The following is a 288,358-nucleotide window of genomic DNA, read 5'->3' as shown; positions in this document are numbered from 1 at the left end:
TGGACCCCTATATAGATATTGATATAGACATACATTATTCATATTTTAATGCTGGACCATAGCAGAAGAAAAAAGCCCTAAAGAGTTTACAGAGTCTTATAAATAGCTAAGCTCCCATCTTGTAGACTAGAGTATCTGATGAAAGGCTCAGAAGCAGCAGTCCTATTGCAATGTGCTGTGTAGCTGAGCCACGCTGCACGCTCCCTGGGGGATTTGGAATTTCTAATGTTACATAAATAAAATAAGAATTCTAGTTCCACTTGACAGACCTACCTGTCTCTGGAAGTCCCATTAAGGAAACAGCAGAGCAGTGCCGTGCTTATCAGCAAGTTTAAAGACGCTGTTTATTACAGAGCTGTATCATGGTATTTGGTATGCATCCTGTATTAGGCTGTCAATTGTAATGTAAGGTTTTAATAAGATATTAAATGATATTTCCTTCTCTATTAGAAGCCCTATCAGCTAATGTTTTGACCCCTGCCACCAGAACAAAGCTACTCAACCAGGGTGACAAACCTGTGCTGGGTTTAGATTGCGTTCTCATTTAAAAGCAAGCCTGTACACAATTATTCACAGCTGATATTACAGTGCGACAGTGGCAGGCAGTCTGAAATGTGGGCAGCAGTGCACACTGTCCTCTAGAAGACTATTAACTAGGTTTCTGCACCCATTTAAGTCTGTGCCAGTTTGAAAAACCGCTGACAATTTACTCAACAAAGTGCCTCTGCCCTCAATGCTAAACACTTCTATTTTGCATAGCATTTATTTTGCCCAATAATTGCAGCCGTTTTTATGTTTTATGTTTGAAGAACATGTTCAATACATTGTATTTTACTTTCAGAATATACTTTAAGTAAGCAACGTACTGTGTACTGTACTCTGTATCCCACAAAGTACATACATCCCAATTTTAATGTAAGAACTTGCTCTATTCATTTCTGTTCAGTGGAATTGAACCTCTTCTGGAAGTTGCTGTATTCATGAATTAACAGAGTCTAATCCAGTCTGAAAAAGAGAAGGCGTGTTTTCAACTCCTTTTTGATCACAGGCCCCTCTCATTGTTCTCGGCGGAACATGGACACTCATACATGGTAATTTAGTGAACCTGCAGCTGATTTACTGACTGGTTGAGAGAGGAATTAAGCCTCTCTTCTCTGCGCTGGCTCCCATGTTGAGCGGGGGCCGCTAATTGGGATGAATTAGAGCTGAATTCAGGAGGCTTGTGCTGGCCACTCAGGTACAAACTTGAAGAGGGACACTCCAGTTCATTTTGCATGAGATCCATGATGGTCTGTCACACTTGTCACACCATTTGGATACATTAATGTTCTTTTTTTATTTTTCAAAGAGCATTCAGAATGCTGCTCATTTTAGAACCATATTAAAAGATCTATTTTTACACACAACAGGGCTAATTAAAGTGGAGAAAAAGAGGCCGAGAGAATAAGCGTGAGATGGAGAGGGCGGAGGGGAGGTAAATTCATCAGTCAGGCCTTGCAAGCTTGTCTTACTATCTTTTGAACGGTAAACAGCTAATCATGTTGTTCAGTAATTTCCTGATGTTTTTGACTATGCTATGAAAGAAAGTCTAGACAATATTTTTAAGTCACCTCAGGCCTGTCTGCCGAGCTTCCTCACTGTCCGCACACACACACACACACACACACACACACGCACGCATGCACGCACGCACGCACACACACACACACACACACATGCGCACTCACACACACACACGCACGCACGCGCACACACACACACACACATATATATATCACCCCCCAGGCAATCAACACAATAAAACAATCAAATCATGTATTGGATATGCAGGACCAGCATGGCACTGACAATCTGTCCTTGAGGCCAGAGAATGGAGAAAGCCTATAGCTACAGTGTGCATAATGCTGCCACATTGAACCCTGCAAACATCTGTTTAGTTTTTGCTAATATGATCTACTTATCCACATTGCTAGACACAATAATAAATGCCGAAGAACGAGGTCCTGTGAAAATCAATACAATAGTTAAGTTAAGTTAAGTGCACCTTTCATTGAGAATAAGAATGTATATTGACTGGAGAGCTGACCCCTCCAATGTCCTGCATTGTATGGCATTCGGATTGTGATCAATTTAAAAGGTTGTTTCAAAATACTGCTTATCGCAGGTACGGTTATATAGCAGATAAACAAAACCCTACGATTTCCGGTGACAAAGACGATGTACTGTAGACACCATCTAAATGATTTACATAGTGATGATGTCATTTGGTTAAATGCATCCACTCACTCCCTGGTTTCCAAGGCGACTAGGTGCACTGAGGAGCAGTGATGATGTCATCACCAGGTTCTGAAGCCCGCGGGCCTGCAGGCAGCTTGGTGGTAGCTGTCTCAAACCTGTTTAATAAATGGAGAGAGCTGGTGTGCAGTGATACATGATCTGATCCTGATACAGCATCTTCCACAGGTCATGTTTACAGGGGTTACTTTGCTTGTAAATCGAGTGATGCTACGGCAACAAATGACCTTTCCTTTCATTTTTTTGTTATTTCTAAAAGGCACTTATCTAGACAAATTGCCTGCGTCCTGCCTGGACTAATCCCTGCATCACTGAGCCTGAAGCTGCTGGTTTTGATGTCTGATCTGTTGTAATCCATCGACTGCAGATACGGAATCCTCCCCCCAATGACTGCCCCCGTTTGGTCACGCTAGCAGAACATTCCTGCCCTGTGGCACGACAGCCTTAACAAGTAGCAAGCATTTAGCAGGCGTGAAATGGAGGAAAAGCTTGTAATTTGTTCATGCATCTTCTCTTCAAACACAACTCCGGGATACCTAAACACAACTCCGGGATACCCAACCACCACAGAGGAACGTGAATGGGAAGGGAGTTACTGAAGGGACCCCATCCCTGACCCAGCACAGAGAGCTGCAGGACCCACCTTGTAGAGCCCCTGGTCACAGCCACAGTAGGTGCTCTCCATGGTGTAGCTCCTCACCACCCCCATCTCTCTCCACACCACCACCCGTGCCGTCGACGCCCGAGACTTCTCCACCAGGAAACTGCAACTCTGGAAGGCAAATGCTGGCGCTATCTTGTCCAGGATTTTGGGAAGAGTCTGCAACAACAAACATTCTCCCTCAGTCCTAATGGAAACTCCACCCCCATTACACCACAAGGAACTGCAGCCTTGCTTAGGGAAGGCAAACAAATAAACTCAGATAAACCACAGAACAGCCACAGTCCTCTATCTGTGACTGGTCCCAGCATGCACACAGATCAGGCATTTTATTGAGATACCTACTAATACAGCATCTCTCTGTCCAGATCGGTGCATTGGAAGAGCCCCTGTGCACCACACGGATCAGGCATTTTATTGAGATACCTACTAATAGAGCATCTCTCTGTCCAGATAGGTGCATTGGAAGGGCCCCTGTGCACCACACAGATCAGGCATTTTATTGAGATACCTACTAATAGAGCATCTTTCTGTCCAGATTGGTGCATTGGAAGGGCCCCTGTGCACCACACAGATCAGGACAGGTAAACTAAACATGAGGAGGATCGTACCCGGTATCCAGGGTCCTCCTTCAGTGCCACAGTGTTGACAGTGGAGCCGGACTGCCAGAATGTCTCCTTGATGCTGCAGCCGTACAAGAACACATTCTTCTTCCGCGAGTGTCCGTGATAGTCACAGAATACCTGGAGGGGTTAGAATGGGGTGAGAGCTCGCAGGAATCTCCCATTCTGCATTCAGAATGAGCCCTTTTTATATCATCTCTAAGAAGTTGTTCAAGGCCTCCAATATGAGATTGAGGCAAGATTGTGCTGAGCCTTGTACAGAACATACAAAAATATGAATACATTTTTCATAGCTCATTTTATGTGTTTAGCTTTTCACTGCTCTTGCCATTCATATTCTGTGAATACAGCTGATTTGGAGGTGCAGTGCTGCAGTCCACAGCCATGTCAAATGTCAAAAGGAATAAAAATAATGTATTTTCATTTGAAAGTAAGTAATCTACAGTATAAGAGAGTTCAACTTTAAATTTGAAAACACAATTGAGCTTCATTGTTCAAGCGAGTACATTGAACAAAGTTTTACTGTCTCAGTCTGGGCAAGGGCAATAGCCTCAGCACTAATAACCTTTGGCGCGCTATCAGAGCTATGGAGGAAAGGCCAGCTACAGCTATCTGTGCCTGCTGGGATTGCCACAGATATATGAAAAAAAAGATGTGCAGGGCCAAATGTCAATTGCACATCTGCCTTTCATAGCATATGAATAGTTATGCTGATTATACATTCTTTTCTTGTTACACTGCAGATTTTATACAGGCAGGTTTGGGAATAGGGAGGGGGGTCACTGATACATTTCTCTGTAGCTCAAGGAAGTGAAACTGAGAGATGCTATTGAGTGTAAGAGCCTCTCTCTGACACGCCTGCGCAAACCCTTCATACTCACACGTTACTGCTTTGACAAGCATGAAATACAGCACATGAAATATAGCATGTGAAATATAGAATGTGAAATACATCACATTAAATATAGCATGTGAAATACAGCACATGAAATATAGCATGTGAAATATAGCATGTGAAATACATCACATTAAATATAGCATGTGAAATACAGCACATGAAATACAGCACGTGAAATACAGCACATGAAATGTGCACAGATCAGTGAAGTTGGTACTGAAGGGCTCTGAAATGCCACACTCACCAGCGGAGTCCTTCCGATACTGTTGAGGTAGTAGAGAAAGCCCTTGGTGTGGTAGATTGTGGGACTCAGCTTCAGGTCTGGCTTCATCCACTGTCTGTTCAGGTCCTCTCCACTCAGAGAGCAGCGGTGCCTGAAATCAAACAGGAGAGCTCATTTAGCATACAGCAGGGAGCCATGCCAACGCTGATCAATGCACATCCACGGCCCATTAGCTCACCTAAATCACCTTGAGATGCCTGCTGTGAAGGGAATTCATTTACCATTGAACTGTATTGGCTTTGAAAGGGTTAAACACTTCGGGTATACAAGGAATCAAGCTGCTGTTCAAACGGTTTCTTCTTAAAATACATTTGAGAGTGAGTCAAGTTTCCTGAGGAGGAAACTGACCATGTGGATGACCAGATCCCGCCTCTCAGTACATTTTAAACGCTGTTTCGTGCTCCACCTCGTTGCAAAGATGTTATTTGTGGGACACATATGTCCCTTCTAGGTTAGAGGTTCAAGCCTCAATGATTTTGTTTCCCTTGCGTGTGTTGGGGGCTTGGTGGCTCTCTCTGGCACTAGTTTCATGTATTATCTCAGATGAGATTCAAACACTGGGTCTTCTGGCTGCACCAGCGTTTGCTTTATGTATTATTCTTGTTCTGCAGTGCTTTTAACACCAGGCTTGAATTGTAATCCTGTTTTAAATAGAGGTTGTATACATCGTGTATCAACTGTAAAATAAAAAAGGGCTGTGAGTTTTATACTACTTCCATGCTGAATGTATGTCGTATCAACTAAAATACGCACGTGCGCAAATTATATTAAGGACACCTGCTACAAGAAGAACAGATAAAAATGACATCTTGCTTCAATGGCAGTGGAAATTTCATCATGTATATCTCCTTGTTTTCCTGCTGAATTGGTTGATTTCAGTTTCTTGCATCCTTTCCTCTGAATTTTCAATTGAAGAGATTGCATCTCGTATTAGATGCAGATTTGAGGAAAAGAGCAAAAAAAATATATACAAACCTAACATTAGATTTCCAAAAATCCAATTTTCTTTAAAAGACCAAACAAAGTAATTGAGTTTCCCTTTGATAGGTGAGGACTAATGGGATAGATAGCGCATACTTTCTATTTACAGTGTTAGGTAGGGCGCTACACACTTTACTTGAACAAATGTGTTTTATTATTCTTTTAATGACATGGCAGCTAAGGTAGAACACTACAGAAACGTGAGTCTCAAGCACCATCGTGTCTGTCTCAGAACAGCACACACTGACTGGCAGTCCCGTAAAACTGTGGGAACAGAACGTAAAGCAGGTGCAACTAGCTAAAGCCAGACCATACAAACACATCATACTGGTTAATAGGTCTTGCAACATAGGAAACCAACACTGCAGCCACAGTATAAACCGTGCAGGTGAGGTATACAGTGGCTGAAAAGTACCATGATGTAACACTTTGTGAACAAAAAAGTGGTCATGGAGCCTTGTCCAAGGGACAAACAAAACCCAACAGCTTCACATATTCTCATATTGCATAATCAATAACCCTGCATATCAAAGTATTCTCTGAAGCATTGTGCAGATGATCTGATTAGTATTACAGTATCATCTTGCCTGTCCTGGCAAGGAAACACAGTCACAGGCTGGTAGTGCCGGTCACATGGAGCCAGTGACATCATGACACCTGTGATTGCAACTGGATGTGGTTACAACTGAACCATGAATTACACAAACACAATGCATACCGGTAGCATGGATTACACTGTAGCTGTGCAGACACAAGTAAAATCTCAGTAAATACAAGATGCAATCAAAGGAAATTAAATATGATAGGTTACTGTATTCACTAAAGCTAAACAAAATTGGGGGCTGGCTTGTTTTCGTCACGTTGTTTGTAAATGTATTTCTAGCATATTTCATGCAAAGTGTACCGAGTTATCCATGTTTGAACAGCCCCATGTTTTATTGATTGCATTGTGTTGTGTAAGCGCAGCATTACAGAAACACTGTCATGACATTTTAAAGCATTTCATGTAGCAGTATTTAATATAGAATGTTTGGCACTCTGCATATGGCTCCCTGGTCAATCATCTGGCATGGTGCCAGGTACTGATACTTAATGAGAGATTTGGCACAGAACAAGATGAGATTGAAGTGAACACAGAGATGTGCAATTAAAGTCAGCTTGCATTCTGTTTTCAGTATTGTGATGCAGTGATTTTGTAGTTTTCTTGATGAATCACCAAGGCCTCGTCTTCTGTTTATTGCATTTTGTGTACCTGAGAGCTCCTTTCTGTCTTAATTTAGAATAATTTATAACAAACAAATATGTCAAGTGCCACTCTTAGGAACGCTATTTATGCCTACACAATCTACAGTACCAGCGCAACACGCCCCCGTCATCTACAAGTCCTAGCTTTGTTGTTGATTTGTTTTTCATGGCCAGATTCACAATTTAAGCAAATCTTTGTGAATATATACAAACACACATACACACAATGCAGGGTAAATAACAGCAAGGTATTTACAGCAAGGAATCTTGAAAGCAAATAAGCCCACACATGTATTTTCTTGTGTAAATGGCCAGAAGGAGAGTATTGAGCTCATGGGAATTAGCTCTAGACAGATCAGAGTATTTTTTTGGCCTGAAGTCAATATTATGTCTTTAGAAATTATATAAAAAAAAAATGTCATCTTTCACGGTTGACTGCAGGAATATAAAGAATAATAAAGAATAAAAAAAAACAAGAATGTTTTCCACTGCAGATCTGCATGAAAAGGCTGTTAAATTGTTACTTTGTTTTTAATAGTACTCCAAACCTACCTGGGACCTGCCAGAACAGCACTAGCACTGCTCTCCAGGCGTGTCCAAGCCATTGTTTTTAATAGGACTCCAAACCTACCTGGGACCTGCCAGAACAGCACTAGCACTGCTCTCCAGACGTGTCCAAGCCTTTGTTTTTGTTTTTTATGGCTTGGTCTATGGATTACTGCCAGCAACATTAATATGTCTCTCCTCATGCCCAATTTAAACTCTATGAGGTTAATGCACTTGTGACACTAAACAACGCATCAGGGCTGAAAGAGATGCTTGGTTACTCTGAACAGAAGTAAGATGTCAGGCCTGAGTGGTTTCAAATCATAAACTGAAGCAATAAAGCACGAAGCGCAAGCAATAGAGGTATAGAACTGTGCAGTGACGGGCAGAACAGTGTTGTGTGAACAGTGTGTAATGCATGTCATAATGGAGTGTGCCAAGCTAAAGCAATGCACCACTGTGCACCGTACCACTCCTTCCTTGCAGTTGGCCACTTGCAGAGTCCTTTCTGCCCCCTAATCTACAGCTTTGAGGTCTTGAGGAGTTCTCTTTATCAAGACAATGCAGTCTCATGTCTCAACAGGCCTCTACAAGAAGGCACGAATCAAAGGTCCTTCACTAGTCAAACTATACTGATCTTTGATTATTTATTTGAAGGAGTTGTAATTCCAGCCATCAGGGAGGTACAGCATGACTCTTCGTTCCCCAAGCATTTGGAATAAGGGAACCCCAGTTGCTGCTCGAGAATATGAGATAAAAGATCCTGCAATCTATCTAATTGGTTTAATTGGAGATCACAAAACCGAGGGCTTCATATCATGTATCAGTTAGTTATGTTACATGCATTTGATCCGTTCTGTGTTTTTCAAACAAGGCAAATGTTTGAGCAGAATGCATCACTTCGCTTATTTTTTTTTATTTTTATTTTTTAAAACCTTCTGTTGTTGATTCGAAAGCTTTTCAGCTGGTCTCCCCAGCGGAGATTAAAAAAAAAACAATTACATTCTATTAATAATTCAAAAGCCCACATATGATTTTTAGTATCATGCTGTTCAAATATGAGACTTAAGTTGTGAAACTTTCCCTCAGCAATTATTTTAAATGCCTCTTTGTTGACTGTTAAAAGACCCAACACTAGAAGCAGCTGGAGGTCAACCCATTACTAAGCCCTCAAGCTTGTCTACACAGCAGTGATGATGGTCCCAATCCTTTGTTGCTTCGGTGTCAAAATCAGAAGACAAATGAACCCAGGCTCGAGTAATGAAGTGCGTTAAGGAGAATTATATTTTACTCTTGTAGCAATTTGATTTGAGAACCTGTTAATAACACTTGTTATGGATATAAAGGTTTATTTACTGCAGCTATTTGTATTGATCTCAAAAAGGCATTCAATACGATCAAACTTAAAATAATGAAATCCGAGTTACTGAAGCTGAGCTTTGATTACACTGCAGTAAACTGCTTTTCAAATCACCTTCTTGATAGAACACAGAGGGGGTAATTGAAGTAAAACAAACCTGACTGGGCTGGTATGAAAAGTCAGTTCCACAAAGCTTTATTCTCTTTCCTGCATTACTCTGAATGACTCTGATGCAGTGTTGCAATGCAATATCCCTTTCATCATCTTGCATGATATTGTATTCATATATTAGTGGATCCTGTATGACTGGAGTCCAGTCCAGTCAGTTTCAATCAGACTGCAATCACATGAACAGTGAATTACAGGAGCAGACCAGAACGCTTTGTTATCTGGTTATTCTGCTGAACTCTGTAAGCTCAATAGCAACCACCTGTAATCCTTGTCAGGGTTGAGTTTACAGTGTCTGGAGTGCAGCACGAAGCCCTATTGGCTGGGAAGGCTATCGCCTTGGAGACCAGGGTTCAGACCCTGATCAGTGATTAGATGGACGCCCCTAGCAGTACAAGTCCATCGTAACTCAGCTGTCTGCTTGGAGTTCTGCACAGACCACATGCCATTGAGGTCAAATAAACCTTTCTTTTCCAGTTGCTGAAGCGCTCTTTTGTTTCCTTTTTTCAAACATGGTTGCCAGGGTAATGAGAAGATCCCAGGGGGAACAGGCAGGTCACAAACAGCAGCCCAATCAACCACTCACACATTCCAGCTCATTGTCTCATGTTAACTGCAGCTTATTAAGCCTGGTAACGATTGTCTAGCTGAAGACAGAGCCCTGTCCTCTTCATCCAGGCAGATACACATCTGAAAACAGACATGCAGAACAATATGCCTGAAGTGATGATGATGGTGATGATAATAATTCATAACGGAAACATCCACAAGTAATTGTATGAAACATTTATGAATCAATGGATGCACAATGCTGCCAAAATATTCCCAGCGTTGAAGCCCTCGGAGAATGATTAAATAATGAATGCCAGCAGACAGGGCCGATAGCGTGACAGCCAGCCTCCCAGTATGAGACCACCTGGAAGAGGGGAACGGTGGGACCACCTACCCCAAAACAAATGAGTGACTATAGGAGATCAAACAAATTGATTTCCCCTCTCTCGTTAATTTCTGGTTAGCTAGTTAGAGCTGCATCTTACTGAACTGTTCATAGTTCAAGTTTGTGTTTGTGACTCTTATACTTTGAGAGAGAGAGAGAGAGAGGAGTACTGTGTGTGGGGCCAGCCAGTTACACACATCAGGAGTTCAGAGCTAGCCCTGAACAAGGCATCATGTTGAATAGGGATTCCTCTACTTTTCCAGCTGGTTGAGCTCCTGCTGCCTATTCCTCATATCTTTCACCTCTCTCTGATAGGGAGTGACATGGGAAGCTGGGTTAGGGACACGGCATGTCAAACAGCATGTCCTGATAGCTTCTCACGGGCTGCGCTCCCATCTACACATGATGTTTCTCAACAGCAAATCACAGAAGCGCAGACAGCAGGGGCGGGTCCTCGTCTTGTCAGCTGACACGTGTCAAAAGGTTTTTTCTTAGCACCGAGACCTGTGATACATGACTGGTGCTTTGATCATTCACTCCTCTGCCTCCAATATATATATATCTCTTCCTATACCAGCTGTTATCTCTGGTGTGGGCTTGTCTCCATGGGGGAAGGGCTCCCCACTGTATCTGAGGAATTACCCTGTACAGGGCTGTCTGTTAACAGTGTTCTAATAGCCACATTTTATTTTGTTACGTTGGGAAGCTGGAGATGTGATATGCAGAGATCTATACTGGATCACTATCTCTATGATGGGGCTTCAATCAACCAAGTTAAAAACTATAAATCAAGGGTTCAATCCGTACGTGTGATAGAGGGCTGGAAGGAATTACCTGCCTGCTCTCTCACGCCTGACCTGGCCCTCTGAAGTGCCTCATTATTATGCCTTCAGGTTATGTTCAATGACACTGTGCTCCTGCAATTTTAAATGTGACTTTTATATAGTGAATTATTTTATTACTAATATGATTTTGAGAAGGGCAACAAGTGGTCCATGAAAGAAAGAAAGAAAGAAAGAAAGAACACGTGCATCGCCTTGCTAGTGAACAGGATATATATATATATATTTTTGCCACACTACAGCACGAGGAACGACCATTACAGACCCCCACTGGACAGAGAACTTCATTGCTTAGTAGACTATGCATGTGATTCCTCATTCCCTTTCATCCCTCGGATCCCTCTTGCAGTTAATACCTTGTTCAAAATAGCCACTTTCAATACCTTCCAGGCCCAGAACTCTAGCCAGACTCTCAGAACACACAGCCGCATAATGAGCTGCACATCTCCGTCCCTGTCTGTGGAGGAATCGGAATACATTTCCATGTTTGACCGATCTCAGTCAGGATTCTTAGAGCTGCACTGACCTCACTTGTATAATTGGCCTGTTTGCTGTCTGTAAAAGGCCTTGGTTGATTTAAATGGTTCTTTTTTCCACTGGCTCGGAGTCTTTCAAGTTGAAAGCAAGGCAAGGTGTTGCAGTAGTCATGGCTGTCTGACATAACTATTGCAACAGTATTTCAATGTTATTCATGTGCAGTTTCTCATGGTCTGAGGTTGGATGCACTTTACAGCAAATCTGCTGTTATGGTTCCCCACAACTCTGAGGTTAGCTGCTTGTTTCCATAGAAACATCGACAGACCCAGCAGTATATAGTGGTGCTAACAAGTTATTCATAATGACCATTTGTATTCGATGTAAATGTAACTCAAGCAGTTCTCTTGTTTTCTCTGGGCACTCCTAGCTTCTACTGCACAGACCCTGTCTTTTACTTAGTTTATAAGAGAATTCATTCTCGTTTTCTCCAGTTTGAATTTGAAATATTAACAGACAAGAAAATGCATTTGCCGTTAGAATGAAAGGTTACCAATAACACCTTCTAGGGGAGAACACCGTTCCGCGTTAAGGCCAGTCATGCACTACATATTTAAAGCTGTGTTCAGGAGATACAGTAAACAAACACTCTGGGACCCTCTGAGGATATTAACTGATTCAGGCTCAGAAGTGAATCCCAGTGGGTTAAACTGTAATGAAAGCTAAAGCTGCAATGCCTGTGTTTCCTGTTAACTGCCAAAGGTGAAGGTCAATAGATTAATAATAAAGAAGCCAGAGGCTCAGTAACAATTAGACTCCTTACATTTTCAGGGCAAACTGCTTCCCAGTTTATTTACTGAGGATACAGAGAGTCAAAGTGTTACCGTTCAGGGTCATCTGGAGTTGGCATCACCCTGCTGTCCCCTCGATTGTGACATCACAGCTGTGGAGCGCTGACTGACAGCAAGCAGTCTTCACTGCATGGGTCTGCCCCACCCCCATTCACTAGCATCTATCAATCCTGGGCCCTATTGGATTGTGACATCACGGCTGTGGAGCTCTGACTGACAGAAAGCAGGCTTCACTGCCCTTAAACTCAGTGACTTCAATCAGCCTGTCAGAGTGCATGATGGGTTTCTCAAGGAGACATGAGTTTCTATCGAATGAGATTTCTCACCTATTGTCACTGGTATTCGATCAAGTCCAAAGAATCTCTGTCGTACAGGTAAGCAGTAAAACAATGAAGGAAGCTATAAAAGAAAGTGTCTATTCCACACCATGGAAACAGGGTAATGAGTTAACTGAAGCTCGGCACCACAATGCTTTCTTAATACTGTTTTTAAAAACAAACCTGGTGCTGGCACAATCAAACCTCATCTCCTAATCCTCTCAACAGAAATCCACTGCAAAGACTTAGAGCTGCACCAGAACTACTAGAAAGAGATTCTGTGTTTATTTATTCATCACCTGGCTGTGTTTGACTCGTGTCCTTTAAAGGAGCTCTCTCCTGTGGTCCTGTGGTCCTGTGCTCTGTCTCTGTCTCTGTCTCTGTCTCTGTCTTTCTCTCTGTCTCTCTCTCACTCTCTCTCTCTCTCTCTCTCAGCGAGATGATGAATAACACATTTTCTTTGACAGACCGCGCCATTCATCACGCGCTTCTCAATCCCGCTAACAGAGGCCTCACAATACGTCAATGTCGTATCCCGGACCGCCCCAATGAATCAATTTTTTTTTAATACAGTTTAGCCTGTGTTTCTGTCTTTCTTTTTTCTTTCTTTATACAGTAATAAATAAAAGAACACAGAATAAAAGTTTACAATTGCAGGAGCAGAGTCTATTATGAATAATTTTATATCAGCACAATAGTGGAACTGGTCCAGTGACAAAAAAATCAATCAGACTTTAGAAGAGTCATGTGATCTTCGAGCTGTGTGATACACAAAACAAACAGCAGCTGGCAGGTAAAGCATTTAATTTATACTGTAAGGGTGGCAGGCTAGAGATTCAAATACATTTCTTTTGACAGACCCTCACCCCCATGTATGATATGCATAGCGAATCATCCATGAGAAGGTTACTATAACACAGAGGGCAAGCGTGCATTTTTCTCAGAGTGGATCATTGATCCAGATGAGGAGTCATTGGTGCACATTCTCCCCCCTTTCACCTCATCTCATTTCATCATCTCACTGACAGGGGACAGAGTCCAGAACGACAGTGTATCACACAGCACTGCCCGTTACATTCTCCACCCCTTTCATCTCATTGATCGGAAGTTTTAGGATGAGCTTCATATATACATAAAAACACATCTTCTGAAATTGCTCAGGAACAATTTTATAGGTAAGCATACAGTTTTGTGAAGATAAAAAAGTAATGAATAACTGCAGCAAAACAATGAGCTTCTTCAGACAGAAACAAATTATTTCTACTGACTGCTATGCCAGGGGTCACTTTGGCAGCTTCCAATTGAGGGTGCAAATCATAGATGGGAAGTGGGCAACAGATACACCGAGAGGCAACGTTCCTTCCAACTCAACAATGAAAACGCAGGATTCTAAATTCCGTTTGTATTTGCTGAGATTTAGGGTTATTGTTTTCAGATTCCAAATACATTCAAATAACCTTTACATGTCAGTCAATACTGATGTACTTTACTGATTCATTTCCCTGCAGCCTTGAGTAAATGGCTTTCCAGAAATCACAGGTGTTGCATAATCAACCAGTTGTTCATCAGAGACAAGTGAAAGCCCAGAAAATCCATTTAAATCAGTGTGGATCCAGCGTATCAATGAAGAATTGCATGCCTCCTTTAACGTGCAGTACTGGGGAGTCTGAAGGGTCTTCTGCTGTTTCAACACTCTCTCTCTGTGACGGGTCTATTGAGCACACTGCCTGCAGAGCACTGAGCTGATAAAGGGGCAGCTGAAGGATCCCTGTCAATAGAGCCGGAACTGATAAGGAGCTTAGAGTGAAAAAAACCAGGGTTCAGTAACCAGGCCCTGCAGTGACCAGCCTTTACTGACAAGCCAATGCGCTTCCAATCCAAGCAGACTGCTTGATACAATAAGGGACTGGGATCAATGTAATCCCTATGGGTATAGACAGCTCAGTACAGCCAAGTGCTATTGCAATGTGCAGCGCTGGAAGAAGGGAACTACCTCTCTGTGGCAGACAGTCCCCTGCAGGTTATTCACTGACTGCCAAACCCTTCAAGTCGTACTGTGTGTCTGCTCCAAATTCCTCCCGGTACCTCTACAGTTAAATCTCACTTGAGATTGCCCTGCATACAGTACTAGACACAAGTCTTGATTCTTTAGATCCTAAAGGCATTCCTACTTTGATTTTTGTATTCCAGCCAGATTCCATATCTATGCCAACAGGATTTAAATTTGGTATTTGGAGAGATAGACTTGCCAAGCTGTTCTAAATATATATATATATATATATATATATATATATATATATATATATATATATATATATATATATATATATATATATATATGATATATATATATATAAAATAAGGGATAGTTAAAGTAGAGTTTCCTGCTGTATGAGAGGCTTTTGTATGCAAATGACAAATATTGTCAGTGCTGTGAATGATATGAGCCGATTTTCCACACACCTGGAAAAGTGAATCACTTGTATTGTTTCCCTCACAGACACTTGCTGATGACAGCCTGGAAGCTACAATGTTGGGTTTTAGACAGACAGGTTGACATACAGATACAGTGGATAGAATGACTCCATAGGTGTTTAAAAGTACTCCTGGCAGAATTCAGTTCTCATCATTAAAAATATGACTGATGATCCTTGATGAGAAATGAGGTGTATCCTGGTGTGGAAGATAGATCAGGAATCGGGCAGTAACTTGTCAGACTCTGCAGATTTAATCCTAGAAAACATGCAATCAAGACAACGCAGAAGACAAGTGATTACAAGAGGTGTCCTCCCTCCCGCTGGCTCCCCAGCACGCAGCCCCAGTGCACTTGTGTGTGACAGCATTGAAATGTTATGATGGGCTGTCAAAAGCCATTAAGTAAGTGTGTGAAAGCACGCTGCTGTATAAACAATTGCAGGGGTAACCTTGTGCTAAAGGGACTCACATGCCATTGATGACCCCGTCAGGGTTGAGCATGGGGATGATCTTGAAGATGTATGCGTCTCGCAGACTCTCCGCCACAGGGTGACTGCTGCAGAGGAACTCCAGAGTACCCTTCATCACCCAGCTGGCATTGCTCTCCCCGGGGTGAACACGGGCCGTCAGCAGCACGCAGGGACGGTTACCTGGGGAGACAGGGGGGAGGGGGGGGGGGTATACCAGACAGCTAGAAATACAGCTAGAAATACTGCTGTACAACTATACAGCTAGAAATACTGGTTAACTACAACTACTGTAGAACTATAACTATACATATACTGTAACTACTGCAGAACTACAACTATACATAGACTGTAACTACTGCAGAACTATAACCATACATATAATGTAACTACTGCAGAACTATAACCATACATATACTGTAACTACTGTATAAAATCTTGCAATGATGGAGTGGGGAAATGTTCTGATTTGATCACAATATTAATGACAAGTCCATTCCAATTTAATATTGATCTGTGGCAGCTCTGAGTTTTGAGTTCCGAAGAGTTTACTCATGAGGAAATTGAATTAAATAATGCAATAAAAAAACAGATACTGACTAACAGGGCACTTATTGTAAACCTTACTGAAAAGGTGAACACAGTGATTTTGAAAGCCCTGTCTCAATACCGAAAAGTCCTAAAGGTTTATGATGCTATATATTGAGAGAGCAGTTTGAGGAGCAGACTAGTGGCATAGAGTTACACTGTGATGCCAGAAGACAGAGTGGTTATGTTCTTAAACAATGCATTGAATCAAAATGTTAATAAAACTTAACAATCTTGCACACTCCATCCATGTATGACAGCTTTCCCATTTTTAGACACAGCTCCTCTCAAGTCACATGGTTGACTGTGAGTCTTGTGCTCTCCTGTAATGAGACACAGCCCATCTCAAGTCAAATGGTTGACTGTGAGTCTTGTGCTCTCCTGTAATGAGACACAGCCCATCTCAAGTCAAATGGTTGACTGTGAGTCTTGTGCTCTCCTGTAATGAGACACAGTCCTTCTCTAAGTCACATGGTTGACTATGAGTCCTTTGCTCTCCTGTAATGAGACACAGCCCATCTCAAGTCAAATGGTTGACTGTGAGTCTTGTGCTACCCATGTCCAGAGCCGAACTTGCACGTTGTTCTTCCTCTTGTTTTTCATGCACAGTAGCAACACTGAAGCAGAGTTTACAGCAGCCACTTTAATTCCGCATGCGATTCACATCCAAAACAGAAAAGCATTAACCAGAAACTTGAGCACCGAAGTGTTCATCAGTGCAGTCAAGCTGTCTGTAACAATTTTTCAAGAGCTGTGCTCAATGATCAGAGATAAGATTAACTCTTGATAAGGAAGCTGAGACTCAGTCCACTAGGGCACTCCTATACAGATCTTGATGAAACACCACACAGTTGATGCTGCCCTGACTGAGATGCATCACAAAGAACAATGGCAGGGGGCAGCTTTAGGAACCTGTTTGGCACGGCAGGTTGTTTTACCCCTGGATGTGCAGCGTGCACATAATATTCACCCAAATGTATTGAACACTGCAGCTGTAAATGCTAAGAAGGTTCTGATTTGAAAAGTGTGCTGAAACAGAAACAGAAAGGTCAAGCAGACAAATTTGTCGACTAGTGTCTTCATCGGTTTCTTATTCACTGCCAATAAAACAATGGCGAGAACAAGCCAACAACATGACATCCAATCAATCTCTTCAGCTTCCTCATACTGTGTGTGACGATACAATGAATTCAATCTGTCCTCACTTGATACAAACATGGCTACAGATTGAAACAGGCTATTGAAAGCTCAATTTAACATGGAATATATAAGAGCATGGAGATATAAAGGACATCTCTTATCCTGGATTAGAATAGAAATGATCAATTTCTCAGGATAAAGCAGATCTCTTTGAAGGAAAATTAAATTGTGCCTCCCTCACTGATTTGATATTTATCGCTTTCCATTTTAACTACAAAACACTTCCCCTGGAGATGCTTGATGTTTATTCTTTTCTTTTTTTCTTTTTCAGAAGTAAGGGGCTTTTTAACCATCACAAGATGGTCCAGCCAGTCCGTCAGTGTCTTCTGCATCATTGTGAATTTCAGTGGCAGGAATGATGAAAACCCTGTTATTATATATTTGCTTCTGTTCTACCGTTTTGAAAAAAGAGAATAATGAACGCTGAAGTTTAAAAAGGAAGCCGCTTCAAATGTCATTAGAGTTGTTTATCTTTCTCTATATTGCTGTGTTCTGAGGGGCTCTGGGTTTTGTTGCTAAAAGACTGAATTGTAAAATTTTTTCTCTAAATTCGTTTGAAATAAAAAAATTAAAAGGCGGACATCGGTACGAGCAAAATGAGTACAGAGGGATCGATGGCTTTAAGGACAGCTGGGTCAGCAAACTGGAAACCCAACAAGCTCTGCTTCTGATAAAGTAGAGTGCATAGCAGGTTCAACTAATTATGGAAGAATGCTGCTCACACACCCCATGCATTGTACTGAACATGCGGCTCACACACCCCATGCATTGTACTGAACATGCGGCTCACACACCCCATGCATTGTACTGAACATGCGGCTCACACACCCCATGCATTGTATTGAACAAGCTGCTCACACACCCCATGCATTGTATTGAACATGCTGCTCACACACCCCATGCATTGTATTGAACATGCGGCTCACACACCCCATGCATTGTATTGAACATGCGGCTCACACACCCCATGTATTGTATTGAACAGGACTGTGGGACACAGCATCACATAGCTCCTGTTAAAATAGACCGGTCTGTAAAAATGCCCAGAGCTCAACCTGTAACTCAAATTTCAATATCTGTCTTCTTAAAGCTTTGCCTCTTTCCTGCCACTCGCTTTTCTCCATCACAGCCAGCATGGCACTAGATATATCAGCTAAAGAAAGAAAAGACTCTTAAACGAGAGAGACAGTAGAAACTTGTTCTTCGAGGATCAATGCAGCAGTCAGGGAATTCTTTTGATTTGTTTATTAACCAGACTGAAGGCCTGCAGTGCCCACTATAGCCAGATTCAATGAAATTCCAAATGTGCTGCTGATATGAAACCATCTCTCTTGCTTTCTTTTACTCCATTTACTAAACATCAGCATTCCAAAGGAAGGCTCAAATATCCCTGAGAGCAGTCTGGGGTTTTGTAAGGACAACTAGGGCCTCTGTGTGTGTGTATTCATCAATATATAGATCTAGAGTCACACTTTCTGTAGCCAATGCAAGTAGAAAGCTGGGCTGCCTCCTGCAACTGGAACAGCTTGGGCACACGCCTCCAGTCGAGGCACAACATCTTGGACGCTCTTCTGAGGTATGAGGATCATTCATCTTCCAGGGTGTCAAGCAGAACGTGCCACTTGTGTGTGTGTTTCAGATCCTATGGTACAGTTCACTACATATTTAGAAATCCATATTTGACTTTGTATTTAGTATCCTGGCCAGAAAAACATTCAGCCACTGGCTTATGTGCTCAGCAAAAATCATATTAGCAGTAGAGGTAGTGGTAAAATACAAGTTTGCATATTGTGCGTGCGGTCTCTCTAATCCAAACCACCCATTTTTTAATTAGACGTTTAGAATGAATCAACATCATCCCCAGTCTGCCAGAACCCCATGTTTGTTTGCCTGTTAAATGGGTAACGCTCTATCCTTTAATAGGCTCCTTTACTTCAGCCTGCAAAATGGTTCACAGGGCTTTTCAACTGTAAGAATCCGGGCTCTTTTTAAAACCGGATTGCTTCAGCATGCCCTGGGTAAGTCAGAAGACTCGTACCTTCCATTATTACATACCCTTAAACTGTATACACTGACAGCACAGAAGCCATTAGTTCCACCTGTACCGCAGGCTTATTAGAGCGGCTGGGCTGGATGGCAGCAGCAACACATCTTGTGAGTGTGGCGTGAGACAAGGCGGTCGCAGGTAATGAGTACACACTATATTATCAGCATTCTCCAGGGGTCTCCACCAGACATATTCATATTCTCTTGAGGAATTTCTAACGACCCGCTCAAATACAACTCGGCTGTGCGTGTGCGTGTGCGTGTGCGTGTGCGTGTGCGTGTGCGTTCCTTGGGTTTTATTGGTCTGTTGTGTCTGCTGGCTGCTCTCTCCCCTCTAACTTCTCCACAAGGAGATCCCTAGCTTCTTGTTCAATTCCCTTTGGCAATCCGACTAACTTGCTAACTGACCTCTCGACTGGCAGCGAGCGAGTGCAAAGGGGGGCTGAGTCTGTCAGTAATAGAAATGAGCCTTTGTTCTTAATGAAACTTTTCAACTCTTTTATTCTGAATAATATCAACGGCAACAACAGCAAGTGTTCATGTAAGCCTGCTGGAAATTCTAGCAGCAGCTGATTTTATGTTCATCAACAACATAATGACCTAGAATAGGTTTAGAGCAGCTGCAATGACCAGCTGTCCTTGCTGCTTTGAGAGCTGGGTATACTGAGTCCCATGTTTCAGCCCTAGACTCCAGGCAGGAAGCCTTTAACCTGGAGACATACATCAACATACAGCAGGACCAGGATATTGCTACCTCATATATATACACATATATAATACTATAAACCAAACTGCGCTGATTTCCTAAACAAAATATTTCCTAATATCAAAATGCCTTCATCCTTTGCTACAATCATAGATGAACAAAATGGGTTACAGGTAATCATTTTGAAATGGTTTTATAAATAATACCATCTTTACTGGACTATATAAGATGCTGAGCTGAGCTGCTTTGAGTTCCACCCTGTGTATAACTCACACCACGTGTGTATACCTTTCTTACAGGTAATCATTTTGAAAACCTTTCTTACAGGTAATCATTTTGAAATGGTTTTATAAATAATACCATCTTTACTGGACTATATAAGATGCTGATCTGAGCTGCTTTGAGTTCCACCCTGTGTATAACTCACACCATGTGTGTATACCTTTCTTTTACTACTCCATACTACATCATATAGAATAGTATTACTGGAGTAAGCCACAACCCATGTGCAACCTGCATAGAACCTGCATGAGATGCTTCTAAAATATGCAATAGGGTGTGCAATATATTCAGAAGATTACTGTATATAATTGCTACATTTTGAGACCCCGGAGACAGAAGTCTGCAAAGCTTTACAGAGCTTGTTGCAGATCGTTTCTGTTCTGTGCCGTGTTGATTTTAAACTGTTACATTTGCAGGTTGCTTGTGTTGTCTTCATTGAAGTTTCGTATGGTTTTTGCTTCTGCTGCTTCTTGCTACTCCTCAGGGGTCAACTTTGCAATAGATAGGTTTCAGCTCCATGGTACTTTCTAGGGAAATATCTTAATACATATAAAATTACAATTGAAACCTCTCGCAATGTGATCTGAGTGGCGCTCAAAAATGCAGTGTGAAACTACTGTGAAAGTCTGCTCTCTGGATGCCATTGCATAACAAAACCAGAACTGCCAAGTTCATTTGAACAGTGTCATCACAGGGCTACATCGCTGAGCTATAATCAGAAACCTGAATTGCTTTCCATTAGCAGCTCTGAGTGGATAAACCCTGTGTAGCTTCACACTCAGGGTCAGGGATAATGAGAGTGCAGACTTTAGGTACCTGAGTCACAACTTCCAAAGCAGGCAATACTGCCCACTGCCACACCCACGGCGTGTAAGCTACAGGAACCCACAGCAGCAGCTGGTTATCTGACAATCTTTTGGTAAACTTGAAAAGTCTTGGTGTGCCGCACTGGATGTGCTGTTTTTAGTATTTTAATATTTATCTTTACTGCAGGGATATCTGAGACAGTGGCAATACCCCACACGAATGCACCAAGGCCAGGGAGCACTCCAATGAAAGAGGGTGGGGTTTGAAGGCAGTCCAATGAAAGAGGGTGGGGTTTGAAGGCAGTCCAATGAAAGAGGGTGGGGTTTGAAGGCAGTCCAATGAAAGAGGGTGGGGTTTGAAGGCAGTCCAATGAAAGAGGGTGGGGTTTGAAGGCAGTCCAATGAAAGAGGGTGGGGTTTGAAGGCAGTCCAATGAAAGAGGGTGGGGTTTGAAGGCAGTCCAATGAAAGAGGGTGGGGTTTGAAGGCAGTCCAATGAAAGAGGGTGGGATTTGAAGGCAGTCCAATGAAAGAGGATGGGGTTTGAATGCAGTCCAATGAAAGAGGGTGGGGTTTGAAGGCAGTCCAATGAAAGAGGGTGGGGTTTGAAGGCAGTCCAATGAAAGAGGGTGGGGTTTGAAGGCAGTCCAATGAAAGAGGGTGGGGTTTGAAGGCAGTCCAATGAAAGAGGGTGGGGTTTGAAGGCAGTCCAATGAAAGAGGATGGGGTTTGAATGCAGTCCAATGAAAGAGGGTGGGGTTTGAAGGCAGTCCAATGAAAGAGGGTGGGGTTTGAAGGCAGTCCAATGAAAGAGGATGGGGTTCTGAGGTCAACGTTACTGGGTTATTTCTGCACAGGTTTTATTGGAGATTTCTGAACTAGCGCATCAACAAGACCTCAATGATTGCTTTGTAATTTGTTAACATGTCAGAAGCCATTGGAAGCGTCAATGATCTGCCAGTAATTAAAGGCACGGGAACAAAAGCCAGCCGTCTTTGATTGGAAAAAGTACAAATCTAGCCTGAAGCAACAAAAAGCAATCTCTTCTTCTCACATAGACCACACTTGCATATGCAAATGGAACCTAATTAGTACAAATCAGAGATGTCCATTTCTAATTATAAGATGAATTTACCCTCTAAAGCTTGCAAAAAGAAGATTTGAATTTCCAATTTATTAATTAAAAACGTTCCAGTGCAATTAACTGGAGCTCATTTCAGTGTATGGTAATTGCTGACATAATCCTATTTAGTATGACAATTTGACTAATAGGATCCCTTTCAAACAGTGCAATGTTCCTTCTCCGGATTCAGGAAAGAAGGAGTGTTGATCCAGTTCCATTTTTAACCTTGTCAATCTCACAGGCCATTTTAAAAACCTGTACAAAAAAAGAACCAGAAATAGGATATTTAACTTTCACAAACAGCCTAATGTACATCGGAAAAACTAACTTTCTGTTCATTTCTAGTTTTATAAAAGAGTAGAGTCTGTGGCTTTGAATTAATAGTTTGATTTTCCTTTCACAAAAAAAATGGAAATAGTTTTTCGATGTAAACACCTTAATAAATCTGCCCCAATGAATGTGAAAGAAGTGAAGTCTGAATGTGAATCTCCTGCAGTCCTCCCTCACCACACGCCTAGTTACACCTTGCACCTCCACACACAGCTTCCTGTCTATCAGACCCTGCACTCTGGAGACCCTGCTGAACAGATGGTATTGTACCACAAGACACAGGGTCAGCTTTGCATAGCAACATCGCATATATCTTCATAAATTAAACGAAAGAGCGTGACACACATATTTGATTGCAAATCTCCATTTTTATTTAATATGAATTTACTGTCATTTTTTTTTTAGATAATAGCGTTGTGGCAAAATAAATAGGACTTCTAGAAAAAATTAATAATAATAATTTAAAGTGAGAGCAATACTAACAACTGTTTTTTATATGTTTGAAAATCGATCTCAGCCCATTTTCTGTAACTGAATTCGATATGTGCTCAAATCATTCTGAAGATGCTTAGCACTCTGTGCTACAGCTTGGGGTAATAAAGTTCCTAAAGACCCTGCCTGCTCTGCTCGACACAAGCTTGCTATTGTTATCGTGTGCCTCACCCACCACTCCTAGTCCTCTCGTAGAGCCATCAGCAGTCCCTTTACTTCGGGGACGGTCACCATGCTTTACAGACACTGGAAGTGACACAGCTGTCCTCGGTTTCCATGCTGCACTTCTAAACTGGGATGCAGAATCCACGACTTGTCAGACTCCCTCTCACAACCCTTTAAAACTCCAATACATCTCTGCTTCTCTAACTGAGCCAGGGTGTTTCAGGTGATTCACTAAGTGGTTCAGCTCTGATGCACAGCATTGCCTCGTCTCCCAGGGCTCCTATTTGTATACAGTGGGGCAGTGACTGAGAAAGCTGTGCTGTCGAATTCCTTCACTGTATTGAAGAACTGTTCAATCAGTGGTTTTGGGAAGAGAAGGAGTGGTAGCAGTGATTTTCAGCACAGTGGTCCCAGGTATCTAATCGCAGTGATGCCAGACAAAGTTTCATTTAAATAGCATGGAGCCCTACTGAGTGTGCAGCTGTGTAAAGCTGGCATGCATTGCTCAGTGGGAGAAGTGAGCAGGTATTCTGGTAAAGGTTGCAGTGGAAAACAGTTTAGTCACAGAATAATATAAATATTATCATGGCTGGTGTAGATTCCGTGCCCAGACCTGAATGTGTGCAGCATCGCCAGGGACAACGAGGAGAAACAACAGCTGCCTTGCAAGTACTGCGCACTTCTGACATGTCAGCCCTAACATGCTGTTCATTTTTAACACAATGGGTTCAAATCTCAAAGTCATGCCAGCCTGCTGACCGTCCTTCTTATTGGGAATCACGGCACTGAATATGGCAGCAGTTGTCAGTTGTGGTTTAAGCAGAAACTACCATCTAGAGTCTGGAAGATCTTGTATAACAGGATACTGAAGTAGATGTAAACATTTGAAAATGCATCTCCCCAAAGCTATCGAAAGGTACAACATGCTTTTTTAAATGACAGCACATATTTGAAGCACTTCATTAAAAGCTGGTTACTGTACATTAAACACATTTGAAAGACTGCCTGTGTACACGTTGAAGCAGTAGTATAGGTTCAGCCCTTCTGTGCCAGTTAGTACAAACCGTATCAAACTTGCTGCAAAATCCAACAGGACTCTTCCACCAACTTCAGAAAATAAAATAAAAGAACAAATGTTCCATATCTAAAGTGAATGAGCTTTACATTGAGCTGACCTTACTGTAATGTAAAGCTACAGTGCTAGAATCAGTTTAACAAATAAAGAGCAATCTAATGAAACTCAGCAGCCTTTGTTCCCATGCCCTTTTGCTATGACTACAGTTGTTTTTTTAGTATGCTTCTCTCCAGTACAAGATTAGTTCATTGGAACAGTTAATCTGCAAGCCTGTTACCAGATTAGAAATTTGAGAAAGCCAACCCTCAGATCCTCACATCACTTCACTGAAAACAGACGCTTCAGTTATTACATTCTGCAGCCAATTATTCATGACCTGAACTGCATTATTAATCAATTATCGGCTACAGAATTACGTTGACTGCGTTTAAGATGATTTGAGCGTCAGACAGCTGAAAAACATTGATTTCATTAGTGCACTTAATTAAACTGGCTCACAAAACTCTGAGAGATTATCTGACAGGTTAGAGTGTGGAGGGGGAGCTAAGACTGGGGCAAAACAGGGTCTGGTGGCTCCTGGGTTGCTGTTAGACTCTCTGGAATTATACTGCAATAAAGATGAAGTATATTTACACACTGAAAAACAATATATAGTCTTTTAAATAGTTACAATGTATCAGGTATGGCCATCGAGTTCGGGGTGAATGAACTGATTAACAAACCTTCCCAAAGTCCTGGGGATCAGCAGTACCCCACAGTGCTCACGTCACTCCCTGAGCCTTCCCAAAGTCCTGGGGCTCAGCAGTACCCCACAGTGCTCACGTCACTCCCTGAACCTTCCCAAAGTCCTGGGGATCAGCAGTACCCCACAGTGCTCACGTCACTCCCTGAACCTTCCCAAAGTCCTGGGGCTCAGCAGTACCCCACAGTGCTCACGTCACTCCCTGAACCTTCCCAAAGTTCTGGAGCTCAGCAGTAACCCACAATGCTCACGTCACTCCCTGAGCCCCTTAACCAATGCCCAGTGGTAGTTTCTTATTAGTCCTAATAGCCAGAAGAGCACTTGATCATCCACAACCAGAACAGTCTGTAAAAATAGCTCCAGCAGTTTGATATGATAATAAATTCCTGTAGTCTGCTGTACACCGTATGCTTAGCCTCTCTGGGAGGGCAGTACGCATCTGGCTCCCCTTAACAGTAATCAGTGTGCGGAGCGAGGCCGCAGTGACGGGTCCCTGGTGTGGAGCTCCTGCAGACAGACAGGCTGCACTCCTGACAGGAACAGGGGGTCAGCATGTCCCTCCCTCCCCACCCGGCACAAGGACATCCATCACACAGGACAGCAAGGGAAACCACATCCTACTCAAATTCCCATTAATATTAGTATTAGGGTTATTATTACAACCCAAACAACTACTACTAATACTGTACACAAGTCCCTGAGCAGACACATTATATCTACTACTACTATGGCAGGGACATTGCTATCTATCTATTATCACCTACCCCAGAAACTACATCGATACACAGCAGGTTGTGTAGATAAATTACATCGATACACAGCAGGTTGTGTAGAGAAACTACATCAGTACACAGCAGGTTGTGTAGAGAAACTACATCAATACACAGCAGGTTGTGTGCTGGTGGTGTGCAGCAGACGTCTCAGAGTCCACTGGGCTGGGTGTGTGGCCTGTCCCGTGTCTCTGTACTCACGGAACTGGTGCAGGTGGTTCCAGCTGCGTGACGGGGGCTGGGCGGTGATGGTGATAATGGGGCAGGGGTTCCCTGCCAGCGTCTCGCACAGGGTCTGCTGCTGGAAGAACACCTTCAGGGGGTCCAGCGTGCGCTGCAAGCACTGCAGCTGCATCTTAAACAGGGGAAGCAATGGTGCAATGGGTTTGTGTTTGTCAGGGGAACGGCCTGGCAAAGGGAAGCAGCAAGGTGCTTCAGAGGGTCACTACCTGCAGAGCACTGTAGGTGTAGGGATAGTGGTAGGCCAGGTAGCAGACGTCCTCGCTGTGCTGGAAGGTCACACTGAAGGTCAGAGTGTAGTAAGTGCGACCTTTCTGTCCCCTGCCTGGCAGCGAGCTCTGAGAAAAGTGATTCCTGAAAAAGAGAATAAATAATGGGCTCATTTCAGCTCTGCCGCAAGGAAGCATCCCAAACCAGCTTCTCCACAGTGAGCACAGTAAGACTACTGTAGGTTAAACCTGGACCAGGAAAACATGGGGACTCAACTGTGTTTCATTACTATGTCACAGTATTTTAGCCTGCCTGTATTTAGCCCCCTCGTTATAATTAAACTGTTTCTTGTAGCCTTGGACTTTATAGTGTTGCTCTTGCCTACAGAGTTCAGCAACCAGGGGATAGTGGAACCCGTGGATACTCCCTTCCCTCTCTCTTTCAAAACATTGGGGTTTTTTTGGCAGTGTTTTTCTTCTGGCTGCAGAAAGAGACTTATTGTTTATTTGATTTAACTTTGTGTTTCCTTTTTTTGTGTTTTTTGTCCCTCTTGTGGGTATATTTGTCTGTTTCCTTAGTTATTACTTTATTTTAAATAAAGTGGAATAAAACAAAAGCCTTTCAAATCTTTCGTTTTTGTGCTGTCCCTTCCTGGTTGTGTGGGTGGTGGATGAGTGTCAACTCTCCTTTCAGAATCCTATACGGACTCGCGTGGCGATAGTTATCAACCAGGCCGATAGCTTGCTGTGAGTGTCCCACAACAACTACACGGCATACTCTGAAGACATTTATAAAAGCTTAAAAACCTCATAGCTGTGGTTTAAAAAAAAGAATGGAATATTATATGCAGCATTACTGAATGGCCTCAAATTGGTATATGTTAAAGTATATGGTAAAATACAGACAGACAGGCAGGCAGACAGACAGGCAGACAGAGGAGGACTCACTTGTAGTAACAGATGTCGCTGCCCGCTCTGACCCAGTGAGGGTTGCCCTCCAGAGCTTCTCGTACTGAGTACAGGACTGGCTGCATCCCTGCCACGGGTAAAGAGATGAGTGAGCGCCTGGGAGCAGAGAGCCTCCCAGCTGCCTCCCTGAGAACAGGGACTCTCTCCAGAGGGTACAGCCTGCAAGCATGGCTCTGTTCACAGGCATGGGCCTACATGCTGGGAAATTGTGTTCATTCATTTATTTAACATGGAGGCTCTGCACTGAACCAGTAAATTAATTACAGCAAAACGGACACACTTGCCATTCTACAAACCCGCCCTATTGTATTCATTCATTTATTTAACATGGAGGCTCTGCACTGAACCAGTAAATTAATTACAGCAAAATGGACACACTTGCCATTCTACAAACCCGCCCTGTCTGCTCATTCACTTAATAGTCCTGGTTTATACCGCATGACTAATCTATAACAGTTACACCGCATGACTAATCTATAATCGCGCCTGCGTGTCTTCGAAGTAGCAGTATTACCGCACAGTCTCTCACCGTAGTTGAACTGGGTATTGGCTTTCTCACAATTGATGATGTTGAAGCGATAGGGAACCCCAGCCTTCATCCCACTGACCTCGAAATAAAACCAATGGTGGTAGTGGGAGCAGTTGACATCTGAGTTCAGAATCACATCGTACTCATAGCTGTGAAGGGAACAGAATATAGAAAAGACTGCGTTTCAGAAAACAACAGCGCTTTCACGCTCCTAATGTATTATCTTAATAGAAATGGCTTAATATCCAATATAAGCTACTTTACCTTCCCAGAGCTGCCAGTGCCAAAACTATACATGCATATTAACCCCTGCCAGTGATCATGGGAGTTATGATACTCTCTCTCTCTCTCTGCACTAACCCCTGCCAGTGATCATGGGAGTCATGATACTCTCTCTCTCTCTGCACTAACCCCTGCCAGTGATCATGGGAGTCATGGTGCTCTCTCTGCACTAACCCCTGCCAGTGATCATGCGAGTTATGATACTCTCTCTCTCTCTGCACTAACCCCTGCCAGTGATCATGCGAGTTATGATACTCTCTCTCTCTCTGCACTAACCCCTGCCAGTGATCATGGGAGTCATGATACTCTCTCTCTCTCTCTGCACGAACCCCTTCCAGTGATCATGGAAGTCATGGTGCTCTCTCTGCACTAACCCCTTCCAGTGATCATGCGAGTTATGATACTCTCTCTCTCTCTGCACTAACCCCTTCCAGTGATCATGGGAGTTATGATACTCTCTCTCTCTCTGCACTAACCCCTTCCAGTGATCATGGGAGTCATGGTGCTCTCTCTCTCTCTCTGCACTAACCCCTTCCAGTGATCATGGGAGTTATGATACTCTCTCTCTCTCTCTGCACTAACCCCTTCCGGTGATCATGGGAGTCATGATACTCTCTCTCTCTCTCTGCACTAACCCCTTCCAGTGATCATGGGAGTTATGATACTCTCTCTCTCTCTCTCTGCACTAACCCCTTCCAGTGATCATGGGAGTCATGATACTCTCTCTCTCTCTCTGCACTAACCCCTGCCAGTGATCATGGGAGTCATGATACTCTCTCTCTCTCTCTCTGCACGAACCCCTTCCAGTGATCATGGAAGTCATGGTGCTCTCTCTGCACTAACCCCTTCCAGTGATCATGCGAGTTATGATACTCTCTCTCTCTCTGCACTAACCCCTTCCAGTGATCATGGGAGTTATGATACTCTCTCTCTCTCTGCACTAACCCCTTCCAGTGATCATGGGAGTCATGGTGCTCTCTCTCTCTCTCTGCACTAACCCCTTCCAGTGATCATGGGAGTTATGATACTCTCTCTCTCTCTCTGCACTAACCCCTTCCGGTGATCATGGGAGTCATGATACTCTCTCTCTCTCTCTGCACTAACCCCTTCCAGTGATCATGGGAGTTATGATACTCTCTCTCTCTCTCTCTGCACTAACCCCTGCCAGTGATCATGGGAGTTATGATACTCTCTCTCTCTCTCTGCACTAACCTCTGCCAGTGATCATGGGAGTTATGATGCTGATAGTACTGGCTTCAGCCAGGAGGAATTTCGGTTCTTTCTTGTTTTTAGGATATCCAAGTATAATTTCTAGTACCAGCATTACAATCTGTGGGGTGTCCAGGGTGATCACCATCACTGATTCACATCCTGCCCGGCAAATGGGAAAAAACCCAAGGAGTCTTCAAACATACCTGCGGACTTGAATGGCTTTCCGGAGATTTCCTGACTCAAATTTGGAGTAGAAGCGCAGAGAGTCTGAATCTTCAACAGTGTCCTGAGAGCTAAGGGTGAAAGATAAGGGAGGGAGAGGGGAGGAAACAGTACATGTCCCCTTGAGTTTGAGTTTAATATTTTGTTTCATACTGCATGGTTCAATATGTGATAATAACTTATAGTACACACATGAGAATGGTTTCACCATGGCAGGGTGGATGGGATGGAGTAAGCCCATCTGCAGTATGTTAAATGGTGGGGTTAGAAATCAGGGTTACAGGGGGGGAGAGTGTCACGGAGAAGGGGCTGTATCAGTGTGATCACCCCCCAGGCTCGTACTTATCAAGAAGCTCTTACTCACAAGCAGGCTGTGCTGAAGCTGCGGCGGTGAAAATTGAGTACTGCTCTTTGCTTGTTGCTTGTTAATCTTTAATGGTTTGTTTAGAGCTGCACTCTGCTGCTTGTTAATCTTTAATGGTTTGTTTAGAGCTGCACTCTGCTGCTTGTTAATCTTTAATGGTTTGTTTAGAGCTGCACTCTGTTGCTTGTTAATCTTTAATGGTTTGTTTAGAGCTGCACTCTGCTGCTTGTTAATCTTTAATGGTTTGTTTAGAGCTGCACTATGTTGCTTGTTAATCTTTAATGGTTTGTTTAGAGCTGCACTCTGTTGCTTGGGAGTTTAAAATTCAGACTCTCTCTTTTAGGTGCACAGAGTGTTTGTGTATTTTTTTTTTGTACTTTGCCTAGAACACTATCACGCTGGAGGTCAAACAGGGTTCCTTTGCGAGCATTTGGGTTGGCTGTGCACTGCAATGTGAAAGCATGAGCAAGAACAAGGTGCACAGCAGTAGTGCTAGTGGTTAAGGGTCCTTTATTGTCAGGGAGTGGAGGGGGCATGTGTTCAGATGGAGGCTTTGTGTTCCTCGATGTGTTAATACATTCTCTACATTGAGAGAATACATTCACACAGTGCAATTTGCAAAGAGGTGAAAAGTGCATCTGCTCAGATGTACAGCAGTAAGATTTCCTTTAGCCTAGACATCATGCTGAGTGCAAATGTTTTGGATTATTCTGTTATTAATATGTAAATACACATTTTGCCTAAACTGATCCTAGATCATCTCAGGTAAGCTCTGACACAGAATCCTTGTTTACCAAAGTTCAGAATGGAATAGCTTGTAGCTGCTTAGGCAGAAAAATACAAAGAGCCTGCTTCTGTGTGGCAGCATAACCTTATGAAACTTCGCTGATGCATTATTAATGATTGCAGGGCTCTGGCTTGGGGAGTGGAGCATTGGGGGTAATAGGGTACAGGGCAATGGATTGTATACCAGTCTTAACTACTTCCAAATATTTGTGATTAAAAATGACCAACAGATTTAATATTGCACATCAGACACATCATTGATTGCAAGTTGATGACACACCAGCGTTGGCGTACTCCTACATTCAGCACAGAGATGTTACTATTGCATGAAGGTCAGATGTCTCCCTACGGCAAATATCATGTCTGTCATTTTTAATGCAGATAACAACATAGTGAATCGTCTAAAGTCACTGACATGGGATGGGAAGTCCAGCCCACAAGACAGATTGAATTAACCTGTGTCAATATCTATATAGCCAATGCACTAAATTAATTTATTTAAGGTAGATAAGATGTTGCTGAAAACTAAACTAGAACTAGCACTCTTTCTCCCTCCCTCTAGCCTGGTTAAATGAGCCTTCAAAATAGTTTTCACAAGCTTCCACAGTCACAGCTGTGATTCCTTATTTATAAGCCCTTTACCTGGGAGCTTCCAAATCAAACACGACTTTGTCAACAACATCTGCAGGACTGAGTAACCTCTGGATATCTTCAAACACTTTGCTTCTGGAAATGAAAAGACAAAATCTGTTAGATTGAATAAATTAATGCTGCCTTTAGATTTTTTTCTCTGTGCTGCAGCAAAAAAGCATTTGCAGGCCAATAAAGCTTCTCCCACACAGGGATTCATCACTTCACTTGCTTTTTACAAGACAGGATTGCACAGATTTCTGCTGCATCACTGTCGCTCAGCAACCTGCTCACAAGTCCACAGTGCTGTTTTTTTTTGCATGTGAAGATTAGCATCTATTAAACTGGGACACAGTCCTCAGAGGCAATGCCACTATACCTTCCCTGAGCTTTCAGAAAGTAAAGTAGACAAGGCAGTGGGTGGAGGTCCAGTTAAAATGCACCCGCTCATTCATGGCCCACAGTATGCTGATAAAAGCACTTGGTTGTGATAGAGGTGAGAGGTGTGTCGAGGGGTATTCTCGAGCACTCAGCCACCTGTTCTGTATTAGAAAATGATTAGACATCCTTAGCATGCATGCCTGTTCCAGCTCAACAGCACACCAGTTATTTCCCCACTCGCTCACTGAGACATGCTGATTGGCTCCCAGCTGTCCCAGTCTTTCCACAGATCAGATGGAAGCTACAAGGAGCACACAATCAAAGCCAGTTAAGAAGCTCTATAGCGCCCCTCTCCTCTTGAACAGTGCATTATTATGCGTCGATTATTTCACAGCCAGCTGTTAGAATCCATTGCTGTGTAACAAGCTCCACTCTGAGATGTGGAAAGAAAGAAAAGCACAGAAAACAGCACATTCAAAGAACATGTGCTGGACTCCTTTGCTCCTTTCAATTGTTTAATCAAAATTTACCCAAGGGAGACAGACTGGGGTCAGAGGTGGAGAACAGAATTTATTCTGGCAGGTTTTCAAAATCCCCGGAAAAGTATCCAAGGATTTTTAAACCATATTAATAATTACAAGAATACCGTGAACACAACTGGAAACATCACACAATACAAAAAAGGCACCCCCTTATTCAATACTCTACAAAGACAGACTGCAGTTCAGCAGAGCACCCCCTTATTCAGTACTCCACAAACAAACAGACAGACTGCAGTTCAGCAGAGCTCCCCCTTATTCAGTACTCTACAAAGACAGACTGCAGTTCAGCAGAGCACCCCCTTATTCAATACTCTACAAACAAACAGACAAGACTGCAGTTCAGCAGGTTGGTTATTAAAGCATGAACAGGACACGTGAGACATGTCTGTCCAACAAGCTCAGTGCTGGTGTCAGAGTCAATACAGCCACAGGAACTACAAACAAAATGAATCAGTCCTGGAGGGCTGGTAAAAAGAATTCACTGAAAAATGAAATGTCTTGCCAGTGCTAATGATAGAGTGCGGATAGTGAGACTCACCAGTGCTAATGATAGAGTGCAGATAGTGAGACTCACCAGTGCTAATGATAGAGTGCGGATAGTGAGACTCACCAGTGCTAATGATAGAGTGCAGATAGTGAGACTCACCAGTGCTAATGATAGAGTGCAGATAGTGAGACTCACCAGTGCTAATGATAGAGTGCAGATAGTGAGACTCAACAGTGCTAATGATAGAGTGCGGATAGTGAGACTCTGTGTGCTAATGACAGAGTGCAGATAGTGAGACTCACCAGTGCTAATGATAGAGTGCAGATAGTGAGACTCACCAGTGCTAATGATAGAGTGCAGATAGTGAGACTCACCAGTGCTAATGATAGAGTGCAGATAGTGAGACTCACCAGTGCTAATGATAGAGTGCAGATAGTGAGACTCGCCAGTGCTAATGATAGAGTGCAGATAGTGAGACTCGCCAGTGCTAATGATAGAGTGCAGATAGTGAGACTCGCCAGTGCTAATGATAGAGTGCAGATAGTGAGACTCACCAGTGCTAATGATAGAGTGCAGATAGTGAGACTCACCAGTGCTAATGATAGAGTGCAGATAGTTAGACTCGCCAGTGCTAATGATAGAGTGCAGATAGTGAGACTCACCAGTGCTAATGATAGAGTGCAGATAGTGAGACTCACCAGTGCTAATGATAGAGTGCAGATAGTGAGACTCTGTGTGCTAATGACAGAGTGCAGATAGTGAGACTCACCAGTGCTAATGATAGAGTGCAGATAGTGAGACTCACCAGTGCTAATGATAGAGTGCAGATAGTGAGACTCACCAGTGCTAATGATAGAGTGCAGACAGTGAGACTCACCAGTGCTAATGATAGAGTGCAGATAGTGAGACTCACCAGTGCTAATGATAGAGTGCAGATAGTGAGACTCACCAGTGCTAATGATGTCAACTGCAAGTATATACAGTCACTGAGAACTCCCTCTATGATAAGAGATTCCAGCACACTATCTAATAGTACAGAAATTGCATTTCATTTATTTATGTAAAAACCCAACTGTATAAATGGGTAATTGTATGTAAAAATAATGTGATATCTTGTAACAATTGTAAGTCGCCCTGGATAAGGGCTCAGCTAAGAAATAAATAATAATAATAATAATTTATCTTCAAAAAAGATGTATTTCTATCCACTTCTTAATGAATGCCAAATGAAGACAGTAGCAAAGTTGCTGTTGACTATCATACAGGGGTGTGCACGAAGCAGAAAGCTGAACCACAAAAATAGCTATCTTCTATATAGTTTGTGTATCTCTGCTTTGTGGACATTTTACAGAATTTGATCAATTTGAAGGATGCTGATTTGAGATGCATATTATAGGGGGCTAAAGTAAAAAGACTCAATAGAGACGTCTCCATGCCATCGATGTACTGGACTGTGTTGTTTGCTCTTGCAGGTTTTCCTCAGTACTGGACTGTGTTGTTTGCTCTTGCAGGTTTGCCTCTGTACTGGACTGTGTTGTTTGCTCTTGCAGGTTTGCCTCTGTACTGGACTGTGTTGTTTGCTCTTGCAGGTTTGCCTCTGTACTGGACTGTGTTGTTTGCTCTTGCAGGTTTGCCTCAGTACTGGACTGTGTTGTTTGCTCTTGCAGGTTTGCCTCTGTACTGGACAGTGTTGTTTGCTCTTGCAGGTTTGCCTCTGTACTGGACTGTGTTGTTTGCTCTTGCAGGTTTACTTTTACCATTCTTCAGCCCTGACAGGGAATCAGGTTTTCAGTCCACAGATCCAAAGACAGCTCTCTGCAAGTCACTGTATCATTCAGTTTACAACACAAAGCACATCTAAACCAGGCGTAAGCATGGTGTAAAGAGCCTTGACTCTGCACACAACACAATCGAATGGAGCAGCGATGACTAGAAGAATGGCACACTCCAGTGTCTTTCCGCTATTCAGGGGTGTTAATGTAGTTTATCCATCTGCAGTCCACTCTCCCCTCTCCTGTAATATCATCCAATTTAATAAAGCACCCTTTCAGGACTTGGCTCCCACCTGCAGTCTGAGAGAAGGCTGTGAGGACTCTGTCCTGTTTATAGGTGATATCCTGTTGCTGACAGACCAACACACATAACTAGTTTCCAGTGAATTGCCCCATGGTCGAGGCAAACACTCATCAATGCTCCATAATGAAATGATAAGTATCTGCTAAGTGATTCTGATCTAAGATCAGCTGTCCAAGATGCCAAAAAGAGGGAACAAATTAATCAACTGGTGAAGGAAAGGAAATGAAAATGTCTTGGGTTGCTTTTTCCTCTGTCACGCAGTTTCATTGTCACACGCCCTGCCGCAGTACGGTTCTTTATGAATAATGACGGCACCACAATATGCTGACACGTCCTGCTAAAGACTAGCTGTGCTCAGCCCTGGGCAGAGACAAACACTCAACACTGTGCTGGCCAAGAGCGAGACAGCTCTGAACGTATTGTAGTGCACAGTATCTGCAGGTGTAATATACAAATATAGCTCTTGCCTAGAATTTGCATTCACTCAAATTGCACGTCAATCATAATACCAATAAATGGCATGAATAAAGCAGCCCTTACCTCTGCACTCCCTGTCTGCGCTGTGCCATTGGTTGCCGGTAGGGTGGCGGGAGGTGCCCCCAGAAGTCCGGGAAGGCGAGGACGGAGTACCCGGCGATGGATTTGGTGTTGGCGGCTGTGCTGGTGTAGACCCGGGGGTCGTGGCCGGGGATACAGCCCCGGTGCTTCTCCAGCAGACACTTAATCATACTGGAGACCTCATGTCCGGCTGTCCCGCTGCTCAGGTACTGGCTGTGGAAGTCTCTGGGGTTGAGCTGGGGTTCTGGACCCCCGCTGCTGCCTGCCTGACGAGGGCCGCTCCCCTCCCCTTCTGGGTCTCCCTGGTTCTCAGACACAGGCTTGGACCTAGGGGACCGCTGGTCCTCTCGTCTACCCCCAGAGAAGAATCTTGGGCCAGGACCAGCGTCGCCATACAGGAAGCCATCCCCATCGGAGCTCTCCTCTCCGTCTGGGTCTGAATCCAGATCCTGATGGTTAGAAATGGGAATTCACTGCAGCACAGACCACCTGCCACTCAGCCATTCATCCTTCACTCTCTGTTTAGAAGGAGACTCGGTGTAAATAACTATTAGTGTAGACACTGCTCTAGTCTCACCTGTGGAAATGACACTGCTGTAGTCTCACCTGTGGAAATGACACTACTTTAGCCTCACCTGTGGTAATGACACTGCTCTAGTCTCACCTGTGGAAATGACACTGCTTTAGCCTCACCTGTGGAAATGACACTGCTCTAGTCTCACCTGTGGAAATGACACTGCTCTAGCCTCACCTGTGGAAATGACACTGCTCTAGTCTCACCTGTGGAAATGACACTGTTCTAGTCTCACCTGTGGAAATGACACTGCTTTAGCCTCACCTGTGGAAATGACACTGTTCTAGTCTCACCTGTGGAAATGACACTGCTTTAGCCTCACCTGTGGAAATGACACTGCTCTAGTCTCACCTGTGGAAATGACACTGCTCTAGTCTCACCTGTGGAAATGACACTGCTCTAGTCTCACCTGTGGAAATGACACTGTTCTAGTCTCACCTGTGGAAATGACACTGCTCTAGTCTCCCCTGTGGAAATGACAATGCTCTAGTCTCACCTGTGGAAATGACACTGCTCTAGTCTCACCTGTGGAAATGACACTGCTGTAGTCTCACCTGTGGAAATGACACTACTTTAGCCTCACCTGTGGTAATGACACTGCTCTAGTCTCACCTGTGGAAATGACACTACTTTAGCCTCACCTGTGGAAATGACACTGCTCTAGCCTCACCTGTGGAAATGACACTGCTCTAGCCTCACCTGTGGAAATGACACTGCTGTAGTCTCACCTGTGGAAATGACACTACTTTAGCCTCACCTGTGGAAATGACACTGCTGTAGTCTCACCTGTGGAAATGACACTGCTCTAGTCTCACCTGTGGAAATGACACTGCTCTAGCCTCACCTGTGGAAATGACATATTCACACTTCAGTGCTCTACCTTGCTAGCCTGTGCTTTGTATTTTCAATGGGTTTTTACAAACACTTGCTGTGCTTTTATAAACGGGCATGCCTTGCTTAATGTATCTTTTTGCTCACCATGCTAATACTTTTCTGTATATGAGGAGCTGAATTCAGCATCACTATTAGCATTCACCATTGCGGCTCCATTGCAGGGTGCCACTATTCGACAGTGTTTGTTGATGGAGAAGAGGGTAGAGGGCTTACAGCACAATTAAATGAGACAATCTTGAATAATAACAAGCCATCTGAGCGGCATTGTTTAAGAAGGGGGTGGAAGCTCTAACTCAAGGGAAGGATGCTGACACACAGCAGATGGTGCTTGTCTTTTCAGTGAGACAGTGAGTCTGTGCTCAGGGTTGCTGGGATTACCAATGCCATTCCCAGGGTACCCTGGGACTCGCTTCATCTCGGTGCTTTTTCTTCTCTTGTCACCTATTCTTAGCTCAGATATCTGTCTAAATCAGGGCTTCTCCTATTCACACAGCTGGGTTTTCACAGAAGAAATTAGCCTTCTGGTTTCCAATCCTGCACACTTATATCAAGGATGAGTAGCGTCAATCAATGTCACAAATGATCTTCCGTTTGGCAGGAATGCAGGAGATGAGGCATCACTATGTGCTGGAAATTATTAGTCTTCTCTCGAGGGGCCTGCATGTATTAAGAAGAGAGACTGGCAGGCCAGGCAATGGAACCAGTGGAGAGATAATTGCTTAGATTAGTCACATAGAAGTATAGGGTCACAATGTTATAGAAAATCAGATCATATCAGATCAATGGACATGGGGATAGACATTAAAGAAGATGGTCCCCCAGAGGATCACATTATTATTATTATTATTATTATTATTATTATTATTATTATTATTATTATCATCATCAGTAATAATGTCTTCTCTACAGTAGTTTTTGCTGCAAACACACAAGCTTTCTCCCTGTCAAGCCTTGACTTTATCAGACTAACACGCACTCTCCTGCTGCTACATACAGCAGTAGGAGGTTATGAATGGAGTCTGCAGAATGTGTTTTACAGTAACACTAATCTAACGAAATACGTAAAGATTTGACATTTTCAATCACAAACCTATGAAATGCGTACAGTTCTTTTTACAATATCAGCCACTAACACTACGGAGCTTAACTCTTTCATCTGCAGAGCCAGGAGTCCGACCCAATACAAGACCCCAGTGACATGGTGTCAGAGGCAGCATACATGTGAGAATAAATTAGATCTTTTTATTATTCTGAGCTGCTAAAATCCTGGCCCAGCCTTATTTCATTTAGCCGCTGTCTCACGCCCCTTTGAATTATTACAGAGGGGAAGACGGCAGTAAATTAATTGGAGAAGTAACATTTTTCAATGCCAGCTGTTAATCTAATAAGTGATACTATTTCAATTAAAACAGTGGTGCCGGGTGCAGTGAGACACAGTGTGGAGAGATTCACTTGCAGCACAGTGACATTTCTATTCATTTCTACTCGTGGCAAGACCAAAGTGTATCATTGCAAGTTCAGCTTGAGCGGTTTGGATGACGAGGGTGTCGCTACACCAAGAAAGAGGTCTGGTTTCTGAGTAATGAATATTTACTGTGTTTGAGAAAGAGGTGCTCTACCAACAAATTATCAAAAGAGAAGCATTTTACTGTCTGTTATAACTGTTCAATAACAATACACAGTGCTTAGGAATACTGAATAAAAATAACAATGAAACATAAATCAAAAAGCGAGTTTTAGTGTTCTGATTCAGGGATCCCCCTGAATCAGAGGGCACAGTTCTGTAACAATGCTGAAGAGAATAGCCCCCGATCCCCCTCAGTCAGAGGACACAGTTCTGTAACAATGATCCCCCTCAATCAGAGGGCACAGTTCTGTAACAATGCTGAAAAGATTACCTGGAAGTCGTAGTGAAGCTCAGGGCAGAGCCTGGCATACTGGCCCAGCTCCTCTAGGGGGCGGTCAGGCTCCGGTCGCGTGCGAAGCTTCGTCAAGTCAGTCTCTAGATCATCGTCCTGCAGGTACACAGGTTACACAGCACGAGGAACAATGAGTTCAGCCGTTCCGCCCTACTTCTACAGTTCATGGTCCAGCACGATTCCTAGAGGACTGATGTACTGGATACCAGCAGCCCAACTCTAATGTTGTTTGTTTCTGTATTTTGTTTCCCTCAGTTTTCTTTCAGACAAACAGATATGCTTCCAGGTGTTTTCAATCTATTTCTACAGGTTTAACCAACAGCACTTCATAATATTGCAGTATTGCTAGTGTGCCGCTGGTTTAGAGATTGCTAGGAGAGGGGGCTTGATTCACGGACACAGCGAGCCAGTGTGCCGCTGGTTTAGAGATTTCTGAGAGAGGGGGCTTGATTCATGGACACAGCGAGCCAGTGTGCCGCTGGTTTAGAGATTTCTGAGAGAGGGGGCTTGATTCACGGACACAGCGAGCCAGTGTGCCGCTGGTTTAGAGATTTCTGAGAGAGGGGGCTTGATTCATGGACACAGCGAGCCAGTGTGCCGCTGGTTTAGAGATTTCTGAGAGAGGGGGCTTGATTCATGGACACAGCGAGTCAGTGTGCCGCTGGTTTAGAGATTGCTGGGAGAGGGGGCTTGATTCATGGACACAGCGAGTCAGTGTGCCACTGGTTTAGAGATTTCTGAGAGAGGGGGCTTGATTCATGGACACAGCGAGTCAGTGTGCCGCTGGTTTAGAGATTTCTGAGAGAGGGGGCTTGATTCATGGACACAGCGAGCCAGTGTGCCGCTGGTTTAGAGATTTCTGAGAGAGGGGGCTTGATTCATGGACACAGCGAGCCAGTGTGCCTCTGGTTTAGAGATTGCTAGGAGAGGGGGCTTGATTCATGGACACAGTGAGTCAGTGTGCCGCTGGTTTAGAGATTTCTGAGAGAGGGGGCTTGATTCATGGACACAGCGAGCCAGTGTGCCGCTGGTTTAGAGATTGCTAGGAGAGGGGGCTTGATTCATGGACACAGCGAGCCAGTGTGCCGCTGGTTTAGAGATTGCTAGGAGAGGGGGCTTGATTCATGGACACAGCGAGCCAGTGTGCCGCTGGTTTAGAGATTGCTAGGAGAGGGGGCTTGATTCATGGACACAGCGAGCCAGTGTGCCGCTGGTTTAGAGATTGCTAGGAGAGGGGGCTTGATTCATGGACACAGCGAGCCAGTGTGCCGCTGGTTTAGAGATTTCTGAGAGAGGGGGCTTGATTCACGGACACAGCGAGCCAGTGTGCCACTGGTTTGTGTCACGCTCACAGCTCTTTTATTTTGAAAGTAAAAGTTAAGTCTGGAAAAGAGATGGATGTGGAAGGCCCTGCACCAGCATGTCAGAATGTCAGCACTCTGCACAGGAGGGGCATTACCATGACTGTGTGCAGAGGGTGGAAATGCAATACAGATTCCTATATATTCTTTTCATTTCTTTTGCTATTTCATTTTTCGTTTTGCTGTTTGTTTAGCCAGTATGGTCTCAGTAAAGCATTGAAACTGCCTTAATGACTGTGCAGCCATCAGAACAGCAGGATTTCAAACTTGGATTTGTTCCCATGCTGCAGAAGTCAGGCAGCAGTTTTACAGAACTCCTATTTGGAGAGATCAGTATTAAAGATTGACTAGAAATATATATCTTTTGCCATTTCCATCAAGAAACCAGAATGATTTTTGGCATGGTACAAATCAACCCTCTGCTCCCAGAGCAGTAATTATTATAAATCAGAGAGTGCCTCTCAGCTAATCAAAAGTCTTCATTGATGTCTGCCAGAACTGTCTTCTTTAACACAGAACAGAAATGTATTGACATAAAAGCCTCAAAGTTATCACGTAACATTTTTCACAGAAGGGGACATACATTTAGAAAATAGCATGTGTGTGTGGGTGTGGGTGTGTGTGGATGATGTAGTCCTTCACATTAAAGATGATTCATATAAATTATTATGCTCTCTCCTCTTTGTGAATCAAGCATGCACAATTCCCTGTATAATCTTCAAAATGAACAGACTTACTTCTTCTCTGTCCAAATCATCAATTTCTGCGTCTTCTTCATCACTTTCTTCTTCCAAATTATCAGCTGAAAATAAGGAGGCTGTCAAATAGCTTCATATGGCATTCTAGCAGAATTCTAATGACCTATAACATTCTAATAGCTGTTACTCAGATATTGAGATGTATTCATTTTTATGAGTACATAGCCTGCTTGTAAGTGCCTTTCTCATTCATTGCCACGTCACAGAGTCACCGTTAATGTTTCTCGAGATATTCCATCTATAGCTGGCAATGCACAGCAGCCTTGCACCTTATGGCTCAACCTCTAATGGCTTCAGAGAACAGTGTTCTGGACGAGATGTGCCGGAGCACCAGATGGAAAATCCGGCCAGCAAAATGATGCTTGATATTTTATGACTGGATTCAGCATGCTGCCTGCAAACATATGGAGTGAAAGTGCAGGCATGGGAAGCTCCCTGGAAGGGCAAAGCGAAGGTTAAGTCAAACATTTACAAACAAAAATGCAAATCCCTTCAGCAAGGAGCGAGGCAGAGAGCCAGACAAAATGATCACGACGTGCCAAACTTCAATCAGCCTCTTGGCACTTCAGACACGGAGAGAGATTTCAATCTGAAGGGTGATTATTGCACTAGTCCTGGAGTTGGTGGGGCTGTTAGCAGCACGGATGTTAAAACCCCATTGTCCTCTAACTATACAACAGAAATGCAGTACATGTAAGCTGCGTCTTGTTCCTGTCAGATTGCAGGCTGTAACACACAGCTCTCAAGCACCGCCATTAACCAGCCTTCTTAGGGTCGGACAAAGCGTGTCATGTTAGAATAGTGAAGAGCACAGAGAGGCAAGAAAAATCAACGTTTGTCCAAAACAAAACTTTTTACACTCCAATATGTTCTGCTGTCGGAGGGTCAGTCTTCAAGCTGATCCTTTAGAACCATCTTCAAGGTGGACTTGCTAGACTTTTAAACCATGCCTTTGTCTTCCTTTCATTAGTTTTTGTATAATGTGTCTTCCTTTCTCAGGTGAGCTCATCATTTAACGCTTGCGAAGGTCTCTTATTCAGGTCACACCTGTTCCACCCCTTTTCCCCTGGCTAGAGGAAGTGTGCAACTGTAATATGTTAGTATAAGTGTGGAACAGTCTCCCTTTACTACCCTAACACTCAATATTTAACATAAGAGAATGTTTCTGTGCTGGTTGACACCTATGAAAATCTCAAAATGTTTTTTTTTTCCCCAGTTCTACATCTTTTTACTGGAAATGTGAACACTCAAGCTATTAAAGCCCCCGATGGATTGTAAAATGTCACTCTGCTTTTAAAACTCCTTCGCTCTGGAACAGAATACCTGCTTTTATAAAAGAGGCATCTCCTCTCCCAAGTGAAATCAGATGTGTCTAAAACTGCTTTGTAACTGATGGCTCTGTCGTTGCTCCTGTGTTATGTGACCTCTGATTTGTATATTTAATGAAGGGTGTTTTTTCCTCTGTGATCCTGCTGGACAGGATGAATCAGCCCAATGAGTTGTTTCCTGGAGGGTTTCCTTTAATAAATATTCAGAAGCACATGTGAATACTGAATAAGGATGAGCTGAACTTGTCACAAGAGAATAAAGGATAGAAGGTTGATCACAAAGAATATTCAGCGAGAGACTGGAGACATGACCCCTGCGGACCACCGGGTCCTGCCTGTGTGAAGACTGATGCAGTTCAGTATTCTTTGTATTTAACAGAGCCTCACCTTGAATCTAATTAAGCTCCACTTTTAAAAGAAAGTTGCACTCTTAATAAGACCCAACTAAGTGTTGAACAACTTTAGGGGGCCTCTTATGCCAATTGGTCGGTAATTTCCAAGAAGCAAGATGTTATTTGTCATACAGGTGGACAGATCATGCAGTTTAAGGATTATAGAGCACTTTCATCCATTGTATACGTACTGTATAGTATATCAAAATCACAGCATGTTGTTTAGAAGATTTCCATTGCACTGACATGTTTCTTCAGCCCCCAAGGAGCAGAGATGGATCTCAAGGCCCCTTTTGTATTTCCTCTTGTATGTCATGTAAGTTAGAAATAATTGCCCAGGACACATTCCTGAAGCCATGTCTGAAGCTGTCCCGCCTTACCCTCGGATGTGGGGGCGCTCTCCGGGTTCAGGGTGGGGCAGCCGGGCAGGGGGAAGGAGTAGGTGCTGCGATCGCTCCGCAGAGGAAGGGGCTGCTTGGGGTAACACTTCCTCATGATCTGGGTGACAGACTTTGCAAGTGATTCCAGACCTCTGCTCGCCAGGCAGGCCTAAAACACAGCGAGGAAAAAATATCTGTTGAATAGATCAATTTACCAGAGTGAGCAACACGGTGGGAAATATAAACAACACATGTAAACTTGAATACAAAGGAAATGCAGCAATGTTCTGAAGAGGATACTGTCGTTTCTTAGCCTAGATGTTGTACAGGCTGGAGAGATGATAATTAGTATGGTTATAGCAAATCCGCCGGATAAGGAGCAGAGAGTTTGTTCTTTTTTTAATCTCTCTCACAAGCACAAGTTCTGCAGACATGGCCAAGCACACCCCTACCTAATAAATCAGCTTCAGATAGCTCCTCTTCACAGGAGAAAGCAGCAACTCCATGGAGAAAGAGCCTTTAACAAATCTTTTCTAATTAATATGGGAAAGCTGTGGATTATTAAATAGCAGGGTAAAAAAAGATATTAATAATATAGTAATTTCTCCTTGTGCTTTGATTTCCAGCTCCCCAGGAAAATCAATACGTCTGCCCAGGGCTCATGTATCACTCTCCCCGCTATCCGAAAAATCAAGCTAGTGCTAACCTGCTTGTACATCATTGTTGTGCACTATCACGTTATATTGATTTATCATCATCAATGGACTGGGAGCTTTCTGTAATGTGTATGTAGTGAGCTTCACCGCAGAATGCACATGCAATGGAAGAATGCCATTAGTCTATAGTTCTGATTGTCTAAACTTAGTCAAGGGCTTTGCTACTGTGGAAGGACAGTTTTGAGTAAGCGTACCCATTAAAGTTAAGCTTTATATACCGGTATATTATATACCAGCATCAGCTATATGTTGGAAAACTGCAAAAATGGGTACATTTACAATAAGTATTCTTTAAACCCTAGAACATGCACACTGCCTGTGTGTATATACTGTATTGTAGTGAGCTAGCTGTATCTATTAGGACGTGGGGCTGTTTCAGCTGTAGTCAGTCTTGTTATTTGAATTGATTTAGACTTAGTTATAATGTTTTATTATTACGTATTAACAAAGCTGGAAAACAAATTGACAGGTATAGCTTTTTAAAATGTAACAAGGTTAATAAAAAATAATGAAAACCGTCATGCGCATTCTCGAAGCGCTTAGCCCAGTGATCCGTTTATAGCAGTTTTATATTAAAAGGAAAAGTAAAAAGCTTTCTGTAGTAAAGCTCCATATCTCGGGAGGTGACGTGCTCCAACACACCTCGGCCTTGTTTCTTACTACAGTAGTTCTGCAGCCTCAGCAGTTTAATTTTGCTTTGTGAATCAGAGCCAATGTATTTCCTTCCTCACTCTCCACACAGCATCTTGTTAACTATCAAGCCCACACTTCCTGTCTAAACCCCTGTGATGAGAATTCACAAAGAACACAAACCAATTCAAAATGATAAACTTAGTTCATTATAAAAATGAGGCTCCACATAAAACTCTGGACTAAAACTCCTCGGGTAATAACTAAGACACCCCCCTTTTAAACAGGTTTCTGAAACAGTAATGTAATTTCTGCTGCTGTTCTGAGTCAGATCAACTCCATTGAGGATAGCAGGAGATTGAACAATTGAAGAGTTCTGGACAAATACACGTACACACAGTCCTGTATCACAAACACACACACAAACACAGTCCTGTATCACACACACACACACACACGACAACACAAATACACGTAATCACAGTCCTGTATCACAAACACACACACAAACACAGTCCTGTATCACACACACACACACAACAACACAAATACACGTACACACAGTCCTGTATCACAAACACACACACAAACACAGTCCTGTATCACACACACACACACACACACACACACAGTCCTGTATCACACACACACACACAGTCCTGTATCACACACACACACACGACAACACAAATACACGTAGACACAGTCCTGTATCACAAACACACACACAAACACAGTCCTGTATCACACACACACACACACACACACACAGTCCTGTATCACACACACACACACACACACACACACACACACACACACACAGTCCTGTATCACACACACACACACACACACACACAGTCCTGTATCACACACACACACACAGTCCTGTATCACACACACACGCACAAACACAGTCCTGTATCACACACACACACACAGTCCTGTATCACACACACACACACACACACACACACACACAGTCCTGTATCACACACACACACACACACAGAGTCCTGTATCACACACACACATAGTCCTGTATCACACACACACACACACACACACACACACACACAGAGTCCTGTATCACACACACACACATAGTCCTGTATCACACACACACACACACACATAGTCCTGTATCACACACACACACACACACACACACACACACACACAGAGTCCTGTATCACACACACACACATAGTCCTGTATCACATACACACACACACGACAGCACAAACACACGCACAATACAATAGTAATTGTACCCATCATCTTTACTACACAAGCCATGTTCATTTTTTACCTCTGTATGGTGTTTGAAATCATTTACAATGGACCTGCATTCTGTTGATATAATATTAAGATTTGTACCGCGCTTCTCTATCCATCTTACTGGCTGACAGGTTTATGCTGTTTTCATATTTAACTGGCATTGGTAGCTCTTTGTCCTTCAAAGCAGGGTTATTCATGCTTATGCAGTACAGCCCAGTCCTTGAGTAGAAACCAATTACTGTACGGTAAACAGACACTCAAACACACATAGCAGGCACACCAGTAGTAGCTGTAGAAGAGAACATCTCTGAGGAGTGAGCAATAGAAAATCAATGAGACGCTAACCTGAGCTGAGCCAGGGACAGACCCTGACTCTGTACAGGAAGGGGGACCTCTGTCTACGGTCAAACCCGTGAACTTACTAACAAGACAGAATCAACTGAGTGTGACAGCTAAGTGCAGCCAGACTGCAGTAAAGCACTGTGCACTGCAATTAGAATATAGAATGGGATGTACATTCTGTAAGAGAATGTGAGCCAGACTGCAATTAGAATATAGAATGGGATGTACATTCTGTAAGAGAATGTGAGCCAGACTGCAATAAAGCACCATGCACTGCAATTAGAATATAGAATGGGATGTACATGCTGTAAGGGAATCTGAGCCAGACTGCAATAAAGCACCATGCACTGCAATTAGAATATAGAATGGGATGTACATGCTGCAAGGGAATGTGAGCCAGTGTTTTTATTGTGCAGGTAAGGTGAGCTACAATTCAAACAGCAGCCCTCTGTGAGGCTCTGGGACCTTCATTTCCAGTCCAGTTTAAACAGACAGAGTAAAGTGTTGTTCATGGTGTTCAGTAGTCACTGAAACGTTGACTCATATGGAATCAGAGCTGATTTTCTGCCCTACTGTGAGTTGGGCTGGTGTGCAGTACCTGTGTGGTCCGGAAGAGGATCTCCATGCCCCCATCCTGCTCCAGGGCCCGCCGGCCCGCTGGGAGGTTGGTGAGGTGTCGGAGGCAGTGCAGGAGTGCCCTCCGGATGGGAATGTGCTTGTTTTCCGCATCATTGCTGTGCCAGTCCTCGTACAGATTCAGCAGGCTGGACACGTAGCCTTGGCTCACCGCACGCCTGCAGTTCCACTCTGTATAGAAAGGATCTGTCACTTTAACATGTCACAACCCTGCCCTGCAGGGAACCGCTTTCCCTCTATAGGGATGCTACCTGCTCCTCTTGTGGACACTAAACACTGGATAACAATTGCCACTTTCTGCGTTTGCTCAAAGAGAGTGACAGGCTACCGGTAGATGCATGGGATACTTGTAGTATTTTATAGTTGTATATTTGCCATTGCAAACATAAGAAACCCTATTCTCAATAGGGAGATGAATATATAGGAAAGAGTGAGCTGCAGGGCTCTTAGACTTCCCGCTGGTAATCAGTGAACATCCCTGAACCACAGCAGTGTCTGAACGTCAGGCCAGGCATGCCGTAAAACATGAACTAATGCCTTTACAATTACTATAATCGCACAGCTGTAAAAGTAATGTGTCTCTATACAGTCAGCAGTTAAGCAATGCATTAGCAGGTGCCATGAAGGGCTGCCAGATAACGAATGGGAAAGTACAGATCCATTAAAAGAAGAGGCTGTTTGGAGTCACTGCTTTTCATACAGGACCGTGAGCACTGGAACACGGTACCAGAAGAACTGATGCAGCTGATCTCTTAAACAATCTCCATGCTGATTCTGATTCATTATTGAAATCAGCAAATCAATCACTGGTGTGCGTCATTTGAAATGCGTCCGTGACAGAACAGAGTTCAGGTAAGCAGGGGCCCAATGCTAAATGAAAATGGAATATTATATACTGTTACAAATACAAGTGTGGGAAATGGGAGCACAGTTCAGCCCCTTCCAGTATTGGTGTGGCTCCTGTTCCAATCCCATCCAGGACTGGAGTGGCTCCTGTTCCAATCCCATCCAGGACTGGTGTGGCTCCTGTCCCAATGACCTGAGCATGTAGAATAGCTGGGGACCACCGAGTGGCCTTGGAGTATCAGGGGACAGTGAGATGCTGTTACTGAGGGCAGGAGGGCTGGATGTTTAGCTGAACATGGATGAAACCAGTGCACACAGATACATTCCCCGCATTCAAGTGATGCTGCACGCTTCATACTAAATAGCAAATAGATTGAGTAACACAATTGGAATTATCAGCGCATTAGCGGTTACCATATTTCTGACTTAAAATGTTAAGTCTGAAATATAAAACATAAAAAACTAGTCTGCTAAATTTAGAACCATTTATTAACAGGGTCTGTCTATTTTAGTTTTTCATTTCTGTAGCATTTTGTCATTCACAGAATACATTTTTTTAATTGTTACCACCGTGTGTCAAAATTATAACCTAAATGTAAATATCATTATAATGTAAATATCTATCACAATTATTTTAGAATAAATTGCAAGCTCAAAACTAGATCCAATAATGAAGCATTCAAGGAAGAGCAGAGAAAGAAGTATCGTTGAAATGTGGCTTACCAAGTCTCTTTGAAATGGTCCATTTCTGGTACAGTCTGTAACGGTATATTATATACAGACAGACAGAAAGTCTATGAGAATGGTTTGTAGACGATATAAGGCACTGTTTAGACAGACAGGATCAGCGCATCAGGGTCCATGTTGTGAATTAGCACAAAATCAGAGTCATCTAAAACAGAACTGGACTGCCTGGTCCATCTGAGATCCTGCAGGCCGGGGAGTGTGCACTTCAAAACCATACTGAGATACTGCAGGGGAGTGTCCACTTCAAAACCATACTGAGATACTGCAGGGGAGTGTCCACTTCAAATCCATACTGAGATACTGCAGAGGAGTGTCCACTTCAAATCCATACTGAGATACTGCAGGGGAGTGTGCACTTCAAAACCATACTGAGATGCTGCAGGGGAGTGTGCACTTCAAATCCATACTGCGATACTGCAGGGGAGTGTCCACTTCAAAACCATACTGAGATGCTGCAGGGGAGTGTGCACTTCAAATCCATACTGCGATACTGCAGGGGAGTGTGCACTTCAAATCCATACTGAGATACTGCAGGGGAGTGTGCACTTCAAAACCATACTGAGATACTGCAGGGGAGTGTGCATTTCAAAACCATACTGAGATACTGCAGGGGAGTGTCCACTTCAAAACCATACTGAGATACTGCAGGGGAGTGTGCACTTCAAATCCATACTGAGATACTGCAGGGGAGTGTCCACTTCAAAACCATACTGAGATACTGCAGGGGAGTGTGCACTTCAAAACCATACTGAGATACTGCAGGGGAGTGTGCACTTCAAATCCATACTGAGATACTGCAGGCCGGGGATTGTCCACTTCAAAACCACGCTGGGCTGTTGGACTGCCTCTGTTATGAATGCTTAGTAACATGTTTAGCAAAAGTTAATAATTTGAATGCATTGAATCCAGTTGACATTTGATGCATTTAATCCAGTGATGTTTGTAAGATGTGTTGATGGGTGCTGATTCATTAGAGAACACTGTGTACTGGGGACTGGAGCTGCTGCTGACATCCCACCTACTTACATCTGAACAATATGATGAGCAATCAGCACTTGATTAAAGAGAGGGGAGAAAAACTCTGCGTTTTGTATCTTTAAATAGACATAAGGCTAGCTGGAAAACAGTGCATAATAACCAATTGCATCATGCAGAACAACCTGACCTCACACAAAAACAGCCCACTCAGCCGGAGTAGCACAAGTCCATACTGCCACCAGCAGACAGGTAGAGGAACAGCTTTGCTGTGAAATCAAACCCACCTACCTGCTATATACTAACAGCAGCGTTTAAAGGAATGCTTTTCTGGGTGGTCACACATAGCATTCCCCTGCCTCCAAGCAGACACTGACTCACAGTGAGGAGAGTGAATGATGCAGAAAGCTTCCTGCAGAGGGAACGGGTTTCCGTGACTCCGCTCTCTGGAGACAGTGTACAACAGAGCTCTGCAGTTTACCATGCCTGCTGTTCAGTGATCCTACAGAACCTAGCTGTGCCTCACCATGCTTTCTGCACAGTGATCCTACAGAACCTAGCTGTGCCTCACCATGCTTTCTGCACAGTGATCCTACAGAACCTAGCTGTGCCTCACCATGCTTTCTGCACAGTGATCCTACAGAACCTAGCTGTGCCTCACCATGCTTTCTGCACAGTGATCCTACAGAACCTAGCTGGGACTCACCATGCTTTCTGCACAGTGATCCTACAGAACCTAGCTGGGACTCACCATGCTTTCTGCACAGTGATCCTACAGAACCTAGCTGGGACTCACCATGCTTTCTGCACAGTGATCCTACAGAACCTAGCTGGGACTCACCATGCTTTCTGCACAGTGATCTTACAGAACCTAGCTGGGACTCACCATGCTTGCATGGGATTCCTTACTTGCATTACAGTACGCTTTTCTTTGAATTAGCCAAGGATACAGTGTATGAATTAGCCAGGATACAGTGTATGGAAGTTTCTTTTTTTCTGCCGTTTTCTAAGCTGGAGTCAGGATATTCACAAAGATCATCTCTGAACCCTCTGAGCTTCTTCACACTAGATTTGTGATGCTGACAGTTTTGTTTTCCTTTTATAATAAATTTGCAAATTGCACACTTGGGACAAGCTTTGTAAACTGAGACCCTGTCTCCTTGTTAAACAAAGTGGAGTCAAGAGCAAGACCCAAAAGTTTTCTATTCCTCCTGGAGTTCATTCCCAGCAGCCTCTATTCATGCCGACTACTGCCAAAACAGCTGCCTGGTTACTGCTGTGCTTTTAAAACGTTTCATTACTCGCAATGTGAATGCAATTATGCAGACAGGCTCTTTCTCGTTGACACAGCAGTCATCGCTAATTTACAGCAGGTCTCAGTGGGTCGCAAAGGCAGGTTTTACACAACTCCTGCAATTTCCTTTAATAGATACAACGGCTTGCATTTTGTTTTTCTTTGTGCTGTAAATTGTTGATGCTCACTGCCTTAAATGATGTGTAGGAAATAAAAGATTTCATAAAATGCAACACATTTCAGCTCAACCAGACTAATATTAGAAATCGCATTTCATTTCCTCAAATGATATTGGGACGAAAATACAGCGGCAACAGCCTTTTGCCTCCAGGACAGATTCCATTTCAGGTAGGCTCTCTCTGTGGGGAGGCATGGAGGCTGACCTGACCTCCTCTCCTAGGAGCAGGCTCTCTCTGTGGGGAGCCATGGAGACTGACCTGCCCTCCTCTCCTAGGAGCAGGCTCTCTCTGTGGGGAGGCATGGGGTCTGACCTGCCCTCCTCTCCTAGGAGCAGGCTCTCTCTGTGGGGAGGCATGGAGGCTGACCTGCCCTCCTCCCCTAGGAGCAGGCTCTCTCTGTGGGGTGGCATGGAGACTGACCTGCCCTCCTCCACTAGGAGCAGGCTCTCTCTGTGGGGAGCTTCCTATTGCCAGTGCTGAGAGGCTATAGTGTCAGCTCCATGGAGAAGCAGAGGATTCAGCAGTCTTTCAGGAAACCTTCTGATTCATCACAATTTTTAACAAATTACTTAGGTAATTAATAATTGCTAGCTATGCTGTCTCCGATGTTGTTTAACTGAGTGGAACATTTAAATATTATGAATATTGTATTCTCCAAGCATACAAACTGATCCTTACCCTTACACACACACACACACACACACAGTATAGGTGTACCCACACCTATACTGCAGTATAAAACAAAAACTTACTTGAATTTAACAATGCTGCTAGTGCATCAATTGCTGCCCTGTAAAAAAAAAAGATATTATTTTTTATATATATATGGCTCCTCTTAACAAAAGCATTTACAGAAAATCTGAGAATCTTCCCACGCCTTCTATTCCATCCAGGAATGCTGGCGCTGCCTTGGCAACATTTCAAAGATTCTGTCAGCGTTCAGTGTTCACTCTGTAACACTTCAGGTTTCCAGCACCATATCAATTATGTATAAAAATGCACTGTTAAGCAAGTTGTAAAGTCATAGAAACACTGACACACTGATGACATTTTACCATCCATCTGTTTGTAACAAAAACTATCTCAGGAATTAACTCATACACTATACAGTATTACTTCATATTATATCATGCATGTAGAAACAGATCAATAGCATGAGAGCGTGTTTATTAATAGCAGAATCACATTTTAAATTGTATTCCTAAGCATTCAAGCGTGTCATGTTAGTAAATAAAGAGAGTGCAGATTCTCTTTGGTGAGGAACAACAATGATGGAGCTTATATTGATGAGGTGAAAGGCAAACACACATGGTTTGATGAATGAAATAAAGCTAATGCTGTAACAGGAAATCACTCATAATAACAGTTTACCTCTCAAGCCCCGGGGTGAAGTTTGAATTATGATGTCACTGTCCCTATAGCGACTTGTAAAAACTACCAAACAGGAAAGCAAACAGCAGCGGCGATGAATAACCCTGATGGCTCCTACCACTTTATGCAGCATTAACGTTAAATAATTGCACACAGATAGAATCGTTTTTTATCCGGTACTTTGTTAAATCTGCTAAAAAGATAGCAGTGCTATAATTAAAAAGCAGTCTTAGGGTAAGATGTTTCTCGCTAGTTTAATACCATTGCAATGGTTTTTATTCCACACAGATCATGTTCCTTTGTCTTTTAACTTGTTTTAAAATTGGGTCAGATATCACTTTAACAACAGCTTCATGCACAGTGATTAATCTTCACATCCTTTGAAAGCCATTACGTATTACCAGGACTGATTTGTAGTCCTACATTACACTTGTATGAACACATGCATTATGCATTCATACAAAAGCACATTACCAATGCATAGAAACTCACATCAAGTGCATTATACCACAGCTCTACATTACACATTCATGCTGTGTGTGTGCTAATGGCAAATCCATCATGGTATACCTCGCCCCCTCAACAGCATTGCAGGAACTCAGTACAGTAAAAGGAGGAATTCAGTGTTTTCTCATCAGGAAGACCACTGGACTGATCCAGACTGGATGTTTAATTCCTGAGCCTCTCTGCAGGCAAAGCCTTTAAAGAGATGTTTTTCTTTCAGGACAGTGCTAGTTAGACTTTACTATACAATCCCATTATCTGAAGGTATCTTCACTTTCAGGACAGTGCTAGTTAAAGTTGAGATGCATTTCTGTGTGTTATACATGGGGTGCACTTTCTCTGTATTAAATGACGCTAGAAATGTTAGAAGTGCTTTTACCTGTAAATAATGACCCAGAGCGTGCTTCTACCAGATCCCAGTGGGAGGGGCGCTCAGGGGCAGGGGGCTGGTAATTGACAGGGGGTTTGATAATTGGCAGGGAGCTGGTAATTGGCAGGAGGGTTGTAATTGGAAGGGGGTTGGTAATTGGCAGGGGGGGTGTAATTGACAGGGGGTTGGTAATTGGCAGGGGGTTGGTAATTGGCAGGGGGTTGGTAATTGGCAGGGGGTTGAAAATTGGCAGGAGGGTTGTAATTGGCAGGGGGTTGATAATTGACAGGGGGTTGGTAATCGCTGTTTCTACTGCTCTACTGCAATCTGATGTGTAGCTTTCAGCAGGTTGAAATGCTTTCCAGATTAGAAGTACAATCGTCGAGGGATGCGGTCCCAGGTATGGGCTTATTGTTGTTTTTCCTCCAACCGTGTAATTTGTGCAAAAATCCCCAACAATGCAAATGTTAACAGCAGCTAACTTCCTTTTTCATTGTCTTCTCTTTCAAATAAATGACTTCCTCAGGGTAGTTCCTAACAGAGGCTAATTTCAATTTTCTTTCTAGGGAGATTATTCATCAATCAATGTGTTTTATTATTATTATTATTATTATTATTATTATTATTATTATTATTATCTGAAGTAGAATTTGGATTTGAATATATATGTGGTAATCTCACAGTATAAAACAATGGGTATATAATCAATATATCAGGGAGACACTACTGCAAGTGTAACAATTTGTTGAAGTAACGCTACGATATGAACAAGTTCCACATTCGATACATAGTACTGGATTATTTTGAACAGATGTGTGATAAGATGAAATGATCATTAATGATAGACTCATTAGACAAAAGGCCAAAATATGGTAGAACCCGCATTGATTACTCCCAGGATCCCCTAGTGCCTTGTCTGCAGCCCTGTCCCTATTTATTACTTCATCATCCACTAAACACTTAGTGAATCACAAGTAGCTGTGTGACGCGTTTGCTTACGGATCAGGACACACAACCTCTTTTTCACAATGCCATCATTTAATGAATTCCCATTGTGTGGAGTAGAGAGAGAGGGAGCTTTGATATGACTTCAGTAAAGAAAAACAGCAGAGAAGGTATTTAAACAGTTAGGTGAACACAGTTGTAGTCCAGAGGCAGCCTAAAATGACAAGACCAGATTGATCTGAATTCTTCAATTTAAAAAAAGCAGCCTTCAAATCTGCCCAAGATGCATTTCTTACACAGATGGTTGGGTGAACAGATGATAGCTGGCTAAACCTGACTGCTGTGCTGCCATTTGTCACAGGGCTACTTGTTAGATTGTTTGGAGAAACAGCTGTGTGTTTTTAGAGCTGATAATTTAACAGCATTTGGATTGTTTGGCAGAGACCATTAGGTTGGTAATAATCATAAATAAACATATGCACATCTGCCAGTGGCAACTGGAAGAGACTAAACCTTCTGAGAGAGAGAGAGAGAGAGAGAGAGAGAGAGAGAGAGAGAGAGAGAGAGGCAGCAGTATCCATGGCAGGTCAAGCTTTGTTTACCAGGCCTTTTTCATAACTGCCATTCCAAACATTACAAAAGACAACTAAACACAAAGGCAAACAAAGCCAGCTCACAGGCTCACAGCCAGCCAGTAACAACTTTCATTAACAGTATTTTATTAATCTTGTGCATCAAAATAGAGCCCTTAAAAAGTGATCTGGCAAGACAAGACAGGTGGGTGTCTGGATTGTCTCTGTGTTGCCAACCTGCTTCATCGTGGAACGATGCCATTAATACTGAAGTGTTGCTTCTCTTATCGGCGAACCATTCGCTGTCATATCAAGCACTGAGTGTCATCACTGAAGCTGTTTGAAGGACTAGAGATGGCATGGGTGTGTGTAGACCCTGCAATGCATAGAAGCTTCTAGAAAGAACGTGTGCTCCTGATAATGCAAATGCAACAGTATAACCTGGATAAGAGAGGAGCAGTTTTTGGACCTACTATAATAAATAACATTAAAAAGCAATTTACAGCAAGAGGGATAAACTTGATCACGCGTTTATTTATTACTGCACGTTGGAGTATTAAAATGCAATTTCAACTGTTTCTGAGTGTGTTATACCACGTTCTACAGAACGCCTAAGAAAGTGCCATTTGAATACTACATTTACCCAGGCTTACTATCCACTGATTAAGTGCAAGAGAACATTTCTCTAGAGCTATGTCCTACTCCCCGCTTCCCTGCTTCACTTCTGCAATGCTGGCTATAATTACATAATCATTGCTAAGTTTCTAGAATTCACAGCATTTTGTTCCATATGCAGTGCACTGCAGTGGAAGGGCTGTGAATCTTGGCTATGAATAAAGTGATTATTTTGTAGATGAATCCAGTGTGCATACGAGATAATCCAGAATAAATATGCAGTGATAGTATGATAGCCTCAATGCTGAACCTCCACCTCCAATAGAGGATTATCTTTGCGCTCAGGTGCCCTTCTGTGTGGGTTCAGCTGGAATGATTAGCCCAGCAGAGCGATCACAGTGAAATGTAGAAACTGAAACACATGTCTGTTTGTGCAAGGAGTAACAGGAGCAGAACTGTGACTCACAGAGCAGACAGGTTTGAAGGGGGGGTGGGGGGGGGGGGGGTAGGAAACTTGTGTCTCTACAGCGAAAACTACCTTTGAGGATTGTAAACAAATTGGGTGTCAATCTTCAGATGAAGTGTGCACAGAAGGCTAAAAACATAAAGCAACAGAAAACCACAAACAGACAGCAAGGAATTTAGTGTAAAACTGAACAGCCCCTCGTCTTCCACTCCTATACTCAGCTAAATAACCTTGAAAGGAGCTTGGGTAAGTTTCAGTGAAAGCTAGTTCATCTCCATATACACCCTGGGGAGTGGTTCATCTCATCCAGGTTATGGCATAGGATGTATTTGTTGCAGAGTTGGCCGTCACTCACACAGAGAATGATGAAATCACATGATGTACTTACTTGACCATGCGTGTGTTTTTCTTGGTGTGGGGAGCGATGAGCTTAAACTGAACTTCCAGAGCTCCATTTTTACCTAGCAGGGCAGCTGTGGAAACTGTAATTGAAAAAGAAAGAAAAGTTCATTAGTTTGGTTAATGACCTTCCAGAACAGTTCCAGGGCTGTGGATGGAAATAAGGTCGCTCAAGCCTCTAATTCTATAGTAATGCTACTGAATAATACAATACCCAGCTACAGTTAAACATATAGAGATGAGTTAAGCAGGGCATATAGATATACAGACACATATATTCAGGTAGTAGGCTTTGTTTATTGATTGGAATAGCGGTGGTTTTGTGTTTGCTAAGCCCAATGTGTGCTGATGTGTTGTGGTGATACAGTCCCTCAGATTCTCACCGCAGGACGCATACACCCTGAGCAGCCACAAGCAGGCAACAGCCATCTTCACATCACTCAGGCTCTGTCTCAGCAAGTCCAGGAGCAGAAGAACAGCCCCCGCCTTCTCAGCTTTGTGGCCAATCTTCTTGTCTGTTTGGATAACACAGTTAACAGCATATCACTGTACAGAAGACAATACAGGGTTATATAAAAAAATAAACATATAAAAAAATAAAAGCACATTCTAGAGTTTAAAATTACTCATTTTAATGGGACATGGCTTGATTTGAACTCACACACACACAGACGCTCTTGCACTCACACATAAAAACAAGAACAGCTAATCTATCTCTCAGATTTGGCAAAGCTGATGCTCACACATGACAGTAAATCAGCAGACAACAAACAGCTGAGAGTACACTTGAGTCTCTGCAGCTCAGTATAAACAATAACACAGATCCAGCAAGCACAGTATTGTATAAACACACACCTGAGAGTCAGTAGAGAGAGTCTCTGCAGAGTCTCTGCAGCTCAGTATAAACAATAACACAGATCCAGCAAGCACAGTATTGTATAAACACACACCTGAGAGTCAGTAGAGAGAGTCTCTGCAGAGTCTCTGCAGCTCAGTATAAACAATAACACAAATCCAGCAAACACAGTATTGTATAAACACACAGCTGAGAGTCAGTAGAGAGAGTCTCTGCAGAGAGTCTCTGCAGAGAGTCTCTGCAGCTCAGTATAAACAATAACACAGATCCAGCAAGCACAGTATTGTATAAACACACAGCTGAGAGTCAGTAGAGAGAGTCTCTGCAGAGTCTCTGCAGCTCAGTATAAACAATTACACAGATCCAGCAAGCACAGTATTGTATAAACACACAGCTAACAGCTGTAATAACAGCATTGCCTGAGACCGAGTGGTTTGATAGTCTAATGAGCGGAGTGTACCCTCTAGTGCTGAAGCACGGTACTGCATGCTGCTGTATGCAGAATGGATAGCCATAGTTTCAGGTTGCTCTTAAATACACAAACACTGTGCATGGGCAATGAGTGTGCTGCCTCTAATTCAAGAATGAAACTGGCACTGCCTCCTCTCGGTTTACAGATTGCAAGCAAAGGCTTACCTCTGTGCCCAACCTTGGTGAGGAGGTGCAGCAGAGGCACCAGGATGGAGGAGCTGGGGGAGGGGCTGCAGCCTGTGTTCACCAGGGTCCTCAGTAGAGCCTCACTGCCTCCCTTCTTGATCATGTAGTGGATCCTTCTGTCAGTGCCTGGAAAACACAGAGAAACAGACGGAATGAGCTCAGCAGGCCAGACAGCGGAATGGCAATGTTTTAGAATGCTTTCCTATGGCTGGTAGTTTCTAATAATAGCCTTCATTCTAATGCTAATAAAACTGCTCATCACGTAATATTAGAGGTGCACTGTGAACCCCCGGGAATGTCACACCCAGCTAGAGAATCAGGCTGCAGAGAGAGGCAGCCTGTGAACAACAGGAAATGGGGTTTGTCATCACGTTTGTGCCACAGGGACAATTCCTCTCATACTGGACAACAGTATCGATTTTCTCCTTTCATGAAATGAAGCCATTGTGGCAAACATTGAACCCAGCTGAAAGCAGACAGGGTGTGATTGGGACCTGTGCTCTGCACCTCAAACCTGGGGTGAACCACCTCCCACCCCTGCTGTTAGCATGCTCAGGAATGGTTCAGACAGGCTGGTTATGTGAATGAGGTTCAGACAGGCTGGTTATGTGAATGAGGTTCAGACAGGCTGGTTATGTGAATGAGGTTCAGACAGGCTGGTTATGTGAATGAGGTTCTGACAGGCTGGTTATGTGAATGAGGTTCAGACAGGCTGGTTATGTGAATGAGGTTCAGACAGGCTGGTTATGTGAGGTGTGAGGTTCAGACAGGCTGGTTATGTGAATGAGGTTCAGACAGGCTGGTTAGGTGAATGAGGTTCAGACAGGCTGGTTATGTGAGGTGTGAGGTTCAGACAGGCTGGTTATGTGAATGAGGTTCACACACTGGTATATTAATTCTAGAACATGCTGACAGATAAATGATGAGCAATTAGTTGTTAAGTCATCTAAACACTTCTGACGTATTACTCTGTCCTGTTCCTCACCAGCAGACAGCAGCTCGTCCAAAACATTGAGAATATTCAGAGTGCTTTCACTGTCACTGGCATCCTGCAAGAAAACATTGAGAATATTCAGAGTGCTTTCACTGTCACTGGCATCCTGCAAGAAAACATTGAGAATATTCAGAGTGCTTTCACTGTCACTGGCATCCTGCAAGAAAACATTGAGAATATTCAGAGTGCTTTCACTGTCACTGGCATCCTGCAAGAAAACATTGAGAATATTCAGAGTGCTTTCACTGTCACTGGCATCCTGCAAGAAAACATTGAGAATATTCAGAGTGCTTTCACTGTCACTGGCATCCTGCAAGAAAGAGAAGGAAGGCTGTCTCAGTATAATATCACTGTGCAAAATACACATTCTTTTTGTCAAGAGCTGCATGAAGCATCGTCTTCTTTACAGTATGAAGGAGGTGTTTTTTTTAAAATGTGTATTATTAGTATTAGTGGCTGTCAATACATCGTACATTTCTGTTACAATTGCCTCTTATCCTGCAATTTTCTTTCCACCTTTCTTCAGAAGGCAGCTATTATGGGTTACTAAACAGTGCATTGTGTCCTTCAAAGAAAATATGTTTTCACAAAGAATGGGTTGAAAGGTGTAGCGAGAGGAGTTGTTTTGAAGGCAGTTGTTTTAAAAGTGGTGTATCCACTGTGAATTACTTTGAACACAGATGAAATACTTTGATTTGCTTATCTCACAAAAAATTGCAGTTCAACAGATACTAATTCAAATTGAAAATGCCTTTTTTTCCATTAAATCAAGTTAACATTAAAAACTAAATTGACATTCAGATAGGACAAGGAGCAATTGACTCGTGAATTCGATGACTGCGGTTTCTTTGACAAATCCACAGTTTTCAGTTGAATTGAAAAATCAATCAAAGACTGGCACGAAAGAGATAATTAAAATAAATAGTGTGTTTCTAACACAGATCAAGATTAGTTAGGCCACCCTAAAAAAGCTGTCATTAACCTTATAGACTCCACATGTACACTGACCTCAATGCAGCGCAATGTAACAGCAGCTGGAGCACAAGTCTGAGATTACCCCACTCATAATAGCAGACGCAGTGCAGTTCCCATGCTGGCAGACCGATTTACAGCAGCTTTCACTGCAGTGTAGTTGTGCTTGTTTTCAGATCAAATGACAACTGCAATCAACTCAGACCCCCGAACAGTATCAACAAATGACTTGCGCCGGGTGTTTTCTGCTGAACAAACTGTATACAGCTGTCACTTCTTATTTGACCTAGCGGTTTCTATTGCTGCCTTCCAATTGCACTATTAACACACTGCCTGCCCTGTCATGGGTCCCTGACCCGTCAAAGGCACCCCAGTGCTCACCAGCACTCCTTGGAGAGACATGTCACCCACCCAGCCTGACACCTGCTCCCCAGGGCCTGTCACAACTAACAGATATACTTTAAACAGCCTGTTAGTGCAGGGCACACTGGAAAGATGGCTGTACTGTACTATCACTCTGGAGCAGTAAAAGGAAACGGGGTGTCCACTGAACACTATAACACCTGGCTCTGTCCCAGAGGGGAGCAGAGACTCCGAACCTCCCTCTCACCCCTACTAGGGTGCTCCCTCCAAGGCAGGGCAGCTGAGGAACCCTGGGAGGTAAAAGCATTTAAAAAGTAGCACCATGATAAACAGCAAGTAAAAAAAGGGATTACTGTATTATTATTTAGGAAACTGTGATTTGTGTTGTCGATGTGAATAGCAGCTTGTTTTGTTTCTATGTTTTATAAAGCTGTTTGCCAAATGAAAAACTCTGTGACATGTGTCCGGTATTGCTTTATACTGTAGCAGCTCTCCAGTGTTTTACTGGATGCATGGATGCAAATTCACAATACGGTAACAACGCCAATACTAAATCAATCAACTGTTACGGTTCATTTTTAAAATCAGAACATCTACAGATTAACCGATAAATGTGTGGATTTACCAGCTCAGCGGTCGATGTATAAAATAACTAAGGAGGTAATGCTACAGCATTTGAGGTGAATTCAGGAATAAAGTAGCATCCAGGAGCTCAATGGCAAAAAATATTATTATTATTATTATTATTATTATTATTATTAATAATAATAATAATAATAATAATAATAATAATAATAATAATAATAATAATAATAATAATAATAATAATTCCTGTAAGATCTGTTATGCACAAATGTATTCGTTGAAAAGTAAGCAGGGTTTGTTAGTTATTTATCTCTCCTTTTTTAATGATGTAATCTAAATGTTTCTCTCCTTTTTTAATGATGTAATCTAAATGTTTCTCTCCTTTTTTAATGATGTAATCTAAATGTTTCTCTCCTTTTTTAATGATGTAATCTAAATGTTTCTCTCCTTTTTTAATGATGTAATCTAAATGTTTCTCTCCTTTTTTAATGATGTAATCTAAATGTTTCTCAGCCTGGGTTCTGTCTGAGTTTAGTTTCTACCAAGGTTCATCCTGTTTTTTGAAGATGCACTTGAGTTATTGTGATAATGTTGCCGTGGTAATGGAGGAGGGCGTGCTCACGACAATAAGGAAACTCACTGGTTTGAGTACCATTATAACCCTCAGCAATGATTACTTTGCCACTTAAATGGAGGGAAGCAAACAGCATGAGTTAGAGAGGGCTCTGTCTTTGTATTAATGATCTGACGCTCGTTAATCGTGTAAAACATGTCTGCTTAACTTCAAACGGTCTCGTTTGGGACGTGCTCAGATTGAGAATAGGGTTTCCCTGGGCTCAGTTGGAGGGTTTGGAGTTTTCCTTTGACTCAATCCTCAATGCCAGTGTTCATGTTCTCACAGTTTCTTATTGCCGCTCCTATTGCCTGTAAAGTCTCAGTCTGCCTTTTCCATTCACTTTGGCACGGCCAGGACTTCGTTTTTGTGCTTGTGCTTTGGATCTGTGTGTGTGTTGATCGTGCTGAGCACTGGTACTTTTGAAATCCCATTTCAAGCACTGGCAGCTTGCATGTGGAGCAGGTTTGCCACGGCACCCCACAACACCAGACCCACAATACAATCACCTGCTGACAAAACAATACTGCTCTTTATTTTGTGAGTGGGAGGAGTCTGATGACTTCAGGACCCAGAGCTGTGTGAGTTTGCACTTTGCACAATCACTGCAAATATTTCCAGTATCTCTCAGCTAGAGGCTTTGCTCCCTGTTTATACAGTGTGTCTGCTGCTGAATACTGAACACTCAAAACACAATGAGAGGCTACATGGCTTTTGCTCTGCGTATGTTTTTCACATGAAAATAATATCTGCACGCATTGTTAGCTCAACTCTTATCGCAATTTATCATGAGCAGCAGAGGTGTTTAAGATGGCAGCAGAAAAAGATACATGGAAATGAAAATATGCGGGGAGGCAATCTGTGTTATTATAGAGAGCCCTCACTCTCTCTCCTTCAGTACAGTCAAAGCATGCATTTAATCCAAACTCCCTCCCTGCAATCTGTGTTATTATAGAGAGCCCTCACTCCCACTCCTTCAGTACAGTCAAAGCATGCATTTAATCCAAACCCCCTCCTTGCAATCTGTTTTATTATAGAGAGCCCTCACTCTCTCTCCTTCAGTACAGTCAAAGCATGCATTTAATCCAAACCCCCTCCTTGCAATCTGTGTTATTATAGAGAGCCCTCACTCTCTCTCCTTCAGTACAGTCAAAGCATGCATTTAATCCAAACCCCCTCCTTGCAATCTGTCTTATTATAGAGAGCCCTCACTCCCACTCCTTCAGTACAGTCAAAGCATGCATTTAATCCAAACCCCCTCCTTGCAATCTGTGTTATTATAGAGAGCTCTCACTCCCACTCCTTCAGTACAGTCAAAGCATGCATTTAATCCAAACCCCCTCCTTGCAATCTGTGTTATTATAGAGAGCCCTCACTCTCTCTCCTTCAGTACAGTCAAAGCATGCATTTAATCCAAACCCCCTCCTTGCAATCTGTCTTATTATAGAGAGCCCTCACTCCCACTCCTTCAGTACAGTCAAAGCATGCATTTAATCCAAACCCCTCTCCCTGCAATCTGTGTTATTATAGAGAGCCCTCACTCCCACTCCTTCAGTACAGTCAAAGCATGCATTTAATCCAAACCCCCTCCTTGCAATCTGTTTTATTATAGAGAGCCCTCACTCCCACTCCTTCAGTACAGTCAAAGCATGCATTTAATCCAACCCCCCTCCTTGCAATCTGTGTTATTATAGAGAGCCCTCACTCCCACTCCTTCAGTACAGTCAAAGCATGCATTTAATCCAAACCCCCTCCTTGCAATCTGTGTTATTATAGAGAGCCCTCACTCCCACTCCTTCAGTACAGTCAAAGCATGCATTTAATCCAAACCCCCTCCCTGCAATCTGTGTTATTATAGAGAGCCCTCACTCCCACTCCTTCAATACAGTCAAAGCATGCATTTAATCCCAAACACTATGAAAGGCACTATATAAAATAAAGCTTGATTGATTGATTGATTATTCAGCAGTTTCATTCGACTTTATGAAGCAAAATGAATGAATTCTATAGGGTGATGCAAGACGTGTGGTCATAGCTGTAGCTTGTAGTGCACTTGACAGCGTGTGGCCCTGGTCTCACCTGGCCAGTCCTGACCAAGGAGTTTGTTATACAGGCCAGCACTGCTGTTACTTCAGAACAAACTGGAGTACAAATGAACTGGAAGCACAAGTCAACTACACAAATGGAACGTAGGAACTTTCAGCTATTCTTAAATTATTCTTCTGATTATTATTAGGATTTTTTTTTTACTCTATTTTTTATAACAATGTAATCCTTAGCAGGATAACTACATAATGTACATTTTTCAAGATGTTACACTCATTTCTTTTACTCCTATGATACAATATAATGGGTCCAACTACACTGTCAATGTTGTGGTTAGGGTTTCCACTGAACTAAGTCATTACTATAGTTATTTATTGAAAATACAATGCAGCTCTTTGGAATACTAGCGATAACAAACTTTATAGTGTAAGTAATTGAAATGCAATAGAAACAGACATATTCCCTACTGTACTCTTTGAAATGATTTCTCTTTTCATATCCAGGCCACACTTAAACATACTGACAACAGTTTAAAATGAATACTTATCATGAAGACTAACAATGCTAGGGTTAGGGAGCAATAACATAAAGTGGAATGAAACCTGCTGAATTACGTCTCAGTCCTGAAATTCTAGGCGATGCAGCACTTTTGGTCGTAGCTGTACAGCGTTCTCAGGGTTTAGTTGAAACCCTTTTCACATCGACACGGGTGCTGAACAGGAGAATGCTCCCTCTCCCCGCTCTCAGCTGGTGTAGTTAGTGGCTTGCCGGGACAGTAGAACATGCTCACAGGACTCGCAGTCTCCTACCTGTAACGTTGAGAGCAGCACCTCCAGTCCACTGGGGCCTGGGCCCGCCATGGCCGCTAGCACTCGCTCTGTACAGACACAATAATCACAAAGCAGATCACTTTATATCCAAACCATGGGGCAGAGCTGCTGCACACTCTCAGGACAATTTAAAAAGAAAGCCCAGGAGGGGAGGGGAGGGGAAGAGGGGGGAGCCTGCAGCCTGTAACTCTATCTCCAGAGATAAATTCATCAGCCCATGTGTGCCAGGACGTTGAGGCGAGTTTCCTATATAAAGAGACTGACAGACCTGAGGGACTCTGGAGAGCAGAGTGGGTGGATTGTGGGACAGGAGAGGGGTTTCAGTGATCTGCAGTATGTGTGTGTTTCTGTGTGTTTAGACATGTCGTTTTTTTGTTTTTTTTAAACAGTCCTGATCAATACATTCAGGCCTGCACTTCAGTAATTTCCCAGGGTTCCATGTTTTTTTGTGTTTCTATTTCTGTGAATCAAGTTAAATGTACACACAGGGGCCTTTGTGCTCTGGTGTTAAGGGAGAAAACTATTTTAAACGGGTCAATCAGTGCTGTGATAGGAAACACAATAATGTGCACTGCTCTCAAAGTATTGAGACACAGGAAGTGTACTACTTTTGTTTTCAAAATGTTTGTGTGTGTGTGTGTATAGAAGCTATGATAGGGTCTGACTGCACTGCACACTCTACTGTGTGTGTGTGTGTGTGTGTGTGTGTATAGAAGCTATGATAAGGTCTGACTGCACTGCACACTCTACTGTGTGTGTGTGTGTATAGAAACTATGACAGGGTCTGACTGCACTGCACACTCTACTGTGTGTGTGTGTGTATAGAAGCTATGACAGGGTCTGACTGCACTGCACACTCTACTGTGTGTGTGTGTGTGTGTGTGTGTGTGTGTGTGTGCGTGTGTGTATGTGTGTATCTGTGTGTGTGTATAGAAGCTATGATAGGGTCTTTCCTTTCCAACAGTTCCTGCTTGTGTAAGCAGCACAGCACTCCACTGCTGCCGTGGCGATAGAGAAAAGGAAAATGAAAGGGAGAGAAGGACAGGGAGACAGAGGCTGAAGTTACCAGGAATAGTCTCACTTGCCTTTCTTTTTTGGGCTGGACTGAGCAGCTGAGTGATGACAAGGAGGCATTCTTAGCAGGGGGGCGGGGGGGGGGGGGGGAGGGTAGAGAACTCCATGTTAGGCATCAGCATGGTAAGAGTCACCACACCCCACACCCTCATCATATTCATAGATACCAAACGGTTGCATCTCTCCATACTGTAGAGTGGGAGCTTGTCAAGACTACAGCAATGCCACTGTGGAATATGTCAGGATGGAAAACACTTGTCCACCCCCAGCACCACCCAGGCTGAATCCCTGGATTATCAGGAGAAGCAGCTCTGAGACTCTGCTGCTTGCGAATGAGATTGAATCCCTGGATTATCAGGAGAAGCAGCTCTGAGACTCTGCTGCTTGCGAATGAGATTGAATCCCTGGATTATCAGGCGAAGCAGCTCTGAGACTCTGCTGCTTGCGAATGAGATTGAATCCCTGGATTATCAGGAGAAGCAGCTCTGAGACTCTGATGTTTGCGAATGAGATTGAATCCCTGGATTATCAGGAGAAGCAGCTCTGAGACTCTGCTGCTTGCGAATGAGATTGAATCCCTGGATTATCAGGAGAAGCAGCTCTGAGACTCTGCTGCTTGCGAATGAGATTGTGCTTCCCACAGTCCTCCAAGTGTCTTCAGGGTCAGGACTGGATTGTTGGATTTGCATGTTATACTGCACAGCAGCTCCATTTATCTCTATAGAAAGTGACAGTGCCTGGGATTTAAACCAGAGGCCCCCTGTTCTGAGGCAGGTCTAACAGAGACTGGATTATTGTTGTATTAATATATGTAACTGCTGTATAATCGAGGGAGAAGGTCACAGAAATGTTCCCATTGATAGAGCTACACCTGTTCTTACCATCAACAAACACTCAGTCATGATTTCTGTAGTGAAACTATAAAAACCTGTTTTCTTAATCGTCAGACAGGATGGCTTCCCCTGTCTGTTGCAGGCTGTGACCTGGCCGACAGTTTAAAATGGACATTCTGTTTCTGTCTGGCACGGAGCTCAGAGGAACACAGAAACAGCAGAGTAACACTCCAGACGTTGTGCTTAAAGGAATCAGGATCGCCTAACACAGCAATACCTTGTGAAAGGGTAAAGAATCGTTAGCAAGCAGCAGGGTGCACGCTCAAAACCCATGACCAGCCCCCTGGAAAATGAAATACGAATTCATACACACCACAATCTCAAAGCACTCGGGCCAGCAGTACAAACCCAGATTAGTACAAAAGGTAAACTTTGTTTGTCAAGCAGCTGACAGGGCCCTGGGCATGAGGTTTAAGCAACAGGAGGATCTAAGATTGGCTGGTAAACATCACTACTGTGCCAGGCCTAGGCAGGGGGAGACCTATCTACCACACTTGATCCTAACCTCAGAAGAGGTGAATCAGAGTGTCAGCTTCAGACACAGCAGATCTCCAGCTCAGAAATCAGCAGGGCATCACTTCCGCAGATACTAGATGCTCCGAGAGTATAATTGAAGTTGATGGCTCAATTAAAGCAATTTCCTGGCTGCTGTTGTTCAAGCCACTTGGTATATTTTGTACAGCTCAGCACATTTCCAATGGGACCAAATGCAGTGAGACAGAGGATTCATCAGTCTAAACAAACCCTGCTTACTTTTCAATTCAAACCAGGCAAATGTACACACTGTCTCGTATTCACTAATGTAAGGAGGCAGTGTGACCCCTCTCATTTTTCTTTATTTAAAAATGTATTCTGACGCTGCAGTTATTTGACTATGTTTAGGAGTAAATGGAACGTGTTTTGGAGGTACAGGTTATTTCAGGTGAATTGGGGCTCCCTGCTCCCTTCTGGGGTCCTTTTTGCTTATTAACCCTGTTGGGTTCTTTTGTGCTGCACTCTGATCTGACTGTACAACGTGAACAGTGTCTCCGGTATGTCTCCCTTACGATCATTTTCTACAAACACTTCTGATCATTAAAATAGCATAATACTGCAGATTAGGGTGTAAGAATATGCTATGGTGATTATTAGTGCTGAGACCCAAGCCCATTGCCAAGGTGCTAAGATATCGAAAGGACTGGCCCTCACATTTAGGCAAGTCTGTGCAGGGAGAGTAGGACTGTGCAAGCTATGAAGGGGGTGTAAATCAATCAGAGAGCATTTTGTTATTTTAAAAACTTCCATGACTTTGATACATTGCTAGAACTGACTGCATACTTCCACAGCAGGGGGCTGGGTGTCTGTTTATAAGTCCTGCCATGTATGTATCAGTATGTATTCTGTTTTAGGTGCAGCACGTGTCTGTGGAGACCCCTCACACTGTAAAGTTAGTTAGAATGAGGAGAGCTGTTTCATTCACTCGGTTCAGTGGTGAAAGGAAAGCTTTCTGTTTTAGGTGCAGCACTGTGACTGTGGAGACCCCTCACGCGAGTTTGGCATGCTGAAGACATTACCTGGTCAGCTGGACGGTGCTCAGCAGTCCAACAGCTCATTTAGAGACTAAAGTCTTTATTTAACCCCTGCAATCATGCAGACACGCTCCCTCACAGACCGCACAAGGAGTTTATGACTGTTGTAAATCCCGGCCATAAGGGTGATGGCTAGCTGAACTGCTTCACCAATCACTTTTGCTTGCACCCTCCTGCTACACTTGCTGTGGAATGTTACTGATAGTAGTAGCATTTGATACTGTCACTGTAGGCTAAACAAGCCATGTTTCTATCATTCAGACCATCAGGGCAGATACTTTATAAAGTAAGTCCCCATTTCTTCATACGGTAAGTCCCTGTTTCTTTTTTTAAATCAAGGCTCATCCAGTGGGATTTTAGCGTGACCTCTGACCTGTGTCAGTTTGTGGACCTCAGCAGGAAACTGCAGAGTATGGGCACACAGCTGGGAAGCGAGTAAGAAAAGGTTTGGTCTGTTCATGTGGAGGAGGGCCCTGCAGTGGAGTGTTTCTGCTTCACTCGCTCAACGAGACACAGCTCAGGAAGGCAGCCCACTGGCACAGACTTGAAATACTCCAGAGAATTAGCGGCCCGCCAGCTGCTCATACTAGACAGAACTTTGTTACAGCGCAGCACTCGGGTCCATTCCAAGTACATTCCCCAGGGCTGGAATCTGGGATCTGCTGAGATAAGCAGGGGGGCCACAGTGAACACCTCACAAAACTACAAGTGTGCCATCATGCCATGCAGAATGGGGTGAAACGCTGGCATTACTGCATAGCCTTCAAAGAAGTATGGGTCTGCAGTGTGGAGTTACATTAGTACTATCATCATCATCATCATCAAGCATTCAGGAAATCTGAAGCATCTGCATATTACTAAATATCCTTTACCACACGTTACTGTGCTTTTACCTTGGTACAGCACAGTAGAGCGTTCTACAATAATCCTGTGTAAATGACAATAGTATCCTTTCTGTATAATAATCCTGCTCCTGACTTCCAGCCCAGCTCCTTGCTGCTCTACCTGGGGTCCTGAGAGTCTCAGCTGCCCTGCCCTGTGGCCTGGCCTCCAATCAAACACTGAATGCATTGTCAGCTTGTGCTTAAATACATGTCTCTGTGAAAGTCAGCAAACATGTTGCCTCCATCCAAATAAAGAACTACTTTCGGCCCGATTTTCCACGTGGGCAGCAGACCATTGCATACATTTGCAATGCTGGAATGCCCACATTTACTGCATTAATAATTGGAGGCGACCTGTATTTCTGGGGGTGAGTCTACATCCCCTTTGCTGATTCCTTAAATACTGCACTGGGTCGTTCTTGTTCACCCCTCCCACATGTCTTTGCATCTGCATCTCCCTTCTGGGGGTTCATATTCCATTTCTATTGATATTACAGCAATGTAATGCAAGCTGTAAGCTAGTCTGGCAGCTCAAAGGCACAGTATACACTCGATTACTGTTCACCGAAATTGGAAATGAAAAGCCCTGAAGCTAAATAATGCACAAGTTCAAAACTAAACAAATAAACAAATAAGCAAATAACCCCAGCTCCCTGTTATAAAATATCACCACAATAAATCTTGCTCCTGACAACCTGTTTAGGTTTACAGTTTCCCCGGCAACAAGTTACTTGCCAGTTTTGTTGCTTGGCAACTGAGAGATGTGAAACTCAAAGTGAAGTGATTATTGTTTGGAATTGGATCCTCTGGCCCATATTAAAATCAGTCACTCAACGCGTTCTATCAAATGTGCTCTGCTTTAACATTCTCACTGCAGTTATAATACAGTTTAACTGCAGTGCAAATTCTCCACAAGGCAAAACACATTGACACACTGTGAAGCTCCCAACCCAACCCTCCAAATAGTTAGGTAAAAACTGAGCCCTGGGCATCTACTAGAAGGAGTTGAAATAGTTCAGCAAGGAGAAGTGATTACTGTTATTCATTCCTTCAGGGAAGTTCTCCAGAATGCCATACCGTCCTCATTCACCGTGCATTCACCGTGCATTCACCGTGCATTCACAGTGCATTCACCGTGCCCTCGACTCTGGAGCTTGTTTTTATATCTGTCACAAACATACACACACATAACCAGCATACACATACACATATACATACACACATACAGACAGACACACACACAAAGACCTGCTTCAGGCTGTTGTATATTATGTCTTCACTAAGATTAAATCAAGGCGGTCTTTCATTTTCTCATTCCAGAAAGCCATGCCATGTGAGACAGACCTTGCAAATCTGTTGGCCCACGAGATCTATAATATAGTTCTATAATAGTTTGATTAAATGACGTTAAAGCTACATGTCAATAACACATCTTTGTATTTGGACATGTGTATTTATAAAGAGCATTCCATGGGGACCGATTCAGTTACCTAAAGTAATTTACAGCCTTGCAAAGTGCATACACAGGGGAACATAGAAATGCTAGTGTCTCCAAAGACACGTAGACATTGCAAATGAAACCCCACTTTGACAACAGCTATCATCAGCTTGTGAATTCCTACATTTACGCTATAATAAATTTATTTCAAGGGTCATGAAATCTTGTAGCAGCCATAATTTAATCTCAAGATCAACTTCATGAAACATGACCTTTTATCCAGCAGAGGGATATATTCTATAGCTGAGTGACACAGTGACTCTTTATTTAGAATAAGGAGAACACTAATTATGAGTGAATCAACTGAAAGCCATTGTGGATGCAATTGACAGTAATTATTAACTCTAGCTTAAGATTTCTACTTATTTTCTATATCTAACTATTAATCAGAAATCCTCCCTGGAAACCCAGTTGTTCCTCAATTCACATCCTGTCTCAAATGCTTGGCCACTGGCTTAGTGAATATGAACCCCAGCAGACCTCTGCTGTGACCAGTACTGCCTACCCTCTTACCACAAGCTGCAACATTCACCCCAGACTAGAACCCCACTGCAAATGAGATGACTTGTAAAGGGTTTCTAAGAGTGCCACACTGGTTGTGCTAATCCCAAGCTTGTTGGGAAAAGCACTTTAAGTTCAATTTGTAAATGAACGCCCTCTGACCTCCAGTACTGCACAGGACTGCCAGACCCCTGCATATTCATTTCCTACAAGCATGGTTAGGAGGCGTTCTGCTGGCTTTCCCCACGGTTAACAGGCAGGCTCACTGTACTCTGAAGGCTGTTAATTATGCACTGCGGAGACACTCAAGTGCACCTCATAATGAATTGTAAGCAGAATGAAAGGCGTCTCGCCCCCGTGCAGAAGGGATTATCAAGGAGGGTTGCTGAGTTACTGATTGAGAAGAATAATGAATTGAATTATTTTATTTCCTGCATAGGAGGCTGCATTTACAGTGCAGTTTCCAAGGCAGGCGGTGCACAGCTATGCTAATGTTCATTTGGGATTCGTATTTTCAATACCCCTCCCATTTAAACCTGCAGCCCTGTTTAGGGCTGTCTTGCTTTGCTGCATTACATAGGTTTTGATTGGGGGGCGAAACCTACAAGCATGTCTGCAGAGGTAGCTGTTAGCCACTGATCGGCTCTGTGGTGTTGAATCTGACAGCCGTCCCCGCGGCGCACAGAGCCCAGCTCCCAGCAAGCGAGGCAAGGTGACTGCCTGTCACAGGCACAGTAAATTACACAAGCATAGCTGCTAAATTACAACCTGCACCTGTGGGAGATGGAAGCACTGGCAACGTGCCCAAAACATTTTCTCTTCTCGTCATCCTCCCCTTCCTGAGCCCATCGGGTAAACAAGGTGCCCAACCACAGAGCCCCCAGCCACAAGATACATACATTTCATTCAGCTACTGTGTTCACTAGTCAATGAACAACGCTTTTTAATGCCACAATAATACAACAAACCCCCCCCCCCCCGAAACGTAGTCAGCTGCTGCAGCGTGCTAATTAAAAAGCATGCACGCTTTGTTACAATTATATAGCATGGCGATCAGTTTACAGTCATGAAGCTAGTATGTTAAAAATATCTACAATGCATATGCATCACATATTTTGTCTTGTTTTAACTGGAATGTAATAATTGGTGACAGTGTATGTGTGATACTATCTGATAAGACACAAGACTATCTGCAAGCCCATCGTGTTCCTAGATGTTGCCTATAGAAAGATTTTCAGGGTTCACACGTGCAGTCCTAGTCATGGCTCCATGTAAGGAACTCATACGAACAGATAACACTGCGAAAGCTGTGAGTGAGCTTGCCCTTGCAGTTCCCTTGAACAGCAAGCACACAGAGCACCCAGCATGCCTCAGTATCCTCTGTAATGCACAGGGTATCCTTCTCTAAGCCAGCCCTAGTGGCTGCTGGCACTCTGTGCAGAGTTCTCAAAGGTTAAAGGATTAAAACACACTTCTTTTTGGCAGTATATACCGACGCAGCTTACCATTGCTTCCAGTGTGTCCCCAGTCCTTCAAGGTTCCTTTCCAAGTAAAGTTTGTGAATCTGCTGTAGTTAAACATTGTGTGACAACACAACAAGCAAACAAAAAGCCTTGCGCCTCTGTTGCACTGCCGACCTCTCACTGGGTTTTGAGGCTCGGTCCCACCTGAGTGTCTATAAAAACCCCTCCATCCCCCCATGGCACAGGACTGAAATATCAAAGAGCTGAAGAGACAGCTTAGCCTGCCATGCTCGTTGAGTAAATCACCAAGCCAGGCCTTGTCAACAGCAGGCTGACATTAGAGGCACCAACGCACAGATGCACTGAGGGCTGGCTGCAATCCAGCACTCCTGTATGAAAAATCTGATTTTCACAAGTAAGAGATCTGCACACTTCATATTTAAAAGCTGCTGTCCCTCAATTGAGTTTCGCGCTGCAGAACAAGTGAGTCCTTGGTGTCTCTTATTGTTTATTACATGGGGAACTGGTTTATTGGAAGGATAATGTTGTTATTGGGACAGATAATTGCTTAATTGGACTGTTAACTGCCTCATTCTCAAGTTTGCAGCTGCTGTGATCCTTAGACACAAATGCATCTAAAGTACATCTGCTGCAAATATATTACAATACACTTAATGTACCAATTACTGGCCCTGTGCCTCCTTTATTAATCCATTACCATTAAAATTAGACACTAAATGAAATGCATCCCCCCAACCCCCACACTGAGCGGGAATGTTGTGGATAGGCAATTACCTGATCAATGTATCAATTACAATCAATACAAAACACCTAACTAATTAATTGAACACCAGGACGATTAATACACCATCAAGACGTGACATGACTTGACTTGAGAAGATGCTGTAAATTGACACCTCAAGCATAGCTCTGTGTGTCCCATATCTACTATTGCAAGAGGAAGTTGGGGTTCTTCTCACATTCAGACATGTCCTATAGACTGAGAGGCAGCTCCCTCAGCTCCCAGACTTCAGGGGAGAACACCCCTGAAAGAGTGACATGGTTACTGGACATGCCATCAACAACCAATCATGTGCAGTTCATGTGTGAAAGCATAAGGATGGATTTTAATCACAGTAGGAAAGGGCCCCTGTGTGGTGCAGAGCTGATCAGTCAGTTCTGCTCAGTGGACTGGTGGAAAAAGCCTCAGAGATAGAAGCCTCCATTAGCGGCGGCATCTAGATATAAAGGAGTTGCCACACTGCTGAAACAACAAAGCTGTCTGGAGACATTCAGAAGAACACAGTTTCCAAAACATGTGACCTCAAATAAACAAGAACCAGAAGCATCCATTATAGCATCGTGTATATTTCTGGAGAGGGCTAAGCAGCCCAGATTGATGGCCCTGTCCTGTATTCTGACCTGTTCATTAATGGTTTACATCCTCAGAATGATTATGCCTGGAATGACAGGAATGGAAATGGGCATTGCGCTCTCTGTATGACTCACTCTCTCTCTCTCTCTCTCTCTCTCTCTCTCTCTCTCTCTCTCTCTCTCTCTCTCTCTCACACTCTCTCTCTCTCTCTCGGCAGTAAAAGCAGACACTCATTTTATAAATGACTCCCTCTGCTCTTCAGTTTCTAAAATAATTTTACGCATTCTTTTAAACACACATATTTGCTTCCACCAGCATGTGCTCGAATGCTTTAAAACCTTTGGCGCTCTTGCAAGTTGAAGCCTTGAAAAGCTCATACAGGTGCCACAGTTTGAGATGATGAACACAATGCAAACTCTTAGAAACAATAAGAATCAATAAAAGCACAGTTCAGTGTAATAGAGCTGCAGTCACAAGCGAATGAGGAAATAAGCAGCATAGGCTTCTTCTGGGCTGTGATCCGCTTCCATTGGGAAAGGTGCATGTGTGTGAGAGTATACTCTGCAGCAATGTGGAGGGGCAGGTACTCAAATACAGTTAATACACGTAAAGGTGGCAATTTGCCAGACCTGGTAAGATTTTCAAGACAGGAGACAGTGTGGCTTTAAGAGCAAAGATCTTCCTGTGGCTCTTTGTGCTTCAGACCCTCAATCCCAGCTCAGTTACAGGCTTGCTCTTTGTGCTTCAGACTCCCAATCCCAGCTCAGTTATAGGCTTCCTCTTTGTGCTTCAGACTCCCAATCCCAGCTCAATTACAGGCTTGCTCTTTGTGCTCCAGACCCTCAATCCCAGCTCAGTTACAGGCTTGCTCTTTGTGCTCCAGACCCTCAATCCCAGCTCAGTTACAGGCTTGCTCTTTGTGCTTCAGACCCTCAATCCCAGCTCAGTTACAGGCTTGCTCTTTGTGATTCAGACCCTCAATCCCAGCTCAGTTACAGGCTTGCTCTTTGTGCTTCAGACCCTCAATCCCAGCTCAGTTACAGGCTTGCTCTTTGTGCTCCAGACCCTCAATCCCAGATCAGTTACAGGCTTGCTCTTTGTGCTTCAGACCCTCAATCCCAGCTCAGTTACAGGCTTGCTCTTTGTGCTCCAGACCCTCAATCCCAGCTCAGTTACAGGCTTGCTCTTTGTGCTTCAGACCCTCAATCCCAGCTCAGTTACAGGCTTGCTCTTTGTGATTCAGACCCTCAATCCCAGCTCAGTTACAGGCTTGCTCTTTGTGCTCCAGACCCTCAATCCCAGCTCAGTTACAGGCTTGCTCTTTGTGCTCCAGACCCTCAATCCCAGCTCAGTTACAGGCTTGCTCTTTGTGCTTCAGACCCTCAATCCCAGCTCAGTTACAGGCTTGCTCTTTGTGCTTCAGACCCTCAATCCCAGCTCAATTACAGGCTTGCTCTTTGTGCTCCAGACCCTCAATCCCAGCTCAGTTACAGGCTTGCTCTTTGTGCTTCAGACCCTCAATCCCAGCTCAATTACAGGCTTGCTCTTTGTGATTCAGACCCTCAATCCCAGCTCAGTTACAGGCTTGCTCTTTGTGCTCCAGACCCTCAATCCCAGCTCAATTACAGGCTTGCTCTTTGTGCTCCAGACCCTCAATCCCAGCTCAGTTACAGGCTTGCTCTTTGTGCTTCAGACCCTCAATCCCAGCTCAGTTACAGGCTTGCTCTTTGTGCTTCAGACCCTCAATCCCAGCTCAGTTACAGGCTTGCTCTTTGTGCTCCAGACCCTCAATCCCAGCTCAATTACAGGCTTGCTCTTTGTGCTTCAGACCCTCAATCCCAGCTCAGTTACAGGCTTGCTCTTTGTGATTCAGACCCTCAATCCCAGCTCAGTTACAGGCTTGCTCTTTGTGCTCCAGACCCTCAATCCCAGCTCAGTTACAGGCTTGCTCTTTGTGCTCCAGACCCTCAATCCCAGCTCAGTTACAGGCTTGCTCTTTGTGCTTCAGACCCTCAATCCCAGCTCAGTTACAGGCTTGCTCTTTGTGCTTCAGACCCTCAATCCCAGCTCAGTTACAGGCTTGCTCTTTGTGCTTCAGACCCTCAATCCCAGCTCAGTTACAGGCTTGCTCTTTGTGCTCCAGACCCTCAATCCCAGCTCAGTTACAGGCTTGCTCTTTGTGCTTCAGACCCTCAATCCCAGCTCAGTTACAGGCTTGCTCTTTGTGCTTCAGACCCTCAATCCCAGCTCAGTTACAGGCTTGCTCTTTGTGATTCAGACCCTCAATCCCAGCTCAGTTACAGGCTTGCTCTTTGTGCTCCAGACCCTCAATCCCAGCTCAGTTACAGGCTTGCTCTTTGTGCTCCAGACCCTCAATCCCAGCTCAGTTACAGGCTTGCTCTTTGTGCTTCAGACCCTCAATCCCAGCTCAGTTACAGGCTTGCTCTTTGTGCTTCAGACCCTCAATCCCAGCTCAGTTACAGGCTTGCTCTTTGTGCTCCAGACCCTCAATCCCAGCTCAGTTACAGGCTTGCTCTTTGTGCTTCAGACCCTCAATCCCAGCTCAGTTACAGGCTTGCTCTTTGTGCTTCAGACCCTCAATCCCAGCTCAGTTACAGGCTTGCTCTTTGTGCTCCAGACCCTCAATCCCAGCTCAGTTACAGGCTTGCTCTTTGTGCTCCAGACCCTCAATCCCAGCTCAGTTACAGGCTTGCTCTTTGTGCTTCAGACCCCCAACACTTACAACGCTTAAACCTGGAGAGGAATAACAATTCACAGGCATTTTATTTGAGCTTTCTAGCAAGGGGAAATTAATTAGAACAAATCAAGAACCTCCACATAATGAACCGTTATTTTTGTAAAAGATCGATACTGACCCTCATTAACAGGTTCTTTATTAACTGCAGAGATGTATGTCTGCTATTAAATACACTGTTAGTGTCTGCAAGTAGAGGAAATGCATGAGGCATTGCAGAGAGCAGGTGTGATTGCATTGAAGCCTTTGCACTTTGGTACCAAGGTCATGAAAGTATACATTTATTTGTACAGGTTTTTGCACATTTGTTTCATGCAATAGACTGCCATTCATTTTAAATGGCTGCATTGTCCAGTTTACAGACATGTATTACATTTTCTTTGCCTTGTTGTTTTACTTACCGGAAGCAAGACCTTCAGAAATGCTTCCTTTATTTTAACCGACACATTACCCTTCTTAACTGCAAACAGCTTGGTGTTGCCCTGAGGCTACAAACACCAAATACATGCTTTCAGCACATTATAACAAACGCAAAGCTTTGTCTGAAAGCAGTTAACAAGCTTTGATCCAGACCCTAATTATCAAAGATTCAAGCTCACCCTTTCTTTGGGTGAAGGAGCCAGCACTGTGCATGCCAGCTTTGAAATCTTCACATTGTGGATCAGTGCTCTGATATGACCTGGAAACTCGGGAGTCTTGATTATTAACTCAAGTTTCTCTACACGACCCAAGAGAGGAAAAAAACACTTTCCAAAGTGCCCTACATAGCAATGTATTCCCTTACACACCAGACTGCCCCACAAGTCAGTCAGGTAGTTCTAGAAGTGATTTCAAACAACTCAAATACCCCTCACCTCACTGGAACAGATTACAAACCTGCACCACAATATCTGATTCATTGCTGATGTGGAAGACAAGATGTACCCGCTGTGAAAAATACCTGGATAACCAGGGTCTTTTTAAAAAAACAAAATCACATATGTTTATGTTTTAAGTGCATGATACATAGTTAAATAGTATATAGTACAAATACATTTAGTCCCTTCAGATCTGTAGACCTGTGTAGCCTTTTTAAGTTACGGTACTGGAAACATTGAAATAATAATACTAATAAAAAACGTCTCAATTTGAATACAGTTATTAACGTTAAATGCGCTTCATGCTGTGGGATTCTTTGTGACGTCTATTGCCCATATTCCGCTGTGGTGGTGTGGTTTTAAAGCATGGTGTGCAAGCAAAGGAGCGGCGTGTGGAATTTCTAAACCAAAGCAGGAGAAAACGGAATTTGCAAACTCTGCCAAGGAAATATTTCATTCAAAGGAGGAAGCACTAGCACACTTACGTAATGTGCTCCACGAATATTTTTTATTTAACCCAAAACAAAATAGGCAAACGTTTCGTAAGTGTGTGAGTAATAATTTAATTTTGTACTTTTTGGTAAGAAACTATATCTGGTCAATAACTTTAGAAAAAGCATTGCATACTGGAAGCCACACGGTTATTATTATTAATGGATCACAGAGTTATCACTGAACATAAACCCAACAGGATGTCGTTATGTTGTCTTCTTTCCTATTTAGTTCCTGAGAAGAAATGTCGCTGCAGTTATTATTATTGAGCTGTACTTGTCGCTCGCTGTGTTATTGTGTTCTGTGAAACATTAATATCCTGTCAGTTAAGAAAAGGCTTAATGCAAAGCTTGTTTTAACGTTGTCTTTATTACGCTGGCCAGAGACCCGTGCTTACAACTGCATTGTCATATTTTCTTTAAATTCTCAAATTAATAATCGCTAACCGGGTAGTAAAAAGAGACCCGGGTCGGGTCGGTTAATTTAAAAGCCGAGTTTTCGGGTACCCGGGCCGAATACTTATAGATAGATAGATAGATAGATATAAACACACCTGTGCCATGATCACCACTATGCAATGGGTAAGGTGTGGGTTACAACCTCCTGTAAAAACACAGCTAATACTCCAGAGCTGAAACAGAAGCCCCCCCCCCCCCCCCCCCCCCCCCCCCCCCGAATGTAGTGCAGCTGTGTTGACAGTTGTCTCGTGATACCGCACTGTGGACTCAGTGCAGTCCGAGCTGCCTCTGTGTCAGGATGGAGATGCAGAGCAGGAGAGGCTGCTGGGGTGACAGACAGGGACCACACAGCTGAGCCACTTCTATCAACTTGCTTCCTTGGGTTTCACTCCATCGTAAGCCTTTCAGCCCTGCAAAGACGTGAGAATGCAGGAGAGAGCGCAGAGAGCAGCGTTCCTGGGGAACCGGAGCCTGGCCAGAAGTGCCGGCGGAGGCCTGCTCGTTTCCCCCTGAAGAAGACAGTGAGCGGAGCAGCAGGCATGTCTGTCATCTGGGGCTGTAACTGGAGCTGTCAGTTTAGCAGAGGGCTTGGCGTGCTGGAGATGGCTGAAATAGCATTTTCCATAAGCCCCGGGAAGAGAGCCATGAAAACAAGCCTCTCGCTCTGCAGACAACCCCCACCGCCTCCAGTGTGGTTCAGACACAGAGCTCAGGCTCTCCTGGAGTTACATAATGCCCTCCTGCTGCTGCTGTGCGAGAGGGAGAGTCCAGTGCCTTTGTGTGGAGACACGGCAGTGCATGGGGTTCATCTGTTATAGCCTCAGATTGAAATACTGCTGTGTGTGTATGTGTAGTATCTGTGCCCACCTTGGAGGTTTTCAGATGGTCTTTTAAGACAGGTGGCAACTAACCAGCTTTGATACAATTGACTCTTTTTTTCTATTGCTGTTGATCAGGAAACTTTCAAAAATGACTAAAGTCCTCATTATTCCAATCCATGAAAAATGACATTGAAAAGTATTTAGTATTTTAGTGAGTTGTCAGCTCCACCTAGTGGTCGAAGTGGCTGGCAAACCGTTTCCACAGCCAGAGAAATCTTACAGTTCTGTTCTGTGAAATGGCCAGTAATGCGCTAATAGCTAATTAAACTAATGACATCCTGAACCTAAAACTTGTCATTTTATATTCTGGGGGGACAAACTGGTATTTTACTGACAAACCGCATTTATTCAAACAATTTGTACTAAATACAGGGCATTTTAATATAATATCAATATTAACCACAAACTGGAATGTTGATTGTAGTCCCTGCTGTCAGTACACTTTAGAGATACTATTCTCAAACTCTAAACCACTTTTAAAATACCTTCCACGCATTAGATTAGTATGACTATAAATACGTACTGTTTGGGGATCGCATTTCCCTGGCCCTGTCATCAAGTGTATTAGTTTTATTATTGGCATACTTTCCACAGTTTCATAGCAACACTAGGTATATTGAGGAGATCAATGTGAGGTCACAAACTCAGCCTGTGTGACCTTATTAAACTTGAACTTCACTACCAGCAAGGGATAAACTACCCTCCCAGCATGGAAACCAGGAGATACTACATCCTGGGCAAATCAATCAGCAAAGCATGTGTGCTTGTCTGTATGTGTGTAAGCATGTGCCTGCTGACTGACTGACTGACTGCCTGCCTGCCTGCCTGCCTGACTGACTGACTGACTGACTGCCTGCCTGCCTGCCTGCCTGCCTGCCTGACTGACTGACTGACTGACTGCCTGACGCACACGCACACGCACACCATGTTTGGATTAGGTGGATTAGGATCATGCATGGTCAAGATTCACTGCTGGATTTCAAATCTTTTTTCGTGGATCACTAAGGAATATTCAGCTGGTCTGGGGAATCTGCCCTCTAGTGGATCACTAAGGAATATTCAGCTGGTCTGGGTAATCTGCCATCTAGTGGATCACTAAGGAATATTCAGCTGGTATGGGGAATCTGCCCTCTAGTGGATCACTAAGGAATATTCAGCTGGTCTGGGGAATCTGCCCTCTAGTGGATCACTAAGGAATATTCAGCTGGTATGGGGAATCTGCCCTCTAGTGGATCACTAAGGAATATTCAGATGGTCTGGGGAATCTGCCCTCTAGTGGATCACTAAGGAATATTCAGCTGGTCTGGTGAATCTCTCCCCAGCAGGTCTGTCACACACATCAAGAGAACCACATATCCAAGTTATACAACTTTCTTCAGACATTCTTCAGCACAGTTACTGAGAGCATCAGTATATGGAAAGATGCAAATATGAAGGTGCCTGTCCACTACTGACTCATGATTCTCTTTTGTACTGTGTGGATCCATTCTGAACATACAGTACAGCCTGGTGGCAACAGATAGGAATAGCAGGGTCTGTAGGGTGTAACATACAGATAGGAATAGCAGGGTCTGTAGGGTGTAACATACAGATAGGAATAGCAGGGTCTGTAGGGTGTAACATACAGATAGGAATAGCAGGGTCTGTAGGGTGTAACATACAGATAGGAATAGCAGGGTCTGTAGGGTGTAACATACAGTCTGTTATGCTGTGCTTGCTGGAGATACCCCCAGTATAATACATTTTAAAAGCCATGCCACTGTATTAAACACAGCACTCATATGACATATTAAAAGCCATGCCACTGTATTAAACACAGCACTCATATGACATATTAAAAGCCATGTCACTGTATTAAACACAGCACTCATATGACATATTAAAAGCCATGCCACTGTATTAAACACAGCACTCATATGACATATTAAAAGCCATGTCACTGTATTAAACACAGCACTCATATGACATATTAAAAGCCATGTCACTGTATTAAACACAGCACTCATATGACATATTAAAAGCCATGCCACTGTATTAAACACAGCACTCACGCAAACAAACTTTTTTTTAAAGAACCCTACTTTAAAAGAACCCTAAAGTTGTACAATATGTTTAAGATTTTTTTTCTTTGCTAGGAGATTGTAAATGATGGACTTGCAATCAGTTTACACTCAGTACTGGGTATTTTATGCTGTCAGTACAACTCTGTTAAACGAGTGAAAATAATAAAACAAAAGCACAACTGGCGACATTGAAATGCAATTAGGACCAGCGGTGAGCGATCACGCAATTTGTCACGTCTGTTTCAAATAGAAATGAAGTGAAACAGAATCAGGCTCAGTCAAGATATGAAGGTAAGTAACAGCTTGTTCTGGGTTCAATTAGGAAACAAAATCGGTTTAAAGAGACGTCATGTGATCCAAAATAAACCCAAAACGCAAGCCTACCTGTAAATCATTTTCTAACCACTACGGGGCAGCAAACACTCATAAAATCAATGTTAAACTCTATGTACTTGCACAATGCAATGCAAACGCGTACACTTGCTGTATAAAACACTTTTATTGACCCAGCTTAATGAAAGTAAGATTCAGTTGCCATGGTAATGGTTTTACATTGTTTTAAATCAGAACCAGGATGTGTGACATTTCTTGCTGCATCGTACCGCACTTTCATATGTTTAACTGTCCAGTCTTTTGTTTTGTTTTCACCATTCATAAAAAATAGAACCCACCAGAATCACCATCTCACGCTCTGATTGGTGTGCTCGTTTCAAACAAACCGGCCCTGTGTCAGGAAACTCGATTTCCATTGGTCACATTTAAAGGTAACGCGAAAAGGTGTGTTCCGGTTGGTTCACGACGGTGCCACACTAGCCCCGCCCCGCCCCGGCTCTGGCAGATTACGCGCAACTCAATTGAGTTGAGACAGAAAGTAAAGCGACAAGCAAAGAAAGTACCGAAATAAATGATGAAAGTACTTGCGGTCCACGGAGTATTACCGACTGCGCTGTGTGTATAACGACGGGTTTGCTCTGTAAGTATGCTGGACGCAGTCTTGCAGCATGTTTGCTTTATATGTGTTTAATGTCGCTATTTCTGTTTTAGTTAGGAAAGTGGTTGTGAACACGGGCACAAGTTGTTGTAAGAGTTATGACCCGTTAAGATGGAGTTTAGAAGCGTGGAAAGCTTACAACATATGAAGTTCTTTTTTTTTAGTGTGCTTTTCTAGTTTAATTTCTGTTTTTTAAGGATTTGTGTGACCTGTTCTACATCACAGCTTGCGACGGGAGTTGTACGTACAGGTGACAGGAGATTATGTCGAACCTTTGGACTAGTGTTTGTATTTTAATTTGTACTATTTTTTTTGGCATTTCTCAATGTAGTCCGCCTTACACACTGTCAGTAATCATGCAGTAGGGTGCAGTGGGTACAGCTGGCACACGCGTGAATTTCAAGAGCCTTTGATACCGGTCTCCTGTGGAGGTTTAGACAAGACAACACGCCTGTAAATCGCATAGGAGTCTGCGCTTCATGTTCTTCAAGTCAACAACATATCCTTACTTGATCACCTTCGTTTTAGGGAGAGGGGTTTGTAATAGCAGTTGAGTTTTCTGTTTATTTATTGAAGTAATTTCAAAGATTCTTATTTTTAAATATACAGTATAAAAGTAACATTTCCCAAAGCCTAGGCTAGCTCTTGGAGATTAGTCTAAGGCAGTGGGTCCATTAACTGCTCCATCTGTTTGTGTTCCTGTGGTTGAGGTGGGGAAGCAGCATTGTATTTCATGCATACTGTAATTAGAAACATACTGTAATTAGAATTGGGTACAATTGAAGCGAGTACCGTCGGGAGGCTTTTATCATCTAGAAACTGAAACACAATGGCGTGGCCTCATTGTGGAAAACACACTGTGTATTATTGTGGGTTCAGCAGGTCATTCCCACGGTGCAGGTGTGTGCCTTTCATTGTGATTTTAGTCTTTTGCCTTTGGTGATGTTATCCAGTAGCCAGTAGTTTAATGTTGTGTGCTGTGATAAAATTGCTTTATTTCTACATGCTGGAGGCTTGCTTGGATCCAGAGTGACTGGCGTGCCAGGTGGTAACATGGTTAACCTCAAAGCCAGGCATGACCTTTAGGGTTAGATGCAGGCTCCTTCTAATGTGGCACCCATCCCCTCACAAGATGATCTGTGAGACTGGGTGTCAAAGTGGTCACCATGGTGACTCGTGCTAGACTTTTATTATTATTATTATTATTATTATTTATTTCTTAGCAGACGCCCTTATCCAGGGCGACTTACAATCGTAAGCAAATACATTTCAAGTGTTACAATACAAGTAATACAATAAGAGCAAGAAATACAATAACTTTTGTTCAAGGCAGAGAGAACACCAGGCGGGCAGCAGAGTTCTGGATGAGCTGGAGCGGACGGGTGGCGGACGCAGGGAGGCCAGCCAGGAGGGAGTTGCAGTAGTCTAGGCGGGAGAGTACCAGGGCCTGGACCAGGAGCTGGGTAGCATAGTTGGTGAGGAAGGGTTGGATTCTTCGGATGTTGCTCAGGAAGAATCGGCAAGTGCGTGCCAGAGTGGAGATGTGCTGGGAATAAGAGAGGCAGGGGTCCACCCCCCTTCCTGTTGACAGCCAGCCAGCTTGTTTAACACATGTGTAAAGTGGCTGAGTCAAGCCCCCGTCGCAAAGACACCTCCAGCACCCGCTTGCCAGTACGCTGCTTCCAGGAGATTGAGGGAAGCACTTGTTTATTCAGCCAGCTGGTGACTCATTCAGTACCGCAGACTGATAGAAAGCGGCCAGTGTTCTTCATCAGTCCTGGAGAAGAAAGGGATGGAAAGCTGAACACTGGAGGAAGGCCTCACAAGAATACCAATACCTCTCATGAAAGGAGGTCTCTCGGCTGCTTTGGAAAGGCGAGACAAGGTGTTTACTCAAAATAACAGGCACAGAGTTGAAGTAGCTTAAACGGCCATTGTCTCCGTGTTACTGAGAAATTGCAATTAATAGGTGTCATTAAACTGCACATAAAAGAAGGAAGATTTTGGTATGCTGTGTGCATGCATGCCCGTTTTTGCACAGCTGGCAAGGAATACAGTTGTCTGGTTCTATCCAGAGGCAGGAGCTGTACACTTTTTGTTTGTCAATGTATTTTGTTTTGAAAAGCATTTGTCAGTGTTGCAAGTCAGCTGTACAGCAAGCAGCAAAAAAAGGTACACAAGGTAGTGTACAGATTGAGTCAATGAAAGAACGATGCAATCCATTCAGATACTTTCACTTTATCCCAGTAACCACGGACAGTTTTCCCATTTTGCATCGTAGGACTCCTCAAACAGCACAGCCTATGCTATAGAAGAACCTCTCCTGAAGAGGTGGGACGGGAGCAGATGCAGTCTCCCCCACAGCTCTTCACTGTCAATGCCTGCACCTGGGTCAGCAGTTTCTGCCAGCGTAAGTGGTGCAGGATATTCATTTCCCAATCCCAACCCGCCTTTACCATCACAATATACCTTTTGTGCTGGATCCCTGCATTGTAACCCCTGAGCAATGTTTGCGCTCTGTCGTTCTCCCTGCTGACGGTATGCACGCCAGCCTCCCACATTGCAATCCCAAACTAAAATGCATTGAGCTACTCAAACTGAAGGACCCATGAAGTTCAGCACAAATCCAGTGGCTGCTGCAAAGTAGTCTGCTCTGCTGTCATGCTGCTAAAGGCTTTACTCAAAACCATATATTCAAGTCTAGCATTCTGTGTTGTACTCCTTGTACACGTAAGTACTTGCACCTCACCCAGTCCACTTCCGTTGTGTTCTCCTGGCTCGATTTTTTATGTGTGTGTGTATATATATATATAATCTGATTGGCTCCGATCATTGATGTTTTAACCCTCTCCCCCAATCGGAGCACCATGAATGATGTTTGAGAGTCGCTGGCCAGCCCCGCAGTGGATTGGACTGTATAAGCAATGGTGTGATTCTGTTTGAGCCGTGCTTTCTCTTGTGCAGCAAGCAGCTGTTCAACCTGAGATTACTTGTTTCCATTGAAAGGTCTTTGTTCTGCAGTGTGATATCAGGCCTGCTATCAAGCTGCACTGGGCAGTACTCTGCTGACTCATTATTTGATTAAACTGAAGTCATTGTTTTCACCTGTGTTCTCCTGGGTGCTTGTATAGATCTGCCAACATGCATTTGAAGATAAACAGTAAATGTGGGGCAGAGAGGCACCAACTGCTCTTAAATTAAAGAGAAAAAAAGCTGCATGTTTCTCGGCACAAGTCCGTAATGGAAAAGAGAGTGGAATCAATGTATATCTTTGTTGGGCGTATTTGAACAGTGGTTGAACATTGAACTTTTTTTTTCCCTTCAGTTTATGGGCTTAACCAGACCTATGTCTACAAAATCTCAATGTAATAAAATTCTTTGGATTGGAAAATATTGGATTCAAAGAAACGTATTAGTGTATATTTTAATTTTTTTTTTCTTCTTCTTTTGTCAGTTAGTCAGTTAGGGAATAAGCAATCCACGGAGGAACTGGAAACCATGTCTGTCAGCGTGCACGAGAACCGGAAGTCCCGCTCCAGCACGGGCTCTATGAACATCTCCCTGTTCCACAAGCCCTCGCACCCGGACAGCGTGCTCACCCACCTCAACACCCTGCGCAAGCAGTGCATGTTTACTGACGTCACCCTGTGGGCAGGCGAGCGCTCCTTCTCCTGCCACCGCGCAGTGCTGGCTGCCTGCAGCCGCTACTTCGAGGCCATGTTCAGCGGGGGCCTGCGCGAGAGCCTGGACAGCGAGGTGAACTTCCACGACAGCGTGCACCCCGAGGTGCTGGAGCTGCTGCTGGACTTCGCCTACTCCTCGAGGGTCGTCATCAACGAGGAGAATGCGGAGTCCCTGCTGGAGGCCGGGGACATGCTGCAGTTCCACGACATCCGGGACGCAGCGGCCGAGTTCCTGGAGAAGAACCTACACTCCTCCAACTGCCTCGGCATGATGCTGCTCTCGGACGCCCATCAGTGCAAGCACCTCTACGAGCTCTCCTGGAGGATGTGCCTGGTACACTTTGAGGCTGTGAGGGACTCGGAGGACTTCTATGGACTCTCCAAGGACAAGCTCTTGGATCTCATCCTCAGTGACGAGCTGGAGGTCGAGGATGAGCAGATAGTCTACCATGCCGTCATCCGCTGGGTCCGCTGCGACCTGGACAGCAGGAAGGACCACCTCCCAGAGCTCCTGAGGGGGATCCGCCTGGCCCTGCTGCCTTCTGAGTACTTGATTGAGGCGGTGGCCTGCGAGGAACTGGTGCTCTCAGACAAGAGGAGCCGGCAGATTGTGGAGGAGGCTGTCCAGTGCAAGAAGAGGATCCTTCAGAACGACGGAGTGGTCACCAGCCCCTGCGCGCGCCCCCGCATGGCTGGACACACCCTGCTCATCCTGGGGGGCCAGACCTTCATGTGCGACAAGATCTACCAGGTGGACCACAAGGCCAAGGAGATCATCCCCAAGTCGGACCTGCCCAGCCCCAGGAAGGAGTTCAGTGCCTGTGCCATTGGGTGCAAAGTGTACATAACCGGGGGGCGGGGGTCTGAGAATGGTGTTTCCAAGGATGTTTGGGTTTATGACACAGTTCTCGAAGAGTGGTCTAAAGGCGCCCCTATGTTGATCGCTCGCTTTGGCCACGGCTCTGCCGAACTGGAGAACAGCTTGTACGTCGTTGGTGGACACACAGCCATAGCAGGCGTATTCCCTGCCTCCCCTTCCGTCTCTCTAAAGCAGGTGGAGAGGTACGACCCCCTCACCAACAAGTGGATAATGATGGCGCCCCTGAGGGACGGAGTAAGCAACGCAGCCGTGGTCAGCGCTAAACTGAAATTGTTTGTTTTTGGCGGCACCACCATCCACCGGGACAAAGCCTCCAAGGTCCAGTGCTACGACCCTGTGGAAAACCGCTGGGCCATCGCGGCCGAGTGCCCCCAGCCCTGGCGATACACAGCCGCCGCGGTCTTGGGCAGCCAGATCTTCATCATGGGCGGTGATACCGAATTCACCGCCGTCTCCGCCTACCGCTTCGACTGTGAGACCAATCAGTGGACGCGAGTCGGGGACATGACCTCCAAACGCATGAGCTGCCACGCCGTGGCTTCCGGCAACAAGCTCTATGTGGTGGGGGGCTACTTTGGCACCCAGCGCTGTAAGACGTTAGACTGCTACGACCCTACCGCGGACAGCTGGAATAGTATAACCACTGTGCCTTACTCCCTCATTCCTACTGCGTTTGTCAGCACTTGGAAACACCTACCTGCCTGAGAGGGGAGCTTCACCAAGGAGTTCAACATTCAACCAAATTAAGGTAAATTCAGTTAGTCTTTTATGTCAGTTACTGTTATTTATTGATTGATTTTATTTCAAAAAGTATATGCATGCATTTATATAAACGTACTAACTTAATATCATTTCTGTTTTATTCAATACAGTATATTCTATTATCTACACTATCCATTATTTTAATTGTATAATAACATTGATTTTCACTGAGTGCGTGTGCAAGTCCACTGAATTTCCTGTCTGTGCATCCCCTGTGAAGCTGAAGCTTGTAATGCTCCATGCTTCATTAATAATGCAATGCTGTAATGCTTGCATACGATTATCAGGAGATCCCAGAATGGTTGTAAAAACATGGTCAATTTTAGGTTAATGGCTGCTACAGGATGACAACATTGTTTTTGTCTTTCGGGATATAGCTGTGTTGCTCAGTTTCACCCCCAGCAACCACAGACACGCTGCTTGTTAGGCATCCAGAGAGCATGACATATTGAGGGATTGTTGTGTGGTCATTAGGACTGTGGCAGACCTGATGCTTCGCAATACCCTCCAGCCAGGAATCATTATTGACAGGGCTAGCCATTGATTAGCAATCTGCGTTACAGGGGGGTTCAATTGATTTAGCTATTAGCTAGCAAGCACAGTAGCATTCGGCAGTCATGTTTCATATAGACCCTGTTTGTTACACAGGGGGTGTGATGTGAACATACTGCCGGCTTCTGTCCTGCTCTTAGCTACTGTAGATAAGAATATACAGAGCTTTAAGAAGCCTTGTTTGTGTTTGACTGTTGGGAAGGTATTCTGCTATTTCTCAGTTACTCCCTAGAGATCCGCCCACCAAGTTCTTGTATTTCATAACTGATTATATGTGCTCCTCATGAAGGCAGTCAGTCAGCAGAGGCAGGTTGTTAACATCTGGAAACCCTAGTGAGGATCAGGCTTCTCTGGGAAACTGATACCATCTCATTGTTCCAGTTAAGACTGTCAGTTTCACAGTACAGCAGGTGGCTGAGCCAGTCTCTGAGTTATACTGAACCCCCCAGGGCAGGTACAGTCTCAGAGTTGATTAGGGCTACTTGGTGTAGACTGACATCAGTTATTACAATTGAGAACAGCTTAGCTGCCCTCAGAGAAACCAGATCCAGAAACTGCAGCTGAGGACAGAGTGTTGCATTAATCTGTCCGGTCTTGAAACAGTGCATTAGGAGAATCTGCTGCAGTACATCCATAGCCTGGGTGATACAGGGTTACACACACACATACTCTGAATCCCACACACAGATGCAAGCTACAGAAAAGGAAAACAAACAAACAAACAAACAAACAAACAAAAAAAAACAGTGCATGTTTGTTTTAAAGCTTAGCAGAGAACAGGCGGGAGAGGTTTTAAGCACAGAGGCTTTAATGAACCCTGAACCTTTGTCTAGTTTTATAATATTAAGTTCGGACACATTGTTTATACGTTACCCCGCTCCCCAGCCCCCCTCCTGTCAGCTTCTCTATACTTGTGAACTTTCTCAAAGCAATCAAACGCAGGGTTTTGTCCCCAGCTGACTCCTGTGTTTCGCTGTTTGTTGGAAACACCATTGCGGAGGCCAGGTTCTGGTGGAGCGATTCTGCTGGCATGGAGTTCTGTTGCCTCAGCAGTAAAGCTGTGCAGTTGGAAGACTGACAGACACAATAACTTGTCCCAACTCTCTGTTTGCTGCATGCACTCTCTCTCTTCACGTTCATATAATTTCAACTCGTATCATTGCGTTACTCAGAGACGCTGCTGTAGCTCTGCTCATGTCTAGACGCACAAGTCATTGGCTTAGTCCTGCTGTTTGGGAAACTTTTGTTTGTGCTTATGAAGTGCGCAGACCTGGCCACGCTGGAGGCCAAAGTCCTCTCTGAGTTAGCCCTGGTACAGGGCCGCTATCAGGGACACGGTGAAAGACACCTTGCCCCAGAGGGATCACGTTTATGGAGGCAAAGGCACAGTAGCAGTGTATCCAGTCCTCCCAAATTGTTTTGTGGTGTTTGGACTTGCCATTTCAGTTATGAGCCAAGTTAGAATTAAACTGCAGATACTGCCTCCAGAGATGCAAGGCGATTGCATTAAAGGAGTGTAACCAAAGCTTTAAAATCCACTCTCATTAGCAGCATTATGACTGTCTCACAGGCTGCTTCTCCTGAGCAGTGAAAATCCACTCTCATTAGCAGCATTATGACTGCCTCGCAGGCTTCTTCTCCTGAGCAGTGATGGAGACTCCCGTAGACCTTTCCACGTGCTGTTCTGGGGTTAATTCTCTTCTTGCACAGCCATGTCACACATTGCCACAGCTCAGGACACACACACACACGTGCCTGTGTCCTATTGTTCAGAAAGCAGTCTGACCACTTTCCCATCGTCAACCCTGAAAGAACTGCTCCCCCACCTAGTCACCTGAAACTGTCATTACTGCTGTAGCACACAAGAGCCATTGAGTGCCACTTGCTGCAGAATAACCGTTTACTGAGACAAATAATACAGTGCATGGAATACCTGAGCTTTTAATACAGTGACATTATACAGTGTATCTATAAAGCCTTGATCACAATAATCAGCGCTGATCTATAAAGCCTTGATCACAGAAACCAGCGCTGATCTGTAACCCCTTGATCACAGTACCCAGCTGTCCACTGCACAGGGTTGTACTCTGTGCCAGCCTGCCGGTAAGCCTGTAATTTGTTTTATCGCTGTTGTGTAATCCTTGGTAATTACCCCTGTGTTGGGTTTTATTGATTTAACTAATAAGAAGGTGTTTGCAGTAATTCCAGTCGCTGACTTGGGTCAGCTGTCTCATACTGTACCTTGAAGTTTTTGGGTTACATATTTACTGCCTGGTGTTTTTAATTGTCCAGTTTTCTGGGGGGTTATTCGATTAGAATCAGGCTTCTCTCTGCTGTTTAGAAATAGCTAGACACCAATTCTTGACAATGCACTGAGATGTTGTTCTGTTCCATTTGCAGAGGCCATGGTTTTGCTCACTGCGTCCTTCCAACCCCAGGGCTGGAATAGGAACTCCTGATTGGGCGACAGGGCAGTGGCTGGACAGTCTGGGTGTGTGTTTATTTTTTATTTTTTTAAAACAGCCTTCTGATTACCTGACAGGAGTGGAGCAGAACTGGAGGAAGTGTGGTTTCCATGGCAACAATGGAAGGGGCTCCTGGGATTGTCTTCGCCCCCTGGTTCCTGTGGTGTCTCTTTAGCCACATTGCTGATGAACTGGTATACTAACTGAGATGCATTTGTTTCTCAAACTTTTAACACGTTCTGTTTTTTACAGACTAGACTAGTTTAATATAAACAAACACCACAACCCAAACCTGGAACACATTGAATTGACATTTTCGTCCCTCCTTCTTCACAGATTCTGATTTAAGTCAGGGCTTGGAATTATTTAAAAATGTTGGTTCATACATTCACCTTTCGCTTCCATAAGCTTCATGCAAGCACTGACCCAGGTCGACAGGGCTTCATGCAAGCACAGACCCTGGTTGACAGAGCTTCACTTGTGTAACCTGACAAGGATCCAGATGCAGAGAGGCAGTGTGTTTCCATGCCAGATGCAGAAGGGCTCAACTGAACTTCGTACACTGTTTTAGAGTAGCATTATTAACTCCTATATCAACGGGTTGCTTCTGCACATTGGCATCAGCTGAATCTGGTCCTTTTCAAAAGACTGCATTGCCTGTTTGTAGGTGGTGATTTGCTGGTTCCCAGTCAATAGACGGCACAGTTTTGCTGTGCACACATTTGAAGAATGTCTTCCAGATCAACTCAAAATAACACAGCTGTGAAAACCTATTATTGATCCAGATTCATAAAAAAGTTAATAGATTGAGTAAATGACATGGCTCCTTTTATGGTTAGAGGGATAGAAATATGATCTAGCCTGTGATAACCGGTCCTGTACAGTACGCTTGCTGAGAGAAACATGGGCTCCTCGAAACTCAAATTCTGAGAGTACGTCTTCCCGGCTGTAAGGAACTGGATTCAATTGAGTTGTTTTTATAAACTTCAGTACAGGACATGATGTGATGAACGAGTTTCTTTGATAAAACCTGCACTGGATGAAGCCTCTTTCAAGGAAGTCACCCCAGGGCTTCAGAAAAGGTTACTGAGATACTAAGTAAAATTTCGATTTTAATTTTCCTGGAGACACACTGCTGTACTTAAGAGGTGGAAACTAGAAAGTCTGTTTGTTTACTGTTTTTAAAACATGCACACTAGTTATCAAAACCAATGGGGAGGAGGAGGGGTTAAGGGCTAGGATATATTTTATTAAAAAAAACTGCCTGTTTGTTTGAAGATTTGTTTCCAGTCTATTTTTTTTTTTTATTTCATATTCAGTGTGTGGAGTGGTAGAGTAATATCCATTTCATACTGGTGCATGGTAACTAATAAAACAATGCGTTTCTGTATTGATATCCAATATCGAGCTAGCTAAAGAAAAAATACAAGTCTGTAAATGTAACATGCAGTAAAACACTTTTCTGGTGAGCAAGAAATAAACCAGCAACACATGAATTATTGCTCCTCAGTGTGGCCCTGAGCTCAGACTGTGCATGAGCAGCATTGCTCCTCAGTGTGGCCCTGAGCTCAGACTGTGCATGAGCAGCATTGCTCCTCAGTGTGGCCCTGAGCTCAGACTGTGCATGAGCAGCATTGCTCCTCAGTGTGGCCCTGAGCTCAGACTGTGCATGAGCAGCATTGCTCCTCAGTGTGGCCCTGAGCTCAGACTGTGCATGAGCAGCCAATGAGCATTAGGAAACATGGGGAAGAAAAGCAGCAGTTTTATTCCATGTACTTTCACTCTCAGTGTGCTGTACTTTAGCATCAAAGCAGAGCTTCTGCACATGACTTAACGTTGCATCCCTCCAGACCAATTTAAACATTGTGCAGAGCGGTGGCATGGAGTCGGTGCTGCCCTCGATGGCCTGCACCCTGTTGACTCTGTCTATCCTCCTGTCACTACACCACGTACAGGAGAGGGGGTGTTCAATGTGCTACGTGCCACAAGCAGTATATTCATCTCGTTTGTCACAGAAGCAAGCTTTTCTATTATAATTATTCATTTTACTGTTCTGAAAACGACAGCATGCAAGATAGAAAGCACATCCATAAAAATAAAACTCTTTAATCGTAAGACCTTTTTTTCATAGTTCAAAAATGAGTAAGTTGAGTTTACTCTAACAATAATGTTTAGACTGCCAGATCACACGTTCTGTGTTCTGTTAGGTTAAAGATTAATCTAAGACCCAAAGGCATGCCTTTGTCTGGGAGTCTGAGCTGTTGTTGATGATGACAGTGCAATGCAATCTAGTTAATGGCTTGGTGCCATAAGGAGTTTAGGAGTTTTTGTCTACCCTGATGAGTCAGTTGACAGTTCATCTGAACTCGTGTTTGTTGAATATTTACTCAACCTTAGCTGGGATATGGGAAGTGTTTGGTTTTTGTTGCGCTTGTATTGTTACATTTAGCAGCTGTTATTTTGTTACTCTTCCCAGTGAATCACAGAATTATAATCTGGCAGTGCGGCAGCACTGTTCTACTTCAGGAAGAATTTTAATAAAAAGACTTAAAAGTACAACCAATTCAGTACCGACTGGCAGCTTGCCAAAAAGACCAGTCAAAGACAAACACGCTTGGAACAATGTCATGCAGCTCTCCACCGACTGTCCTCCATCAGGTGTGTTTTTCCATAATTGACTTCAAGTAATTTGCACTTGCGAATGCAATTTGTAATTATTTTAGTTGTGATTCTGCTGTTCCTTTTCCTCCCTTTATCTGGTGTGCCATGGCGGCCTGCCAAGAAACAGTGAAGCATGGAGATGGGAGACGGACAATGACGGGCTGGCTGAAACTTCCTTACAGGAGGGTCCGAGAAGGATGCATGCAGGACCGTTAGGAATATATTAAATAGGTAGACGGATAGACTGCAGGTGGGGTTGACTTAACAACATTCATAATTATACTATCAATTGGTCCCTTTTTAGACTGTCTGCAGAGAAGATGGTATTAATGCAAATTTTAACGTCATGAAATTAGGAAATCTGCAATATAGCAAGCTCATGTTGTGATACCCTCTATACTACCCAGTAGTTTCCAGCAAGCTTCAGCTTTATTTCAGCTGTAAAATGAGACTGAAATAAAACCAGGACAGGCACACATGTGACCCTTTGTGCACGCGAAGATGAAGTCATTTTACCATAGCAATACCCATTGTTGAATGAATACCATCTCTGTGTAACATCCAAAATCAAACAAGGCTCTTCTTTTATTTAAAGTTATGCAGAGCTCTGCTTTGAAGTGAGCTCGTGGCCATGTCCATGTCAGTGAGTTCTTCAGCTCAAGTGCTGTTTCTGAATATTTCTTAGTGGACTAATTGCCTGTGAAGTATTTGCTCAGTGGATTAATAGAGGGCTGCAGTCCCCAGTGCTTTACAAATCCAATGTGCATGAAAAATAAATTAAACAAGGGCTGATGACAATGCTGTAAAGAGTGCTGGGAACATGAACCTCAGTCCTGCAGTGCACGTCGTTTCAGGGGCAGGATCTAGTTTTGTGGAGAGAGGTCTGCCGGACTGAATGCTTTCCAGGAATCCTCGATTTGAACCACGAAGCATTACACAGGTACTGAATGCTTTTACTGTTACAAAATGAAGCAACACACACAGTCTGAAATTCAAGTTTTGAAGTCCTGAATAAATAATGAAATCCCCAGGCTCTCAAAGAGAGTTAAACTTGGGTCTTCAGAGAGCTGCCGAGGACACAGCAGCAATGCAATATGTCTCTACTGTCATCCACTGTACTGTTCCCACAACACAGCCAGGTGCTCTAGGGCTTTATTAAAAAAGAAAGGATACCGGAATTATTAAATCAACAGGGAAAGAACAGCTTTTCATTTCAAGGGCTGTTTATCGTTTCAGCATTAGCTCTTCAAAACTCCCTCAGGTGTAACTGAAGTGTTCAGCGGTAGCAGTATGAGGAGGAGCCTTGAATAGACAAAACACAAGAGAGCTCTTCCAGTGACCATAGCAAGCCTGTATCAGGGTGCACATGTGACTCCTCCTGCTATACCCAGGAGGAGCCTCGAATAGACAAAACACAAGCCACACTGTTACCAGCATTCAATTCAATTAAATGTCTGACAGCAGACGTGGTTCTATTATTAAACAGCCACAGTCAGTAACTGATTCCGTTTAAAAGCGTCGTTAACAAAGAGACTTTATTGAATGTAATGCAAATTGATTCCCCACAGCCTAATTCAATTTCCTCATGTAACTTCACGTGCTGACCGGCTAATTGTCTGATAATCCTAATTGCAGTCTGCACTCATTTGGTAATTGGGTTTCTTTCAACCCTGACCCTGCGCTTCCAACAACTTGTGTCTTGTAGATAGACTAGACTAGATTGAGCTCCTGTAGAGTCATCGGAGGATGGAGAGAAACATTGTGGAATGATGTTGGAACAGTTTAAGAAAATGCGATCCTTAATTAAAGCCTGTGTGAAAGCTTTGTAGTTTTGAATGGACACTCTGTCTGAGACAGCGCCAGTAAAGAGGAGTAAAAACAAACTACAGCATGGAGACACTGATGAAGGCTGACTCTTGAGTTCCTTCTTAGCACTTGCATTTACCTGTAAGGCGGGCCAGCATTGTGCTCAAGGAAAGAAAAAAAAAACAATATGCAGTATCCTCAAATCCTATTGTAACTGGACATCCATAACTAAAACCTGCAATAGGGATGAATGTATAAATACTGTAAATCATTTTGAAACGCTGTTGAATGTACTAGTATTTCTATACTGGTTAACTGTACAGCGGGATGGAAGAGGCAGTGTAGTTTGCTGTGGGAGTGTGATAGTTGTTCTAAGTGTAGAAGAAAGGTAATGTGTGGGGGTAAAAGTTTCACTCCGAGTTTATCTAGTGGCAACGTGTCTATAACTTCAAGCAGAGGCTACTTAACCTCTTGCAGGAACCTCGACAGAGTGCTGTGTGGATCAGGGTTTTGTTGCTTCCAAGTCAATCCAGGGTTACAGTATTGAGATCTCGTACTGTATTGTTGTGAGGATCGTGATTTCATTGCAGTTGCTGTAGAGTTGGCTGCCATTACAGAGTATGGAATCAATGGAATGTCCTGGGGGGACATGATGGTACATTGTAAATTACAGTCATCATAAATAATGGATCCTATAAACTATTAACAAAGCCTAGCACGGTTCTATAATAAGAGATGATGCCGTTGCAGTCCCTGCTGATTTTATTGAAGCATATAAAGATTGAGGTGCAGTTTTTCTTTTTGTTTTTTGTTTTTTTATATAATTTGCTTTAGGTCAAGAGGATGCCCTGCGTTATTATTAAATGAAATTAAAAATAAATAAACCAATTAAAGGAAATGTCCCCACAGACAGGCCAGACTTTTTGGCTACTTTTGTAATGAAAATTCAAGCCTGTATGAAAAGGCACTGAAAGCTTGGTGCTGCTGCACTGCACACAAACAAGGGCAGGCTCACAATTTAAGATCATACTGAAATGCAAACCAGATTCTTGCACGTTTGAAGCTGTTATCGATGACACAGTCATGTTGTCAACCAGAAAGGCTTCTGGATAGCCAGGCTTTAGCATACAGCCAGTCAGTTACTAACTTCAGCATGCAATCCTAAAGCCGGGGTGTCTTTTGGTATTTTGGGACCACTGGAATACATCTGCCTGAAATGAATTTGCTCGACAGACATCCAGGGGGTCCAGGCTTAACAATATAATTTAAAGACTGTCTCAAAGCCTCAAGTCTGGGCTTGAAAGTGCACAGCTTGTGTAGATCTCTGACATTAATGTGAGAGGTGTTTCCATCTGCCTGCCTCAAAATAACAATCCACTCTTCTTATCCCTGTCATTATCCATTCCCATGCCTGTAGTTTTATCGCAGGAACGTGCATCTTTCTAAACAACACAATCAAGTTCCTTTATTGAGCACAAGCTCACTCTTAAGACCATTAAAAGCACAACAGAGCTTTGCAAAGTAGGTGGAAAAATAACTGGGTTAAAAAAATGCAATGGCATACTCATGAGCAAAGGTTTGTTATGGGGAAAGACGATGGGCTGTCGGTACAGTATTACAAGGAATACGTGAAACCGATAATCCCGGGAGTAACATTTCTCATGTATTTTTGAAATCTCCTGTTTTGAAATACACCAGCCCCAAGAACTGGAAGCCGAGTGTGCTGAGAGGCAGCGTGTTCCCAGGGAGACAGGGACAGAATGAGTTCAGACTAGTCTGGCTTTCAGCCACAGGGCAGATAAGCAGGACAGGAGAGTCTGAAATAAGAGACAGCCTTGCTCTGAAATTTACTTGCCCTTGAGCAGCTTTTTATCTACCGAGTGCCATGTCTTTACAACGCACATTGCCATGGAACGAACCTGCAGGGAAACCTATTAACCTTCCTCTGAAAGCAGAACAAAAATAATCAATGACATGTTGTAAAGAGCTTCCCGGTAGTGGAAAATCAACAGTTTATTTCATAGTTATTCATTGTTTTCCGGGGTCACAGGACTAAATCCCTGGGACTGTTTTCAGAAGGAGTTGGAGAAGAGATGCATCACTCAGGTCACACCTTTAAATGTGGCTTGGTGGTTTTCTGAATGCCTGCTTGCTTCAGAAAGCTCTGTCCATATGAAATGTACAGCTGGGGGTTTGACTGCAGTTGTACTTTGAACTTCTGCCTTCAAGCTTTTGTATGGCATCTGTTTCAGCTGCTTGCCCTACTTCTGTGTGCCCTATTTCATAAAACTCGGGTGAATTCAGGCGTGTGAGGATTGAGCAGACATCCATGCACTTGAAATCCTTTTTACCCGCAGGAATTCAAGGAATGCCATCTCTCGTTGTTAGAGGATCTCAGTGAAGCTGTGGGGAAGGCGCTGGTCATGAAAAGGTTGCACCAGAGTCATGCTGATTAGTCATTTTGCTAAGGGCCAGTCTTTCTAATGATATGATCTGACAGTATGCCCACCAAGGAGGAGCGTGGAAGGTGTGGGTGTTGAAGTGTGTGCTGAAGCTGTTACAACCCGAATCGAGCCCGGGTGCTGAAGTGTGTGCTGAAGCTGTGATAGAACCCGAATCGAGCCCGGGTGCTGAAGTGTGTGCTGAAGCTGTGATAGAACCCGAATCGAGCCCGGGTGCTGAAGTGTGTGCTGAAGCTGTGATGGAACCCGAATCGAGCCCGGGTGCTGAAGTGTGTGCTGAAGCTGTGATAGAACCCGAATCGAGCCCGGGTGCTGAAGTGTGTGCTGAAGCTGTGATAGAACCCGAATCGAGCCCGGGTGCTGAAGTGTGTGCTGAAGCTGTGACAGAACCCGAATCGAGCCCGGGTGCTGAAGTGTGTGCTGAAGCTGTGATAGAACCCGAATCGAGCCCGGGTGCTGAAGTGTGTGCTGAAGCTGTGACAGAACCCGAATCGAGCCCGGGTGCTGAAGTGTGTGCTGAAGCTGTGATAGAACCCGAATCGAGCCCGGGTGCTGAAGTGTGTGCTGAAGCTGTGATGGAACCCGAATCGAGCCCGGGTGCTGAAGTGTTTGCTGAAGCTGTGACAGAACCCGAATCGAGCCCGGGTGCTGAAGTGTGTGCTGAAGCTGCGATAGAACCCGAATCGAGCCCGGGTGCTGAAGTGTGTGCTGAAGCTGTGATAGAAACATGATAGAAAGGGAGAAGCGTGGCAAAGTAGAAAGGAATTGGGTTAAGAAGAGGTTCAAGAAAGACAGTTAGAGTGAAAAAAGAGACCAAGGGCTATATTTCACAATGAGTAACTTGCAGGAACACCCCTAGGCAAGCAGGAAGGCTGTTTCCTCAGTCAGTAGAAGGCTCCCAGTTCTAACAGTGCAGTGCAGTGGAGGGGCTGCTCACCGCTGCTTCTCTCTGGGCTGTCTGTCCCCAGACCAGCTGCTCTGCAGATCTGAAGGCTGATCCCCTCTGATGTAATGTTTACCAGAGACTCTGTGCCGACAGGAGATAGGAACTATGTTAAAAATGTTGCTTTTATTTGAGGTGGCGCAGCGGTGCTGTGCTGGAACATGCTTTTCTTGCCATGGAAAAGCCTGGGTTATGATGACAGCAAGGCTGGTTGGACTGCTTGCTTTTAATGGTATAAAAACATGTTCATATTACTGGGGAATTCATCCCCCATTTTATTCTACAATATGTTTTTTTAAATACATCATTTAAATTATATATTTTATTCCATATTTTTGAAAACATAATATATGATTGCTATAGAAGCAGCTTAGATATGTTTATACATTTCTCTCAAAAATAATTTCAAAATCTTTGATTATTAGAAAAGCAACAATTTCTAATTCCTAACCCAGCATCAGGGCATGTTACACAAACCAGTGCGTAATCTTTGCAGGAGACACAGTCAAGCTACATTAGATTCCAGATCAGAAGATGCAAATTAAAAGAGCAGAATTCCTCAGAACTCTGTTTACATACCTGACTTGTGAAACGGCACACATGATATCAGTTCAGTCTTAATCCAGGTAGAGTCGGGCAGTCTAGCAGACAGTATGAACTCAGATCAGGGGAAGAGACTTTGCAGTGCACCCTGAACAGAGCGAACCACAGCCTGGTCAGGAAGGAGAGTTGTAGCCCTGGCCCAAACGAGCTTGAGACTAGAAGTGGTGTTGTAACAGTGTACAGTGTTATTGTGAAGATACTGTACCAAAGATATGGCATGGTTAGGTACGTTTGTGAACATCAAGTATGTGCCATGGGACTCCAAACACACACGAGCCCTGCTGCACCCGGTCCTGGGTCTCAGAACTGCCCTCAGTTAGGTCAGGACCGGTCCTGGGTCTCATAACTACTGCACTGTAGTCACAGATTGAATTGCTATTATAATACAATTCAATCTGCAGTACTACTGTAGTGTTGTCACAGTTCACTCAAACTGCACACTGCTGCCGTTGACTCTTTATTTTGTTATAAAGAGTCAATAGCTCCTAAGAGCAGACAACCATGAGAGCAAAGTGTAAATACAGCACAGCTTCTATTTCAAAGGGCTGTTCTGTACCTCTCTGGAATGCCATGTCATAATTAAAATCAAACAGCCTCAATAGACTGTAAGAATCAGGATGAAAGCGTTTCAGAAGAAACACCTGCACGCTGTCTGCCAAACCTCTGCAATCCCAGACACTGCCCTGCTCCACATCACAGCCTGCAGTGTAAGCATTAGGTGTTTCTGCAACAATTATTATCAGGAAGGAAAGGGAGGAGGGGGGGTTGAGTCACACATGACAAGCATGCAGCCCCTTGTGTGGAGGAGTGGAGCCTGGAATGTGTAAACAGCGGAGGCACTTTGTTCCATTCCGCTTGCTAGGCACTGGAGTGTAAATAGAGCTGGGGGGCAGCGTTTGTCACTTTGCAGCTCCCGGCTGAAAGGAAAACAAAGAACAAGCGGAGTGGAGCAGGAGCCGCAGCCAGTAGTCATGGAAACACGCCTCAGTGGAACAGCATTTCAAAAGTTAAATATAGTGGTGCGTTCTTTTACTGTGTTTATTTTAGGGCCTTGTTCTTCAGTGTTTCTCTGTAAGACTTGTGGGCCCTGTTTTCTCTCTTACCCTCCATTGAGATCACTGAAGCAACACCAGCGCAGATTGAATGGACGGGTGCACGTGAGCTCAAAAGAGAACTGTAATCATAGCTGAAAGGTGGTGTGAGTCCGTGGGGTCACGCTGTGGTTTAACCAGCGAGCTGGGCTGGTATTGTCTGGGGACGGTACAGGACTGTAATCATAGCTGAGAGGTGGTGTGAGTCCGTGGGGTCACGCTGTGGTTTAACCAGCAAGCTGGGCTGGTATTGTCTGGGGACGGTACAGGACTGTAATCATAGCTGAAAGGTGGTGTGAGTCCGTGGGGTCACGCTGTGGTTTAACCAGCGAGCTGGGCTGGTATTGTCTGAGGACGGTACAGGACTGTAATCATAGCTGAGAGGTGGTGTGAGTCCGTGGGGTCACACTGTGGTTTAACCAGCGAGCTGGGCTGGTATTGTCTGAGGACGGTACAGGACTGTAATCATAGCTGAGAGGTGGTGTGAGTCCGTGGGGTCACGCTGTGGTTTAACCAGCGAGCTGGGCTGGTATTGTCTGGGGACGGTACAGGACTGTAATCATAGCTGAGAGGTGGTGCGAGTCCGTGGGGTCACGCTGTGGTTTAACCAGCGAGCTGGGCTGGTATTGTCTGCGGACTGTACAGGACTGTAATCATAGCTGAGAGGTGGTGTGAGTCCGTGGGGTGACGCTGTGGTTTAACCAGCGAGCTGGGCTGGTATTGTCTGGGGACGGTACAGGACTATAATCATAGCTGAGAGGTGGTTTGAGTCCGTGGGGTCACGCTGTGGTTTAACCAGCGAGCTGGGCTGGTATTGTCTGGGGACGGTACAGGACTGTAATCATAGCTGAGAGGTAGTGTGAGTCCATGGGGTCACGCTGTGGTTTAACCAGCAGGAACAGTCCACCCACAGTCCACTGAGATGCATTAACCAGGGCTGGAGGCTCACACTCACTGCAGTATATTCAGCTGGTCAGAATACAGCAGGGATGTGAACCAGGACTCTCAGAGCTTTGTAATGATGGGACTGATCAAGGAGCGGAGATAGCACTCTGAATCTGACCTCGCTTTGAGCCACTTTGAAGGTTTTGCTTGTTTGACTCCCCCTATCACGTTCTAGGGAACATTCGTTCGAAAAGGCATTTTGTAATCCATTGAGTCTGGCTTGAGTTTGATTTGCCGATCCTAAAACTGTGCTCTGCTTTTCATAATATGTTGAGCTCTCCAGGGGTTAAACCGAGATCTGTCCCCAAGCCATGGCACATTTCTGTCAGGAATGTGAAAGGGCTGCACAGACCCGACCCCTTGAAGCGCATTGATAGAAGCTGCTGGGGTTTAAAATGATATGAAGATCTCAGAACATAAGAACAGAATCAAAACCCGGACCCATGCCTGTTCCTTTCAGGCACATGATCCACTAACACTTCAACACTGGGCCTTTTCAAAGGGGCTTTAAAGAGTTGCCAGCCAGCCGCTGCGCAGATCTGAGCCGGTGCTTTCTATGCATAGCCCAATTCTCGTGGACATTAGCATTTGAAAAGAGGCGTGGGGCTGAGCCGTGGAAATGGAAGGGACAGTCGGGGAGGCTGGTGAGAAGCAGAGTTTGAATTCACAGCCAAACTATTATCTTTGCGTTGCCTTGGAGGGCTTCTGAAAAGGGCTCTTTGTCAAGCCTGCTTCACAATGACATCCCCAGTGAGCCCCAAGACCCTCCTTCCACAACCCAGTAGCTTATTTTCAATCTTGCTGTACGTGGCGATTTTTTGCAATTTGAAACTTTTTTTTTCCAGTCAGACCGTAGAAGAGTGAATGTTTAAAAACAAAATAAAAACCCCACAAACTTCAGATATACCGTAATAATAAAACAGCACAGTCCATAGTTATAGATTCTGCTAGCATTACAGGATCAAGTTGAAGGGTATTAAGAAGCTGGAACTGATTTGTTTGGAAGTGTCAAAAGTTATCCTCCAGTTAACAGTGACAGGATTAGAACCTTTATTTTTTTTTTTTTAAACTGCAGTTTGGCATCTTTTTACCATTGTTGTAGTTGCTGCTGTTGTGTTTTTTTAAACATCATTGATTAAAATTCCTGCTTAGTCACCAGCTGCTAACAAACAAGTTTCTGTTCAGTTCCAGCAGGCCCGGATCAAATGAAACTGCACAGAATCAGCTGAGAACTTTCCACAGCTGTGAGGGGCCACTGGGCTCCTAATCTCTCTGTGAACGGCACACTGAAGGGCTGCTGTCGAGAGCAGTAACAGAGCAAAACAATTTCATTCCACTGACTGCGCGTGGGTCCCTGGAGCGGGATACATAGTGCACAACACTCCTGCTTCCTGGAATCAAACAGAAAGGACTCTGAGTTGTGTTCACTGTGTCTGCAGTACGCAGGAGGAAACCTGGGTTCAGCTTCCCTGTACTCCAGAGTTTTAGCACAGCACTTTGAAAAGGAGCACAGTGTTTAGAGTTAGAGACATGAAGTGCACTTGGTGGGAAAGTACAAACAGAATTTAAAAAACAGCTCCTGTTAGGGTTACAACTCTATTTAAATGTACAACAAGCATCACTCTTCCTGTGAACAGGACAGTGAAATCCACATCAGGTATGAAGGTCCTGCAGCAGGCAGTTCAACAGTGAGATCATGTATTTTCCACTGTGGTTTTTTTTCATTGAAATCGTGCAGACCCCACAGTCCTCACTCCACACAATGGATGATCGATAAACCTTAATGTGATGATTTACAAGGAACAGTAAGGGTCTCAAACTGCCTCATTCAGCACAGCAGAGAAGGAGAGAGAGGATAGAAACAAGCTAGTCAGATTACAGCAGTAAGTGTGAGAGTGTGCTTGACAAGGTGAAATCCACCGGCAGAGCAAGGGGATCACAAGGGAGAGCGAGGCTGAATTCTGGATCGGAGTGGCTGCCTCATCCCAGAGCCCCCAGGGACCAGATCAACCATCCTGTAACCCAGAGATTAATGGAAATGGAAAACACTTCCCTTTAGATCACTCTGTTTCCAATGTCTCAGGGCAGTGATCTAATTCATAATGCACGAAGGTGACGGGCTACTAGAAATCAAACAGCTTTCTCTACACAGGGGCCTCACTGGAGAGCTCCACTATTGACTTGTATTATTCTTCACATTGTTTTAATTGGAAACCTCATACAATAATACCACAGCTATGCAAGATTTCCCTGACATGAAAGTGAGAAAGACTGTCATTTGAAATGTCTGCGGAACAGACTTCATTATAGTATGTGGGGCTCACAGTTTCGTAGTTACTAATGCGGCTCTACCCAGTATGAGTCTCCCAATACTGAATCGGTAAAAGGGGATTCAGTGATGGGTGGGGCACGGGACACTGCAAGCACATCTGAAGCACTTGAAAACATTTCAATTATCACAAAAATCAATTGATTCAGCCTGTTCCATTTAAGAACTTGTGTAGAAAGTGTGTCTGAGCCTTCTTGTCTTCGGCTGTCTCACAGCAAGGGTACGAATCCTCCGAAAGTAAATCTATAGAATTGAATGCAAGAGGCTTCTTGTCAAATCGGAGGGCGTTCCTCATGGTCTGAAGTGCAGTGTTATTGATCTGGGTGTGGCCTCTCATAAGGATACCATTGACCAAGAGAAGGAAAACCTGCCCAGTCTCAATCTCAATAATAGGAATACAAAGAAAATGCTCTTACAATAATAGTTATTTATTAGGAGAAACATGTTGAATTTCCATCTTTTTTATACACCATAAAATGCAGATAAATAGACTCCTTACAAAAAGCTGAACTGAATCACGACAAAAAATGATGCATTTTTACTTTTACATTTTTACATTAATTACATTTACATAAAATAGTTGTCTTTTGCCTTTTCTTTCTTTTTTTTTTTTACAGAATTCAGCAAGAAAAATATTCCTGTACATTTAGTACAAGCAATTGTTTGTTTGCATTCAGATCAGAGGTGTGCCACTTCTTATGAAAGCTCCTGAGAAGACGGTTGAGAATACGCTGGTGCATTTCATCATTAGCACAAGACTGCACAAGGGTCTCCATGAAGCTAAACATCAGCGTGTTATGAAAGGGCAGCTGGGCTCAGGGCTCGCTTTCACCCCTCAATGAACAGAGAGCTTATTTGAGCTTTATACTCCAGCAGGTAAAAGGGATAGGGATGGGGAGAGGAAAGAGCCCTAGGTTTGTGGGGAATGCTGCAGGACAAAAAACAGATCAGAATTCATCATTTTTGTGCAAAGACAGGATTCATATTTTCTATTTTTTGTATGTTTTTTTTTTTTTTGGTTTTTGCATGCTTAGGAAGCACAAGTCAATCTGGTGGACTAATACACACTACACCCTCTGGTGAACTAAAGTAGGTGGTGCAGCCTGTTCCTAATACACATTGCGCCCTCTGGTGAATTCAGTAAGGTACTGCAGCCCCATTCTTGACAGAAGTGCTGCACACCTTTAATTTCATTTGGAGCAGCATTACATAAAAGCAGGCAGTTTGCTTGATCTGACGATCACACCAGTGTCAGTTAAACCAGAACACTACATGTCTTTGTGCTGGTGGACAAGTGAGCTGGCTTTCAACACCCAGGTCATCACACACTGTGCAGCACCTACAGTAAGTGCACAGAGAGCTGCAGCAACAAGTCCAAACTGAAATGAACGGTCCCTGTCGCCTGCGCGGCGCGCTCGGGGCCCATCCTGCTGGTTAACGTTGCAAGCGCTTGTTTAGTCACCAGTACTTTTCAATCTTGTTCTTTATTAACTGCACACAATTCAAGAACCTCACCAGCAGGTCATTTGTTTTGTTTGCTGTTTTTTTTTTTAGTTTTGATGAACATAGAATGTTATCTAAAGGAGTTTTAACAGCGGTATTGTTTTTAGCCCCTCAGTGGAAAACAAATAAGCGTGAAAAGGCAGGAAGAACCAAAAATAAATATTTTTTTAAAAAAATCAAACTGCAAAGCTTGGGGATGGGGGGGTTGTGGAATACAGTACTGAACTCTCAGATTATTCTAGTACCACATTGTGATCTGATTTACATTGCATGCAGTTTCTACACTGTACCAATTCACAATTCAAAGACATTGGAATGAACAGAAAGCAGTAAGCTGAAGAATGCAGGCTCCCTCGAGTGGTGCAGGCGCTGTATTAAAGCAGACAGCTGGCAGCACCCTGGCGATTGCTTACAGCACTGCTTGGCAAACCCTAGTAAACGTGGGCAAACACAAGTCCACTCTCCTGGTCTTCTAAAAGTCGGTCCTCGACATAAAAAAAAGAAGTAATAAAAAAATAAACGAAGAGATCTGATTGTCCTTTTATGTTTTAAAGCAGGTAGTAGCATCCCTTGTAATAGAGTGTAATTTTAAAAAGTGCTCTGTGGCATCAAACCATGTTAAATTTGCATTGAGATGATTGCTAAAAAAAACAAAAAACTTTGTGTCTGTTGCTACACAAATTAACCTGCAAGTACAACTCCACGGTTCTCTGCCCTCAAAGACTTTTTTCCCCCCAATTCCTGTCTTTTTTTTTTATATATATGTTTGACAAGTTACTTGCACACCAAAAGAAACCGCATGGCTTCATATGAATTATATAACAGAACAAAACAACATAAGCAATAGATGAAGTTGTTGGGTACCGGCCTCTTGTGAGACACAAGGCATGCTTTCAGGCTTCTGACTGCACTGCACAGTGGCACTCACTTTCAAACCTTAAAACATGCGGAAAAACAGCCCTGATTAAAAGAGGCATCGGTGCCCTTTCTGAACTACGGGGTCGGCTCTGAGGTTTCTCCAGTGTGATGTATGGTTGGGAAGCTGGCACAATTGTGTCGTGCTGGAGAGAGTGTCCTGGGAGACTCTCTGCCCGGCAGGAGGGCCAAGCTGCTTTGGCTGGCAGAGGCCCTGGATGTGCAGACAACCTGAAGAGAAGAGCACCATGGGACAGTGGAGGACAAAGTGCCATCAGCAGAAGTAGATCTCCTCTCCCTCAGCTGGAGCTTCAGAGACGGGAGGGTGCTGGGGATCTAGAGAGAGGAGAGGGAGAGAGGAGAGAGGAGAGTCACTTGACAAGCCTTAACCGTTTCATGTAACTCCACGCAATAAGGAGCAGTAATGACCCATCTGTCTACCTATTCACACACTTCTCTTATGTCTGATCTATCTTTCCAGTATCTTTTATCACCTGCATATATACTGTTTATCACTTTCAAAAAGTTACTTTTAGTACATCATGTTAAAATATTATGAGAAAAGAAAGTAGACATCGCTGCTTCCTTGTGGTCTCTTCTGCAGGGAGGCTCAGGGAGTATGGTTTTAGATATAGTTTAAAAAGCGTGTGTGTCTGTACCTGCCAGCTGGCCGGGCTGCCCTTTGCCCTTCTTCTTTTTCTTCTCCTTCTTCTCCTTGGACTTGGCGAGCTGCAACAAGCGATTGGGGATCTGGTTCTGCCCGTCACCCCCTTGTGATTTGTGACTCTGGTTAAAAGTAAAGGGGTTCAAGTTCTTCCCTTTCTGTTTGGAGCCCGTCCTCCCCAGCTGCTCCTTCTTGGGAGACGAGGGCAGTTCTGTCTCCAACGAGACCCGCTCCAGAGAACTGGTGCTGTGAAACTCCCTGGAGTCCTCCGAGGCACTAGAGGGCGACCTGTGCTGCCCCGTTTCCTAGGATTGAACAACACTAAAGGTTTACGGAAGTCCGTGCATGGGAACTCTGGTTATGACACATCAGTATCTGCTCAAGGACTACAGAATGCACATGAAAATGACACGAAAAAATAAAGTATCTCTAGGCAGGCTATCTGCACAAACTGTTCCTTAACAAAATGTGTCTAGACGTTTCGTTTTTCCCCACCTTGCTTTATACTTTCAATCTGCACTGTGCTGGCTCTCCTGTGGTTTGCACTCACCTCGTTCTTGCTCTGCTCTATCCTCTCTAACTCCCTGCGGATCTGCTCGCGCTCCCTGTCGAGCTGGCGCTGGCCAATCAGCAGCCTCTCCAGGTCCTTCTGGTACTCCTCTTTCCTGCAGCGCAGCTCCTCCCTCTCCCGCTCCACTTCCCCTCGCCCTCGCTGGGTCTCCTCCTCTCTCTGGCTGAGCTGTGCCTCCCTCTGCTCCAGCTCCCTCTCCAACACCTCCCTCTCCCTGTCCTGGCGCCGGTGCTCCTCTGCGTGTGCTGCCTGCTGCCGCTGCAGGTTGGCCAGCTCCTGCCGCTGCTTCTCCAGGCTGCGCTGCTTCTCCTGCTCGATCAGGGAGTTGGGCCGGGAGGAGGGGCGGGAGGCTGAGCGCTCGCTCAGAGCCAGGCGCTGGTCCTCAATGAAGGTGTCCTGCTGCACCACCACCGCCTGCACAGCACAGACACACGGAGAGAGCAGATTCACAGTGTGTTTCAATGCACAAACCTTTAAAAAACCATAACAGGACTTCTCCTTTGTTCTATAAACACAACAGTTAAAATGCACACATGTTCAGGCAAATTTTCTCATACCTGTAAAGTGCGGAGCAGTTCATGGAGCTGTTTAACGCTGTGGAGGATTTGCTGGAAGAGACAAGAGAAAAAGACAGCGCTCAGTTTCCATGTGAATATCAAAGCAGCGCCGTGTTCACTGATATTGAGAGTGGCTCGGTGGATTAGCAGAGGGTCTGCCCTCCTCAGCACGCCTCTCTAACTACCCACCTCCGTGTTTCTTTTGAGCAGCAGCTGCAGGTTGGCATTCCCCCCCTGCGAGACACAAACAAAAGCAGAGCCAAAGGGTTACTGATGTTGGGTTAGAGGATCACAGCCAACAGGCAGCCTTTAAAAATGAGCAAGAACATTCGATCCCACCTGCCGGAAACAAACCTTCCAGCTGTAATGAAGAGCATTCAGCTGCATGCCTTGAGCACATCTAGGGCTTGCAGACAGTAATGTGTGCTTATTCTCATTTCTCAATTATTTATTTACATCACATGCTACAACGACCCTGCAACAGTTTACACGTGGCTTTTCTTTCTCCCAAACAGCAAGTGGCAGCAGATTAAAACACAACATAACTAAACAAAATGGCAAACACTTGATTAAAAAAGGAAAACAAAGACACACGGACACTCCAGAGGCTCACCGACACTACAGGATAAAGCAGGACAGGTGTGACTAAAGGATCACTCGTTACTTGTAAGGGTTTAAAAACACTGATCCATCCACACCTCTGTTTACTGCGACAGCCGATATAAAAATCACTGTACAGGGAGCGTTTCTAGTTTAAAACAAACTCACCAAACTGTGGTTTAGCTGAGAACAAACAGAACAGAGGACACACAGCGGACATTCTCTGGAACTGATAATCTCAAGATCTCACAAGAGGACCCCCAAACATCCTAAAAGGAGACAGCCCTCACCTTCTTCAAAACACTGTCTGACTCCGTTCTCCGCAGATCTGGAGGCTCCTCTCCCTCGTCTTTCTCTCCGCCTGCAACAAACACACAGCTCAGTGCTCAGAACAGAGAAACATCCAGAAATACATCAAGCAGACACACCTCGTTTACAGGGTCCCCAGAGAGACTGAGCAGACACGCCTCCTTTACAGGGTCCCCAGAGAGACTGAGCAGACACGCCTCGTTTACAGGGTCCCCAGAGAGACTGAGCAGACACGCCTCGTTTACAGGGTCCCCAGAGAGACTGAGCAGACACGCCTCGTTTACAGGGTCCCCAGAGAGACTGAGCAGACACGCCTCGTTTACAGGGTCCCCAGAGAGACTGAGCAGACACGCCTCCTTTACAGGGTCCCCAGAGAAACTGAGCAGACACGCCTCGTTTACAGGGTCCCCAGAGAGACCGAGCAGACACGCCTCGTTTACAGGGTCCCCAGAGAGACCGAGCAGACACGCCTCCTTTACAGGGTCCCCAGAGAGACCGAGCAGACACGCCTCGTTTACAGGGTCCCCAGAGAGACCGAGCAGACACGCCTCGTTTACAGGGTCCCCAGAGAGACTGAGCAGACACGCCTCGTTTACAGGGTCCCCAGAGAGACTGAGCAGACACGCCTCGTTTACAGGGTCCCCAGAGAGACTGAGCAGACACGCCTCGTTTACAGGGTCCCCAGAGAGACTGAGCAGACACGCCTCGTTTACAGGGTCCCCAGAGAGACTGAGCAGACACGCCTCGTTTACAGAGTCCCCAGAGAGACTGAGCAGACACGCCTCGTTTACAGGGTCCCCAGAGAGACTGAGCAGACACGCCTCCTTTACAGGGTCCCCAGAGAGACTGAGCAGACACGCCTCGTTTACAGAGTCCCCAGAGAGATAAATGGTTTCCAGTATAATACTTGATATCAGGGTACGATACATGAATATTCTAATATAAAGAGTATATACAGAGAGGGTGGGAGAGCTCCGGTATGATGTGTGAATATTCTAATATAAAGAGTATATACAGAGAGGGTGGGAGAGCTCCGGTATGATGTGTGAATATTCTAATATAAAGAGTATATACAGAGAGGGTGGGAGAGCTCCGGTATGATGTGTGAATATTCTAATATAAAGAGTATATACAGAGAGGGTGGGAGAGCTCTGGTATGATCTTACCTTTGGAAACGTTCATCTGGTGACTGTCGAAGCCCCCGAATGTCTCTGCTCTCCTGGGTAGAGAAACGGGTCCCACAATGCATTCTGCTTCCACACTGCTGGAGACCTGCTGCCCCACAGCGCCCCCTAGGCTCCCGTTCACCAGTGTCTGCAACGTCTCCACTGGAGCAAACACAGGAGCAGACGAAACAAACACACAATCAGTACGACTGTATTTCAACTAGACTGCAACAGCACACTTCTTCTGAGGAGTCGGTGTTTCAGCCTCAGATTTGGATGACACGACTTCTACTTCAGACACAGTGAAAATGATGCCCACAGAAACAAGCCCACGTTCAGTAGATGCCATGTTAGACAGCAGCGTGGGCGGCTGCAGCTGGGAAAACCCGCTCTTGAGGCATCACAAATGATCCAGCTCCTCTCCTAACACATGCTCTCTTGTCCATCAGGCACTAACCTTCCTTCAGCGCGTCCTTCATGATTGGCTCCCCCTTGGCCACGTCTTCAGGGCTGGCTCTGAAGAGAGTCCTCGTCAGCGTGCTGGGGGATCCCTCGTCCGGCCCCCCGCAGTCACACATCTCCCTGAACAGCTTCCCCTTCTCCTCCAGCAGGGCCACGATTTGCTGGTCTTTCTGCTGCAGTTGCTCTACAAAGACGGTGGCATGAGGACATTAGCGCACTAGGGGGGGAATGGAAAGCCTGGCTGCACCACACTGCCTCTCTCACTGTGCCTCAGCCTGGCCCCACCACACTGCCTCTCACTGTGCCTCTGCCTGGCCGCACCACACTGCCTCTCACTGCCTCTCTAGCACTTCTCAGTATTTCAGCCACACAAGCACAGAACAGCACTACAGTTCTTTGTATTACAGTGGGGAAAAAAGGATGGGTCAGCTAACATGAATGGAACAAACTGTTAATGAAAGCAATAGGAAATTAAACACATTGACTTGTTCCATGATGCCCACAGATGGAGCAGGCTGCATGTTCAAACACGTTAACTTTGAAAAGTTCGTTCTTCCTCACCTCTCATCTCCCGTGCTTTTGTCTCCAAAACTCTCTTGTCCTCTTCTGATTCGCTGGGGATCCCTTCATCATCATCCTTCTCCCTGCACAAGGAACCGGAGAGAGTGGATTTAATTAAGAGTGACACTTCAGATTACACACACACAGTCACAACACAGTTCATCGTCATCCTTCTCCCTGCACAAGGAAACCGAGAGAACGGATTTACTGTGCTGTGGCTGAAAGAGTGACACTGTTCAGATTACACACACAGGTCACAAAACAAAAAGGGATGGCTATCATAAATATTCATGTGCAAAACAAATTAAAATAATGATTTTTATCCTTTGGGTGGCACCAGATAGACAGGAGTTCAGAGGGATGTGTTTGGGGTTTTTTTTTTCACAGCTCTCAATATCTACTCACATGGACTGCATGGTGCCCTGGATAAGCTGCATCCAGGTGTTGCGCTCCTCTTTGGAGCTGCAGTAGACCTCCACCATCTCGGGCTTCTCGATGCCTGCTGTGATCAGGAACAGGCCCTTCTCCTCGTTCGCCACCTCTCGGAGGATCAGCTTCTGCAGCGAGATCACTGTGGAGCGCTGGTCCTAGAACACAGAGAGAGAGCGTGAGAGAGAGAGCGAGAGAGTGAGAAAGCGAGGCACAGAGGCATGAACAGGGAGTAACTTCATAGTACAGGCTATTTGCTTAGGTTTGCACTCAGTACTGATGTTTATGTGAGTGTGGGTGCAGGAATATACCAGCCATATTTTGATTCAGATTTATCATGCAGCAGGAAAACAACTGAAAACACAAACTCAACTCGCATGTTGTAGCTTTACTTGGAGAATAAATAGAATTCAATTCTTGTGTCTTAGTGTGAACCTTGGATCTTTCAAGCTCAACATTTTCCAAATCCTGGCTGATATGTTATATTTGTGAAGCCTGAAGAATAAAAACAAACACACCTAAAATTAATAAACTTTTAAAGAGGGACCTACCAATGAAGCAAAGACGAATTTCTGATCCTTTTCTTGAAGGAAAACGAAGACATCAGAAAGGAGTAACGCCTGGACATCTGAGAGAGAGAGAGAGAGAGAGAGAGAGAGACAAATATACAGCACCTGCATTTAAATACAAGACTAGTTATCCACAGTGTCCCAAACTCCCTGCACAGCCAGCCCAGGCCCCTCTCTTACCCTTAAGTCTTCCAGCTGCGTTCTTGAGCTGCAGAGGCCCGTCATGCAGCAGCTTCCTGCGCTTCAGGTCCTCCCGGGCGAACATCTGGCCGCTCTTCATCCTCATGATGGACTTGCTGTCACAGCGGCTGTAGATCTCGTTGAGCTTCCTCTTCTTCTCGTACTCATTCACCTTGCTGTCCACGGCAGAGATCACCTCCTTCACCAGCGCCAGGGCCTGCGTCAGGGCTCTGTGGTCCTCCTCGCTCTCTGCACCGGCACAGGGAGAGAACGGAGGGGTGGGTCAGCACAGTTACTGTGACACAACTAGAGTGAACCATCGAGGATGTCTGTGCGGGTCAGCCAGGAGAAGGAATGAAGCTGGATCCACTTTCAATGTACTGTGCACATTAAACAAGGCCTTGAGTTTTAGGGTCTTCTTACCTTTGGTGTGCTGTAGTATCCTCTGCAGTAGGACGGGGTACTTGGTTATTCGCTGTGTCACTAGTAATATACATTCAGGAATGCCTAGCCGTCTGACTATTGTGCTGCTCATTTTTTTCTGAAAGGCAAAAAAAAAAGTATATGTAAATTACTATAAAACGATTTGTCAATAATGTGAAGTGAAACCCCAAAAAAACACATTGAAATAAACCAATCCAGAAATGAATAAAAGCAAAAGAGCTACCCTGATGAATGCCTGGAAGCGCTTTTCTTTGGCATGCAGCTCCTTGTAATAGTTCACAGCCTCGTTATGCCGGCCACAGAATTTGCCGTAAACTTTCTTCATGCGCTCAGCACTGGAGCCCGAGAACTGCAGAACAAACACACACATACAAAGTGATTTTAGAAAATGTTTGGCAATGCTTGTTTGAATATTCAAATTTCTGTCTCCGCACTACAGAGCTGCAAAATGGCTCAAGGCTAATCAGGTTGAACCAGATACTCCATTCTTACTTATAATGTGCAACATACTGTCTGGGTTGACTGGAAAGCGGACTGGTTGTTTCTCTAGTATGCTCTGCCTGCACTGCAGCCTCACCTGGCTGCTCTGCCTGCACTGCAGCCTCACCTGGCTGCTCTGCCTGCACTGCAGCCTCACCTGGCTGCTCTGCCTGCACTGCAGCCTCACCTGGCTGCTCTGCCTGCACTGCAGCCTCACCTGGCTGCTCTGCCTGCACTGCAGCCTCACCTGGCTGACGAGGATGTCTCCAATCCTCCGGATGACGAAGCCCCCTTCCCTGCCCTCGGCCCCCAGCTCCTGTTGAGACTCTTTCTTCCTCTCCAGAAGGCTGCTGAAGAGCTGTGTGTGTAAGTCCAGGAGGTCGTCGAGCACAGGGAATATCCGCTCCACGGTCTGTGCTTCCATCTGCAGCTCCTTCAACAGCCCCTTGCTGTACACATCAGCCATGATCTTCAGAGTGCGCACGTGGTGCATCTCCGTCTGCATCAGCTCTGCAGGAGGGGAGGAGAGCAACAGCACCTTGAATCATTCCTGCATTTACATCATGAGATATGTGAGCAGACAGCACCTTGAATCAATCCTGCATTTATATATCACAAGATCTGTGAGCAGACAGCACCTTGAATCAATCCTGCATTTATATATCACAAGATCTGTGAGCAGAAAGCACCCTGAATCAATCCTGCATTTATATCACAGATCCAAGAATGGCTCCCATTCCTATCTAGCCTATTAATTTGATGTAGAAAGTGGTTTGTCTTTGGTTTACTCCAAAAGGAGATGGACCATGGCACAAGGGAAATAAAATGAATCTCAAATAACCATCAGAGTCACAGCTTAGAAAATGAAGCTGGCGCCCGAGTGAACTGTCCGCATAGTTAAAAAATAAGCCCTAATAATAAGAACACTAAATAAAAGGACCCAGGCACTTCTTCACTCCCTCATTGTAGAAACACGAAGCCAGTACCATAGATGACGTCCTGCCGTTTGATCATGTCCTTCTTGAGCTGCTTCGCCAGCTTCTTGTCCACAGTCAGGCTCCAGGAGTCAGCCTCCAGCTCCCGGACATCCGCCTCAAACTCCCCCATCAGCTGACTGTCCATCATCTCTGTTCCTGCAGCACACACGACAGCTTGACCGTCACCAGTTACCCCCCGAATGGCAATTCAGGACTTGCCAACACGCTTTCATTACGTATTGCAATAAAATGTAAAGATTTATTGAATTTATATTGAAAATGTAAATTAGTTTACTGAACGGCACCAACTTTTATTTAAAAAAAAAAAAACACATGCACGCACGCACTCACGCACTCACACACACAACACTGCCATATTGGAGACAGGCGATTATTTGAGACCCGGCAATTATTTGAAGTTTTACGGTATATAAATGTATTGCCTTAATTACACCACTGAGCTGCAGTTCCTAAAAGCAATGTTAAGAATAGGAAGAGTAACTGTGGTGCTCAGTGTTATTGTGAAGCAGCAGGCTGTTCCTCCATTCTTCTCATTAAACTCAACAGTAGGAGCCTCTCTGCTGTACAATCCTCCAAACATTGGAAGCAGGTGAAGCAGTACATGAACCCTCTCCTTACCCTCGTCAGTCAGAGACTCTGTCGACTCATTGACCTTGTTGGGTTTGTGCAGCGAGTCAGTGGACTGAGACAGGTACCTCAACCCTCTCAGCGGGACCTCATCAAACATGGGGCTGAACAGAAGAGATTGAGAAACATGCAATTAGAAAACTGCACGGACCTCAGCTTCAACAAGAAGGCATGATCACATTCGAAGTGCCACAAAAAGTCTGAACAGGGTGAATAAGACCATCGGTAGACAGTTCAGAACAGCATTATGGGACGTCTTCATAACCGCACATGCTGGTGGCTCCCCCTTGTGGGGACACTAGTTTGATTCCCATGCAGTTCAGATGCCAGACTAACATTCTCTTTGCAGTCACCCTTAGAATCTATTCACTTCCCCATCTCCCTGCAAGGCTTATTTGGAAATAAGAATGCTTGGTCACAGTTCCACCTCATTTTCACTTCCCCAGAGTAGCAAAGGACAGAAGAGTCATTTCTGCCTCTTCTATCCACCCCCACCCCCATCCCCTTCCCCATCCCCATCCACCCACACGGCAATGTTGCTGATGGAGATGCTCTTGGCGAGGTTGCTGGTGTTGAAGGCAACGATTCCCGTGTGTCTCCTGCTGAAGGACAAGGAGGTGGAGTTGTCATCGTGCATCAGGACAGCCGAGCGAGGGCGCTCTTTGGGGAGGGTGGCTGGACAACACAATATGAAAAAACAGTCAATGAGTGAAGCCAAAAGCAGGGTTTCTGAAGTGGAGAAAATATTATTATTATTATTATTTATTTCTTAGCAGACGCCCTTATCCAGGGCGACTTACAATTGTTACAAGATATCACATTATACATTATTTCACATTATACAGATATCACATTATTTTACATACAATTACCCATTTATACAGTTGGGTTTTTACTTGAGCAATCTAGGTAAAGTACCTTGCTCAAGGGTACAACAGCAGTGTTCCCACTGGGGATTGAACCCACAACCCTCCCGTCAAGAGTCCAGAGCCCTAACCACTACTCCACACTGCTGCCCATGATTATGTATTGAATTGAATCTGATTTCCCTTTAACTGGAGATAAAAGAGAAAGCAGGGAGGGGAGGGAGGTAATATACTGAACAGCACAATCCAATGATGTCAAAGAAGAGCATTTGAAATACTTACACCTAGTCCTCATTGTGACTGGCTGGAAGGAGATGCTGTCAGGTACTGCAAACTGATGTTTTTGTTGCTGTGAAATCGAAAAAGAAATTACATGTTAAACTTGAAAATGAAATGTTCCCACAATCCCATCCCAGCAATAACCACATAACTCTATTTAATATTACACTGAGTGACACTGTTTCAGGAACAAGAAACAAAAGAAGCAGTTGACAAAACTCTGGTGTGCTCTGCTTGCTTCACCCCTCCCCCTCCCCCTCCCCCTCCCTTCAAGAACATCCAAACAAAAACAAAGACGCATCATGAGAGCAGCAGCATGCTGTAAAACACATCCAATGAACTTCACACAGGCTCAAATGATTCCTGCGCTCCACTAATTAAAAGGTCTTACCTTCATTTTGACCTTGGCACAGGCAGGAAGGCTGTCTCTGCACCCCTTGTGAACGCATGCACTGCAACCTGAAGAGGAGAGGACAAAGCAGAGACACAGTGTGAATAAACACGCAGCACAGCCCTGCCTGAACATACAGAGCAAATAAACAGGAAGCACCAAGACTGAAAATGGGGACGAGAAGAACAGTAACTGCAGGGTTCACATCAGTTCACTTTCCCTGTGCACTCCGAGGAGGAGCACTTCACCTGGAGAGACAGTACAACTGGGAAGGAAAAACCAAGATTCCAATTTCAAATGAAAAGACAAAAAAGGCAAAGGATATGCCAAACCACCCCAGAGCAGGACTCAACTACCCCTAATTAGCAGCTATAGAAATACAAGGTCAAGTAGAAAAAAAGTGCCTTCGTCGGTACATTGCACAGTGCAAACCTGGTAAGAGAAAAGAGCAAGGCTGCAGTCATTCAGTCTTAACTGTGACACATGCATTCAAAACCATCCACTTATTTTCTTACATTTGTTTAACCAGCAAAACCTCAGTAAGATCAATATCCCCAAAACACAGTTCCAGGAGACAGCAAATCACATGATCAACACTCTTTTTAAGCCTATTTATATATCAGACAGCCTGCTGGCCGTAAAGGTCGAAAATGAACATTTACTCCAATGAGCTGCACGGACAGTCCCCCCTGTTGAGCTGGGACAGCAGTGTGAGCCATTGCACCCAACATGGGGGTGCTTTGCATAAATATGGTGTTGAAACAAAACTGGGTGGAGTTACAGCAGCAATCCAAACAGCCGTTTCCTTCTATCAGATCCCTATTCCATTAGCTTTAGTGTTACCCATCATCCTCCATCCTCATCCTCCCCCTCAATGGTACTGAGCAGCACTTTCGCTGATCTGAACTCAATACCTCAAACATTAAGAATGAAGCACTAAACTGCATCAACAGATTGGTAGGTAATAAACAAACTGAAACAAAGCAATGCAAATGGCCCACTTGATCAAATGTAACGACTGAAACCTCCACAAGTGATATAGTGTTGCAAAGCACAACAAAGTGTCATTAACCTGGCCCACCCACAATTTCCGCAACAAGCCGTTAAAACTATGCTGCTGTTTTGGTTTCAATATAGTAACTTCATAGAGTTGCTATTGTATTTGATACAGTCTATTACCCATTCTGCATCTTGCTGTTTATTTATTTATTTCTTAGCAGACGCCCTTATCCAGGGCGACTTACAGTCGTAAACAAAAATACATTTCAAGAATCACAGTACAAGTAATAATACAATTAAGAGCAAGATAAATACAATGACTTTGGTTCTAGCAAGTACACTTCTCAAACCAATGCCTTCAGTCTCATAGTCTTACTCACCTTTTGGAGGCTCTCCTGTACGATTAACCTTCGACCAAAACAAAATCACTCAGCCTCACTTACTGTATCCAGAATATCTCTGAACAGACACGCCCAGTTAAAGCGACTGAGCCCTTGTGCACTGCACTCTGCAGCACACAGCTACATTTCCATAGGGCTGCGAGGGTCTGGAGCAGCAGAAACGCCTTTCAAAACCAGTACATGCATGTCTCTTTTCTTTTCTGTCCTGTTTGTATTACCCAAAGAAACAACCACCTAAGCAAACCGAGACAACGTGGATCGTGTAGGTTACTCTTAAAATGCGCAAACATGTTTTAACTTGCTTTACTGCAAACTGGCGCATACCTTTAAACAAGGAGCTATTCTCTAACTCAGCATACATACACAGACGGTGAGCTACCTTACCACACACACGCACGCACGCACACGCACGCGCACGCACGCTCAGCTCTGACCCTGCACACAGCAAGGATTTCCACTGCCTCCACACTCTCACTTCCCGTCCTCATCCTCTACCCTTTTGGGGGGGGGGGGGGGGGAATGGGTTTTCCCCAAATGCTTGGCTGCACTCCTAACTAAACAATTTCCTCCTTCTCCGCATTACAAGGATACAGGCAGCCAGTCCTGTACTGCAGAAAGCACGGAGGGAACGGCGTGACTTTCAAACCGTTCCTTCAGAGCGCTGGGATTCCAGGGAGCAGTGCGGCTTAGTGAGCAGACAGCAGTCACACTCCCTGTACACTGTCAGCTGCACCGAGTGTGGGGGCTTTGTTCTGGGGCACCTACCGGCGCTCACATCCATACAGCATACATGAGGATTCAAGTTTTCAACTTTCTGTAGTTGAAAAGGGCTATTCTAGGCGGGGTCCCAACCCTAAATTACAGTGCCAGTACTCCACACCACCCTTCCCTTCACCTCTCAAACAAGTGTGTGTTTTTTTTCTGCTGGAATCCGTCCACATGCTTTTATTTGGAAAGTAAAGCCACAGCGAACAGCACCTCATTTCTATTCCTCTCGCACTCGCCTCCTTTGTACTCCAGCCCAGTTTCCAAAATAGACCTGTGCATTATATATAGAGCTACCCCTCCAAATATAGCCTGGCCTAGCTGCATACATCTTTATATTCAATGAAGCCCTTTTCATTTTTCCTCCCTCATTTACCTTGTGGGCAAAACGAGAAAGCAGATCCACATTGAGGTGGGTGGCGAGGTCATCGACATTGTAGAGCCACTTTGGAAACTCCTCCAAAACAGAAGAAAAATATAAAAAAAAAAAACAAGCTCCCAGATCAGAGTGCATTAGCTTGAGTGACAACACAGGAGACTGCAGCTCCGGAGGCTTCGCAGAGAACAGCATGTCACAATGAACCTGGACCTGTCTGCTATCAAGGGCTTTGAAGGGCACATGAAACAGAACTCCCACCCTCCGAGACTGCAAAGACCCTGTGCTGAATAATCTGTGTGCATCATCACAATACACACGTAACTGAATATAGCAAAATGGACTGATGCATTTGGGAGCAGTCCTCTCTTCACTCTTCAGCAGAATGTTTGTGCAAATCCTAACAGTTAAACTGAAGAATGCAGTTCATTTTGGTTGAGTCATGTATCTGATAATAAGCCCCTTTCTTATACAAAGGGGGGCTGCAGTATTTAAGAAAGGGGCGTGGGTCTATGTCACTGCTTTTCCACTCGCAGTACACTGCGTGCGTCAGAGAGACGAGAAGAGAAATCTGATTGTGTGGCCAGTGGAAAAGTGGGCCCCTTTCACTGTGTCTACTGAAGAAGACTGAAGGAAAATTAAATAACTAGAAAAACAAAGAGTGGAGTGGTTTGGTGGACACAGGGTGATGCAACAGGTTATTTAAAACAGCTCAGCTGGGCGGGTGTTTAAACACTGAATACTGTACAAAATAGGGACTCTCCACACTCACTCTGAGCAGACACGAACCAGGCTGGGACTCTCCACACTCACTCTGAGCAGACACGAGCCAGACTGGGACTCTCCACACTCACTCTGAGCAGACACGAGCCAGGCTGGGACTCTCCACACTCACTCTGAGCAGACACGAGCCAGGCTGGGACTCTCCACACTCACTCTGAGCAGACACGAGCCAGGCTGGGACTCTCCACACTCACTCTGAGCAGACACGAGCCAGGCTGGGACTCTCCACACTCACTCTGAGCAGACACAAGCCAGGCTGGGACTCTCCACACTCACTCTGAGCAGACACGAGCCAGGCTGGGACTCTCCACACTCACTCTGAGCAGACACGAGCCAGGCTGGGACTCTCCACACTCACTCTGAGCAGACACGAGCCAGACAAGGACAGGTCTATAGCCAGTCTGGCATCACAATGCTTTCTAATTTAAAAAGGTAGCAATTACATGACTTAGTTTCTGCCTATCCTCCAGGCACTCCCTCACAAAGTGTAAAAACAGACAGCATCCTGGGCGTTCTTTGCAAAATCAATGTTTAAAATGTTTCACGGCTCCTCCTCCAGCACCTTTCAGTACTATCCACAACAACTGCGAGGTAGTAATCTAATCAGCTACAGCAGAGCAGACCCTCATCTGTAAGTGCCATTGCAAAATCAGCTCCTTGCAAATTTGCACACTCTGTTTTTTCTCCAGTACCTTCATAGGTGATTGTAACAGGGCGAGCAGCCCTGTACGTTGTTTTGTTTGTTTTATTTTAGAACGGGGTCCCCCTCCGCCCGTTATTTTTGTAGTATTATTATTTTTATCGCGTTGTAATTTGTGACGGCATACTGCCGTGTTATTGTTTTGTTTACTTTTTAAAACGTGTTCTGGCAGAGGCGAGATTGGTGCTCGTCCTCTGCCAGGAATAATTAAACTCGTGCAGAAGGTGGCCATCTCCCGAATTAATTAAGTGATTAATTTTGTTACTAATCGGGAGATGGTCACCTGAATATAAAAAGCTCTCCATGTTCCGGGGGGTGTTGGAAGGAGAGAGTGAACAAGAACGGAGAGAGAGAAACTTTATTTAAAAAACAATACAGGAACAGTGACGGCGACTGCCCAGCCTGACCTGAGTTTTGTTATTACTTGTGTGCGAGATTTGTTTTTGTCAACCCTTTTATTTTGCTCTGTGTTATTTAAAAATAAAAAGACGAGTCTCTTACTTTAACTGCAGTCCCTGGTGTCAGTATTTTGTTCCTGCTTCTGCCCGACGTCAGACCACTCGTCTACCCTGTCACAGTGATCTTAAACACTTAGCATTTGACCTGTGTCTGTAAGTAGGCAACTGTGCACCTGTTGATCTTTGCAACATTGCTGCCCCTCCCACAGGAGCCTGCGACAGGAAGCTCAGGGGTGGGTGTGACACATCCTGTTGTGATGACACCCCTGTGTATCTCTACTCCAGAACAGAGCACCGGTGCAGACCCGAGGCACGTCTTCACTGTCAGCTGGCACAGCTGCTCCTAACCCAACGTGCACACCAGTGGTACAATGCGATGGACTTCTGAAACCACCATTCACTGTGATGCAAACCTGAGGCAATGATCTGTCACCATGTTCAGCTGAAGTTGTGAAACCGATCCTGTATAAAAACATACCCTTCTGCTCAATGCATCCCCCATTATCAGCACGCAGCTCTGAATCAGCAATTTACCTGTGTTCTGTTCATTTCTCCTGTGTCTTGGTAGGGGTGGTGTTGCATTACCTCGGCTTATTATTTTTTTAATTATTTTAAATTGCTACACTGTTGGGAAGCCAGCCTAACTCTCGCGTAGGAATGCATGCTGCAGTACTCACTGGCGCACAGGTAGGCTTCCTTGGCGTTCACTGCTTTACTGCACTGGTAGCACTGGGCAGAGGGGCCAGAGGCTGCAATGCTGAACATGTGTCCATTCAGGGCTTTCTTGTCTTTGTCTTTCTCTTTGCAGTCCTTCTCTTTCGTCTTCTCTTTATCCTTTTCCTGTTCCACAAAAGAATTAAAAAAACAATTAGAAAAATAAAACACAAACAGTTGCAAGGCTCTTCTTCAACGTGTATGCTGGACTGTCATCCTATTGTCACATCCCAAGTCAAGTGAATCCTCTATTATTTTTCATTGTACAGCCATGCCCAAAAGTTTAGCATCACCTATATGAACATAATTTAACATTATGTAAATCAAAGAAACTACTAAATGATATCCCAAAAGTCTACCGGAAGTCATAATAGTAGTACAGTATTTCATGTTGGATTTCAAAATGTCACATTTTTCAATTTGTCAGCTTTTCGCTAAGTATATGGAAAGCTACAAAGACGTATGCAATTCAATATGTTAACATAACAATATTCACCGGGTTTCAAATCAACTTTATGAAGCAAAATGAGTTAATTCCACAGGGCGATGCAAAGCTTTTGGCTGTAGCTGTATAGTTTATTTAGTATGGCACAGACCAACTATGCAGCTGTGTGCAAAGAAAGAGCCTGAACTGGCTTCACTTCTCCTCTAAACAGGAAACTGAAGGCCTGCCAGGGTAGGGGATCCAGGCTCGTTAAACAGAACTACTCAAAAGAAAAGAGCCTTTTGAAAAACACAAGGACTTCAGCAACACACAAGACACACACACACACACACACACACACTGACAAGACACACACAGAAAGAAGACACACACAGACAAAAACACAAACAAACAGACAGAAGAGACACACACACACACACACACACAAGACACACATGCACACACACAGAAAGAAGACACAGACAAGACACACACAAACAAAAACACAAAACAGACAAACACACAGACAAAAACACACACACACAGACACAGAGACAGACACCCCACCTCCACAGTGCGGACTCCCATCAGCTTCACTGTCCGGGACTGCACACTGTAAAACTTCTCCCACAACATAACTGGCAAGGCTGCTGGTGTGAAGCCAGACCTCTACCTGCTGCAGCTACACAATGAAATACGAGTTCCCATGACGGTCGAAACCAGCAGAGGAAGTTAGGGACGAGATATAGGGGTTGCTGTGTTTGCTTCTCTCTCTCTCTCCCCCCTTTCTCAATCGTTCACAGTTGGTCTTAAAGACACAGTGTGCCCAAGTGAGGCTTTTACTATTTTGTGTTTCTTTCCTAATTTTAAAAAGTACTACACAAAACAAGCCAAAAGAAAACGTACCAGCAACGTGTTGATTTATAACCACTAGCACAACCCACACCCAGAGCCCTATAACCACAAGCACACAGACTATATATTCTCTAATACCTAGAAACGCTGGCCCTTTAAGCAAACAGCCACAGGAAGCCAAGTGCACAGCAAGACAGATCATCCTGTTGCACTTCCCCTCAGATCAGCTCTGTGTTTGCACTCTATCTACCATGTGGGCTCTGCGCAGATAACGTCTTTATACGGCAAGCAATGTCCTCAACTTCCATTTACACAAAGTGTGTGCAACTTCTTGTGAAGTACAGTGAAGCTGAGGAGCGTGTACTGGAAAGCAGTGCATATTTGTAAGCACTCAGCGACACGGCGGCTAACGGCAGCTCCGCTGCAAGGCCCAGTCTGGCTGCAGCTCCTCACACTCACCCTGCTCTTCTTGCTGTTGTACATCTTGCTCTTGAGGAAGCTCAAGGTGCGACTGACTTTCGTTCCACTCTTACTATCCAAGTCTTTTCTCAAGGGGCTGGGTGGGAGGTCCTCTTCACAGATGCTTCAAATGGAAAAACAAGAAAGAAATCAAAGGACCTTTCTAAGCAGTTAACATAAAAGCCCCCAATATACATCTATACTGTGTGGGGCTCTACACTACACAAACCCCACCTGTGATCCTCACTGCACAGCGCTGGACACAGCTGGTTCCTGTGGAGGGTCTTACCTGTGTGCGAAGGAGCTGGAGGTGCTGCTGGAGCCTCTCGAACCTGGAGGAGGAGGAGGAGGAGGAGGAGGAGAGCAGTGTTAGTCGACCCTCAGGAACACAGAACAGCACTAAAGGCAGGGACACATGGAGCATTCTATACAGAACAATGGGAATCTGGGATTCGAGGCAGGGACACATGGAGCATTCTATACAGAACAATGGGAATCCGGGATTAGAGGCAGGGACACATGGAGCATTCTATACAGAACAATGGGAATCTGGGATTCGAGGCAGGGACGCATGCAAAGGTCTTATTAGGGGGACACATCTTCATTCGAACCAGGAAGAGCCAAGTCATTTCTGCTCTATGGGAACAGAAAACCTACATTGCCAGCGAGTCAGTGTGAAAATGGCATTGTGGTTTCACCCCCATGTGACTAACCAAGCAGGGTATTCCTGTGCCCCACATCACTCGGGTGCGTCTTTGTCACACTCACACAACCTTCTTACGGGAAGAGTATTGCATTCTCACATTTAACAGCAAACTGCAGTGTGCAGCGTGGAAGTGACTGAGGAACTGCTTTGAAAAGCCCCACCTTCTCTTCATACTTGACAGAAAGACGAACCTGGTACAGCTTATTGAACATTTTCAGGGTATTAACAGATTAGCATATCACATGTGTTTACTGAATGCTGTTGTGAGTGCTTATCATTCCTAGATCTGTATACACGACAGCTCTGTGGTGTTGAAGGAATCACAATGTAGCCTGCAGGGACACGGGCTCGTGGAACTCGACTTTATAATTTTCACAGTAACCAAGTAAAAACAAAACAGCAGCAACCAGAGGCACAGCTGGTGCTGCTGTGGATGTGTGCTCTACAGAGCACAAGCAATCCCCTTCAAATGAACCCTGCATTCACTCAGGGGCTGGGCCAGACACAATGCATGGATATATGTGCTCTAAAGCACAGCTACAGAGCACAAGCAATCCCCTTCAAATGAACCCTGCATTCACTCAGGGGCTGGGCCAGACACAATGCATGGATATTCCAGATGTAGGACTGGAATTCTCGTTATACTTCTATCCTTTTTAAAGAGATTATTCAACAGCACTCAGTGCTGCCTGAACTTCCCAACAGCCTCTCGATAAGCGAGGGTTGACAGGTAAGGGTCAGAGCCCTGGTCTGCCTGGTCAATGCTGCTCTTCTCCACTATACCACTCACTCCACTCAGTCTTTCAGGAGTACTAGAGAACCTCTATGAGCATTGAAAGAGTCAGCTCTCTCTGAGAGCAACTAGAGAACCTCTATGAGCATTGAGAGTCAGCTCTCTCGGAGAGCAACTAGAGAACCTCTATGAACATTGAGAGTCAGCTCTCTGAGTAGAAAGTGTCAAATCACTACTCTTATTGAAAGGATTAAATAATAATAATAATAATAATAATAATAATAATAAGACAGGTTTCTTGCACCATTTACCACAGTGGTAAATGTATTTCAGTTGATAAATGTATTTTAGTTCTTATCATTAAATTGCCAAGAACAAAACAACTAAAACAAAAAAAGCAACTTAGATCTCTTAACCACCAACAACCTGAGCTCTGTTCAGCTGCTAACCACTGCAGCTGTGAGTCTCTCTATTGTAGCGAGAACCAGACAGACAGAACAAACACAGGCTTCTTTAAGCAAGCAAAGTGACCAAGTGTGTGAGTGTGTGACAGAGATAGTGCCAGTTTGCAATAGTGCTGCAAGTTCCCCAGAACACAATGGCAATCAAGCTAAAATCCATCTCTTAAACAACTTCACTGATGACAAGCTGTCACGGCATACATGCTGAGAGAGTGAAGCTCAGTCTCACTGCTGCACTGAGGCACAGGAACAGGAAGCTGCTGGGGAAGGCTCATTCCTTGGCTTGCAGACAGGGGTGACCATGTAAAGCAATGTACTGAAAGCAGCAAAAACAAACACTCCTCCAAGCACCATCGCTGTCATTAAAGCAACAGGATCCATTTGTGACTGGACACCCCACGTTATGCATTCATTAAGTACAGGGTACATATGAGGAACAGGGTCTACAAACAAGCTTAGTGTTCTGAGAAAGTGTGCACACTTGTTCTAACCACAAGACGTGTTTAAATAAATCACCAAGAAACTGTTCATTTCATACGAGGAGTCTGTGTGGTGTGAATCTGCGCACTACAGCAGGCCACTGTGAACTGGCTAAAATCATGCAGTCTGGCTTCTTGAGAACAAAACACATCTTCAATTTATACAAAGAAAATAAACTGAAAATGAAGAAAAGTCAGTTAATAGTGCGAAAGGAATAAACATTTAAGAAAATCCCAGTTGTCAAAATATCAAAAAGTCCTGTTTTTTGGCCTTATTTAAATTGCCCACTGCAATGAAATCCATCGCATGTTACAGTACAGCATTAACCCAAAACACTATTAGTGGAGACATGACATGACATGACATGCACACACACTGGCATTTGAATTAGTGCTTTAGGAATGTTTATTTCATTCAAGGGTGAATTTGGATTGGTCAAATAACAGAAGCACATTACATCAAGCAGGGTTTTTATACGTGTGTGTGTGTGTGTGTGTGTGTGTGCGCACACATGCTAGTCTGTGCGTTTGTGGGTCACTCTGTGTGTGTGTGTGTGTGTGTGTGTGCGCGCGCACGTGTTAGTCTGTGCGTCACTGTGCGTTAGTCTGTGCGTTTGTGGGTCACTGTGTGTGTGTGTGTGCATGTGTTAGTCTGTGCGTCACTGTGTGTTAGTCTGTGCGTTTGTGGGTCACTGTGTGTGCGCACGTGTTAGTCTGTGCGTCACTGTGTGTTAGTCTGTGCGTTTGTGGGTCACTGTGTGTGTGTGTGTGTGCATGTGTTAGTCTGTGCGTCACTGTGTGTTAGTCTGTGCGTTTGTGGGTCACTGTGTGTGCGCACGTGTTAGTCTGTGCGTCACTGTGTGTTAGTCTGTGCGTTTGTGGGTCACTGTGTGTGCGCACGTGTTAGTCTGTGCGTCACTGTGTGTTAGTCTGTGCGTTTGTGGGTCACTGTGTGTATGTGTGTGTGCGTGTGTGTCTGTGCGTCACTGTGTGTTAGTCTGTGCGTTTGTGGGTCACTGTGTGTGTGTGTCTGTGCACACGTGTTAGTCTGTGCGTCACTGTGTGTGTGTTAGTCTGTGCGTTTGTGGGTCACTGTGTGTGTGTGCACACGCGCATGCGTGTGTGTTTACTTACTGCCTGGCTCCTCCTCATCACTGGATGAAGAGCCAATTGAAAAGACAGTTTTAGATTTGGGGAGGAGCGGAGAGATGTTGAAGGAGAAGGAGATTCGTCTCTTTGGTCGAGTCCGTCCCTGGGCTGGGGTTTCCGGTAAAGAGCACAAAGAAATCAGAGCATGGACTCGTTAAAACAGGACAAGGACACGGTGCTAGCAATCCACACCTCGCTGCATGTGCAAAGACCCCACTACAGTGAACTAGACTGACTGACTTAACCCTTTAACACTAGAAATGTGGAGTAACTCCAACGAGCTGCTAAGAAGAATTTGTGCGCCCTGCTCCACAGACCCCGCTCCATCACACCTCGTGTGTGTGGAGTTGTGTTGCCTCTACGAGGTCATCGACTTCAGTGCGAGAGCAGGTTCAGGTAAGCTGCCCTAAAGTAATGTTCTTGTCATCATGAGATTGCTTTACAACAGCATGCAAGCCGGGGGAACAAACACAACAGCTTCATGAAATAAAAGTAAAGCTGACACTGGCCAGGCACAGCAACGTGTGCATTGAGGTTTGCAGCAGGTACTTGTGAAAGTCTCCATTTCAAACCCTAAAGGGTTCATTATGGGCAGACTCCCATTTTACAGCACTGTTTCAGGGCCTCTGTTTAAAGCCAGCATGTCTTCTCACAGACTACTGTATCTTTAAACTGGTTTAAAAGAAAATGATTGGAACGTGGAACTCCGTCCATCAGAGAAAACAAAAAAAAGAAAGTCTGTAGACCCTACGTGGCACAAGCACAAAACACAAACACCTCCCATTAGAAGATCAAAAGTAATACAGACAGTGGACAGGGGAAATAAACAACCACCAACTTCTGCAGCTTCAGAAACAAGCACACAGCTAACCAGCTAATTCCCTAACCTTCTGCAAGACTTGTGCTACTGCCTGCTACCTAACAGCCCAGGCTGCTAACCCTGCAGAGCCCCTCTCCCGATCCCTGTGTGTGCACCAGTGGTGGTGAAGGGCTTGTTAACCCTGCAGAGCCCCTCTCCCGATCCCTGTGTGTACCAGCGGTGGTGAAGGACTTGTTAACCCTGCAGAGCCCCTCTCCCAATCCCTGTGTGTACCAGCGGTGATGAAGGACTTGTTAACCCTGCAGAGCCCCTCTCCCAATCCCTGTGTGTGCACCAGCGGTGGTGAAGGACTTGTTAACCCTGCAGAGCCCCTCTCCCAATCCCTGTGTGTGTACCAGCGGTGGTGAAGGACTTGCTAACCCTGCAGAGCCCCTCTCCCGATCCCTGTGTGTGTGGGGATACTCACTGTCCAGTCCAGACTGGTTGATGGTCAGCAGAGACACAGATTTGGTGAGAGGGTGAGAAGCAGAGTAACTGCACACCAGTGGAGGACGGCGATCGGATTTCTAGTGAAAGCAAATAAATACAGACATTAGTAAATATACCTAGCAGTCTTAATCTTTAGTCTAGATTTTCCCTGTCATTAATTATGATAGTGCATTGTAATGATAATGACCTGGCTGTCGAAGCTGCTGCTGTCCCCCAGGTCAGACTCTTGTTCCTCCTCAGTCAGAGACACCAGGGAGCCCCTCTCCTCGCTCTCCACTAGGGGGGCACTGCGGGGGACCCTTCCCAGCATTGGGGAGCTCTTCCCCGGCTCACTGTCTGCCGCCAGACCCTCCAGACTGTAACTGAACCCAAACCAACACCAGCAACGATTAAGAACGTGGGAAACACAAGCAGAGAGAAGAGGTGCAGCAATGCAGCAGACACATCAGCGCAGGCTTGGGGCAAAGCCCTGGATGCTATCACTGCTGTCTAGTCTAACTAGACATCTATCTACTACACTGGCTTTACCACTTACAGATCAAGATTACAGTATGGGGACTTGCATGAAAGTTTCCTTTAAGATGGTGAATACTGAAAACGCTTTCCAATGTTGTCTAAAAGCATGGAAAAGGCGGGTTTAAAACATCGGTCAGCTGCACTGGGCTTCGTGCAGAAACACTGAAATGTATTTGAACATCTTTTCTACTACTGTGGAAAGCTTGCAGCACAGAGTGACAACTTAAGGGTCTTCACATTGGGAATCCACAAAAGAAAACAAATGGTTATTACATTATAAACACGCACACACTGACACACACACACACACACGCACGCACATGCACGCACGCACACAAAGACAAAACCAAGACTTTGCACCCATGCACCAGCAATCCCGTGCCGGAGGGTCAGGCTTCTTATTCCACACAGAGCCGTCGAAACTCAGGGGACAAGTGTGAGAGCAAGGGGATGGAAGTGTGTGAGAGAGACAGAGGGGTGTGTGTGCGTGCGTGTCTCAGTGTGGAAGAGGCCATCTCAACAGCCTTAAAAACAGACAATTTCAACAAAAACAAAACAAACAAACAAACAACCAACAACCAGTGTGTGCTGGGACTGACGACAGAGCCAAAAGGCAAGCACAGCCCATCAGAAGCAGATGTGCACAGCCCATCAGAAGCAGCCGTGCACAGCCCATCAGAAGCAGATGTGCACAGCTGAGCCCGGGGCCGGAGCAGCAGCAGCAGCAAGAGACGAATGTGATGAAGTGTCTGAAAAGGACAGCAGTTACCCAGCAAAGCAGCTCTATAATTTCCATTTGACTGCAGGAAGCCAGCTGAAGAAATATTAAATAATAAACATTTATATGCAGGTCCTTTGAGGGACCACAGGCTTACTTTGTGTCTAAAAAAGGTCCCGATATTATTAAATTGTAACATTAATACTATTAAAAACTCACCTTGTGTCATCTTGAGTAACATAGATGTGTATATGGGTCATTTTAGAATTCCAAAAATGCTCACTTCATCTTGTTAAAACCCTGCACCCATCCCTCACCATGGAAACAAACTGTGTGCGATCTCCGTCTTTCTGTCACAGCAGAATGATTGCAGGAGCAACAAGACTTCCTTTTTACTGACTTCAAAACCTCAAGCTAGACCCAATCAGATAAGCAAGGCATTCTAACAGGTTTTCTGAAAGGCTGCGGTAGAGTTTGACTGAAAGCAAAACAAAACTCTGCACAAGCCTGGTAAATCACTGATGTATTTTGCAGTGTATAGCTAACAGCAGTAGGTAAATAGTTGCATCAGTAAATCTATTTTGCATAACCTATTATACGCACGGCACTTTCTTAAGGTTTCTTTTTAATTTTTTCTGCAGATGGGAAGGGACTGCAAGACAAAGGGGAAGCAGCACGGAGCAGAGGCATGCACATGCCAGCTCACACACACACAGGAGCATAACGGTGCAGCGCGGGTCTGGAATGAGCAGCACGGGAGCAGAGGCATGCACATGCCAGCTCACACACACGGGAGCATCACGGTGCAGCGCGGGTCTGGAATGAGCAGCACGGGAGCAGAGGCATGCACATGCCAGCTCACACACACACACACAGGAGCATAACGGTGCAGTGCGGGTCTGGAATGAGCAGCACGGGAGCAGAGGCATGCACATGCCAGCTCACACACACGGGAGCATCATGGTGCAGCGCGGGTCTGGAATGAGCAGCACAGGAGCAGAGGCATGCACATGCCAGCTCACACACAGCGCGGGTCTCAACCCATGTAGGGGGCAGTGCTTTATTTCTATTACACCCTACCTTCTGTGACTAATGTCATCGGAGACAGGAATGAACGGGGCGTCGGAGGGACACCAGCTCATACTGGCAGGAGAGAGAGAGAGAGAGAGAGGAGCGAGGGAGGGAGGGTTAGCAGAAGGAGGGTCCATGGGTTGTCATGAATACAGAGACCATGGTTCTCATTCTAGGGGAGGTTTAGGCTACTTCATGTACCCTAGGTTTTGAAACCAGAAGCACATCCTGTATGGGGACGGACATGAAGACATAACTGTCAATAACGCATCATAAAATCACTTCTAACTGGTTTCCATCCTCTCTCAAATACTGCAGTAAAAAAAGCACTTTGCTATTTATTTATTTATTTATTTATTTGTGTATTCATTTCTCTATGCGTCCTATAGGGTTTCTTTGTGCGTCCTTATGCACTTCCAATAGGCCAAACTGCCATTCTTGATACTGTGGGTGTTAGAATCTGACTATTTATGCGTGCTTTGCCTTTCCTGTACTTCACACATGACAGCACCTGACCAACCACGAGGCTCCCAAGAAAGTAATTCTCACTGAAAAGCAACCCCTCCCCCTACTAAGAAATGTTTGCTTTCAGGAGTTGAATATTATTTTGGTAGAAATGGAAACATCTTGGTAATACCTTCTCCTATGAATTGGTGACTTCTTTACAACATCGCCCCCAACTCGCACGCTGAAAATGAATGATGGAGAATGATCAGAGGTTATGCTTAAAGATGCAGTGCACTGTAGCCATTAGCAATGTACCCCCACAATGCACAACACGGCGATGCCAGACTCACGAACCCCACAATGCACAACACAGCGATGCCAGACTCACGAACCCCACAATGCACAACACAGCGACGCCAGACTCACGAACCCCACAATGCACAACACAGCGACGCCAGACTCATGAACCCCACAAGACAGCGACGCCAGCCTCACGAACCCCACAATGCACAAGACAGCGATGCCAGACTCACGAACCCCACAATGCACAACACAGCAATGCCAGACTCACGAACCCCACAATGCACAACATAGCGACGCCAGACTCACGAACCCCACAATGCACAACACAGCAATGCCAGACTCACGAACCCCACAATGCACAACACAGCGACGCCAGACTCATGAACCCCACAAGACAGCGACGCCAGCCTCACGAACCCCACAATGCACAAGACAGCGATGCCAGACTCACGAACCCCACAATGCACAACACAGCAATGCCAGACTCACGAACCCCACAATGCACAAGACAGCGACGCCAGACTCATGAACCCCACAAGACAGCGACGCCAGCCTCACGAACCCCACAATGCACAAGACAGCGATGCCAGACTCATGAACCCCACAATGCACAAGACAGCGACGCCAGACTCATGAACCCCACAATGCACAAGACAGCGACGCCAGACTCACGAACCCCACAATGCACAACACAGTGATGCCAGCCTCACGAACCCCACAATGCACAAGACAGCGACGCCAGACTCACGAACCCCACAATGCACAAGACAGCGACGCCAGCCTCACGAACCCCACAAAGCACAAGACAGCGACGCCAGCCTCACGAACCCCACAATGCACAAGACAGCGACGCCAGACTCACGAACCCCACAATGCACAAGACAGCGACGCCAGACTCACGAACCCCACAATGCACAAGACAGCGACGCCAGACTCACGAACCCCACAATGCACAAGACAGCGACGCCAGCCTCACGAACCCCACAAAGCACAAGACAGCGACGCCAGCCTCACGAACCCCACAATGCACAAGACAGCGACGCCAGCCTCACGAACCCCACAATGCACAAGACAGCGACGCCAGCCTCACGAACCCCACAATGCACAAGACAGCGACGCCAGACTCACGAACCCCACAATGCACAACACAGTGATGCCAGCGGCAAGTCTCCACCAGTGTGGATTAGTTTGCCGATACCAGTCTGTTGTATCCTGAATTACTAAGGGTTTTAAATCTAGAAATTCATCTTTTAACCCTGTCCTGAATTACTTGATTTAAATCGACTGTCTATCATGGACATGCATGTTTTTTAATGTACTGCATCTTCATATTGTTACTTTGTTAAATCAGTTGGAATTTGCTGTTAAATCCGAACAGCCTAAATCTGACTGCAGTCATTAATCTGTAATAACCTGCAGCTTTCACAACGGCACACAGTCATGAAGTTCAAGTGAAGAATGATTGATCATGATATTAGCAGAGTAATAAAAGAAAACGTTATGTTCCCTCTTGAACAGAGAATGACGAGAGCATGAGAAATGCGAGGCGTTGATCGGACCTGTCTCCACCGACCGCGTGGGTGGATTCACATCCTTCTCTAAAAGAGTTCCCTGCCCAACGGGAACCAACAGCTGTTTACAGCAGAGACAAAACAAGCTGCTTCCTAGAACTGAATAAAGTTAAAGGACCAACTTGTCTTGGTGCGAGGTGCTGTGCAGAAACAGAAGCAATCGACTACTACAGAGAAAAGAGTGAAGAGAGCCTTCAAAATCAGTGGTGATCAGCACAGCGCGATTCACACGGAAATGGATTCAGCTGGACAGTTTATATATGTATTATATATATATATATATATATATATATATATATATATATATATATATATATATATATATATATATATATATATATATTACACACACACACACACACACACACACACGCGCACGCACGCAGAGTCGATTCAGATCGAGGATGCTTGTTCTTCTAGAATTGTCATTGTCCAGTGTAGAGTAAGTGTAACTGGTTGTAATGTAACGTTGCCTGCATGTGATGCAGAGTGTGTTGCAGCAGGATCAGTAATGTATCATTAATTAGGATGAGCTACAGAGACTGGAACAACAGTGTTTGCACTCCTGGCTCCTTTCCCAGCCGCTGTGCTGTTCCCACACTCATGTTCTTTTCCCTCAACACGAGGGACTTCCATTTCTGAACCTTCCCTGCTTCCTCAGCTGCTGTATTAAGCCACACACTCCCCCAACCAAGGCTCCTGGGAATTGTAGTTTCAGCCAGTGGGGTAAATGTAGGGTAAAGCAGAGAGGAAGCGGGTTCCCCAGGCTGAAAGGCAGTGCAAGGGGGCTGCTTTTCTGTACCCACACGTACCTGCGCTGGTTCATCTCGCTCTCAGCCCCTGCGTTCTTGCCGGGGCCCCAGCTGTGCCGGCGGAATGGAGAGAGCGAGCGGATGGAGGTGCGGAGGACGGAGGAGCGCACAGGCACTTCGGTGAGCCGGTCCTCCTCCTCCTCCTCGCTCTCGCACCTGCGTTCCGGGGTGGAGGTGGGCGGGCCTGGGGGCAGGGGCTCATCGGTCGAGGAGCAGGACAGGGACACCTCACTGGTGCTGTCTCCCGTCAGAATCTCACCCCCCTGCTGGAAGAGGAGTACAGCATGAGAGGGGATCACACACACACACACACACACACACACACACACACACACACACACACACACACACACACACACACACACACACAGCTCAGGAAGACAAAATAATAATAAACAAAAACCCAGTGAAATCTGGGCTGTGAAACTAGACCTTGTTCAACACACAAAATACACAGCTTTGAAGTTCAATGAATTCTGGTTTGTCCAGTCGCCAGTGGCATTGAAGGGCTAGCAAGACACTGCACTGGAACTCACCCAATTAAAAGCACAGTAATTCAAGTACTTTTAGTTGGTTTGTTAAAATATTGCAGCAGCTCTCAGCTTTTCCCCTCCAAACTCTGCAGCTATTACTAAATCTTAATCTAACAAAAACATGCTGAAGTAATCTGCACTACCCAAGGATGTTATGTAACACACAGAATGCATGCATTGTGAAATTTTAGAAGGGAACAAGACTACAGCCATTCATTAAAGTGCATTAGCTTGCCCCAGGCAGTTTCAAATGGATACAGTGGCTTCAAGATAATAATCATGCCAAATTTTACAAGGACTAGTGTATGGAAAGACCACATCCAGAGCACATGACTCGGTATGAGATCATATGAAAGACAGAACATTTCACAGCAAACTGCAGCCACTGGATTAACACTGGAAAGCAATGCCCATGTTGCAAATCAACACATCCACAGTGTTCCAATGTCCAGTCAAAGTGTTAAAGCAATGCTTCTCCAGGGTCCTTTATTGCTCAACAGTGTGGAGTGTGAGGCTGCAGTGTATGCAGGGTGTCTTTTGCATTTGTTTTTTTGGTCATCTGCTTAAAAAGGTCAGGAAAAGCTGAGATCATGAGGTAGTATTAAACTTTACAGATACACAACACATCATAAAAGGCAGAAGCAGGTTATGGAGACAGAAAACCAGGGATTAGATTCATATGGAAAATCCTATTCTGTTTATACCACTTCTAGTTGACCTCTGCAGTGCACAGATGTGTTCTTCCCGACTCAAACAAAGTGCTTTTAACATAACTCCAGGTTGAGTAAAGTACGAATTTCCTATACATAGGCCTTATACCATGTGCGTCATTTTGTGACGCGCCTATAGGGTTAGGATTAAACCTGGCCACAAGCTAGAAACAGGGGCATTTGCTTCATCTGACAGGATGTGGCGGAGTGCAGCAGCCAGTGCAGCTCAGGGGAAGCAGTGTGGTCTACACTTCTAACAAGCCTGATTCTGTGTCTGTCAGCAGCTTGCAGGATGTGAGCTCACTGTTGGTTTGGTTGAGAACATTACAGTTAATAAGTAGCGAGCGAAAATGGAAACACGATGATGTCATAGCACATGGTTCTTAACTCTTCCCTCGCCTGGTACCCGTTGAGATCAGTGCCTCATTTCTAAAAGGGCAGCACCAAGCCATTCTGTAGCAGGACTCTCCCTGCCTGATAGACACATGCGTGATTCGGTGTTGAGCTGAGACAGGAACACACCTCCGTCTCTGCGTGTGAGTGGAATTCTACCCCGGGAGTCCTGACAGTGTAGCTGCAGTATCTGGAGCTCACAGGACACGCACACACAAAGGGGTTTGCTCTGGGATGAAAGCCCTGTATTCACGTGTTCCAGGAAAGACTCCTGTTAAAGAGGACACTGTCACACAGCTTGCCCAGGGCCCCACCAGGAAACACTATTGTGACGGCCTGAATTTATATCGCATGAGCTCAACGATGGAGAGACACATTTCTGATCCAACAAGCAGGTCAGTAAAACCTCGCCTCGTGCGAATTCCTCACTGCCTTGTTTCTTCCGCTACCCGCGTGAGGACCAAGCAAGGAAACTGTGACAGATCAAGGCCCTGCCCAGCAGTGAAGACCCTACATGCTCCGGAGCTTACCTTGCTCAAGACAGGGTCGTCCCCGGCATCTGTGCCATCAAACACGTCCACATCGCTGCCCAGATCCCTGCGGACTGGAGATGCCCCGGGGGACACTGTACTGTCCACAGACAGCTGGTCCTGGGAGGACTGGCAGCATTCTGGAAAACATAACAGACCAGGAAATCAAATTAGACACACAGCCCAACCAATACAATCAGTAGAGTCTCAATCAACATAACCCCTGGGTTTGAGCAGGAGGGTACAGTCAAATGCTGCTTAGTAAAACTCATGGGTTTTTACTGCATGTGTTCTTTCTTTTTTCAAAGAATGGAAGCTATTTATTTTCTCCTCAAGTATGTTATTTTCCGCCTCCAAACGCAGTACAGCAGCAGCATTATTCATTCTGGCACCAAAACATCTGGAGAAAAGCAGCAACAGACAACTGCACGCAATCCCTCAATCAACAGCCTCACAGGATCAAATCTGGAATCAAAACCTACAAACATGCCTAAAACACATGCAGAAAATATCAGTGCCCCTCCAAACTGAACTATCCCACGCAGACTCATCAGTCTAGAAAGTGAACGGCCGTGCAGATACCACCACGCCTGTTACCAACGTGCCAATTGCACACAGGTTTGTTCAAGCAGTGCTTTAATTAGCAGGACACCTTGAGAATGAAGGAGAAACACAGGCCCTCAGTCAGGCACTGCTGAGTAACGCCCAGGCTGCAAAACTCACAGGACCGTGAGAGGTTGAACACCTATCCCAGAGTGCACAGCAACAACATCTTCACAGCAATGCTGTAAACAGCAGCTTCAGAACACAGCACTTCACAAGAGGCAGCTGGCTTAAAGCAAAATAACTCATTCTCATTCTCAGCACATTTCAAGCAATGAGAGGCACAATAACACATTCTCAGGACATTTCAAGCAATGAGAGTGGCTGCTTCTGGCACTTGTTTGTTTGGGTTTAGTTTTTAAGGAGAGGGGGGGTATTTTTTACAGATATGGTTACAATAAAAAAGCCACCCCTTTACTCAGACGACACACATGATAATCTCCCTCGCTCCCCATCACATCTTAACATCTTATTTTTGCATTAATTACAACTAAAAGGATTGCATTAGAGTACAGAGAACAAGACATATCTGTAGGAGATGCCTTTCAAATGCAGCAAGTAAAGCACCAGACTTTCATGCTTACAGGACATGAAGAAAGACCAGGTGATAATACAGAAGAATATAAAAAAACACTGAGCAGCAGCAGCTTGGTTTACAACTCATTGAAAACACCCAAAGAACAGCTCTTCATCAGGCCATGGCAAGGTGAAGTGCAGTGATTCCTCCAGTAGAAGGGGCTCCAGCTTCGCAATCTCCACTCTCCCGATTGAGGACCCCCTAACCAGGGGCTTCCCAGACTCCATTAATAAACCCGCTGCATTATCTGCTTCTGCTTTGTCAAGGCCACTTCCGCGTGCTCGGGACGGAGCTGCTCCGGCTGTCCTGCCTTACAAAAGTATCTTTGTTTTGCTCTCTCTCTTTCCCCAGCTTGCAAACAGGAAACAGTCAGTAAATGAACTTGCTTTATTGTGCTGCATAAAGGAGCTCAAAGGCAGTTCTCTCTAGGGCGGGAGTATCTTGCTGTATGGAGGGTCTTGTTAAAGTCAGAAGGGCCCATGGACCCACTAGTGTGAGCGTTTGGCAAGGCAGAGAAGTCTTAACTGGAATGTCTCTTTCTGATACCATGTTTCCATGAACCACATAACCCGGGTATGTGCTCGAGTTGCCCCCCCCCCCACACCTCCGTTTCCATGTTTTTAAATTACTCCAGTTGGCTCCTAATTCAGATGGGAGCCCCAATTCTCTGGTCCGATTTCATTCCTGGGGCTGGCCTGAATTGTAAAGTCTAAATGCGGGCTGGGAGGAAATTACATCACTAAATGTCAATCAAAAATGTTTATTTCCCTTGTCCAGTGCTTCTCTAACCTTTTCTGCATACCAGCTTGCCAGAGGCATATGTACTGCATGAAATAAATGCGTAAGAATATCCAGATGGACTTATCTTTTAAATCATTGATAATTTGACTAATACCGTCTGCAGCGAATGCACGTCTTGACCTTGAACTCGCAAGTATTTCCTGCCCAGCTCGCGTGATAACTCGGAAAAGCATGGAAACGCCCCCTTTTTCATCAACTCGAGTTCTGGGAGAATTCAGAGCAATTGGAGCGCACTCAAGTTGACTCGAGTTGGCTGTCCATGGAAACGAGGCATAAGAGCCCTCCCGTTTCCAGGGAGGTACTGGGCTAAGAGAGAAGGCAGCATAGAAGCGGAAAAGAAAAACCATCTCGGTGCAGTTGCAAACTATTTCAATAAACGTCAAAACACTGTGTCGAAACTCGTCTTGCTAAGACAAGATGTTTCTTTAGCTGTACTCCGATTGGTTTTATTTAAAGTTCTGGTGATATAAAGCACCCCTGATCCCCTTTCTCCTCACCTGCAGATTCTGAACGCTGCTTCTCTTCCAGGAGACCAGGTGCTGTGCACGAATCAATGGGGTACAAGTTCTCTTTCTCCCTGTGAATCTGCAATGAAACAAACAGAGGCAAAGGTAAGACACACACATGCACCGCTGTCCATTACAGCCCACAGCTTTTAATCCCATTAAAATGACAGCTTGTTCATGCAGCCCAGGAACAAAGAGCATGTTTTTAATCAAGAGCCAGAACCTCAAAAATCCTAAAGAATTCTGGATCCAATCAGCATGTCCAATAAGTCATTTTAAGAGCACCGCTGTAGGCGGCAGGACCCATCCATCTGGACATGTGATATTGAGAACAGACTCGGATCTCTGTCAGTGTGTTAACACAGGGACAAGCAACCTGTTAACATTCAGGACAGAGCTCAGTCTAGCTGCAGTAAATAAATACTGAGGGGGCTGAAGAAAGAGAGACAGGTTGTGTCTTCTCTGTTTGATGTAGAACCCACCCTTCCAGTATCAGAGAGTCATTACACCCACAGCCAGATCACTGCTCATATGACCGGGCTGGTTTAGCAATACCCCACCCACGCTGACCAGCGCACACTACAGCTGCTTCATCAAGAGCTCACCATGACACAGCCCTGAGACTCCTGAGAACCAGGTCCTGCAGAGGCTGGAGTCCACACACAGACTGAAGCCCACTGCAGAGAGATACCAAGCATACCAATCCCATGCGTACCGATAAAAGATCTATAGCACACACTGGAGTGTACGTTTGGAGGGCATCCAACCTCTGCATTGGATCGGCCCTCTATTTACCAGGCTAATAGAGATGTGTGCAAACAAGAAAGATGAATGCATACAGGCCTGCATGAACTCTGCACAACAGAATCAAGCCTGTTCATGAAGCACCTCATTTCCAGGAGGGCTGTGGCCACAGACACGTGCACTCACAGCTGCCTTGCAATTAAACCTGTCAACAATGCCCAGAAACACGAGGGCTCGCTTCCACTCCAATTCCACAACAATTGCACCAGGTCCTGTAAACATGCACAGCCACCTCGGCCAGAGAGGTCTCTTTACCCTTGGCAGAGCCTCATGATATGTTTAAATAAGAACAAGAGAGAGAGTCAGCCTTGACAAGGCTATTCTTATACATCAGCTGTTCCATCCCCTTTTCTTTCAGTCTCAAAATCTTGGATTGCACAGCGATTTCACTGGCAGGAAGTGAGGCAATTCTAACCAGCTCCAGGCTCCACAGCAAGTGAAGTCAGTAGTATTGAGAAGCGTTCAGCCACAATGTAATAAACAGCTGCACCACAGGAGCCCTCCCAGAACTCAAACCTCCAGCATGTCATTCGCTTGGAGGTTACACTGCTCCAAATCGGTCCAGTCTTTGTACCCCCTTAGCAACACTTTTTATCACTAAGTAAGTTTTACGCAGGAACTGTAAGCAGACTACAGCTAAAAGGGAATATGTAAAGGATGCATTTGTGGGGTGGCACTGTAGAGCCTTAGTTATCTATCTGTCTTTGGGCACAGCCAGGGAGGTTTTTAATGTAGGTACAATAAGAACCTTACATTTTATAAAACATTTTTAAATGTTTTTCCTACAGTTTCTAACTTGCTCTATAATGTATTGTTAATACATTTCAGGGATGGAAAGAAGACTTCCATTGCACAGCTGTTTAATAAGACACACATGAGCTTTTTATCTGTACACACAGTGGCTAATCAAGCTCATATTAAAACCTGGAATGGGTGAAACTGCTATGCAACAGTAGTTGTATTTCCATCCCAGCACTTCACATAATCTATTATTCATTTATAGCTAAGGGAGTATTTATAAAGAACGCCTTGGTAATGGTATTCCTAGTTAGCGGTTTACTGTGCTCAGGATAGAGATGCAGAATGCGGTTCTCAGGGGTGAGTTGCAAAAAAACGACAAAAAAAAAACAATTAGACATGAGGGAATGAAATCACCAGCGAGACTCCGCCCACTCAGAATCAACATCTCCTTTCCACTGGGGAGCTGCTTCCACAGTTCAGAACAAGGAGAACATGTGACCTGCCCTTGATGAGCAACACACAGACACACTGTACTGTACTTAAATGAGCACAAAACTACAGCGCACAGCACTTTGTTGAGATGGTGCGGGTTCCCGTTCCACCGCCCTGGGTGTGGAAGAGTTCATTTCCCCCGGCCCGTGGTTAATTGTCTAAAAGCCCCTCGAGGGTACAGCACAGGGCCCTGTACTGTTTAAAGCAATTCACAATGCACAACACTCTATTCATAGGACTTCCCACTGTCTGACTGCACTGCCTCAGATTGCCATGCCTTCCGGAGCAAGAACACTGCACTCTGTGTTATCAGCACCGAGGCCCCGGATCCAACCCCTAGTGTGGGCAAGAGCAGACAGCACTGGAGCAAACACAGCCAGCTCTGCAGACACCCCCAGACAAGAGCAGACATCACTGGAGCAAACACAGCCAGCTCTGCAGACACCCCCAGCCAAGAGCAGACAGCACTGGAGCAAACACAGCCAGCTCTGCAGACACCCCCAGCCAAGAGCAGACAGCACTGGAGCAAACACAGCCAGCTCTGCAGACACCCCCAGCCAAGAGCAGACAGCACTGGAGCAAACGCAGCCAGCTCTGCAGACACCCCCTGTCAAGAGCAGACAGCACTGGAGCAAACACAGCCAGCTCTGCAGACACCCCCAGCCAAGAGCAGACAGCACTGGAGCAAACACAGCCAGCTCTGCAGACACCCCCAGACAAGAGCAGACAGCACTGGAGCAAACACAGCCAGCTCTGCAGACACCCCCAGACAAGAGCAGACAGCACTGGAGCAAACACAGCCAGCTCTGCAGACACCCCCAGCCAAGAGCAGACAGCACTGGAGCAAACACAGCCAGCTCTGCACAGCCATCCCAATACAGGTTCAATATCCCCAGCAGTTTAGGGTAATAAGATGCACTGGGCTGTATTCATAAGAAAGCAGCACGTCAGACTGCAATGCTCTTCCTGCCACACCAGTGCTTCATCAATGTGCCCCGTGTGGTAGGGTGGGTGCAATAAGCAAAGGCAATGGAAACACTTCCTCTAAAGAGGGGAGGGGAGGGGAGGGGAGGGGGGAGTTCAACTAGCTGACTAGAGGAATTCATTCTACACAATCACTTTGCACACCCAGCAAAGAGAAGCAACAACTTCCCTCATAATATATACAAATTACTGTTGTGAACTTTTTTCAGCATTTGAAAGTTGTATCCGCTAACTTCTTTCCCAGTATCTTGCTGTGTGGGTTTTATCATTTGAAAGTTTCATGCATAATAATAGCTTACTGATACAGATACAGAACATGGATGGATGACACCAAGCACAGGAGATGGGTTGACAGATTAATAAACAAACAAAGACAGACAGACGGCTATAAATAACGGCAGTTTCCCTGGGAATGTTACAGTTGCTAGGGCCCTAGAAACCATTTCAGAAATGTTTGTTTTCTTGGCTAAAACAAGGCTGCAGAAACTGGACTCTGGTAACAGTGTGAGAATCAGTATTTCAAAGGCGTGCTGCGTTATGAAGTCACTTGGCTCGCTGCCCATTTCCATCACACAGCCCAGGCAAAGAGCCAGGGAAAACCGTTAGGGATGAACTGCCAGACTGCCACCTAGCCGATCTACACTTCCGCTCGCTCCCACATTTAATAACTCAGATCAAGCTACAGGACTCCCAAACACAGGAGCCATCCGAACCAACACACAGGAACCACCCGAACCAACACACACACACACAGGATCCATCCGAACCAACACACACACACACACACAGGAGCCATCCGAACCAAAACACACACACAGAGGAGCCATCCGAACCAACACACACACACACACACACAGGAGCCATCCGAACCAAAACACACACACACACACACACACACACACACAGAGGAGCCATCCGAACCAACACACACACAGAGGAGCCATCCGAACCAACACACACACACACACACACACACACACAGAGGAGCCATCTGAACCAACACACACACACACACACACACAGGAGCCATCTGAACCAACACACACCCCACACACCAGGAGCCATCCAAACCAACACACACACACACACACACACACACAGGAGCCATCTGAACCAACACACACACACACACACACACACACACACAGAGGAGCCATCTGAACCAACACACACACACACACACACACACACACACACACAGAGGAGCCATCCGAACCAACACACACACACACAGAGGAGCCATCCAAACCAACACACACACACACACAGGAATTAAAGACCCGTCCATTTGTTTTGTTTATTGACAGATACAATCTGGACTTTCTCCCTTGGGATAACACTACTGGAGACTGATTTGATATAATATTGTTTTCAGCTCTTTGTCCAGCAGCAGTGAAGTGCACAAGGGGGTATGGGAATATAAATGTAAGGCTTCCATTGCATAGCACTATGAGCCATTCCCGAACTCGCAGTCAAATCAGGGATGGATCAAACTGCTATGCAGCGGGAGTCTTATTTCCATCCCTGTACTGTATACAGTCTGATTGTATCCCGGACCTTATACTGGGAAATGAACAGTTACAGTGAGACCATGGGAGCTGTTCCTGCCTATCAACACAGAGAGCTGTCACTGCGGGTGAGAAACAACAACAAGGAGGAGGAGGAGGAGAGGAGAGGAGACAAGGAGGAGAGGAGAGGAGAAGGAGAGAGAGGAGAGGAGAGGAGAAGAGAAGAGGAAGAGGGAGACAAGGAGGAGGAGAGGAGACGAGGAGAGCCCCCTGCCTTAAAACAGCAAGGTTAACCCTTTTCTCGTTTCCCAGCTTGCAGAGCTGTCACTTTGTTTAATTGCAGTTTTAAGATGCTCACAGTGGGCAGAGTGCAAAGCTACTTGAAATGGAGAGGGGAAAGGGTCTGACGAGCAGAGACATGAGAGAGAGAAAGGAGGAAGATGCAGCTCACTGCTTTGCACTTGAATTTCCTTACAGACCGCTTCATTGTATTGTTTTGAATACAGACAGTAAGGACGAAGATCTCAGATTATGAGATCATTCAAATTCTAAACATCTTGTATCATCACCTCCAGTTCCCAGCCCCTGTTCAGCCTTTCAACACCACTCTAAACCCAATGAAAAAAAAAAACTGAAAGGAATTGTACTGTAAATGCTATAGTTCATTTTAGTAAATGAAACTCCAAACAGCTTAATTAACTCCTCAGAGACCGAACAAGGTCTTGTGCAAGTCTTTTGCCGCCTCAACAAATCTGTGCGCAAACATTATTATTATTATTATCATCATCATCCAAGCACCTGGTGTCAGAATTCTGCCTCACGACTGAACAGAAATACAAAAGAAAGGTGTCCGGATTGATCTGTTACTCGCCCTTCTTCCAAGGCTGTCTGAAAAGAAGGGAACTAGCCCTTCAAATATAAACAATCCCCACCCTCATCATCCAGTCCTCTAATAAAGCTACAAGACACTCCACCCTGCTGTGTCTGTGAATCAAAAGCATTGTGGAGGAAAGTTTCACAGAAATCATGACCCACTTCGAGGGGGTAGAAAGTGCTCTGTGACGTACAGAATTCCACCAAGTCAGAAGCAAGTACTGTAGAGAACGCAAGGCATTTACTGAACTGGAACAGCCTTAAAGAAATAGGAGAGGGTTCGTACCTTCAGCAGCACCACGTCCACAGCCCTGTCCTCCTTGGAAATGTCACACAGGCTGTACCTCCGCTTGTATCGCTCGTACATGTTCTCTCAATGGGGAAATAAAAGGCAGCTGATCCCAACATGAAGTCCAGACTAATAGAAGAGTCCTGAGTAAAGCAGTGCAGCAGCTCACAGTCTCACATCTGTGTGGAAAACCAGCTCTCTGTCTCTGTACGTCACACACACACCCCTCTCTGTCTCGCTCGCTCTCTCTCTCTCTCTCTCGCTCTGAATCACAGCTCTGAGCTCAGTTCCTGGGCAGCAGGAAAATCCATCTTCTGCGACAGACTGATAACACAGCACTGGCATGCGACAGGTCCTCTTCTGATGCTTGCGGAATGACAGCCTTCCCTCAGGGCACTTCAGGGACCCCTAGCAGAGCAGGAAGCTCTACTACAGAACCTTCAACTGGGCTTCTGACAGATTTACAATTCCACACCAAGGACTGCACATTTCATGCGGATTGCTCAGTTTACTTATTTGTTGGCTTTCACAGGCTTTTGGGATGTATTTTTGGATCTGTGATTAAGAACAGATTGTCAGGTCCTGGGTTGATCCTCCAGGTTCAGTTAAGCTGCCAGCATTGAAAGGTTTCATTTCCTGAGGCCAGACTGCTCCTCCACAACAGGCTCACAAACCTGCAAGCAGACTCAAAGCCCAAACGTTCTCTCAGTCCCAAATAGATGCTACTGGGAATTAATGCGCAACACATTTTTCCATCTGCAATTCAGAAAAAATACATCTTTGAGAATATATGAGGAGGGTTCCCTCAAATCCAAGTCTGAAGGCAGCGAATGGAAGGCTTTGGAAATCCAAGCCAAATTGATTTGGCCAGTTTTATATAAAAAAAAAAAAAAGTTCTGGCTTTCTGACCAAAATAGCTTTTTTTCTGGGTTATTCAAACATCTGAGGTCTGTGAAAAAATGTTTTCCACTTGCACAGAATGAAAAAAAAAAAATTAAAAAAAAACCAGCCCCACAGTGACTTAAATGTTAACTTTTAAACCCACTGGTGAGGCCAAAGTAAAACCTCTGCTTCACATCATGAAGCTGAATTCAATGAATCAAATCACAGCTTGATGTTTGCTGTATTACTTAAGCATTTTTATTAGATTTAAATGAATTACGAAATATGAAAACATTGAACTTAAAAGCAGACAGTTTTCCAAATACAAGCACAAGCCATTTCCACAGGACGCCATCGGGAACATGATGCTGTGAACTGGAGAAACTAACAGCCGCGTGAAGGGTTGTACTGCAACTGTGAAAGACTGCCCCCCTCTCTCAATGGGACAGACTGCCCCCCCTCTCTCAATGCTCTCTTTCACATCCCTCACACACACTGCCACATGGTTTCCTGTTTTGAGGAGAGCATCCCAGCCCCCCTCCCCAGCCTGACCTCTCCCAGGAAACACAGTTCCATGTTTCCTAAAATAAATACCACTACTCCCAAAATAAAATTACAAATATAAAATAGACACATGGAGTATAAGGATTTATGCAGATTTATTGAGGAAGCGATCGCTGCAGGCAAGTCAAGTGCAAGTTTTGAAGTGAAGAGCAGCTAACATACAGGAGCCAGTCAGGAGGGTTCAGGAGGGTGATATGAAGCAGCCTGCACCCAGCACTGCTTATCCATTAGCCAGACCCATGCCTAACAAGGGGAGACGCTCTCCAACAGCTGCAGTGTAGGAGGAGCCCTGGAGCCAACAATGGAGCAGCACTGTGTGAGCAGGACATGGTGTAGTGTTACAAGACTGACACCAGGGGGCACCCATGAGCACACAATGTGCATGCATGAGTAATAGTCTATGAAGGTAACCACAGCAATCAAAAGCAAGCCCATAATCTAGATGCACAGCCATCATAACAACAACACTACATGACCAGTGCAGGGAGCCCAGAGATTTTCCTAACAGCAGGTTCTGGCTGCCTGCCAGGAGCAAAGGTATAAATCAGGAAAGGAAATGCACTTTAAAAATAAAACCAAGCCAGCCTGGCCTGCCAGCTGAAGCACTGCACCCTCTGCTGGTGGCTCAGAGCATGTCTATCACTGATGTCATACAGCAGCAGATACTGTACATGCTTTCCCTAGCAAGTCTGGCTCAATGGCAAGGTAACAATGCGTGACGGTTTCCCTTCTTTATGCCCCACATTACAGCTCCTCCACTTTCAATCTGGACCAGTCCCTGCTTTGTCATGTCAGTGCACACCATGACACACAGCCAGTGTCGCAGGGCCAGTGATGCCGGTTTGTCAGCTCACCTAAAGGGAAACCTCAATAACAATCAAAGCAATTTACTGCTTGCAGCCTCATGAGATCACAGGGAGTTGCTGTGAACCCTTCCCCTTAGCAACAAAGCCAGGTTTTAATTGAGTTCCCAGCTGCACACAGCAAACAGCTAGACCGGTGCCTGAGAGCCAGGGCAACCTGGATTCCCATTCAAAGCCAGCCAGTAACGCTGCGCTTCCATCTGCTGAACTGCACGTCTCTAGAGCACTCAGGACAGGGAACGCACAGACTCTCCGCTTCAGACACTGTACAGTAATACAGGTCATCGGTGGATCTGGCATCAAAGAGGGAGATCACAGAGCAAAGAAGAAGAGTGAACAAAAGCACCTCGTGGGTGTGAACACAAAGCACGAGTGTGTAAAAGTAATGATGCATGTGTCGACTGAGCAGGTAGGAGGTGGTACAGAAAGGAGAGTTTTGGGACTCTCCAAGAGTGTCCCAGAAACAGCAAATGAAACAATTTGCAACTACAATCATCCTCTCTCACAGATCACAACAGCAACATTAACCACTTGCAATGGCAAGAGAGGATCAAGAAAGACTTCTTCCCATTCTGATCTTCAAGCTGCAAGAACAAATAGAGACCAAAACAAGCCTCACACAGAGCTGCTCATGGATCCCACGCCTCCGCACGCAGCTTGCAAGGCAACAGTGTCACTCCATTGTCTCAGGCTGTAGCGGATGATTTTAACTAAGAGCTCTGTCCGGTGGCTCTTCCAAAACGTAAAATCGCTCTCAACTGCCGACAGTGCTCCTGGCTAATCCATTACACTGAGCAAAATATACTGTGTGAATTACACTGGACGCCACTCTGTTTGTTCCTTGTGTATTAGAGATTTAGCACTGAGGGACACTTCTGTCTCTTCTGGTTGGTCTTTAATAATGCAGCTTTGAAACACCTTTAAAAAGAAATCTCATGTTTGTGTGCGCGCAAACTGAACAATAGCATTACATGGAAATTAAATGGATTCAAAAGTTAAAGACATCTCGAACTGAGCTAAAAATAACGGACGTGTTGAAATAAAGCATCAACTCCCATTTAAAAATGCACCAGCTAGCTCCCGGTTTTAAAACCAGGTAATAAAGAATACACAAAACTTCAAGCTGCTTTTCAAGCGCATACATTTGGGTGTCACCAGCTAAACACACAGAGGCCGGAAGGCAAGCTGAATGGTACTGACAGCTAAAGGAAGACAAAGCCATTGAGAATCCATACACTGTGGCTCAGGCTGGAGTGAGGCACTGCCCTGAGCTCTGTACAGGACAGGGTGGGTGGATGTGGGTGGGACGCTCATGTGCTGCTCCAGCCACCTGACACCATGACATCACCCTTCTTCCCTGCTCCATTACTGGAACAGTGAACAACCACATGACTGGTTAATCTCCACTTTGATTTCTATTGTCTCGCCTCCACATGCAATCACAAACTAAGCCGAACTGAATATTTACACACACGCACGCACCTGTACCAGAGCTTTCAGACTAGGGGAGCCCTGAGACACCTGCAGTACACAGCCTATCACATAATAAGAGGAGCATTGTAAAGGACTGTAGCCCACAGAGAAATATGGGCAAGAGAATGCAGCACTGAATACAAATACACAGGCTTCCTGCACTTTCCTTAAGAGAACATGGGGGATAGAGCTGAAGCAATTCATAAAAACAGCAATCCAATGACATGCTATTGAGTGCATGCGTTGCAACCTTTGCCCTCGAGGTACTTGATCATTTCATCACTCAATGCGACCATGTGAACAGCAGCGCTGGCTCCAGCAGTAAAGGAAGCAAGGCTGTACTCACCATTGTCCTGTCTCCTGTGCCCTCCTCCTCCTCCGCTGTACTGAAATCCACTTGCCCTGCCGCTCCTGTGTGGAGAGAAGAATGCACAGTGAGGACCGGCTCTAGGACTCGGACCAGCCAGGCAGATTCTGGGTCCGTATTACTAAGTGCTAGAAAGTTGACGGGTCGACAATCGGGTTCAGAGGACAGCACTCTGTCCTGCGGGAGAGCTTTAGAGTCCCGAAGCGAGGCTCGGAGAACACAACCCAGTCAGACATGGGAAAATGGGCAAGCTGTTCCAGTTAACCCTCAGGACTGGAGTACAGCACCTGTAGGGTTTGCTGGTGACACATAGAGGGTGACTGTAGGTCAGCTTGTACGTTGTTATATCTCCCCTTCCCAGCCCAGGTGCAGGTGTAGAGCACTCTCAAACAGGCAGGGGTAGAACTAAGGAAATGAACCCCTGAACCCTTCTCTTCCCTGCTATTTGAAGCAGAATTGTGGGATTATTATTAGTTTATTTAGCAGACGCCTTTATCCAAGGCAATTTACAGAGACTAGGGTGTGTGAACTATGCATCAGCTGCAGAGTCACTTACAACTACGTCTCACCCGAAAGACGGAGCACAAGGAGGTTAAGTGACTTGCTCAGGGTCACACAATGAGTCAGTGGCTGAGGTGGGATTTGAACCGGGGACCTCCTTGTTACAAGCCCATTTCTTTAACCACTGGACCACACAGCCTCCTTATGCTCTGGCATCCAGACAGCACAAGAAGCCAGGGTGTTTCTGCTTCTCCCGCTCACACCACACACACACCAGGAACACTTATCATTGCAGATGACCTGCCTGCACTTCAAGCTCCCTGTATATCTGGTGAGATCACCAGTAACCAGGATACACACTGTAAACACACATTCACACTGGAGACAGGAAGACATCCCAGTGGAACATCGAACACAGGGAGTAAGAAGCAACATCCAAACACTAAAGGGAAGTCACCATGAGACACACATCTAGAAACAGCTGCATCATTGAATTGAGTCATATTTAAAAAAAACAGAAGTGCCTTCTCTCACTGGAAAACAGGAACCAATTTCTGTGAAATGAGCAGTCAGGACTCTGTTCATAATGATAGCTAGAATGAGGCACTGTGTTACTTTAAACACCCAAGAGAATATCGAACTGAAGCAGGAAGAGTGCTCTCTACAGCAGCGTTACCTGACTGTGTGTACTGAAGCAGGAAGAGTGCTCTCTACAGCAGCGTTACCGGACTGTGTGTACTGAAGCAGGAAGAGTGCTCTCTACAGCAGCATTACCTGACTGTGTGTACTGAAGCAGGAAGAGTGCTCTCTACAGCAGCGTTACCTGACTGTGTGTACTGAAGCAGGAAGAGTGCTCTCTACAGCAGCGTTACCTGACTGTGTGTACTGAAGCAGGAAGAGTGCTCTCTACAGCAGCGTTACCTGACTGTGTGTACTGAAGCAGGAAGAGTGCTCTCTACAGCAGTGTTACCTGACTGTGTACTGAAGCAGGAAGAGTGCTCTCTACAGCAGTGTGTATCTTGATTTGTGGAATTAACTTTACTTTTAAGGTTTAATGTTTTCTAAAAATAAGCTATAGTGCACAGCAGAGACTAGCATTGCAAACTGTAAAATAAAATCACACGGTACATTAACTATATGAATATGGTGTCACTTACTAGCGAGGAGAGCCAGAGGTGACCCGTCTCCACGATGATGCACAGCAGCCTCCTCACTCTCCCGGTCCAGGCTCGGCTCAGTCAGTTCAGAGGCGTCCTTTCCTCCAGTCTCCACACTCACATCTCCAGCACTTCCAGAAAGGCCAGCTGGATCACTAACCCTCCCCACAGAGGAGGTGCTCTCCTGGGCTAGGGCGGGATTACAGCTATTGGGAGCAGAGTCCTTGTTCTCTGGACCCTGTTTTGATATTGTAGGTTCCAGAGCTGCTCCTTTATCAGACATGATGATATCTGCAGTCTGTCCCAGTTCTACAGAGGCTCCACCTGCAGGCTCTTTGTCGATGTGGGTACAGCTGGCAACAGGGGTTTCATCACAGCTCAAATGTCCATCAGTCAGCTCCCCTGCTTCTCTAGCCTCTGGTTCATAAGGCAAGGGCTCTCCAATTCCCTGGTCCGAGGAAGGAGCTTTATCACTGCCCACAGCTCCACTGCCATCACTTTCAAAGGGTGGAGCTTTATCACTGCCCACAGCTCCACTGCCATCACTTTCAAAGGGTGGAGCTTTATCACTGCCCACAGCTCCACTGCCATCACTTTCAAAGGGTGGAGCTTTATCACTGCCCACATCTCCACTGCCATCACTTTCAAAGGGTGGAGCTTTATCACTGCCCACAGCTCCACTGCCATCACTTTCAAAGGGTGGAGCTTTATCACTGCCCACAGCTCCACTGCTATCACTTTCAATGGATGGAGCTTTATCACTGCCCACAGCTCCACTGCCATCACTTTCAAAGGGTGGAGCTTTATCACTGCCCACAGCTCCACTGCCATCACTTTCAATGGATGGAGCTTTATCACTGCCCACAGCTCCACTGCCATCACTTTCAACCACTGCTGCTGCTGCTTCGTCTGGTTCAGATACTTCAAGCCCCTCCCCTTCCTGGACCGCAGAAGAGGAGGCCAATGTAGCCTCACAGGTTTCACTGGTGGCTTCCTGTAGGGATTCTGCTTCCCAGTTGTGTTCGGGTCCATCCGGCTGTTCCCTGGGGATATCCTTCAGGGCGGCCGCTTGTTCACCTGGTCCTCCTTCCGGCAGCGTTGAACATTCACCCTCCACCAGCACTCTGTTTGAAATGGAGGGAGATGGCGCTGGGGCCTCTGTGCCACTCTGCTCTAGCTCTGGCCCCTCAGACTCCTGGCCCTCACTGGTCAGCAAAACTTCCTGGGTGCTTTGTTGTTTGTGGAGCTCCCTGCAATCAGACACCCCTTCTGACTCTGCAGGGGGAGGCTGCTGGCTTTGCGTCAGTGTGCTGCACTCGCAGGATCCAGCAGCACTCTCTGGTTCACCATCTTTCCAGGTAGGCATCCCTTCACAGCGGTCTCCAGCATCGAGATCTGAACCCCTTTCATTCACAGCACAATCGCAGGGCACCCCCTGCTCGATGTCAGTAGAAGATATGGACTCCACAGTTACAATCCCTGGGTCCGATTCATGATCTGTTGTCTCCGAAGACGGTGGTGTCAATTCCCCATTTCTGTCCTCCTCTTTCAGGGGCAACATATTGTCCATAGGCTCTTGGCCCAGCAGTGGCAAACTTTCTACAACCAAGCAATCTATATGCGGCAACACCACTTCTTCCACACCAGGCAGCATGCACTCAGCTTTTTGCTTTCCATCAGGCACTTCTCCCACAGTCTGTGAACTGCATTCCTCTGACCCAGCCTCCAATGCTACTTCAACATCCTGAAACAAAGAGGAAGCAGCTTCTATAGGAGCGGGCTGCGGCTCTTCCGATATTACTGTGAGACGCTGGCCAAGTCCATCTGTCTGATCACTTAATCCCACTTCCAGAGGACTGTCCCGTGTATCAGCAGTGTCTGACGGCAGATCCTTTTCCTTCAGGCTGACCTGCTCATTGATTTCTGGTCCAAACGCTAATGAACTGTAACCCCCGGTGCCACGGTCATCCAGAGCCTGGCTGTCACATTCCTTCGGACACTTCACCTCTGGAAGCACAGAAGTGTGGGAGGCTGAGCTGCCTGTCGAGTCTCTGCTCCTGCTGTGGGCCTGGGAAGGACTTCCCAGCTCGGTCTCAGGGTTCACAAACAGGCTGCAGCTATTTGTGTCTCTTTCAGACACGGGCGTCTCATTGTTATTCGCTTCACTAGCAGCAGAATCATTTTCTTTAGAATAATCCAACCCAGCTGTTTCCTCCTTTAGACCAGCACACTGTGTCTCAGATTTACACTCCCCCTCTCCCTCTCCATCACCTGGACTGCTCACCACAACACATGAGCATGTGCCCTCCTGAGCACCGGCGAGCTCCTTCAGAGATTCTTTAATGACTGCCTCGCTTTCCTTTTCTCCAAAAACAACAATCACGTCCCTTACATCCGCACAGTTGTCAGGCCCTTTCGGTTCAACCAGCATCTCCCCCTTCAGAGGGCCAGTGCTCACCTCGGCAGTGACTGACGTGTCTTTGTGATCCTGGGACTGTGTCTGCCCCATATCCCCATCTGCAGAATCCCTCCCTTCTACACGTTCAGTTTTATCTGCGGTCTGGTCCTCAGTAGCGCTCTGCCCGGCTTGCTCCACTTCCTGCTTGTCGTTGTCAGCCTTGCCTGGGCTCTCCTGTCCCGTACTGATTGCAGCTGGTGCAGTATCAGTTTCCTCCTGAAGTTTTCCACAGGGCAGCCCGCTGACAGACAGGCTCTCTGTATCAGCCTGGCCCTGCTCAGAGTCGCTTTTATATGCAGGGTTCCCAGAGGCTGCCACAGTAACAGTAGCAGCAGTCCCCACCTCCACCTCTTCCTCTCTCTCTGTGCTTATGTTGTTTTCACAGGCACACACCCTGTCCTTTGTACTGCCATTGTTCAGAGTAGAATCAGAGGCTTCAGGATTTTGTGCCGGATCTCTCCCCCTTTCACAGACGACTGCGCTGCTATCCTGCCTGGTTTCTTCACTGGCTTTCAGCTGCTCTGATTCCTGCCCATTCAGCACAGAGGGGTCCTGGGTCAAGTTTTCAGGAGGGGGCTGTCCAGTCACTGTTTCTGCAGGCCCACCGTGTGTATCACTGCACTCCCTGGCAGTGTTCAGAAATTGTGTTTGAGAAGGTGTGCCCTAGAAATAAAACAAACAAGCCATCAAAAAAAGTAAAACATGAGATCTGCTCTTTCATAACCTGTTTAAAAAACACATTTCACAAGAGCACTTTGTCTTTAAAAAAAAAAAAAATCTTTTTAAAACAAACAAATAAAATGAAACTGATTGTCTTTCAGGACAAGATGCCAAAATTAAGGATTTTGACAACAAAGCAAAACAAACAGACAAACCATTCTTTCAATTGCTGTGACGCAACTCTGAATATATTATATTGCCAGGGAGGGGCGTTTACAAGTGCAAGCCAGAAGGACAGCATTTTTGCTGCTCTTTTATTAGCCTCTATTATTTTATTAGCCTGATTTCAACAGCATCCATTTCAATCAGATTGCTGGTTATTTTGCACGGTCGAAGATATTTAGATTGAAATACCTACACAACAGGGGGGAGACCTCAGGATATTCCTGTTTAATGTCATATGACTGATAATGGTCATCACAGTCAGCAGGGTCTGACAGCCAGCACTCCGAGGGCACTGCACACTGCTGTAGAAAAGCTTCTATTCATTCACATTCACACCCATGCATCAGTACAAGGGGACCTCGCGCCCAAGCTGTGGCGCTCACCTTCTCTTCCGAATTCCTCTGTATGAACCTGCGCAGCTCCTCGATGTGACGCTCCACGCTGCTGGGCTGGACCCCCGGCTTCGTGACCACGGTGAGCGTGTAGGTGTTGAGCCGGGGGTTGTGCTTCACCAGGCAGTCCCCAGAGAAGATCGTCTTCGACATGTCCGCCCAGGGCTCCGGATCTGCACCCTCCTCCCTGAGACAAACGACAAAGACACACGGGTGAGAGCGCGGCCGCCAGCAGACTGCGGCTTGGAATAATTTCACCTGCACCACCCTGTCCACTGTATATACCAAAGAATCGCTTTCTATACTCACGACCGTTTACAATGTTCCTTTTATTCCATATTAATATCTCGCATCCCCTGATTGGGGCGATTTAGTTGAAACAAACAGTGGATTTCAACACAATGAGAGTGGAGAATGCAGCCCTACGAGTTTCCAGGTGTGTCAGACACCCTTGCTGTGGTCAATCGGCACACCCTGAAATGGAGTCAGTCTCTGCTCTCCAACGCTTGTTTCTTATTTGAAGGTGTGTATTTAAACAGAACCTTTAGCTGTAGTAACAGCAAGCTCATTGGCAGTGCACCCCACCTTGTTTCCATACAGATTATCGGTTAGGAGTGTGGGTGGTGCTGTGGAAACAATCCTTGCTCAGGACACTGTTATTATTATTATTATTATTTATTTCTTAGCAGACGCCCTTATCCAGGGCGACTTACAATTGTTACAAGATTATACATTATTTTTTACATACAATTACCCATTTATACAGTTGGGTTTTTACTGGAGCAATCTAGGCAAAGTACCTTGCTTAAGGGTACAGCAGCAGTGTCCCCTACCAGGGATTGAACCCACAACCCTCCGGTCAAGAACCCAAAGCCCTAACCACTACTCCACAGCTAGTTCACAGCTCCAGCAGGATATCATGGAAACTGAACCAGGGCGAATGCACACTGAGCTCTCGGGCCAGCTCGTCTCAGGAGTCTGGGTCGCACGTGAGCCGAGCACGCAATGCAGTATATTCATTTAACAGGCATGGAAATGAGACTCCCATTGCACAGCAGTTTGATCCATTCCCGCTTTTACTATGATTTTAATAAGACACGCCTCCCACGTTAAGAAATGATTGTAAAGTAGGAACAACGCTTGAGATTTGAAAAGCAACAATGTCTAGCGGCTACTCACTGTGAGAAGAGCTGTTGCAGCTGGCTGTAGCCTCTATCGTGTGCCAGGCTGCCAGGGGTGGCGCCCTCTGTGTTGGGGAGGGAGAGTGCCGCTCTGCCTCCTGGCTGCTGCAGGAAGAACCACGCCAGCCTGTGCAGCCCTCGCCTGGCGGTGAAGTGCAGCAGAGTCTCCCGGGGGGGCAGCGCTGCAAGAGGAGGGAACAAGAGGGGCAGTCAGACACACAATCACAGAGGAGGGAATGGACAGGAGGGGGCAGTCACACACACAATCAATCACAGAGGAGAGAACAAGAGGGGCAGTCACACACAATCACAGAGGAGGGAATGGACAGGAGGGGGCAGTCAGACACACACAATCACAGAGGAGGGAATGGACAGGAGGGGGCAGTCAGACACACACACAATCACAGAGGAGGGAATGGACAGGAGGGGGCAGTCACACACACACACAATCACAGAGGAGGGAATGGACAGGAGGGGGCAGTCACACACAATCACAGAGGAGGGAATGGACAGGAGAGGGCAGTCACACACACACACACACACACACACACACACACACAATCACAGATGAGAGAACGGACAGGAGGGGCAGTCACACACACACACACACACACACACACAATCACAGAGGAGAGAACGGACAGGAGGGGCAGTCACACACACACACACACACACACACACACACACACACACAATCACAGAGGAGAGAACGGACAGGAGGGGGCAGACACACACACACACACCACAGCAGTGTCCGGAACCTAAATAATATTAGTTCCATTTTATAGTGCTACTCTGAGAGATGAAGTTTATCGAATTGTCACCACTGAATCTATTCCATTTCACAGTGTTACTCAGAGATTTTCCATCACACTGAACTCAGAATTTCCATCACACTGAACATCTTGTAACATTGAATAAATAAACAGCGGTTCATGGGAATGAAGCCTGTGGGATTGAAGTCTCCTTTCTGTACTTGGCAGCGTTGCTTCTTTACCCAGTGCCAGGGCAGTGCCAGGTAGCGTCTCACACGTTCCCCTCAGTGTCTGCAGGGCCAGGACAGGCGGTCATCTCCACATCACACACTGGAGCTGGATGCGATGTAGGTTAGGCCCTCAGCTCCAATCAACTCTGTTCCACCACTTCAATCATTCTAGCTCTAAACATCTCCGTCTCAAATTGTTTCATCGACTCTGTGTGCATTCGGGATGATCCCACCACATTCAGCAAAGTAGTATCATTATACAGCGTGGTACGTACAGCTAGAAGCAACACAAGTGGGCCCAGACTGCGTGGATAGACATTCAGTAGAACCCAGTAAAAAAAAATAATAATTTCACACGCCCAAGTTCCAGACCAGGGGTCATCCATATAAAAGACATGATACTGGATGGACAAAAATGACTACGAAATATGAAACTGTTTTGAATACAACGTCAGAGTTTAGCTCTGCATATCAACATCAGACTGGAATTTCAACTTCAGGCCAGAAAGCCACATACATTATTCCCTAATTTAGTCACATTTTATTTTACAAAATTTCACAATCAATACCTCCCTCTTGCTCATAACTCGTTCAGAGTAAAATAAATAAATAAATAAATAAATGCATACATACACTTGATGAAACATCTGACAACAAAGTAACTTTCTGTGTCTTCAACCAAGCAAAATAACCAAACCATTAAGCCTGGATCCATGTCAAACATTTGTTATTTAGTGTTTGAAGTTATGAATATAAAACTGGCACATTAAAACAAAAACCACAAAGTAATCCCCAAAGACTTATCCAATTACACTGAAGCAATTAGCTTTGACTGCTAAAGCAGATAGCATTGTACTTGTAATGTTGTTGGCTTGCTCAGACTGCATTTACAGTATCAGATGCAATCATCATTCCAATGAAATTCCAAAAACAAGAAGGCTTAATGCCAAGGCTTAATGCAGTGATTAAGGGATGTCTGGGTCTGGTATCTGCATGGCATCCTTCTGTACATTATTACAAAAATAAATATTTTGAAAGCTGGATATACTGTCCCTTATATTTCCATGAGCAATAATATAACGATGCACTCTCTGGTGACTGAAATGCTGTAAAAATGACACATCATTGTGTGTATAATAACTAGCAAGCCCTCCCCTTGCCCGGTTCTCGTGTTCTGCAGTGTCCTGTATTGTGCCCTCCCCTTGCCCGGTCCTCGTGTTGTGCAGTGTCTTGTACTGTGCCCTCCCCTTGCCCAGTCCTCGTGTTCTGCAGTGTCCTGTACTGTGCCCTCCCCTTGCCCGGTCCTCATGTTCTGCAGTGTCCTGTACTGTGCCCTCCCCTTGCCCAGTCCTCGTGTTCTGCAGTGTCCTGTACTGTGCCCTCCCCTTGCCCGGTCCTCATGTTCTGCAGTGTCCTGTATTGTGCCCTCCCCTTGCCCGGTCCTCGTGTTCTGCAGTGTCCTGTACTGTGCCCTCCCCTTGCCCGGTCCTCATGTTCTGCAGTGTCCTGTACTTTGCCCTCCCCTTGCCCGGTCCTCGTGTTCTGCAGTGTCCAGTATTGTGCCCTCCCCTTGCCCGGTCCTCATGTTCTGTATTTAAAAGAGAGTGCATTTAAGAAAACAAAGAGGACCTTGAGCTGGTGCTGCTCACTTGTAAGTGTGGGGTTTGAAGTAGCTTAGTGGTTACTACAGCTTTGTACCTTGCTGCAGTGACTTCTAACCTGCACAGGGATTACAAGGGCAGAACAAGCAAAGAGCCCTGTGACCTGTGTTAAGCCGATTCATTCACTGTAAGGAATCTGTGCCCTGTCCAGTCTCCACATTCATCCTACAAAGCAATGAGCAATCAGTGCGGCTCCACTTCAATAAATCACTGCACTTCACATGGGCAATGTGCAGCCATACCAAAGTGAACTCTTAATTGGGGTGGGAATGTTTGTTTTAGTGTAGCCAACATTGCAATCTAGACCCGTAATGTAACGGTGATCGAACCGAGAGGAGAAGGGAAAAACAGCTCAACACTGAGCCAAAACAAACTGGGTGTCTGTGTTCCTTTAACATGTGCGCAAACTGGCAGTAGCAGGCCCCTTGAGATCCTGCCCCTGTAGCATCAAGAACTAGAAATCACTTGATGGGTCTCAGCCACAGAGCCCACAGATACTGCCATCAACAGGATTTAAACATAGTGCACACACTGCCACCTGGTGGAAAAATGCAGAATTCAATCAGAATTATCTGTAGAGACCAACAGGGTTAACGATGTCATGGCCACCTTTGCAGGGCATGAGTTACATACAAAGTTTCAAAACAGTTCAAATTAAAAGGAAAGGGTTAAGACAGACAGACAGACAGACAGACAGACAGACAGACAGACAGACAGACAATCCAGGCAATAAGCACCAGCTTGTACTCACCCTGACAAAAATGCCACACCGTGGGCTGCTTCTATTCTTGAAATTATTGAAGAGAGTCTAACCTCACCAACATTAAAAAAAATGCTAAAGAGGGCAGCCAAAATAAAATGTATATAGTAAATATTAAACCTTTTTGCCTTTTTACCCCCCATTGTTTAGCATTGTAGTGACCATTCCCTTTAGCAGTATCGCCAGTGTCCACTCACACGCAGATACACGCACACTCACCATGGTGGGCGCCCCCCTCTGGACCCAGCACACTCCAGCCCTCGGGCAGGGGCAGGTGTCGCAATGCCAGGGCCACGCTGTCGTCCAGCCTCTCTCGCTCCTCAGCAGGGATCTGGAACTCATCCAGCAGCCTGGCGCTGTCCAGAGCGTCGGTGCAGCCCGCAGAGCTCACCAGGAACTGCGCCACGTCGAAGGCCACGTCCTGAACGAAGCGGAAGCCCTGCTCCGCCACGCAGCCCACAGGCCGGCCCGGAGTGGAGGAGCACAGGGTGACGGTCACCTCCTCGCAGCAGTCATGGGCTGCAGGGAGAGTGTGCAAGTAACATGGGTATAAAGAGATCTCAAAGTGTACAGGATGGAAATGCATGACAGTCAATTAAAAAAAGCTCTTTTAAAATCATTGCACAGTGACTGTATAAACACACAGAGCACATGCAGAGGGGTTGCTTACATGTAGACGTTTTAATGGAAATATTTAGATTTAATATCAAAGAGCAGGTGAAAGTGCATGTTAACACCCTGCTGGCTGAGAGAACTGTCTTCCCTTTGAATCACTGCTGCTTGTTTTAGAGCAGCCTCCGGAAATTATACTATAGAACCTCTGGTAGCTAAGAAACAGGCATCACAGACACTAAACATCATGTCATCTCTGTTAATACTTAACATACCAGCACACAACTGACAGGTCTGGAGGAAGTGGTTTATTATTTAAAGACATTTTAAAAAGGTAGTGTTCTGCTTCAGCAAGGTCAGTAGATAATGGAACCATGTAAACACCCTAAGGTTGTGATGACACTGAACCAGGCGTTCCCTATTTAAAGAACAAAGTCCACAAGCAAGAGAACGAGTCGTGTTCACAACCACAGAGGCTGCAGGATTGGTCAGGGCAGCGGTTAGAGGAAATCCAATATATATGTGACAGTCAGGGACACTTAGCCTACAACTGAGTGATCCAAGCCAGACTGCAATGACCATCACTGGGGACGCCTGAGCCTTCGTTCCCTCAGCCCGTTCCAGGTGCTTTACCCACCTGCTGTAGCAGGTATGGGGCAGGCAGCTGAAGCAGTGCCTTATCCTTGCCCTGGATAGTAACCCCACTACAGGCTCATCTCGATTCACTCCTGTGTGAACGTTTGCCACACACTACAGTACCTTTCTCCAGTCTCCTGTTAGCCCTTAAGTAATAAATGAAATGGCTCACTGTGCAGGAGCTTTTGAAACACTCCCGTAGCTGAACGCAGCTCAGGTATTGAAGCTGCTACAGCATTCCTGGACAGGAGAAAGCTCAGCATCAACGCTGTAGAGAAAACAGAACTACAGTGAAGACAATGAACTCCTGCAAGGTTTCCATTGCATCCCAAACAATCCCCACGTCGTTCGGGCACTGCTACTTACTGCGATGCTTATACAGCACAGCTGTCTACTTTTCTGAACCTGGGGAATGTTCTGTGCAAACAAAGCAGAGGATACCAACACAAGGACATGTTATGCTCCATTATGTGAATTCCAACAAGCTGTAAAGGATCTCGAAAGGGATTTCAAGACACTTGAGATTTTCCAAAGGAGCCCCAGACCATTGTTTGGAAAGCAGCGCTCCACTCACTGCCCCGTGTATAAAAATAGCAATGTTTTATTCCTGTTGATAAAGACAACTTAGCAACCTGAAATACTTTGCTAAAATGAGCGTCCGGGTTCACTGCAGTGGGATTCGAGAAGGAGACAGACCCTTCCGTGAACAATGATGGCCTGAGAGCAATACAAAAGCTCTCGTTTCTGTTCGTGTTCTATTCCTAATCAGGGCATTCAAGTGTTCCAGGCGGAACGCTGCATGTCCATGCAGTAAAAGCAGAGGCAGCTCATGGAAGAATAAATGAATCTGAGCTCTACAGCCTTCTCACAGCAGAAATAACAACTTCTGTACTTTCCTTTGACTGACCCTGAACTCCAAGCAGCTTACTTATTAACACAAACAAAACAGGGATTGAACAGGCTCACGAATACAGGCAGCTTGTTTTAGGTTTTTTGTTTATTGAAGAACCCAATGATGAGTTAGGACCTGTACCAGATCTATTATACAGCATGAATGCTTCTTCCTCACACTCAGCAGAGAAAGGACAGTCAGAGCCCCACAGTTTCTGTGACTCACGTCACAATAAGGGCGGTGTGGACTGCACTGCCATGTAATTTACTCAGTAAAGGACCTGTAATAACTGGATGAGTCTGATGCAATAAAGCTTACCAGGACAGATGGCTTGGAGAGTGTCGGGGTTAACCCTGTGTGTGCTGGTGAGGTGCCTCTGAGCGGTGCCAGCGAACAGCAGGTAAAACTCCAAACCATCCTCGTCCTCAAAGTGATCTTCATCACACAGCTGCACCGTGAGGAGACATTCGCCCTGCAGGGAAGAAGAACAGAGCAGGCAAGGGTCAGAGATGCAGGCTGGATGAGCACGGCTTACTGAACAGAGCAGGCAAGGGTCAGAGATGTAGGCTGGATGAGCACGGCTTACTGAACAGAGCAGGCAAGGGTCAGAGATGTAGGCTGGATCAACCGAGATCGGGAGCAGCATGGTGCGTTTCCATCAGATTCCCAACCCACTTTAACCTTGTCTACACTAAAAGGGAAACCAGTTACTTTAGGTGTGAATTCCTAATTTACAAAATCACAGCGTGTTCTGCCCGATTGTCAATCTGACCAGGAGTATAATAAAACTAAAGCAATACAAAATACAGCCTGATGTGAACTGCAAGTTCAAAACGTTCCTGGATAACTGGGTGGCTTTATTTTTTAATCAGTCACTTCACATGAAGCAAACCAGAACTCGATGCATTGTAATCATGTAGCCTGCAAGGAAACAGATAAGACACAGGACAGCTATGTTTCCTGTGTTTGTCACACTTATTTATAGGTTATCTAAGAGTGGGGCCGCAACACAAATCTGTGCCTAAAATAATTGTTGCCTAATCAGATTGTGCAGGCCTAGAGAACCACCAGGTGCTGAGTCCTGTCAAAACTCCTGCCAAGAAACATCCCGTCTGGACTGAGACAGGGGCCACGGCCCCTCCGAAAACAAACACGCCGCTCACAGAAACACAGACTTCACAAGCGGCACACACGCCTTACTGCACATCACATGAGCACAGGATTCTCAATGACAAACTGACACAGCAGGGATGGAAATAAAACTCCTACTGCATAGCAGTGTCACCCATTCCAGGTTTTACTGCAAGCTTGATTAGCCACAGTGTACAGGTAACAAGCTCAGGTGTGTCTTTTTAAACTCACAGTACACCCAGAAATTGATCAAACTGCCATGCAATGACAGTCTTAAATCCACCTCTATTAACATGGTCACCACCTGTCCCTGCAGAGGCTCAAGACACAACTAGCAGCATTAATAAATTGTACAGTGGGCGGCACAACATCCATGCAGTAGAGGTTTGATAAACCTCCAAATTCACGATTCACCAGATTCAGCTGAAAAGAAGAACTGAAATCTACAAAATGAGCAATAATAATAACATGGTGCAACCAGCACTGTAATTTCACACAATACCGCACTGCCCCGCCCCCCCCCAAATCTACCTTAAAAGCTTCAACAGATCAAGCCCAAATGAATCGGTGCTAAATTTAGTTTTACAAAAGACAGCATCTGCCTGTCGCTCTCTATTAAATATCCAAAAAGACGACAGGTTTGTTTTTTGTTCAGTTTTGTTCTAAGAAATGAGCTCCTGGAGCTGTGAATTGTGCCAGTGGAGAGAAAGCTCAGATGCAGACAGACAGAAGTAATGGTGTGGAGCCTGCTCCTGAGCACAGAGCAGCTGCACTCACTCACTCGCTCACACAGCATGGCCAGATCTAAGGGCACACTGAAGAACCCCCACGCATACGCACAGACACACACACACACAGAGAACGGCCAGATCTAAGGGCACACTGAAGAACCCCCAGGCACGCCCACAAACACACACACACACACACACAAACTGTGGATTGCACAAAGGCAGTCTTGCAGATGTTCTCCAAAGGAAACTGCTCCACGTGCAGCAACGGAAATGAATCATTTTAGGGGGTTAAAGGTTCATATGAATTTATGACATGAACGAATACGAGTGCCAGTTAACAGGGTGTTTGTCTAAAGTGCACAGTGGGGTGACTGGTGTCCAATGAATCCCTTGCTCTCTTCTTTGAGCCGTCATCTCTTACATACAATATGGAGTGAATGGCACAGTGCAGCCTGGAGAGGAGACCCACCCTCTGCCTCTCAATGAGGAGGAACTGAGGTATTGTAGTAGCTTTACCGCACTCACTGTAGCTTTCCTTGGCAGACTGGGACCCTTGACTAGAATACCGTGACAGAACTGGAACAATCAAGTGAAATGCAGAGACACGTTTGAAAATCTAGAGCGTCTGCAGGACTTCATTATTTTAATTTTGTGGGTGGGGGGTATATGTGTCTAGTTGAAGGGTTGTGGATTACAGTGTTGCCACACGCTCTATTCAAGTTTGCAAGAGATATTCTAAACAATATTTTAAATTTCTGCATGAAAACAAACATTGACAGAACTGAGACTTCACCCGCTGCCGCTTGTGTACTGTACTGCCACTCTTTACTGGGGATGCATGCACTTGAGAAGGCATTGAGCTGCTCGTTCTCAATGCATTGCAATGTGAGAAAGAACAGTGAAATCACATTGAAGAGGCAGTGGACTGCTTGAGAAGTCTTTGCAATGTGACAAATAACTGAAATCACATTGAAGAGACAGTGGACTGCTTGAGAAGGCATTGCAATGTCATAAAGAACTTGGTGAAATCACACTGAAGAGCTAGTGGACTGCTTGAGAAGGCATTGCAATGTCATAAAAAACATGGTGAAATCACACTGAAGAGGCAGTGGACTGCTTGAGAAGGCATTGCAATGTCATAAAGAACTTGGTGAAATCACATTGAAGAGGCAGTGGACTGCTTGCTGGCAGGTGCCGGTGGTTGTTTCCCAGTAAATTGGACTCTCTGAGCGACTCATGAGTGCAGCCCTGCAGTCTACACACACGCACACGCACACGGTTCAAAAGCCATAAGCAATAGAACATGTAAAAATGCAGATTCTCATTTCCTCTTCCATCATATGTCAAGTCATAGAATCAGTCCTGTAAAACTTAGGCAAGCATCCTGTTGTAATACTCAACAATGCAGCAGACAGCCTAGTTGAGATGCCTACTCCCCTCATTCACTTCTATAGACAGGGTGGGACAGAGGTGCTGACAATGTGAAGCAGATTAAATACTGCAATAGCAATGAAGGTTTAGCACAGGCAGAGTAGAATGACAAAACAGACAATAAAACAGCCAGGATACTTCACCTGCATGTTAAATCAGAGATGTGGTCTGAAGCTCAATGAGCCCTGATTAAATCAAATACAAGTTCCAGACTTTCATTTTAAAACTTTGGACCTCAGCTTCAAAAACCTTGAAAATCACTCCTGCATTTTCCACGCAGTATCCTGCTCTTGCTACAAATGATTAGGCCATCCCCTCCCTCCCTCGCTCCCCTCCATGTGTCCCTTGTGTAAATGTTCTCAGAAATGACCTTTGCTGTGGTGTTTTTCTAGAGGGGGAGGGTGTGTGTGTGTGCATTTCGCACTCACTAAAGGTGAGGACTGATACAGACTTATTAATGTATTTCTGTCTTCGAGGCATGTTAGAGCAGCAGAGAGGGCCTCTATTTCAATGATTTGAACAGCCAGAGTCTTTATATCTATCGACCATTGGATCAACTCAATAACCCCTCAAAATACAATGGCACAAATGCACATGACAAATTGTGATGATGACGACCTCAAACCATTCCATAACTCCCATATGACCCTCCACAGCCCTGGAGATAAGATTAAACACACACAGACACACACACACAGCCTCCTCTTGAATGGATGCAGCCAAGCCCAGCTCCTCAAAGAAGATAGAAGAGTGGGTGTGTGTAAATCACACAGCAGAACACCACGAAACACAGCCCTGTGTTTATGGTAACTTACTGCCGTGAACCTGTACAAGGATTGCCTACAGCGATGGTACCTCCCTCTCCTTCTCTGAATCAGGGCGTTGCCTTGCTAATGGCCATTTCCCAGTGCAGCAACACCATTTTTGTTTGTGCATGTTATCAAATTACAACCGAATCTATCTCCTGAATACCTCCTTTGTCTTTGCCCAGTCTGTCTGAAATTACAACAGCTTCCTGTGCAACTTAAAGAACTGGAGAATCTGAATGGAATAAATGAGTGAAGGGAATTACTCCCTAATTCACTGGTCTGATGAGCTGATTAGCAAAGTCCTGTATAAACATGACTTGACTGTAGCATCTCATGCTCCAAGTGTTCCCTAGACCTAGAAAACAGGAACCAGGTCAATATGTGCATGTCAAAAATCAACTAAAAGTACTGAAAATAAATAATGGATGTGAAAACTTTAGGTAGAAATCCAATGCACTTACATATAGAGGAGCTTGCTGTGGATTCAGTTTCATGACACTGGACACTGCAAAACAAAAAGGAAACAAACAATTATAATTTATGAATATATAAAAAGTGTGCAGGAGATCAGACAGTTAGAAAGCGAACCAGCTAATCGTATTCCTCATATTGTAAACTTGCAGCCATACCCCCCCACCTTGCACTCTCCTCCCCAGAGCTGTGAGATACAGCATGCTGCATGTCTGCATAGGCCTGTGCTGTCCACTGTACTGCAACTCAAAACCCCAGGTCGTCATGGAAACAGGCGTTCACTTGACACGGGAAGGCTCATCTGTATTCTACTGCAGATAGAAGTTCAAACACATCTCTATCATGGACACTGTTTTTTGAATGACGTCAGGGAGATTGATTAGAAAGCTGGTAACAAACGGTACCAGTGTAAAGCACAGGTTTCACAGACTCCTCCACCGAGTCATGTTACAGGCGACAGGAAGTGCAATGACAGGCCTGGCCTCACCTCCTCTTCAGAGAGGACTCCCCTTGTTCAGCAGCTCCAGGCAATGTTTAACTGGAGAAGTTACAAAACTTACAACAGAGATTTCCATTTACTGGCTAAAAATACTGCACCGTCTGACCTGCTCTTAAAATACACCAAGACGACAAGACAATAATAATTATTATCATCAACACTAATCGTCTCTTCACTGCCAATACAAGGGTACTGTCCAGACAGGATTCACTTTGCAGTCAAAATAAGGACTAGAAACTGAGGGCTTTAAGGAGAGCAGGCGTTGCAGGAGAGGATGTTTAAGGTAGTTAGTTTGGAAGCGAGGACGCTTCCTTCCACAATACTTTGTTACAAAAATACAACAAAGAAGCCAAAACAAAAAAAATAAACACAGGACTCTGTGAACTACAAAGTGCAAAGTGTAAAGACACAGTGACCCTGGAGTACTGTTCCTTCACTGGGAAATGCAAGCTGCAATCTCATACTGACCATCAACACCTAGCCTCAAAATTTATTTGGACTGCATGGACTATTCCTGGGTTTAGGACATATATAACTGCATGAGCACGCATACATGTACATCCCATTATATAACTGCATGAGCACCCATGTACATGTACATCCCATTATATAACTGCATGAGCACCCATGTACATGTACATCCCATTATATAACTGCATGAGCACCCATGTACATGTACATCAAATTATATAACAACTCTGTCCCGTGCATTCTTGCATTTGTAGTGTGAATATATAGTAGTTGCACTGATGAAGGCACTAGCCAATCGATTGAGTGTCTTTGAAGTTGACTGTATAGTTGTACATTTCCAGCAGGCTTGTGTGTTATTGGAAGTGCACTGCTCCTGTGTTATTACATGCAGGGGAGTATTGTGTAGATTTGGCCTCCCTTGTTCTTGTGCACATGCCTGGTCACGATCATGGCAGCTGGGGTTAAGTAAATCAGGATCATGCAACTCTGAAGGGACTAGAGCCCGATGTGCCCACAGCAACACACTGAGCTGAACCAAAACCAACAAGCAACTTCACTGAACTCGCCTTCAACAAGTACAGGTTACAAGAATACGCACAGGGTTGTTTATTCAGTTTCTGTTTTTTTTTTTTTTCTTGCCAGGACAGCTTGTCCACCTGTGGTTTTCAGAAGCACTGTTATAAATGCCGGCTGTCATCTACACATGTTGCTGTTGGGCTACTGACAAGGACCCCTTCCAAGACTGAGTACAGCAATTACAGACACACAAAATAAAATAAACCACAAGCTTCCCAAATCTGTGGACAGAGTGCTCTTTGAACAGGGCTGAGAGCAGAGCGAGGTGCATGCTGTGAACAGAGTGCTCTTTGAACAGGGCTGAGAGCAGAGCGAGGTGCATGCTGTGAACAGAGTGCTCTTTGAACAGGGCTGAGAGCAGAGCGAGGTGCATGCTGGGGACAGAGTGCTCTTTGAACAGGGCTGAGAGCAGAGCGAGGTGCATGTTGTGGACAAAGTGCTCTTTGAACAGGGCTGAGAGCAGAGCGAGGTGCATGTTGTGGACAAAGTGCTCTTTGAACAGGGCTGAGAGCAGAGCGAGGTGCATGTTGTGGACAAAGTGCTCTTTGAACAGGGCTGAGAGTTGACAGCCAGTTGCATCCTGTCAGGCAATTTGACCCAGCACAATACATCTGCGGAGGTTTATTTTAGAGTGGCAGATAAAGGGCAGGGAGACATTTCAGTTCTCCAAACCGAACACAAGATCTACCCCTAACCCTAACCTACCTAGTCCTTCAATATTTCCAAGTACAAGCTTAAGTACAACACTGAAAAAGATGCAAGACATCTGTGAGCTTGCTACAGCATGACTGATCCTGATAGATGCTCCTGTTGCTGCAACAGAAAGGGGTTATTGTTTATTCAGCATTCAGATTGAAACCAGATACACAGAAGGCAGGACCAGGGACAGAACAAAAACAATGACCAGCACATTTAAAATGAAGCAGCAACCTGGTCATCTTAAGCTCAACAGGATGACGAGCTGCCCGGGGTCCTGGGTCTGAATAAAACCCCCTCTCTTCCAATGTTTAATAACAGTAAAACAAATCCATATCATACATTGCACCTAAAATTGTATGACTGAGTATGTGACGGTATCTATGCAAATCATCTTGGACATAAAGTGTTCATCTATAAAATCTGCACTCACTGATGCAAAGCGTGCAGAGTGTCTGATTCTTATGAATTTGCATCATATGTCATCAGTGCCATCCTTGCTGTCCATGGGGGGCATGTACTGCACCCCCTACTGTAGATGGGTTTCTAGTCTTTTGCCCTGACCCTGTAATTGCCAGCAGAGAGTTTCCCTGCACGTAATGAAGTTGCATCCCACAGACAGCCCTTTGTCCAGAGGCTGCGGCGAGCAGCTCCCTGCGGCTCCAGTAACAGCTCTCACAGCTCATGCCATGTGAGGAGTCTGGACAAGGCACGTGGAAGGGGCTGTGATAATCAGGCCATGATGCTGGAGAAGAGGATGGAAGACACTAGTGTGCCCACCACCGGTCAAAGCACCAGCTCTCCATGTGAAGAGCCAGTAGGGTTGAATGCTAAACTACCAGGGTTATTAAAAACAACTGTGCTCTCTGTGGCCATGTGTTGCTATAAATCTTTCTATTTATCTTCAGTGCTATTTCAGTATGTTTCAGCTCTTCATGCAAAGAGTCCGTCACTGGTTAACCGACAGGCCTGACTGTGAACAAACAGGAAGTGTGCAGGTTTGTGTTATCGCATTGCTGCAGCAGCAGAGGAAAGAGCACAATGGAACGTGCTAGTTAATGTACACACTTAGGGAAACTCGAAATAGAATATGCTGGGGTCCTGGTTCTGGTACAGTGGTTTTCAGTGATGACACAATTGAGGGGAAAGCCTTACATGGAATGTTTTTTATGATAATTTAGTCATTTCTGAGAATTCCTGCTAAGAGGGCTGGGACTGGGGCAGCATGCGGACTCCTCCACAGCCAGACTGCCTGTCTATACTGTGCCTCCTATTACCGACACAGCACAGCACACACACCGTGTGGAATTATGAATGGAACGAGCACACTGCGACAGCAGCGCCATGCAGTCTTCGGCACATGTCCAAACTCTTTTCTCTGCTCTCCTTTTGGTCGGTTGGTTGTTTACAGCTCTTGGCCGTCTCTGCAGTAGAGCTGAAACTCTAAACGACCTGCATATTTGGTTGACTGAAAAACCCATAAACCTGACAAAGCCTTCGATTCCTAGTACAATCTCCTTGTTCTTTCCACAGGGTGCAGTCCCCATTCAAGTACTGTAACTCACAGCCCAGCACATGGCTGGTACACACTGACCCACTGAGTGCAATCAGAGCTCCTCTCTGCAGAGAACAGCAGGGACACACTGACCCGCTGAGTGCAATCAGAGCTCCTCTCTACAGAGAACAGCAGGGACACACTGACCCGCTGATTGCAATCAGAGCTCCTCTATACAGAGAACAGCAGGGGCCCAGCCAGGCACTGGAACTCAATCACTCAATAGCAAGGCTGCACAGAGGGCCTGGGTGTCGCAGTGAAAACAATTTCAGGACTCTGTAAACTTCTGAGAATGCTACAAAACTGGGTGTGCAGGCTCTCGGCTCTTACCCCCAAGCACTGCAATTGGCTCCTGTCCAGTAGCTGTAACCTCCACTGGGTGGATGGAAGGGTAAGGGTTTGTAAACCACAATGTGAAGCGAGTTCTGGTGGACTCAGCCTTGTACAATTCCTCTGCAACCAGCACATGAGAAGGCTCGCTCGTCTCTCAATCAAGAAGAGAGTGCAGTGAACAGTGCCAGAGTTCATTACAAGAGGAGACGGAGCCACAGGGGATCTTTCTATGGCTTTTAAACTGCAGCATTTTCAATAGTGTGCAAAATATTTTTGAAAGGTGGTTTAAAGTCCCTGTAATGTTTTTTTTTTCTCTCTCTCACCAACATCAGCGGTTGATGTTGGTCTGGCTGTTGCCCCTAATTGTCACCCTCGAGAAGGGCCCATGCTTGATCCAAGGGCTCCGCAGTGTGGTCACTGTTAAGCTGACAACCGCCGCAAGTTCGGATGTAAATCTCCACAACCCACGTGTTGGCAGTGCACTCCCACCACTACATCTGAGCTGGAGGTACTGTACTGTAGCTGTGGGTGATATCACAAGACCTCTGTGGGCACTGCACTGCTGGCTGCACACAGAGCCCGATGCGGTGGAGAGTAATGTGAACACCAGCCAGAGGCAGTCATAAAACAACAGCAAGCGAACAGGACTGCAGGAAAACAAGCTGTGTATGTGAAGGCATGCAAGCCATACAGATACAGCCAACACCAGTCACAGCACATGAGGGAGTGGTGAGCGGACTGCACTGCACTGGGGCTGGCACAGGCTTCACTAAAGACACACCACATGAAAAAACAACCTCTGTTAAATAAGGTTGGAACGGGACGGAGTTTGATGCCTGGCACCTTCCCCCCCTTTTTAAAAAAAGAAAGAAGAAAATCAGCACAGGACGTGAGGTCATCGGCAGATTCGAATCACAGGACGTGAGGTCATCGGCAGATTCGAATCACAGGACGTGAAGTCATCGGCAGATTCGAATCACAGGCTCTTGTGTTTTTTAAACACCCCCTGCTGCCTGCTTGTACCAGGATTCTTTTTTCAGTACATGTTTACAACAAATAACAGAAATACTGGAAGGAATTGAATACCTTTAGAACTAGAAACCAACAACAGACGTCCAGTCCACTAACTAAGCAACATTTGAATATACTGCTATAGACAGGAATGCAGAATTGGCAATAAAGTTAAAATGTTAAATAGCATTGTCCTGGGCGTTCTCCAGTGGTTCAAGAGCTGTGAGAAACATGCCAAATATTTACTGTACCAGTCATGTGCTCTCTGCATTCAGAGCTGGACTAACACTGTGCATGTACTGTCCGCACTGTGCATTCAGAGCAGACTGGACTAACACTGTGCATGTACTGTCCGCACTGTGCATTCAGAGCAGACTGGACTAACACTGTGCATGTACTGTCCGCACTGTGCATTCAGAGCAGACTGGACTAACACTGTGCATGTACTGTCCGCACTGTGCATTCAGAGCAGACTGGACTAACACTGTGCATGTACTGTCCGCACTGTGCATTCAGAGCAGACTGGACTAACACTGTGCATGTACTGTCCGCACTGTGCATTCAGAGCAGACTGGACTAACACTGTGCATGTACTGTCCGCACTGTGCATTCAGAGCAGACTGGACTAACACTGTGCATGTACTGTCCGCACTGTGCATTCAGAGCAGACTGGACTAACACTGTGCATGTACTGTCCGCACTGTGCATTCAGAGCAGACTGGACTAACACTGTGCATGTACTGTCCGCACTGTGCATTCAGAGCAGACTGGACTAACACCCTGCATGTACTGTCCGCACTGTGCATTCTTGGACAAATTCTTCCTGAACCCCCGGACTCAGCAGGCTGTTGAGCTGAGAGACTTCTTGCACACACATTCAAAAAGAAGATTCTGATGTCTGTGCTGTAGCACTCAGCAGTGAGAAATCCCATGCGAGAGAGGAATTGCTCACAGTGCAGAGTCTGTTTCAGACAGGCCAGCTGATTCTACTGTAGGAAGACTTCTGCAGGGCGGATCTCTACAATGTAATCCATTCACATTGTGGAAAAGCTGTGCAAGTTATGTACAGTACATGCTTCAGCTTTACACAACCCAACACGGTTCTGGGTGACTGAATGAGTGAGTGAGTGTGAGAGAGAGAGTGTGAGAGAGAGAGTGTGAGAGAGAGGCAGACAGAGACTGAGAGACAGAGTGAGTGTGCGAGTGACAGAGTAAACCTGGGAGCCTGCATTAATCCCCCTCCTCACTCTGCTCTTTCCAGGCATACCTGTGTGTGTGCGAGTGCGAGTGTGAGTGTGAGAGTGTGTATTTGTGTGAGTGAGTGAGTGAGGGAGTGAGTCTTGTTTTTCTCTACTCCCAGAGTAAACCTGGGAGCCTGCATTAATCCCCCTCCTCACTCTGCTCTTTCCAGGGATATCTGTGTGTGTGCGAGTGCGAGTGTGAGTGTGAGAGTGTGTATTTGTGTGAGTGAGTGAGGGAGTGAGTCTTGTTTTTCTCTACTCCCAGAGTAAACCTGGGAGCCTGCATTAATCCCCCTCCTCACTCTGCTCTTTCCAGGCATATCTGTGTGTGTGCGAGTGTGAGTGTGAGAGTGTGTATTTGTGTGAGTGAGTGAGGGAGTGAGTCTTGTTTTTCTCTACTCCCAGAGTAAACCTAGGAGCCTGCATTAATCCCCCTCCTCACTCTGCTCTTTCCAGGGATATCTGTGTGTGTGCGAGTGCGAGTGTGAGTGTGAGAGTGTGTATTTGTGTGAGTGAGTGAGTGAGTGAGGGAGTGAGTCTTGTTTTTCTCTACTCCCAGAGTAAACCTGGGAGCCTGCATTAATCCCCCTCCTCACTCTGCTCTTTCCAGGCATACCTGTGTGTGTGCGAGTGACAGAGTAAACCTGGGAGCCTGCATTAATCCCCCTCCTCACTCTGCTCTTTCCAGGCATACCTGTGTGTGTGCGAGTGACAGAGTAAACCTGGGAGCCTGCATTAATCCCCCTCCTCACTCTGCTCTTTCCAGGCATACCTGTGTGTGTGCGAGTGACAGAGTAAACCTGGGAGCCTGCATTAATCCCCCTCCTCACTCTGCTCTTTCCAGGCATACCTGTGTGTGTGCGAGTGACAGAGTAAACCTGGGAGCCTGCATTAATCCCCCTCCTCACTCTGCTCTTTCCAGGCATATCTGTAGTTAGCTGATTGTTTCAGCTGCTTCACATCCTGGTGCACAACCTATCACCGCAGCGGCCCTCAGCTTTCAAAAAGCACCGTCTCCATAGCAACCAAACAAACCGCAGCACAGGAATATCGCCATGGAGAGATCTTCAGTGCATCAACAGGAGAGTCATTTCAGAGACATGCCCCACACACAGCTAACAAACAGGCACCACATCCCCCATGGCCTGCAGAGCTGGAAGGCTGTTTGATTGTGTTACCCATTGGAAATGTGATGGCCAATATCATGAAACAAAGAAGAGCTGACACTTAAAACGAGATCAATCCTAAAACAAGCAGCTATCATGATACAGTCCAGACAGATACGGACACCAGCCTTCCTCACAATCCCACGAGAACTGCTTCGTTCGTTTAGCTCAGAGGGCAGCGCACACACATGGAACAAGCTACAGATTCACCCCAGGAATTCGCAACAAAACTCCATAAAGCCACAGCACAGCACTCGGAGGTGGGGCACTGACTAACTGATCGCTGAGATGAGGAGGAAGGCAGTGCGTTCTAGCATGCAGTGTGGGCTAGTTAAAGGTTGAAATATAACCAGAGGCTTGATTACCAGCACAGCTCCCAGGTCACTGATAAATGATTTACCTTCTACCAACAATCCTCACCCCTCCCCACTCACCACTGTGCTCTGTACAATTAGATTCACTAATTAGTTCTAAACACTGCCACATGGTCCTTGATGAATGAATACAGTACCCATTTAAATACCAGCTACATGGATCCTCTTATATTCAACCAAACACACAGGCACACAAAAACAGCCAAACGCTGGTAAAAGCAGCACATGCGACATAGCAAGCAGTTAGTAAACAGCCCATTACCAACAAGGGGTACAATCATTTACCCACAAGAGTAGATTCCAGGTGCATGGTTTGGAGAAGAACTGTGAATAAACCAAACACATGAGCCAATCCATAAAAGCCAGCAAGCCATCGAGCCAGCCAGTCTGAAAAACTGCACAGATTCCACAGCCACAGAGCCAGCCAGTTTTCATCTCTGTGCTGGAGCATCAGAGGATGCACAGCCAACAACACATTGAGAAGTTCAGCTTGTTGAGAAAAATATTGTAAAGATATACCATTTTAGTTGGGAACAGTGAGAAATAGGTGACTATGGAGAGGACGTGGTGCAGGGCAGGAGGAAGAGAGAACTGTGTACGAGAATAATATAGTAGATTTAGTCACCCTTTTCAGAATGATCTCTGTTTCGAAGGGAGTATACGGCAGCACTACCCCTGCCACTGCAGGAACTCCCTGTTTCCAAGCACATTAGAAGATAAAAATCAAGCAATTACTGTTAGACACAGTCACTGACTGGCTATGCACAATTACCAAGCCAAGGCGGAGTGCCTGTCATGCATTGTTCCCACCCAAGAGACTCACAGCACCAGGGATTCAGGTTTGAAAAGCAATTTGAATGCTGTGCGCGTTACTCCTCCATGTTGCCGTTTAGTAGAAGGAGCTTGTTGTATTCAATGCAAAATCATTTTGCCAGGAAAAGATGACTTGACGTCTCTTTTATATCGGAGGGTCCAAAGAGAACGATTCTGGTCAATCTAACCGGTGAAGTGAAAGATTCAAACCTCTGTCGGAACAGAGTTTCAAACACTTTGACCTTTCCATCAACGCCTGCTGCTGCTCTGAAACCACACACAGTTTTAGTGCAGACTACAGTATAAAGAATACCGGCATCTGAAACCAAGTGGCTGTGAGAGTGACAGTCAGTCCCTGAACTCACAATCTGATTGGCCACGCTCTAGGAGGTTTACGAAACGCAGGATACTCAACGCGTTACTGGAGCTCTCTGGATTCAAACTGGGCCAGCAGCTGGTTCTGTATGGCAGTAGGCCAGGCACACAGGCCAAGACCGGGCCTCACCCTCACTGTTCAGTGCACTGCAAACTTTATCCCTTTCCCTGCACTGAACAGGGTGTCTGGCTTTCACGCAAACCTTTAGTGACAAGAGAGTGCAGGCACAACCACTTAAAACATACAGAAATGTGGGTCAATAACATCAGCACCTAATGTGCAAGAGACAGTATGAATGTGCATGGCTTCCCATCCCAGTGCACCACACACAATGTGCTTTTAGTTCACACTGCAGAGAAGTCTTCCGCCTGTGCAGAGCACAGACCACTTCAAAACAACCGAGCACACAAGAGGAGCACTTACACATCCAGCCGTGAAGGCTCCCATACATGCAAACGGATTGAGATCTGAAAACACACCTCGGGTAAGACGTCCTATTTGGGACGGCACCAGGGTGCAGTGATTCCGGGCTCGCTAGGGGCCTCTTCGTTTGCCAGGTACCTGTTTGTTTATCCCCTGAAAAGGGAACAACGTTGGGCTTAAAGCACAGAAAGCAGCCAAGAACTGCGGAGTCTGAAAAGCTGAATCCATAAGAAACACAATGAGGTATTAAAGTCCATTTTAAAAAGATCCAAAGAAGGTTCCAGAGAGCACGTATACTCCAGCATGAAGGGGGAATACACAGGGTGGCAGCAGTGAAAACAGCATCAGCCAACGAGAGCCGATGCAGCCGTGGGGAGGGTCGGGTTATGGAGACGGACGCACCTGGAGAAGGGGAAACCAGCCAATATAAAACGTAACACGCCAACAATGATCATCAACATAGAAGCAGGGAGAGAGCATCCAACAGCACTGCGCACAGGAAGCTGGCCAGACATGGTTACTGTAAAACTGCAGATGTTCATTGTGATTGATCTGCAAGCAGAGAAACTGGAGCCCATTAGCAGGGATGAGAAGGCTTTGATTGAGACACTGATGGCCTGTGCGTCCTGGGGGGGGAGGGGTCTAGCATTACCTTATGCTCCTGCACCAACAGGATGTAAAACAACACTGTGAATTGAAAACAAGACTGGGACCTCTACTAGACAGAGACCATCCTCCTAATAAGAAGTCCTAAGGCTTTGAACGTTCTTTACTTCAACACAGACCTAAAAAAAAGCACACACACACACACACACATGGCTCAGTGTATGAAACAGTACAAGGCTGTGGTCCTTTTCCCAAAGAAATCTCTCCCTAATTAGTCACCTGGTCAATGATTTCCAATCCTGCATCGATGGGCCCTGTGTGTTGAATTCCGATGCATATAAACACAAGATAAAGTCCTGACATCACGAGGAGAAATGAGAACAGGAACACAGTGTTAAGGGACTAGTTTAGTTCTCTCTGTGGTTACTGGTAATGCATTACAACACTGACCTCACTTTATAAAATCAAACTTCTTCTGTGGTGTACTGATCCTCCACAATTGAAATGCCTTTTTATTATTAATTTCTTAGCCGACACCCTTATCCAGGGTGACTTACAAGATATCACATTATTTTTACATACAATTACCCATTTATACAGTTGGGTTTTTACTGGAGCAATCTTGCTCAAGGGTACAGCAGCAGTGTCCCCCACCTGGGATTGAACCCACGACCCTCCGGTCAAGAGTCCAGAGCCCTAACCACTACTCCACACTGCTGCCCTTTACAATATATAGCAGACCCTGGCATTGATGCGATACAGCCAATGATCACGCATCGGTATGCAGGTTAAGTAGCAACTTCAAAAATCACATGCAATTTTAACACTAATCATATATACACATTCCTCTTGCCCATATGCCCAGTCCTGTTCAGATCCACATTCCTCACCCCACTGTAACTTTCTCTGCGGAGCGATGCATCACAAGGAATGTGTTCTTCCTCTCCAGCTAATTGCAATTGCATCCATTAACAAGAGCATGCGTTGCATTCCTCCATTACAAGGAAATCACTTCCATCTTTACGGGTGGAGGAAATGGGTGTCCTTGTGAATACATCGGATTGTGAGTCACAATGCAAGTAACACCATCTATACGATGTATGGATGATCCTTAATGAAGACAGACAACAATCTGCACTCACAGTACGTAAACTCAGAGCTGCGGTCTGCCCTTTGAACTAGAAGGGGTCAGCTAGGGTCCTATTACCTGGGAGTAAAATCAACACATTTCGAACCCTAACCCTCACCCTCCTGGCCTTGGGGAGGAGGCTGGCATTCGATTGATCAGCTTCCCGGCAGGGATTACACCAGTTGTTCAAGGCAACGTGACACTCACCCCCGTCACTACACTAAATGCCATGCCAGTGCTTGGCAGACCCACTGCATAGTTGTTCCTAACTTCATGTCTCTGAGCCGTCCTACCAGCTAGAAATGAGTTTGTGTGAACAAAAACAAAGCATCCCTGGGAGCACAATCTAAGGGTTTGTCAAATCACATGGAACACTTTGTAAATGTGAAAAAAAGATGCTGTCACTGATCTATAAGAGGATAAATACATTCGAGGTACAGTTCTACCGGATATACAAGCATGCCTCATGACAGAATTATAACTCTAATAAATCCCCAAATGTATCTTGTAGTGCCGAGATCTATTCTGAGGAAAAGAAAGAAAAAAAAAATGTGCAAAGCCCGGTATTGCCAGGCGTAGGAATACTACACCCCAAGGATTCCTATGAGGGTTCCTGGGCGCTAAAGTACTGTAGATACACTATGATGAACTAGTGCAACACACACACACACACACACACACACACACACACACACACACACACACACACACACACAGAGACACACCCACACCCACACCCACAGACAGAGCCACACACAGAGACAGACAGCACACACAGAGACACACCCACCAGCATCTAACACGTTCTCAAATCAAACTTGATTTACTTCAGGTCTTCTAGTGGACACTGATTCTCACCAATTGCATTCAGTTCTAAAAATGTCTTAACTGTACGGTACTCAAATAAAACATGAATGAATAACACATTACCAAACTGAGCTTCATGTTCAGGGTGATGTAATGTATGCAATGTAAAAATGAAACACTTCAGTTCCTCTTTAGACAGGAGGAGCAATTAACCACGACACAGCGTAGACTTTAACCATTGTTTCTATGAAAGCGGGTGAGCAGCCGTCCCATTTAGTATTACGTAGAGGCTGTTTGTGCTGCACAGCACTTTGCTTTTAACACTGTACTTCATGGGGACTCTAGAAGCCATTTCAGTTGGAATTTTATTTTATTTTGATTTCTTTTTTGGCAGCCACTTTTTCTTCTTAGTATTTTCCCGATAGAGACGCTTCACAAAACTCCAAACAAGGAAGCCAAGCTGGCCCTTTATCTTTCATGTCAAAACCTATTGCACTCCCACTCTTAAAACTCAACCAGAGATACGGAGAGAGATACAGAGATACAGAGAGAGAGAGAGAAACCTATTCCACTCCCACTCTTAAAACTCAACCAGCCAACTGAAGTGCTGGCAGTACAACTAAAGCAGCCTGCATAGATAGAGAGATAGAGAGATAGATACAGAGAGAGATACAGAGAGAGAGAGAGAGCGAGAGAGAGATACAGATAGAGAGATAGATACAGAGAGAGATACAGAGAGAGAGCGATAGATACAGAGAGAGATAGATAGATAGATAGATAGAGAGAGAGAGAGAGATATGAACGCGCATTCAGACTGCATATTGTGTGCGTTTCAAAGGGTTCAGTGGCTGCCTCTGATCAAGGTGTATTTCTCTGACTCTCCACTGTGTCAGAGAGCAAACAAAGAGATTTGGGTCCGAAATACAAAGAGTCCAAGAGAAAATGCACTCTGCTTTTTAGAGGTAGCCATCCAACACTGATAAACATATCATCATAAGGCATCAAATGAAAATCAAAACCAGACAAGCCAATATGAATGTGTTGAACGGGCTTCTGGAGCTTCTGGTGTGGCTGAAACGTTTGGAAAGCTTTGTCATTGCCATTCTGAGTGCCAGAGCTCCACTGAGGGAAATTCCAAGTGACCTTACTGCTAATAGGTATCAATGGAACGTGACTTGTATGCAGTATATAGAGGTGCACAGAACACTAAAGACCATTCAGTCAGCACTAGTGCAGGTCTGGAGCCAGCCTGCAGACCAGCAGCATTTCTAAAGCTGGAGCTTCAGATTCCCGCTTGACCTTGCAAGCCAGGCCCGCTGGGAAAAGATCATAAATGTATTAAAAGCCATCTTCCAGTAACAATGATTCTATGCTGTCACTGCAAAGCGAGCGTGCTGTGCGACGTCAGCCTGCATGTCCAGAACCACACGGGAGAAATGGTTCATTTTTGGTTCTTCTGCACAAAAACAACCCCACTTCAATTTGAGAAACAAAAACAAATAGAAAAAGAAAAGACGAAGTGAAGCTCTAACCCGTTAGTTCTGGTGGTCTGTGTGTTGTTTCGTGTAGTCAGTGATTCTATAGGAGCGCGGAGCTGGGTGGTTACAGCTGTATCACTGTGCGTCACATTGTAATAATGTGCAGCACTGTGTCTAGACTTAGACAAGTGAACACTTTCTGGGAAACTTCGCAACAATTCCGACTCGTGTTTAATCGCCTGACCCTGCAGAATGAAATCCTGTTTTCCTCACATTGTTAGAAGTAACATCGGGTTACCATAAGAATTGATGGGACTGAGCCCAGTAGAAACAAAGCGTTACAAACAGTGTCCTGCTTCCGAACAACTGGAACCACCTGGCCGGACTCCAGATACCCAAACTGGGGGCGAGCAGCCTGCATACAACAATCATTATGCAGCACACTGTGTACATTACGGGAGGGATTAGAGAGACTGTGCGATATCCAGGTTCAATTATATACAATAAAAAGGGGTTTCCACTTGCTTTCAACCTAAATCTGTGTTGGAAACGCTCTCAAAGAGTTTGCAAATATACGTAGTTTATTATGGGCTCTCTCAATTGGGGGGAGCTCTGAAGTATTGCTGGAATGCTCTCACGGTCAAACCAAGGACCTTACAGTGCGGATATAAACAGAACTAGCCTGCCATTCAATATGGCTGCAGGGACTGCTCATAAAGGCTTCATTTCATCCAACGCCAAGTGCATCTCGGTTTCAATCGCCTGTCAATCTCTCAACAATGACAAAAAGTTAATAACTGTAAAAACATCTCAAGAAAATCTACATATACAACGTTAAGACACGTGCGTCAATAACTCAGTACTGCGGTCTGTATCTTGGGGCGGCGAGCATGTGTTTTTAATCATTAATATTCAGTATCAAGCCTAGCCTCTTTTACATATAACAAGACTACTTCCCTTTTAAGCAAGTTCCAAATGACTTAAAGTGCACAAGCTTAGATTTACAGTTTATTTATATATATATATATATATATATATATATATATATATATATATATATATATATATATTAGCTCAAAGAGCCAGCTGCCCAACGTTTCGATATGTATATACATACATATATACACACATATACATATATATATATATATATATACATATATATATATATATATATATATATATATATATATATATACAGAAAATAAGTATTTAAATCAACATTAAAAACCAGTTTTGGATTGCTTAAAAATACAACGAAATTACGTAATTTATACCTAAACATGTACTTTTTCAATGTTAAAGTATAAGGCTTGATCCTAATGTTCACATTCACAGAATGGGGCAACCGCCTGTCTTCTCGATTGCAACAATTATTATCGGTACAACTTCTCTTTAAAACAAAACACAAACTTAACGACTGTAATAGAAAAGTAACCAAACCATACGGTACACGCCAATTGTTTTGCGTTGTACCCGTACCCGTACCCGTAGCCGTCCGCTTGAAGCCGTGTCCTCCCATTGTTTTAATGGGACTCACTCGATTACATGTGAATCATCCTGGCATTACAGTTTTTGCCCCCCGAGTATAAATAAACTAAAAAGACCACTAACCTGAAAACTCCGGATCTCTACGTGGTTGTCTCTTTAAGTTGTAAGTACCATCGCCGCAGTCTGTGTTCTATTACAAGTTAGAAAAGCACAAGCCGACATCTGTAATTCAAAAAATACTTCTGTTCCCGAAAAACACTCCTTAAATTCAAAATCAATCCTTACATTCAATTGTTTATTCGAGGATTCAGGCTCGAAATGCTGACCCAGTTTCTCGTTTTAAAGGGATAACGTCCACTTGTTGCAATCTACAGCAACTTCTATTCTTCTGGGACGCACTCTACGGAGCATGCCTGGGTGGGCGGAGCTTGGTGTCTGCGGGGTGGACGCGTAGAGCTCCTCTGCGTTTACATGGAGTTCCTCATTGGTTATCTTAGCTATCTGTTAGCGTCAGCGCGTATCTTATTGGCGCAACAGAGCACTGGGTTTCATTCTTGGCCTGGGGGAGCTGTGTTATAAGATTTAGTCGGCTGGTCCTGCATGGTTCATTGAGACATCATAAAGGAAAGCAGAAGGGGTCTGAATGCAGCTCTGCTGAGCTCTTGTACGCTGCAGGTGTGATCCCCTTGAAGGGCTGCTGGGGGAGGGAGGGCTCACACCAGCTGTGGTTTGATGTGGAGAGCATTGCTTCAGGGCCAGTGCAGTCCTGCAGGCTGGGAAGGAGTTAGAGTGACCTATGAACCTTGGTGAAAATCTACCTGGCTCCCTCCCTCCCTGTGCACAGATCTGCTCAGAACAGGCCTCCCCCTGCCTGCATTGCATCGTTGAATTCTTCTTGTGGGTGCTGATTGAGACCTTTCCGGGGTCCTCTGCAGCCGCTGTCTTCCCCTGTCTCCTCTGGTCGCATGTATACACTCGCCAGTCGTGACAGGGGCGCTCTTTATTACCTGGTGTCAGGATAGAGGTGTCCTAATCTCAAAATAAAATACATTCCATACAATCAGTGATCTAATTAACGACTCTCAGAGCTGGCAACAGATAATAATATTATCACAGGATCACCAGCGATATTTCCAGGACTTGGTTTAAGAGGGTATTTGGTATGCATGATACTAGCCCATCTACAGTAGAACATGATGAGTAATTACTTTAAAGGGAAAACCCTGAGCCTCCGTTAGCACCGATGAAAGTATGCAGGTGTGTTTGTGAATGGAGAGTCTCTCACAATGCAACATGAAAACGAGGGGGGGGGGGGGGTGTTTAATTCTGAATGTAATATTGCACATGCCCTCATATAAGGTCCTGGGATTGCATGCAATGAAAATGCATGAAGAATACAAACAGGGCATACCTGGTGTATAATGGGTACAGCAGTGACCTCTAGTGGAGAAACAATGATTTATGTTTTAACTACATGTCACTGCACAGTATGTGTACCAATGTACTGCACTGTCACTGCCATTTAACTGAAGCTGGTTAAAAAAGAACAGAACCATATTACACACATTCCATCTGCATGTGGGATGTTGTTTCTACATTCCTAATATGCAGTAGAAATAAAGCTCTTTCTCACTCAGTGTGAACCACAACCTAAACTGCACTACCAATATCCACACTGCTAATGGAATAACCTGGTATTACACATTTCATGAAGGACTTTTTATATATTTTGTATTCATTGCTGTAGAGACGCAGTTCTTTGGCACAGCTGCCCACATGCAGAGAAGCTGAATGAAAATGAAGTCACTGTGCTGCTCAAATGCTTTGGCTGGGTGCTCCTCAGTGATGTCATCTTCAAGCTGATTGCACACAGCTGTCTGTCCCGAGCCCTCCCTGTGCTCTCAGCACAGTGCATCACTGTCTATAGAGCCCTCCCTGTGCTCTCTGCACAGTGCATCACTGTCTATAGAGCCCTCTCTGTGCTCTCAGCATCACTGTCTATAGAGCCCTCCCTGTGCTCTCTGCACAGTGCATCACTGTCTATAGAGTCCTCTCTGTGCTCTCAGCACAGTGCATCACTGTCTATAGAGCCCTCCCTGTGCTCTCAGCACAGTGCATCACTGTCTATAGAGCCCTCCCTGTGCTCTCTGCACAGTGCTTCACTGTTTATAGAGTCCTCCCTGTGCACTCAGCATCACTGTCTATACAGCCCTCCCTCTATGTGTTAATAATAAACCCAGAAACACTGATCTAGGTCATACAGACTGCACTCTAGTCATTCTATTAAAGTGAGAGCAGCACACTCATTTAGAACCCGGTGTGGAGCCCCTTCTCCTCCCTGCTCTGACTGGGGTAGGAACGCTGAGGGCAGGTGAAGCTGTCAGAGCAATAGGGGCCGGGGCTGCTGATCTCAGCTGATTAAGAGACACCACGTGAAATGGATGTCTGTCCTCCTTGAACGGCACCATGTGTTTCCTGTCCCGAGGGATGCGATGCTGGGCTGGGGGCTCTGTAATCTGGTAACGGAACCAGCTGCTCGCTCCAGGCTCATGCGTTCAGGGGAAACGTGAAGGGAATTTCAACATCACGTCTGTGGCTGAGTGCTGCTGCAGCCTCCTGACAAAGGATATAGACAGGGTAATGAGCACATTACAAAGAAGTACATAACAGGCTTTGTGTGGATACAAGACCGAGGAGGCTGAGAGCCCAAGCCCGAGCTCCTCATATATATATGGGGTGGGGCTATGCTGCATCTCTGTGAGCTGCAAGATATATGCTTGTGCGGCACAGAGGTACAGGGCTGCTGTTTCTGCAGCTGTGACTTTAATACTCATGTATACCTGCCATTGAAGTGGATACTGCGTCACTATGGGCCAAAGATATCGACAGCTAGCCAGAGCTACTGGAAGAGAGAAGCCTCATGTAAAAATGCACAAGGAAGTTTCCAAGGTCATTTCTATACAGTTCAGTGATATATTCTGAACACATACAACTCTATAGACATTATGAGGACAAAACCAAACCAAACCCAAACTGTTTGTTCTCTGAACCGGATCACAGCATAAGTACGTTTCCTTTTTCAAGGAAGTGCAAAAGACAAAAACAAGTAAAACAAAGTGGAGTCTTGGAGCGAGTATGAGAGCAGCCGGGCATCGCAGCGGGAGGAGAGGAACAGCACTGACACGTCAGCGATGCCCCAGCGCCCCTGCCAAGAGCAACAGGCAGGAACGGCTGCTGCTGACAGAAACAAATGCCAGGGAGCTCTATTGAACCACAGAGCTATTAATATAATCCCAGATGGGTTTAAAATAGGTCTGTAGAGAATAGAATTGTCTGAACAGGGAGCTGCTGCACGCTCGTACAGTCTGAGAGCTTAACAGATATGTGCAAAGGTGTGCGGTGCAACTTTCAATTTGAACTGTCTGAAGAATTCTCATCTCTTCTTTTTGTTTCGGAAGGGAAGGGGGCACTTGGGTGAGCGTATGCTACACAAAAGACCCAAAGTAAATAAGAAAAGAGAATGCAGCTCTGATAGCATATACTAATGTACTACTATTGTGTTATCTGTGTTTACTGTATATATAATATTTATAACACAAATAGAATGCATGCCACACCTGGCGACCTGTGTATCAGTGCTCCCGTGCTCTGCACTCCGTTACAAGGGCCTGCCGGGGGCGGGTCATGGGTCTGTGGGTTACATGGAGCTGAAGCAATCACTGGCCCTTTTCAAACCTTGCTGTGATGCTTTAACCTGCATAATCAGAAATTCCAGTCTATCTGAAACAATCCGCACTGTTAATCGGGTCTCTTGACTCTGGAGGGAGTGGATTGGTCTGCAGCCCAAGTGATTAATGGGCACGTGCAGCGGGTGTGCAATCCAAGACAGAATACAGTGCGATCATTAAAGCGATGCAGATCAATCCAATGTGAAATCACACGGTGCAGCCGCATGCTTCAACCATGAGATTAAATAACAAAACACTGTAATAACCTCCTTCACTTACAGGCAACATCGGGTTAAATGAACATGCAGGGAAACACACACACATGTTCACATTAAATGCAGTGTTTTACTAGCGCTAAAAAAAAAAAAAAGATAAATGACATTATACATATTGTTTCTAAAATGATATTTAAAATTATACTAATTCTAGTTGCACCAGTAAGGCTGGACTGTGTCTGGACAGAGTGCGAAATAACTGCACGGCGCTGCCCTCTAGTGGCAAAAAGTGTCTATTTACTCTTACAAAGTTGTGTGTTGAGTTTGAATGACTCAGCGAACACGACTGGTATGCAAACACAGATAATATCAAGATAAAGAAGCACTTGAAATGCATTGCCTTGCATTCGTTGGATCTGAAACAGTCATAATGCTTTTATCAGCTTTACCTTATCAGATCAAACACGATGGCACAGGATAAGAACTCGCAAGAGTCAGAGCGCTGAGCTCAGAGCCCTGATTTACACGCTTCTTAGCGTCTTACATTATATATGATTAAATACAAAAACACAGCTGTCAATTCTGAATGCAAACTAAAACATTTCCAGTGAAGGGAGGCAGGATTGTGTCTGTGTATCGATATATAAAACGTGTATCTATTGATGGGCTCTTTTAAATGTGGAAAACGATCCAATCTTTGCCGGCCCGCTGTAGTCCTTACTGTGCTATAAGTGCTGTACCCACTAATGACCACCAGGTGTCACTGTCAGATCTGTACAGAACCACACTGTACTGAGGATCACAACAGGAGCATTAAATCCAAAGATCTGTTTGTGATGTCAGAAAGGAAGTACAGCAGAGGCGAGATGATTGGTCATCATTGTCAGGACATTGCGTACCAGCAGCAATTGAATTTCTAATCTTAAAAGCATGTTCACTGGCTAAAGTTACCTAGAGCTATCTATTTATCACGCAGACTTCAAAATGATTTGGTAGACATATTTAAAATAAAATGTTATTTTCAGTAATCCTTATAAAAGGTTACCCTATTAAAAGCATAGCAAAGTGTAATAAAACACCGAGGTATGAGAAAGCATATTAATAAACAGGGCAAGCCTGGGTAACTGTGGTGAATGCAGAGTAGAACCCTGTAAAAGCATGATACAACTGCAGCAATACCACGCGAAAACACTGTGGTAAACTTTTATAAGGGCAGGTATTCCAAGAGCAGCTTGTTCTGTGAAAGCAGCCCTGTGTTTGTAAAACTGGGCATATACAGTAACAGTCCCATCCCTGGACATGAGCCCCTAGAAAAGGGATACCTTGTCTGTTCTGTGCAAGCTGATCCTGCCCCTGCAGAGAGCAGGATGCGAGGCTGCTGCTGCGTGGTGCAGAGAGAAGACAGCCCCCGGTCGTGCTGAGCTGTGTACATTCAGGGAGTGCGTGGGTGGATCAGGACTGACAGCAAGACGTATGGATGGAATCAGCGCTCCTCGCTGTACCGAGAAGCCATTCGGTGTCTCATTAACATTCACTGTCTGCCCGGACTGCATCAGTGCTTCAAGAAACTCTCACAAAAACACAGGATCCCTGCTGACACCCAGCAGGAGACCCTGGAAAGTGTTGCTGTAGCCTGCATGCGAAGGTAAGGCAGATTGCACATTCTGTTACTGCATACAGGGGAAGGGAATGAGAATCCCTCATCACTGAATGCTTTGTACATTCTGGAGTAACAGTATTCTTTGAGTTGACTTCCATTTGCATTTAAACATGTACACAGCCAGGGTTCCCACCAAGGATAGGGCAAGGAGGCTGGGGAGCAGCTAGTCCCCTCTAAACAGCTGGATTCCATGGAAAGGAAGCATCAAAGCTCTCAGTGTACAATGCACATTGCATCGTGGTGGTGACTCTAATGTAGTGTTATAAACCAATGCATCAATAAGTAAATCAATGCATCAGAGTTTACTGAACTGGGAGCTGCTATCACTGTCCTTAGACTTGTTGGGATATTTGTTTTAGGATAACAACACCGATGACACCGTATTGGTTTGAAGAAACAGTTTAACTGTTTAACAGTGCATGTGTTTGGAGCCTCAGTTCATAAAATGATGTTCTGACAAACATCCCAAAGTATTATCACCGCTATTATAAAGGCCTCATTATAGACTGTGTTTGTACACTTCATTTAACAATCTTATCAGTTAGGGTGTCTTCAACATGCCTGCCCCTTTGTGCTGATTCACATGAAGCTGGGGAGGCTAATCCTGCCAGGCTCATCGATATGCAGCAGCGCAGTGCTGGTGCAGTACTGTACTAATTAAAGGCTAGTGGATGGTTGCATAGAGTACAGTGCGCAGTAATTACTTTACTAGCTTCATATAACACTGACGCTGAATGAGTAACAAGAACAAAGCGAGGAGTGAGGAAAAAGATCTGCCATGATGTTTTCCTTATAAGACACTGTGATCTGATTGAGTTAGACAGGAGTCAAGCATTCTCTGAATTCTCACTTTTCAGCCCTAGCTTTGTGTGCATCAGGTGTGAGACGGTGTGTTGATGCCATAGTGAAAGATTACAGCACAGACACATGGTTATCATTTATCTCTGCCATGGAGTTAGAAAAACAGTCTGAACAGTATTGGCACAGCAGGCACGATCCTGGGAACATGAAGAGGTAAGAGGTACACCTTCTTCACTGCTCATTAAGAGTCTAAGCCACCATGAGTCACTTTCCTTACACTTTATTTAACCCGTCTCCCTGTATGTGGCGCATGAATTCACCTGCAATCACTAAGAAGATGCAATGGGATCACGTTGTCATGAATTGAACTGACGGTGTAAATTGACCACGTTGAACTTTTATAAAGCCCATTTATTATATTACTCAGTATTTGTACCTGAGTGTTAATACGGTGAAAGCAATCCTCCCCTCTCTGCTTCTGGATTTCAGAGTCAGACTCACATGTGTATGTTCCAGCATCTGAGATACCGGGCCGTGTTTTTTATGAGATGTCTCCCCCAGCTTGTGCAGCACCTGGCCGGGTTTGTACAGAGCTGCAATACAGGATCAGCTGAGCTGGAGCCAACACAGCTGTGCAAAGAGAGGGACAATGAGGGGAATCGCTCCAGCACTCCCTGGCTGCCAGCTTCTTCTGTATTGACTGTTCAATGAATGTTTGTTCTGTTTCCTCTCTTTCCTCGTGCCTGGCTGCATGTTGTGTTTTCTGTGTGGACAGACAGTACATTATTATTACAGGAGTATCGTTCTCTTACCTAGAGCCTGAGAATAGAGTTTGTTTAGGAAAACAAATTAAACTAGCCCACAGGGAAAAGGCATTCAAAAGGCTAATGTCTGTAATACATGATTAGCAGAAAGCAATCAGTTAAATGTGGCACATGTCTGATGTAGAAAATATACAGAATTTAAAACCTGTTCCGCGCCTCTAATCATGTGGTTTTATGATGAAACCCTCCCCCTGCAAGTTAACTGATTTTCTGTCTAGGAAATTAAGAATGATAACGAATAAAACTAAAATAAGAAAAACTTGAACACATCCTGGAGCTCTTTATTCAAGATTTATAGAAGGTATGGGGGCTTCCTGTTGAGATCTGTATTGAAGACACAGGCTTTCTGATGGGCTCTGTATTATATATTTATAGAAGACACTGGCTTTCTGATGGGCTCTGTATTGTACAGGTATAGCAGGTGTGAAGGTTTTCCGATGGGCTCTGTATTGTACAGGTATAGCAGGTGTGAAGGTTTTCTGATGGGCTCTGTATTGTACAGGTATAGCAGGTATGAAGGTTTTCCGATGGGCTCTGTATTGTACAGGTATAGCAGGTGTGAAGGTTTTCCGATGGGCTCTGTATTGTACAGGTATAGCAGGTGTGAAGGTTTTCTGATGGGCTCTGTATTGTACAGGTATAGCAGGTATGAAGGTTTTCCGATGGGCTCTGTATTGTACAGGTATAGCAGGTATGAAGGTTTTCCGATGGGCTCTGTATTGCACAGGTATAGCAGGTATGAAGGTTTTCCGATGGGCTCTGTATTGCACAGGTATAGCAGGTGTGAAGGTTTTCCGATGGGCTCTGTATTGTACAGGTATAGAAGGTGTGAAGGTTTTCTGTATTGTACATGTATATAAGGCACGAAGGCTGTTCCTCCAGTCTGTCAGGGGGATTTACTGCAGTGTCCCTTCACCACATCAGGTATTACAGCCCAGCTGAGAGGAATACAGCACATGAGAAAGAAAAAATGAAATGAAGGCAGCAAAGCAGCTTGTAGCTCAGCATTCTGGTGTATGATAACCTAGAAATAATATTAGAACAGGAGGAGGGGTATCCACAGATACATGAGAAAACACAGAAGTGACGATGTCACAGCTCTCACACAACGGCGTAGCAGGTATTCCTATTGCCTTTACCTACATGGTGTGAATGAATGCAGCACCGCCCTGCACTCCAATACTGCACACTGCCAGCAGGGAGTGTACAGTACACAGTCTAACTACAGAAATCTGCAGGGAGTGTACAGTACACAGTCTAACTACAGAAATCTGCAGGGAGTGTACAGTACACAGTCTAACTACAGAAATCTGCAGGGAGTGTACAGTACACAGTCTAACTACAGAAATCTGCAGTTTTTGGAAACTGTTTAATCTGCTTCAACAACTGCTGTGCATGTGCCATACAGACTTGCTTTGATCAGAGATTTAAACAAACAAAGGTTGGAGCCGATGCAATTTGGAGGTCATTCCAAGCAAAGGCTGCTCTGTGTCTAAAAGAGAGAGCACCCAGTCTAGTGCGATGATGTCGAGACACAACAGCATAATAAATAAGAAGCACCGTTGTACCACAGAATGCGAGTGGCAGTCTCATTGGTTACACTGGTTTCACAGGGAACGGTGTGATAGATCGCAAACACGCTGGTGCTATTGGAAATAAATCATTTCAAAGATAAAGGTGCTGTCATACCAGCACTGATGAGGGAGGCAACCACCTGTTAGTCAAACAGCATTCTGCCAGACTGCTGTGCTCACACTCATTGCTTATAAAGCCACGCTGCACGAGAGGGAGTCTGTGTTTGTGACGTGGAGGTTGAGGCTACGCTGCGAAGCTATTTTTAAAAACAACCTTTCAGATAAAAGGCAAATCAATATGAAAAAACTGAGAGAAACAACTTTGCAAGCCCTGCACTGTGTACCTTCACCCTTTACTGGGATGAATACGCTGTTAAGAGAGATTTAAACCAGTTTAAGCCTGGGTGTCAATTAGCCCTGTTCATTTCCTTCCTGTCCTGTTTGGCAAGGACCCGGGTTCATACAATATTCATGGTTGACATTCGAGCGAGTCAGAGCCTGGCAGGGCTGCTGGAGGGGGGGTGGGGGTGGCTGGGGAGAGAGGATGGATAGATGGCTTGTCGGGAAGTCGAGTGGGGAGTGTGTGATCTATATTTAGGCTTTGCTGGGGTGGAGCTAATACTCTTTGCACTGGAATTATCTGGCCTTGGGATTAGGGAGCTTTAGCTCTACTCTCCATAGTGATATGCTGGACTGGGATGAACCAAGCCAGTGTGGTGGGCAGGGGGCAGGGGGGTTGTGTACGTCACCTGGTGCATTGAGCAGTGAATTCATCGCATCGTCTCAGGGGCTGGACCAGCTAGAAGCACCCATCTGCTCCGCAGCAACCTGTATAACATGTGAGGGTTTACTGCTGTTCTGACAAATATATCCCGGAATAGCAAATGTCATTTATTAACGGAAAACAAGGACCTCCCGATTACAGAAAACAGAAACAGAAACCTTAAAAGACCATCTGGGCCAACACACAGTAATGTCCACAGCTGAAGAACACCATGTCAAATTGGAATGCACTCATTAACTACCAATGCTGTCTTTCCACCATCGTCACAACTTGTTCTGGGTGAAAGCCTTGCTGCTGAGAGTCATATCCCTGGTGGTGTATCCAAATAATATCCCCCCTCCTCTTTACATCCAAGCAGCTCTGTTTGTTTCGCTCGCCGTGTGGACATGCTCAGCGTGGTTGTGAGGGGGAGGTTTTATTCGGTTGCACCTCCTGTTATGTTCTGTCCATCTGCACGGCTCCAGTGAATATGATACGCTGTTCTGTAGCCTTTTCATCACTGGTGAGCAGCATCTTGAGAAGGTAACCAGATTGTTTAGTGTTTCAGACTCATCACTTTTGAACAGTGAATTGTCTACCAGTAGCACTGTTGATTTCATTACAGTCTCCTGGGAAGGACATTCCAGCACCTGGGGGTTACCGGGACCAGTCCATTCTGAACTCCTGCAGTGTTATCAGTAGCATCATATATTTCTTGTCGGACCCCTGACGTGAACTGCAGCAAAGTGATATACAGTTCCATTAGGCTTTGGGAAAAGGTCTATATATTTTGTAATTTTCTGTTGCTGGTTTTATATCTCTCCCAGCTCAGCCTGATAGCTTTGCAGCTTTTCGTTCTCAAAATGTTGCTGCTCTAAACACAATTCAGATAATTGGAAAGCCTCAGAAGTAAACAACTAAACTAAATGTCATCCCAAAGTCCTGACGGTGCAGACAGACTTGGCCCTTTCCAAGCAAAGAGAGCAGTAAAGTGCCTGCAAGGCTTTTAAAGGGTGGTTGAGGCTGGGAACGCACACTGACGATGGTCACAGAGCTCACTGGTATGAAACACCGCTGTGGTTGAAGCACTACTGAACACCATTGTGAGATTATTTTACAATCTTTTATACTCTGCTAAACACCGCAATCATCCTGACCTGGTCAATGCTGGGACCTGAACCACATCTTTATATAATCCCACGTCACATACAGTACGTTTATGTAGAATTATCCATGAAATAAGCAGCAAGCCTTCCTGTGATGGAGGCTCCCATCATGCCCAGTCGGTGTGACACAGTCTCAATGAGGATGCTAGCGCAGCCAGAAGGGGGCAAGATAAATAGCTCTTGGTTGAGAGAAATCCTTACAGGGAGCATGTTTAGTTAATTGGTCCCACAGTGATCCTGATACGAGAAGCACAGTGATACAGTAGGTGCAAGCAGCATTATAAAGCCATTTTAATGAGAAAGAAGAAAAACGCCCACACATTCAATACTAAGCTAGGGCTTAGTTCATGTTTTTTTGTATGTATTATTTAACAAAAGCAATGAGCAGAAGTATCTGCCTAAGTGATCAGAATGCAGATAAAGTGGTTCTATTGTTCTTAAAGGACACCATCAGTCTTCTTTTTGGAATCCATATCCCTACAGGTATTGAAGAGATGGGCTGATCCGCTTTCACCAGGGAGTGGAAGAATACGAAAACAATGAAATCTTCCAAAACGTTTTACAACACACATGAAATTAAACATGTGGTTGTGAGGTTGTAATTTTTTGCTGCTTTGTTTATAGCTATTGAAATTCTCATGTTAAAGAGGCTGTTATCAAATTGGAACCAAACTCATTTTTGTGAGCAGAAGTCGTTTTGGATTGTGATTTGATCAATGGAAACCAAAGTGAACTAGAGCTCAGTGAAGAGGTTCCCATGGGATCCCATTACAGGTACTTTGGCACTGAGGTACTATGGCACTGCACTGGATCACCAGTCTATATCACTACATGCTGTTGCAGTTGCAATGATATGCTGTGCTACCATTATACCACTGTACCAGCCCCTTGATGCTATCGTCAGCCCTCAGTATAGAACCACTGCCACTGCTTTGCCATTGAAGACCATTGGGGTAGGGAATCCCATGTACTTTTCATTTATTTTTATTTGAAGAAAACCTTCCTGCAGTATTTTGTACAACAAAAACTTTTTTTCAGTGTGATTTGAATGTGCAATACAGCGCAAAAATCTGGCCTCAACTATTATTCTTCTTCATTTTTAACTAACGGCTGTACTGTACACAGAGCAGGGTGGATGCTGGTGTTTACCTGCAGTGATGAGAAGCCTGTGGGTTTCAACTCCCCTGCATCCTCCCTGCTACAAAGGTGAGCCATTGTCTCGTCTTTTGTGTTCAGCGTCATCTATTCCTATTTAACTGCAAAGTCAACACATCTGTCACATTAGGCAGCACCCTACCCCCCTCCCATCTGCTCTGTCGTCTCCCTCCGTGTCTCTCCCTCCCTCCCTCCCTCTCGCTCGCTCGCTCGCTCACACGCACACTCCAGGAGCTTGTTGCTAGTAAGCGTGGATGGACTCTACCATTTCTGCTGGCAGGGGCTGAGTGTGCTTCTCCTGGGATGAGCTCAGAGGATCTAAAGGTTCATTCCTAATCTCCTGTTTTGCAGCTTGGCTGGCTGCTTGAGCAATTCGAGGGGCTAACTCTCTCTGGATCTTGTTTTACACTCTTTTATATTCGGAGACAAGGGGAAGCTGGTGCCAGTGGAATGCCAATTTATTCTGGTAAGAAATCTTTATTTGTGGTATGTTTGGTTGGTTGTTTTGTGTGTTTGTTTCAGGAAGATATTCTCTTATGAATGCAGGTTTCCTCAGGCACTGAATCACAAAGTTTTTAAATATTAAAAATACGTCAACCAGGCAACTCTCTCTAAGGGGTTTCTCAAAGAATATTATGGGGTGGGGTTTTTTTTAATAAAGATGAATAAAACAATTAATTTTGCATTTTAAAAAATAGTTCCAAAGAAATCAAACATACATTAGACATAATTAACAGTAATTTCTGATGTTTAAATATCGGACTCATTTTATAGCAGTGTCTGGAGATAATACATTGTCAAAGTAAAAGAAGGCGTTTCAATTTTAAAACACTTATTTTAAGGCCCCCTTTGTAGCAAAAGCACTAGGTTTCGCAATTCCTAAACAAAATGGGCATTGCAGAGAAAGTTGCTAGCAATGCAATTGAGCCTATATGAAACCACACGGTGTATGGTATAGCACTTGCAACAACACTACAGTACAGTATGCTAATATCTTTCTAACTAAGAGAACTGCAGTTGTACTACAGAATGCATCGAATGCTGGTGAGGGGATCCTCCAGTTTTCTCTCTTGCTGTGCTGCTGGTGAAATAACTCCAGGTTCCATAGCAGTTCTAAGGTGGACTCCTTTTTAATGCACTGGGGGCTCAGGGGGGGGGAGGGTTAGCAATATCTGCAGTCCAAATTGAACATAGAGATCATGCATTATTTAGAATTAAGAAATCTCTTTGCCTTTCCAGAGTCTTACTGCACTGCACTCTGTTTTTTAACCTAGAAGATGCCCTATATTTGGTGCTGTTGAGTTATAGTACAGGAGGGTTTCCCCCCCACCATAGCACTCCGTTGTGAGTTCTAAAATTAAAACGCATCACGCTAAAGGTGATGGGAGTAGGCACCTAGTTCAATGCAGTAATGCAGTCTTCATGTAAATGACGCCATCAAGTAAAACTGAAGAGCAAGACGTTATCAGGACTTCATCCGCACCAAAAGAATGAGAGGGCGGGCAGTGCTTCGTTCAGCTGTCCTTCTCAATGTATATTAAACACATACTGTATTATGCATTGATTTTCTTTGTACAGTAGATGCTGCTTGGCTAGAAGCTTGTTAAGGGTTTACTGTGGGCTTTTGTACTGAAGCTAACTAGAGTTAAACTGGATTTAATACAGGGTTAATATAATTGAAGTGTCCAGGGATATAGCCAGGTCCTTTCATATTAAACGATAATCGGTTTTGGTGTGGTGTTGAGATCACTGGTAAAGGGCAGCATTTCAGCAGCACAGCACTCGCAGTTCCATGCTTGTCCACAAGACGGCCCTGTGCTGGAGGAACCAGCCTCAAAGCACTGCAGAATATGCACAGTCCCCGGTTACTCGCTGAGGATCTTGTTTTATTTTGAGTGCCATAATAAATGGATCTTTTGGTTCTCTGCTGGTTTTTATTCTTTAATTTGTGATATTCACAGATATATCCAATTATCTAAAGTTGTTGCTTCTCCCTGTTAATCATGGACTGTGCTGCAGTTCAAACTCTCGCTAATGGTCTGGCTGCAGTAATGTGCAGTTGCTTTTGAATTGTCTAAACCATTATATATGAAACTAAAACCCCAACTAATTAAGAATCACAAGATGTTCTGCAGCACAATGGGGGGGGGGGAGGGGGGTTCTAATCTCGTTACTCTAATAAGAGATATGAAATAGTTTTAAATGGTTATCAGTCCTGGTATGGATGAAATTCAATATCCAACGTTGGGTTTGCGTTTATGGCTTCATCCTTTTTATTCAGCAAACAGTGGGCAGGCTCATGCTGACGTTGTAAGTGTCTGGTCCTTGTTTAAGCACAAGGGCCTCCCTTGAAAATAAAACACTTATTAAAAATCATTTTTGATAAATTCCACACTTGTTCACAAGTGAAAACAGATGCAGGCCACAGTACAACAAACTGCCCTTGCTGTCAGTGTTAAACCGAATGTAAAGAAGATTCAAACGTATCGTGCTTTTCTATTTATTTCTGTCTGCTCTTCTGTGAATTCCCATTCATTCTGCAGTACAGCTGGTTATTAGCAGTGCTCGGTTTTTGTTCTGAAAGCAGCGTTTCTCTCTGTGGTAAAGCCTCGGTTTTGCTGAGCGAGTCCCTGGTTATTAAATGATAATGTGATGTTCGTTCAAAGTGGCTGCTGCTCTTTCTTCTCTGCTGTTTGCTGCCTCTCTGTGTGCTCTGTACTGCTGGGCCTGGCTTTCATTTCCTATTTGTTTTCTGCCAATCATGACCTCTGTTTGCAAATGTTCTTAACTGTGTTTGTATCTGCTTTTTAAACAGCTTGCTTAATGCACACAGAGATACTGTTCGGTATCTTGAGGAGCATTTGATTTCAATGCATTGCACCTGTGTGCTTCACCCATGTGCCCCGATTGATTACCCACTGCACCCACAACATTCTACTGCTTCTTTGAGTCCATCGCCATTGAACATGGGGGTTGGGCAAATCTCTGAGTCCATTACCATTGAACATGGGGATTGGGCAAATCTCTGAGTCCATTACCATTGAACATGGGGATTGGGCAAATCTCTGAGTCCATTACCATTGAACATGGGGATTGGGCAAATCTCTATGTCCTTTACCATTATACCAGGATAAGTGTTCTTTTTAAAAAAGGCCAAAACTGTTTGTGTGACTTTGACTGCTGTGTTTTACATTCCATATAATGTGCTTGCGTGTCTGTGGCAGGGATGAGGCCCTGCACATGTAATGTATACATTGTGTGTGTTACATGAGGACTTTTACTTTCTGTAGAAGAGGTTACCATGTGGAATCCAGCCTGGCTTTTAATATTTCACAATGCATTACAGAGGGGTAGTGCACTACCCCTGAACTCATGTCGTAGTAGTCTTTAGAAAATGTAATCTCACAATAGCTTCCTGTTCTGAATAAAAGAGGCTTTCATTCTTCATTGCTGTAGTCAGGTCCTTACTAAAGCTGGTACATTTCATTATTTATTTTGGAAAGGATAAACATAAACTGACTGCAGCTAGTTCAGAATGCCGCTGCCAGGATCCTTACCAGATGTAAAAAGCGTGATCACATCACCCCCCGCCTTGCCCAGCTGCACTGGCTACCTGTAAAGGTCAGGATTATTTTCAAAACTCTCCTGCTCACCTACAATGCCCTTCATCATACAAGTCAAGAGTACCTCCTCAGCCTGCTGACCCGCTATATCCCTGCCTGCAAGCTGAGGTCCTCCGACTCTGGCCTGCTTGTTATCCCCAAGCAAAAGTGCACCACACTTGGAGAACGCTCGTTTAGCTTCATGGATCCAACTCTTTGGAACTCTCCCCAGCTTTGGTGCGTGATGCTCCCACCATCACTCGCTTTAAATCAGCTCTCAAGACCCACTTGTTCTCTCCATGCTGTTTAAGCCTGATATCTGCTATATCTGGTATATGACAGCAAACTACACTTGCTCTCAGCTGCTTGTCTGTTATTATTGAATTAGCAGACAGAGTCTTTTCTTGTCCCATGGTAACGCTGGTTGTTTTATCTTCATCAGTAAAAGACAGGGTTAAGTGTCACTCACTAGCTGATTACATGTCCGTTATCACAGTGTGCGAGCTACAGAGAATCCTACTGTCATCCCCTGGGGGAAAAAAAACAGCAAGGCTGCACTGAGAGGGAATCCTGCTGTGGAAAACCAGCAAGGCTGCACTGAGAGGGAATCCTGCTGTGGAAAACCAGCAAGGCTGCACTGAGAGGGAATCCTGCTGTGGAAAACCAGCAAGGCTGCACTGAGAGGGAATCCTGCTGTGGAAAACCAGCAAGGCTGCACTGAGAGGGAATCCTGCTCTGGAAAACCAGCAAGGCTGCACTGAGAGGGAATCCTGCTGTGGAAAACCAGCAAGGCTGCACTGAGAGGGAATCCTGCTGTGGAAAACCAGCAAGGCTGCACTGAGAGGGAATCCTGCTCTGGAAAACCAGCAAGGCTGCACTGAGAGGGAATCCTGCTGTGGAAAACCAGCAAGGCTGCACTGAGAGGGAATCCTGCTGTGGAAAACCAGCAAGGCTGCACTGAGAGGGAATCCTACTGTGGAAAACCAGCAAGGCTGCACTGAGAGGGAATCCTGTTGTGGATTCTTTTAGTTTTTTCTGAAGCGGTAATCTAAAGCTTTGGGCAGGAGACAGAATGAAATGTCTGCAGTCTTAAGCAGGATTAAACCCCGGCTCTCATCTGTCAGGACTGGGGATTACTAGACATTTCTACTCTCTCTCTCACAGTGTTTCATCTCTCTCGCTATCTCTCCCCTCTTCTTTTCCCTTCTCTCTTCTCTCTGAAGTGGAGTACATTTCATGCAATAGATTTTTTTTATGGCAGCAAAGAAAGAGGCTGTGAAGAAGTGACATTTACACCTCCAGCTCCAGACATAAATCCCATAGAGGCGTGGAGAGAATGAGTGCTGAAGGCTTCCCAGGCTTTGAGGAGTGTGTGGCTGAGGCTTAGCCCCACAGGGCTGCCATGATTATTATTAATACTACGATTATGATTAATGTAGCCTGGGTGTAGATATGTATTTATACTGGGAAACCTTTCTAAGATTGTATAATACAGCACTCACTGGAATGATGAAGAAATCCAAACAGGCTGGTTCTATGAACACATGATTGCTAATTCAGAATTCAATAGAGATGCTTCCTAGCCTTTTACAATGCTAAGCTGGGCCCACACAGCACTACATGTTGCACAATAGTACCACGTAGCGTAGTATACAGTATGTTTAAAGTCAAGGTCCTACACTGGGCTGAGCGCAGGGGCTACTGATTGCCCGGCCATTGGGCATTTGGTTTGGAAAATGAACTCAAGGGCAGAAATGGTGGGAAGTACAAATTCAAAAACCCTAAAAGCAATTTAATAAATCCAATGAGAAACGCAGAGCATTAACAGTGAGGTGTGAGTGCTGGAGATCAGAGTGAAGCTGTGCGCAGTAACCTTCTCTCACTGGGTTCATGCAGCCAGCCTGCCTGTGAGGGGGATGTGTAGTGGATAATCCCTGCAAGACAGGACCAGATGACAGCTCAGCAAAGCAGGAGAATTGCGAGTGATAAGAGTGATAAAGTGCCATGCTGACTGCAGCAGGTGATGCATGGCGTTTCCATGTTGCCAGCTCAGGACTTCATACAAAGAAACCCACGCCAAGGAGCAGCTGACTGGTAGCTCCTCACAATGAAAAATAACTGCAGTTTATTCCAAGTGTGGAGCTGTGCTTTTCAATCAAGACAAATAACTGCAGTGTAAGAGTGCTTCTCCATGGCAGTCTTCAGACCCGCTTGTGGGACACTATGGCACAGCCAGCCCTGCTCTGTGGAGAACGAAGCAGGACTTCAGTCTCCAGCACTGCCCAGCCAACATGTTTCATGAGCACAGAGAACAAAAACATAAAAAATGTCACATCCAGTAATGAAATTCAATAAAAATGCCACGGAGATGTTGTTCATATTTAAAGCACACTCCCTGCAGACAGACTGCGGCTGTTTGTCATGTGGGTTTCTCCATACAGAGAGCTGCCTGCAGGCTCACTTCTGGGTAATAAACCATTTACAGCACTGCTGCTTGTTAATTGATGGGTGGCCCTGGGCCTGGGCAGCCCTGCGCTGCTGTAAACTGTGCTCAGTATTGACTGTGTCTCGTGTTTGTTTTATGATGCTTCGGGAACAAATGAGACGCACTGTATCGAGGGGCCCCAGTACAGAGCGTGACTAGAGAAGGACGGGTTTCTTCCTTTATTCATTTAAACATATTAGTTACATGCAGATACCCAAATAAAACAACTGCCCTTCACCTGCAGAGGGAGCTCAGTTCACCTGCACTGTACCTGGGAATGATACCCAAATATAACAACTGCCCTTCACCTGCAGAGGGAGCTCAGTTCACCTGCACTGTACCTGGGAATGATACCCAAATAAAACAACTGCCCTTCACCTGCAGAGGGAGCTCAGTTCACCTGCACTGTACCTGGGAATGATACCCAAATATAACAACTACCCTTCACCTGCAGAGGGAGCTCAGTTCACCTGCACTGTACCTGGGAATGATACCCAAATAAAACAACTGCCCTTCACCTGCAGAGGGAGCTCAGTTCACCTGCACTGTACCTGGGAATGATACCCAAATATAACAACTGCCCTTCACCTGCAGAGGGAGCTCAGTTCACCTGCACTGTACCTGGGAATGATACCCAAATAAAACAACTGCCCTTCACCTGCAGAGGGAGCTCAGTTCACCTGCACTGTACCTGGGAATGATACCCAAATATAACAACTACCCTTCACCTGCAGAGGGAGCTCAGTTCACCTGCACTGTACCTGGGAATGATACCCAAATAAAACAACTGCCCTTCACCTGCAGAGGGAGCTCAGTTCACCTGCACTGTAGCTGGGAATGATATTCCTACTCCTGTAGTGGCGCAGTGCTGGCTAACAGGTGAAGAAACCAGCTCTTTAGCAGTCATTTGTAGGAGAGTTTTGGTTGGTCATTCTGCAACAGGGTAACATAGTGTTGGTTGTCTCCACTGTAACTACAGTGAAATAACAGTTTAATATTACCATAGAGTTCTTTTGACAAGACTACGGAAGAGGAAGCAGTACGGCAGCGGCACACATGACTCTTAAGATTATCAAGATTGTCCATTCACTCCTTATTGCCATGGGCCCCAATGCATTGTATCAGCACCTCACTTGAGCAAGCGGTAATTGCATGTGTCCAGTTACTGCTGAAATGTTGCTTAAAAAGACAGTTTTGATGTACAGTACAGTATAGCATGCACCCAGTGGCTCCCCCGTGTGGCACTTCATTTTGCTGACAGCAGTATTGCACTGTGCAGTATATTCGAGTGATCTTTTTCTGTACTCTAATATTTGTATCGGCCTCTATATTTTTCATTTAAAAGCTCTTCAACAAATCACTTTACCATTGAAAGGCTTCATGTAAGTGCTTGTGTCTGCTCCGGCTTGTCACTTCAGCTCACATTCACTTCACAGAGCTCTTACAAGGGAGGAGGGAAGCAGCTGTAATCCGCAGGCTGAGGGATTGAGGTTCTCTCAATCACTGGGATTAGCAAGATAATAAATAACACTGTTTGTAAACTGTACATAACACAGAAATTTCTTTAGCAGCAAGACAGTGAGAGATTTACTGACTGCAAAAGGTTGTAGATAAAGAAAAGGGTATAAATGCTAGAGTCACCAGGGATCAAGTGAAGACATTAAACTAGAAAGTAAAACTGTAATTAGTGCATCTCCAGTCTCTGACAGAAGCCTCAAGGGGTCTCCGCTATGTGTGGATGAGTGAAGTCCTGCCCTTTTCATGCATAAGGACTCTCTTCATTTTTTTTCAATGTTTTACGTGGGAAACCTTTTGAGGTTAAATCAAGCACTGATACACGGTGGAAAACACGTTGAGCTACATTGTACAATACAATGATGTAACAGTTATCAGTAGTGACCCTGTAGATGCAGAACTCGTGGTGAGGAGCTCAGTGGGCAGGGCTGGGTTGCAGGGCAGTAGGCTGTGGGTTCGAACCCCAGTCAACCAGGGGGTCATCAGCAGTATCACCCCCTTAACCAAACAGACTGCAGTCTTGGGTGCCCAAAACTGTTCCAGTGCAGTACACCTCTGCTATACTCTTATGTAGGATTGTGTAGTATTTTGGTTCCTATATTACACTAGTTTAGCTTTTTTAACCCTTACTGGGGATGCATATTCTAAGTTTCAGAGTCTGGTTCCTGTCCATCTTTACAGATACTTTTACACATACAGTTTACAGGTACATACAGTCCATTTAGACTATTTGTATTCTTTCCCTTTACCAGTGCCTAGTTTTTGTTTTTTTCATCACAGCTGTGCTTGTTTTTAATGATTTTTCATCAAGAAGTCCCAAATCCCTTTCCTGATTAGTATGCTGCATCGCTGTCCCATTTACACACACACAAGTACTCTCACACTTATTTCCTTACATTGAATTCCATCTGCAACTTCACAAACTGCGATTTGAAAGTCATCGGTTGATATGGTAGAAATTTTGAAGTGAAGTTTCTCAAGCAGCGCCTCATCTGTATGCAGGATCATGTGCGCTGAAAAGCAGCTCTCTTAGTTTTTTCTAGCTACCAGCTGCATTCAAGCTTATTAAAATCCCCCCCGTAGACAAGCCCATGCGCCCCCTGTTATTCCCTGCAAGTCACCCCAGCCTCTGCAGTGCGAGCTGTAATGAGGATGTCAAGGTCATTCGTGTTTAACACTCTCGACGTTTCAGAAGAAGCTGCTGATGCGACTCTGCCAGTGTGGTAACAGACCTGGAGGCTGCCAAGACGTATGAGCAGTGAAACTTTCATAAGCAGTGCTTTTGATTTTTCTTCTTGACTCAACGTCTTGTCAGAGCTCATTTAAAATAATGAGATCTGAATGTTCTCAAGCCAGGCAGAGGAATCGCTATCTGGCGCTTCAACTGTCAACACTTAAAATGCCACCTCAGAAATCCATATGCATGGAAATCACACCTGCAGAGCATTTAAGCTGCTGTCTGAACTCAGATGTGGTTCGTACTCGAAAACAAGGCAGTTTAACAGCATTCGTAAACACTTTTAAAGGTACAGTATAAGAGCATATTAAAATGCAGGAAAGCATAATACAGTATAACGTTAACTGGCACAGGCAAAGACAGAGGTGAGTTTGATAAAGGCATTGTATTACCATGTTAAAAACATTGCAGACTGCAATTACTAGCACTCCTTCTTGCTATGGTAAACTTTCCTAACAGAATGGTTATTAATATTACTAATTTGGTGTTGAATCTAAAATACTGAAAGGGCCTCAGCAGGCCGCTATGCCCGCCATGCTGGAGCCTGGCACAGGAAACGGCTCCCAGACCCCATTCTGCCACACTCACTTCCACCACGTCTAGCTTCCTGCTGCTTTTTTTTCTTCTCGGTGACGCATTTCTCCCCCATTTTTTTTGTCCATACATATGTGAGAACTGTATCCATCATTGATCTAAGAATAGAACAGACGGTTATTAAGGCTTAATGCAGTAATGCATCTCTGGCTAAGTGGCTGCTGCTTGTAACATAAGATTTATTTCATCAGGGACAGGAGTCATCCCATGACTGCTCCAAATAAGAGCACAGCCAAAAAAAAAAAGAAACGAGGAAAAAAGAGAATTTGTGTTTTGCGCATGTAGTGGATACAGATCAGGCTCGCTCCTACAAAGCTGCTTGGTTTGTTTCTGCCAGCCTCTGCCAGCCACCACTCATTTCAATCAGCGTTTCTGCAACACTTCAACACAGCTGCAAAATTCAAAAAGAGTACAAGAAACAGGCCAGGCTGCCCTTGCTAATTGCATTTGAAAGTGCTCAGTTCCGGAGCTCCATATATATGGAGTTAGGATATTACCGGAACTGGTTGTATCTCAGATAAATATCTCCACGTAATCAAATAACCCACTGACATTTGGCTGGATATGTTACATTACCCGCCTAACCTGTGTTCAACCCACTTCACTTCATCAGCAAACATGAATGAATATCCAACATGGCTGGAAGCGTGATAAAGCACATGACTGCTTGTCATCTCGGTGGTGGCTGGGTACACAACATGCTAACTGAGTTAATGTGCTTCTGCAAGAACAAGTAATACAACAAGTTTAAACAGGGAGTCTGTCAATGCAGAAACCGCAGTTACCCTTGTAATGGAGGTTTGCGTTTCCGCCGCAGGAAAAAAACCTGCCTCTGGACATAATGAACCTTGAAATGACTGCTAAATCAGGTTTGACTTGGGATCCATTACAGAACAGGGCAGGAAACTGAACCCTGCTCCATTATGAAATCCATTGCAGAGAAAAAACCGTGAAAGAGGTTTTAATACCTAGACAGCCCCCAGAGGTCTTGTGTTCATCTTGAGAGGCAGGTGTGAAAGCCATTCCATTCTGTTTAGCACCTATCCTTCCTGGCAGGACACGTGTTGCATTGTATTATTCATGTTTCAGACTTGTATCTAATGCATGGAGTGTGCTACTAGGAAACATGTGTGAGCCTGTATTGGTGTGAATAAAGCTTGTTTGGTTTGCAATCAACACAGTATCTCCAGAAATCGAATGTGTTGCATTAGCCTCCTTCTCACCACCTGTCTTTATTCACGACACTCCGAGCTCGGTACAGAATGTCCTTTCATTTTTCCAAAATCCGATATTATCCAGCTATTAAGCTGGCATTCATTCCAGTTTAACAACGGAAGAATTGCAGCATCACAGGAAAAGTAACAGAATCTCAGAACCTTTTCAGAGCATTAAAATACTCCCCCGTGTGTTTTTAGCAGCCTGAGCTGGAAGGTTATTCAGATGTAAACTAATGATTTGTATACTTATATACTAGCCTGCAAGCATTCTATATGCAATGGAAGCATGTTCAACATTGTTTAATACACTGTGTTTTGCAGCTGTCAGTATTATTTAAGCTTTTCCATCAGACATGCTGTTATTTTTAGTGTTTCCCCTAACGTTTGATTACTCTTAACGGTTGGCTGTTCAACACGTGCAGCAACATTATTATAGTTAGACTTGGGCAGTCACTGAACAAAGATGCTTTGATAGAAATGTGTTTCTTAATTCAGTTGGAGGTACAGCAGGAACATGTTAAGCGTGATAGCAGAACTAGTAGGCGTTTTGTATTTACTTTCATGTACCGTCTCCAAACCCATTTCCTTTTTTTTATTATTCTTTACTTAGAAATAATCCTGATTTGTGACGCACAGTGAAATGCGTGCCGGGTCAATTTATGAGTCATAAAAGGTTTTACCATCAGGAAATACAACATTAATTTTAATTCCTTTTAAGCACAGTTACAGTGATGCAGAGAATAAATATTTGTACTTCTGCATTAAAGAAACAGTGCCCACCAATCCTGTAACACTTCTACTAAAATATGACCCTCATGCTGCTTACTACATTCTTCTGCACTATATATAAGCAGTGTACAAGTAGAAGCAGTGTTTATTCACAGCCTTGTATGCAGACACATACTCCCTTTTCCATGGGCCTGATTCATACTGAAGAACCAGCATCATTCACTTCGAATTCAGGGGACTTCAATGCAGATAACATAGTAAATAAGGAACACTGATTGTATTTAATTAACACGCTGTCAATGATATTACAAAATAAACATATACAGAAAGTGCAGAGAGCATTAAATAAAGCCATTGCTGCAGAATGCAGCGCCCTTGCGTGGTGGTTTGGTTTGAGCTGCACAGCAGTTCTAAAGGAATGGTTTGCTCCCGTGCCAGAGCGTGTTGAGAACGTGGTATTAGGTGGAGCTGTCCGTGGTGCTGAGAGCGATTCCCTGGGATCAGTCCTTATGGAATCCATGACCGTCAAACGTCTTTGTACTGAAGCGTGGGCGGCAGCACTGGAACGGATACAGCATTACTGGATTCAGAGTGTTACAGTCCCTGCATGTTTGTTTATTCTGATTTTAATGTTTTTTTTAATATTTGAAGCAGGATTTTTTCCTATACTTTGACTGATTTGTTTTCCTATGTTCCTACTGTTACAGCAGAGCCAATACACAGTACTGTGCTTTCATTCTCACCAAAAATGTACTGCGGCTTACCATGAGAAAAGCATAACAAACTGTAGCAAAGCCTGGTGAAAGCACAGCAAGGCACAGACAAGGAACTGTGAAAGCACAGAGAGATGTGGTAAAGTATAGTAAATATTGATGATCTCTTCTGAATGCCCAGGTACATTCTTTATACACTGTATCCTCTCCTCCAGACCATGAAGAAGCAGCCACAGCCTGAGAGCTGAATCGAACTTCGCGTTTAGAAAGGTATGCTGGGCGCACTGTCTTAGCAAAAACAGAATTCCTAATTAATTGGCTACTGTAATGAGCGCTTGATAGGAATGGCTGGTTTTGTGCAATTTGTTTTAGTGATGACTCAGGGCTGTGGTCCAGGGCTGGAGAACAGTGAAATCTGAGATGTTAATTAGCTACCGGAGAAAAGGAAATCTCAGAGAGAGAGAGAGAGAATGACATCTGCCCTCTGCGTCTCATTAGCATTAATAATTAATTTGTGATTCACACCGCACCCCTCCACCTTTAACAATGGAACAGCCAGCTCATGATGCAGTATTAAAGATGGTTCTTACCCTCATAATATGTATCTGTCTTCCTAATTTCCTTCTTTTAATTCCCATCATACATCTTCTAAACCAGACAGTAAAATGTTTTAGTTAAGTTTGTGAGGCCGAGTTAGATCAGGGTCAAAGAGCCATCATCTGCACACTTGATAAGTATACACATCAACACCACCTGCTGGACATTTAGCATATTGCCGCTAACCCTGTACAATGATTTGTTCAAGGAGCCCAAAGCAGCTGTCGGGATAACCATGCATTCCCTGTGATCTGGCAGATCCTCCCTTTACACAGTTTTACTTTGGTTTGTACGTTCAGCACTCAAAGCTAACAGAAAGGACTGCCTAGTGGAACTAATTTAATTAGGTGAATTAAGAGAGTGATTTGGTTTGGAACTGTAGATAAAGGCATCCTTTTGTAGCGTGACAGCTTTAATTCTGCTTTGCTCAGAGTTAAAAAGATGCAAAGTGCGCTGTAATGTTACGGATTAGCACTAGGATTTGTTCAGGTCCCTCTGATCCCATTAAGTGACTGGAAATGTGAATGCTTAATCCTGCATAGAACATGAGTCATTATAAAATATATCACTCCAAGTCCAACAAAGAAATCAGGTCTGGTCTTGCCTCATAATTATGTTTCAACAAAGTCTCTAATGCTTTCTGTTTCTATTTGAAAAACAAAATGTATTCATGTAGGTTTCACCTGCTATGCTACCGCTTAGGATGTGCAGTATGCCTTATGATCTACCTTTGAATTCCTTTCTTCCTGCCTTCTTTCTTTTATTTTAGTGTAGGACTAATCGCTCTGTGTTCAGGCAGACCCATTTGAAGGAATGGTGCCATGCAAAAATCCCTACAAAGCAGCTCCAACACCAGAGCACCTCAATCCAGTCCACAGAACAGCTGAACCTGTTTCTTCACACACACATTGTGTAGCAAGCATTTCCAGGCTCGCACGCAAGCAGGCAGTGTGGGTCACAGTTTGCCTTTCCTTGCAGTCCATGATGTCAAGCTATTCTACCGTACCTTGTTAAGGTGGTCTGATCTAATTGAATGGTTTCTTCAGTCACTATGAAGGCTACATGAAGTTTTATATCTGTGTTCAGCAGATGCTTTGCATATGAGGGGGTCGGGTTTGCAAACATCATTCTTATATAGATTGGTTTGGGTTTTTTTTATTAATCAGTGCAAGTGATCAGTCATGAGACTCCAAAGCATTTCAGCACATTCTTGTGGCTCTTTGCCTCTGTGCCTCCATTCTTTCTTGTGCTGTGTAAACACAATGCCAGGTGCTGAACCCTTACCCTCAGAGGGAAAAGGCTGGGCGTTGTATTTTTTGATGACTTCTGTAGAAAAGGGAGGTTGATGTTATGTTTAGAAATAGGTTATTCAAGCTGCATTGATCCATAACCTGTTCAAGACTGCATACAGTTGGCTTCTCAGCAGAAGAAACCATCTGAGAAGAAAACAAGTGGAGGTGCAGTCCATGTGTACCGAGAGCAGACAGGCACGTAAAGTGCACCGTGTGGAGAAAGCGGATCTCGCACCTCGGACACATGGCTCGCTCTTCATTTCATTCAGTCTCATTTGATTGCATTGCACTTGCTTTATTCACCTGAGATTTAATTCTAATGTGCCCTGGAGGCAGCGCACACATATACTGTATTAAAAACAGATCTGTAAAACAAGCAATTCCAATGGTTAGGAATAACACAATGAACCATTCTTTCTCTTTCCATGACTCTGTGTATTTTGTTTCAATACTGAGGGGATGCTGGATAACTACCATTGGAAATCGTGACATTAGATCACACTTGAGCTTGAGCGAGTACAGCTGCTGTGTTTTGAATGAGTGACAATTTCTGTGTTGATTCTTGAATACTCAGATATGCTTTAACTGCATGGTAAGCATTGAGCCCTCCAACCAGTAAACAGTATTGCTCATGTGACCAAGCTTTACATGCTTTACCAGGCTTCAATACATCTTTTTTTTTCTTTCTTTTCTAGAATGTTACCTTCTACAGAAATCAACAGCAAGAGGTAGTGGAATCCTGTTCATTCATTTAAAGCCTCATCCCAAAGGAGAGTCCAGCTATATCTTACAGAAAAAAGCAGCTCAAACACATCGAGAATCCTTTGCAACATCTCCAGAAGATTTTTGCCTGAAAAAAATATATACCCTGGGTCTGCAATTGTGGTTGTAGGAATCCGACAAAGAAGCGTGTAGGGGGCAAGGACTATGCCAATATAGTCAACGCCTGCTCTAGGAGTAAGTACAGCGGCGCTCTCTCTCACACTCTCTCTCTATCACGTGTTTCTCTCTGTCTGTAAGAATGGACGACCACTACAGAAACAACCCTAATTCCTACCAGGACCCCCAAGGAGGCAGCAACACCTACTCAACCTTCAGGGAAGGAGGGGACCAGGGAAACCAGGACGTCTACTACGGCAGCAATGAGTACCCGGCCCAGGACGAGGACGCGGCGAGCGACGCCACAGAGGGGCACGATGACGATGATGAGATCTACGAGGGGGAGTACCAGGGAATACCCCACCCCGATGATATCGGGGCAAGAAAGAAGGCATTGCGGGCGCAGGCCAACTATGAAGAGCAGGGCGACAGGCTGGCAGAGAGGATGCAGGATGAGGAGCAGTTGGCGCACCAGTACGAGGCCATCATCGAGGAGTGCGGCCACGGGCGCTTCCAGTGGACCCTGTTCTTCGTGGCTGGGCTGGCCCTCATGGCGGACGGGGTGGAGTGCTTCGTGGTCGGCTTTGTGATGCCCAGCGCCGAGAAGGACATGTGCATGTCCAACGCCAATAAGGGGATGCTGGGTGAGTACCATTGGAAATGGTGACGGGATAATATCACACTGAGGTTTGACAGCGAACAGCTGTTGTGGATTGAATGATTGACAATTGAATACTCAGATATGCTTTCATTGCATTGCAAGCATTGAGCCCTCCAACCATTGAGCTATGTTGTGCCATTAGGCTGGAGCTCTCCTGCTGCAGTCCAGTTTCAGAAGTACTCAAGCCCATTCGAAATGAAAAATCTGCACAGCCAGCTAATGGTATAGTCAGCGACTTGCTCAAGTGCAAGCTGACATCAATACATTTCTGTTTGCAAAGATTAATGATGCCTTCTCTTCGGAAGTGCAGGAGACTTGCCAGCGTGCCTGGCCCGCTGCATGCTAACTAATTAGAGTGGCTACTGCTTGTACAGCATTCAGAGTCCCAAAGCCTGAGTCAATGCAACTCTATAGAATTTTACTATGATGATAAAATACATTGGGTGACCAAGAGATTGTGAATGTCATACTGTATGTCATGCATGGGAGTAAGGTATCACAGATAAGAGGTTACACAGAGCTTCCTACAACACAACTACTATGTATAAGAAACCCATTCCTCTGGAACTGATGGGTCTGAATGTGAGACCTCAATACTGTACCTGTGCATGGTTTATTTCACGTCTTTCTGGTACCCAGCTGGAATGATGAAATCTGATTTGCAGAGTGTTCAGTGTTTGCGAGGCACCTGCTCTAACCATTTGGCCACACTGCCTTAGGTTTGCAGCTCAGGCAGGAAAACAGTCTGAGCTGTTAATAGTGCAGTGCGGTGCTTTTTTTTTAACAGTCTGTACGGAGAGCTAAGTCAGCATACTCTACTGGAATTGATATCCTGACCTTGCTTCTAGGATACATAAACCTGGCCCGCTCCCATTGATCTTGATACATTTTGTACAGGACTTTCCATACTGTAACTAAACTTTTCTTATACTGTATTGCAAAAGCAATTCAAGATGCATGCAGTTTTAGTGCAGGGAACCTGTGGCTCAATGGCTGTAGTTTACCTGCACTCCACTCTGTTTCTCACCCATTTCTTCCCTAACTTACTGCAGCTGCTTCTATTGTGGCTGTTGCAAGGCTCCTCAATCAGATCTCTGAGTAATGACAGCACACTGACAGGAGTGCTGTGAAGGTGCAGCTGTGTTAGGAGGCTTGTCATCACGTACCTCCATATGCTGCAGAGGTTCCTGGAGACCCATGCCGGCTCTTTAGCTATCTGTGTGCCAAGCTCCCTGGCGATGATGCCATCTGCAGCTACCTCTTGCCCAGGCAGGGATGGATTAGGACTGACTGTGGGTGGTTTGGCTTTACGCTGCCTGACCCTGAGTGTTAGTTTCTCATGAAACATCAGCAGCCAAAGCACAGTGCAGCAGGGTGTGGTTAGGCATGGCGTAATTGCAGTATGAATGATATTTAGTGATCTCAAATTGCAGCTCAGCTAAACCAACACTGCTGTTTTGAAAGCACTACTACCTGTTGTTATAATAGTGCAGTTAAACCTGTTAACAATCTCCAGTGTGCACCGTGATGCATTATTACCACGCAAGGTATCTCTACACAAAGGCAGAATTAACAACCTGAAACTGTACACTGCAACTTGCCATAAACAGCTGAGCGAACGTGGAATAAAATGTATTTGTTTGGACTGAACTAACACACCTTCAGTGTCAAAAGACTTTTTCCAAGGAAACTGAACTGGGCCATGAGGGCAAAGCCCTGTGTGTTACATCAATGTGTTTTGCTTTTTTGCCTTATAAACCCTCCCACACACAGACATATGCACTCCATGTGCAACATGCTTCCTCCGCAGTCCTTGGAGGCTGGGACTTTCATTCTAAATCAGATACGACAGGGGCTGGGTCCTTGCGTTACGCCTCCACTGTTACGCCTCCACTGATTTGTCGGCAACTCGCATGAGTTGCCGACAAATCAATCTTGTCCCAAAATCAATTGAGGGCTGCAAGCTTCAAGAAATCTCATCAGCAGCTTCACTCACCTGTCTGATATGAGACCACACTGGCAGCATTACAGCTATGACCAAAATCTTTGCATCACCTAAATCTTAAGGATTGAGACATAATTAAAAAATATGTAGGTGTGTGTGTATATATATATATATATATATACACAGACACACACATACACACACAAGGTGATTGGAAAGTGAGTTTACCATATCAACGCACCATATCTCATGTGGTACACTTACTTTCTGATCACCCTGTGTGTATATATATATATATATATATAATATAATATTGTCACTTTATTTAGTTTGTGTCCAGGGTTGGCAACCTATGGCATACCTGGCTCTTCAAGTAGCAAACATGGCTCTCGAGTCTCTAGAGCTTCTGGCCAGAGCTGTAGTTTTGTGTGGGTGTGTGTGCAGTACTGTCGCTTGTGGTTTTACAAAACCATCAATGGAATTGTGACTTCAGTGCTTGTGATTGAAAGAGCTCAGGTGCTTGGAGAACCATTCCCCAACACGCACTCCCCGGCGGTCTTTACAGCAATGGATGAACGCTCATTCATTTACAGTAACAGCCTGTTCTTCACAGTGCAGCATGTGTCACTCCGTATCGGCTCATTAAAAACATGAGAACCCATCCAAAGCCAGTTCCCCATTGGTGTTGCGATGATTCACAGCAGTCCTTGGTGTTTATTATTCATGGAAATGCCGGGGAACCACCATCATCTTCAGTAAAGGTCAGTGAGTGAAGGCTGCTTTCATTTCCATGGGTAAATGTCATCTCAAAACCCCATGCATGGCAACTCACTCTGTGACTCTCATGAATATGATGACTGCAGCACAGCAGGGTTTCCTTGAGTTGTTTTTTTTTTTTAAATGGTGCCACTGCTCCCCCTGATGGACACACATCATAACTGCAAAACACAGAAAAGCTCTTTCTCCCGTGTCACTTGACTTGCAAGTGTGCTATTGATCGCCTTCCAGTAACAGAGAAGTCAATGAGGCGGTACTTAAAAATAACATCTGTTTGCCCTTTTTGTCTGGATGACAATGGGAAACGTATCCTCGCTCAATACAGGATGTGTGTGTGTGCGCCTGTGTGTGTGTCTGTGTGTGTCTGTCCTTAACTGAAGCTGTTCTCTCTCCACGTTTCTTGCTAGCACAAGTACAAAAATCTGCCTCTGCAGTCGCGCTGCCCGGATTCTTCTATGCAGGATTCCTATTAGTAATGTAGGCCCTGTTGTAAACACAAGACATGTGTTTACAAGAGAAGTCACTGCCCTACTGGAACGACTCAATGCACACACACATTAAAAACTTTTTAAGTCATGAAAACTGCTGAAGTATGGAATAATTCCACTGCAAGGGACCAGCATACAGCACAAGAGCCCTATGAGACGGATTCCTGTCTTGTATGGGCAGCGCTCATAGTCAGTGATGTGTGTGGGCAGCAGACCCCTGACGGCTGTCTCCCTTCTCCTCCTGGCAGGATTGATAGTGTACCTGGGCATGATGCTGGGAGCGTTCATGTGGGGAGGACTGGCTGACAAGATGGGCAGGAGGAAGTGCCTGATCATCGCCCTGGCCATCAACTCCGTCTTCGCCTTCATCTCCTCCTTCGTCCAGGGCTACGGATTCTTCCTCTTCTTCAGGCTCATCTCCGGTTTCGGGTGAGTGAGCGGAGGTGTGGGCGGTCCATGTCTTCCGTGGTACGCTCATTAAAAACACTGTTAGAAAAACTGTTCTGCAGTTCAAACAGAGGGCAGTCCAGCAGCAAAGCAAAGTGTAGCACAGTAAAAGCTTGGCAGAGCACAGGCAAGCAAGCCGAATCACAGATATTGTTAACCACAAGTACAGTATTTTGTAGTTCAAGCATCGGCAATTGTGAATTTACTGTGCAAATTTAACTTGGAAGTTTAGTTACATTGCAGTTCAGTTGTGATGATGCACTGCACCTGTCCATTGCACTGTCCAAATAGGTGCTTGTGAAGGAAAAGTACGGAATACAAATGTATTTAAGTGAATCAAGTGTAACTGGAAAAAATCCTCACTACATCTGTCTAGCCACACCCTTTTTTTCTGTAATCCTGAGTGAAACCCTGCCCAGCCCCAAATGATGACTGCAGAGAGCACTATTGGCACTTGACAGATACAAACACACAGAGCTCCAATAGTTCCACCGAGGCCAGTGCCAGGTGTATGGAATACAGCCTCCATTGTTCGTGTGCTGTAAACAACGTGCACAGTCCCTCATCAGCAATAACACATCTGGAGAAGCTTATGTTCTTTAGATAAACAACTATAAATGAAAAAAACAATAACATCTGGCTTCCAGACGGGATACTGTCACTGATCAGGGGCTAAAAACAGTGAACAAACGTGAAATATACACGCCCTAGTGAGTGCGCAACGAGCCGTTGCTGCAGGATCACGAGCTGTTCTGCAGAAAGCTGCATTGGTAAATGTTAGATAGGCTTTGTAGAGCATTGTTTACATCGTTTAACAATGGCACCGCAGGGTTTTATCAATATAAAATGATTTCATTATTTTTTAAAATTTTGATTATTAAATCAGTATTATGAATAAGGCTCCTGTTTCTTCCAGATCAGTGGCACTCCAGTCCAGTCAAGGACAGGGCAAGATATTTTTGTGAATGAGATGCAATGTTTCCAATTGCTTGTCCCTTTGCTATTGATGTTGTAATGAGCAGGATGGCAGGCCGGAATTGGTTATTGAAGGCTCTTGAGACGCAGTGCAATACTCATTATCCTGATGAAAGCCTGACAGGCCCACCTCCGCTCACACCCACTCAGATTACCACAAACCTGTGAGCCGCTGCTCCACTCCAGCCAGAGATCAAAGCACCAGCAGAGCCTGCAGAGGCAGACTGCATCCTGCACCCATTTCCTTGTGTCTCAGTCAGGGGTTTAGCGGATTCGTTCTAGGGTTAGGGTAATGTTTTTTTTTACTGTTTTCGCTCCAGTGCTCACGCTGCTGTATTGACAGGAAGGTTAGTTGAGCTGAGTTAATTGAGCTGAGTGAGGGCCTGTGTATCTCACTGCTTGCGCTGCCCTGTGCCTCTCCCCAGGATCGGAGGCTCCATCCCCATTGTGTACTCCTACTTCTCTGAGTTCTTGTGCAGGGAAAAGAGAGGCGAGCACCTGAGCTGGCTCTGCATGTTCTGGATGATCGGTGGCATTTACGCCTCGTCCATGGCCTGGGGCATCATCCCCCACTACGGTAAGACCCACAGACCCACATGATAACCATGCACTGTAGAGGACTGAGCTGGTAGAACAGTAGTAACTATATAGCCTGCTTCACTAATGGAACCTGGCCCTGTCAGCCTTTGTGATTGATCCTCAGACACTACACATCCATATCCCCTTTATGCAGCTACACCACAATTGTGAACCCAGCAATGAAGGTAATGCTGAACCAAGCTGGTAGGAGCTCTGTACATTAGCCAGGTTGTTACAGCGCCCTCCCTGTAATACAGAACCCCATCCCAGGCAGGCCCCTCTATAAGTGACTGTGTTTCTCCTCTAGGCTGGGGTTCCAGCATGGGCACCAGCTACCAGTTCCACAGCTGGAGGGTGTTTGTGCTGGTGTGCACCCTGCCCTCCATATCCTCCCTCATTGGACTCATCTTCATGCCTGAGAGTCCTCGCTTCCTGCTGGAGGTAAGTGCACTACAGCCACTTCAAATCTGCCATGTCCTGGTATCCCTTCCCAGGCCTTCAGCAGCTGGAGTGATGTCATCACATCATTTCTGTGTGTGGCTTTTAACCACTATTGGGTGTTCAAAACATAGGTCCAATATGACTGACACAATTAGGGTCCTGATTCAAGACTCAACAGAATATCTTGATTTAAGTAGCGCAATAGTACCCCCAAAGGGCCTTCACAAACCCTGTTTGTGTGTGTCTGTAACTGCAGTTAAACTGCCCTCGTTTCTGTTTATGACAAGAACTAATGAAGCTGTGTTTGGTTTGATACAGAATGGCAAACATGACGAGGCCTGGATGATCCTTAAGCAGGTTCACGACACCAACATGAGGGCAAAGGGAGAGCCTGAGAAGGTGTTCACGGTAAGTCAAATCTCTGCTGCCGTATAACCAGCCCGCCCTTACTGACCTCATTGTCTGCTCCTACTAGAAATCCTCTTGACATGGGGAATCAGGGACACCTGATGGCTATTTCCATTGCATTTGCTTATCTGGGTCTCTCAAATGCTCATTGTTTTTTTGTTTTTTTTTTAGGTCTCTCAAATCAAGACGCTGAAGCAGGAGGACGAGTTTATCGAGATCCAGAGCTCCACAGGGACTTGGTACCAGCGATGGCTTGTCAGGATTATGACTGTGGTCAAGCAGGTTGGCAAACAAATGAATATAGCACTGTAATAAAAATGCGTAATGTACAACAAGAGCACAGTCTTCCTTCTGCAAGTGCCATACATGGATAGGCTTGTTTGATCTGCACTTGCAAATACGTTAAATGTATTTATCTGCGGTTCATGAATTACAGCGCATCCTTGTCATGCGAATGCATGTTCATCAAAGTGGTGCAGCCCCAGCGGAGTGGGATTGTCCTGCTACAGGTGGCCGCCATGCTCACGTTGGCTGCTGGTGTGTAACGCATGTGTTTTGATGTCCCTATTCAGGTCTGTCAGAACATCCTGTCATTGTTTTCACCCCAATTCAGGATGAACACCTTGTTCATGGCAGTGGTTTGGTTTACTATGGCCTTCAGGTAAGGAATTGTTTACTGTTTTACCTTTTAAACTGTCTGGGTCCGATACAGCAGAGAAACATTTGGAGTTGTATTAATAAAGCAGCAGCACAGTTGGTGCTGGACTGATAGTTGCAGTTCATCTTCACACTTGCATGCACATACTCTAGGTGAAACTGTTATCAAAGAGCCCAGTTCACTCCCCCACTCCAGCACAGTGATGTGATGCTGTGTGACTCTCGCATTTCAGTTACTATGGGCTGGCGGTCTGGTTCCCAGACATGATTAAACATCTACAGAACGAGGAATACGAGTCCAAAGTGAAGGTTTTCTACCGGGAACGTGTCGAACATTTCACTTTCAACTTCACCCTGGAAAATCAAATCCACCAGGAAGGAGAATACTTCAACGACAAGTAGGTGCTGAGATTTCAAGCATCAGTTATTTATTATATAAACCTCTGTACATGGTACTAATCAGCTTGCTGCTTTGCTGACGTCCCTCCAGGTTCTATAAGATCGATCTGAAGTCCGTGACCTTCGAGGACTCTTTGTTTGAAGAGTGTTACTTTGAAGACATCAGATCCACAGACACCGTCTTCAAGAACTGCACCATCGTGTCCACTGTATTCTATAACACAGGTGCACATTCTCTCAAGCAGGGCAGAGAAATGACATTTAATTAAGACTTTTATGATGCCCATTTGCTGATCAGAAACATTACAAGAGAAGCTTGCTTTGGAAATATGGTTTAGTGTCCAAATGAATTTGATACAATAAACATTTAAAAGCATGTCATTAAACGTATCTACAATTTTTGTATATTACGTTCAGGGAAAATAAATGGTCTATATCTGGTTGATTGAAAGCCACCTTGATATCCTGAACAGCACGTCGCTCTGCAGCAGTCTTGAATGATTGCTTGTATTTTTCAGATTTGTACAAGCATAAGTTTATCAAGTGCAAGTTTGAGAACAGCACGTTCCTCCAACAGAAGGAGGGCTGCCACCTGGACTTCAACGAGGAGAATGACATCCTCATCTACCTGGTCAGCTTCCTGGGCAGCCTGGCCGTGCTCCCTGGAAACATCATCTCCGCTCTCTTCATGGACAAGATAGGGAGGATAAAGATGATCGGTGAGAGACAGGGGGAATCACAATCACCAGCTATGCCAGTTGGGTAAAGCTACTGGAGGACAGGATACATTTAAACTACAAGCCTGAAACGACACACCTCCAGCCAGTACCCCAGACCCAGATTAACAATGATCTTGGACTAGGCAGTAACTAGATGTCCTGTAATTTCACATTTTCGAATGAGCAGGGACACATTTGATCTACTTTTGCATTAAGAAATAATAACTCCCCTATTGTTTTCGTTGCTGCACCAGGCAGACTGTTTTAACACATGCATACAAACTCAGCCCTGTCCTTGTTCACGTGGTTTAGGCTTGAAAATGTGTATCTGCTGCATCTCCCTGCAGGAGGGTCCATGCTGATTTCATCTGTGTGCACGTTCTTCCTGTTCTTCGGGAGTAGCGAGTCTGCCATCATCGGCTGGCAGTGCCTGTTCTGTGGCACCAGCGTGGCAGCGTGGAACGGTATTGAGGTCATCACGGTGGAGCTGTACCCCACAAGTAAAAGGTAAGGCATGAAGTGACTTTCAAGCGACAGCTCCTGAAAACTACTGTCTCGCAATGTAAAAGGAGCAACTCACAATGTGCATGTGCACTGCTGTACATGATGTCATTAGAACAGCCTCATCAGAGCAACTCCTTGTACAGTAAATGAAATGCCAGAGAGCAAATATTTCAATAAAAGAAATAAGAACATATAGCAAGCGCTCAAGGGACAGTCTAAGCATGGTCTTTATACAGTATAAATGGGAACTCTCAGGTGTTTGACTGTAATAAACACACAGAACCATTTTCTTCTGCCTGTAGAGCCACAGCGTTTGGAGTCCTTAACGGCCTGTGCAAGTTTGCAGCCATCCTTGGCTCCTCCATCTTCGCCTCCTTCGTGGGAATAACCAAGGTGATGCCCATCCTGCTGGCCTCCACGGCTCTGGTGGCGGGGGGGTTGCTGGCTCTGCGCCTGCCCGAGACCCGGGAGCAGGTCCTCATGTGAGCCTGGCCAGCACGGGGGAGCCACAGGGGAGCTACAGCAAGGCGGAGCTGGGGGATAAACTGATACAGGCAGGACAAGGGAACCGGACGGCTGGCTTTTTGTAAGCATTACATAGCCCCCTATATTGTATTTTCATTGAATTCATCTTCATTTATTAAAAGGGCGATGACCAGTCAGTGTATTGAATTACTTATGAAAATGCAAGGCTTGTTTTGTGTGTGCTTCTTCTTGTTTATTTGTATTGATCTGGACAGCACTAAAAACCCACACTGTTTAATTCTGTTACAAACAGCACTAAATGAGCAGCATCCTTTTACTGATCTGCTCTGCTCACAGGAGGCCAGCCAACGCTTTTAACAAGAATTTGTTCTCTGTTAAGACAGTTCCAGTATGATTCTGGATTGCATATTAAACGTGCAAACACACAATAAAAAGATCTAGATGTTTCAGCCTTCCACAGCACATTGTGTCAGTCTATCCTTTAGCACAGTGAATTCTACCTGCTGTTCTCATCACCTGGAGTCTACCTTAGTCACAGTGCATTAATAAGTGGCCAGATTACTGTCCCAATATAATACAGCGTTACAGCAAACTCTGCCCTTCCATCTGTCTGTGTGTTTTAAGTACAACAGTTCCACTCTTAGAGCCTTGCTTAGAAATGAGTGCAAGGGCAAAGGCGAACTTTCTCAGAGGAATAAAACCATTTGAATGGTATAAAACTAGCAAGAACTATGAGAAACGACTGTACTGAGCAAGTTCTCCCTGCTAGTGTTATACTGTTCGGCTTGCCTTTGCCCGTTCACTTCTCTATTATTCAAAACTGTGCTGGTTTGCCTCCACACTACTACTGCTCCCCACACAGAGACTGTCAAAGAATATCTGGATTTTAAATGAAGGCAATAATTCATATCAAGCCATACCGCAAAGGGAAGCTGTCTGTTAGTGTTAACCCTTGTCTTTGGTGTGCTACGTAGGGTATTTTATTTCCTTCAGCTTCACTTCACTTTTTTTGAGGAGGTCGCATTTTTCCCCAAGTGACCCCCAAGATATGACACCTCGGCCATGTTTTCTACAGGTCTTTGGTTTCAGCGCCCACGGCAGAGTGATACCGTTAACTGAGCATCCTCACCCCAAGATAGGTTAGCCAAATAAAAATGGGACATGCGTTTAAGGTTACAAAAATTCTTCATGCTGGAGATGATTTTGCCAGCAGGTATACATCAAATGGTTAATGGTTAAAACAAGAAATAAGAAAAAAGGGGAGCACTGTATCTTTGAATACAAACAGGGTGACCTGCATGCTATTTTGAGCTTTTCAGTATCACAACACAAGAGTTTAAATGCCCTTTAAATGTCTACAATAAAGAGAACTCATAGTCTAAACGGTACTTACTGTATGTCTCACTGTAAATAAAATCATGATGAAGACTAGCAATTACAGCGTTATACTGCATCATTTCTATCTGATTTAGGGCTGGATTCCTAAGCCGCTGCTTACTTACAGTGGCTGTCCTTAAGGAGCCAGTATTCACTGTGAGCGAAGGGGCAGGTTTATGAATACAGCTCTTAAATGTTATCCTTTGAGTAAGTTAGTTAGTGAGTCTGTATGTCATGATGTATGGAAAGCCATAATGTTTTCTTGTTTTTATATGTTCATTTTTAAGTGTGTCTGACTGTTGTTGGAAAGCGGAGACAGGTGATGACAATCTTTATTTATTTATTTATTTTTTGTTTTGTTCTGTGACTGTCAAAATAAATAAAAACACATGACCGAACACTGTGGTATGAGTTTGGATCTTTGAAATGTATTACAGGCATGTGTTTATTGAATTGCTGGTGTATTTACGGGAAGAAAAGCTCTTCGAACCCCCCTGGTTCCACTGCCCTCATGTGTTCAATGCGTGCAGCGAGTCCTGCGGTTCCCAGCCCCACACTTACACACTCAGTATTATGAGGCACATGTGTAAACAAGGCAGTGCCGAGGTGTGGGGCACGGCACCTAGCGGGAGGGTCTGTTTACTCTCAGAGGAGAGTGTGAAGAAAACACAAGGATTCATTCCACTGCCATTACTAATCCATAGCCAGGATGTGTATAGACACGAGGGTTTACAGAAGACACACTTTAGGAACCGTGAAATTCAGAAATGTATGCGATCTAATACTGTAGTTATAAGAAGCGACTAGAAAGTATTCATTTATATATGGAGGTAATTTACAAAGAATAGCCTTATATAACAGAATATACTAGTGCTTCAACCTTCGCAAAGCCAAGGAGGTCCAGCCAACCAAACTGTATAACACGATGAGTCCTGTACCTTGAATTCGTAATATATCTCAAGGCTGCATGATATATAGGATCCAGTTTGCTCAATGTTAAGGGCGATGCAAACCTATAGACTGGGCCCCCCCTCTATTTTGTATTTATTTAGATATCTGTATTCGGCTTGGTAAAGCATGACAGCCACTTCACAATTTAAACTGACTTGGTTTATTTGTTTTCTAAAATCACTGCGGGGTTCTAAGAGATCAATGTCCTCTCATGAGAAGACAGTCGGGAGCTTCAACACACACCAAACAGGAATCCTGCCTTAGCATTCATAATGCATTCTTTCTGTGGTCTTTGTCATTTCTGGATTAGTTTCAAAATCAAAATGGATTATGTTGCAAGCGTTCATCTAGCAAAATACTGTAGAGATCTGTATTCATTATTTACTTGTATTTTTTTCAGCAAGCCCAAGTCGTATGAATCCTATTGTATGATAAATGCATTTACATTCACAGAAACCCATTTTCCTATTTTGCTTCCGTCATGCATTTTGAATTTGACATCCGTTTCAAATCTGTTTCAAATCCACTGCTTCTTAGAAATGACATGTATCACCTCACATATAATAACACAAGTGATAGTAATAGAAGGAGCACATATCCTTACTCTGTGTAAATGCAGTGGTGTGCCTCTCTTCTTTCCTATTATTTCTGTTGCTGCTGTGACTCTTCAAATCTCTATGAGGTTCAGCTAACAAGGGGAGCCCGTGTGGCCGATTAGGTGCCAATTTCATCTCTTGCAAGACACTGTTGGTGCCAGGTGCCAAAATAAGCACCATACCAAGATCCGGGAGAATGAACCTGAGGTTAGACCCAGGGCAGCACACTCAAAACATATTATAACAAGTGACCCAGTGTACTGACAGCCATTGGGACAATCTCCCTCGTTGATATAGTTAACTGTGGAATACGACACTAGAAATGCACTGACTCACAGTTACAGCATGGTGAATGCCTAGTAAAGCATATGCACATAGAAATCACACACAAGTGCCAAGTTACAGACCGAATATATTGTGGTAAACTTTTATAAGGAGCAATTAAAAATGCAGGGAAAATACAGCCCCAACACTGGACTACTGGTTCAGATCATAATCTGTCTGATTCAATTCACTCTTCCTTAGATCTTCAAGATATTTCAAGTGCAAGGCATCAACATATAAGCTAGGGAGGAGACAGGGGCAGAACAATGACCTACAGAAATGTTCAACAAACATATTAATATTTTATATAATAAACCTGGTAATGATGTTGACAGTGCCACAAGGCTCACAATGCACTATTCACAACCTGGCAGGGGGCGGTGATGCCACTACCAACCATCAGAATTATGCTTCAAAAAATGTGTGCAATGCAACAGAATCATACATTAGAAGAGAATGCAATGAAGACTTAAACCCCCATGTGTGACCCCCTTGTACAGGACTGAAATCACGTGCACAGCAGGGTGCTAGGAATGACTTCTTAAAAACACACTCTTTAATTGAAGCTTACAAAATGACAACAAGATGCATGCACATGCAGGGTTATGTGGAGTTCCAGGGTGCCTGTTTTTTTGTTTTTTTCCCGATGTCAGACCAAGGTTTTCATTTCTAAGAATGAGATGATACATTACTTACCCCTGGAAGGAAAGGGAGGGGGGGGCAGCCAAACATTCTACATCAAAGCCGCCCCTTGGTGGAATACTTTTCTTCCAGTAAATGGTTCACAAGTTGACACGTAGCGCTAAAACTCTGGCACTTGTACAAACACGATCAACACGAAGTGTGAAGCGCTCACACGCACAGAGCAGTGCTCTCCAGGTTCTTAAAGAAAATGATTCTGTTGCTTGTACCCTTTCACCAACAGCTGCTCCACTGATTTCTTTTTGTGCCTCAGTATTACTGTTAATATCGTTGTCACGATTGTTAAATCAAATGGCTTTTTAGAAAGTGAGGAGCGACTGGGAAGTGTCTGACGGACAGAGGAGATCCCGGCTCTCCAGTAATAAGGTGCTTGATGAATGTGAGTGGGACGATGTTCAAGTCTGACACACAAAAGGAAATATTGCATTGCCCTTTACCTGGCACTGCCCTAACCCCCGAAACTCAGGTATGAGCCTGCAGCCTCTGCCAGAGCAGAGCTGAGTGACTCACTGTCATGGAGGGCTCTGAAGGGCTCATTACTGTTATTTAAAGCCCAGGCTTTGTTCTCATAGCTAAAGTGTGAATTGTCACCTCTAATGACCTAAATAGGAGAAGCACAGCCCTGACACCACAGTGCCTTCACCGGCGTGAATCAGTAATTGCATTTCACACCACTCGCGTAATCATCATGATGCACACATTATTAAATGTTAGAACTTTACAGTGTTTTCTTCTTGTTCTGAAAGTGAATATCTAGCTCTTAACCCTAACCCTAACCCTACAGCTGATAAAATTGTTCAGTTGTTTTTACTCATAATTGCTCGTTACATTCAGCAGCTAGCCTTCGTTTCCACTTTGTGTTTGTGAACCAGTCCATTGGAAATGGCCTCCCTTCCGTTTCCTGCTCCATTAGGTTTGATAAGCATCTCTCTGCAGTATTGAATGCAGCTACTACTCTCCCTGTGTTTAAAGATGAAACTGTTAAGAATAGTTTATTATTAATCTTCAAATATCTAATGAAGGTTGATAATTAGAACATTATCAATACATCTATGGATTACTAGATCTGCAAAGCCATCTCTCACTTGCACACTCCTCTCTACAGTAATCATACTTTACCCCGTTTGCACACTCTGATTGGACTGTCTGAATTCATCATTGCACAGGCTGGCACTATGCTTCCCATGGGAACCCAATATAAAGATGATGCATTATGGTAAGTTTGCTGTCCCATGTGTGATGGCCTGAACAAACAGGGTTTTTTTTTATGTATCTGCAAAACTGCATCAGAAGGACCCTGATGCAAAATAGATTAGTTTGCAAGAAAAAAAAAAAAACAAGACAAGAAATGTTTGCCGTTTTGCTTGGGGGTAAAAATTCACACTTGCTTTCCAGAGCCTTGTCTTTCCCAGGGACCCTGGGCTCTAACCCTGGCCTCTGTTTCTGGACTTTGATGGTGTGGGAAGGGCTGTGGAGGCCTGTGGAGGTGTCACTTCACACCTCAGGGTCCTGGATAAAACCAGGGCATCCTGAGCAGGATCATTGCATTCACCAGACTGACACACAAGAGACAACATGGATATATCTGCTCCACAGCTCAGCTACAGCACTCAGTGCCACTGGAACTACCCCAGCTCGGATTCTGAGTTCTACAGCATTTCTTCACCAGAGACAATCTCCCCGTCTTCATCCAATGACTTTCCCTTTTCTCCACCGTGCCACCAGCACTACACAGCCACCCTCGGGACTCACACTGGCTATCCCGACACAGTCCAGGCTTCTAGATCTCCCTCCTCTTCCGAGGAAGGGCTGCTCTCAGTTCAGAAGCTGAGGAAGACCAGGTCGAAGAACCCCAGCAAACAGAGACAGAGCGCCAGCGAGAAAGAGAAGCTGAGGATGAGGGACCTGGCCAAAGCTCTTCACCACCTGAGGACCTACCTGCCCCCTTCCGTGGCTCCAGCAGGACAGACCCTGACCAAAATTGAAACCCTTCGCCTGACCATCCGCTACATCTCCCACCTGTCCGAGCAGCTGGGGTTGTGCGAGGAGGCCCCGTCCCAGAGAAGAGAGTCTGACATCACGAGGTGCCCCACTTTACCAGAGGAACTGTTGTGCTACCAGTCCAGCGCTGTGCCAGAGGGTGCATTGCAAGAAGAGAGAATGGGATACTGCCAGTACAGCGCCATGCCAGCATGCTCACAGCAGGACGAGGGAATGGGATCCTGCCAGTACAGCTCCATGCCAGCATGCTCACAGCAGGACGAGGGAATGGGATCCTGCCAGTACAGCTCCATGCCAGCGTGCTCACAGCAAGATGAGGTCCTGGACTCCAGCACAGAGTCCCTGCTACAGTCCCCACAGTTTTCAGATGCAACACAGTCATGCCAGGTATGCAGAAGATGGTTATCTGACGTTTATCACCATAGCAGCGTTTTGAACTATTCTTTCATCGAATGTGTTTGTGTTTTACAGAATAACATAGAAATGGTTATCCATTTAAATAGTGAAAATGAAACTGAAAGAGTGACTGTTCTAACAAGGCTGTTTTCTTTTCATTATTTTCAGATGTACAGTGAAGACTTCAACAGTCAAGTCCTCCCACAGGAGTTCTGGAGTTAGGATCAATCTCGTACAATCACTCGACCGTTCTGAAGCAGAAGTGACCAACATCTACTGCATACAATCTTCCTCTTTGTTATTTATCTTGTGTTATTTCAAACGTGTATGTTGAATTGCTTTTTATACTTCTTTCATGTTCATGAAGACTGTCCGCTTCTAATTTATTTATACTCCAAATAATATATTTGATATCTAATATCTCTGATGTAAATACTAGTGAAATAAATATATAATGTTTTTATAAAAGTTATTCTGAATTCTTCTTACTGGTTTTGATATTGTAAGAAATCAGCATAGTAAAGTGAAGGAAACTTCTTGGTCAGGGAGGCAATTGTTCACATAAGCATTGTCCTAACTGGGTTATGACTTGCTGTGAATAACAGCCAATTATACCTGACCTAAAACCATACACAATACAATACAACAGTGCTTTCCATACCCAGCATCCCCCTGGCATCAGGAGGGAACCTACAGTACCAGCTCAAGCACATGACTGGTTCACAGAAAGGTCTTTACTGTGCCTATAGAAAAGATGTCTGCTGACTTGGCTACTTTATTTCACACAGTCACACGTTCAACATGGCAGGCAAAAAAGCACAAAGACTACCACTATCCCCAGACCCAAACCCTGCACAGACAAGAGCCAACACTAAAATCCTAACAGCAGTGCTCTGCCTGCCTGGTAACCAGTGTAGGACAGCAGCCTGTACCGGCAGTGATTTATTAAGGGAAGCTCCAGACAGGCCAACAAACAGAGAACTGCACAGTAGCACACTGAGCAATTAGCATTGAATTAAATTAGTGATTAAATGGATGTGCATATTTAAATACAAACAATGTAAAAAAAGGGGGGCAGACCAATTGCCGGTACATTATTTGGTAGGGAAGCCATGTCTCTGTTCAAGCAATATCTGCCTCATAAGTGTTTACTTTCTAACAGCTTGAATGTACGCTATAGGGAGCCTACCTACATACACACAGGATAGCAGCCTTTACCAGCTACCCACACACACATACCTGGGTTTCTTTGATCAACGCTGCGTGACTCTGGAATGATGCTAAATTGAGTCATTTGCATCCTAAATGAAGTCCTTATCTTTGGCACCAGCATGCTACTGTTAAATTGAAGATCCAGCTAGATCCTGAAACAGGTTAGAACATAGGTGATAAGGATTAAATGAGACATAACAAACAACAAAGATGTAAACAACCATTTAAAGATTAGAGACATATTTATCATGGTTTATTTCTGCACACCCACCCACACACAGAGTACGGTAAAAGCATCTTAAAAAACATGGCAAACCAAGACATGGTAAATGCAAAGTATAACCATGGGAAAAGTATGAGGGAACTGCAAACCTGCCGTTCCTTTTATAAGGGAGACCCCTTTCAATATCGCTGTGGTGGATTATTGCATCCTACCACACAGCCCTCTTGTATTAAAGAATCATGTCAAATGTTGCCCCCCCCCACACACACACACACTGTAGTTTGTTAGTTGAAGAGATGTGCATTGGTAGTTCCTTTGATCGAGATCTCTGTTTGCTTTTAAGCTTTGTGGAAAAGTCCATGGAAGGTGGGAATGTATCTACAGGGCAGGGGGGGCCTCGGTAACCCCACTCATGTACAGATATGAAACATCTTTCCATCCTGTGCAGTCTGACACACTTTACTGTGGTTTGGTTTTCACACCCAATGACCCGTCTGATCTAATACTAATGAAACAGCTGATCTCAATACGAATTCCATTCCAGTCTTCTGAATGGGAATTTAGTGTTACTATTCCAAATACTTCGGATTTAGTTCTGAATAGAGTACAGTACATTACTGCCTTTCATCTTTATAAAAGAAAACATTGTAGTTCCATTGTTCTGTAAATTCACAACTGGGAATACACATATTCAGAATACACAGCGTTCATATAAATGCAGTGTTTGAAATGACAAAAGGGATCAAAACAGAGACCGACACGTTCATGATCAAGCTACCCAGCCTACAAGACATTTAAATGTCCAAACCTGCATTTGTCAAAAATAAATACATTCTCATCCACTATGATGCCAAATTTCGATTGGCTGGCATTGAAAAATGCTTCCTGACATTGTGTAACTACATTAATGAAATCAATGAATAAATAACATCCTCTTCACTGAGCCATATAGAAACAATACCCTGCAATGAATCATGGGTTGATCTGATACGTTATACAGCACTCTGGTAATTCTCTTGCAATTCCCTCACTGTGCAGCTATTCACTGTGATAAGAGTATTGCCTTTGCAGTTATTTCTCAGTGTGTAACATTAGCCTGCTAATTCACTCCGAGCTAATTAAAACGGGTTTGTTAATGATCATCAGACAGCAGCGGATTGAGAAGGTGACTTACTCACACCCTGAAGTCTGGAAAACAATCCTTAAAGGAACTGGCTCTATCTTAATTAACCACTTCAAGTGTGAAAGACGCAATGTGCATCTCATTAGAAATACCCAGTGTCAAGATCCAGGGAATCAGAAACTAATGGTGGTCTTATCAGTCTGTTCAAAGCATTTGATGTGCAGATAAGAACACAACACACGGAGTGTATATTGACTGGGGGAGGACATGAAGGACATTAGACACTTTAGACACTTAGGATGGAGGCTGTCAAAGAGTTTAGACCCCCCAACTTAAGAAGTTACCACAGATGTGTTAACTAAGCTTTGATGACTGGACGCAAGGAGCATTTCACCTTGACTTGGACAAGTCTCCTAAACGCAGACTTTCAATGCCCATCCCTGTGGGTATCAACAAATGACTACTGCAGTGTTACTGTGATGCATAGTATGTTGCTATAACTAAACTTTCTTTAAAAATCACAGGCACTTTCCCATGCACTGCAGCTAAGCAGCGTGTAAGGGAGCAGAAATATAAGAGGCTGTGTGGTCCAGTGGTTAAAGAAAAGGGCTTGTAACCAGCAGGTCCCCGCTTCAAATCCCACCTCAGCCACTGATTCATTGTGTGACCCTGAGCAAGTCACTTAACCTCCTTGTGCTCCGTCTTTCGGGTGAGACGTAATTGTAAGTGACTCTGCAGCTGATGCATAGTTCACACACCCTAGTCTCTGTAAGTCGCCTTGGATAAAGGCATCTGCTAAAAAAAAAAAAAAAATATTTGTATGATTTTAACCGAGGCCTGTGCCTCATAGCTGGCTACGGCCTTGTATGTAATGTGTATATAGGAATGAAATCTATCTGATTGGAATTAATATAAACTCAGATGTTCCAACATCTGAAGCCATCACTATGTTTATTTAATACTTACAGAAGGTACTGGGAATTATTGGAGGAGAAATCTAAGGTGATGCACAGTTTGTGTACTCTACTGTAATCCACTGCTGTTTCAAGGCCCTGAACAACATAAATAAACAGCAGTGCATTTTCAACAAATGTAGATTTTGTTTACTGGAAAAATACTGTTTACTGGATGCTTATTATTCAGAGTGACGTGGAGCATCACTGAGGATGGGTGAGTCATTACATATTTTACTTGTAATAAAACATCACAAATCAACTCAAGATGTCATTGAATTGTGCCCCCGGTACATCTGTAAAGAGCATTTAATAAACATATCTGACCATGCTTGACATTCCCTGGGAAGGAGTCACAATATTGAGTCAAGAAGCATTACCCCCTAATGTAACATCGTAGAGCGCACCATTTCTACCCAGATGACTGATTTATTGCATCAGAGCCGAAATAAACATCACTTAGACATTAAAAACATGGCCTTTAAACACAGACTGAAGTACATTCAGCCATGCCATTTATTAGACACTGCATGTAATATACAGTCCCCCACAAAATGGGTAAATGAAGGTATCATGTAAATATCAAACCAGAAGATTTCGTATTTATAAGCTAACATTCCTAGAAGCTGCTTAGCAGGGAGAAAGGTTTGTCAGCTTCCAGAAGAGCTGTCTCAAAATGCATGTTTTATAAGTGCTGTACATAGGAACGGGTTAAGATGCCACATTGCAATACGTGCTGCTTGCAATTGGATTTCTTAAACTTTGACACTAACATAATTCAGCAGCTGTCTGTGTTTTGGCAGTGTCAGTTCCCAAATCATTTCTGTCTTCTGTTTAAAAACTGGAGTCAAATCTGGCACCTTCCTATGTGGGAATGTTACCGAATGAGTGACTTCACACCAGTGTAATGCAGAAAAACAAGCAGAGCTGTTATCTGTGTGATACTGTCCCCTCTCTCTCTCGCTGAAACGCACACACCCATATCTACAGCTATTCAGAATCGATCCTGACTCTGTGTTTTTAAATGGATAAAGTAACTTTGTGTACTATTGGTTTTTAACACAGACTTAGCTGGTTGTGATTCACATTCCTCTCTGGCACAGCTCCTTGGTATTCACACTGGACTGTCTACTCCATTTTAACACTTCAGCCTCTGAGATATACAGCAATGCTGAAACATGTTTACTGACAAATAAATCTCCAGCTTGAATGTTTTATGTAAGTCATGTTAAGTAGTCTAGTTTTTCATTCAATGTAAATATACTTAAAGGAAAGCTGTAGTAAAGCTAAATTAAAAAATAAAAAAACGAACGGTCAATAATAACAATTACTAGTATTATGATGTATGTATTGTTAGATAAATAATTTCACATTAGGCACATGTAAGCTTGTACACGTGTCATAATGCTTTAATTAAATATAGAACCTGTAATAATACTACAGCACATATTGAAACATGGAAATATGTGTTCAAATGTCAGAAAACATATGATGATTTTGCTAGCAAAGTTTAACAATTGCATGTGCATGAACAGGTTCAAATTCCCAGACCATCCATCTCTGCTATTTTAAATCTGATGGGTAAAATATCTCACTTCTTATGTGGGAATGTTACCTAATGACCTACCCCCCACCTTTAGTGCTGCTGTGGCCTTTGCAAGCATCACTTCACACCTCAGCGAAAAACACAACGAGAAGATCAGCTAAAACACAACCTCAAAATGTGGAAGCATGTCTACACTTAATAACCCTGCATCGCTATTTATTTCAATTCATCATTTCTATTCTCTGGAAGAGGTTTGTGTAATATTGAGTTGTGGTGTGAATCTGAATGCGGTTTACAGTTCAGCCCAGCACACACATTGCTATAATTCACACTGGACTGTCTACTCCAGTTTAACACTTTGGCCTCTGAGATCTAAGGGGGTATCAGCTGTTAGAACATGCTCGCCAGTAAATGAATCCTCAGATTAAATGTTTAACGAGCTGCAGGCATCCCTTCTGAAGTGCAAGGAAAGTCTGGCTCTTGACCTTCAAAGCTCTAATCCTGTTAGTGTCCAGGTCAAGTAAGCAACGGGGACAACAGTGACCACCACAGCTCAAGAGATCTGTCCAAAATGATGGTCTGCTAATGGTTTGGTTCCAGCAGAAAACCTTTTTTTAACCATTTAAGGTAAGGGACATGTGTGTCCCACAAATAGAAATGATGCTAACTTTCCAATCTTTGCGATGAGGTGGCGTGTGAAACAGGGTTTAAAATGTACTGTGTAGGTTGGATCTGCTCATCCAAACTGTCAAAAATTAAGCGATACAGTTGAAAACATTCCAGTTCTAATATTAATATGTGTGCAAATGAGTTGATACCTGATATTAGCATTATCTTGTTTCAATTAAAAATGCATTATTTATTTTGCTCTGACGCAAACGGTAATAATAATAACACGATCATATTTCTAAGTGTATTGGTTGAAAGTGTGATTGACACATGCACCAGGTTCCCAAATCAACACTTATCCAGGGGCACTTGTCTAAATAAGACTGAAAGAAGTGTGACGGGCTCGCACGTTCTAGGTGACACACTTCATTTGCAGACGTGTGAATCTGGGGTGCCGAGTCCATCTGAATAACACAAGAGCCCAGACGTGTCAGGGGTTAACAACGTAAATCAATGCAAATTCATTTTTGAAAAACCCTGCTCCTGCTCAAGGGAGACCCCTGCTGACCGCCCGCTAGGCCTGCTTGTTTATTCATACGAATAACAGGAGGTTACCGGTAATGTGTTTTAACAAGCAATACAGGTGGCTTAATTAGCTATTGATTTTGTTTTGTGTTTTTATATAATTGCATGTGTATGTATTTTATCCGTTACCTATCACACATAACGAGACAACGGCGTTGTCGCAACGGTCTTTTTTTTCTTATCAAGTGCAGAATCGATCGGTAGAAATAAAACAGATTTGAAAACAATATTGCGGCACTTTTTATGTTTATTACATTCTATGTGCTGCACAAATACAGATTTTTACTTTCAATCCACGTTAGCAGTCACATGTTGCAAAGTTTTATCAAACTATAACACAAGTATACATATTGTAGCTGCGTTTAAACGATACAGCTGTATATCATGCACATATTATGCTAAGTATACTTGTATTCATCAAAAATAACGACTTTTATGTTAAATAATATTAAATGAAAATGCATACGGAACTAATCGGGGGGGGGGGGGGGGGCAACAAACTCACCTGAAAACATGAATCCCGGAATGGTTTCGTTGCAGACGGAGCTTTCCGTGATTAGCTGTTACACGATGATGATAAGCTTTATACCAAAAAAATAAAACACTAATAAAAAAGCCATGTATAGTAACGTTCATCAATATTGCATCCTGACAGCGATCCTAATATTAGGTTCACTCCCTATCAGCAGTGGCAACTGCGCAAAACGCTGCGCTAACAGTACAAGACTTACTTACATTTATCCTCCGTTACATAAGCCTTTATTATGTGAATAACCCAATGTTAATATAAAGTAATACTGTATTTTTAAATTTGCTAAATAACCCATGATTTAAATAAGAATTATAAAAATAACCCACTGACCCAAGTGGCAGGAATACATGCAAAGACAAAGGGTATATACAGAATATAAATTGAGTGAGGGCCTGTACTTTTGAGACACAAACCGAACCTGTAAGTGACGGACGTTTGTACGCAACGGCTCAACATGATGTACCTTTGGACTGGGTCGTACCTTTTTCTTTTCCCAGTTAACCAATCAGATTGCTGTAGTTTTGCATATTGAAACATCATGGCCTTTTGTGTTTTTGTTTTGGTCGGTTGAATTTAATAAAATATCATTTGTAATTGATCTTATTGAGCTATTTTGTGTTAAAGTTGTTATTCTTTTATCGATATACATGTCAATTTATGTTAATTTAGCATTTTTTTTATTTTTTTTAAATAACACCATAACTGCAGGATGATGAACTGTTCAAAGGTATATATTCATAGCACGTAAACTATTCCTTTGCCCGGATGAGCCTCGGTGGTCCGGGGTGTAGGCTTCAAACCTGTAGCTGCTTAGCCGCAGAGTGGTTCAATTCCACCTTTCGGGCGACGCGTTTTAATGTTAAAATACGCAATTGCTGGTAGTTTTGCAGTACTGTACTATAAAAACTCGAGAGGTTACGCAGTTGGTTTTGTTTCATGTCGCGTGCTTTCTCAGTGCGAGTTCCCATCGAAAGCACGGCTGGGCTCAAGGTGGCAGGAGACACCGCGGGTGATATTAGGCAAGGCTGGGAACTCAAGGCTGGTGTTACAAAAAAAAAAAAAAAAAAAAAAAAAAAAAAAACAGGCATCAGTATCATTCAACTTAAACGTGATACAATGTATAAAAAAATGTAAAGTACTGAAATAACACAGTGTTGTGATTTATTACAAGTTCCCTGGAACGTGTTGCATATTATGAGCCCCTCCTCTATACTGGGCTATAGGGTACAGTATATGACATGCCTGTAGTATAATAGGATATGAAGATTCATATATTGGGACTAAGTATAGGAATCAAAAACTGCTTAAACTAGTGACAATGATACACATTATTATTATTATCCTAACATACAGCATGTCTTTCTTTAATGTGCTACTGTGCTGGGTCTGAGGATGGCTGCCCCTCTGTATGTGGTCTAATCCCTTTGATAAAATACCTTATCATACTTTTCCCTTTGCCATGTAGTTCTGTCTCCTGTGTCACCCCCCCACCCCCACCCCCACCCCCAGCCCACACCCCCACACTCCTGTCTGTTTTATCCATGGTAGCAGGCATCTCACACCTAGTCTTTCCCAGGGACCCCCTGCCTTCCCCGTGCTCTCTCCTCTGCTGCTTTGATGTCCTGATCCGGGCTGTGAAGGTGTAACTTGGCACCTCTCAATCCATGATAAATTGAGGAGCTGCACAGCATCCCTCAGCATATCCACCAGCATTGCCAGTAACAGAGACACTATAGCCATGGACTCCACTGCCTCTCAGCTCCTGCTCCAGAACCACAGGACAGTCCTGGTCTACGATGCTCTGCTTGAGCAAGCCTGCGGCAGGTCAGACTCTGGCTACTACAGCGGCAGCCTCTCACCGGCCTCTTCCATCGACTCCTGCTGCCTTTCTCCTCCGTCTCTACAGTGTGGGGCGAGGCAGGAAGCCTATGACTGTGACACTCACTTTGGCAGCCAGGTTTACCCACAACAGAGCCTCCTTCTCCCGGTTCAGACCAAGAGAAGGTCCCGGTCCAAGTACCCTGGGAAGAAGCGGCAGAGCGCCAGCGACAGAGAGAAGCTGAGGATGAGGGACCTGACCAAAGCTCTTCACCACCTGAGAACCTACCTGCCCCCTTCCGTGGCTCCAGCAGGACAGACCCTGACCAAAATCGAGACCCTTCGCCTGACCATCCGTTACATCTCCCACCTGTCCGAGCAGCTGGGGCTCAGCGAGGAGGCCCCGTCCCAGAGAAGAGGGGCTGACGTCACGAGGTGCCCCACTTTACCAGAGGAACTGTTGTGCTGCCAGTCCAGCGCTGTGCCAGAGGGTGCATTGCAAGAAGAGGGAATGGGATCCTGCCAGTATAGCTCCATGCCAGCGTGCTCACAGCAGGACGAGGGAACGGGATCCTGCCAGTATAGCTCCATGCCAGCGTGCTCACAGCAGGACGAGGGAATGGGATCCTGCCAGTACAGCTCCATGCCAGCGTGCTCACAGCAGGACGAGGGAATGGGATACTGCCAGTACAGCTCCATGCCAGCGTGCTCACAGCAGGACGAGGGAATGGGATCCTGCCAGTACAGCTCCCTGTCTGGGTCTTCAGCACAAGGGCTGGGGTTTTCTCAGGAGCAGCAAGAATACTTCCCAAGTCAGAACACAGAGCTAAGCATGCATCCAGAGTTCCAAATCCCACCTCTGTCTTTTCAAGAACAACCTCATCTGAATCAGGTATGGGAATGTCCTTTCTTTTCTAGCATTTGTTTTAAAGATATGCATTTTGTTTTCATCTAAAATAATTTAAGAAAACATGAGAATATTCTCAGATACTGGTTTTATAATCCTTTGTAAAACAAAAAACTATCTCTTAGTAACTCATGGGCCACTTGGCAAACGCTGTATAAATCATCCATATTGTTTCATCACAGTTCTGTATCTTTGGTATGGGAATCTGTGCAATGTTTATGTTAATATGCTGAACTGTATTTTCTACGTTCACTAAAATAACAATTTTACTTTTTGTCTTCCTCAGTTTTACTGCCATGCATTGAACACTCAGAGCCAGCCTGAGGGAGAGTTCTTCTTGCAGGAGCTGCAGCCATGCACTGTGAGGATCTGAAGAAACAGCCAGTCACATTTTAAAGAGTTCACACACTCTGTGGAGCATCTCTCATGATAAAAAAGCACCTCCAGTCACTGTACACTGAAAGCAGAAAGATTATTTAAAATGCATTGTAAATATGTAGAACTTTGGTCAAAATATTGTACAAAAACATATTTATTATATTAGTAGGGCCTATATACTATAACACAGCACACTGTGTTATAGAGATCAAATATTTATTTTATTTAAGCATTTCATTTTCAAATTGTTGTGTTTATCTGAATCTATATATTTATTTATTATGTATATTATGTGAGTTTAATAAAGCCAGAAAACAAAAAAAAAACACGCTGTTGAATTGTTTTTGAAATAATCATTTTACATGTTGTCTTGCAATAGCCCAACAGCTGCAAAGCATCCCAATCTACACACATCGCGATATAGGCTGTCAGTATTACATGCGTTAAACGGATTCCTGTTAGCTTTGTTTCCAAGTTACTAAAGAATATTGTATTGTACAAAGATGAGTTATTATTATTTGTTATTGTATTAAAACTTACCAAATATAACTTAATAAGATAAATAAATATAAAATAAAAACACGCAACGCCAGACATTACAGTAACAAACAGGCATGGAAATCTAAAGTTTAAATAAATACACCAAACAATATGAAATCCACGAGCTACTCAGCATGGGGTCCGGTAATTGTCTTTGATACACGAGCGGCTTGCTGTTTCTCGTTTTCTCTTGAAAAGAAAACACAGTCCGTGTTATTCAGGCTGGGAAGCTGTTCACTCGGGGAGGCCTGTGGAAGTGTCAGGTCACACCTGAACGTGCTGGACGGATCTCGACAGCTACAGCTGCGCTTATCTTCTTGAACCGTAGTATCGCAATAACACAATCCAAAATAAAAAGAAGAAATGCATGCTTTAATAAAACAATACATACATATCTAGTAATAAATCCGTGTCTACCTACAGACTACCGTTAGGTGATTCATAGTACAAGCTGAAAAAACTCCAAGTGACCCGTTCTGACCCTGTGATAATTACCAAGTATCTCACACCGAACCCAATGCCGTGGCCTCCATGCAAATACATATAAATGAACAGAGCTGCATCCTCCGCCAAGGAATCAGCAGCACTGTTCACCTGTAAGCAGCGTGCGTAAACAGATATCTGTACCGACTTCACCCCGCAAGGAGGAATTGAGCCGCTCTGCCGCTAAGCAGCTCCAGGTTTGAAGCCTGCACCCCGGACCACCGAGGCTCATCCGGGCAATGCTAACCTGTGCGGGCTGATGAGGACGAATTCCCCTTTACAGTGATACATTTTAAGTGAACAAAGATATTGTCATTTAACGCGTATGCTGTCGGACTGAAGCTGAACATTAGTATGTGCTTTCGGTATAACTCAAATTGTACCGATTCCAAAACGCTGCAGTTTCTTTAAAAATAAATAAATAAATAAATAAATAAATAAATAAATAAATAAGAAAAATGAAACGCAGTAAGGTGTCGTGCAGGAATATGCAAAATAAAGATGACTAAATGACGCAGAAACTTTGTTAAATTTGATTCATTTATCCATAGAAATACTTCATACCAATACGTCATGGCTTAGAGTTCTGGGAATCACATAATCTCTGTGTCAAACCTGTCTGTGTTTATATTTTTATTTTTATTCTCATTATCGTTTTAAATAAATTCATGTGTATCGCTAAGTTTGATTTAAATTCACATTTATAGTACTTGTTTTTCAATATGTGTTTGTTGTTAATAACATTTAGAGCGACTCACCTGTAAGATTTCCATTACACGAGAGTAGATGTTAAAACTTCATGCTGATTTGAACTCGGCTCTCGCCAAGATAAGCACCAACTAAGACGTAGCTTTACAGTAAACTAATGTGATCCATATGCGTCTCCATCCATTTACGTTTCCTTCCATATGATGATGTAGATATCCTTCTGTCTGGTGTTAATGGCTGAAGTGTAATGCTGGCTCCAGGGATCAGCTTATTTTGCCTCCCTGGCGCATCAGCACACACAACGGCTGCGATGCTGGCTCCGGGGATCAACCAAAGTGCGGCCTCCCCAGCGCATCAGCATGACAACCGTCTGGATTGAGCTAAGTAGGGTACATCTCTGGGGTTTTCAAGTGGGCACCTTCCATCCTCAGTGTTTCGTCGACTAGCCCACGACACCTCAAGAGGGCTCGACGGTGATTCTGGCGTCCCAGCATCACCCCCCTCCGTCCCCCACTCAACTCAGCCCAGCTTACTTACCTGTCCCCAGCCAGAATCTTTCCGTCTCAACCACAGCCAGTTGCTGCTCCTCTCTGCTGCTTCAGATAAGTTCTTCACTGTGCGACGCAACTCTTGGCCACTGAATCCGACGTCTCTGAGAAACCGGGTTGTAGAATGTGCCACAAATCCTCGACAACCCACTTCCACTGGGTAAACCCGAACTCTCCATCCTCGCTGTTCCGCTTCAGTGGCTAGTTGAGCATACCGCAGTTTCTTCCTCTCATACGCCTCATCTACAGCGTCCTCCCATGGCACTGTTAACTCTACCAGGTGAACAAGGCGTGCTGATCCAGACCACAAGACAATATCTGGTCGAAGGTTAGTGGTGGCAATCTCAGGTGGAAAAATAAGCCGTTGACCAACATCTGCCAGCATATTCCAGTCTCTAGCAGCTTCCAGTTGTCCTGGGCGAGGATTGGTTTTAACACCTTTTCTTGGTGGTTGCTCTCCTGGGCGGAGGAATGTTGTCTTTTGTGTGTAATGTTTTGATGGAACAGGTGGCAACTTATTGGTCATGTTACGCTTGTCTTCCAATGCTAAGGCCAAACATCGCAGCACCTGGTCATGGCGCCAAGTAAACCGTCCTTGGCTAAGAGCCACCTTACATCCTGTCAAAATGTGCCTTAATGTTGCAGGTGATGAACACAAAGGACATGAGGGATCCTCTCCTACCCATAGTTTTAGGTTCTGTGGTGATGGGAGAACATCATATGTTGACCTGATGAGGAAACTGATCCTGCTCTGTTCCATTGACCATAGGTCTTGCCAGCCAATCTTGCGTTGTTCCACATTCTCCCATCTCATCCATTCTCCCTGTTTGGCCTGGGAAATGGCCTTTATACACCTCATCCTCTCCTCCTGCTTTTGCACCTCGTTGACTACCAGCTTCCTTCTTTGAGCTGGGGCCGCCTTGTGCCATGTAGGAGGAGTTGAACTGAAACCAAGACCCCCTCTTCCATGCTGAACTTGCCCCATGATATCACCAATTCGAAGGGCAGCCTTTGCATCTTCCACAGCTTTCTTTGCCGCCCACTTTCTTCCAGTTTTCAACACAGGTGCTGCCTCCCTTACGCATTTATCGCGTGACTCTACTAATGTCATTTCCAGTCTGACCTTGGCGCACTTAAACTCCTCGGTTAGAGCAGAGACTGGTAGCTGCAGTATTCCTTTACCATAAAGTCCCACTCTGCTGAGGCAGCGTGGAACTCCCAACCATTTCCTGATGTATGAACTGATTAAAGCTTCCAGCTTCTCTACTGTTGTCAAAGAAACCTCGTACACAGTCAGTGGCCACAGCAACCTCGGCAGTAGACCAAACTGAAAGCACCAGAGTTTTAGTTTACCTGGTAGAGCGCAGCTGTCTATGCTCTTCAACCCTTCCACTGCTTGTTGTCTAACTTCTCCCACACGAACTGTGTCCTTTAGATCCCCGTCGTACCATCTCCCAAGACTCTTCACTGGCTTCTCAGACACTGTTGGTATTGCCTCACCATTAATGAAGAATGTTTTATCTACTACTTTGCCTTTAATTATAGAGATGCTCCTTGATTTAGTGGGCTTGAATTGCATTCGTGCCCATTCAATGTTATTGGTTAATTTGCCCAATAATCGATTAGTGCAGGCTACTGTTGTAGTCATGGTTGTCATGTCATCCATGTATGCTCGAATTGGTGGTAGTCGCATTCCAGAAGCCAAGCGCTCTCCTCCTACTACCCATTTTGATGCCCTAATGATTACTTCCATTGCCATGGTAAAAGCCAGTGGAGAAATGGTGCATCCTGCCATTATTCCAACCTCTAGGCATTGCCATGTAGTGCTGAATTCTGAAGTTGAAAAACTGAATTGCAAATCTCCAAAATAGGCTTTCACTAAATTTGTTATTGTCATCGGTACACTGAAAAAATCAAATGCTGCCCAAAGTAGTTCATGTGGCACTGAACCATATGCATTAGCCAAATCCAGGAATGTCACATGGAGCTCCTTCCTCTCCTTTTTAGCTGATTGAATTTGTTGCCAGATCACATTGATGTGTTCTAAGCAACCTGGGAAACCTGGAATGCCCGCTTTTTGTATTGAAGTGTCAATGAAGCAGTTCTTTAATAGGTAAGCTGACAATCTCTGAGCAATAATGCTGAAGAAAATCTTGCCTTCTACGTTTAATAGGGAAATGGGACGAAACTGACTGATGCTTGTAGAATCTTTTTCTTTAGGTATAAAGACTCCACCTGCTCGGCGCCATGCTCTTGGTACAACCTGTTTTTCCCATGCCACTTTCATCAATTTCCACAGAATTCGTAGAACTCCTGAAGCACTCTTGTACACTCTGTACGGAACTCCATTAGGCCCTGGAGATGATGAAGCCCTTGCTTTTTTCACAGCTTGCTCTATTTCTTTCCACTTAATAATATTTAAAGTAAGTAACGCGTGCAGTTTTACATTTCCATTGCAGAACCTCGTTCTCTCGTTGACACGTCCGGCTCTTGCGTAAACACAGCCGCAGAGAAGGTGTGAAACAGTGACGCGCCTGCAGCACTGGACTGACTCAGTGAAAATACTGCCCTACAGATAGATAGGTCATGGATCGGCACGTACGGGTCTATTATTGTGCAAAGGTAAATAACAAACACTAAATAACTGCTCATCAGGAGCTGTGATTGTCTTTACTCAACACATTTCCCATTTACACAAACACACATTCTATCAATCAGTCTCTTTCCTACAAACATTCCCTCTGTCTATCCATAGAGCCATTGCTCACGGTTTACCATTATCTTCAGGACATGAATTCATACTGTAGGCTGTTATGATTGTTTCATTAATATTAATAAGACACACTGTAGCTGTAATATTCTTATTGATTTATTTGGCAGACGTCTTTATCCAAGGGGATTACAAGTGTTACAGGGCAGGATAGGGTTCCAATGTTTCTCCGTGTGTTCTGGAAGAGATGCTCATTCTGTAGCTCTGGCATTGAAGCCTGATTCACTGTTAGACACCCTCCCTGCTGTTTAACCCATGGGTGACAATCTAATTTCCTATTTGACACAATCACGTTGCTTCCTAATGCTCCTTTTCTACTCTGTCTGAACTTCCACTCTTTACAACAGTCAAGACGTTACTCACAATCAATGACAACATATTTCAAATCTTTCAGAGTACACACTAGCGTAACTAGCCTGCCTGCATGCTCTAGCTGTTTGTTGATCAACATCATTATTGCAGAGAAGTGTGTTTCCACATTTTAAAAATGGTAATGAATGTGGATTGAATCCCATCTCTCACAGCTATGAATATATCCTGCTCCAGCTAAACCTCACACTTTGATTCTGGGAAACTCACTTCAGGGACCCCCTGCCTTCCCCATGCTCTCTCCTCTGCTGCTTTGATGTCCTGATCCGGGCTGTGAAGGTGTAACTTGGCACCTCTCAATCCATGATAAATTGAGGAGCTGCACAGCGTCCCTCAGCATATCCACCAGCATTGCCAGTAACAGAGACACTATAGCCATGGACTCCACTGCCTCTCAGCTCCTGCTCCAGAACCACAGGACAGTCCTGGTCTACAATGCTCTGCTTGAGCAAGCCTGCAGCAGGTCAGACTCTGGCTACTACAGCAGCAGCGGCAGCCTCTCACCGGCCTCTTCCATCGACTCCTGCTGCCTTTCTCCTCCGTCTCTACAGTGTGGGGCGAGGCAGGAAGCCTATGACTGTGACACTCACTTTGGCAGCCAGGTTTACCCACAACAGAGCCTCCTTCCCCTGGTTCAGACCAAGAGAAGGTCCAGGTCCAAGTACCCTGGGAAGAAGCGGCAGAGCGCCAGCGACAGAGAGAAGCTGAGGATGAGGGACCTGACCAAAGCTCTTCACCACCTGAGAACCTACCTGCCCCCTTCCGTGGCTCCAGCAGGACAGACCCTGACCAAAAACGAGACCCTTCGCCTGACCATCCGCTACATCTCCAACCTGTCCGAGCAGCTGGGGCTGAGCGAGGAGATCCCGTCCCAGAGAAGAGGGGCTGACAGATCCGAGGGACCCCAGGATGACATCCAGCTCCAAGACTGCTGGCATTCAAACCAGCCCCAGCAGCCTGATGGCAATGTGAGCATGGAACCTGCAATGCCATATCCTCTGCCTGCACTTACAATGCAGCCATGGGAGGTATGTCAATACTAGCATAGCATGATTCCAAACTGTTATTGTTATATGTTTTAATTCTATGTTGGAAGGCAAGGCCAGTTTTCCTAAAGCATGCTGTCTGTAATTATGGATGAATATGAGTTCATCTAGGATCATGCATATCTGAGTCCTGAATGATTATTCAGATTTTCTTTTCTTTCTGTCTTTGCAGAGTTACAACAGCAACAGCTGCCTCTTCACAGAAAGCGTTCCAGTGGAGTGCTGGGCTCCACAGCAGCAGTTTCATTCCGGACGGTGCTGAGAACAAACTGTACATTATAAATATATAAAGAAGAGAAACGACACTTGAATCAATCTTAACAATATTACTCTTCTCTAATTTATTCTTGTCATGTTTTTTGTTATTGCTGTGAATTATTTATTTATTGTATTGCTCACTTATTGTATATTTGTAAATAAGATACATATGTTTTTATATTGATGATACAGATAAATAAAGGACTTAAAACATTCAATGTATTTATTGTCTGCATCGCAAACAGCAGTGGAAATTGAAAAGACGATTCAAATTGAAATCACAATTCAAATTGAAATCACAATTCAAATTGAAAAGGCCAAAGAAAACATGTTCATAGTTGAGCTGCCAGCATCTTAAAGCTGCATTGTCTCGTAAGGAAGTTCACTGCCACAGTAAAGCACCACTGCCCCAGAGCCACCCTGACACATTAATACACAGACACAGGATCTATGGGTGGAGCTGCCGTTTGTCTCTGGCAATGCATTCCTTAGGGTGTGTCTCTGCGCTCTATATTAGCAATACTCACGTGTTTGACAGCCCAGTTCGTTTACATTCTCCAAAAGTAGTTTTTGCTTTGAGCTTCAGAAACACAGCCATGGTCCCTTGCTTACTGCTCACCTTCTTGTTAATTACAGACTTGACTGCGCTTGCACTGTCCTCGTCTGCGTTGGTCTGCTGTTCATGGCGTTCATGCGCCATTAACAATGTCAAGACTGCGCAGTACTAATGCATCCGCATTACCTGCAGAGCACTGGTGGAGTCAGCGTCACCGTACACAGAGATATTCACTTACCCGGGATGTAACTGATATTCACCATTACGTTATGAGTCATAAGACGTTTGTACGTTGGAAAGATTCAACGTGACGTCTCTGTCAATGTCACAGATATTTCTATCGGTTATGTGCAAGAGCCCTTATCTATACGCAGTCCCCTTCGGACAGCTCTTTGTTAATGTGAAAAACAACGGCAGTGTAACCTCACTGTATTATTGCATTAAACAGGACAGACAGTGAAAGTGCGTTTAAACGGTGACTGCAATTGAGTTGGCCTGAAGTCTTGTAGCTGTGTTCTGTTTCAGAGGAAGCTAGCCGAAGCTCTTGTCTACTTGACATAATGACCCTTACGATTGAGATAGTGTATGACGTACGAGTGTTTTTGAAGATGTATAACGTACGAGTGCTTTTGAAGATGTATGACGTGCGAGTGTTTTTGAAGATGTATGACGTACGAGTGTTTTTGAAGATGTATGACGTACGAGTGTTTTTGAAGATGTATGACGTGCGAGTGTTTTTGAAGATGTATGACGTATGAGTGTTTTTGAAGTTCTAGGTGAATATGTGGTTATTGCAGCGGAATGTCACTTGCAGAGCAGAATGTGGTGTCTCTCGACTTTCCTTCTAAAATGTAGACTCCATTTTAATTGAACTGGAGCTTTCTGATCCTTTGATGGCACTGCAGCCCCCCCCCCCCCCCCCCCCCCCCCCCCCCCACTCACATACCGATTTAAAATGTGTCGAGTTTACTTAGGAAAGCCTGATTAGGGTTAAAACACACCCAGTCATCATTACAGGTATGTGCCAATTGAAAACGTCATGTGACTTCTAAAGACTTCACGCAAACAAACCTCCCGAGGGGTGGAAAGGAAGACGGGGAAGAACCCCAGGTAACTGACACTTACAGCCCTTTGATTTCCTGCTTTAGCAAACAAATGAAGCCCATTAGCTCAGCAAACGCACTCCATAGATATGCAGTCAGACTGGGCTAACTTTACACAGAGCTGGGTCATCGCTAATTATCGAATATTATCTCACTGCCTCCCTAATTCCAGTACAGTACAACAAACATAATGTATTTCACATCTTTAGTGATATTTGATTTTAAATCGACTAAAAACAGCACTCTGAAAAACATCTAGATATGTCTGCTTGTACATGCTGTTGTGAATTATATATATATATATATATATATATATATATATATATATATATATATATATATATAAGGTATAGTTTCATAGTTAGATTGAATACATATCGAATTGATTGATTGTCAGAGCGAGAGATATAGCGGAGATGGATGCTGTCAGACACACGAGAAGGCTTTCAGAGCCTAGCGTGCAACTAAGGAGAAAAACGGTTACATCTCCCCGGTGCAGCGACGCCTCTCCCCCGACATTAGCGATCTCCCCGCGGTGCAGCGACGCCCTCTCCCCCGACATAAGCGATCGCCCCTCGGTGCAGCGACGCTCTTTCCTCCGACATTAGTGCTCATGTCTGAGAGTGAAATATCACGAGCCTACAGCGCGTTCCTTCAGACACAGCTGAACAGTCCGGCCAGTCTCTCTGCACACAAGTCAGTGTCTTCACATTTAAACGTGTTGCTTGCCAACAAGGTCACTCGTGAAAAGGGCATTTTTTAATTATTATGGTTGTTGTGAAAATACACATTAACAGGCTTTAGTGCGCCAATAGTAATTTAATACGAAGTTCCTTTTTCAGACTGAAGTTCATGTATCCAGGACAGTCGAGAACAGATTTGACAGACCACTTGAATTCATAGAGGCATAAGCAATGCAATCGTACCTGTAAACAGTGCTGTCCTTCAGCGTTATCTGTGTAATTCTTTTATCTCTTGTGCAGATATTTAACGAGCATGAATTGCGTTTTATCTTTTCACAAGGCCAGTTACTTCTATCTGATATTATATCACAAGGCAATTTCGATGTCATTCACATGTTAATTGAAGGCAATCTGTTCAATAAACTGTAGCACAATAAACAATAATATACAATAAACTGTAGTTAAAAATGTATATACAAGTTACAAAATAGTGTAATAAACTGATATTTCCAACTGGACGTTGTTCAGTGCCAGTATAGTATATACTGTGTTCAGGGTTTAACTGCTCTGTGTTTAAAAGCAGCCGTGTCTGGACACTGCAAGCTCTTTTAAAAGTTGAACTGTGATGATGATGTTGCTTTGGCTGTTGAGAGGGAGTGGCTCAGCTCTCCCACATCTGGATATGTTTTTTACTATATTTGCAGTATTTTTAACAGTGTCAGCCAGTTTAACACTACAGTACTCAAACCGTTTAAATAACAGACACTCCCAGAAGGTTATGAAAACATTTCCCTGAAATCTGCAGGAGGTCTCCGTCCCTGCAAACTTCAATACAGCTGTTATTAATACAATCAGACTGAGCTTCAGACTGCTTGAGCTACACAGAGCTAGGCTGACTCAAAATAACACACAGGAGGCACATTAGGGCTGTTTTCAGTTGCATAACCAGGGGGAGACCTACAATGCTAAATTGTGTGAATCTGCAGTAATTACCTGTACAGTACAGGACTCCCTGAACACACTTTACCTGTACAGTACAGGACTCTCTGAACACACATTACCTGTACAGTACAGGACTCTCTGAACACACATTACCTGTACAGTACAGGACTCTCTGAACACACATTACCTGTACAGTACAGGACTCTCTGAACACACATTACCTGTACAGTACAGGACTCTCTGAACACACATTACCTGTACAGTACAGGACTCTCTGAAAACACATTACCTGTACAGCACAGGACTCTCTGAACACACATTACCTGTACAGTACAGGACTCTCTGAACACACATTACCTGTACAGTACAGGACTCTCTGAACACACATTACCTGTACAGTACAGGACTCTCTGAACACACATTACCTGTACAGTACAGGACTCTCTGAACACACATTACCTGTACAGTACAGGACTCTCTGAAAACACATTACCTGTACAGTACAGGACTCTCTGAACACACATTACCTGTACAGTACAGGACTCTCTGAACACACGTTACCTGTACAGTACAGGACTCTCTGAACACACATTACCTGTACAGTACAGGACTCTCTGAACACACATTACCTGTACAGTACAGGACTCTCTGAACACACATTACCTCACAGCGGTTTAAATGTTTATTATGTGCATTATTGAAGATTCAGTGCAAAACATCTTTCACACATTGTTTAGTTTACAAAATACAAATATAATCAACATGTACTTTAAAAGAACAATCCTAATAATCCTGTTGACTCTAAATTCGTATTCATTTTTTACAAATTTAAACCTGTTATAAAAAGTCATGTGGCAAAAGCCCCACATTTCTAGAGCATTTTTCTGTTCTATTTACATCTATAAACAGTAGGATCAGTAGGAATTTGGGAAGATGAAGAGCGGGGAGCCCAGCAGCAGCCCTGTGAGGGGGAGGCTTCCAGGCTGTCTGTGGGGAAGCTTGGAGTGGGTAACAGAGAGGAGATTGAGCCTGATGCATTTCTCAGCAAATGTTAGGATAATATTTCACAGATTAATAAAGACCATCTCCCTCTCTCTTTCTTTCTTTCCTTCTCTCTCTGTCATTCTTCCTCACTTATAAAAGGTTACTGCAGTAAATCCATTGCAAAGTCAGCGAAAGTATGGAAAAGCATGGGTAAATCACGGGGAACTGTTGTGAAGCACAGTAAATACTTAGTGAAAGCATGGGAAGAGTGCAGTAAACTGCACGATTACAGGGTAAACTTTCTCTTTAATCTCCCTCTCTCTCTCTCCTCTATCTCTCTCTCTCCCCTCTATCTCCTCTATCTCTCTCTCCCCTCTATCTCTCTCTCTCTCCCCTCTATCTCTCTCTCTCTCCCTCTCTCCCCTCTATCTCTCTCTCTCCTCTCTCTCCCTCTCTCCCCTCTATCTCTCTCTACCTCTCTCCCCTCTATCTCTCTCTCTCCCCTCTATCTCTCTCTCTCCTCTCTCTCCCTCTCTCCCCTCTATCTCTCTCTCTCCCTCTCTCCCCTCTATCTCTCTCTCCCCTCTATCTCTCTCTCTCCCTCTCTCCCCTCTATCTCTCTCTCTCCCTCTCTCCCCTCTATCTCTCTCTCTCCCTCTCTCCCCTCTATCTCTCTCTCTCCCCTCTCTCCCCTCTATCTCTCTCTCTCCCTCCCCCTCCCTCTTTATTATTATTATTATTAGTTTATTTAGCAGACGCCTTTATCCAAGGCGACTTACAGAGACTAGGGTGTGTGAACTATGCATCAGCTGCAGAGTCACTTACAACAACGTCTCACCCAAAAGACGGAGCACAAGGAGGTTAAGTGACTTGCTCAGGGTCACACAATGAGTCAGTGGCTGAGGTGGGATTTGAACCGGGGACCTCCTGATTACAAGCCCTTTTCTTTAGCCACTGGACCACACAGCCTCCCTCTCCCTCTCCCTCCCTCCCTCCCTCCCCCCTTTCCCTCTCCCTCCCCCTCTCCCTCTCTCTCTAAAGCGATTCCCTCTTAAACCAGTCCAGCACCGAGGCTTTGTTTTCACTCAGCCACTTGATGTTGGCCCGGGTCCTCTCTAAAGCCTGTTCCAGTGCCCGCGTGCCCGAGCCAAACCCGACCTCGGCGTTATCCTTCTGGAACTGCTCCAGCTGTTTGGGAACACAGAGGGAAGGGGAGAGGTGAGCAGCATGACCAGGACCCTGGACCCCGAACTGTCACTTCATTACACAGCAATTAGAGCTCATCATTGCCATAAATAAATGATTCTATTTTAAGGTTAGAGACTGTCTGGCTGATGTCTGGCTAACAATGACTCTATCTGCCCTGTTTCAGTGGGTGCAAACCCTGACTCCACCACCGAGTGGCAGCAGAGCACAGCTTTGAGTCTGCAGGGTGAGGGGACAGCAGGGTTTAAGGGGTGAGCAGTACAGTGTACAATCCGGACAGGGTCTGAATCAGGTATTGTAACCATACCCGATACCACACGGGTCCCTTTGTCATAAGTGCACTTCTTATGATTTCCTATTAGCACTTACCTGTTTGAGCTCAAACTCTGAGGAGAACCTCTGCGTCACTCCGTTTATGAGACTTGAAAAGGAGAAGGAGCCTCCGCCATACCTGAGGCAAGATAGAACGTATTGAAAATCATCACCATCCTCGAATCACATGAACCCTTCTCACTTGTTTTTGACATTTTTCACACCGTGGTGCAGCGTTTACACAGCAGGGATGGAAACAAGACTCCCACTGCACAGAAGTTTGTTCCAGTCCTGGTTTTACTAGGAGTTTAATAGGACACATCTGAGCTTGTTACATATACACAATGCAGCTAATCAAGCTCACAGTAAAACCTGGAATGGGTGAAACTGCTATGCAATGGGAGTCTTATTTCCAACCCTGCATTGTAAAAACAAGTTTAGATGGCTGAACTACGCAGCATACTAACAGAGGGAGCAGTAAAGACAAAGCCATACTCACTGGTTGAAGATAGTGTTCCACTGAGATCGAATAAAGTCCCAGGCCAGTGACTGGCCCACGACGTTGCCGGCAATATAGACAATAGTTGAAGTGGCATCCTGCTTCCTGATTTTGTCTGCTTGCAGGGAATATTCAAGATACCTAGAGCAGGGGGAACAAGCAGCAAAGAAAAAGGACAGTTTGTTGCATTGGCCAGGAAGATGTGTACCTCATATATGTCTGCTGTTTTGGAGAGGCTTTTTGTTTTTCAAAAGGCTTTTACAGCAGGTAGACCCTTTTTTCTTCTCAAAGCTAAGCGTGCCTAACTCGGTATTAACGGTATTAAGCCACCTGTGCTTGTGCTAAAGGACTCTGCCTCGACACTCAGCGCTGCATTTGTGATGCTGTAATGAGCACGAGCCTGCCCCTCCTGGGCTGCTTGCTGGACCCGTCTCAAGTCTGTCTCACCTGTTCAAGATCCAGGGTTGAGTAGCGCAGGACAGGGCTGATCTCAGCTTGTCAGCCTCGGTAGCGATTGTGGCGTTCTTGAACATCTCCCAGCCGAAGTCCCACTCGGCTGCCCCTCCTGTGGAGATGGCACTGCAGTAGATGCTGGTTCTCAGGTTCGGCTCGATCCTGGTAGTGTTAGAACAATACAGAACATTATCTTGTATCTAGATCAGGGCTTCTGTTTTATGAAGGATCTAAATAGCAGACGCTGCATTTATTGTATTGCATGTGTTGATGTTATTGAGGAGTAAGCTGTGCATTTGAAATGAATATGAAAGCTATGTTCAGTGTGTACAGGTTGGCTGTGCATTTGAAATGAATATGAAAGCTATGTTCAGTGTGTACAGGTTGGCTGTGCATTTGAAATGAATATGAAAGCTATGTTCAGTGTGTACGGGTTGACTGTGCATTTGAAATGAATATGAAAGCTATGTTCAGTGTGTACAGGTTGGCTGTGCATTTGAAATGAATATGAAAGTTACGTTCAGTGTGTACAGGTTGGCTGTGCATTTGAAATGAATATGAAAGTTACGTTCAGTGTGTACGGGTTGGCTGTGCATTTGAAATGAATATGAAAGCTATGTTCAGTGCGTACGGGTTGACGCTGGGGTTGTCCATCCATTCCTGGTACAGACTGGAGGCCAGCTCTTGACACTTCTTCACACCGTTCTTGCAGGCAACACTTACAGCATTGATCTGGTTGTACCTGAATACATGCAGACAGAGCAGTGGTTATCCCTGGCTCCACAACCACAGGGCTTTACATCACCGTCATCATAATATATCAAAGATAGGATACCCAGCCAGTGTTGGGATTTTAGTTTGAACATACTCTAGCAAAAATATTTCAAATTGAGAAATAAAAGGTGTAACTTCAATCTGGACCTTGCGTGGCTAGATCTCCTCTATCAACTCTTTCTAACAGAGTTTTTAACCAGAGAAGTACACAAGCAAAAGACATGGCTTACTGTTGAGTGTGTCCAGGAGGTAGCGCTGTCCAGTTGGAAGTGAGGTTTTCATAATAGTCAAACAGAGGGGTCACTTGCTTCCTGAGGTAGGCCTAAACAGGAGAGGGTTGGATTGGAATGGAAATGATGTGATATCTTTCTGTGTTCTGGTTTTGGACGGGACATCATGTGTCTCTTTCCTTTACCCCTTGCCTCTAGATTGGACCATTTCTATCGCAATGCATACATACACAGATTAACCTTACAATAACAAAACAGCTGCTTTGTGATGGTGACTCACCTGCATGGGCCCATTCACTTCAGTGCGATCGAACATGAGGGAGAAGTACCCCAGATTGTCTATAGCCGACTCCCAAGGCATGTACTCCCTGTCTTTGGAGAGGTACTTGGTGGTGTCCAGAGCCAGTGTGGTCGGGATATACCCTGCCCTTTAACAATGAGAAGAAAGACAACCCGTTGTGATTTTGTTTCACCCTTATCACTGCATGTATCCGTGATGATTCCAATGACTAGATGAAGATACACCACAGTATAAATTAGTTTCGGCGATTGGGAATCACAGGCCAGTCGATCTCACTGTGCAGGTGGCCCCGGTTACCATGAATCCATGAAGACCCACCTGGCCAGATTGAAGGCGTCATCAATCAGCTGGGCTCTGTTAATGACAGGGATCACCTGAAGACAGAACAAGCAGGGAAATGCTCAGGTTACCACGGATGCCAACCACTGCAGCTCTGTGGTGTATAACTCGGTTAAACGGAAGGTTGTACAGTTCTACTAAAGCCTACTCTCTGGGGTAGATACAGAGATCGAGGTTATTTTAGCTGGGTGATTCTGACTTGCTATGTCGTGTACTCTTGTGTTGCAAATGTATGGAAAGTGGAATTTGCCTGTGTGGTAGTGAAAGGGTTAAATGGGGAGTTATAGGTGCAATCTGGGAGCTGTAGGCACTAAGGGCTTGAGAGTTGTAGTTCTCGCGCTCTAAAAATGGCTGCCTGCAGAGTTTATTTTACAGTGAGAGAGTACAGGGGAGAACTCTTCTATTTAAAATATCCTCCTCTGTCACTGTTTATTTTACAGTGAGAGAGTACAGGGGAGAACTCTTCTATTCAAAATATCCACCTCTGTCACTGTTTATTTTACAGTGTGAGAGTACAGGGGAGACCCACAGGCTCCACTAATAATACTGCACTGTACATTTTATTCTCTGCAGGTTAGTTTTTTATTGTATGTGTTAAGATGCAGTTTAAAGTTATTTGTTGAGTATTGCTGATTTAATGGGTTTTGTAAAAGATGTTTCTGTTGTATTTATTTGCAAAGAGGATTATGTGAATGAAGCTTCTTTTTTTGAGCACTGAACTCCCACATTTGCAATGAAAAGCCATATTAAACGCACTCACAGTATAACCACTTTCCATCTGCTGAAGAAGCTTGTTCCAGTTCTCTCTGTCGTAGTTAACCCTAAAATATCCAGTGCAGTTGATGTTGGCCAGCAACCAGTCAGTCCCAGTGATCTTCATGTTGTCATTAGTGCCTGTTTAAAAAAGAAATCATATTAATAACCTCAGAACACACATGCACCGGCACCATGCACTTCATGGAAGAAGATCGCAGAACATTCACATTGAAGGCCTTGACTTTTTAAAAAGGAAACTGAAGTCATTTCAAATTACGATAGGAGATTAGTTACCAGACACTTTGTGTGGTAAGACCACAGACAGAAACATAGATGGCAGAGCGGTAAATACAAGCAAACAAAGTGTCCATACCTGTTGTTTGGTCCAGCCAGTACTGAGGTTGTGCATTTTCCAACTTCGTCCAGCTAATTGGGACATACCAGATGTAGCTGTGAGATAGGAAGACCACGGCTGAGTAAATTACTTGAATAGTACAATACCTTTCCATTGGGAATACTGGAATAAAATGCATGGAATAGCCTACCAGGTGTAGTAGCGGGATCTAAAACACTGGGAACATTTTAAAAAAGACTAGATTCTGCGCTTTTAAATGAGTCGTGAATGGCACAGACAACTTACTTGAATGGTGAGGTCCTGTTGACGACCGAATCGGGGTCCACAAGAAAGTGTTTCTGGGTGACTTGACCGGTCATGGTGTTGATGGTTACAACAGGGAACCCCATCTGAAGTGTCCATCTGTTCATGATGTCCTCCACTTTGTGTGGCAGAGACACCCCCGAACTGTCCACTGCCTTGTAATGATGAACACGAGAAAGAGTTCAGTCAGGTCCACTGTATCACAGTAACGGGACGTTAATAACGGGTTTGGTTTTACGTACTTTTATCACAAGTCTAAAATACAGAACTATCCTTGCATCCAGTCCTGTATTTCCACTTATCTGCCTCAAGTTTGTATTTTTATTTTCTGAATAAGGCTGATAATAAGGTTGCGAAAGGTAAGATCATTCAGAATGAAGAAGGTGGACTTTGAGGGGACCCTGTATGAAAACTTACCCTCTGCAGGTGATCCCATAAGTCCTGGTACACTGTGTTGTTATACTGGAACTCATTCAGGTACGTCTGAAATGAGAAATTGTTTTTGTTGTTTAGAAATGGTTCCCTCTCTCACACATATCTACACACATGTATATGTTGGCTGGGCCGCATGCATCACAGCGAGTTTGTAAGAACAAGGACAACGGTTTAAGAATCTGCAGCATGGGCAGGGTGGGCTGCAGTAACACAAAGCACTGTCATTGCTTCAGTTTCTATAAAGTGAATGCTGTTGTCTGGGCTATGATACAAGCGAGTCGACTTACTCGAAGTCCTTTAACAAAGACATCTTCTGTTAGGAATACAGATAGCATCCTCAACACTGAAGCTCCCTGAGAAAGAAAAAAAGGAAATTAGATTGAGCTGGTTGTGCCTCTCCTTCCAAATGGAAGGAAACCTTTGATTTGTCCAAATTAAACATTCAGTACATGGAGCATCATTGGGTGCCCTGGAGGTCGATTGTTGGGCTCTGTCTCTTGAAATCACTGACTGTTCTGAAAGAGCGTCCCATGCTGTACCTTGCTGTAGGAGATGGCATCGAAAAGCTCACTGATCTCCGCAGGGGTGTTGATCTCATCCTCCTTGGAGCTCAGAGGGTGAGAGGAAGCGAGGGCGTCCACTGCAAACACCCTGTGCACGTCATTGAGCACCATCAGGTCTTTCTGAAAGCAAAACAAGAGGAAAGGATCATGTGCCTCTGCGAGCAAGGAGGTTTGGAGAACACTGAGAAGAAAACCGTGCCCCGATCCACAGTGGTATCGTTGCAGATCAGGCCGCTTGCAAATCCATTAAATCAATATTCTAATAAAAATCGGCAGAGGAATAAATAACGTACAATGTTCCAGCTGGGCTCTGCATAATCAGCTCCAAGATATTCAACGTAGGAAGCGAACCCTTCATTCAGCCACAGATCGTTCCACCAGCGCACTGTCACCAGGTTTCCAAACCACTGGGGACGAAGAAGAAAAATGTCTGCTTTCATGCATAATATTCAGTTCAGGACTGCTGTTGGCTTCTTTAACAACAAGGAAAGAATATCAAACGGGATTTTAGTCAGAAAACCTCAATTTGTATGCAGTCTAAGTGTAGAAAGTGTAGCAAGGCTGCGTTTACCTGATGGGCCAGTTCATGAGCGATTACGGTCACGACCCTCTCCTTGTTACTGGTGGAGGAGACGTGTGGGTCGTACAGCAGAGCGGTCTCGCGGTATGTGATCAGACCCCAGTTCTCCATGGCCCCGGCATTGAAGTCTGGAAGAGCTATCTGGTCTGAAAGTTAGGAAGTGAAAACAAAGGGAAACACAAACAAGCAGCATTGTAACTTTCAGTCATGATATTCTGTGTCCTCTAGTAAAAGCATAGCAAAGTGTAATAAAGCACAGTGAACGCATGGTAAAGCACAGGAAAGCACAGGAAAGCGAGAGAGGGATGGTAAAAAATATTGAAAAACATGGCAAACCATGGTAGTCTATGGTAAATGCATAACCAAAAGCACAGGAATTTTAAAATGATTGTTAAGGCATTTTGGCCAGTACAGAACCACAACATATCGTATTACTTACACAGACAATGTGTTGCATGTTGTATGTGGCTTACCTGATTTTGGCAGGGGATATGTTGTATTGTAATAGGATTCAAAGTACTTCAGGATCGGCCCTGTAACATTCAGGGCATAGTCGCCCTGTCCCTGGGCGATGGCTTTTTGGCGAGCCCATATTCGAATCTGAAAAGCAGGCAAGATGGAACAACTATTCAGGTGCCCATTGTTTGTGTTATTAAAATACTAACTAAGAGGACTCAATAAAACCAAGCCTTATAGACTGCAATGACATTGTGGGGCCATGTCGTGACATGAAAGCATTACAGATGCTATAAACAGCAATAGACTGTTCCAGTGAATCCAAGATAACACAACTGAGATTACTGCATGGATCACAAAGGGCATGATTGGGTTGGATGGATATCAAGTAGACAGATGTTTCAACAAGGCTCTTCTTCAGTGTACACAATTATCTACATCACTTGACTTTCTTTTAGTTTTTCCTAAGAATTCAGATGTGTTTAAACGTTATGGATAACTGTTGCATGTTTTTCAGAAAGTTAAATGATGAAAAATAGTTACCAAGACGTTCCCTGACATGTTTTCTATGAACTCAAAGTCAGAGACTATAAACGCTAGCAGGTAGGTTGACATTTTTGCAGTTGGTTGAAACACAGTGATGTTCATTAACTTCCCTCCGAGAGTCTCCTGCGTCGTCACTGCAAGCAAGAAATACAGGAGGAGATATAAGCACTGCATGGGAAAAAGACACCACACCAGGTAGACATGGGATACAGCATTTCAGGGAGGGTGGATTCTGTTACTCAAGTACTTCAATTGATGATGCCAGGCCCTCACTAAACTATATGACATCAGCCAGTTACTATACACTGTGAAAGATGCCTGGGATGACCCTTACTCTGCACAGGGCTGTTAGACAGGGCCACACGATCGGGGTCGTGGATCAGGGTGATGTTGAAACGGGCTTTCATGGCTGGTTCATCGAAGCAGGGGAAAGATTTCCTTGCATCTGTGGCTTGCATCTGCGTGGTGGCGACAATTCTGTGGAAAAAAAAGAAATACAATCGATGAGAGTGATTCTTATAAATCTACTGGTCTGTAACAATAGCTAAATATATATACTGGTAAGCACAGACAGCATGTGCACAGATACAGTAAGAGTCTTTCTAAAGCAGCACAGCACAGCATTTCAAGTCCTGCATGTACCAGTGTAGTGATGTAGGGTGCATTTACTAGTTACACTTCACATCTGCTGTTGATTAGCGGGGTGCTTTAAAACCCTGCCTGGGTTATGAACCTCCCCACACAGGCACGCATCACTCCCATCGAAATGACCTGTCATTATACAGGAAGGGAGGGTTTCCTTCTGGTAGAACTAACGACATACAGCCCTCTGAGTAAAGCACACTCTATTCATGTTTGAAATACTGCACTGGATGTGCGTCTGCTTGTTAATAATATAAGTGGCCGCAGATCTGTGGGTTCAAGTCCTAGCACGATACCTATACTCCTAATATATAACCCAGAGTCTGAGTCACACATTTCGGGTGCCCACATTGAGGAGCTCAACCAAAACAGCAGCAAGGCTAAATCTGATCCTGCCCAGTCTGTCTTACCAGCATTAGAAGATGACACCTGGCAGTGTTGGCATACAAGCATAACATGAAAACATTTTAAATGGGTTAAAGCATTCGATAGATTAGAAAAGCGCTCTTACTTCTTGACTCCATCCTCCATGTATTCACTCCTATAGAAGCCAGCTAAGTCATCAGCCAGCTCTCCAACAAATTTGGTGAACAGTGAGTAGGTCTTCCCAGCTTCCAGGTTGCTATCAAGCTGGATCACCAGGAACTCAGTCTCTTTCTCCATCCAGCTAGCAGTAATGGCAGGTGGAGTAGAGCCTGCGTATCCACTCAGTTGCAGTGACTCTGTCAAGTTCAGCTTTTTGCTGTGAATCAGAATAAGGCTGGTTGCCTTCACGCACTCAAAGATGACGGTGGACTCCCCGGTGAAGATGTAAACGCTGTCTGTATTTGGAGTCAAACGAGGCCACAGCGTTACGTTATAGTCTAGTGGCTTCAAGCTGTCCGGCAGCCTGACCTTGTTCCAGGGTTCCTGGGGAGGTGAAGTGGTGCTGGAGGGTTTCGTGGGTGCCGGGTCACCAGTGGTTGCCGGGTCACCAGTGGGTGTCACACTCTCTATGTTCTTGGCTTTTTCATTGGAGTAGACCACCGCCAAGGCAATGATGGTGGCTATAGAGGCAGCTGCCAGGAGGATGCCTACAACGGCCAAGGTCTTGCTAATGTAGAACCCTTTCCCCATGTCTGAGACCAGACTCTAACAAGACTCGTGGATAACAGGCTGATCCTGGATCTGAGGGGCTATTTATCCCTCCTCTGTCGCTGTATTGCTTTGAGTTAATGGATGATGTATTAACTTGCTGAGGCTGCTGCTGGAGACAGAGAGAGGGTTGACGTTCACTTGGATCCGGCAGGGTCATCAGTTTTCACACATTCAGAACCATCCTCTTTCTCTCCAGCCTATCCTCCCAGGTGAGGTGAATGGAAAGCACAGTCCCTTTACCAAGCCCTGTTTCAGACAAAGTTTTCATTAATGATAATGATCATTTTTGTAAGTATTATTAATATTAGTGTTTGGTTATGTTTTTGAATGAGAAGAGCAGTAGGTGTCCAATTTAAGCATATATAACAGTTGCTGATGGTCAATAAAATATCTGTGAATTATTAACAAGCAGACAGTACAGCTCTGTGGGCTCATAAAAGATTAAAGAGTTGTTAATTTACCCAGAGAATCAAGAGCAACATGGCAAAGAACAGGTAATAAAGACAGCAGTAGCTTGTGAATATGTTTTCCATGAATATGCTTATAGAGATCTGCAGTATACCTACAGGTGTGCACCTGAATCTGTACACACTATGAAGATACACTGTAGAAAGCCCTAGTAAACACATGCGGTACGAATGAGTGACTTTCATTTTCCTTTTTATTCATCATGCAAATCCAAATCTGATGGAATGAACTCTGTAGTAACATTGAAGAAAAAAAGAAAAAGATAAAGACAATAGGTACAAGAAAAAAAAGAAAATAAAAAACAAGCTGGATCAAAACATATCAAACACATCGTGGAATTGCTGTGGGACACATTGGATCCACAATTAGTAAACACACGGCAGTGTGGAATATAGAAACAGTAAAGGAAACTTCAAAAGTTCATTGACAAGCACTTTGACTGAACTGATTCCGACTGACTTGCTCCAGCTGACCTGAAGGGGTCAGTTTTGGGTCAGGTTGGGTCATTTAAAGTGCGTTCTAGATATGTTCCGGTTGAAATACTGCGTTGGATCAAACCCATCTTTCATCTATTAAGAGAAACCGTGTGCAAGTTTTTCACAGCTTCAAAGTGCATGATGAGGAATAGAGCTAGCTGGGAAGTCAAAGATTACGCTACATCTGAAGCGCAGGGGGGCTTGTGGAATTGTTTACAACAATGAGATCGACTCTCTGGATTTGTTCAAGTCAGGTGGTTTGAAAGTTACTTTAATGGACATGGTGTGCTGAATAATCTTTTGACAGTCAAACAGGATAACCTGAGCCAGGTTCTGTGTACCACTGGTCAAGGGTAATCCCCTTGGCAGTCCAACCATAGCACTCAGTCTGCCAATGTGTACAGTGAAGTGTGTGGTCTGTGAGGAGCGATACAGTACCGGCACTGTGCAGAGCAAGCAGCCCTCCAGGAGGCCCGTGAAGGTTTGCAGGCACTTGTGCCAGATAACAATTCAGACAGCGCAGAACAACCCCAAGGCTAGCAGTGAGATGTGCGGTACCCAAGACTGCTGAACACATTGCTGTGGGATCATGAGGAACAGTCTTCAAAGCAAGGCTAACAGTGAGCTGTATGAAAAGTAGCTGCAAACAGACTTTTTAAATTCAAGCAAACTTGAATTCAAGTTTTTAAAGATACCCCAGTTCTAATAAGGAAAAGGAAACAATGCCCAGCTTGATATCTCTTGGTGTTCCGACTGCACTGCATCGAGGTTTATTGAGAGACTCCTGATAACAAAGTGTCTGCAATCTTATCAATACTGAACTTTGATATTGTAAAGGTGTAAAGATCAGATGAGATTAAAAAAGCAGAAATAACGCTTCATAAAACAGCACTAAACATGGCTAGCAATTCAATTAACCTGGATCTCGAACTTTAAACCCACACACCTTATTTTTGATAATGGCTGAAACTGCAATAAAATGAAACAGATAAGGACAACACACATATTTAACCATTTTATTTCCTGGAATGTGTATGTGTTGAAGTAATAGAAAGCAATAAATGGTGCCATGCATCTATTAAACTTGATAAGCTCAGATAACACTGGTGTAACACTGGCTGACTCCTGCACTCACCTGCCATCATCCAAAAAAGGGAAAATCATGAACTCGTCACAAAGTGTTCTCTGTCCTTGAAGCACCAGCATTGCTTAGCTGTGAATTTAGATGCTGTAGACTAAAACAATGTGACCATTTTATAGAAGCATACAAGCATACCTGCTTCAGGTTTCACATTTTATGTTATGTCGTTTTTTGTTTTTAAAACAGACTTGTTTCTCTAAGTTGTTTAACATGCTATTCAAACACTTCACCCAATCTTCATCTGTACACCAGAAAGGAATTCAGTGCACATATGATTGGATCAAACACTACTACCAAGTGGTAACACATGTGCCGACCACATCACTGGTTCATATCTCAAGGTCCTACTGCCCCCCCTCTCCAAATCCCACGGAAACCATGTGCGCAAAGCAGAAGCTCAGACTGGAAAAAACAACGGCAATCTGTAATATTCCTCACGCAAAGCAGCAGGGATATTTATAGCAGAGTGGAAGGGAACTGAGGTTCCTCAAAGCAGGCAGGAAGAAGAACCAATTACTGCACTGGCTCTTCTTTCCACTAATTAGGTGCAAATATTAAAAAGAGAATGAAACAAACTTTAAAATAAACAGGGCTGATGTTCAACATGTCTGCTAGCATTTCTCTTGTTAGCTTTGTATACAGTAAACCCATTTCAGGAACCTAGGATCCCCTCATTCTCAATCCAAAGGGATCAGAATAAAAAAGTGCAATGGGAACTGTTTCATCCAGGGCTGCAGAAGTGCCCAAATATGGCCAGAAATTGCCTATGGCATGGAGCCTGCTATTTAAGTTTAAGAGGGTTTTTAATGTTTTTGCTGAGTTTGAACAATGCACTGTTGTTGTAAATCACTCTGATTGCACTTAGGCTGCCACCTGTTTGTGATTTGTAATACATTTTCAAACTAAAAACAGGTGCTGTTCTTAACCTTACTGTTTACATATATATATACCCACATGTACTCATTTCCCCATCTATCAGGCAATTATGTAATTGTTTAGCAAAGCAAATGCTTTCAACAGTGCTTTGACACACAGTTTAAAGCCAAAGAAAAATACAAGCAAATAAAAAAAAAAAACAGCAAGGAATCCAAAATCAAAACCAGCATAAAATGGAAACTCTGATGGCTTCTTTAACATTTTAGAATAAATGAAACAGTAAGGCTGGGCAGCAGTGTGCCCAGACACATGACTCATCCCCAGTGAGGTTACACTCACCCATCAGGAGATGAAACCCACACATTACACACTAAACAGGAGAAGCTCAGCAGAGAGTCCCGGGCTGACAAGCTCTCAGGGTCGCTCTCAGGGTCACCGATGTCCAAGCCTAATAAACATTCTCATTGAGTCCCATTAACATACACATGGCCACCGGTTACAGCCTAAGGCTTTGTACCTCCAGCTTTGTCTTCCTCCCTACCTGAGGCTACCCTGATGACTGTCCCTGTGTCCCCCAAACTCATCATCACAGGTACCTTTTATCGGTGCTCCCAGGGGCACAGTTTGCCAGAGAAGTCCCAGAGATAAAGAGCTGCTTCCAATTCTGTGTTTAAATGTACTTGCTCCACCGGGCTTCTGCCTAACCAAACTCTGTATTGTTGCCTACTGCCTTTACTTCTGTTGTTTTATTGCCATGTAGTAATTCTGTTGTTATTGTGCTTTGAGACGCTTGTTCAAGAGACTCTCTATAAATCAAGCTCGCATTGCATTTCTTAGGAGCTGTCTAGCCAAATGGATTTGGCATCGCCCTGAATTATTTTGTTGCTCCAATATGAAGTTCTTCTGATTTTTCATTGAGCTGCTTTGAGTTTGTCTAAACAAGAATCCCAAATGCCAGGACTGAAGTTATCTTCATTCCATGTAAATCACGGGACAATGTGATCGTTCAACTCTGCTAGCCCCATCTACTCTACACCTCTGCTGACAGATCTCAATTTGAAACATCACAATATAATGACAGCATTGCTGGCTTCCAAAGCAGAGGCTCGGAGGGCTTGGTGCACTTATCAAATTGTTAACACCTGGCTCTCATGCCATTTCCTGAGCAAAGTTACTTATTTTGAGTTTCAAAGCTTTGCTTCCCTCTGAGATGCTGAAGGAAGCATATTCCAAAGCAGAGTTCACACAATGATTTTCCAATGTACTATTCCTGATTTACATGAAGGAGCTCAAACCTTGAAGTTTCAAACAGCGACGGTACTTGTAAGCATTGATTTATTAAAGATGAGAACAATTACCACGTTTACATCAAGAAAAGATTCTGTTAGACACCTTGGAAGAATTAGATTCACTAAGTGCAATTAGAAAAAAAAAATAGAAATACATTTTAGTGCAAACAAATAAAATGATAAAAAAAACTAAAAACTCACCTCACTGTGAGCGCTGTCTGAAACCAACCAAGACTCAGCTGGAATGATTCAAAGTGTACGGAACACACATGGGATGCTTGCATTCCTAAAACTGCTCTGAGACTTCATATCTGCAGGGGGAGGAAAAATCTGGAATTCCTACTCAACTAAAAACAACACAAAGATAATTCCATACTTACAAAGTTAGGAAGCAGCCGGAGAGCCAGGCAGTCTCCACAACCACATCTTCTTTAAGTAGCCCAGGCAGAACTAATGCAAAGTGTGTGCGTGAGACTGCCACTCCCCAAGGACATCAATCAGCTGCCCACAAGGAGACACAGTCACTGCTGCAATACTGCCAGTCATGCAGTCAGCATGCTGTAACACAAGCAGCTTAAACGACTTCCTTTAGAGCTGCACAGTTGTTTTATGTAGTATTTCTTTCATACCCACACCAAGTTGCTCGCTCAAAGGAAACTACTGTGTTGCACACACTGTACATTGGGGTTGGATTCTAAAGGAACCTCCAGTCAGTGGTAGAGACAGCAGTGAGTAGGAACACAGATAAACACCTTCCCAAAAACCCACCTCTGACCCATCGGAGTTCCAGGGGAGAAACGATGTATTACAGAGTCGGCTTCCTGATCAGGACGGAGCATTACTGCTTAGTCGTTGCTATTGGATCTCATCCATCTTTTAGGAAATTAGGAGTCTTTCATTCTACTGCAAGTGTGCCAGCTACAGAATTAACTCCTTCACCTCTAGTGTGCTCTCCACCAGAGACACAGAGCTACGCTCAAGTCTATTCATCAGTGGCTGATCAAAGTGTGGCAGCTTTTTATATCAGTAAAATGGGGTCCACTGAGTCTCGGTTCTTGAAAAAGGACATGTCACGGATGTTGCTAATGCTTCTGATGCCTTAGAGGAGGACAATGTGATGAACTTGGGTTGAGTGTGCTGTGTTGCGGTCTACAATAGAACTCTTGCATCAAGGGTGTGCCTGAAGATCATGAGGCACCACATGATGAGCGCAGTCAACATGGCCGGTTTATTACTCCACTAATGATGTCAACACTCTTTTGACTACATGGATGACAAGAGCCTAAAATACAAACCCACAGAATTAGTCATCGTATGTGAGCACAGTCTGAATGCAGCACATGGTATGACTGAGCGAGGAAGGGGTATTGCAGTAGAAACAAGCCCAATAGATTAAACATTTTGTGTTGGTAAAATAGAGGAGCGTTAGGTGCCATACACTGGAAACACTTTAAAAAGGCACAGTGGAGAAGATTAAAGGACATGTCCTTTCCTTTCAATAGCGCAGAATTAACAGCTGCTATTTGCAAACTGTAAAGGTCAATAAAAACACCACGAGATAGCAGTGGTTGCTCTGGAAAGCACACTACACAACCCTCTTTTCTTGGTCTGCTCTTTGATTGAATCAAGAACGAGAGTGTCGTGAACATCACTATTCAAATGGATCAGAAAATCATACAAATCAGATACCCGTCCAACAACACTAGCACGTGTGTGACGCATGGACCACCACTGAGGGATACCATGTATCTTTTCACATACGGTAGATAATTCAAGCTGTACAATTAACTGCAGGCTACATCCCACTACATGCCCCCTTCCTCCTTCCCAATCTTGGACAATCAGAATCATTATCCCTAGGTAATGATTAAGGACCCATTTATAAACATTTCTTTTTTTTAAAGTCCATTATTTACACGGTATGAATACAAATAAATACATGGTTAGGGGGCTAACAATATGTACATTTAACGCAACAATATGTACGATTTACAGTAACTATTTACAGCACCGGACTGCAAAACAAATCCACTTCCCCAACCACACAGGAAGAGGGTGTAACACCATTTGAACAGGGGATTTTTATTGTACAGTAGCTTAGGAACAATACAAGTACAGCAGTTGGAGACATCATTACATATCAAACCACACTGCAGCATCTGTAAGAACAAAATGGATGGTGCAAATACAAAGCACGGTTACATTGTTCCATTTCTGCACCACGTCTGATGCAATGCTTAGCTACCCCTACATATTATTTTGTAAATCCAGCCTCACAAGCATCATTTTTCATATGCAGTACATTGTGTTTTGCTGGACAGAAAAAAAAGAAAGAAATGGAATCTAGTCACATAAATAAAGTTGCTTTTCTCATTTCAAAAAATCGTTGGGCATGACTGGGCAGGTGCAGCCAGTCCTGGACCTTCGAAGAGAAGACGGAACACAGAGGGAGCGGATCTGATTGAACCGGTTCAGAACTCTGTGGTCATGCTGTAGCAGACATTACTTCCAAGAAGTCATCGGAACGATAAATCCAAACCAAACAAAACAGACAGCTGTACAGAGCGCTGGGAGGAAGGAACAGAAAAAGGGCCAGCAAATCTACAAATCTTTAAAGAAAAGGCAATGCCCAAAAGCCATTGAAAACAATGTAAGAAGAGACTGCACTGTACTGAAACACCAGTTAATTGGAGCACAATTTTGACCAGAGTACATTGAAATGAGTATATCAGTATCACCGGATTTGCATCAAAGCATTATTATTATTATTTATTTCTTAGCAGACGCCCTTATCCAGGGCGACTTACAATTGTTACAAGATATCACATTATACATTATTTCACATTATACAGATATCACATTATTTTACATACAATTACCCATTTATACAGTTGGGTTTTTACTGGAGCAATCTAGGTAAAGTACCTTGCTCAAGGGTACAACAGCAGTGCTTTTAACATGTAAAATAATGGGGTCATGAAAACCTGGAGGGCTCATTGTTTGTGGCTTTCCTGTCTATAAAGAGATCTCCATTCCCTACCCTACCAGACGGTCACTAGAGCACAGATCGGTCTCTTTTTACTAGCACCCCACTAAACATTTGCGATGTGGAGTCAGCTGCATGTTATCCCTCCCGGGGCTGCAGGTCTCCTTGGCAGTGCAGGGTTAGACGAAGGGGGAGAGGTTGGGCACTTTGATGTTGATGTCTCCGATGTTGATGTTGCGAGGGATTTCAGGGAGGTTCATGTTCTTCACGGCAGAGACCGCACGGGCCGGAGCAGCCGACAGACCCCCCTAAAAAACAAACAAATCAAAAGCTGAGCTTTCTGCTGAAGCGGAAGTTCTGAAATTCAATTCATTTTACTGGGAAACAACTACATTCTCCTGACATTGCATTGCATACCTGGTATGTGCTTCCTGTAGGACTTGCTGCTGTTTCAGCTTGGATCATTTACTATGCTTATTAAAACAAAAATGCCTCTAAAAAACTCTGCAAGGCTCATTGTAGGGAGTGTAAGCATTGTAGCTCAGTGCTGTGCATTGAAGCCCTCAGGTAAAGCATTGTAGCTCAATGCTGTGCATTGAAGCCCTCATGTAAAGCATTGTAGCTTTGTGCTGTGCATTGAAGCCCTCAGGTAAAGCATTGTGCTGTTCATCCCGTGCAACACATATATGCTTCCTCGCCTCAATGGGGCAAGTGCACCAGTACGGTATAAGTAAGGTGACCAGATTTGTAAGTCTTTAAACTGGGACAGTATGGAAATATTGTGGATAACTTCCAACTTCCAAGCTATGGGGAAGCTCTAGGTTTTCTACTTTCATGTTTGATCTAATATCATATTGAAAGTGAATGCAGAGATTCATGGTGATATTCAGAGTGCAATCTTTTACTTTTTTTACTGAATTTTTTGTGAATACATGATCTTATTGTCTTTGTAATTAAATTTCTCCACAGCAGGTATAGTTATTACATTAGACAGAAGCAATTCAATAATATTAAATTCACAGATTTTCAATCTCCCCCTCAATTTTATTGCTGATTACTGCTGCAAATCTAGTCCCTTTTCTGTCTAAGAAACTGCATCTTCTCTCTCTGATTTCCACTTTCCATCTTTCTCTATGCCATCCTCCAGTGTCCAATCTGCAAACCAGGCCCTTCCTGTATAAAAACCTTATCTCAATATTTCTATGTATTAAATGGTTACTTCAAAGAATCTATTTTTTTTTAAATATTGAATTTCTGGAACATCTTTGGACTGTGTGCAGTAAATGAAGTGCACTGTTTAAGGTCAATAGTGCAACTACAGAGCATGCCTAAGAATAGCAGTGGTGTTTTTGGTCAGCATGGTTCAAGGAGAAGGGAAGTCATGTTAAGAGCCACAGGCAGGATCCACCCTCTATCGACGTGGTTGCTGAGTTGGAGAAAAGCTAAAGTCCCCATAATCAGTAGTCTGGGTCATGACCTGCTTGCTCTTCAGCTCTTTATTTTGATGTATTATCTATCTTATGACAAAGAATCATAACATGCCTCTGAGATCTGGATTAAAGGAATAGCCCATTGCTCAGAGCTTCAGTTTCACTCTGCGAAGCCCAGGGAGCGCACCTCACTGTTCACGCTGTATACTCTGTGAACTAACTTGAATAAAAACAATACATGCAACATTGATCTTCCAGTGGTTAAGCTTCCCCATTTTTTCATAGATAGTCAGCTTTTCTGAGTTTTGTGTAGAAGCTGCTCTGATTACAGAAACAGGAACTTCCCTGTGAAGTAGGCATTAAGTCTGGTAAACAGTAATCCAGGTAGGCAAACCCTTTCAGTTTCTCCGAATAGTTGTATTTCTAAATTCCTCTTTTAACATGCTGTCAGCCGACGGGCATTGCTTAAACCACAAAGGAGCCTGTTAAAAAACGTGTTCATTGCATGATGACATTTCCTGCCTATTCCCTTATTGAGTACCAATCAGTGATCACGAGAAAGCGTCTACCGACAATCTGAATTAGAGAACTATGCGTTTTACAAAGGTTTATTTCTTTGCTGATCTTGGCAGGAGTTTATTTTTGAGTCAACTGTATAGGTGGAGACATGGACCAAGCCACCAGTTCGGTTAGCAACACTCAGTAGATGAACCCACCCACAGTTCTCTGTGATTGGTTGGAAATGAACGTTGACTGTTCAGTAATTCTCCAGATTTGCACGGCACTGTACAGCCGCTGTTTAATGCTACTGCTCGTTCAACCCTCTCTTTAGTCACATCAATTATCATTGTACTGTAGTAAGTTAGATATGGTAGTAACACAGCAGCCTGCATGAAAATACAATATTCTGTTACCGGTGCAACGATGCTCAGGGAAAAAAAACGGGACTAAAGGAGTGTCCCAAGAAAGGTTCTGAGGACACTGGGACCAGTGTTCCGAAAGAGTGACTGTCCCGTCCAAAACGTGACATTTGGTCACTTTAGGTATAAGGCTGAATTTGCAGGTAAAGCACTCACCTCAGATTTCTCCAGCCGGTTCTGATTCTCCACCTGAGTCACAATCTCGTTCATGTTGGTCTCCAGCACCATGCCACCCATCACCACCTGCTGGAGAATGTAGTGCACCTGAAGAGAAGAGGACACAAACGCACAAAGCTCAGAGCTTTCCATCCCAGGGGGGTGGAAAGTAAACACGATGGACAGGACACAACATGGTTACACACAGTATGGATTCTTGCTCAGTGCCTCTGGGACTGTGGGCTACATTTACACTGGAGCACAACAAGCTTCTGCTTTCACAAGCCAGTATCGAATATTGTAAATTACAGCACACGCTGGTAAAAGATTGATCAGAACACGGCAGTATTCAGATTGTTCACTAACTGATTGAATATGTTTTGTATGAAGGAAAGCATAAGGAATATTGTTTTATATCCTGGCAAAAAGCTCAGAAGAATACAGGCAAAGCTACATAACTTCTGTAAACCTTGAGACATGTGTTTAATATTTGCTGATCTGTTATCTCTCTCAGCAGGATTCTTTTGAGTAAACACTTACATGTAATAAAAAACACATTAAACTGAGACTGTGCATCAATACAATTTGAATACTTTTTTTTCCCCTGCAGTATAGTATGGACTCCTCTGTGTAGCTGTGTGGCACAGGAACAAACAACTGTTAACTGAGCTCCTCCACTGTCTCCTGCTTTTAAACCCCAGACGAATGAGGCGGCAGTGAACAGCTCAATGCCTGAGCCTACATGATCAAGTTCTCTAGTCGTGCAAGCAAGTGGCTTAACCGGCCGACACAGGACTGGTATCCCAACCCTAGGAGTAGCATTTACAGTATAGTGCAGGACCCGCTCCACTCCAATAACCACAGCCGCCTGATCCTGATTTTACTACGAGTTTAGCAGAACACACCTCAGTTTGTTACCTAAACACTGTGGCTTATCAAGCTCATAGTAAAACCTTAAATGGGTGAAACTGCTATGCAATGGGAGTCTTATTTCCATTCCTGTCTGTACTGTACCCTAAATTCTAATAAGCACTTAATTGGTCCAATTAAGTAATTTAGGGTACAGTTGGAACAAAAACCAGGAGGGTCACCGGTCCTCCAGGACCGGAATTGCCCATCACTGGTTTAGTGACGGGCGCATCGCTAGAACTCTCATACATCAGTTCCAGAACTCATGTTAGAACTGTTTAGTGACGTGCGCATCGCTAGAACTCTCATACATCAGTTCCGGAAATAAATTCCACGGCTTAGATTTTATGATGTTTGCGTATCGTGCTGTTATCATTATAGTGTGATAGAAAGGTCCAATCTCACCAAGGCTTGTGAAAGTACAATGCAAGCTCTAACACCCTCAGAGGTTAAAAGTCCAGCGACCCCGCTGAACAATACAAAAATAAATGGGAAAGATCAAGTATGACAAACGTTACAGCTTTGCTTCAGGGTTAAGCAGTTATATTGTACAGCTCACATTACACACACACACACACACAGTTAGAATAATGGAATGGTTTGCTCACGTCTGGCAATTCAGCAAGCCATTTGAATCAATAAATACAAACTCAGCATTGCAATAATAGCTTCTTTTAAATTATTTTGATCAAAACCACTCTACACTTTCCAGGTATTGAGACATACATCCTGTACCCTACATTATCAGCATCTTGATACAGTAAGGTGCAATAAACTTTATCAGGGGATGCACAGCAGGGTCAATGAACTGTTACACCATTAAACCTTGTCATTGTTTTGTAACAAGCTAAAATAGTTCCTCTCACCAGGCAGTGAGTGAGGTTCTTTCTTGTTCAGGTTTAGATTATGGTTCAGATCAGTTTACAGTTTGACCATGGTCTATCTCCAGGTGTTAAACCCCTATTATTATGGGAGAGATGTCTCTGTTCAAGGTTGTTCAATTGAAGTAAAGCTGAGGGACTGGGAGACCTAGTTTGTGGCAACTTTGCTGTATCAAACCCCAAGTCTCTCCTGTTGTGCCGTGCAGTGTCCTGAAACACAGTCTCCTGAAACCAAGTTCCAAGCCACAAAGAGGCTGCGTGTTCCCTCAGCTTAACAATACAACCAAGTGAGTAACAATCACAACACTCCATGTGAAACCACAGAGAAACAAACATCCAATTATTATTATTATTATTATTATTATTATTATTATTATTATTATTATTAATATTTGACCTCAATAACATGTTTAAAATATTGGGAAGCTTGGAAACTGATGTTGGCACACCAATGGAAGAATTGAGTGAGTGACTTTAGGAACCAGAGCCTTTGCCACAGTGTGTGTGGTGTGTGTGTGTATATTAAATGCACAGGGACAGGCTTGTACTTTGTAGAAGCTGCATACTCTGTGTTTACATTGCAATGACCCTTACCTTATCCACGTGGAATATCAGATCCAGCTCACAGACATTTTCAAAGCATTTATCGAGAGTTTCCACAAAAACCTGAAAAAAGGAACATAAATAATATCAAGGACTAATTCTCCAGACCTGGAAACCCTACAAAAACATGACCGCGTTTAATTGTCAAAAAAAAAAAAAGCTGTGTTTTAATTACTAGAACTTGCACCCCAACACACACTTTGGAACTTGCACCCCAACACACACTAAGTCAAGGGGTTACCTTTGTCTCCCGTACAGGCCTGCAAACCCAGTTAACAGAAGCAAAAAAGTGATGAACACAGATGACTCAACATATTTTAAAAGTCACATTGCTGAAGGTGATCTGCTGTGATCAGACAAACAGAATCTCACACAGAAACAAACAACCCTTCCACATGAATCACAGGTCTAATGATTACTGTGCAGTTAAATACATCATTGGAAGATGATGATGGCTATTTTTGGTAGAACCGTGTGTTTCCATAACCAGGTGTTTGTCCCAGCACTAGACGATGTCAGTTTTTATTCCCCTTGTGTTCCCAGCACATGACACAGCAATCACATGTAGGGCTGGTTCATAACCCACCCATACCTAACTAACAGAACTGCATGTGTGTCAGTGAAGAATCAACCTGCACTTCAAATACTTACCAAGTGAACCTTACTCCTGCTTTCCTTCCTTCCACTGAAGCTGTGGTGTACATGGCTGGAGCGCTGTATACTGGTTAACTGATTACTGGCAATCATTACAAGGGTCTGCTCTTAGAAAGGAAGCCGGGATTGGCATTTCCCACACATCATGCTTTTGTTGCCCTTCTACATGCGTCACCGGTATTTCTTTGCTTTCATTTCAAAGTTTCTTATTTGTTTTGGGGTGTAACTACCCTCCCTTGCCAGGACCCCCTAAAGGACAGAGATGCGGACGAGGACACAGGGCACATTATATTGAGTATTTCTGCTTGTTACATAACTTCACTCTGAACCTCTGCTTCACATGGCAAGTTTCCATAGGGCAGAGTCATGAAGACTCACACGAGACCAAAGTAGCAAAGGGTCAGCAGCCTCTTATCTACAGTAAACGGCACATGCTGCCTTTTCTTAGTTATTACACAGTAGGCATGCAGCACCTAATATAGATATAAAGGGTTAGTTTGTCAGTCCACCATCAGGACAGCTTCTATAGATCCTGCCTCTACTTTTCAGTTGTTGTTTTGTTTAGAAATGCTCAAAAACACATTGATATAATTTCAACTTTTAAACTGATGGAAAAACTGACAAAATCTGTTTGGCTTGTTGAACGCTGTGCAACACGTTGTTGTTTATTAAAGGTTCTGCTTCAAAAAAAAAAAAAAAGAAAAAGGAACAGGAACAAGAAAAACGTGCTCCTTTTGGGTCAAGAAGCAGCTGGAAATACTAGAGAAGACGTTTCAAATACTGGGTTAATGCTCATTTCTCTATAGTCTCTGACACAATTCTTAGCCACCCCTCTGTATTACTATTCTTTAAACCCAGCCTCGCAAAGCAGAATTTTTTCATATGCAGTACACTGTGTGTTGCCGGACAGAAAGAAAAAAAAAAAAGAAACGGAATGCAGTTGGATAAATAAAGTAGCTTTTCTCATTTGAAAACTCCTTGTGGATTACAGAGTTAAACCCTGGTGCACACAGCATGATGCATCACACATTGTTACAGAGGAACACACCCTGTAATTAATCCACAAGCACAGCTGCAGCCAGACCCTCTATTTGGGGGATTTTTCCATAGCTCATTGCAAAATGACAAAAACACTGCTTTTCCATGGCCGAGTCTTTCTAGGACGCATCTGCAGTGTCTGCAAATTCAAAAAGTAGTAAGAATCGATGCTGTCTTTATCAGTGTAGAACTGGAACACTAACTTTGTCCATTCGTCCCAGCGGTTCATTTCAGGAGTGAACAGCCCTCTACAGGAACCCACACTAACATGTTTTCTTGTCAAGCTACAACCACATTGAAGAGAGGACATGTTTCCATAGCAACGGGCGCTGTGCATTAATTGGTTGCAGAGTGAAGGGTCCAAGGTCTTTACCCATTTCCTGTTGTATAGGAGCACTACACAAAACAATTCTTCTTTAAGAAAACTAACTAATTACAGCAGCAACAACAAACTGGATATCTCCATGTCTGAATTAATTTAAAATCTACCATATGACAATAACAGCACTGTACTTTATTTTACAATATTGAGGTTATCAATTTACAACAAATTGCCTAGCATGGATTTGCACATGCCCAGTACTGTTGTACAGTACGTGGAAACGTGCTGGAGGGGGTATGAATGCCAAGCATGTGCTCAAGGAGTACGCTGACAAAGGCTTGAGCCAATCCTTGGCTGGTACTCCACCCACTCGTTTCAGATTTCTTAGAGCTATACAAAGGGGTCATGCCGAATACAGCTTGCAACACATTCTTTATTTTTACAAAACAGGCTGAGAAATAAGTTGGCACAGGCCTATCATTGTAAGGCAACTGAACTGTATGCAACTACACCACCTTGTGGATCAGCACTGAATAATAATAATAATTATTATTTATTATTATTTATTTCTCAGCAGATGCCCTTATCCAGGGTGACTTACAATTGTTAAGATTAACCTGACAATATTGTATGATTTTATGAGTATATGAATTAATAGTCAATTTCAGCTGACTGATCAATTCCAAATTTATTTTTTTTATTTATTTTTTTAAAAGCCCTGCTGGCACTATTGTCTTTGCTAATTTCTATCACTTCAGAAATAATAATAATAATAATAAAAATGTTTTAAGAAAATGCAATGACAAACGTTTTGAGCTCAGAGAACACTAATTCTATAATAAAAAACCAATATTACATGATTGCATTACAAAACGATCTCAGATTTGACAGTGGAATTAGACTTGCTGGTTTAACTTCAGCGCTCTAGAATTAAGAGTGCGGAAATGGATGAAAAGGGACCCTGAGTCACTAGACCTGGGACAAGCTCCACACCAACCTGTATGAGGTCGAGAATCCCCAGCTCGCTTTCACAGGAGTCCACACAGAACACGAAGTACAGGGTGGCGTAGTGTCTGTAGATCAGCTTGTAATCAGAGCCTCCGATTAAACTGCAAGACATGACGCAGGCAGACAGACAGACAGGGTTACTGCACATGGTGAAGAAAGAGCAGGGGCTGCAACAGCTCACTGGGTATTGTGATTCAGACCTCACTAGTATTTCAAGTGTATTGAATGATACGTGACCAATAGCATTGTACAGCTGCTCTAAATGTTCATGTGATCTGTTGTTGACTTGAATGCATGATCTCACTTTGGCTTCAGTGACGACCATTTGATCTTACCACTCGTGAAGCATGGCCACCAGGATGATAACATGCACTGTGATACACATGCACTGTGACCTGTCCCGGATCATGACCATGGTTATACTGTCACACCCCTAGTGAACAATGCCTTTATTAGCTTTAATGTGACCTGTCCCGGATCATGACCATGGTTATACTGTCGCACCCCTAGTGAACAATGCCTTTATTACACTGAGCTGTCCCTCACCTGCCACATCAAATCTGAAAACTGTTAGCTATAAAAACAGCCAATACCAGCCAGCCGTTCTGAACTGTGTGGTTCAGCAATGTGACCAGCAGCCCTCCCCCTATACACCTGCAGCTTCTATCAATCATCCTATACCAGCCCAGTGTAGCAGAAACCCCCTCACCCCCATACTGTACCTTCCTCCAAGAGGTTACACACGCTGTCATCCCTATCAATCATCCTATACCAGCCCAGTGTAGCAGAACCCCCCTCACCCCCATACTGTACCTTCCTCCTTCCAAGAAGTTACACACGTTGTCATCCCTTTTAGACACCAGATGGAACGTTTCTCTGATTATTTGCTGCTGCATGTCCTCAGGCTAGGACAAATGGAAATAAATATTTAATAAAAAGGAGAGTGGGATCCAGGTTTCAATTTTTTTTTTAAATTCAGGAAACTAAATTCCCTAACAAGAACACACACAAACCCCTTTCCCAGAACTCCAACCCTCCTGACCTCATCCCTTTTCTAAACTACAGTATCCTGCCAGAGCCAGTCCACTTCTGCATTTACAATGCACTGCTTTTCAGCTCTGCCATTCCCAACAATATGAACCAAGCAGACAGAAGAGGATGGTGGTTTGTATGCAGTTTTACTATGAGAAAAGAAATCTGTACACCGGACAGCATTTACAAAAGATTCTTTCAGGAATAGGTCTTAATTGTATAAGAGCTCAAAAAATGTGTAAGAGCTGATATAAAACAAGGATGGTTTAAAGTCGTTTTGCATGAACAGGAACAAAATGCATGTATGTGTTTATTTATTTTGAAATGCAGTTGTTCAGGTACAGCCCTGGGAGCTAGAAGGGTTTTAAAAAAGGCAGTTCTTACAAGGTATATAACCATTAGAAAAATAACTGGCATAAAGGTATGGAAATAGGGAAACCTCTTTTTAGTTCACGTCTGTTGATATTAGTGAATGAAAACAAACGGCACTGTAACAGAAGGGATGCACAGGGTCCGAATGATAAACGACTACGACAGAATGCTGGAAACGGACCACAGAAAGAAACTGAAACTGTCGGACACTGCAGATAAAATAACACAGTCTGCACAATGTGACCCGTCGAGAGGACATCTCACGGGTGAGGCCGTGAGGAATTCATATAAATGTGAGCAATTCATCTTGTCAATAGACTAGACGTGTGAAATGTTCCTCAGTTCAGTATGCTACTTGCTTTTCTCCGCTGCCATATTAAAAGAACAGTAATTTAATAAAAGCCACATTGCAATGTACGTACTAAATCACTTTTTCCACAAAACACTGAATCATTAATCATTTGCTCACTGACTAGTACTACACACATATTAAGTGTAATATAATAATTAACATTTCTGCAAAGCACATGCATTTAAAAAGGGTATATAAGATACTACCTACTTACAAAGAACTGGTAAAACCTAATAAGACGCGGTTTTCCATGGTTATTGAAGATCAAAATTGATTTGATCATTGTCGTTTTTTGTAAGTACTGTATTTATTGTTTTTAAGAGAACTCTCGCGATAACTGTGAAGGCTCATCAGAGTCCAGGTTACGAATAGTGTCCGACCGGAAACAAAGCACACAAACAAGAAAGACTCATTCGTTGTTTTGTATAGCTCAATAACTACATTTTATTTTTGTAATCATTATAGCTGTATTTATGTCTTTTTAAGAATCAGTTGAACGCAATGATTGATTATTATGTGATTATGCTCAGTTGAACGCAATGATTGATTATTATGTGATTATGCTCAATAATAAAATGTTAACTGTGACAGAAATTTAAATCTAAGGGGTATTAAATCTATTTCATATAGTGAGCTTTGTTCATGATGACTGTGTAGGGAAAGACGCCGGGTGTCCCTGATAAAGATACCTTTTCCCCCAGTTCTCAAACAACTGCTTGACTCCTTTATTAAAGCTAAAACTACATTATACGAAACAAGAGTGCGCAGACGTGTGGCGCATACTGATGACAAAACGCAGAACAACGACGGGAGAGACGAGCTATCATTTAAATACATGTAAATAATGATAGGTAAGTATGAATGAAATCATTGCAAATTCAAAGAATGAAGAGAGGCTTTAACTTCTTGTACGCATACCGTATAGTAACATTTAAATAAATGTATTTAAAGTTATAACGATAATAATAATAAATATGTTAGCGTAGATTTGACTTTAAAAATGTACATTTCGACAGCATGGATTTTATTTTTTAAACCGGAAGGGATTTTTTTTATTTTATTTTGGATTCCTTGCAACCCAGTTGAAAGTCGCAGTGAATAAGGAAATAAAGTTTTTTTTTTGGGGGGGGGGGGGGGGGCGCGTGCTTGTGTGGGCAAAACCCTTTGGTGCTGGTCTTGTGAGCTGTAAGTTGCTGGCTGGAACACTATTTCCCTATTCAGCTCGAATAAGGAATAATTCAGAATTCCCATTGTCGTTACTGTATAAGGAAACAGCTTCGTTAGCGGAGGAGAGTTAGACACTGTTATTGACGGCGGTAATGCAATGCTGAGTTGTAAAGTATTATTATTTGTTTATTTAGCAGAGGCCTTTATCCAAGGCGACTTACAGAGACTGGGGTGTGCATCAGCTGCAGAGTCACTTACAACAACAACGTCTCACCCGAAAGACGAGCACAAGGAGGTGAAGTGACTTGCTCAAGAACACACAGTGAGGCAATGAGTGAGCAGGGGTTTGAACCGGGGGACCTCCTCGCTACAAACCCTTTAACCAGTGTACCACACAGCCTCCTGTGTCTATGAAGTAACCACGTTAGTGTTGATTAGGGTAATCGAGGTTTCAATGTACTGACTGCCAGTTCGTCCGGGTGTCCTGTGTTACGCAGTGTAGGAGTAGGGTGCTTTACTCTCGGTTGTCATTATTTTTCAAATGTTTAATCAGAAAACTACACTGAGGTACGTAAAGTGGCGTAATTGCTGCGTTCCATATGTATATGCTAAAACCCAAATATTCCTTTCATTTTTATGATGGAGCAGTGGTGTGTGTTACTGGACTGTGCCGAATTACAATCTTAACCCATTTAAGTAATGGCATAAGCATACTTCTGTCCTACAGTACAAAATACAGAACAAGATTGTACTCTAAATGTATTGTTTTCTACTTTTTCACTTAGGTTTCAGAAGAAACAGAGGAGATCTGATATTGGGGGTTAAATAACACTGCCCTCTTATCCTCACAAAGAAGTAATCCCCTGTGTGACCCTGCACTGACAGAGAGTACTGAACCACAGAGCAGTGTGCTCCACGAGGCATGCTGCAAAACTCAAAATGTTTACAGAGAAAGCCTTCACTTTTTTTTTTTTTTTGGACCACAGCAAGTGCTTTCCGGTGGTGACTAGCATTTAAGCAACAACAATGGTACACCCCTTGCAAAGCACCTTTCAGTTAATATGCAAAGAGTGGACCCAGTAAGAAACAAAGCTACAGCAAGCAGCTTGGGTAGGGTGTGCAGCTCTTCCCCTTCCAGCTTTAAGTTGCTCAGCTCTTGGCATGACTGACCAAACAGAGAGGTTTCTGTAGCAGTTGAGAGGAGGTGCCCTGTAAATCTCTCAAACTGCGCAGAAAGACGCACGGTTCTAAATCAGGTCTCTTGTGGATCTTGCACTTTCTCCCTCATGCCCGCGAGGAGAAGAGGAGCCCCCGCTGTAGGCTCCAGGGGGCGTAGGCGCAGTAGGAGTCTGGTGTGGAGCTCGGCCCCTTTGCCTTGTGGTTCCCCAGCCCCCTTCGGCGCGCGCAGTGACCCAGCTGTGTTCCCTTTCGGTTTGCTGCCAGTGGAGTGCCAGGTCCACGTGCTCTCGTTCCTCACTGAAGTGGAGAAGTGCACCGCTGCCCTGGTGTGCCACAGCTGGAGCCGGCTGGTCCGGACTGGAAAGCTGTGGCGGGTGGCAGACTTCACCCGCAGAGGAGTAACCCTGCTGGGGATGGAGAGCATGCTGGTGTCCATTAAGGAATTTGAGCGATGGAAGGCCTGGGTCCACCAGTACGCCCACCACCTGGCCTCTCGGGGAGCCAGCTTACTCGTCCTCAAGGCCAGCTTCAACCTGGGAGACCAGGAGAACAGGTGGGTGGAGTTCCTGTCCGAGTTCCTGGAGAGCGTCCACTGCGGAGACCTGAGCGAGCTGGGCCTGAACTGGACTTTCACACAGCTGGAGCCCTTGGGGGTCTGCCTCCAGGCCGAGCACAAGTACAGCTCGCACCAAGAGAGCCTGACCAAAATGGAACAGGTCAGCAACTTCCAGGCGCTTCTCAGGAAGCTGCTTCAGAACTGCCCCCGCGTCACCACCATGCGCCTGCACTTCGACTGGTCCCAGACCTCCCTCTCCCTCCTGTCGCGGTTCCAGCACCTCTGCGTCCTGGAGCTCAAGTACTTCTGGGTTTTCAAGGGGGTCAGCCCCAGCACCATGCAGACACTGACCAGGTCCCTGCATAACCTCAAGTCCTTAACCCTTCATGTCCTGGTGCCTCTCCGAGACCTGGGCATCTCCTACTGCCTGGAGTCCCGCTCGCTCGAGTTCCTGGACGTGTCTCCAAGCCGGGGGCTGGTGTTCTCCTGCCTGGACCTCCCTGCCCTGAGAGAGCTCCGCGCCAAGAAGGTACTGCGCGGGATCACCCTGGACTGCAGGACCAGGCTAGAGATACAGAGCCAGTGGCCCTGCCTCTACCAGATCCTGCGCAATGGCACCCCACAGCTTGAGGTACTCAACAGCGAGAGGCTGCTCCCGAGCTGGAGAGAGCAGGGTTACCAGGAGCTGACTGCTGCCCTTGAACAGTCCTGCTACTGCCTGCAGCACTCGGACAGCTGGCTCTGGTGACCCCCTCTGTGTCAATGCACCAGCATTGAGAGTAATCCCCCTCTGTTACTCTGCTTCTGTCACCCCACTCTGACAATCGCTCTGCAAACCTACAGCTGCTTACTGTAATCTGTTCTAGGTGCCTGGTTCATAAAAAATCACACTCAGGTAATACTAAAACAATGGTAAAATCTGTCCCTTTAAATTGTTGCTAATTTTGTATATAGGGATTATATATATATATATATATATATAATATATATATATATATATATATATATATATATATATATATATATATATATATATATATATATATATATATATATAATGTGTGTTTTTTAGATAACTACAGACTGGCTTCATTAGCTTTGTTTCTGCTTCATGGCTATATTAGTTTACAGTGTGTTTCAAGGAAATTCCTATTTTTAGGGATTTGTTAAGCTACTTTCCTTTAAGGTGCTATTGGTGTTAAGTTACACATTTTCACGTGGCCCTTGGTCACAGTTAGGTCACAGCACCACCGTTATCTACCTGTAGAGGGCTCCAGTCGCACCAGCCAAGTCTCTTGCTTTCAGTGCCTTTAAGAGGTACTTTCAGGTGCCAAATACTCTTTGTTCTGTGTAACATTTCCTGGTTGATCACGTCTACATACCTGTGTACTGACAGCTTTCCTAGTCATATTATCATGTTTTTGAGTAAAAAATGATGCCAAACATTTGTGCTGTCTGAAATGTTGCTTGTTACTAACACAATGTACTTGAGCGAAGTTTGAGCGATGGTTTGGTATTTTTATAGAGAGGACCAGGCTCTCCCAACTCTCTTGTATCTCTGTGGCACACAGCTGCTTCTTCTGCAGTGTCCAGCAGGGAGATTTATCTCACCGGATTCAAGGGAGTATTTAAGCAGCACATCCCAGAGTGATCCATATACACTATGCTACACATGTCAATTATAATGGCTTCTTAGCCTTTTCAAACTTAATACAGAATGAAAAAGACTTCACAGAGTACAAAGCCTTATTATCCAGAATGTCTGTATTTTATCTGAAAGCCACACCTCGTTTCAAGTTCTGCGTGAGCAACAGGAAACCTTGTTTTTCATTTCACTTTCAGCAGGGAATGAACCCCAGCATGTGTCTCTGTCTCTCTCAGTTGTCACAGTTGAGCGAAACTGCCTTTCTTTACCCCCAAAAAAGGATGTCCTGTCTAGACCCAAAGCAAGAGTAAAGATGCTTGGTGTGATTTAGTTGTATTCAAGTGAGCGCCTATGTATTCCAGCTGTGAATCAAGTACCTCTGTAGTATTCTCCTCCACCAGCAGAGGTCACTATGTGCAATGGGATGCACTTCAAAGGAGGTGGGAGGTGTGGGTGGAGTGTTTTTAGAAACACTAAGAGAAACTTAATTTAACAACAAGTATTTCAGCTAGTAGTCTTTCTCAAAGTTTGTCAATGAGTTTTTTCTTAAGTTAGCACCAGTGTTTAATGGTTACGGATGAGTTGTGTTAATAATCAAAAGATCTTTCCACTCCAGACATTTACAACATATTCATGTACCCTTTGTATTCTCAGCTGTGCAGTTTAATAGCTATTCTAAATGCTATTGTCCACAATAAAACTTCAGACAGCTGAGGGGAGGGGAGGGGGGGGGGAGGGGGTGGGGATTTTAATTTCTTTTCTTCCTGAGTGGTAATGAAATGTATTCTCAGCAGTGATTAGGGAGTGTCAATAAACTCAACCAAATCCAAGGAAACCAAACAGGGAAGAAGACACCAATATGCAAATCACTCCAGAGCATTTCACGGGATCTTTTGCAGCATTTTCTAAAAGTTTGTCTTATTAAGAATAATACAATACCTGTGTATTTTGCTCATGTGTTTCCTGCTTTTACTGTAAAAGGCTTGCGTTTTCCACTATGGGTAAGGCAGATGCCCACTCCATGGTTTATAAATGACATGGGCAATTTGCTCACTGTGGAAAATGGACCCCCAAGGATGTTTTTCAGAAACCTACACTAGTAGTGATTGTACAGCAGACCCAAGCCATTTCAAAGAGATTCCTGTCTAAAGTTTAAGAACCAGTGTCTAGTGGAAAAGGCTCAGTAATTGTGATGCACCCTCTCGTAGTGACGATCGATATCACAGCAGTACAATCTGTGCACCCTCTCGCACTGACGATCAATACCACAGCAGTACAATCTGTGCACCCTCTCGTAGTGACGATCGATATCACAGCAGTACAATCTGTGCACCCTCTCGTAGTGACGATCGATATCACAGCAATACAATCTGTGCCCTCCCCTTGTCCCGAATGATAAGGAGTGAAACCCTGATAACGCAGCCAGCATGCCCTGCCTGCACGGCAGTGCAAGGAAGTGTATTTTGAACTTTTCCTTTTGACACAGTGGATCAAGCACAGTAATGTGCGTGACACACTGCAGTGTAGCAGGGAAACTAAGCAACGCAATGTTCCTGGTAACGGTATGCAGTGGAACAGCAGCAGTACTTGATCAGGGTTCAAGTTTTGGAAGAAGTACATACAGTGTACATACAGAGGAGCATGCCTTCCAGTGTGCGTGTGTGTGTGTGTGTATATATAATATAAAGAATAGTGATGGGGTTCAGTGAGTTACAGGAAAATAATTCCATCTAGGGTTTTTGTGACTCACAGAAACCCGAGAAGGAATTGTTTTCCTGTAACTCACTGAAGAGACCCATCTATTATTTTTTATAATACATGGATACCCTTGTGATGCTAATATTAAAGAAGACGAGGTTCAGCAGTACAGTTGGGTACAGACGTTCTATGTGTTATGCGTTCAGCTTTATTTGGATGATTGCCTTTACCTTGTTTTAATTTCCTCTTCCTCTCCAGTTTCTCGGAGATACGAATGTACCAGCATTACATCATTTTTTTTTTAACATATTCTCGTTTTGTTGATCATTAATGAACATTTCTGTACTGTGGGTGTTGTCGAGTGATTGAAAACGAGACATTTTGTGTTTGAATTGAAAGTGATGGTCTCGAGGAGTCGAATGGACCAAAGTTCAAGTATATTTTCCTCTAGAGGAATTATCACTTTTTGACGTCACTACTGTGGTATTATGCCTTTTTTTTCGAATGGCTCAGGATTCAAAGGTAGCCTTCATCCTGTTCCAGTGTGTGTGTGTATATACCGACTCCTGTTTTTCCCGATAGTGCACTTGTGGTCCTGGAAGGGAGCACTGTATTTTATATAATTATGCATATGTTGACAATTCAGAAATCTATAATCTCCCAAAGCGAGTTTGATTCTTACTTTGCTTCTTTTGGAATTTCTTTTAGGGGTTAATCTTGCTTTTAACGTTTGTTTTTCTTCTGAAGAAGGTACGGTAGACAAAAATAGAATTGGACGGTTTCTGAACTGCCCTGAGAGAATTTCAGATTTTGCTTTCTAACATGTATGTGTTTCAAAGCTAGGTATGAACAGCCCTGAATAATAGTTTAAGTCCTCCTTTGTAATTTGTGTTTTCCTTCATTGGAGTTAAGGAAAACCCCCTCCATTGTATTCTAAAAACAATATCTGCTCAAGTGCCCCCCTTCCAAACTGTACAGAACCTCCTCCCTGATTTAACGTCCTAGCAGCCAAAGCAAACATATGCTCTTAATTGCATGAAGGCATCCTCTCTTTGAGGCAGGGGTGCATGTGGGCTCCAGACACATACACACTATCCGAGCTCAAACAGTAACATGGATGCGGTGCACTGGGAGAGGAAAGATTTGCAAGCAAACTTGGAGCTGGCTCACTCGGAGAAGGGTTTCACTAAGACTTGAGGTATTCAAGGGTGTGCACAGACACAGTCTAACCCTTTAAACCCTCTGTAGAAATGAAAGCCTGAAAGTAGACCTCTGCTCGGCTCTCTTCGAAACGAGGATCGCTTGAGAGGAGAGGGTTACAGTTTCCATTCACTTGTGGAAAGAGAGAAAACCAGATCCAGATGTGTGGAAACCGATGAAGCTGATCTACACGAACGCCCCGACCTATTCTTTACAAGCAGCATATGACAGTTAATACTTCACCTATTAACAAGACTGGGCGTGCACAAGACGGTGTGTGTCACAGAGGAGCTGAAGTAGAAGGACCAGCCTGGTTGCACCTCTTACTGGTAGGTGCCTTTGGAAGGATCAGACATGGCCAAGGGACAGATAGTTAGCAAGGTCTTAGCTGTTTTTGCTATAGTGGTTGTAGCCGCAATTCTGGGCTCCATCATTGCGCTGGCAACGAGTTACGTGGAAGAGAGAATAAAACATCCAGTGACCACCCTACCTCCCCCGATCACCACCCCCAGCCCTGATGCTCCGTGTTTTAACCCATGGGACGAGAGCCGACTGCCGTACTCCTTGATTCCTTCGGGATACAGCGTGACGCTCTGGCCTTCCTTGAAGCCGAACGACGAAGGCATGTTCACCTTCAAAGGCAACTCCACTGTCGTCTTCAAGTGCGAGAAGAAAACAGACCTCATTGTGATTCACAGCCGCCTGCTGAACCTGACCACGAAAGGGGAACACCTTGCGGACGTCAGGGATGTCAGCAGCTCCAAGTCAGTTGACATTCAGTATAGCTGTTTAGACACCAGCAATGAGTTCCTGGTGGTCCAGCTTCGCGCTAACCTGACGGAAGGGAAGACCTATGAGATGATCACAGATTTTACTGGAGAGCTGTCTGATGATTTGGTTGGCTTCTACCGGAGTGAATACATGGAGGGTGGAGATAAGAAGTAAGTGCACTTCATAATTCAGCTGCATGTGTTTAAAAGACGGCGGCTCCTGGGTCATGTTATGCCCATTTACTGTTATTAAGAAGTCACAGGACTTCTCAAATGCCACCTACTGTACCAATCCTGGTGTGTATTGGGAGAGCCAGCGGAGGGCTCCCTCAAGCCCGTCAATACAGTAACCTATTTTTACTTGTGTGAGGCAACAAGACACAACGTTTGTGAATGAGACACAGAGAAACTCACTGGGCCTTGTTTTGAAGCAAGGGAAATTGTCAGGGAGGAAGAAAAATTATTTTAATTATATAAAACTAGCAAGAAATAACTGTACAATAATGTAACTCCTCACCGCAACAAAGTTGTTTCTTGTTAGTGTAATACTTGTTTTATTACTATCAGAAAATGTGGATTTTAGAGAATAGGGGCTCCCTGTGCGATAATCAGATGTTTGGTTCTCTGCAAGGGACAAATCCGCAGAACTGAAAGGACAAGGCTCGGCATTAATGGCGTCTGTTTTATTGCTTTGCTAGGAATGTGCTCAGGGTAGCTTGAGGACACTCTGATTTCTGAGGCAGTTGTTCTACAGCTGCTTGGGACTGAGACAGAAAAGGGGGAAGTGGAGCCCCTGCACACACACCCACACTGAGGTCAGGGTTCAAAAGCTGAATGAAATGTGCAGTGTTTCTAACCCCCTGCACACACACACACACACACATACACACTGAGCTCAAGGTTCAAAAGCTGAATGAAATGTGTAGTGTTTCTAAGTTTATAATCGTGACTTTTGTTTCAATGTTTGGTTTGGTTTGATTAAGAGAGGAGGGGTAGGGGTGGGGATCATGTCCAGATGTTTACAGCAGTAGACAACATGAGGACTTGTTCTTTGATTATTATAAAGGTGCGCCTATCAGTAATTCACCAGTAATTAGGACCTAGAAGGAGGTTACATTGTTTCAGTTGTGTAATTTAGGGTGTAGGTGGAGCACAGACCACAAGGACCAGTCACATCATTCCATGTAGTTTCCTGTTTACAATCTTCAGTACAGTATTACAATTGAGTTGAGAGAGAGGCAGTCTTTGCATCTTGTGTGGATTTATTTTATAAATAGCAGCTCTGCAAGCTTGTCCTCGTGACTCAGTAGGCATCTGGGCAGACCAGTATAGCTCTGTGTCAGTGTCAGTGTCAATATGCATGCATGGTTTATTTAGTTGTAAATGTTTTCATGTGTTTTCTAGGTTAGTCGCCACCACACAGATGCAGCCCACGTATGCCAGGACAGTTTTCCCCTGCTTCGATGAACCAGCCATGAAAGCACATTTCAACATCACTCTGATCCACGACCCCAAGCTCGTGGCTCTGTCTAACAGTCCTGTGATTGGTGAGGGTGGGGACACATGCTGTGTCTCTCTGTACTACATTATACATAAGAGCATAGCATATGGAACCTTCTGCCACAGGGTAGGTCCTATTGGAACCTGCTCCCATAGGATATGTTCTAATGGAATCTTCTTACTCAGGGCAGGTTCTAATGGAATCTTCTTACTCAGGGCAGGTTCTAATGGAATCTTCTTACCAGGTCAGGTTCTAATAGAATCTTCTTACTCAGGTCAGGTTCTAATGGAATCTTCTTACTCAGGTCAGGTTCTAATGGAATCTTCTTACTCAGGTTAGGTTCTGTTAGAATCTGCTACTCCTGGGTACAACAAAATTGTCAAAAGTAAGATACAAACAAAAGAGGTTTTTTTTTTTTTTTTCATTTTAAAGCAGAGAAACAATGAAATCCTGCCGTGGTCCTCAATGCGCTGAGCCAAAGGCCTTCTGGTTTCCAACATGTCCAATGTTTTTTCAGGTAGCATTATTGTTCATAGAGAATAGCACTGACAGTGAGGTCACACAGCTGTGCTGCCCATGGTCTTACAGCCTTACTCTGTATTCTTTTGCAGACTCAGTGAATAGGACCTTTGATAAGGCTGAATGGGGAATCACTACATTTCACCCAACACCGGACATGTCGACCTACCTGCTGGCATTCATCGTCTGTGACTTCAAGAACATACATGCCCTGAACAGAAACGTCTCGGTAATATTACTCAATCTATAACCTCGCTGGCATGCTTCTTACTCACTCTCGTAACTTCCAATGTGTTTTACTAATCGTGTAAGTCTAACCTCAGGGACTGCAGACTGTCTTGCGATCTGTGTAACATGATCAGGAAATGTATGTAATGAATGACACATGCTCCTTTAACAGCCCCACCTGCATCTGGAGTGCTTGTCCTTAAAATGACACGACTCATTTGAATGATTATCTGCTAACGTTTTAAAGCAGGTGCAAAGGTAACGGATAGAAACCAGGGAGAAACACTCAAACAGAAGCAGCTGACACATTTATAGTTCTTTTATGATCCCTGTGGTAGGGTAGGTAACGGCTAGATAGAAACCATGGAGAAACACCCAAACAGAAGTAGCTGACATTAAAACACAAAGAACCTCAACACAGACTAGATCAAGCAGCGAAGTCAAGACAAAGTAATATTCAGGGGAATAAATATCCAATGTCGTTTCCAGATCCGAATCTGGGCCCGGCCGGAGGCTATTGCGGAACAGCAGGGAGATTACGCTCTGAACATTACCGGACCAATCCTGCAGTACTTCGAGGACTACTACAGCATACCCTACCCCCTGGCAAAGTCAGGTACCTCACACTCGCATACATATTGCCCCAGAAATGTAAAGTTGTGTTTATTTGAAATTGCACTGTCATCAAGGTTAAATACCCAACATGTGTATTACAATGTAACAGTGAAGGCTGCAGTGTTCAGTACTGCTCATTGTATTTCATCAGTAAACGGGTCGTTTTAGCTGTTAGGTAAACTGCCAGCTCGGTGAGCCAAAAACGCATTGTACTGCTGCTACTTTCAGCAAGTGGTGGTTATAAACCACTCAGACTTGAAGCTCAGGGGGGCAAACCGGAATAAGATAGGAATGTAGCATCGAGTCTTGACCTGGCTAAGTTAATCACAGAGGAAAATGTAGTTCACTGTGTCAAGTGGATTGTATTTCTCTTTGACCTGTAGACCAGATAGCTCTTCCAGACTTCAGTGCTGGGGCCATGGAGAACTGGGGCCTGGTGACGTACCGCGAGACCGCTCTGCTGTACAATCCAAACATCTCCTCCACCAGTAACAAGGAGTGGGTTGCCACGGTGATTGCTCACGAACTGGCCCATCAGGTACTTTCATTCTTCACTACCGTCTAATATATATATTTTGTAACTCATAATTACTTAATTATGAGTTACAAAAATGTATTGGAATTTACTTGTAATGAGAATCTGGCACTATGTGTTTTTGCTCCAGTTTTTCAAAGTGTGTCTGTTTGTCTTCCCCAGTGGTTTGGAAACCTGGTGACAGTGCGCTGGTGGAATGATCTGTGGCTGAATGAAGGATTCGCTACCTATGTGTCCTACCTGGGAGCAGATCACGCAGAGCCCAGCTGGAACATTGTAGGGCTTTCCCTTGCTATTGCTCCATATTGAAATTCATATGCCATTTGATATAGGTTGGGACACAATGACCCTTCCAGCATGGAGGGTTCTATTCATACTGGACTGGTTTGTTCAAGTCATGAAACCTTTTCTCAACAGAGACTTAGAAGTCTTTTTCTTTTACTTTTTAATTATGCACTGTTCAATCTAAAAGACATTCCTTAAAACAAGTCTATACATTTTTATGACTCGGGCTCCAAGTACCTGTCGCTTTACAGATGAGAACAATGAAGTAATTTCAGCCTCTTATACTGTGAAATAATTAACTATGGGTAAAGAAATCCATATGACATTATTGGTGTAGATGTTAGAAACTAGGGTTTGGTTCATTGTATTAGTGTGTTGACCTCTTGTAAGGCAGCGCTTGACAATGAGATGGATAACAGATTCTCTGCCTGCTTAAAAAACAGCATTGAACTACAGTTAAACTAAACTGAACCAATGACAACCTTTTTGGGGATATAAAAACCGCTTGGACATTGTTAGCAATACAGCGGGCATGACAGAGCCATACAGCAGTGATGCATTGCCTGGGTCGTACCTCAATGCCTGTGCCTCTTGTCTGTTTCCCCTGTCGTGTTCATATTGCCTGCGTCGTACCTCATGCCTGTGCCTCTTGTCTGTTTCCCCTGTCGTGTTCACATTGCCTGCGTCGTACCTCATTTCTGTGCCTCTTGTCTGTTTCCCTTGTCATGTTCACAGAAAGACCTGATTGTGCTGCATCATTACCAGAAGGTGTTTGCAGTGGACGCCCTCAACTCCTCTCACCCGCTGAGCTTGGATGAGGAAGAGATCAGCACCCCGCTTCAAATCGGAAATCTGTTTGACTCGATCACCTATAGCAAGGTACAGTTCCATCTGCCTGCCCGGCTCAGTATTGTGAAATGCATTGACAGAGCTGCCTCTGGATCAAACCACAAATGCAATCCCAGCAGAACTTCAGAATCCCTTAAACCACAGCCTGTCAGTGTAGAGCTGTGTGACTTTCCCCTATCTGTAGAGCTGTGTGACCTTCCCCTGTCTGTAGTGCTGTGTGACTTTCCCCTGTCTGTAGTGCTGTGTGACTTTCCCCTGTCTGTAGTGCTGTGTGATGTTCAACTGTCTGTAGTGCTGTGTGCCGTTCAGCTGTCTGTAGTGCTGAGTGACTTTCCCCTGTCTGTAGAGCTATGTGACTTTCCCCTGTGTCCCGGCCATTGTTTGGACTGCTGTAAAACATGACAGAGCATTTCTGACAGATGCACGCTCCAATTTCAAAGCCTGATTAACCACTGTAGCGTTTCCTTTAATGTATCGCTGGGAGCTGCGTTTAGAAGATTAACTGCTTGCTGTTCTGTTGTTTTCCCGTTTCTCACAGGGAGCTGCCGTGCTGAGGATGCTGTCTGGATTCTTAACAGAGAATCTCTTTGTGGGGGGGCTCAAAGTGAGTCTGCACAGTTATTTCAATAGTCCCTGTGACAGCATGGATCTGCAAGGAAGTGCTGCACAGTACCTGCTCACATGTGGGTTACTCCAGCCCGTCTCAGCAGATTACTGTCTTTACACTTTACCCAGCCTTTATTGCTTTCTAATGTGCTTTAAAAGCACAGGGACTGGAGTCTCGGTTAACACTGCGTGTGTCTTTGACCAGGGCAGATCTGTCTCACCATGTAGTGATTAAACAGTAGAAGAAATGAAATGGGACTCGACTGATGTAAGGGTTGAAAATGAACATGTTAAATAGAAGCCTGCTGCCTAACTACAGAGTTCACCTCTTCACACCTGCAGGAACACTGCAGTACTGTCAGGGGACTGGGAGTAACAAACTGTTTCTATTTACAGACATACCTGGAGCAATACAAGTACAACACTACTGTGTACCAAGACCTTTGGGATCACTTGCAGCAGGTAAGTTACACACATTAGGAAGAGCCTCCCTCTCAGTGCATTAGGAAGAGCCTCCCTCTCAGTGCATTAGGAAGAGCCTCCCTCTCAGTGCATTAGGAAGAGCCTCCCTCTCAGTGCATTAGGAAGAGCCTCTCTCTCAGTGTATTAGGAAGTGCCTCCCTCTCGGTGCATTAGGAAGAGCCTCCCTCTCAGTGTATTAGGAAGAGCCTCCCTCTCAGTGCATTAGGAAGAGCCTCCCTCTCAGTGTATTAGGAAGAGCCTCCCTCTCAGTGTATTAGGAAGCGTCTCTCTCTCAGTGCATTAGGAAGAGCCTCCCTCTCAGTGCATTAGGAAGAGCCTCTCTCTCAGTGTATTAGGAAGAGCCTCCCTCTCGGTGCATTAGGAAGAGCCTCCCTCTCAGTGTATTAGGAAGCGTCTCTCTCTCAGTGCATTAGGAAGAGCCTCCCTCTCAGTGCATTAGGAAGAGCCTCTCTCTCAGTGTATTAGGAAGAGCCTCCCTCTCGGTGCATTAGGAAGAGCCTCTCTCTCAGTGTATTAGGAAGAGCCTCTCTCTCGGTGCATTAGGAAGAGCCTCCCTCTCGGTGTATTAGGAAGCGTCTCTCTCTCAGTGCATTAGGAAGAGCCTCCCTCTCAGTGCATTAGGAAGAGCCTCCCTCTCAGTGTATTAGGAAGCGTCTCTCTCTCAGTGCATTAGGAAGAGCCTCCCTCTCAGTGCATTAGGAAGAGCCTCTCTCTCAGTGCATTAGGAAGAGCCTCCCTCTCAGTGCATTAGGAAGAGCCTCTCTCTCAGTGTATTGGGAAGAGCCTCCCTCTCGGTGCATTAGGAAGAGCCTCCCTCTCAGTGTATTAGGAAGCGTCTCTCTCTCAGTGCATTAGGAAGAGCCTCCCTCTCAGTGCATTAGGAAGAGCCTCACTCTCAGTGTATTAGGAAGAGCCTCCCTCTCGGTGCATTAGGAAGAGCCTCCCTCTCGGTGCATTAGGAAGAGCCTCCCTCTCAGTGTATTAGGAAGCGTCTCTCTCTCAGTGCATTAGGAAGAGCCTCCCTCTCAGTGTATTAGGAAGAGCCTAATTAGGAAGGAGGTGCACGAAACAGGGTTTAAAATGTACTGACAGGCTGGATCTGCTCGTCTGCTTGAGTGATACTTGAGTCAGCTGCAGGACCCGTTTGAATAACGGCTCAATTCCTTTGTACCTTAAAGGGTTAAGAGCGAGTGCAGTGTGAGGGGCATTGCTCTGAGATAAGACACTGGGATTCCCCCAGCCTGGCCCCATAGTCAGCTCCTGGTTTTGAATATTTGCACATCCTCCGTCATGGCAGTACAAGCACTTTGACAGCTTGAGAAATGTCTCCAGGACTTTGCAAGGTACTTCAGTGCCAGCGGAGTTCACAAACCCCTGCCCCGTGTTTCTCATTGCAAGGCTGTGAACAAGCAGCAGAACATAACTCTACCGGACTCGGTGGAAAACATCATGAACAGATGGGTCCTGCAGATGGGCTTCCCTGTGGTAACCATCAACACCACAACCGGCACACTGACCCAGAAGCACTTCCTTCTGGACCCCGACGCAGAGGTCACAAGGTCCTCCCAATTCAAGTAAGCCTTGACACCATTGAAACTCTGACAGGGGCATGTGCTTGAAGAAACCTTGCAAATATACTTCAATGCTACACCCCCCCACCCCCCTCTCTCTCTCCCTCCAAGCTTTACCATGAAAAAGGGGGTCCACTTTCGTGAAGCAAGCTATCACACCATTCCACTTGGATGGTTTTATACCAGGCTCTGTACTGTTCAGGCCCCACAATGCCTCCTGGTGGTTCATTTTATACCTAAATTATTATGCCACACACTCATGCATAACCTCTCTCCACCTCGCAGCTACACCTGGTTTGTTCCAGTGAGTTGGATGAAGTCTGGGATTCTCCAAACTGACTTCTGGCTGCTCAATACCTCAGGTATGGAGACTGTGCTCCTGTGTATTCCCCTGTTCTCAGCCTCCCTGCCTCTCTGCATCCCTGTCAGTGTTGATAATGACACAGCCTGAACACTACTGTATATGAGCATTCATTCTTCACCGCCAAATAGAAGCCAAACCTGCCCTGATCCTAAAATTGTTGAGTATTGCAGATTTATTAATCCGAGCATGGCACAGAGTTGCCGTGATCCTAATATTGTTCAGTATTGCAGATTTATTAATCCGAGCATGGCACAGAGTTGCCCTGATCCTAATATTGTTCAGTATTTCAGATTTATTAATCCGAGCATGGCACAGAGTTGCCCTGATCCTAATATTGTTCAGTATTGCAGATTTATTAATCCGAGCATGGCACAGAGTTGCCCTGATCCTAATTTTGTTCAGTATTGCAGATTTATTAATCCGAGCATGGCACAGAGTTGTCCTGACGGAATGGTTTTATTTCTTTGTTTGTTTGTTTGAAATCAGAAACGAACACAACTGTGCAATCCAACAGCACTGATTGGGTGCTGGCCAACATCAACTGTACTGGATACTACAGGGTTAACTACGACACTGAGAACTGGAACAGGCTTCTTCAGCAGCTGCAGGATAATTTTACTGTAAGTGTTCTTTGAAGTGTGCGCTGGTGACTAACACCCTTAGAAAAGTTTACCACAGCAGTGTTGCGGCTCCAGCCTCCTGCCTCCTGTTTCATTATTAGTGTTTCCCCCTCTTCCCTTTGCAGGAAATCCCTGTGATTAACAGAGCCCAGCTCATTGATGATGCGTTCAATCTGGCCAGGTAGGTCTAGATAAATGTTTACCAGGGTACATTTGCAGGGCAGTGTTACCATGCTTTTCCCATTTTTACTATGCATTTACCATGCCTCTCTGTGTTTTACCATGCCTCTCTGTGTTTTACCATGTCTCTCTGTGTTTTACCATGCCTCTCTGTGTTTTACCATGCCTCTCTGTGTTTTACCATGTCTCTCTGTGTTTTACCATGCCTCTCTGTGTTTTACCATGTCTCTCTGTGTTTTACCATGTCTCTCTGTGTTTTACCATGCCTCTCTGTGTTTTACCATGCCTCTCTGTGTTTTACCATGTCTCTCTGTGTTTTACCATGCCTCTCTGTGTTTTACCATGCCTCTCTGTGTTTTACCATGCCTCTCTGTGTTTTACCATGCCTCTCTGTGTTTTACCATGTCTCTCTGTGTTTTACCATGTGTCAATTCTGCTCTTAGAGGAATGCGACCTGTTTCTGATTTCTGGATGTTCCCTCAAGTTTACATTCTGAGTTGATGTTTTTTCTTGCCTGTATTTTGGTTGTCTATTTTTTTTCCCAAAAGTGTTGTAAGGTAGTAAAACTCCTTCTTATCTTTCTTCTCATTGTTAAAGGGCAGGGTATATCCCGACCACACTGGCTCTGGACACCACCAAGTACCTCTCCAAAGACGTGGAGTACATGCCTTGGGAGTCGGCTATAGACAATCTGGGGTACTTCTCCCTCATGTTCGATCGCACTGAAGTGAATGGGCCCATGCAGGTGAGTTCATGTTTAACCTTGGCTGTTATTAATGAGTGTGCAGGGTGAACCGTTCAGTGTGCAGGGTGAACCCCAAATCCCACTTCGACTTTAGAATCCTGTTGGGCAACTGAAAGATACTGCTGGTGCAGAAAGTATTTAGTGACTGATTTAATAACCTTCTTTTTAGACTTACCTCAGGAAGCAAGTGACTCCTTTGTTTGACTATTTTGAGAACATCACTGCGAACTGGACAGAGGTACCCTTGGGACACACTGACCAGTAAGTGACACGATGCACCTTGCTTAAACTTTCATGAGAACTACATACAAGCAACCCTTGAAACTAGATTCATGTATTGCTTGTTTATTGCATGTCATTTCATTTTCTCAGCCCAAAGACTATTGAATTTTTTACATTATTTTTCTTTAAATAGTTACTACTATGTTTTTTTATGATCTTTTTTTTATCCTGAAGACAGTTTACAATTGTATAAACTGTCCACATTTACCCCGGCCTGCCTATTAGAACTGCATTTACAGCAATAATGGTGCAGTTTTCCCATGCTTTCCCCAGTTTTACCACGGCGTGCCATTTTCTTTAATTAGCTTTACCTTACCCCTCTGTGGTTTACCATGCTTTCACTGTGCTTCGTTACGCTGTGCTATGCTTTTCCTCTTACTCTGGTAATATTGGATAAGGGTCAATGTGAATGATTCAGGTCCTGGCCCTGGTTTCAGCACTGCTTTCTGTGTTAGGTGTCCATGGCAGCTCATGGCAGATGTTCCCATCTATTCAGGTACAACGAGGTCACTGCCATTGAGGTTGCCTGTGAGAACGGTTTGAAGAAGTGTCAAGAGCTGGCCTCCAGTCTGTATCGGGAATGGATGGACAACCCCAGCGTCAACCCGTACGCACTGAATAATACCTTTACAATTCATTCATTTCAGAATGTTTAGTACCTTTACAATGCATTCATTTCAGAATGTTTAGTACCGTTGTAAGCACTAAGATGGGTTATCATACGGAGCTTGATCTGCAGTTTCAATATAGTGCCACTACTGTCACAGCACATGGGTTACTTGAATGGTGCGAGTCACTGGCAGCATTGCATAAGCACTGTGGACCCAGCTCACACTGGTATTGGCAGTACCATGGTAGCTCCATCAGTGCCAGTGTGCTACCGTATCAGGACCACTCTATTCTGACCATCGAAGAACTGAGTGACCTGGTTATAAAGGGAAATATTCAGACTGCCTACAAGTTGAATGGGAAGAGACAGAGAGAAGCTGGTCCTTCTATAGAGCTGGTATTGAGGTCTGTTAAAAATTCTGCTGGGGTTTCTGCAGCCTGATACACTGGGGTTATAATGGGAACGCAGTGGAATATTCTGTGGTTTGGCGATCATGTTGTATTTAACACACGTCTTCTATGAACCCGCCAGGATCCATCCAAACTTGAAAACGACCATCTACTGCAATGCGATAGCCGCGGGGGGCGTGGAGGAGTGGGACTTCGCGTGGGAGAGGTTTCAGAACGCCATCATCACCACGGAGGCTGACAAGCTGAGATATGGGCTGTCCTGCTCCAAGCACATCTGGATCTTGAACAGGTCAGACCCAGGGCTGCTGCACAGTTCGTTCAGGCTCGTGTCCCACTTGAACCCCCAGCCTTTTTTACAGCAGTGTGGGCTATTTATGTGGCTGCTTTTTAATGGACTGAATCTATTTAGCCAGGAACAAAGAAGAATCAGGGGGGGCACGATTGAAGTCTTCAAAATCTTAACAGGGGTTGATACAGTTAACCAGGACCATTTATTTAAACACAGCATAGAAACCACAATCCGAGGACACAGTTAGAAATTAAGTGTAGTTAGACTTAGGACAGAGGGAAGAAGACCATTCTTCACACAGAGAGTGGTGGTGGGATGGAATGGGCTACCTAGTCATGCTGTTGATGCTAAATCGCTTGGATCCTTTAAGACCTGACTTGACAAAGTTCTGAGATCAATCAGCTACTAGGAACCAGACAAGCTTAAATGGGCCGAATGGCCTCCTCTCGTTCATACATTTTCTTCTGTTCTTACCACTTTTCTTAAAGGTCTAAACATTTAAAGAAAAAGGCACCGCTGGTGACCCGTCCCTGCTTCTCTTCTTTATTCTGTAGGTATCTCAAGTACACTCTGGATCCGGAGAAGATCAGGAAGATGGATTCCATCCCG

The 288,358-nt window shown here is 44.5% G+C and overlaps 10 protein-coding genes, 1 long non-coding RNA gene and 2 other non-coding genes across 34 annotated transcripts in view; 8 read left to right on the top strand and 5 right to left on the bottom strand.

Annotated features, from left to right (window-relative positions):
• The window catches only part of LOC131699172 (uncharacterized), an 85,582-nt gene extending 68,062 nt beyond the window's left edge, over positions 1–17,520 (top strand). For 2 of the 4 annotated variants that reach the window (XR_009308070.1, XR_009308069.1), the window contains exon 4: positions 2,555–2,941. This is a non-coding gene — a long non-coding RNA (uncharacterized LOC131699172). Of the gene's footprint in view, positions 1–1,409; positions 1,461–2,554; positions 2,942–17,482 lie in introns of those variants that run through there. The other 2 variants (XR_009308071.1, XR_009308072.1) reach the window with 2 other exon arrangements.
• The window catches only part of LOC117428351 (cytosolic carboxypeptidase 4-like), a 93,096-nt gene extending 29,298 nt beyond the window's left edge, over positions 1–63,798 (bottom strand). For both annotated transcript variants that reach the window (XM_058995614.1, XM_058995615.1), the window contains exons 1-21: positions 63,621–63,798; positions 58,224–58,287; positions 57,218–57,364; positions 56,109–56,240; positions 55,715–55,808; positions 51,236–51,273; positions 46,405–46,613; positions 42,841–43,009; positions 40,720–40,784; positions 38,601–38,717; positions 35,217–35,683; positions 31,203–31,286; positions 29,392–29,481; positions 27,695–27,843; positions 27,145–27,232; positions 26,197–26,341; positions 25,949–26,102; positions 15,426–15,606; positions 4,722–4,851; positions 3,568–3,699; positions 2,939–3,115 (exon numbers count right to left, since the gene is read on the bottom strand). In XM_058995614.1, coding sequence (XP_058851597.1) covers positions 2,939–3,115; positions 3,568–3,699; positions 4,722–4,851; positions 15,426–15,606; positions 25,949–26,102; positions 26,197–26,341; positions 27,145–27,232; positions 27,695–27,843; positions 29,392–29,481; positions 31,203–31,286; positions 35,217–35,683; positions 38,601–38,717; positions 40,720–40,784; positions 42,841–43,009; positions 46,405–46,613; positions 51,236–51,273; positions 55,715–55,808; positions 56,109–56,240; positions 57,218–57,364; positions 58,224–58,287; positions 63,621–63,671 — 2,883 coding nt within the window. In that variant the 5' untranslated portion in view covers positions 63,672–63,798. The remainder of the gene's footprint in view (positions 1–2,938; positions 3,116–3,567; positions 3,700–4,721; positions 4,852–15,425; positions 15,607–25,948; positions 26,103–26,196; positions 26,342–27,144; positions 27,233–27,694; positions 27,844–29,391; positions 29,482–31,202; positions 31,287–35,216; positions 35,684–38,600; positions 38,718–40,719; positions 40,785–42,840; positions 43,010–46,404; positions 46,614–51,235; positions 51,274–55,714; positions 55,809–56,108; positions 56,241–57,217; positions 57,365–58,223; positions 58,288–63,620) is intronic.
• A 17,403-nt stretch (positions 63,799–81,201) lies between these two features.
• LOC117427784 (kelch-like protein 25) lies at positions 81,202–91,851 on the top strand. 5 transcript variants are annotated; one of them, XM_058995609.1, is made up of 4 exons: positions 81,202–81,376; positions 83,676–83,804; positions 84,849–86,705; positions 89,814–91,851. In XM_058995609.1, the coding sequence occupies exons 2-3, from the start codon at positions 83,741–83,743 to the stop codon at positions 86,660–86,662; spliced, it is 1,878 nt and encodes a 625-aa protein (XP_058851592.1). In that variant the 5' UTR covers positions 81,202–81,376; positions 83,676–83,740; the 3' UTR covers positions 86,663–86,705; positions 89,814–91,851. The 5 variants fall into 5 exon arrangements, with proteins under 5 accessions (XP_058851592.1, XP_058851591.1, XP_058851594.1 ...); XM_058995608.1 differs by having other exon boundaries at positions 89,672–91,851; XM_058995611.1 differs by lacking the exon at positions 83,676–83,804 and having other exon boundaries at positions 84,853–86,705; positions 89,672–91,851.
• An 11,137-nt stretch (positions 91,852–102,988) lies between these two features.
• LOC117428479 (A-kinase anchor protein 13-like) lies at positions 102,989–179,015 on the bottom strand. 6 transcript variants are annotated; one of them, XM_058995602.1, is made up of 39 exons: positions 178,711–179,015; positions 163,533–163,576; positions 159,288–159,441; positions 157,049–157,348; positions 153,422–153,605; positions 152,234–152,429; positions 148,508–151,628; positions 146,829–146,893; positions 137,001–137,088; positions 134,523–134,662; positions 132,357–132,622; positions 129,861–129,911; positions 129,233–129,295; positions 127,106–127,280; positions 126,896–126,995; positions 125,595–125,717; positions 122,371–122,413; positions 122,082–122,205; positions 120,307–120,469; positions 115,148–115,215; positions 114,760–114,826; positions 114,139–114,286; positions 113,603–113,715; positions 112,973–113,119; positions 112,234–112,496; positions 111,730–111,855; positions 111,486–111,603; positions 111,063–111,311; positions 110,865–110,941; positions 110,290–110,471; positions 109,885–109,967; positions 109,319–109,507; positions 108,862–109,023; positions 107,677–107,747; positions 106,976–107,020; positions 106,787–106,837; positions 106,209–106,643; positions 105,654–105,963; positions 102,989–105,330 (listed from the first exon to the last, which is right to left on the bottom strand). In XM_058995602.1, exons 2-39 carry the CDS (start codon positions 163,563–163,565, stop codon positions 105,269–105,271), a joined length of 8,355 nt encoding a protein of 2,784 aa, XP_058851585.1. In that variant the 5' UTR covers positions 163,566–163,576; positions 178,711–179,015; the 3' UTR covers positions 102,989–105,268. The 6 variants fall into 6 exon arrangements, with proteins under 6 accessions (XP_058851585.1, XP_058851587.1, XP_058851586.1 ...); XM_058995604.1 differs by having other exon boundaries at positions 132,357–132,619; XM_058995603.1 differs by having other exon boundaries at positions 178,873–179,015.
• Positions 179,016–183,984: 4,969 nt separating this feature from the next.
• LOC117427668 (synaptic vesicle glycoprotein 2B-like) lies at positions 183,985–216,594 on the top strand. 2 transcript variants are annotated; one of them, XM_034045854.3, is made up of 14 exons: positions 184,157–184,175; positions 190,825–190,939; positions 205,150–205,977; positions 209,453–209,633; positions 211,052–211,203; positions 211,513–211,646; positions 211,965–212,054; positions 212,226–212,336; positions 212,627–212,715; positions 212,945–213,109; positions 213,202–213,335; positions 213,629–213,829; positions 214,177–214,336; positions 214,636–216,594. In XM_034045854.3, the coding sequence occupies exons 3-14, from the start codon at positions 205,476–205,478 to the stop codon at positions 214,817–214,819; spliced, it is 2,103 nt and encodes a 700-aa protein (XP_033901745.3). In that variant the 5' UTR covers positions 184,157–184,175; positions 190,825–190,939; positions 205,150–205,475; the 3' UTR covers positions 214,820–216,594. The 2 variants fall into 2 exon arrangements, with proteins under 2 accessions (XP_033901746.3, XP_033901745.3); XM_034045855.3 differs by lacking the exon at positions 190,825–190,939 and having other exon boundaries at positions 183,985–184,175.
• A 3,536-nt stretch (positions 216,595–220,130) lies between these two features.
• Positions 220,131–221,599, top strand: LOC117429712 (mesoderm posterior protein 1-like). Its single transcript, XM_034049528.3, has 2 exons — positions 220,131–221,157; positions 221,335–221,599. The coding sequence occupies exons 1-2, from the start codon at positions 220,345–220,347 to the stop codon at positions 221,386–221,388; spliced, it is 867 nt and encodes a 288-aa protein (XP_033905419.3). The 5' UTR covers positions 220,131–220,344; the 3' UTR covers positions 221,389–221,599.
• A 7,109-nt stretch (positions 221,600–228,708) lies between these two features.
• Positions 228,709–228,795, top strand: trnastop-uca (transfer RNA opal suppressor (anticodon UCA)). The gene has a single exon. It is a non-coding gene; the product is annotated as a tRNA-Sec (tRNA).
• Positions 228,796–232,225: 3,430 nt separating this feature from the next.
• On the bottom strand, positions 232,226–232,313 carry trnastop-uca (transfer RNA opal suppressor (anticodon UCA)). The gene has a single exon. It is a non-coding gene; the product is annotated as a tRNA-Sec (tRNA).
• Positions 232,314–236,847: 4,534 nt separating this feature from the next.
• LOC131699171 (mesoderm posterior protein 1-like) lies at positions 236,848–237,572 on the top strand. The gene has a single exon (XM_058995600.1). It carries the CDS (start codon positions 236,848–236,850, stop codon positions 237,511–237,513), a length of 666 nt encoding a protein of 221 aa, XP_058851583.1. The 3' UTR covers positions 237,514–237,572.
• Positions 237,573–243,065: 5,493 nt separating this feature from the next.
• On the bottom strand, positions 243,066–256,964 carry LOC117428366 (aminopeptidase Ey-like). 2 transcript variants are annotated; one of them, XM_058995599.1, is made up of 21 exons: positions 256,560–256,964; positions 251,304–252,175; positions 250,485–250,627; positions 250,148–250,284; positions 249,622–249,748; positions 249,140–249,294; positions 248,862–248,975; positions 248,545–248,688; positions 248,293–248,358; positions 247,988–248,053; positions 247,553–247,725; positions 247,286–247,362; positions 246,917–247,050; positions 246,136–246,191; positions 245,797–245,944; positions 245,517–245,608; positions 245,144–245,254; positions 244,507–244,674; positions 244,060–244,200; positions 243,618–243,699; positions 243,066–243,230 (listed from the first exon to the last, which is right to left on the bottom strand). In XM_058995599.1, the coding sequence occupies exons 2-21, from the start codon at positions 251,906–251,908 to the stop codon at positions 243,078–243,080; spliced, it is 2,892 nt and encodes a 963-aa protein (XP_058851582.1). In that variant the 5' UTR covers positions 251,909–252,175; positions 256,560–256,964; the 3' UTR covers positions 243,066–243,077. The 2 variants fall into 2 exon arrangements, with proteins under 2 accessions (XP_058851582.1, XP_058851581.1); XM_058995598.1 differs by lacking the exon at positions 256,560–256,964 and adding an exon at positions 256,381–256,516.
• Positions 256,965–258,245: 1,281 nt separating this feature from the next.
• On the bottom strand, positions 258,246–269,210 carry LOC131699170 (AP-3 complex subunit sigma-2). 2 transcript variants are annotated; one of them, XM_058995596.1, is made up of 6 exons: positions 269,057–269,210; positions 267,900–267,991; positions 267,076–267,187; positions 264,056–264,127; positions 261,672–261,779; positions 258,246–259,473 (listed from the first exon to the last, which is right to left on the bottom strand). In XM_058995596.1, the coding sequence occupies exons 1-6, from the start codon at positions 269,123–269,125 to the stop codon at positions 259,345–259,347; spliced, it is 582 nt and encodes a 193-aa protein (XP_058851579.1). In that variant the 5' UTR covers positions 269,126–269,210; the 3' UTR covers positions 258,246–259,344. The 2 variants fall into 2 exon arrangements, with proteins under 2 accessions (XP_058851579.1, XP_058851580.1); XM_058995597.1 differs by having other exon boundaries at positions 269,053–269,168.
• Positions 269,211–269,251: 41 nt separating this feature from the next.
• Positions 269,252–272,695, top strand: LOC117427675 (uncharacterized). Of its 6 annotated transcripts, none has more exons than XM_058995582.1 (3): positions 269,252–269,693; positions 270,207–270,304; positions 270,795–272,695. In XM_058995582.1, the coding sequence occupies exon 3, from the start codon at positions 271,296–271,298 to the stop codon at positions 272,490–272,492; it is 1,197 nt and encodes a 398-aa protein (XP_058851565.1). In that variant the 5' UTR covers positions 269,252–269,693; positions 270,207–270,304; positions 270,795–271,295; the 3' UTR covers positions 272,493–272,695. The 6 variants fall into 6 exon arrangements, with proteins under 6 accessions (XP_058851565.1, XP_058851563.1, XP_058851564.1 ...); XM_058995580.1 differs by having other exon boundaries at positions 270,204–270,304; XM_058995581.1 differs by having other exon boundaries at positions 270,204–270,343.
• Positions 272,696–274,168: 1,473 nt separating this feature from the next.
• LOC117427674 (aminopeptidase N-like) overlaps positions 274,169–288,358 on the top strand; it is a 15,777-nt gene continuing 1,587 nt past the window's right edge. Inside the window, exons 1-18 of the mRNA XM_058995579.1 lie at positions 274,169–277,228; positions 278,462–278,604; positions 279,170–279,306; positions 279,795–279,921; positions 280,304–280,458; positions 280,618–280,731; positions 281,476–281,619; positions 282,128–282,193; positions 282,592–282,657; positions 284,077–284,252; positions 284,535–284,611; positions 285,100–285,233; positions 285,359–285,414; positions 286,011–286,158; positions 286,328–286,419; positions 286,937–287,047; positions 287,582–287,749; positions 288,304–288,358. The exon at positions 288,304–288,358 is cut by the window's right edge and continues 86 nt beyond it. Of these exons, the coding sequence (XP_058851562.1) occupies positions 276,642–277,228; positions 278,462–278,604; positions 279,170–279,306; positions 279,795–279,921; positions 280,304–280,458; positions 280,618–280,731; positions 281,476–281,619; positions 282,128–282,193; positions 282,592–282,657; positions 284,077–284,252; positions 284,535–284,611; positions 285,100–285,233; positions 285,359–285,414; positions 286,011–286,158; positions 286,328–286,419; positions 286,937–287,047; positions 287,582–287,749; positions 288,304–288,358 (2,556 nt within the window). The 5' untranslated portion in view covers positions 274,169–276,641. The remainder of the gene's footprint in view (positions 277,229–278,461; positions 278,605–279,169; positions 279,307–279,794; positions 279,922–280,303; positions 280,459–280,617; positions 280,732–281,475; positions 281,620–282,127; positions 282,194–282,591; positions 282,658–284,076; positions 284,253–284,534; positions 284,612–285,099; positions 285,234–285,358; positions 285,415–286,010; positions 286,159–286,327; positions 286,420–286,936; positions 287,048–287,581; positions 287,750–288,303) is intronic.

Source organism: Acipenser ruthenus, chromosome 21 (genome assembly GCF_902713425.1).
Source record: "Acipenser ruthenus chromosome 21, fAciRut3.2 maternal haplotype, whole genome shotgun sequence".
Classification (NCBI taxonomy): Eukaryota; Metazoa; Chordata; class Actinopteri; order Acipenseriformes; family Acipenseridae; genus Acipenser; species Acipenser ruthenus.
This window is presented reverse-complemented; position numbering and strand designations above follow the sequence as displayed.

Excerpts from the sequence above, each read along its gene's own strand:
- LOC117427784 (XM_058995609.1), top strand. The coding sequence starts at position 83,741 with ATGCAGTCTCCCCCACAGCTCTTCACTGTCAATGCCTGCACCTGGGTC. Across the intron at positions 83,805-84,848 it reads GGTCAGCAGTTTCTGCCAGC|TTAGTCAGTTAGGGAATAAG; the intron begins GTAAGTGGTGCA and ends TTCTTTTGTCAG.
- LOC117428479 (XM_058995602.1), bottom strand. The coding sequence starts at position 163,565 with ATGAAACTGAATCCACAGCAAGCTCCTCTATAT. Across the intron at positions 107,021-107,676 it reads CAGACAGTGTTTTGAAGAAG|GGGGGGAATGCCAACCTGCA; the intron begins GTGAGGGCTGTC and ends TGTGTCTCGCAG. Across the intron at positions 106,644-106,786 it reads AACTGCTCCGCACTTTACAG|GCGGTGGTGGTGCAGCAGGA; the intron begins GTATGAGAAAAT and ends TGTGCTGTGCAG.
- LOC117427668 (XM_034045855.3), top strand. The coding sequence starts at position 205,476 with ATGGACGACCACTACAGAAACAACCCTAATTCCTACCAGGACCCCCAA. Across the intron at positions 211,647-211,964 it reads GTCCTCGCTTCCTGCTGGAG|AATGGCAAACATGACGAGGC; the intron begins GTAAGTGCACTA and ends GGTTTGATACAG. Across the intron at positions 212,337-212,626 it reads TTATGACTGTGGTCAAGCAG|GTCTGTCAGAACATCCTGTC; the intron begins GTTGGCAAACAA and ends GTCCCTATTCAG.
- LOC117429712 (XM_034049528.3), top strand. The coding sequence starts at position 220,345 with ATGGATATATCTGCTCCACAGCTCAGCTACAGCACTCAGTGCCACTGG. Across the intron at positions 221,158-221,334 it reads ATGCAACACAGTCATGCCAG|ATGTACAGTGAAGACTTCAA; the intron begins GTATGCAGAAGA and ends CATTATTTTCAG.
- LOC131699171 (XM_058995600.1), top strand. The coding sequence starts at position 236,848 with ATGGACTCCACTGCCTCTCAGCTCCTGCTCCAGAACCACAGGACAGTC.
- LOC117428366 (XM_058995599.1), bottom strand. The coding sequence starts at position 251,908 with ATGGGGAAAGGGTTCTACATTAGCAAGACCTTGGCCGTTGTAGGCATC. Across the intron at positions 250,285-250,484 it reads GTCTAACAGCCCTGTGCAGA|TGACGACGCAGGAGACTCTC; the intron begins GTAAGGGTCATC and ends TCTTGCTTGCAG. Across the intron at positions 245,255-245,516 it reads CCTCCTGGACACACTCAACA|GTACAACCAGATCAATGCTG; the intron begins GTAAGCCATGTC and ends GCATGTATTCAG.
- LOC131699170 (XM_058995596.1), bottom strand. The coding sequence starts at position 269,125 with ATGATCAAATCAATTTTGATCTTCAATAACCATGGAAAACCGCGTCTT. Across the intron at positions 267,188-267,899 it reads AACTTCTTGGAAGGAGGAAG|TTTAATCGGAGGCTCTGATT; the intron begins GTACAGTATGGG and ends CATGTCTTGCAG. Across the intron at positions 261,780-264,055 it reads TGATATTCCACGTGGATAAG|GTGCACTACATTCTCCAGCA; the intron begins GTAAGGGTCATT and ends TCTTCTCTTCAG.
- LOC117427675 (XM_034045864.3), top strand. The coding sequence starts at position 271,296 with ATGCCCGCGAGGAGAAGAGGAGCCCCCGCTGTAGGCTCCAGGGGGCGT.